The sequence below is a fragment of the Equus quagga genome, chromosome 11 (assembly GCF_021613505.1).
Source record: "Equus quagga isolate Etosha38 chromosome 11, UCLA_HA_Equagga_1.0, whole genome shotgun sequence".
NCBI classification, from domain to species: domain Eukaryota; kingdom Metazoa; phylum Chordata; class Mammalia; order Perissodactyla; family Equidae; genus Equus; species Equus quagga.
The window spans coordinates 10,164,938-10,453,295 of NC_060277.1; the positions used below are offsets into that span (position 1 = coordinate 10,164,938).

The following is a 288,358-nucleotide window of genomic DNA, read 5'->3' on the forward strand; positions in this document are numbered from 1 at the left end:
CATCAAAACCTTGAAGCAAACCTATAAAATTCTCTCTTTTGCTGTTGGATTCTCCATATTGTTTTAAAGCAAACCTAAAATCATATCATTTTTCCTCTTTACATGGAAATATTTTTAAAATTCAGACTTTAATAGTAATTGTTTTCAGTAAAATTATCACTACCACAAATCTATGATTATTCAAAAGACCAAGTTTAAGTGGAAGTAATTCCATTTTTGAACCAGAATATCTATTTGTACACCTGAAAATTATAATTTTCTTGGAAACAGAGCCTCTTGAAATGGAAATGTCTCACCAAAAGGGCAGATTTTAATATTTTTCATCCCCACTGAATTAGAGCAGAAGTTAATTTGCTAAGTGGAAAGCTACTGTCATATAACATATTGCATAAAATGAACATACACATGGAGATTAATCAAGAAAAGCACAACATCAGCTTTATAGCAGTGTCGCGCTTAAAGTGAACTTACATTTTTACTCTGCCTTGAGGATACACAGATTGTTTTGTTTTAATAGCTTCCAGCCATCCCTATTATGTAGCATAAAGGCTTAAAGGGGAAAGCAGATTTTAATCCTCAGAACAACATCTATAAGGAAGAAGCTTAAAAGTGCTGATTAAGCAAATGTTGTTGGGTTAGTCTGCCTACTTCACATTTGTGTTTACGTCATTGTGGAACAAATATTTAACTATTGGAGTGATTGTCTGGACATTATCTAAAACCTGGATGAATCATGAGCATCTCTGAGGATGCATTTTAAATGATAGACACAGCTCGCTTAAAAGAATTCCTTGGTAGAGTCGCTAAGGGAGAAATTAACTCTGGTATTGGAAGGCAACAAGTTGAACTAATCGTTAAAAAGTGGGAATCAGATAAGTTCTTGGAGGCATGCGGGCTTTCACTGGGAGGCAACCTGCCTTTCTCTGCAGCCTGCACTGGTGAATTTAGAGTCGACACAGAGGCTGAAGCGTGTTTCTGTCATGCAGCTACCATGTGACCTTCATTAAGTCATTTAACTTTCTGGTCTTCAGTTTCCTCATTAATAAAATGGAAGTCAAAATAATAATTATTCTGTCTAATTCATGGGAATGTTCTTAATATCAAATGAGATAATGAATAGAAAAGCATTTTATAGCTGTAAGCAATAGGGAAAAATTCATTCACTATATTAAGGGTGAGAATGCGCACTTGCACAGTATTTCTTATGGATATTTGATAAGAAACAAGAAGGCTGGAGTTCTGATTAGGAGTTGCAATGCCTGGGTTTAAATGCAAGCATTGACAAGAACTAGTTCTGTTACGAGGAGCATGTTAGTGAATTTGTCTCCACTTTTATATACCCATCATGAAGTTAATAACAATACTTGCCCATTAGATTATCTGAAGATCAAATGACATCTTACAAATAAAAAAATTGTCTAACATTACTGTTAATGCTGTCATTATCTTTCAAAAATTCTCTTTTGATGATCAAAGGCGAAGATAATTTCTCCCCAACATGGACCTCCATAAACTAGATTTGGCCTCACACTCTCCTTCTTTGTTGAAATGATTTTTCCATGCAAATTAATTCCCTTTGGAAGCTGTAAATCTTCCACTTGGAACTTTGTGTTTTGTTTAATCTTTTTCTTCATATGTGGTGGCAGAATAAGTTTTAGATGATTTTACCAAATTCCCAAGGATAATTTAAGAAAACACAGTAACAGATGAAATTATTATGCTAATGGATTAAAGAATCAAATGAATTGGCAGAGCAGAAGAATCTATGAGAACAGTGTGTGTTCCTGGGATGTCATCCTCAAAACAGCCTGACGCAAGAGCCCTGGGGTGGGGACAAGGGAGTGAGGTCAACTGGGTTCTAGCTTAGATTTGACACCAATTCGCTGGGATTTTTTTTTTTTCTATTTGTAAACTGAGACAATTAGAGTAAACAGCACACAGAAGCTTTCCTGCTTTGACATTTTCTTTAATTCTTAAAGTCTAAGCAGTTTGTGACTATTTAGGGGTAAAAGGGCTCTGATCATTATCTTATTGATCAGTATCGTTCAGCCAGATGGCAGAACTCTTCGATTGGGAGCTAAAAGTACTGTGGCTGCTGCTTGAAATTATTTTAGTTTGCACCCAGAGAATTTACTTTTCGAGACTGCTTGGAAAGTTGCAGCTATCTATTTAATAATATCCTTATGGTAAGTAAAAGCTCACATGGGTTCCGAGGAAGTCCTACTTCACTCTGGAAAGTAACTGAAATTCTTGCAGAACCTGGTTCAGTATGTATGAATTAGTGAAGATAAAATAGGGTTCCTCAACTTTAACTATATCTTTTGGAGTGGGAAAGTTTTATTTTATGGTGTTTGTCTATCATAAATTACTTCAAATCTTTGAGAGCAAAATATGTGTGTACAAATGTATCTAAAGTTAGTGGTTACTTAAAAATGCAATTGTAAATGTGCAAGGATTAAACTCAGCAAATAGCTTCTATTTCTTCTCAATATTATAAAAGGGGTAGAATGCTGGATAGCTGTCATCTTAACATCCCAAATCTTAAGTCACATAAATCTGTTAGAAGTATTTTACAATAAAATCTAAGTGGAAATTCTGTGACATGAACAAATATTTCTGCATTTTACAAAGTTTAAATACCTTCAAATACAGTTTATTTTTAAAATTTAAACTTTAACTCAATAGCTTTTATCTTATTTGATTAACTCTAAAGAGCTAAAACTCTGAGAGTTAATGTTACTTATTTTTAGAGATAACATTATGAGCTGAGCTGTAATTTTCCAAAAAAAATTTATAATAAATTGCAATAGTGTTTTAATCCACAATATGAAAGAGTTGATGGTTGTATATGAAGTATCTTGGTCACTCAGTGTTCAACATGTAAACTCCCAGAACCTTTTCTTAAAGTTGGATCATCAAACATACAACAATATGCTATTATTTCACTTTTTGCGTAGTTTATGGGAAAAGACATCGATGTCCTTAGTTGCCTCATTTAGGTAAACATTTCAAATTTCAGATCTACATATTGACTGTAAATAATACATGAGACCAAAAATTTCAAATAAAGGTAAACTTTCTGAGTTAATACTTCTGCATTCAATTTTAAATCCTTGCTTTTTGGGAAAATGTGTGTCATAATATGTTATACAAAAGTATTAGTTAGGTGCTATGGTGAGCGAATATACAATAAATTATGCTCATCCTCTGATTAAATACAGTATCTAGGATAAAACCATCTCTGAGGCACGATTTAGAACAGAGAGATAAATCACCATATAACTTTACATTACCTAGGTAGTATCTATTAGTGTTTAAACATGCTCCACTTAAAAAAAATCTGAGGGTCTTAAATTCTAATACGATAACTGGAAAAATATTTCTCAGTTCTTAAAGTTATTTTGTTCTATTCAGGATATTTCTAGAATTTCTCTCAGTTACCATATAAGAAGAAAAGTAATTCCAGTGACATGAAAATATGAAACCCTACATTGGAAGTCTGGATGTTAGGAATGGAATTTTGGCTCCAAGAGACCTGTGCTGAAGGTGTGTTGTGTGTAACGTGTGTGTGTTTGTGAAAACAAGTTTCAAACTCGAGACTCACTCCTGTGCAAACATGTACTAAATAGCTTAAGAAACGTTTAAATCCATGCTGAGAAAACTCTCTTCGTTGCTACTGTACAATTAAACTACCCAGTCCCAGCCTTGTTCTAATCACAATGCAATTTGATGCCAAGTGTGGAAAGACCTACTTTGGGGGGTGGGGGCTTCAGAGCTGTCAAGGGACTTGCTCCTTTGGCAGTGATTAACAGTTTGGTAATGAGAGTCTGTTGTGCGGGGGTGAGAATCCAAACACTGACTCAAATGGTTAGTTGCTCTTTTAGTGACCCCAAAGTACACAGCAGTCCTAGAGCTGAGAGAGAAGGAGAGAAGCTAGAAGAGCATGCCAAAAGATTCCAAAACTCTTACCTTTATACAAAGACAGAAGGTTGCTCTCGATTGTGGTCACCTTCATACCTTATCCCTCCAAAAAGAAACTCTGGAACAGTGTCAGACAGTAACTAGAAAAATTAACACAAACAAACAAACAAACAAAACTAGAAGAAATTCAGGACTACAGAGTCAGGAGTTTTTGACTCTATTAACAAAATGTCTTTTTTAGCTGAAAAAAAAAATGCAACTTGGAAAAGAAATACCTTATTTAAATGTGGTTTTAAAAATAGTTCACAATAGATTCAACTATCATGAAAACTTTCTCATTTGCTAGTCAGCTTTATGCCTTAAAAAGTGATCTCTTAACTCAGCTTTGTATAAAATAAATAAAGTGAAAAAGAAACTAACTCTTCTGGAAAATATGAAGAAAAAAAAGCTAACTACAAGCTTCAGTGTCTTTATATTTATTGGCTTAAGGTCAAGCTTTTATGAGCTATCTTGGATATTGGATCCATAAGGGCTGTGTTTTTTTTTTTCTTAGCTACATATCCAAAGCTGTATTGTTCATAGGGAGACAGAAATACCTGGGTGTGAATTCCATCTGTCAATTAGTGTGACCTGGGGAAGTTACTTAATCTTAGTTTCCAGTAATAATATTGTAATAATACCTTCCTCTTACAGTTATTGTAAAGACTGAATGAGATAACATAGTGTCTGATATGTAAAAGATCATGAATAGCTATCAGGATCATTTCTTTCCCCATTTTGTCCTATTCAACTTAGTATAGCTTTATGAATATTATCAATTTGGCTAATTTTGAGTAAAATGTACTCTTTTGAAAATATATCTTTTAGTATGATGTTGCACAGTTTATTTACAACTATATTTTATGTATTTCAAATTTTAATTAATTTTGATGTTTTTCAAATTTTAATGAAATAATTTTATTTTAATTATGTTAATTTCAGCAACAAAAAGGAAAAATAATTTGATGGCCAAATATCTCAGTAGTCAAGGTTCTTTTTTTCAAACATCTGTCTGTAAACAAGTTTAGGGTACATTTTAACTTAACATAAAATGTTAATGAATAAAGTACAAGACTCACATGGATGTGTAAACTCCAGAAAATGTCCAAAGTGGATTTTGGCTAAAATCATCTGGACGGTTGCCTCGTAATACGAAGCCAAAACAAAGAGACGCTGGGCCAGAGCAAGCCTAAGTACATAAACATGAAACTACTGAACTCTGAGGAAATTAGCGAAGGAGTTAAATCCTCCTCCAGGAGCTGTGGGTCCATTTTTATCAAGGGAATATTCTATTGCTCTAAGGAGCCATCTGTTTTCATGATTTTCAGAAAAGCCTAAAGCTGGTAGGGAATTTTGATAATGAGAGAGGCTAGGCACGTGTAGGGGCAGAGAATAACCAGGAAATTTCTGTACCTTTTCCTCAGTTTTGTTGTGAACCTAAAACTGCTCTAAAAAATAAAGTCTTAATTTTTTAAAAAGTCTGAAAGTATGCAGAAGGTAAGACTAGTGTGCATGTATTCAAACACTGGCTCCCTTTCCTCCTTATAAAATGTTCTCGTATGAATTAATTAAACCTTATTACATTTTATGCAAATTAGACATTTTCCTAAGGTGAAGTAAATAAACCTCCTCTTGAAAAGGAAGTTTAACTTTGTTTTTGTAATAAGTAGATTACTTTTTGTTCTCTCTCTAACCTGAGGTTTTTAATATCAAGTTCACAGACCCATTTGTCTGTACCTAGAATTCAGATCTTCAATGAGAAAAAAAATTTACATTTTTGTTTTTACTATCCTCTAGCTGAAATTTGGTGTTTTTTTGAATTGTGAATGTGGGATATCACAGATATCTTTATGGCACATCAAGGTTGTTACAGATATCTTGAAATATCACATGTGAACATCATCACTTTGAAGTTATGGTAGTTATCAGACTGCCAATGAGGTCTACAGCCAAAAATAAGAATGATCCCTGCGGTAAGCCCATATATTTACATTTGTTTCAGCTCATGAAATATGTGGAAACCTGGTGGATGCATTGGGTTCATAAAAGAAGGGAGTTTCTCTGTCCCTTCCCCAGTATATTCTAATCTAACCATTTACCAGCTCCCTCATATTGTTCTGCCTATAGCCATATATTCCAATAACAATGCAAAGATCATGAGGCCAGCAACTGCTTCTTCATTTAAAGCCCTGAAAATACTTCTAATAGTCTGAGAACAGGGCTTGATTATAGAGTATTGGCAATAGTGTCCCCAGGCAAACTGCAAATTGATTCAGTTCCTTTAAAATGCTTTTTTCCCATGCAGTACACGCCAGCTTGCCAATCAAAATTTGGAAAAGAAGAATGCATAAATTAAGGCTACTCTATCAAACCTCAGTGGTCTTCACAATATATAAGAGAGCAAGACAAGTGAGAAAACTTCTCTTGAACTCATTTTGTCAAGTGGATACAATGGCATAAATGAGATGATCCTAGCGAATGAATACACATGGAACAAAGTGTTACCTCCTAAAAACTAAAGAAACATTCTCACATTAAAGAAAAACCGCTGCCTGCTTATTCACTAACTACCGAGTTAAATGTGTTATAATTCTAATCATGAAAATGATATATTTAGTGTTGACTTTTATAGCGTCAGTAAATATATTTTCAAATCCAATCACAAACTAATTATGAGCACAAATACCCAATAAATGCCCTAAGTCTATCACGTTGCAGCTACTTAAAGTGCTTTCCGAACTTTAGCATCAGAAAGAAACATCATTTTCATCAGATGAGTTCTTGCTGGTGTTTCCATTTGAGTTAGGAGAGTTGTTTGTGGTGGAATGTAGAGAACTACCGAGAATCTCAAGACTGGTTTCCTTTGCAATGAAGTGACAAATCGCTGAAGCACTCATTTCTAATGAGGAGATTGGTCCCATCAAGGCCTATTAAACTGCAAAGTCATATTATTTCTATGACATTCAAAATAGGGGTACCCAAAAATCTTTGTTAGAAATCTCCATTCCCATTTAGTATTTTAATTTTAAAAAAATCAAAAGAAACTAAGACAGAAATTTATTTTTTAATCTTGCATGGGACCCTCAATCTTACTCAGCGTTATATGACCTTTCCTTGTATTTGGGGGGTAAGATTTCCCCTTAGAGGAAAATTTTTCATAATAAAAGCCTGACAGGCTGTGTGGTAAAACTCATGCTGTTTCTGGGCCTTCTCTGGAGACCAGTTTAGCCACACTTTTTTTTTTTCTGTGAGGACCTTTGAGATTGGCCCTGGAAGCATTTTCATTTCCTCCATCGAGTGTGGAGAACCAAGTGTGGTGGAAAACACGGCTGGAATTTGTGTTTCTATTTCAACCCAACTAATAATATAACCTTGTATAAACAATTTTTCACCATTTTTTCTGAATCTGCTCTCTGGAAAACAGATATGTAATATCAGTTGCCTAGTCTAGGAATAAAAGAGACCAGCTAAAAACCAATAGTTATTTAAGAAAATTTATAACATTGAATTACTGTGATGCAGCCTTTTAGGTAGTGACTTGTATGAGCTCCTAGCCCCAAAAATACTGAATGCCACAAATTCTATAAATCAAAGAAATACCATAGGTTTTACTTCTGCTCAGCATATCATCAAGGGTATCACATCCACGAAGAAAAAAGCAATCAAAAATCTTACTTATAATGAAGAATATTCAAAAGGAGCAAGATACCGGGCTGCATTTTCAAATCCACCTTTTGTTACGTGGGGACTCTGATGCCTTGAAAGAAACCAAGTATCAACATGCAATTAGAGTTTCATGAAATATCACTCCTTTAGTAACTACTTCATGGTATAAATGAGGCAGCAGCTCATTCATTCTTTCATTTCTGAGAGCTTATCATGGACTAGGATACACAGATGAACAAGACAGACAAAATCTTTGCCCTCACAGATCTTATATTATAGTAGAAAATGACAAGCATGAATTAATGAATATTTAATATAATAACAGGTAATCATAAGTGCAATGAAAAAAGTAAAGCATCCCAGGAGGATAGAGATTGAGCATGTGTGCAAGTGAGTGAAGGAAGTTGACCAAGGTGGTGGAGGAGGGAACATCTGAGCAGAGAGATGAATAAAATGAGGGAAGGAGCCATGGGAAATCAGGTACTGAGAGAAGAAGAATTCCAGCAAGAGACATGAGAACATGCAAAGGTCCTGAGGCTTGTTCAAGTGAAGGTCAATATGTCTAGAGAGAGTTGGCTGAACACGTGGAGTGGGGTAGGAGATAGCCTGAGAAAAGAAAGGGTCAGGCCATTGAGAGTCTTTTAGGCCATCGTAAGGTGCTTGGCTTTGTTCTAAATGTAATGAGAAGCCAATGGAGGGTTTTGAAGAGGGGCTTAACATTGTCATATCCATGTTTTAAAAAGAACACTCTGACTGCCGGACTGAAAACATAGCCTCCTTATATAGCTTATATTTTCAAATGAGAAGTTATACATTTGTAATTTATACCATCTTTAGAAAAAGCAATATAATGCTCCCAGCAGCTATTTTTCCTTCACTGATATTAATCATGGAAATATTTCATAATTACAAAAAAGATATAAGATACACCAACGGATTGAGACCTTGGTGACACTTTAAAGACTCAGTTGAAAAATACCTTTACAATTATTGTAAAAATTTCAAAATTTGCCTAGCTTTAATAGTCTTGGAAATGTCATTATGTAGACTGTAGGAAATGAATGAAGTCAGGACATCAGATGGTAAAAAATCTCTGATTTTATTAGCTTATTGAATCTCTTCTGACTACCCTCTATGTGCCAAACAGAGAGCTAAATTTTGGAGGTTTAAATTGATGAAGATATTGTTCTTTGCCCTAAGGTGCCCGTGATCTATGAATGTAATTGTAGTGGGTGAAATTGGATTTCAACATGAGAAAATAGGATAAGTAAACGTTTTATTAAAATGTGTGCAAAACAATAAAGTCATCTTCCTCGTTTTGTCTCCAGTAGTTTAAGTCACTTTCCCTAATAGAACTGACGAGAGAGACGTGCCAGTCTGGCCATGTAACAGGAAGCAGTGGTGAGGAAGGGTAGCAATATGACGTCAGGGATGTCACAGAAGCTCTCGGGTTTCAAGCCAGAACAACACATGAGTTAGATCCTCAGTGAGACAGCGTGGTGTCATGGAAACACAATTTTCAGAGCCAGACATACAGCTCTCCTTCTGTGAAGCATTGAATTTGGGCAGATTTGAGGCCTTTGACCCTTGTGGAAAGTGAGGATAACAACAAATTCCTTGCCAGGTTGTTACGAGGTGTAAACAAGTTGACGTAGTTCAACTGCCAACACTGTACTTGCCACAGAGTTGGTTAGCTCCCCCTCCAGCTAGACAGTAACAATCAGCTTCCTTCTGTGGCACCAAACTGGTTTAACAGTGGACATTTCTACCGCCATTTTCATGCTCACAAAATTGCAGTGAATCCTAGATCTTGGTTATATGATTTACCAGCCCCATATGGGTGTTGGGGGGATTAATTAATTAGTGCTTGTAAGGCACTTTATGATTCCTAGGTCAAAAGCACTGGTGAATGCACAGTTCCCTTATTAAATGTTACCACCTGCCAGTTCCACTGCTTTCTCTCAGAAACACTGTGTGAGAGAAGAGAGGCCTTTTAGGAAAGCAAATTTTCTCATGGTTTCCTTCTGCCACCACTGGAAGAAAAATGCAGTATTTTCAATGAGAAATATTACCACATTACTTGATCTTGAGGGATATCCAGAAGAAATACCACAAAAATGCTTTTCTTGAGGGTATTCAGACTAAATTCTTATAGATTGAATAGATCTCAACACAGCTCGGATGCGTATTATAGTCTGGTTTTGTGTTGTTGTTGCTCTAGAAAGTAGACTATGTGGAAATCCAAGGAATTCCTTTAGAGGGTAATCAGTTAGCTAACACAAAAAGCAAACACCTCTGAAAAAATCTGAAAAAGAAAGCAGTTACACGGTGAGGAAAAAAAAAATCACTTAAAAGATAATTAAAGCCATGAAGTCCCAAAGGAGATTACTTTTTGAATGCAGATGGTGGCAACAAATTTTATATCTTCCTTCTAGAAGGCCTCTTTCCAATAAGTAATGTCATTAGTGCCCTGGTAATTTGACCAAAAATAGTTTCCCCTCTCTGTTATTAAAAGATGCTTCATTAACCTGAAGATAGATAATGGGTGGCTGTTGAGTTAAACGGAATCACGTAGAGTAATGGTATCTTCGAATAATGGACTCCATCAGTGTTGTTCAGCATACACTGTGTGTCCTCCACTGAGCTTGGCAGTGAGAACTGCCAGTAGTCAAAGAGGTAAGAGGAAATGGGAAGAGTATTGTCTGTAGACACGGGAATTCACACGCCAGCGCTGGTGCTTAGCTGTTACTGTACACGCGGTTGGGCAAGTTGCTTAACTTTTATCTTCAGCTTCTTTGCGGAAAAGATGGAGAAAACAATACCACCCCTTCCACTTGTTGGGAAGATTAGTATAAAGTGAATTTTATATAGAAACTGCCTCCAAACTCGTAATAATAATGATGCTGCTGCTGCTGAAGACAAAATAATATGATTATTCAGGGGCTCACAGTTTATGTGGGGCAAGAAAACAAACCCAAAGACAGATTAAAAAAATTAGGGATTGTAGAAGTGAACATGTTGTTAAATGTTAAACTAATCTCATGGCTATGATCATAGATTTAAAATTTTTTGATTATTAATAAACAAATTTTACAAATCCAAATTTTCAACACGCTTATTGTTAGTACTTTTTTGATGCCAACAGGCAATATCTATTAAGGTTATTATAAAATCTGAATATTTGTTTGGTATTGGTTGGATTTTTGTTGTATTTTGTTATCTTCATTACCATTTTAGTAGTCTCCTAATTACTGAACAATAATGATAATGTATGAAGTTATGCTCATTCTCTTCAAAAATGGAGTCTGAGATTCTAATTCTGACTACCAAATTCACCAACGCTAATTTTTGAGTACATTGCATTCACTGAAGTAAAAGGTCTGGGTTAAATCTCTCCTTTATGCTTATCAATGAGAAGTGATAATTCCAGCAGAACAGACCATGTTCATTTTTCCATACACAGGGAACATGAAACATTCCAGGTCTTTCTAGTGCAACTGGTGATGCCAAGTTACCCAACTTTGGTCTGTTTTCTTTAAATGAGATGGTTGCGTGTATGTGTGTTCATTTGAGTAACAGATCGGTTACTGGAAAGATTTTAAGCATCTATAGTCAATTAAAAAGGCAAAACACAGATCTTAGTGTCTCTTTGGATTCATGTTACTAAAAATTCTTCTTCGGGATCTAAAGCTCAACCTTTCTTCTCTGACCCCAGCCTTGTTGGTGCTGCCATCTACAGGAAGATACAGTGGCAAAACAAGAGGCATTCATTGAAACCCTATAACTAAATGTACCTCATGTAATGTAGAGCATAAGGAATATAGTCAACAATATTGTAATAAGTTTGTATGGTGACGGATGGTAACTAGACACATCGTGGTGATCATTTTGTAATGTATAAAAATATCGATGTTGTACACTTGAAACTAATATAATATTATATGTCAATTATATGCCAAATAAAAAAAATTAATTGAATACAAAAAAAAATACTTCCTTTCCTATTTCCCTGAACTAACCTCTTTAAGCCACTCCTAACAAACACAAGGCATAGGTGCACACATACGCAAACACACACTCCTATACACACCCTCCCCAAGGTTTTCTCACCTGGGCATCCATGTCCAGATGGCATACAGTGATTTAACGCTCCTGAAAGTCAGCAGCCTAAATTATAATTGTCTACTCTCCCTTTTAACTTAGTCTCTTTATTTTTAAAAGTGAAAACCCACAGTCTCTTGTCTGTTATACATCTAGATAGGATTTTTATGTCCACTTTTACTCAGACTGAAATGTCAAGCGGGACACTCATGTTGTAATTATATAGCATGGGGGGAAAGGTTGAGCAATGTGGTGAATACAGCACTGGCTTTTTGCCAGAGAGATACAAGTTTCAATCTGACCTATAGGTCTACACAGAATGGATAGTCTTTGTCCTGTCCCTAGGGGACAGCGGGGTATGTAGGAAAAACTTCTGTACATAATTCAACACAGTAGGCAGTCCTGTTAAGTTGAGAGCTGGGGCTGTATTTAGAAAAAGAATCAAATGCTTTCCCACTTAGAGAGGAAGAGAGAGAAAGAGTCAGAAACTTTCTTGCTAAGAGTTCAATTCATTGGAAAGAGTCACACCTAAGTTGTTTGTGCCTGTCCCATAGAAGCAATGAGGCCCACTTTCAAAGCCAAGTTGCAATGTCTATATTCATGTTGTTTTCACTTCATGCAGTTGATCTGGCTATACTTCTGGTAACGAAATGGAATAATTTTCTGCCAAACCCTTAGACCGAGATCACCATCAAGAATATTTAATTTCCCCAGCTGTGCCAAGGGATGGGCCAGGGTAGTGAATATGTCAACTCAGACGCCTGTTCACTTAAATTGGTAGTAGGCTCCTGGAGAGCCCTGCTGGGAAGTCTGAGGTAAGGCCAGAGCTTAGCAGGAAATTGTGCCCCGATTAAAATGCTGGCTGCCAGAGGTGGGACCTGAGGAGGTGGTCCTGTGTATATTACCTGTTTGCCATCTTTGGACTAGCTGCTATAAAAATAGTTTAGAAAGTGTTAGCCTAAAAAATAATTCCTCCACTAGAAAAAAGTGTACAGGAAATATAGAAATATTGAAAATGGTGATATAAACTTACATGGATAGCGCATTTCCATCATGTATAGACAAGAAAGCAACTGTAATTGGCGGGGTGTTGAGTGAAAACCGAATTATGGGTTTTATCCATTTAGATGGGCTGGGGAATGTGGAGCAAGGATACGGAAACACATTGCCATGTAAGCCCTGTTAACAGATTTGCCAGCGCTGCAACGTGGCTCATTTGCTCACCCGGGCAGAACCCCGTAGGACCAGAGCCTGAGACTGGACTGTATTCTGCAAGATTTCCTGTCTAGGTTGCAAGGATTTCAGTCCTTGTGCCCCTTTGGTGCTGACATCTTTCAACTATTGATTGGCGTGCCTTTATGGAGGCCTCTGATATCTGTCTATCTTCCAGTTCTGGACTCCACTTGATTTTAAATCCCCTCTTTGTCTTGCCAATATCCTCAAGCTTTTGGTATTTCTCCAGTCACTCAGATGGTGCCCATACTTGATCCCTATCTTGGAATCTTTATTCTGAGGTTTTGCATGGCCCCAGTGCCTTGTACAGTGTCAGCACGGCATGTGAAAAACTGGGACAAGAGGTCACCCTTGCAAAGGGAAGAGCTCGAGAAAGAGGTAGAGGCAAAAACAGGAAGAGGTAGAGGGTGAATCAGATGAGAAGATTAGCTTGGAGAACAAGGAAAGGACAAACTAGAAGTAGGATCTCAGGGGATGTGTTCTGTGTGGTCCCATAAAAAGTTCAAGCAGACAATTAAGGAATGCTTTGGTCACATCCATTGTGGGCAATAGAGAATGTAAAAAAATCGCTTTCTCAAGGAACTTGGAAACTTGGTGCCTTGATGAACTGTCGAAGGAAATTCTGGGGACAACAGTGATAGAGCTTCAGGGGACAGACTGGGAGGGAAGAGAAAGGAAGGCAGGATCAGGGAGCAAGGTGGGAACCACCAGGCACATTTGGTAATGTGCCACACTAATTCTACACTGCAATTCCCTGTGGGTCTGGTGATTCTTAATACCACCCACTCCTGAGTCTCTAGATGATTATTTTAGTGGCAATTAAACCAAGGGTGAGTGTGTGTTTTAATAAAGTAGGCTTATGTGAGATTGTTTCAGGGAAAAAGCCATCCCCAGAGCAACGTGGATTTCATTCCCAGGCCCCTTCTTTTCTCCCCTTAAAAAAAAAATAAAATAAAAGACTATGACTGTAAGATCCAGTTTGAGAATATCTGGTTTAAGCCCTGCTGTTAGGACCTCACACTTTTAGAAATTAATTGGGGCAATCAACATGCCAGGAAGCAGCAGAACAAAGCTCTGATGGCTTTAGTTAAGTCCTAAATGGGAAGGTGGGTCTTAAATTCACCATTTCTTGCTTTATATAGATATACACATAAAAGTACCAGAATCCTACTCATTTCTCTAACCATAAATTTCTGAAGGGTCAGAAAGAATGAGAGATTCTCCTAAAACTGCAAACAGTGAAGGTATTTGTTGACAGATGAAACACCCAGTAAACAAGATACGCTCCCTAAAATAGTTCTAAAGAGACCAATTTACTTTCTTCTTTGAAGAGCTTCTTAATAGAAATCAAACTAGAAAGGCATCTAGTAGTTTATTTCATAAATGAAGGATGTATTATAGACGGTTTTTCCACTAAATCAACTTGCAAGAAATACTACATTTATATTGTTATTATAATTTATTTTTGTTTGAAACTTCTTTTTAAATGATATGGAAAAAGTTACATACAAGATTATCTCCTAACAACTCACGATCTCAACAGACTTGGTATCTTCAACCAGCGGAACAGAGAGTGCAAAAAATTACACTAATTACAGAAAAAAAAAATCTTCAAAATTGTTTACACATATTTTCAACTAATCTAAAACTTCCTAGAATGAGATACAGAAAAAATGCTTGGAATAAAATCTGAGGCCATGCACAGTTTGACTGAGAAGAGAGGCCCGAAATTAGCATGTTATTGTTCATCAAATTCTGGGGTCCCCACCTCAAATATAGAGCCACATCCCAACCTCTGGAAATACAAGGTCCACACATCATATGCATGGCAGCATATAAATACCTTAAAACTCTATTATTTAAGAAGGAAGTACAATTTCAAGTGATTAGGTCCCATTTTTTACAAAGAGAGAATGAACCGGCAGAGAGGAAAGGTCCCGCAAGCGCTCTTTAAGAAGGAGAAAAACCTCGTAAAGTTAATCTCAGGAAAAGCACAGTTGAACCAATTTTACTGAATCATGTACTTTACAAGTGTCACCAAATGTAATAAGCTAGACACTTGTGGCATCTTGGAGACCACATCAAGGTAAAATTTTGACAAAAACCAAAGAGATTACTGTGCTGAATAAGGTAATAATTACAATGGGCAGCTGGGTAGAATTTTAATTGCTGCCAAGTAGGAAGGCTGGGGGGAGAGAAGAGCCCTCTAAATCAGAGGAAATTTCCTTTTTTATTGCTCAGACCAAAGTAGAGTAAAGCCAAAATCAATTTCAAGATTTCAAAATTAAATTTCCCTCTCTCTGTTACCTCAAAAAAGAGACTGTGTTTGGAACTGTGTTTTGACCAATGGAAATTGGATAGTATTGTTACTTTGGATGGGAATAGCTGAGCTTTCTTTTAGACTCATGGTGACATACCTTGAAGATCATCAGATACGTAGGTCATTCCTATGCTCAGAGAAGTCCAGGATGACCTTGGGTGTTAGTACCTGAGCAATTGTTCTAAGTTTCTGCTGTTTTCTATTGTGATTGCCTGGCCCAGAAGCAGGAAAGGACTACATGATCCCCACAGGGCACTATGAGCAGAGTTTACGAGGGGTCAGGTCACCACTCTGTCTTGCCTGGTGAAACACGTATTGAGCTATTTCCAGGGTCCTCCTGTTTCTGGTATTTTGTTTCTGTAATTCTGACCAGCTCCTTAACGATCATTTCATGCCCCGTCAACACCAGCAATTTGACTTTTGCCATCTACTTTTCTCTCCATCCACTGGTTTCTATAAGCTCTGCTTTTCTGTGTTGACTTTCCATTCACTCAGTTTATGCCTTAGTTTTGCCATTCCTACCTTCTGGCCAAGTAACTTCAATGCCTCTGGTTGGGGAATTATCCCAAGCTCTCGTAACATTTGAGACAATGAAACTGTCTATGGAAGCAAAACTGCTAGAGGAATTGCCCCTTCGATTTCATGCCTTCCAATTTCAGGAGTGGACACTGAAACCACTAAACTGACTAGTATTTGGAGAAATTTCCCTCTTAAAGCAATTATGTAAATTTTTTCTGCTCTTTCCACTTTCCTAACTTAGGTGTATTGTGGAACATAAAGAAATTATCTTAGCAAGCCAGCTTGTTTACTCATTGTTGGCACTTATCATAAAGGTGGCCCAAATTAAAAAACAACCACCACCACCACAAGAAAACATTCTTGGTCGTAGAGAACGGGAAAAAACTTGCGGTAGTTACTGCTTAGATTTCTAGTAAATATACAAATTATGATGGAAACTTGCAAAAAAGAATTCTAATACTCTTCAATATAGTTGCTGATTGCTAAATCTAAAAAGAGAAAAGTATAGACAAATCTTCCTGCATATTAATGGTAAAATCAAAGTTAAAAGTTAAAGCTTGGTGCGTTTTTTTATTATATAACCAATGTATACATTTAGCCCTTCATGCAAATTTTCAATGACCTTGTCATGAAATTGCTTCAGATAGAAATTGAATTATATATGGTAGAAGAGAAAGTTGTTAAAAAAGACGTTTATTATCTGTTATTTGTCTATGTGTTGCTGAAATGTGACTTTGTTATGAAGCTTTCATCTTACACGATTAGCTTCTGTCTCCTTCAGTGAGTGATTAATCCTTCAACTCCAGTTCTCCCTTCAGTTTCAGAGAGCACTGACCATATACCACTTTCCCTTTCAAAACAGTAAGAGATAAAAGACAATCCTTTGCACTTGCTTATAAATTAAATTTTAGAATAAATGTATTTCAATCTACTTGCATTTCTAATTTTTTAGACAGTATTATTATCTTTCGTATTATGACCACCATTACCTATATCTGACATTTTGGACACATCTCAATATATCCCACTTTATTTCTACCTCTGGTAGTAATACATATTACTAGAAAAAATTTGCTTTGAGATTTATTGGAGTGACTTTCAGTGGGTTTTCAGATAAAGCACAAATCCTTAACACAATCTAATAGCCTGCATGATGTCCCTTATCAAATTTGTCCAGCCTCATCGCGGCCTTTCTGCCCTTACTCTCCACACCAGCTCCTTAAGACTTTTTTGCACTCCTTGGATGCTGACTTCTTTTTACCTGAAGGCTACTGTCTATATCGTTTGTGTTGTGCCCTTTAATTGTCCTCTTTCATCGCCCTTCACAGCACCCCCTCCCATTTGTGATCACTTCCCACCCATTCTAAGTTAGGTTCCTCTGATATATCAGCCCTTTTCTTTAGACAATATAAATATCTTAATTAAAAATTATTTTAATAATGTCTACCTCCTCTTCTATAATGTAAGCTCCATAAGGGCAGGGACCATGTTGGTCCCTTACAATCCTCTATATTCAGTGCTTCGCACCATACCTCATAAGTAGTAAGGACTCTACAGATATTCGTTCAATATAGAAATGAGCGAATAAAGGAAAGGGTGAATGGAATAACTGAAATTCATTATCTTTCTGGTAATAGAAATGCTGTTTTCTCCCAGTGTTTCTATCATCTTATGTCAAAGTGAAGTAGGGGCTGGCTGTAAGAAGATGTAATCTATGTCAAAATGAGGTGATGATAAATGCTTATTGGAAAGTAAAGAGAGGATCATAAGCATACAGATCTAGTTGTCTTTCCCCATTTGGTCCCTAAGGGAAATAGGAGTACAAAGGATAAAGCCAAACAAAGGTTTGGACCTCAGATTTTGGTGAGAACTTTCAAAAATTAGTCCATAAGCAGTGGAAGCTCCTTTGAATTCAGGCTGAAATTAAAGCAGGCCAAAAGCCTTGATTGCCCTTCCCCCACCAGTTCCTTTGGATCTTGAATTTTATTATTCCAGTGACATGAAAGACCACTCAAGAACTCTCAGCATCAAGAAGAGAGCAGATGAGCAAAAGACACAAGGGTCTGAGAGCATTTGCCAGAAAGCCTAGATGAAGGGAAGGACTGGGAGAGGAACTCCTGGTTGGGAACAAAACTTTGACAAATTATTACCTATTGCTTTCGTCCTCTGGCAACTTTAGATAACAGAGGTCTACTTAATATCCATTTTCATAGGATTCTCCAAAAGTATGTCTGGTTGTTTTTTTAATCACTCATAATATATAAAAGAATAAGAATGATCCTAATACTTTTAAATTCTACACTACTATATATTTTCTTTTTTCTATATTATAGGAATTCAATGTTCTTTCATTCAGTGAATATTTACTAAATTCCTCCTTTGTCCTAAATGTTCTGTAGGTACTGGCTGTGCCAACAGTGACTAAGACAACGCCCTCCTTTTATGGCCTTATGCAGCTTACTTTCAGGGATAGAGACAGAGAGTAAACAAATAAACAAGTATATATATCAGGAAGTAATAAGTACTAAGACAATAAAAGTGTGTAAAAAAAGAGTAAAACATAAACAGAGATAACTCTGTGTAGCATTCTAGTCAGTGTTCAGGAAAGACCTCTCTGAGAAGACGATGATTGAGCAGAGACCTGAACAAAGTGAGGAAGTGAGCTGGGTAAAAACAGGGGGCAACAGCGTTCCAGAGAGGGGAAGCAGTAACACAAAGGTCCTGGTGCAAGAAGGAGCAGGATGTATTCAAGGAAGAGCAAGGAGGCTGCACAGTTGGAGTGCAGTAAGAGGTAACATGTAGGAGACGACATTGAGGAGTTAACCAGAAACCAGATCACGCACAACCCTGTAGGCTTACAGATTCTATGTAAATACACTGGGAAGACATTGGACAGTTTATAGAAAGGAAGTAACTTGATTCCAATCATATTTTTAGGAGCTTTCTCTGGCTCCAGAGGAGAGAATGTACTAATGAGGAGTAAAAGCAGGATCAGAGACTGGTTATAAGGCCATTGCAAAGGAATCAAGAATGTCCCCTGGGTTTTTAGCTTGAGCACCTGGTGATTGGTATTGCTTTTACGAAGTTCAGAAACATTGACATTGGTTGGGATAGGAATGCAAGGACTCTTATTTTGGACATGTTAACTTTGAGACACCTATTAGTCAGCCAAGTGGAAACACCAAGCAGGTAGTTGATTATATGAGATAAGGGTTCAGGGAGAAGTCAGAATAGAAGATATAAATTTAGAAATCATCAGCATATAGATGGTATTTTAAAGTAAGAATCTGAATGAGATCACTTAGAGAAAGACTGTAAAGAAAACTTAGTTTTTTGAGGAGTGAGCCATGGGTACTCCAGTATCAAATCTGCAATATGTACAGTCCCAGAAGCTAAGAAGAGGAAACACTTCAAAAAGGACAGATCAACCACGTAAATCCACTATGTCAAATGTTATCAAGAATCAGGGAAGGAAAGATTGAAAATTGACCACTGGATTTAGTAAACTGGCAGTTGGTGACGTTGACAAGATTGATTTCAGTGTAGTACTAGGAATAAAAGTCAGGCTGGATATGCGTTCAAGAGAAAAGGAGGGACGGGGGTGTGTGAACAGAAATCAGAATACATTTTTAGAGGAGATTTGCCATAAAGAGCTTCAGAAAAATAGGCCACCAGCTAGATGGAAACGTGAGGATAGGGGAGGATTGTTTTACTATCAAAATAAAAAATATTACAGCATGTTTGTATGCTGATGAGGATGATCCAGTAAAGAAGGAAAATATAATGATGCAGGAGAGAGAAGGAGAGCAGAAGAGCGAAGAGCTATGGTAAGTGTGAGGGAAAGGTATGCAGTGCACAAATGGAGTGGGTGGCTTAGAATCAGAGTGCCGAAAACTCATCCACTGAGACAGGAATTAAGGCCAACTATAGGAGTCCTGATGCAGATGAGATCCTAGATTTGGTGCTGGAAAGATAAGGAACGGATCTTCTGATTAATTCTCTTTTCTAAGTAAACTAAAAAAGCAAAGTCATTATTCGAGTGTGAGAGTAGAGCATAAGGGTAGAAGGTATTACATGCAGATCTGAGAAGAGAAGAAAAGGGATGTAGCAGTCAGAGTTGAGTGAGTGAATGAAGGGGGCACGTAGTCCCGCCAGGCAATGCTGAAGCCTGTTGTTTGGACACATCCTGCGCCACACCCTACATCCTCTGGGTGCACCTTTCTATGCCAGACATAACTGAGCATCCAGTGGCACAAGGGTGTACGCTGACAGCACCTGCCTCAGCAGCACCACCTGTGTTTCATTCTCTATTCCTGGGCCTCCCCTGCAGCCATTGTGTGAATTACCTGCTGAACTCCTCAGCCATTAGAATGCATGTGAACCTGAAAGTACAAAGGAGTTACACATCCCCCTCCCCATGGTGTAAACCTTGACCTTGAGGAATGGAAGTGGTATAAATACGCCCCTCTTCAGCTCCTCAAACAATTTTGAGGTGCTTTCTACAAGGCTCTTCAGAGGATTCCCAGCAAGATAGAGTCCCAGAAGTGATCAGCTAATTAACAGGTCATAGATTGCCCTTCCCTCCTGCCCTGTTTCACTTTTCCCAGTCCCTCACTCCTGTTCCTTGGGATCATTTGCTAAAATAAGATACGACACGAAAGCACTTGTCTCAGATTCTGCTTTGTGGGGAACTCAAGTTAAATCACTGTGGTATTATGATTTACAATAAATGTGTGTTTTGGTCTTCATCCAAGGTTCCTGGCTGACAGTTCCCCAAACCCCTGGAATTTCCTAAGCGATAAGAGCAAGGGGAGCATCTTTTGTTATATTTGGTTTATGTCCTCAGTTCCTGAAATTGCTCCAGAGCCATAAAGGTGAAATCAGTATCTTGTTATTCACAACAAGCCCCTTTCAACCATACTTGAGTTTATGTTAATCAGGTGACTTTTGGAAAGCTCTCGGGTAACCTAAGGAAGGGGGCTGTTTGCCAGGGTGACCAACCATGTGATTAGACAGTTAGACCTTTCAGCCCCACTCCCAGACCTCCGAGGTTGGGAGAGAGGCAGGAGATTGAGTTCCACCACCAATGGCCAATGATTTAATCAATCGGGCCTATGTAATGAAGCTTCCATAAGAAATCCTGAACTGCAGCATTCAGAGAGCTTCCAGGCTGGTGAACCAGAACGCATCCACATGCCGGGAAAGTGCTGCACCCCAGACTATGTGGAGACAGAAGCTCCTGTGTTCAGGACCCTTCTAGACCTTCCTTATGCATCTCCTGATCTGCCTGCTCATTTGTACCCTTTAACATCCTTTGTAATAAACTGGTAACCTAGTAAATAAACTGCTTTCCTGAGTTTGGCGAGGCACTCTTGCAAATGAATCAAACCCAAAGAGGGGGTCATGGGAACCTCCAATTTATAACCAGTCAGAAGCACAGGTAACAACCTGGACTTACAATTGGCATCTGAAGTGCTGCACAGCCTTTTAGGACTGAGCCCTTAACCTCTGGGACCTGATGCTCTCTCCAGGTAGATGGTGTCAGAATTGGGTTAGATTTGTAGGCCACCCAGTCAGCTCCGCTGAGAATTGCAGAATTGCCTGATGGTATTGGAAGACACATATTGGAGTCCCTCTACCATCAGAAAGATACACATTAAGCTGTCTCCTCCAAGAGGAGCAATGTCTTAGGCTTAACTTTTTACCGTCTCTCCTTTGATTACTCTTCTAACCAACTACATAGCATTGGAGAAAGTTGCCTAGGTTTTGGGACACAGACTCCAACCAAATAATCACAGAGATCTTCTCTGGAGTACACTGATCAGTTATTTATCCTCTTTACTCAGTTAGGCACATGCTTTACCCAAGCAAACCAATCAAGCCAGGAAATGGAAGATCTAAAAATTAAAATTACAATAAATGTTCAAAAGACAGTACCTCCTTTTCAACGGGATTATAGATAACTGTGCGAACCCTAAGGAAGGAGGGAAATTTGTTGGAGATGCCTGAGTTCTCTTCAGCTCCCCTCCCTGGAGCCTGTCTCTCCTCTCAACCAGCTCCAGAGAGCAGATCACCAGAGAGCTGGAGAAGTGCTTCTTGGCTAACAACCTTTTCAGGTGGTTGGCCTCCAACCTGGGCTATTGGGAAGTGCTCCTAGGAATGATCCTTCCGATTATTTTCTCAAGCAGCTGGTCTCTTCCCACTACCTATCTGGGGAGAGTTGAGAGGAAGCAGTCAGAACAAAGAGGAATACCACAGAATACTGTCAGGTGGAAGATCAGCAGACCCCACTGTCGAGCGAGCATAATCCCTCTCAGGGCTCTGCCGACGCTTCCCATCCCTTGGATCTGGCCACGAAGGGCCAAATTGTCTCCTTGGCCAACCGACTTGCTTCATGATTCTTGGAAATGCATCTGTATCTTTCATAAAACGTTACAGGGAACATCCAGAACATTCATAACATGTTCATAAACATAAATCTTTAAATGAAATGATTTTTTTTCCCTTGGATGAAATGAACTTGTTGAAAAAAGAAGCATTTGGCACTTCTCAAACAGCTTTGGATCATGTGCTGTTTAAGTAACTGTCAGTTCACTGCTGGGTTCATTGACACTTGGTTCTTTAATGGTGCTTATAGTGAATAATGCTGTCTGCACAGAAAGGGTAAAGAAAACAGTCAGACGAAATTCAAACTGTTGTCTGCTAGATGGTAAGAATGAATATTCCTAATATACTTATTAAGTTTGAAGCCTAAATTCTCTTCACATGCAATCAACAAGAAGTCAAAATAATTATTTTACCCAAATGCTGTGTGTACAGGTTCAGTCTATTTTCATTAAAGAAAAAAAAAATCCAACAGATGGCTAGAAAGAGTCATTTAAGACATCAAAAACAGCTGAATAAACTTTCAATAGTCTGGGGTAAAAGGGAGTGAGGAGAGAAATAAGCTTACATTTTAACATTCTAGCCCATTATATATTTATATGCCTTGGGAGTTCATTGAGTTATGTTACAAAACATATTTTAACATGTATTCACTGATTTTTAAATGAGAAAATATAACTCAAAGGCATGATACAAACCATATAATTACAATCATACATGTAATACTTACATAATAATCATACACATAATACAATAAGCATAATCTTTATCAAAAATTATTTTATTTTTCATAATTATTTTCTTTTATAAATAATAAACTTAGCCACGTGTTAAACAAATAATGTTGTTTCATTAGCCTTACGATAGGATAGAACAAACAATTTCCAGGGAAGGCTATTTCTGTTTTAAAGATTCTAGAAGAAGGAGAAGAATGAGAAGAAAAGGAAGAGGAAGAAGAAGATGGGTTCTATGAAATTATAAAAGCAATTTAAGCTTGTAAAATTGTATGGAGGATCTGACCAGGATGAAATTTTCCCAGAAATTATGATCTTGAAACAGATGAAATAGCAGAAATGTCTTGTACGGCACACGCGCATGGGCTTCAGGAGCCCTGAGCCTCGTCCCTATTCAAACTTTAGCTTATTTTTGTGACTCTGGACAGAATTGCTTAACCCTTCTGGGGTTCAGTTTCATCAACTCTAAAATGAATAGACTGAACCGCAAAATATCTCAGTTTCCTTCAGCTCTGACATTTAGTGACGCTAACAGAAAGAGTCAGCCTCATCCACATCACATGTTGCAGGTAAAGGAGAACAAAAACTCGTCCTTTCCTCAGCACTTTTCTTCCCATCCCTCTCCCACTATCACAAAATGTCTTCCCCACCACATGGTTGTTATGGGAAATGATACTGGAAAGAGGACCCGTTATTGGCTCTTAACACTTTATCTGAAGTTACTTTGAGATACCAGTTGCATGCAGAAAACACAAGAGGCATGGATCCCCAGGATGCTCCATCCCATGGATTGTCACCTGAAAAGAGAACAGTGTGAGGGACCAGAGTAGGAACCTGGAGCACTGGAACATCTGAACAACAGGGAGAAGAGGAAACTGATGGGCATGTCACCATTGTATTTTTTGTAGCAACCACCATGACTATTTATTAGATTTCTCCAGCTAAAAGGAATATATTTTGAAGGGGGCCCCTAATGTTCACTTTTACTCCCTGTTACCAAACATTTTGTCCATTGTTAATTAGAAAAATAAAAATATCTTAGTTAGAGTTAAGATCTTCCTTTCATGCTCCCTCTGTCATTCACAGAAAGCTGCGGTATCTTCTATGGAAGTAGCCCAGCTAAAATTACTATTAGTATTAAAAACATATCATTTAGTCCATGCAAGCTACAAATGTTGCATGAACCTGTTAATACTTATATTAATAAACCCACTAATATTTATATTCATCAATATTTATATTTGGAAAAAAATAATTTTCAAAGCATTGCAATAGATCAAGATGCAAATACTTCTGATTCTTAATTATAATAGTCATTGAAGTACATTGGTTTAATCTGACATCAATCATTCTTTTAACCTTGATGTTTACTACCCAATGTTCTGTTCTCTGCCACCAGTTCACAAATTGATTTTTGTTGATGTGTTATACAGACCATCCAGGTATCTCAAGTTCTTGCACATTCTTATTAAAAGACAATGTTACCTTGTGGTTTTAAGCACTGTGTTAGGCCTAAATTCTTAAACAAATGCTACTTTTTTGTTGTTGTTATGGCACTAACCTATTTTCTTAAGTCTCTGAGACAATAGTGTCTATGCCTGATGCTCATCTAAAGTTCGGCTCCTTCTTAAGAAATCCAATGCACAAAAATTTAGATTTATTAAAAAAAAAAGACGTTAGGAAGCAATTAGGCATGTCACAAAAGTAGTATTTAGTTTATAACAGAATTTACCAAAAATATCTTTCAAATAGCAATCTGTTATTCACTTTACAGTAAGCTGTTTTAATACTTTTCCAAAATCCATTTAATGCACAAAATAAGATTTTATTATATTTGAGATACTTTCATTTCTAAGCTTCAATACCACTAACAACAGAATAGTTTTAACCACATAACAGATCAAAAGTTACAAGAAATCCTTGTTGTTGAATAGTATGACCATTGGTGGTAAGGGAATCACAAGATTGTCCAAAGTATAGAAATAAAGAAATAGACTAAATCCAGCTGAGTTCCCTTCTAGTTTTAGCTATTTATTCCACCAAATCTGTTTAATTAGCACATTGCTTGGCAGTTTGTTTTCTTGTATGAACATTTGTTAATTTTTACTAGATTCCATATGTAAAATTCCAAGTGATAGATTAAATGTGTTAATTATATGAAAATGTACCCATTCAATCTAGCTTACTCTTTGCTTTCTCCACTCCTCACTTTCTTACGAAATATGTTAGAAAAATGAATTTCTACAGATTTTTTTTGAAAAAGAATTCAGGGTGCCGTGTGTGACTTTGTGGAAGGTCCTAGTCCCATAATATCTGTCTTCCTGTCCACTCCATTATGCTTTGCATAGACAAGAAACAGTAAGTTCGGGGCTACATGTGAAGATGGATTCAGATTCCCCATGAAAGTGACGGGAAAAAACCCAGTCCCGTATGACTTGAACATGCCTAAAACCTGAAAAAGGGTTTACTTTATTGTTCTCCTCCTTATACAGCACACTCCACAGCCTTCCACTCGGCTTATTGGGAAGCTTATCCGGTGCCACATGCAGTTCTTCTAAAAGGTCTCCCCAATCTTCTATCACGGCCCTTTTCCCCTCCCCTGCTCTCTAAAGCCTTCCAGAGATCCAGGGCTGGCCTCCATATTGACCCAGTGGCACAGCCAGCCCTGGCCACGTGCAAATGAAAAATCTGCTAATTTAAAAGATAACCCTCTATTCTGGATCTTCGCTCTGGCACCTCTCTTTTCCTGTTTTTCCAGACAGACCGGGAAAGATATATACAATATTACCAAGCCAAACCATTATGGAGGTTGCAAAGTTTTATTTCCTGTGAAGAACGAATGTTTAATTAGCTAAAAAGGAAGTGGACAGAAGAATGATAAGTAAAAGTCGGTCTCTGTCTCTCTAGTGAGATTATCCTCAGTACCTCTGAACTCTATTATCCAAACAATGAGGGCATGGCGTGACCTGGAGCCTCTGATAATCTCATACTCGTTATTGCTCATGTAAAGCTGTGAAGAAGCTGTCAGCTAGTGCAGTGGCTTTGGACTAAGGAGAAGCAAACCTCAAAAGGTTTGTGATTTGGAGGAAGTTCAGATATGCTTCCAGAATTTGGCTGCTTGTCCAAAGCTTATCCGAAATATCTGAATCCTTTAAGTCTTCAGAATTGGCCTGGACATTTCTGGCTCTTTCTTACTGGACCTGGCTTGGAATTACATGAGGATGGCCTTTTATAAAGATTTTTGGCACCTCTGGTTCTGAGGCTGCTTACAAACTGCAAACAAGACATTAACAAAGAAAAAATGCATTTTAATTGTTTAGAACATCAGGAGAGTTTGGGTTTTTGTAAAGACTTTTTTTTATCAATACTAACATAGTTTACTGTTCCTTTTATAATAACTTGACACTATGAACTAGAACAACCTATTTTCTCAGTTTATCAAGGACTGAGAGGTACCCTTAGATGTGGGACTTTTCGTTCCAAGATGGGAAATGTACGAGGTAAACTAGGACGAGTTAGTCACCCTAATATGAACATTTCAACAGCAGATCAAATTCTGGCTAAAGTCCAAAGTAGAATGTATGAATAACATATCTATTAATTGTCTTTTCGTTTATACATTTATCTGTGTTACTTATTATAGAATTAGAGCTTTGACCTTAGCTAAAGACTTTAAAAGATAATTTTTTTTCCCTACTACTCATGTGGAATGAAATACAACCCTGTTTGATTTACTAGTGGCTGGAATAAAGGCATAATCTTACATACAAACAAATAATGATGTTTGGGAAACAAAAATAAATGAGAAATTTTGCATTTTTATTCTATATCATGACCATGAACTAAAATTCCATCTAATAAATTCAAAAAACAAAAGGGAAACTATATTTAAATAATCACTCTGTGGAGTGTTTCAAGACAGTTTCAGAGGCTAAGACATAGTTTTGTAAATTATAATGATCCCGAAAATTATAAAGTAGGTCATCACTAAACTTTTAATTTGCTCCAGAGCGATACCACTTTAATATTTTCTTAGAACACACAAATTTCTGGAGCCCCTGCTTCGTTATTTTATTTCTTGGTCCTTATAGAACAAAGCCACGGAATTTCCTTTAAACTTGTCTTCAGTGAATGCCCTGCCTTCTTTTCCCCCTCCTTCCATCTCATTTCTTCCAAAGATACTTCAACTTTTTTTCACCGACCATAAGGCCCTGGGACTATGGTGATCATATAATTTATTGCCCTCACTAAGACAATTTTGAAGGTGAAGAGGGTGCTATTAATAATTAAGCTGGGATAACAGGCGTAAATCTGAGACTATCCAGAACAAACACTGCAAACGGTCACACCCTAAATCTACAAAATATATAGACGACAGTTTTAGAATTTGGTTCTGAGTCCCTCATGCATATCTTTATTTAATTACTAGTGCTCTCTACTCCACATTTACCCCCGACTCCTCACACACAAATACAAGTTCTTTGTCTGTCCTTTTCTACCCTTTAAATTTCTCTTGATCCCACAGCTTCTCCAGTTAGCCAGTGTTCTCAGGAAGCCGGTCTGTTCTGCTTCTGTCATAATCATTGGTCTCTGCTGGCTTGCCCTCCCTCTCTCTCTCTCCCTACCTCCTTTCTTGCTTTGTATGTGTTTTATTTTTAAACTCCAGACTTTAGGTATGGTCATGGTACATTGGAGGAAATATTTTTCCATAGTTATACATTTCCCCTTTAATAATCTTTGGAATTTCTTGTCTTTAAATATTTCACTTCTTTTTTAATATCTTGTAAGTAACTATTTTTTTAATTTCATGTTTGGTCTTTTTGTGAGGAAATTAGAACAAATTCTCCAGTTTTGAAACAGCCTTCCTCTCACCTCTTAGTATGAGAATTATGATCCTGGAGCCTTGTGAGTCCAAAAGTAGACTTGGCCCTTTTCTCCTAGGGGGCCTTGTAATTCACAGGTAACCACAACTTGTGGTAGGCTGCTCAATTTTCAGAGTTGATTAATATGTAAATTTGACCTCTTCCAGGAGGTCTCTGATCTAGCAAAGAAAAAGACAACAGCCTCAAAATCAACTCACAATGAAATGGAAAGTAAAAATCATCAATAGAATCACTCCAATTTTTTTTCAAGTAATATCTAAGTAGTGGAACAGAAATTTCTTTTTAATTTCCATATAATGACTCTTTTCCATGATGACGTTTGAGATAGATCATGATTTGTTTTTTATTAGTTTCTAACACATTATTAAGAATCTCTCTCTCTCTCTCTTCTCCTCTCTCATACACACAGCACACCTAAACGCATAATGAATAAATATAGTACGATGAGCCAGATTTCAAGGCTCTTGTTCCAGTTCTCTCTTTAAAATATTCATTTATTTGAATTTTTTTTCGACATGTGCCTTATACATGGAGATAACAAGGAGGCTATCTGGTTTTTTATCCCCACAATCATCTCCACTCACAGTGTTACTTCATACCACCAATCCCTCAGTTTTGGGACGTTCTAAGATATAAATCCAGTTGCTTCTCCACTTTTTCCATTGCTGGCTTACGATATCATTTTCTAAAATCTGCCAAGTCTGTTACCACTCAGCCATCTGCTTCCTAACCTCCTAAATGTTGTTTCCCTCGTTTCTTCCATTTTTTGTCTTTGCGTATAATTTCATAACCTTTTGAATGGATTTTCTGGTGCATTCAATTCACCATCTTTAACCCAAAAATTTCAATTTAATGTTTCTGGATTTCAATGTTTGTCTCTAGATTGACAGTATTGGATAGATTTTCTTTGAGATCACTTCCAAATAATCTGAGGCTCTGAACTCTAAATACTGTAACATTTTGCACACGTTTTTTAAAAAATTGCACTTAAATTGACCTCAAAATTAACATTGCATTCACTGGACCCTACATCACGCTGCCTATAGAATGAAGTTTCAGTCTATCATTTAAAGCCTTGTGTAACCGGAGTCAGTCTTCCTTTAAAAACAACAGCAAGCAGGGGCTGGCCCGGTGGTGCAGCGGTTAAGTTCGCATATTCTGCTTCTTGCGGGCCCAGGGTTTGCCAGTTCAGATCCTGGTGCAGACACGGCACCGCTCGGCAAATGCCATGCTGTGGTAGGTGTCCCACGTATAGAGTAGAGGAAGATGGGCATGGATGTTAGCTCAGGGTCAGTCTTCCTCAGCAAAAAGAGGAGGATTGGCAGTAGTTAGCTCAGGGCTATTCTTCCTCAAAAAAATAAGGAAGCAAAAAGCAAAAAGAAGGAAAAAGAAAACAAAAAGTTCATTACTTTCAATTTATTTTTAATGTCAACCTCTGTAAGGCAATGTAATTATTTTATTCAATTACTTAATGTCATAACACTGCTGCATGCCTAAAGTTTAGCTTAGTTCTTCATTCTTACATATGTATTGAATGCAATCAGGAATGAAATAGGCCATTGTCCAGGGTCATGGGTTTCACCAGAGAGAAAATATGATCCTAAAATAGTGTTTCAGTGACCTGAAGACATTAGAGCTCCTCCCAAAGAAATTAGCTATTTTCCAGGCCATGGAGTGGAAGGATCTGGAAAAGTGTTTTTCAGATTAAAATCTTATATTTTCCATTTTTGTCTCTTCAGACTGGTGGAGAGTGGTAGGAAGAAGGGGTAAAATACATCTCATTTGTTACAAATATCACCATTGCCAGCATTTCTATAGCCCCAATCTGTTTTGTATTCACATAGATGACTGGAGAAGTGAGCAAGGATGCAAACTATACATGCTCTCTTGACCCTGTTCCAGATTGCTCTCCCTCTGTGCTCCTGTGGAGCCTGAAAAGAGTTAGAATTGAGAGGAAAAATGACCCAGATTTGCCATCAGGTGGGACATTGTCTGCACCTCACCCCCACAACACGGTGTCTGCCACTTTGAGCAGAACATGGCCATGTCCAAATGTTGCATTCTGTGTGGCCTATCCGGAGAGTGAGAAGCACTGGTTATCCCTCCTTATAGGTGCCATTTGACCTGAGGGAGAGATGATCATGACAAAATTGTGTGATGTCTGGCACATTATCCATGGCCTGGGCTTAGGTCCAATGGCTGTTGTCAAGCAAATTCAGCTAAACCTATTGTTGCACATAGAGCCTTTCTTTGCTTTGGTATGTTACACAGACCTTAAATACTCTCAACCGTGGAGAAAGGCTGCCTTTCTGGCACTGGATAAAATGGCTGGGCATATCAAGTGAGCTCTCTAACTCTTAATTGATAATGGCAACAAGTCATGCCCATCATTCAGGATCTCCTCATCCCCATCTCAAGTAACCTTGTGGATGAGGGCTGGCACGGTCCCTTGCCATTCAAACATTTCAGATACTGATTCTTGCTTTTTGGCGAGAACTCTTGCTGATTCTGGAAGAAGACCAAGATATATCATGTTGTTGCTTTTTCAATCCTGACTTTGCTTTGCTTTAGACAAAATGCTGCTTGATTTGCTAAGAGTAGAAAAAAAATCTCGCCCTTTTCTCATTTTTCCTTCTCATTGGGGGCTCAAGGTGATGTCAGGTATGCAATTAAGCGGCACCTTTTGAGATGGCGTGCTAGACACGTGGTAGTCAGATCCGTTTCACTTGCACCTTCGTTAATGGGCTTTTTATGGCACACTTGTGCACCTAGAGTTTATGGCTCATTTCCTAAATTACCATTTGGAGGAGGGGAAAATCTCCCTGTACAGCATGATGCCTTATTGTGTTTATGCAGGGATATTATTTAGAAAATTTAGCACACCATTCATTTGACACCATTCATTAAGGTATCAAAATTGAACTACCATACATGAATTTACAATTTCACACTGAGTAAAAATTCTCCAAGGGAACATTAGCGTAACAGGCGGCCTGCCCAGGTGGTTTCTTGTCACCCATACAAAGCTGCTGTCACCCACTAACTCACACTGGAAACATTAGAACCAAACTTAACACAGCCACGGTAACCTCTCTGATGACCCCAAATAGGCTATTGTTTACTTTAGGTGGTTTCATTTTCCTTTCTTGGGCAATCTGAGGTTCAAATGATTCTAAGGCCAGGTCAAGTTGTAGTTCTTTCTTCTTCTATGATCCCATTACTCAAGGAAATTAAGACTCCCTCTATTTCCTTGTTCCCTCAGTCCCCCAGAAAAAATATTTTATTACTGGTACAGGGAGACATAAAGGAAAGGAGCAGTGTCGCCACCCCATCTTTGTAAGATTTGGAGGAGCTGTGTGCTTCCTAAAGCAGAGTGTTAGCGCTTGTGCTCTGACTCCTCATGACTGAATTTAACTCCAGCTTCCCTTTATTTTCCCTAATCCCTACAGAGGATGCTCTCATTTTATTTTCAGTGTTTATCAATATCTTAAGTTTAGGCAGTATTACTATGTTAGGAGTAAAAAGATTTGGCAAGTAGGCCTCTCCTAAAAACATAGAGTAAGGAAGGAAAGAATTAGTGGGCTTTTAAGTGATAAAGAGGTGAGTAAAGTAGCACTATAACCAGAGATAATAAAAGAAATGGAAAATCACTAGAACTGAGAGAAAATAGTGAGAGAAAGAGAAGGAGAAGAGAATGTGGCTAAGGACTGATGATCTGTTCATTGTATTTCGAAACGACAGAGCAATTTGCCTAGAAACTCTCTGTACCCAATAAGAAATTCAAGTGTGCAACAGATGGGCTGACAGCCTGATGTTTGGACTCTACAGGCCTTTTTAATCATTAATACTAATAATTAAATGTCAATTCAAAAGGACTGCATATATTTTTAACCATTTTCTTAATACGTTGGTTTAGATAAATAGAACAAAGTTACAGATGAAAAAGTGTTGTGTAAGTCTATTCAGCTCGCTTAGACAAGGATTTAGATCAAAAAACAAAAAGAAAGGAACTGAAATAGAGGTGGAAATTTCTAAAACCTTTTGCTTAGAGGCCTTGAATTTTAAAAGGAAATAGTATAGTTATAAATAAATATCATCGAGAGGTGGGTTGACCAGCTGTTCTGTGTCTCGACTGAGGAGGTAAAAGGAAAAAATAAGCTAACGCTCTGGGAGATGATTTAAATTAAATAGATGGGAGATTTATCTTGCAGTAAAGGCTGTGAAAAACTAGAATCAGATAATTAGGCAGACCTTAAATGCCCCTCTTGTGATCTCTGAAATTGAACTTAATCTTGCTTGGTTTACATTTGTCTGGGAATGTTAAGGTATGCCAGGGGAAAATCTATGTAACTTCATGGGACTTGTCAATGAGAGGACTTAAAATTCTGTTTCATATACCAGGGGTCTAGTCAGTAAGAACATTGTTTTCGCTCTTTTGGATTACATGATGTATGGTCTGGTCTGGAGGACTCTTCATTCTTTTAGATTGTGTTACTGGCCTTAAATGACCACCTGGACAGCTTCTAAAACAGAATTCTTCAAATCATGTTCAGGGCACCTGAAGGTAGCTGAAGGGTAAATTTTTACTGAACCTTTTCTCCATTCCTTGCAACTGCCACCTGCCCATCTCCATCTCTCCTCGTGTCTGTGTCTGAGAAGATCCGTAAACAAGTAATATCCTCTGAAGTTTTTATCAAGAGTTTCCAGTTTTATATTATTAGATTAGAATTTTTTAAAGTTATGAAAATGACTACCATCAAGGTAGTGATATTGGCTTCTTCGTCAAGATGTAGCTTGAATATTCTGTCTACAAAATGTGCTAATTATAGTAACTGCTGTAATAACTGTTAAAGTTCCTGGCTTACCAACTCCCTTACTCAAAACGCCTTATTTTAAAGAATAATAAAAACCATCCTTCTGGTTTCTGCAAATGCTTGCAAACCTCATTGACTAACAAAATTGAAATTTTCCCACCTTCGTCATTAACTGTTCTCATTGTCCTAACCTCAGATTTTCTAGTCGTTTCTTTTTGTCTCAAGAAGTAGAAAATATGACTTAAAAAACAATCAACACAATTGATTTGTTTGTAAACAATATCCTGATTCTAAAAGAAAAATCTAAAAAGGAAGCTATCAATTAAAATCTATAATACGAATTAATATCACTTTAATATTTCTGTACTATGTATCAGTGCTTCCTATTATGATGATCATTCATGTCACCTGAGGAGCTTGATAAAAACACAGATTCCAGGGCACCACCCCTGGGAGATCTTCATTCCAGAGGCCTGGGAGGGAACCCTCATTCTCCAGGTTTGGGAATCACAACACTTCATTAATCCAGCATAAGCTGTAGAATTTAAGATCTTCAAGTCAGTAGTTAGCCACAACATGGAGAAAATGCGATTAAAATTGAAAAAAAAAGTTCTTAAAATTCTTGTTTTTCTCCAGTTTACTGTCCTTGTAGACTTTCTTTCTACTTTGGAATGTATAAATTAGATGTCTATAAAGTGTGAGAGACCTTCTTTTGCTACGGGATTTGCCAGTAGGCCAATAAATAATCAATTGACCTGTATTTTTCTTTTCCTGTTTGCATTCCAGGCATGTTCACGTGATTAAGTACACTTTGAGCTCTGGCTGGAAAGTAGGGTGATGACAGGACATGAGAAGAAATAAGTCACCTCCACACAAAACCTGTTGCAGAACATAGAAGTGCAGATGTTTACTTGCTTACTTGAGTTAAAGGAAGCATTCAACTTCTGATTCCTTCAAGTCTAAATGCAGAATAAACAGCCTTTGATCATCATGTTAATTCATGTCATGTGAAAGTTCATATTTTGTTGATTTTCTGTTGAAAAATTTGCAGCCTTCTGTATTTCACGAGATTTTACAGTTGCACTGACTGTTAACTATGGGCATTTATATATGAGGTACAATAGCTCCCAACAGCAATGAGAAGATGTAGGAAGGAAGGGAGACTTAAGATTTGACAAGAGGGGCTGGCCCAGTGTCCGCGTGGTTAAGTTCACGCACTCCACTTCAGCGGCCCAGGGTTTCTCGGGTTTGGATCCTGGGTGTGGACATGGCATGGCTCATCAGGCCATGCTGAGGTGGCATCCCACATAGGCACTTAGAACTAGAATATACAACTATATACTGAGGGGCTTTGGGGAGAAAACGCAGACAGAAAAAAAGAGAAGATTGGCAACAGTTTTTAGCTCAGGTGCCAATCTTTGAAAAAAAAAAAAGCAGATTTGACAAGAGATGTTACCCAATAGGTAAACAAGGTCAGAGAGCTCTCTCAGCACAGAGATCAGCTATGGATGTAGTTGGATAAAACTTAGCAACTGGACTTGGGCAGTAATTATAGACAAGGTGGAGTGTTGGCAGTCCAGATCCCTTTGTTCATAGGTAGCAAGGCCGTGGTCACCGATATGGGGTGGAGGAGTGGATTTCTAATCCCAAGCCTGGCAGTGAGGAGTGACAGGAAAAGGAGCTGGCAGGACGCTTGCTGGGTCAATGCCATCATAGGGCACTGGATTCTGGGTATGGTTGGCAGACAGAGAGCCCAGGGATCATCACAAAGACCTCTAAATACCAAACTTCAGCAGAATAGAGGAAATGGGGTTGGGAGATTTATTTTCTTTCAGGATATATTGAGAACAAAGGATAGGATATCCTCTTGGTGGAAAAATCAGTGAGCCAAACTGGGAAAGACAGTGGCTGTGGAATGAGTCAAGCGCTGACGAGACAAGATGCCAAGTGTAACTAAACATTCTATAGAACACTCTGCCAATGGTATTCCTATCCCTGTTGAGAACAGAAGTATTTTTAAATGTTAGGAAAGAATATTAAATTCAGTTTGAAATTTTAAGAGGAAGGAAGAACTCAGAGCAGACTGAACCAATATAAAAACAAAAATTATCTACGCTTCATGATTTAGAGCTAAAATGGCAAATTGCATTTCCACTGATGATTTCATATATCGTCCTAACAATCTCTTCTTAATCATAACTATATACATCCCTACCCAAAATAGCTTGCCAAGTTTATATAGGATAAAGTCCAGACTCTTCAGCTGGCATTCAGATATCTCTAGGTTATGATTCCCAATCTCTTTTCTTACTTCATCCTTCCATGGATCCTATGCTCTGGCAACCCGAGTCCATTCTCCATTTCCTGAACAAATTTCACAACTTCACAGCTTTGCTCCAGCTGTTCCATTAACCAGAAATATCCCATTTTCTCCCTGTTTAAGCATATTTTATGCAACTCAAATACAACAGCCTTCTGTGATCACCAATCAATGATGACTGCTTTTTCTTCTGTGTACCTTGATTTGTTCACTTAATTCTTTCTTGCAATTAATTTGTCTCTCTCTTTTACTTGGTTCATTTGAGGCTTTGATGAAGCCAACCAGAGACGGAGCTCCTTTTGTGAAAAGATGATTTCTTATTCATTCTTCTAATCCCTAGTGTCTACTACAGAGTTTTGTATATGGCAAGGACTCAATAGACATTTTAAATTAAATAACCATCTGTCTAGTATGAATTTAAAATTTGTATTCTAATTTTATTTAGTGTTTAAGGAAAGGCACAGACCTCTCATTTGGAATTTGAGAGAAATACCTCGTTCTCTAATGAATCACGTCTTTGTTCCCTAATGAAATACCTCCAATGGATTAATCTATGTTTTTATTATAACACGTTATTTATAATTTTTAAAATCTGTTTAAATAATTTTGCATTTACTCAAAGAAAATCCCCCCATTCTAAATGCAGTGGTCCATTCTTGTTTTTGAATGTATAGCAGGTAAGCTGCGTAGACTTTAAATTAAGCTACTGGGAGTCAAAGATGAGAGTAATCCTTTGCCTCTTTTTCCAGGAAAGTTTCCTTTTCTCTCCTGTGCTGCTAGTCTAATCTAGATTAAAAAGGGAACATTTCTCTCTTCCATGCTTGAAGTCTACTTTAGATTTTCTGAATTCATTGTCTTTGATCTCGTTGGTTAAAGCACTACGGAGGCAATAAGGCCATTCTCCTAGCCGTTAGAAAAGAGCACTTTATGTTTAACCAAAGGTATATGTCTAGTTAACAGAGGCTCCACATTAACGAGCTCTGAAGACATACAGGTTTAGTCCCCACTGGACTGTGCTGTGGGGCCGGGAGAGGGCAGGGACACCAATTGAATGATAGAGTGCCTTGGTGACAATGGAACTTTTTCACCCTTGGGATAAAAAGGCACCATTAAAAGCAAATAGCATCTAATTAGAATCTTCTCTTTGTTCAAGATTCTTCTGAAGATGAATTTTCTTTCATTTCATAATAGATTATAGATCCATCATCTGAATTCAAATTGCAATTGCTTTGTGAGATTGAGATGAGACAGATAACTCAGGTTCCTTGTTCAGTGGGGTTTGCATGAAAGAGTGATTTAGAGAGGATATGTGCAGAGCACTTTAGAAACGGTCACGAAGTCATTTTATTTATATTTTTAGAATATATTCTCTCCAGAGAATTCCGCTCAACTTGGAGGGAACAGCTGTTTCAGGGAGGTCTTTCTTATTCATATCTTTCAGCTGGATTAAACAAAACCTTGGGAAGACAAAGTTACTCTTCTCAGGTTGGTAGACTTTGTTGGAATGGCAAAGTAAGAGAAGGGTAAGAAGAGGTATTCTGCTTATTTGTTTATCCCAGGTTTGAAACTGGAAGGAAGTAAACAATTGCTTAAAATTTTTAAGTACTAAATCCATCAGCTATAAGAAGCTGTGTATATTACTAAACAAATAGCTTATAGTCAAGATAATTTGAACACCTACCTGGAAGATGCTAAGATGCAATGCAATTCTTTCAAAGCAAGCCATCTATTTGAAAGATGCTTAATGATTTAGAGATTAATATTAAGTATTTACAATGTGCTAGGCAATTTAACCATATTTTTAAATTTAATCTTCATGGTAATCTTGGTATTAATAGGTATAAATATCCTTATTTTAAGGAGAAAGGAAGCGAGCCTTAGAGAGTTGAAGCAATTTGACCAAAGTCTCCCTGCTTAATATGTGTATGGAGCCTGGGTGCACACTCAGGTCGCCCTTTCTCCAAAGCCCGTGTTTCTTACACTCCGCTCCACTGCCTCTCTAGGAAAAACAGTCTTCAGAATTAGTGAGTTAGTCCATGTTACCTTCTTTATGAAAATGCAGAATTACATTAGAGCAAATCTTCTCAGACCCGAGCATGATGTGGAAAAGAACTAAACACAGACTGTAATTCTTTGGACAGAGAACTGTAAATAAATCTTCTATTAATCTTTTCTAGTAGGTAATTTTTAAAAAATTTATAATTATACTTAAACAACATAATCTTGATGTTCATTTTGAACCAATCCCTTGGCATCTTGTTTGATTTAGAAGCAAGTGAAAAGGTGAATCCAATTGATTGCTTATTCCTTAAAAATGTTTTTTCATTTGGCTTCTGAGATAGCACCCTCTTTCTTCCTCTCTGGCCGTTCCTTCTCCATGCTCTCACTAACTCCTCCGTGTCTCCCTGATATTCTAACAAGCAGGCTTGATCCTCTACCCTCTGTACTTATCCTCACTCCCTTGGTAGATAAATTCAAGCTGAGTGAAATATCAGTCTGAATCATCCCAAATAATCATTCTATTCATGAACTTCCCCCCAATCTTAATACTCATAGTCCAATTGCTTTCTGGAGATCTCTATTTATGTGAAGGCATCTCAAACATAAATTGTCAGAAGACAAATTTCTGATTCTCCCGCATCAAAATGTTCCTCTGTCAGTTTTTTCTAGTAAAGGACAATGCCATCTTTCTAGTTTTTCAGGCCAAAAACCTTACAGGCATTCTTGGTTGCTTTTTTTCTCTGACACTCCACATCCAATCTTTAAATAAATCCTCTCATCTTTACCATCAAAATATGACCATAATTTGCTGACCTCTCCTGACCTAAGCCATCATTTATGACATGGATTTTTTTCAAAAGCCTCCTAACTGGTCTCCCTGATTCTTCTATTCTTGCCCCTTCCTGTTAATTCTCACTAAGCAGTCAAAATAAATCTTGGAAATACAAAATTTTATTTTTTGTTTGTTTCTCTGCTCTAACCCCTTCAATGACTCCTCATGTGACTCAACCAATGCCCCAAAAATGGCCCACAAGGCCTTCTAAGTCCCTCTGACCTCTTCTCCATTCACTCCATGTTTTGAGCGCCTTGACCACGCCAAGCACAGGCCAACCTTAGTTCCTTCAATTTGCTGTTCCCTCAGATCTCTAATAACTCGCTCCTTCACGTTCTCTGCTGAAATGTCCCCTCATCATTGAAGTCTTCTCTGGCCACTGGGAATAAAACAGCAATCCTCCTCACCCCAGCACTCCTCATCCTCCTCATATCCAGCTCCATTTTTGCCCTTTACAGTTTTCACACCTGACACATTATACATTTATGTGTATGTTGAATTTATCTCCCAACCTAAGCTAACTGGATTGCAGGGACTTTTTCTATTTTTCAATACTCTCTCCCCAGCTCTTGGAACAGTGCCTGCCATGAACAAGATGCTCAGTAAATATGTAGAGAATGAATAAATGAAAGGTAACCAGTGAGACAAATAAGCGATCAGAATGTCTAAAAGTCTATTTGGAGTGGAAAGGATTCTCACATTGCCAGACAGTGTAAGCAATTCAGAATATTTGGGACACGAAAGGAATAAGGCAGCAAAAGAAAAGTTGAAAAATGAAAGTGGAGTATTTAATATGGCTTTGTTTTATTATTTTTATTTTGTGGGTTTTTTTTTTTTTTGAAGATTGACCCTGAGCTAACATCTATTGCCAATCTTTGTCTTTTGCTTGAGGAAGATTGTCCCCGAATTAACAACTGTTCCAGTCTTCCTCTACTTTGTATGTAGGATGCCACCACAGCATGGCTTGATGGTGGCATGTAGGTCCTCACCCAGGATCCCAACCAGCAAACCCCGGGCCACCAAGGCAGAGCGTTTGAACTTAACTACTGAGCCATGGGGCTGACCCCTGTGGCCTCATTTTAGAATGATAGCTTCAAGTCTAGAATCTCAGAAAGAATTAAGCAAAGTAACTTAGTTCATCTGTTAATAATTATTGCACAAAATTAGCAACATAATGAAATCTTTCAGTCCATGGAAGTTAGAATTTAACAGAAACCACTTGAGCTTCATATGTCTATAAGAGATTTAACCAATGTTCATTCCAACAGACCCTTAACAGATAACACACAGATAAACTGAAATAGTCCCAAAGTTTCTCAGTAGAAATGTAACTGGGAGCTTTTAAAATGACTTTTAAAATTTTGAACAAGGCCTGGGTACTAGATCAAAGTTTGTCCTTAGTAAACTTTGAGACTCTGGATGGAGTGTCATGCAACTCCTGGAAGCCATGCTTCCCACTTATAAAACAAGTATATGTAGGAATTCGTATATCACATGGTTGTTATGAGGATCAGATAAGATATGTCTCTTAGGACAGTATGGGATCATGGCGTAAAATAGTCAAGATTCCTGGATTTTAGCCCTTGGTCCCCATGTACTTATGTGTGGTCTTAGAGAAGACAATTGACATTATGGGTTTCAGCTCCTTTAGCTATAAAATCAAGTGGTATTGCTGCTTGATCTCCAGGGTCCTCAAATTCTAAGAAGATAGACTACAAAGCCTTTGAAAACTGTAAAGTAAACATGTGAATATGAGGTAGTAATGCCAACAGCTGCTGCAGAATGATACTGATATCCTCTACGTCTATTCAAGGGCAGTTTCTGCACTGCTATACTGACCCTGCCTCACAGCCTCTGCCCCAGATTGTCCACAACAATCAAGGAGTGCCAGTCACCCATACACCCACCAGCCTACAAACGACAGTTACCATGAATAGCAAGATGGTAAAGCCATAAACCCAACGTATGATTACTAAACGAGTCTGTATGTGTGCAGCCCAGCACTGCTGGAAGTGTATTGACTCCTTTTTTTCAGGCCACTAGATTTTTATTCAACAAATTATTATGTCAGCGACAGACAATAGCAGTTTCTTCAAAACTTCGTAATGAAACAACAGTTTTAAATACAGGAGATCAAAGCTTTTTATGTAATAGTGAATAAATAAGTTTATGACTCAGTTTCCTCAATTAGGAAAAAAAAGAGATAATTTGTCATGCCTTGTAGAAAGGTTGTGAGGAGACAAATCCTTCAAAGTTACCTTCACGTTTTGAAGAACAATAATGCATGACCTTTTATCTCACGTTCTATCAACTATAAATCTCTTTGAAATGTCTCCAATAAAGTGATAATTGAAGCCCATTACCACTCTAGGTTTTGCATGATCCTGAGGAACATTCTAAAATTTAAAAAATACCTTATTTTCAGCAGGGTCAGCACTACATGGATTTTATCCTTCTCCAATTGTTAAAAATGTGGCTCTCTTAGGCAAAAGAAAGGACTTTTCAAATGTACCTCCAACTTTTCATCTTAGAAATGGTTTTCTTGAGTTAAGCTCATCTTGAATCATAGAAAAACAAGCACTCAAGTGCTAGTCTTTATGATTTGCCTATTTATCTCATTGAAATGATCACTGAAGATGCTAGTTTAGAAAGTACAATGAGTTTGACATTATATAGTAAGCCTACATATGAATGTCTGTTAAGATTGGTAGTGATGAACACTGTTTCTGGCATCACCTGCTGTGAGGTTTTACAAAGGGTAGAGGGAGTACCCGATCCTTCATTTCTTATCTCCCCTTCATCTCTGAAAGTTCGTTTATGACTATTAAATAAGAGCAAATAATTAGTTCTGCAATATGACTACAGCTTTTAATAAGCCAAATAATCTAAGCATACTCTCTAACAATGGCCCCTGAGATAGAATAAAGTTATTCTATTTTTCGGTGTCTTAAACTTTTTGAGTCATAACAGTTCTTTCTTTCTTTTGTAGTTACGTATTAAAAGGAGCTTCTTTTCTCTTGTGGGACAAATCTCCTCAAATGGAGACAACAACATCACAAACCTTTTGGAAACACTCAGAATGGAATCATATGAGTTTTTCGTTTCCTGTTCAAGAATTTAAATCTTCTTTCATTAACCGTCATGTTTATTAAGTGGCATTGCGGTTTGCCTTCCCAACCAGCCGGTCCCTCCCTTCCTTCCTCTTCTCCCCTCCCAACCCACCCCAACGGACTTTCACCACTTTTTTCTTGTGTTAATTTGCACACCTCACCTGCTCCCCTGTAATTGACCGTTGCTATGTGTGTGGTATTTGGAGGGGCAGGGAAAGAATAATGAGAGGAATGTGCGTGTCAGCTTCCTTTGCCTGATACACAGCCACCGGAGCTAAGTTTCTGCCCTCTCCTTGGAGTTAGTGAAAATATATAAGTAATGATCCTGCATAGCACTTTGAAATCACCCAAAGAACCCAAAGTGCTTTATAAATGTGACGCCCCTGACACTGAGTGCCACTCATTATTCTCTTTCAGGAGAGGCAAAGCAGGCCCCATCCTAGAGCCCCACCTTCGAGGACATTCGGTGCTAGACCCTTTGACTCGCACATCTGGGAAAGTGAACTGAGAAATCACTACCACTCAGGCTCTGGAAGTATCTTGGACTCAAAAAGTCTGCATGATTAAGCGGGTGAGCTGCAGACATCACCACCACCACCCTCCCCAGGCATTTCCCCTGATTAGCCTGAAATCCAGCCCATATTCTGAATGTGACTATTTTGGTCTGGGGTTCATATTAGGTTCACAGATGAAAATAAGCAAAGTCAAGGTCCAAAATTCCACTTGGAACCAAGAAGAAGCTGAATTTCAACCTTAGAACAGTCTTTTGTTTTTGCGATTACCAACATGGGTTACTTGGGAATTTAATTGAAATTAAAGTATCTTAAATGAATATTGCATACCATTCTTAAAAATTAAGATTAACTTCCACTGACTAATCTGTTGTTTTCAATTTTGTAATTTTGGGGGGTGAAATATCTCAAAGTTATATAAGAGTTTATGGCATCTATCTGCTAGCTAATAAGTGGAAGGTCACCTCTGAAATTCCCAAACTGTTGTTTATGACAACCTTTATCCTTTATTAGAAATGGCCAGTCATATATACCTCAGCCAAATATTATGTACTGGATATTTGCATTTATATCCAAAATCCAGATTCAGAGTCTATATCCTTAACCCATCATCCTTGTTATTGTTAGTGACATCTTAAGAATATTTGAAAATCATGGAGTTAGAATATCTTTTCCCAAAACAGAGAAATACAATAAGCAGTTATGAATTAATGATGGCTAATATTTTGACTGGTTAGAGAGATTTTCATTTTTCTTTATTTACTTGACATGAACCACTAATTAAGCTGGATGGAAAAAAAAACATTTATTTCAAAAGTAAAACGTAGTGACATGACACTACAGCTACTCTTCATGGTGTGGCAAAGACTTGTAGTAAAGGGAAATAAAAGAAATTGTTCTTTAATGTATTAGAGATTTATAAAGTCTCATTGCTTTATTACATCGTAAGTGGAACTGTTGAAAATGAAGGTGGCCATTAACCATCTGGTTTACTACGAAGTTAACTAAAAAAGTGTCTCAAATGCCACAACTGGCTTAAACTCTTAATGCTGGTTTATTGCTCCGCTGGCACCAGCATGCCTAAACACAAGGGGAGGCAGTGCCGTACCGCAGTGCAGCACAGCAAACACCTGGAATATATTCTCCAGAGTGAAAACAGCAGGGAACTGACCAGAAATAACCTCTCTCATATTATTGCTTCAATTAGACCAAAACAACTTTCCCTTTGAAAACTTAATAATAAACACTGCAGGTCATTCACTTGTTTGGAGCCCTTTGGGAGAGGGGAGCAGATGTATCCCCTTAACCAGCCCCTTGCTGTCATAGAGACAAGAGGCACAAATCAGGACAGATATTGATTTTAATTGGAACCAACAGCACCTACATGCCATATTAATTTTCACATCTTCTTGCAAAAGAAATTTTTTTAAAGGTTGGTTTTGGTTCTGTCAGGTTGATTAAAAAGAATGATATAATTAATGCATTCATAGATTGAGTAATACCTAAGGAAACTTAGGTACCTCCAAAAGCCCTGTTATGTACCAGAAGTATAGAATAAAACGTCCTGAATCCAGCAGATCCTTGTTTATAACCAGTGACTGGTCATTTTTCTTAACTTTCACTGGAGTCTCCAAAGATGCCACAGATATAGAGAGAACAAGCAGTGAAAAGAGATTTTCATAAACCTAGATTATTTGTATCATTATTTTCTTTCTCTTGATTAGAATTGCTCAGTGAAATTGTTTACATGCAAAACAAAATTGACCTTCAATCTTGACTTCATTTTTCTTCTCTTGATTATATTGCCCAATGAAATTGTTTATGTGTAGAACAAAATTGATCTTCAAACTTGACTTCTTTACCCTCACCAGATCCTCACCATCTTCAAAACATAAAGGTAATGTCATTGCCTTTAGGAAAACACAGATTTTTTTTCCCCAGTTTTATCTTTCCCCAGGATACATTAATTCTGCACACGCTGGGAAGTGCAATATGTTCCATACTTATATTGATTGCTATACAAAATTTAGTTGGTTGCTAACCCCACTCCAAAGTAGTTCTCAAACTTTCCTGGTCCCCAAATTTAGATACATATTCTCTATCAGCAGGTCTGGGATGGGGCCCAGGTGTTTGCATTTATAACCAGTGCGCCAGGTAATTCTGATCCAGGTGATTCAAGTTTTGGAGAACACTCACCTGGCAGCCTTGAGCCTAGGAAATAATAACAAATAAAGAGATACGGACTAAAAGGGACCAATGTCAATTCATTTATTCCCTTTGTGGCAAAACAAACAAGGTAGTAAAACTGCAGCCATAGATTTGACAAGAGAGTGTTTGTATGTGAGTTAGTTTCATTTGTTCCACGATCCAGCTAATATTTATTGACAATTATTGAGTAGCAATTTGCTGGGTATTGAGGGAGAAAATGTGGAAGAAAATGAAGGTTTTTTATTGTAATTCTTTGTTACTGAGATAGGCCTACAGTTTGCGTGCGTCTCTTGTTTACAAGGTTTATCTGAAAGAAGAAGAAAAAAACAAGAAGAATAAAGTGAGTTATTTGGCAGGAGAAAAACTAAAGCTACCAAATCTTTCCTCTTATCCACCATAAAAAAACATATTTTCAATTTTCACTGAAATATTAGGTTTTTCCATCACATCTACAGACAAAGAATTATTTTAATAGACAGTGATATATCTATACTATATCATTAAAATAATGCTCTTGTTTTTAACGATAGGAAAATATATTTATGTTAAATTATAAAGAAAAAGATTTCAAAATACTATGTATATATACTCTAATATATTTTTGTGATACTAAAATATCTATTTGTACGATAGATAAAAGGGTATATGCAATGAGATTACAGAATATTTTTAGTCCTTTTTTCATTTCCTTATCCATATTTTTCTAATTTGCTGCAATAACCACATATTACTTTTTTCTTTACGTATTACTTTAACAATAGGTAAAAAGGTATTTTCCAGTTGATTATTACACAACAACTGGGAACTTGTGAAACAGGCAGAATGGCAGAAAATAAGACCAGATAAAGAATGTTCTAGAAGGGTAACTTCTTGGGCTCTTTTATTTTCCTCTTTATTCTGCATTCCCAGCCTTCAGGAAGGTGGAAGGAGTTCCAGGACAGGACTCTAACTTACAGACAGGACTTGAAGTTCAAAGACACAGCTGAGGGTGAGGTGAATCCTAGATACAGATCTGGGACTAGTCGATCTCCACAAAGGCTTCAAGGAAGCCTACAAAATCTTATTTGAAAACCTTGGGCAAAGTGGGTAATAGCTAACTCTCCCTAGGTTTGGAAACATCAATACTTGGAAATGGAAAATATCCACCTGTACCTATACTAGATTTGGAAATTGGTAAAATCAGTAGTAATTTACAAACGTGAAATTTTCAGAGGAAGTTAGAGAATAGTTCTAATTATCATATTTGGTTTATTTTATTGCTGTCTCTTTAACACTTGAGATAACTAACCATGAAGAACATACTATAGAATTAAGATAATAAGAATAAAACTAAAAAGAAAAAAGAATCTCAAGGTAAAAAGCAAAGAGAGTACTAAACCCAAGGGTCTTAATGTTACTTGGCTTGCATAAACACAAAGGAAAAGAGAAATGAGGATGACAACAAGAAGAGAAACCACAATTGACTGAGCATCTGCTGGGTAGTTGACATCCATCTTGAGACAGCCCTGAAAGGTAGATAAGGATAACCACATATACCTGTGAGAAAATAGAGTTCAGAAACGTTAAGTGAATCGCTCAAGGCCATTTCACAGCACATAAGTGGTGGAACAAATCCTATTATACCACGTTGCTTCTAAAAACAAAAAAGGGGGCCAGCCCAGTCACATAGTGGTTAAGTTTGCATGCTCCACTTCAGTGGTCAGGGGTTTGCAGGTTCAGATCCTGTGTGCAGACCTATGCACCACTCATCAAGCCATGCTGTGGCAGCGTCCCACATACAAAGTAGAAGATTGGCACAGATGTTAGCTCAGGGCGAATAATGTTCACCAAAAAAAGAAAGAAAGAAAGAAAAGAAAGAACAAGAAAAAAAGTTCAGAAGATTACTTTATATTCATTCTTTCATTCCGTTAAGTCATCGAACAACTCAGTGGAAAACAAATAGACAAAACTCCTGTGCTTGTCGCCTTTCTAATTGGAAAAGATAGTAAAAGAATATAGATGAGTAAATTATGTAGGATGGTGGATAGTGGAAAATGCTATGAAAGAGAGTAAGGCAGGGATGACATCTAGGTAATGGTGATGGGGGTGTGGCATCCCCGGGGGGGGGCCTCTATCTTCCTAGAATTGAGGTACCTTTATTATTTTCAAAGCAAGCTATACATAATCTTTCTGGGTGGAGGTGGGATCCCTGCAAAGCTATTTACTAGTATAAAAGTAGGCTAAGTGATCTGATAGTTCTCCACATTTATTTACTCTTAAGAATAGAATCTCCTCAGGAGGACTTCATAGCCCTTTTTACCTCTTTTTTGTACCCTTTTTTTTCTCTCACTTCACTGATTTTGCCGGTTTGGGAGCTTGGCAAGATTTGTTTTTGCCAAAGCTTCCTTGTTCTCTGCGCAGGTTTTCCCAAGCTTGGGTTTAAAAGACCCCCTGGAGAAGCACTACGAGACAAACACAAATTAGCTGACAATTTCTTAAGGAAGATCTTTGATCTTTTCTCACCTACCCAGTTGCCTAGTTCTGCTTTGTCTCCACAATTATAAAATGTGTTTACATAGCTAATTAACACAACAGATTGAGTTTTACTGGGTACATGATAAGTGGTTCAAATGGTTTGATCTCAAGATAAAGGAGGAAGTGTTGGGAATTAGCACTTCCTAGGAGATCCAAATGGGGTAAACTATTGTCGAGTTCCCATAAAACAAAAGTTCTGCATGTTCCCAAATGGGACCTTCTATTGTAGTAAGCTTCAGTACTTGAACTCTCACTACAGAATGTTTTATAAGAAAAATATGTAAATATAGCAAATTCTGAGCTATTTTCAGAGATGGAACAAGCTTTTAAAAATATTGTGTTTATTTTCCCCCTGTAAATTCTCTTATTTGTAATTTAAACTAACTTTAGATAAAGTGTTTTGAGGAAAGAAAGTTTGCACTTTTGCTTTGTCAAGCTCACATCTAAGAGATGAAGAGTTGATAGTTATAAATAAGCTCAATTGTGGAGACTATACAGTTTAAAATAAATTTTCTTGTTATAAAATAAAATTACGTTGTTCTCAGTTATATTTGCTTATAATTTTAAAGAATTAGAATCTTCCTGCGTCCTTGGTCACTTAGCACCTTCTACTGTATAATTTCAACTCTAGAAATACTTTTTCTTGGAGGCAAGAACCACCTATTTTCAAGGGCAAGTGAATATCTGCATCAAAACGTTTGAGTCAGGATCACAAGTCCAAACATCTATTCCTCCCCCAAGAGCAGGTGAGATATACACATTTTTGCCCATCCTTGATTTCCGAATTTGAAATTCAATTCATCCTTCTGAGAGGTTATTGTTTATGCACACTTGGAAAAAATCAACTTTCTGTGGAAAGAGAAAGATAGAGACTTGTGATTACAAAACAGTTTGACAACTTAACTGCAAATGAATCAGAAACATGTGGATTAAATTTCCCTTAAAACACACATGATTTTTAAAAATTAAGAGGAAAGGGCCTTGGCAACAAGTATTTTAGTTTTTGCCAAATCCAAAGCATTTGAAAAAATAATCCAGATTGTGGTTGGGCTGTCTTCTCCATAGTCAATTCTCAATTTCCAAATGTCGATATCTGAAGTTTCAAATCACAAATTACATATATAAATACTTGAGCACATGTATTTTTACTTCCATGTTATTTTAGGCTCAATAGAAATCAAAATGATTGTGAACAAACCGAATGAAGGGTGAGGAGAGACTCCTCATTAGAGGGCTGGCACACAGTCTCAAGATACATGGCAGAAGCTTCTTCTAAAGAATGCGGGAGTATGACTATCTCACACATTAGGAGACACAGATGTGTTCAGGGAAGTCACTAATATGTGTTTTAGGACATTAAGAAAGTGAAGGACTTGCAGGCCACTAGGAAACCTGGAAGAGAGCATACGTTTAATCTTAGGATGTTTTATACTATGATCAATCCTACCCTCAAGAATTCAAAGTCTCATCTATATTTACAGGAGATATACTATCCTAATATTAGCCATTTTCTCTTCTAATTATAAAGTATTTTTCCCCTTATAGGATAATCCAGACAGTATAAATCATCCTGTTTAGAGACAATGAAACTGCTTTCTTAAACATCCTACCTGCATGAGGCTTCTGGATTCCCATACAGTAAATAGTTAAAAATCTGTTGACTATGTAGACATGGAAAAGAAAGAAAGGAAGGAAGGAAAGAAGGAAGGAAGGAAAGAAGGAAGGAAGGAAGGAAGGAAGGAAGGAAGGAAGATGGGGGGAGGGAGGGAGGGAAGGAAGGAAGGAAGGAAAGGAAAGAGAGAGAGAGGAAGAAAGAAAGAAAGAGAGGGAGAGAAAAAAAAGAAAGAAGGGAGGGAGGAAGGAAGGAAGGAAAGAAGCAAGACTGAATTCTTAGATTTCCTTCAAAGGTAGCTTTTGGAGAGTAGGAACACAAAGCACTAAATATCTGGGGAATTTAAGAACCAAGCTGTACTGTTAGCAGAGCTAACAGCCACAGCAAAAATAAAACCATTACTATCTGACTGCTAACTCTTTTCCAGACACTGTGGTAGATGCTCCTAATGCATTGCCGGTTTAACGTTAACACGAACTCACAAGAAAAAGAGGCTTATAGGTTAATTAACTCACCGAAGGCTACAGCACCAGATTCAGAGTCAAGTCCTTCTCATTCTGGAGCGCAAGCACTTAATCACTGCGTCTGCTCCCCTAACATGTTCGCTGGCAAGCCTCCCTCAGTCCAGGATTCATTTGTTAGTTCAAACCTTTCATTATCAATTAGGAAACTGCGATCTAAACCATAACTGAGATCAGCAATGTGTCCTTCCTGAGAGGCCAGCAGAATCCGTGAAACAACTCTTATCACGCAGAAGTGAACTGTCCCCTACAGTTGAAATATGGGCACACTTTCAAACTTAACAAACTCTTTTATAATTATTTATTCAAAATCTGTTCTAATTTCATAAGTAGACAGTTGTCTTTTAGGATATATAAACTAGTTTAGTAGATAGTCTTACATTATGTTAGTATGTAACAGAATTTCTTTGCAGAAAACCTGAAATTGTCAAAGCAATATACATGTAAAAAAGTGAATTTGCTTAAAAACTTCAAAAAAGTTTATTATTTTCTTGTATTATGAGTGATAGATATATTATTAATCTCAAGTTGGAAGATCAAAGAAAACATAAATAGAATTTCAAATATTTAGCTTATTTGATAAGTTCAATTAACCTTCAAATGCATCTACAAATCAATAATGCTCACTTTCTTCATAGATTGATCTATATTAATAATTAACTATTAAGTTTTTTAGATTCAACTATTTGTTCTTCTAAGTTCCAAAACTGTTCTCGTTTCCACATGACCAAATCTTTAGTAAAAATGTTATTAAGAGAATAAAGGCATCTCTTGAAATAAATAATACTATAGATCAGAATATTTCCAAATAAAATGATCTTTGGATCACATTCCTAGTCCTTTATGGCCATTTTTTTCTCTCCCTGAAATATTTAAGAAAATCAAATTAGTTTACGGAAACTACAATTTACTAGAAAACGGTGTACAGAAAATAATCATTCAAACTCATTGGTTCAACATTTATTAAGCATCATTATTTTTAAGACATTGTACTGAGTGTCAAATAAGATTATATTCTGCCTTTAAAGAAACTGAAACCGATTCAACCAGCTCTCAGTATTCTGTATGAGATAAGGATAAGGTCCCCAGAACAAAAGAAGAATTCCTTTCGCCAAATTTTATCATGTCCTCACTGTAATGCGGAACTTCAGTGGAACTCTTAACCAGTTGAGTTTATCTATTAACTACTTCTAGTCTCAAATATTTCATTTGCTGCTGCTCCTTCCCTAAGTCAAACCTGTTGAACCTAGGGTCAAACACTAGAAAAGAGTAGTTCATGAAGTGAAAATAGATGTCAGGGAAAGACCCAGAAAATATATTTGCTTGGAAATTAAAATCTTTTGGGGGCATTTCCCATATTTTTGACTTAATTCCTTCAATAAATACATACTACACACCTCTGTTTTAGGTACGTGGCTATTAGAAATGAACAAGACCAACAAGTCACTACTCTCAAGGAGCGCGCACTCCAGAAACACTTAGATAGCATCCCTGTTTCCACTCCGTTGGCCTCGGACATTGCCAGAGAGGCAGAAGAGAACTTCAGGTTCACCTGAAAACCCTCTGTAATGTTACTGTCTTCCATTACCAAGTGTAACCTTCATGTAATATTTTGCTCAGACTAAAAACACTTGAAAATAAACCTTAAGATATTAAATCATCAACTGAGTTTTCTCTGAAGGACCCACAAGAACTAAAAGAAACTTGTGAAGGGCACATTCTTCTTCCTTCTGGCAATGTGAAAAGGCCCCTCCAGAGCTGCCACCTGTGGGCTGTGGGGTGACCAGCCCACTTCCTCCACCCTCGGACCACCGGGCTCATTCTTGCCATAATGAAGAGGTTGATTGATGGAATCACCTTCCCCACTGCTCACACACTTATCTTTCTCAGCTTAGCAGTAACAGACATGACCTGCTCCCTACCAGCTGGGCCCTGTGAGAGGGACCCGTCCATCACTCTGTTTCCCCACTCCATCTGCTCTCCCCACCTCCTCCAAATTTCAGCCCGTATGCCTACCGGCAGCAACCAATATGTCTGTCTGTCAGTAGCTCTGTAATGAGACCAATTTATAAGGTCGCATAATTCTGACTCTTCAGGTAGAAAAAAATCCCCTGTCCCAGTTATTGAGAGAAAGTCACCTTCACCTCTAGTTCTCATGACTGTGGGAGGCCATGTACCAACCACCAAACAGTAATTCAGAATTAATTTCAAGTGGTCTCTTTTCCACCAAATTTCCTTCAAAAAACACCCCCCTGTCCTGCTTTATTTGCCAGTGCTCTTGGCTAGGAGTTGCAAAATGAAAATATTGACCTTTAGGGAGGAAACTAAGGCCTAGAGACAATTAGCTTATTCTGTCAAATAAGTAAGCAGCCTTCTTCAACTCCAGTAGTGTGTGCGGTTTCCAGCACACTCTCTCACTGGCATAGGAAGTTTATGCATAGGATTTCCAAGGACTTGTCAGTAAGAGTTGCATGTTTGTTTGGCACGGCAGAATTTTCTCCAGGAACATTTTGTGCCTTCAGCTGACTAGTGCAAATTAAATTCTGTGTCAGTTTTGCCCAGAGGCTAAGAGCACCTCATTACATTTTATTGAATTCAAATAACTGCAATCAAAATATTTGTAAGCACAATGCAACCAGTGAGTCCTATTTTATGATATAAGCTGTCATGGGCAGTATATTACTTCTTGTTCTACAAAGCATGGCACCTATACCATTCAATTCTCTAGAGATGATGTTCAACGACTATTAATTAATTACCATACTTGGATGTTGCTCTATGTTTAACAGGAACAGACGAAGACCAACACTGAAGTGAATTAAAAAGCCTTTTGGGACATTTAAACTTTGAAACTTACCAGTTTTTGCGTTTTCATCATTTATGGACTCATGTGGGGTGGTCAAAAGGCTCCTGTAGGATAGTCTCAAGCTGCCTGGCAGTAAACTGTTATCTTTCTCAATGGAAAGAAGTTTTTCTTTCAATTTAGTTTTAAGTCATTGACAGTATCAGCCCATGAATGCTGAACCTTCTCTGGGATTTAAGACCTAGGATCACTACTCTGATTCACAGTGACCTAGGGGGTTGGTTCACTCTGGGTTGGAAATTATCCTTGTGCTCAGCAGCAATTATGTGCCAGCTGTTTTCCTGTGTGTTACCTCATCTAATATTGTGATTAGAATTTGAAGGATCACTTAAATCTTACACAAGCTTCTGGACTCTTGTCCTCCAGAACTGTCAGGATTCCCTGTAGCAGTTTGGAGCCCACAAAGCTGCCTTACAATTGACGGGTTCTATTTAAAGGTCTTCTAAGCCTGAAGCTTATATGAAGCAGCCTGCACTCTAGGATCCGTTCTCAACTTTGCTGCTGGATTCAGGGTTGATTTCCTGGCCAAGATCACTCCTCTCCCCACCTCCACCTCCGGCCCTCAAGGTCCTTTTCCATCACCAATCTAACTTGGCACTAAAAAGCAAGAAGGTGGAGGACGCGGTTAGTGAAATGAATGCCATGGCTCAATGTTTTAAATTTTGAACTCAGCTTATTGCTTATAGTTCATTTCTGTACTCCTGACTCCTAGAAGCACAGCATTCTGCTGGTAAAAAGCTCAGCTACCTCTTCAATAACTAAGCTTAATTCTCGTATTAAATATTGATTATGGCGCTGATCATAATTGTCTACAGCAACAAATAAAATATTCAGTCTTATGTAGATTCATGTAGCAGATGAGTTAGAACTGCATGTTCTTCATGTGCTAATCCTGTCTCTCTCAGGGCCGTCTTTTTCAATTAAGGGACGTTTATTAATCTGTATACAATATAACAAAACCTAGAACTGTTATCTTCAAAGGCTGGGATGTTTTCAGTAACTAGTATGTTTAATAATAATTAAGTGTACTTTACCTAAAGCTGAATATTTTGTTTTCTATATTAAAGTATTAAGCTCAGTCTTTTTTAAAATAAAAATGAATATTCCCAGGCTTTGAGATTTTATTTGAATTTAATAAAAATAACCTGTTATCCTTCATATATTTCATTTTACTGGTCTACCATTAAAAAAAGGACTTGGGTTGAATTTTAAGTAATGGAGACGGACCTATGGACCTAAACAGATCTATCTACATTCTTTCACCTAATTTCTTTCTTGATTGGCATTTGCAGAACAGCTGGCTCGGTTTTTTGTTTTTTTTTTTTTTTTTTAATACTACAGCTAAAGAGCAAAATTGATCAGCCTGAAATAGAGTTCACAGGAAAATATATAACATGTTCTATTCAATGAGATTTGAGTATATTTAAATCTCATCTTCCTTTTTTTTTTCGGTGAGGAAGATTGTCCCTGAGCTAACATCTGTGCCAGTCTTCCTCTATTTTGTGTGTGGGACACCACCACAGCCTGGCTTGATGAGCAGTGTGCAGGTACACATGTGGGATCTGAACCTGTGAACCCCAGGCCTCCGAAGCAGAATGTATGAACTTAACCACTATGCCACTGGGCTGGCCCCTAAATTTTCTCATATATTTCATAAAATCGGGCTTAATTTATATTTTAAGATTATTCGCCATTGTGGTACAAAGAATTTAGGAGTAAATTCTCTGGAGATAAGCTGGTGACAAGATATTTAAAAATTGCCTTGCATCTATACTTTTGTGTTTAATTCAAAGGCTGGAGAAAATTGACAGGGTTGTGAAAAATTGATCTATAGCCTTTGGGGTATAACAGTGAATAACTGAAGTATTCAGATAAATGTAGGCCAAAGCTGAGGATGAAAATGGTTTTCCATCACCATAAAAGTGGTGGGTTGGTTTCACTATAATGTGGAGAACATGTCAGCCTACCTTCCTGAACCACGGCACTTGTCAGGCACTTTGCTGGAGGAAAAGGAGGGATCTAGAAAAGATGTGTGAGACCAGAAAAGAAAAGAAAAAAGTGAGGTTCCTTTGTCAGACTGAAAGCCATGCATGGCTTCTGGAAGGCAGAGTGCTGGTACTCTGAGCAGAGGACCAGGGGTCGGGAGATTAGGAGAGGCCGGGTAGCAAAGGTCCGGTTCTGCAGTTTGAGTTAATCCTTAGGGCAACAGCTCCATAAAAGAGGATTAACATGATAGCGTTACACGCTAAGAGGAAGCCTCTGGTTGCAATATGAAAAAATAGAGGGGTCTGGGGAGCGAATGGAGGTGGGAGAACAAGTGCAATCATATTGTCTTGGCAAGAAATGTTGAGGGCCTGAAGCTGTGGGAATGGAGAAAGGGGACTCATTTAAAGCTATTAAGTAGTTGGAATTATTAAGACGTGGTGACTGACCGGATTTGGGTGTTTAGAAGAAGCAGGAGGCAAAGAGAGATAGAGGTTTCTGATTTGAGTAACTGAGTTACTTTTCTACGGTAAGCAGGAAGAGGAACAGTTTTCGGGGGAAATACGCTAAATTCTTTTGGGATGTGTTGATTTGAAGCATCTATAGAACATGGATGTAGAGAAGCTCATTATGTGGTTGAAGCTCTGATAAAGGAATCTAGCATAAGATTTGGATTGGGAAGGTTCAGGAAGAGAGAAAACGTGAAGCCATATGAGTACATTACACAGTCAAGAGTTTCTTATTTACTTACAGTTAAAAGCCAAAACAGGGCTTAAAGCACACTTCCCTGAATAAGTCAGAATCCTTTTCTTCTACTTATATCTCAGGTATTAATCCTGATCTACCTGAGAAAGGGTTTTCCAGGTTTGAGGCTGAACAGAAACAAATGCCCTAAAGTCATTTCCTAGAGTGATGTAGAAGGCACCATCTATGTACCTATCATTTCTGGAGCTGTGCTACTATATAGTCACTCATGCTGTTGGGCAGCTGGAAAATGTCTTTGTGGTGGACTATGGTAGACATGCAGCTATGGGAAGTGTTCCTAGCTGAGCAATTGGTACCAGGCTAACCTCGTATGTTGTGAGGCTAGAGGTGTAATTTTTATCCATTTCCCAGTTTCTGTCCAGTCCTCTAGTTCCTCTTGTTTTTGCCAGTCTCGAGATTTAGCTCAGAATCTGTCCTCCAGCCCAATTTCTTCATAAAGTCTTGAAGCTTTACCTACACGAAGATGCATACAATCTATTGAGAACATTTGATCTTCCCATATTTTCATGAATCAGTGTGGCCAAACTATGGTCAACAATCCTACTACTCACCAACATGTTCCTCCTCTACCTTGGGAGGTTTGGAATTTACTGCTTCCTCTCAAGACTTGTGAGCTGTCCAGCGAAATGCATTGGAAGTGACAGTTACCGGTCCAGATTTCGGAAACTCCATTCGTCTGGATTCGTGAGTGAGGCTGACTTGGTACAGATTCAGCACATCCTAACCCCCACCAATCTTTGACAGAAATGCAGCATAAGTGAGAAACAAACCTTTCTTGTTTTAATCCACTGAGATTTTTTGGATTGCTAGTTACCATAGTGTAGACTAGCCTATCCTGATTAATAAATCACCTTTCTCTCTTTGCTGTTCTTGAGCCCCTACTCCTACATGTTAACTGGCTACTTACCACTTCTTGGCTCCTTGACTCAATCTCAGATCAGAGGCTTTGACTTAGGGCAAAGAAGAGTTTCCTTGAAATAAGAGCTGCAAAGACTGTAATTCTAAATGTTAGAAAAATGGAGATGAAAATTTTGTTTCTTGTGAAACCTTAAAAATAGGATATAGAGGGAATCAATCTGGAATACCTTAAGGCAATTCTGCCTGAAAGCAAGGGGTAGGACTGAGAATGATTACAAACTAAAATCCTGCTATTTAACAAGAGTCCTGGAGAATAAAGAATCTCTACCATGATGGCTCCTCATTGCGAAAACAGTAAACAAAAAAGATTGCTAGATTTCTTGCGAAAAAAATTTGTTATTTTTAGTTAGATAATTAGTGTGGTGATGTCCCTTTTAATAAGATGAATGTTAAATTGATATAGCTAATTAAAATCAGTGTAACAAAGACTATAAAAGTACATTTGCATGCATGCTTCAGGGAATCATGGGAAACACACAGCACCCCCGACAGCTCACTTTGCATTGGACCAAAATGTCCTCTACATCAAGAAGGCTTCAGGACTTTTCCCAAAGACATTGACACACCTGAATTCACAGACAAAAAGAAAATAGACATGTTTCCTCTAATGCCACTTCCTAGGAAGACAACAGTGGAAAATACTAGCTCTAATCCTGGTCCAATCAGTGGACTAACTGCTTTCTGTAAGTGGAAGAAGATGGAACAACTTTTTTAAAAAATCGACTTTATTAAATTATCAATTACCTTTTAAAATGTACAGATTTTAAAGTATGGTTCAAAGCATATGTTTGTGTTGCTGCCGTCCCATTAAGTTTAAGGAGCAGTTCCACCACTCCAGAAAGTTCCTTCATTTTCCTTTGCAGTCAACACCCCTCCGTCTATTTATTTTTATTTCAATCACCATAACTTAGTCTTTCCTGTTCTAGAATGTCATATGTAATCATATGGTATGCACTATTTTATGTGACTTCTTTTCTCAACATAATGTTTCATCCATGGAGATTCAGACCTATTGAGCATATCAGTAGTTCATTGATTCGTATTGCTGAGTAGTTGTCCTTCTGTGAATGGACAACAATTTGTTTATCCATTCACCTGCTGATGGACATGTGGGGTGATTCCAGATTTGGTTATTATAAATAAATAGCTAGCAGTGGAATTGCTGAATCATAGGATAGGTTTTCGTTTAACTTTACAAGAAACTTCCAAACTATTTTCCAAAGTAACAGCACAATTTTACACTCCTATGGACAATGTGTAAGTGTTCCAATTCACGTTCATTTTAATTTGTATTTCCTTGATGACTAATGATCTTGAGCCACTTTCTATGAGCCATTGTGTGTATGTATGCGTCTGGGTGTCTATGTGTGTGAAGTGCCTTTTGAGTCTTTTGCTCATTTAAAATCTGGTTATCTTTTAATTAGTGAGTTGTGGGAGTTCTTTAGTATATTCTAGATGCAAGTTCTTTTTCAGATGTAAACATTGTGATTTTTTTTCTCCTGGTCCATTGCTTACTTTTTCATTTCCTTAATAATGTCTTTTGAAGAACAATAAATTTTAATTTCTATGAAACCCAATTAATAATTTTTTCTTTCCTCTTTTTTGATGTCCTGTCTAAGAAAACTTTGCGTGCTAAAATATCAAGAAGAAAATTGTCATGAAGATACTCTTTTATGTCTTCTTCTAGAAGTTTCATAGTTTTAGTTCTATAATATGTTTCCAGTTAGCTTTTATGAAAAATGACAGATAGAGGTCAGGTTCTTTTTTTTAAATGAATATTTAGTATTCTAGCACCATTTGTTGAAAAGAGTATTATTTCCACATTGTATAATTCCGTAATTATCTTGGTGCTTTGTCAAAAATCAATAAACTATGTGTACAACTTTATTTTTAGATTTTTTTATCCTGTTTCATGGATCTATTTGTTTATTCCTATGCCAATACCACACTATCTTAATTAGTTAGCTTTATAGTAAGTCTTGAAATCAGATGGTATAAATTCTCCAACTTTGTTCTTCTTTTACAAAGTTGTATTTTCTATTCTAAGTCCTTTGAATTTCCATATAAATTTTGGCATCAATGTATCAATTTCTACCAAAAGCCTGCTAAGATTGAGGTGGGAAGTACATTGAATCAAGACCTCTTAAAAATATTGAGTCTTGTACATCCGAAAGCTATATAATGTTACAATCCAATGTTACTGAAATTAAAAAAATAAAAATTTAAAAAAATTATTGCCGTTATTTCATAATTATGATGTATCTTTCCAATTAGTTAAATCTTTAATTTCTTTTAGCAATGTTTCATGATTTTTGAGGTGAGCAAAAATTTGAAAAACATGTCAATGCATTTGACAACTTTGATAAAATGGACAAATTCTTAGGGAAAAAAGCTTCAAAAATTGACATAAAAAGAAACTTAAAAAGTGTAAATAACCTTATATCTATATAAGACATTAAATTAATAATCACAAAGCCTCTTTCATAAGACTTTCCACAGTCATTGACAGCTCTGTAGTAAATGTCTGATAGGCCATCCTAAAATTCATATGAAATCTTAAGGGACCCAAATAGCCAAAACAATCCTGAAAAAGAAGAACAAAGTTAAGGCTCATATTTCCTGATTGCAAAATTTACTACAAAGCTAAAATAACCAAAACAGTGTAGTACCAGCATAAAGGCAGACATAGAACGTTGTAAAGGAATAGAAAACCCAGAAATCAACCCTCACATAAATGATCAAGAGACTTTTGACAAGGGTGCCAAGACCATTCCATGGGAAAAAACAATCTTTTCAACAATGATGTTGGGAAAACTGAATATCCATGTGCAAAAAAAATGAAGTTGGACCCTTACCTTATATCATATATAAAAATTAACGCAAAATGGACCAAAGATCTATACACAAGAGCTAAAGGTACAAAACTCTTAGAAGGAAAGATAGTGGAAAAGCTTCATAACTTTGGATTTGACAATAAACTCTTGGATATGACAACAAAACCGCAGACAACCAAAGAAAAAACAGATAAGTTGGACTATGTAAAAAGTAAAACTTTTTTGCATCATAAGACACTATCAACAGAGTGGAAATGCAACCCTTAGAATGGAAAAAAATATTTACAAATCATATGGCAAGGGGTTAAAATCTGAAATGTATGAAGACTTCCTACAACTTAACAACAACAAAAAATTAAAAAATGGGTAAAGGACTTGAAGATCTTTCTCCAAAGAAGACATACAATGGCCAATAAGCAAATATAAGGATGCTATATACAGTAGTTCCTAAAATAATTAAAAATAGAATTACCATGTGATCTAGCCATTTGGCTCTGGGTCTATATTCAAAAGAACTGAAATCAGAGACTCAAACAGATGTTTGTACACTCTGTTCATAGTAGCATTGGATTATTATTCAGCCTTAAAAAGGAAGGAAATTCTGACACATGCTATAACATGGATGAACCTTGAAGACATTATGCTAAGTGAGATAAGCCAGTTACAAAAGAACAAATACTGTGTGATTCCACTTGTAAGGGTTACCTAGAGTAGTCAAATTCATAGAGGCATAAATCAGAATGGCAGCTGCCAGGGGCTGAGAGGAGGAGGCAGTGGGGAGTTATTATTTAATGAGTATGGATTTTCAGTTTGGGAAGATAAAAAAGTTCTAGAGATGAATGGTGGCGACGTATGCACACAAATGTGAATGTACTTAAAGCCACTGAACTGTACACTTAAAAATGGTTAAAATGATAAACATATTATTTTCATTTTACCACAATAAAAAATGTCTGACAGATGTCACCAGATAATTTATCTAAATAGGAAGATTTCTTGGTGGAGGCAATTTTAATTATGAATTCAATGTCTTCAATAGATTTAGGTCCATTTAAATTTTCTATTTGTTTATGACAAATACAAGATTTGGTGGCTTCTGTTTTTCAAGTAATTGTCCATTTTTTCTAAATTATTGTACTTAGCATAAAATTGATCAAAATATCCTGCTATGCTTGTAATATCTCTAGGACATGTTCTGTTGAATACATTTTCATTCCTGATCCTAGTAATTTATTTCTTCTCTCTTTTTTAGATCAGTTAACTATGATTTCTGATTTTTATTTTTTCTTTTCTTCTAACTATTATTATTCTAACCTCTTAAAGTAGAGGTTTAGCTCATTGATTTAATCCTTACTTCTTATCTAATATAAGCACTTAATCCTATAAATTTTCTTCTAAGGACTGCTTTAGCCACATCCCACAAATTTTGATATGTTGTGTGTTAATTACCATTGAGTTCAAAATATTTTCTAATTTCCCTTGGATTTCTTCTTTGGTCCATGAATTATTTAGAAGTGTGTTGTTTAATTTCTAAATATTTGAAGGTTGTATTATTATTGATTTTTATTTATTATTTATTTTTGGAGAACATACAGTCATGCAGTGCATAATGACATTTTGGTCAATGACTGACCACATTTATGATGGTGGTCATATAAGATTATAATGGAGCTGAAAAATTCCTATTGCCTAGTAATAGCGTAGCTGTTGTAATGTTGTAGTGCAACACATTACTCACGTGTTTGTGGTGATGCAGGTGCAAACAAACCTCCAGGTTTTTCAGTAGGTATTCTAGAAGAAAGCGTTGTTATCATAGGATATGACAGCTCCATGCCTGTTATTGTCTCTGAAGACCTTCCAGGGGGACAAGATGTGGAGGTGGAGGACAGTGATGTTGATGATGCTGACCCTGTGTAGGCCTTGGCTAACATGTATGTTTGTGTCTTGGTTTTAACAAAAAAGTTTAAAAAGTAAAAACAAAAGAAAGAAAGAAAGCTTATAGAATAAGGATATAAAAAGGGAGTTGCTGTTAAGATGGCAGTGTAGGCAGGCTCTGAACTCAGCTCCTCCCATGAACACAACCAATTTACAACTATTCTTGGAACAATTACCCATGAGAGAGAACAGAAAACTGGATAAAAAGAACCCCCATAACAAGGGACAGGCCTGACTGAGGTGGAAGAGGCAGAAATTCCTTCTGGAGAGAAAAAAACCACCTTTGTGAGCCACAGAGCTTCACAGCCAGCTGAGAGCAATCTTAAGGTATGCAGCCTTCCCTGAAGGAGTGGGGGACCTAAGCGGAGGAGCATTAGTGCTATAAGCATACTTTGGACTCAGCACAACTGAGACAAGACTCACAATATCTGGCTTTGTTGGCTATTAACTACAATGGGGAATACCCCTAGAAAAGTTGTTAGACATAAGCAGAAAAAAGCCAGTTCTTAAAGGGCCCATGCACACATTCACCTAATTTGGACAGCAACCTAAAATCACCAGAAAAAAGGTGTACGGTCCTTTCTTGAAAAGAGACTCACTTGATAAGCTCTGAGCTCATCTCAGTGAGAGGTGAGACCTCTCCAGGGACCGAGACATTGGTGGCAGCCATCATTGTGACCTAGTACAGGTGTGCTGACACAGACACCAGCAGATGCCATTGGAGTTCTTCCCCTGGCCTATTGGCCCAGGGTTTGCCCCACCTATTAGAGCTTCAATTTAATCAAGCTCAGCCAGGGCAGGCAGCCTGTCCTAGGGACTGGCTCCACCAAACAGCAAGCCCTTGGGCAACTTGGGGCCTTACATAGGCAGGTGCCTGGATGCTCTGCAGGCAGGTAAGTCAGTCCACCTCTGCAGGGCAGGGGGTTCACAAGGAGTGAGTGGAGCGTGTGGGGCCTTGGTGGAGTGTGTGAGGGTCTCTGAAGTTGGGCAATTGGGTCTGCTTCAGGGGGTCGGGATGTGTGTATGGGCCAGGTCTGTGTTGACTGTGTCTGTGGACCTGTGGGCAGTGGAGCTTGTCAGCTGCAGAAGACTTGAGCATCTTATACAGCCACATAGGGGATCAGCCTCACCTTCCAAAGCCTGAAATAATTGGGTGCTCCCATGCCTAGGGCCAGCCCCACCCAGCTGCAATCCTGAGAGAGTTGACAACAACCCTGCAGGCCACAGGCCTACAGTAATTGTAATCCCCTGAGCCTAGCAACCAGCCACACAGGGGGCCTACTGACTTAACAAAAGAACTGCAACAAGAATATGCTATTAGACCTTGCAGCCAACTGTGCTGGGGCTCCCCAAGCCCAATAAAGTGACTGAAGGGTCCATAGCATCCACACACAGCTGAGCATTATGACCAATTGGCCAAGGAGACAGCCTAGCCTCCCTGGACACCTGCAGCAAGACCAACACTGCCACAACAGAAGGACATACATAGTCTAAACAAGGGTCCCTCCTGTAACATTTGGAACTGGTGATGATAGGGAAGCACATTGCTGGGCCTCATAAGGCATCTCCTATATAAGGTCACCTCTCCAAGCTCAGGAGATGTAGCTGATCCACCTAATATACAGATATAAGCACAGAGAAAGAGGCAAAATGATGAGGCAAAAGAATATTTTCTAAGCAAAGGAACAGGACAAACCCCCAAAAAGAGAACTAAGGAAAGAGAAATAAAAAGTCTACCTGACAGAGTTCAAACAAAACCTTATACGAATTATCACTGATCTTGGGAGAGGAATGGATGAACTCAGTGAGAATGACAAAGAAGCACTGGAAAATATAAAAAAGAACCTATCAGAAGCGAAGACTACAATACTGGAAATGAAAAATTCACTAAAGGGACTCAATAGCAGAGTAGATGATATAGAAGAAGGGATCGGCAAGCTGGATGAAACACTAGAGGAAGTCACCCAAGCTCATCAGATCAAAGAAAAAAGAATTAAAAAGCAAGAGCAGTCTAAGGGAACTCTGAGACAACAGCAAGTGCACTAACATTCATATTGTAGCTGTCCCAGAAGGAGAAGAGAGAGACAAATGGACAGAGAATCTATTGGAAGAAATAATAGCTGAAAACTTTCCTAACCTAAGGAAGGAAACAGACATCAAGGTACAGGAAGCACAGAGAGCACCAAACAAGATAAATCCAAAGAGGCACACACCAAGACACATTATCATTAAAAGGTCCAAAATTAAAGATAAAGAGAGAATCCTAAAAGCCACAAGAGAAAGGCAACAAGTGACATACAAAGGAAACCCAATAAGGCTATCAGCTGACTTCTCAGCAGAAACCCTACAGGCTAGAAGAGAGTGCCATGATATATTTAAAGTGCTGAAAGGAAAAAACCTACAGCAAAGAATACTCTACGCGGCAAGGTAATGATTCATAATGGAAGGAAAGATAAAGAGTTTCCCAGACAAGCAAAGATTAAAGAAATTTATCACCAAGAAACTAGTTTTACAAGAAATGCTAAAGGGACTTATTTAACTGGAAAGAGAAGACCACAAATAGGAATAAGAAAATTATCCCAAAAAAGGCAATAAAATCACTGGTAAAGGCAAAAATACAGTAAATAAAGTAAAGGTAGCAGATGAACCACCTATGATGATAATATGAGGGTCAAAAACAAGAGTACTAAAATTACCTGTTTCCATGATAAGAGGGTAACAGATACACACACACAAAAGAAGTTAGATATCATATCAAAAACATAAAATGTGGGAGGAGAGGAGTAAAAGAGTAAAACTTTTAGAAAGGGATCAAACTAAAGATACCATGAATTCAATATAGATTGCTATAAACGTAGGTTATTATATATAAACCTCATGGTAATCACAAACCAGAAACCTATAATAAATACACAAATAATTAAGAGAAAGGAATCCAAACATAATACTAAAGAAAGCCATCAAACCACAAGGGAAGAGAGCAAGAGAAGAAGAAAGGAACAGAGAAGAACTATTAATACACCCAGAAAAAAAGTAACAAAATGGCAGTAAATACATACTTATCAATAGTTACTTTAAATGTCAATGGACTAAATGCTTCAATAAAAAGGCATTGGGTGGCTGATTGGATAAAAAAAAAGACCTATATATATGCTGCATACAAGAGACATGCTTCAGACCTAAATATACTCACAAACTGAAAGTGAAGGGATAGACAAAGATACTCCATGCAGATGGCAAGGAAAAGAAAGCTGGGGTAGCAATACTAATATTAGACAAAATAGACTTTAAAAGAAAAACTGTAACAAGAGATAAAGAAAGGCACTAAAAAATGATAAAGGGAACAATCCAATAAGAGGATATAATACTTGTAAAAATCTATATACCCAACATAGGAGCACCTAAATATTTAAAGCAATTATTAGCATACATAAAAGGAGAAATAGTATCACAATAATTGTAGGGGACTTTAGCACTTCACTTACACTTACACCAGTGGATAGATATCCAAATAGAAGATCAATAAGGCAACATTGGCCATAAACAACAAATGAGACCAGATGGACTTAGTAGATATATATAGAACATTCCATCCAAAAACCACAGAATACACATTCTTTTCTAATGCACATGGGACATTCTTCAGGAGTGATCACATATTATGCCACAAAATAAATCTCAGTAAATTTAAGAAGATTGAAATACTACCAACCATCTTTTCTGACCACAAAGGTATGAAACTAGAAATTAACTACAGGAAGAAAATCAGAAAAGTCACAAATGTGTGGAGATTAAACAAACTGCTACTGAAAAACAATTGAGTCAATGAAGAAATCAAAGGAGAAATTTAAAAAATGCCTAGAGACGAACAAAAATACAACATGCCAAAATCTATGGGATACAGAAAAAGTCGTTCTAAAAGGGAAAGTTATAGCAATGTAGGCCTACCTCAATAAACAAGAAAAATCTCAAATAAACAACCTCACAGTGCTCCTAAAGGAACTGGACAAAGATGAACAAACAAAGCTGAAAATCCGTAGAAGGGAGGAAATAATAAAAATTAGAGCAGAAATAAATTAAATAGAGACTAAAAAAACAGTAGAAAAAAACAATGAAACCAAGAGCTTGTTCCTTGAAAGGATAAACAAAACTGGTAAACCTTTAGCTAGACTCACCAAGAAAAAAAGAGAGAAGGCTTAAATAAATAAAATCAGAAATGAAAGAAGAGAAATTATAACGGACACTTCAAATACAAAAGATTACAAGAGAATACTATGAAAAGCTATACACCAACAAATTGGATAATCTAGAAGAAATGGATAAATTCATAGAATCATACAACCTTCCAATACGGAATCAAGAAGAAATAGAGAATTTGAATAGACCAATCACCAGGAAAGAGATTGAAACAGTAATCAAAAGCCTCCCAAAAAATAAGAGTCCAGTCCCAGACAGCTTCCCTGGTGAATTCTACCAAACATTCAAAGAATACATCATACCTATCTTTCTCAAACTCTTCCAAAAAATTGAAGAGGCAGGGAATCTTCCTAACTCATTCTACAAAGCCAGCATTATGCTGATACCTAAACTAGACAAGGACAACACAAAAAAAAGAAAAATTACAGGCCAATGTCACTGACGAACATCAATGCAAAAATCCTCAACAAAATACTAGCAAACTTAATACAATAATCTGTTAAAAAGATCATACACCATGATCAAGTGGGATTTATTCCAGGGATGCAGGGATGGTTCAACATCCACAAATCAATCAATGTGATGAACCACATTAACAAAATGAAGAATAAAAATCACATAATCATCTCAAAAGATGCAGAGAAAGCATTTGACACGATACAGCACCCATTTATGATAAAAACTCTGAATAAAATGGGTATAGAAGGAAAGTACGTCAACATAATAAAGGCCATATATTACAAACCCACAGCTAATATCATTCCCAATGGAGAAAAACTGAAAGCTATCCCTCTAAGAACAGGAACCAGACAAGGATGCCCACTTTCACGACTCTTATTTAACATAGTATTGCAAGCCTTAGCCATAGCAATCAGGCAAGAAAAAGAAATAAAAGGTATCCAAATTGGAAAGGATGAAGTGAAACTGTCACTATTCACAGATGACATGATTTTATATATAGAAAACCCTAAAGAATCCAGTAAAAAACTTTTGGAAATAATAAATGAATACAGTGAAGTTGCAGGATACAAAATCAACACACAAAAATCAGTTGCATTTCTATACACTACCAGCAAAGTAGCAGAAAGAGAAATTAAGAATACAATCCCACCTACAATTGCAACAAAAAGAATAAAATACCTAGGAATAAACCTAACCAAAGAGGTGAAATATCTGTACACTGAAAATGTAAAACATTGTTGAAAGAAATTGAAGACAACACAAAGGAATGGAAAGATATTCTGTGCTCTTGGATTGGAAGAATTAACATAGCTAAAATGTCCATACTTCCTAAAGCAATCTATAGATTCAACACAATCCCTATCAAAGTTCCAACAACATTTTTCACAGAAATAGAACAAAGAACCCTGAAATTTATATGGAACAACAAAAGACCCCACATAGCAAAAGGAATCCTGAGAAAAAGAACAAAGATTGAGGTATCACACTCCCTGATTTCAAAATATACTGCAAGGCCATAGTAACCAAAACAGCACGGTGCTGGCAGAAAAACAGACACACAGATCAACGGAACAGAATTGAGAGCCCCAAAATAAATACACATGTCTATGGACAGCTAATATTTGACAAGGGAGCCAAGAGCATATGGTGGAGAAGGGAGAGTCTCTTCAATAAATGGTGTTGGGAAAACTGGACAGCCACATGCAAAAGAATGAAAGTAGACCATTATCTTACACCATACACAAAAATCAACTCAAAATGTATTAAAGACTTGGATGTAAGACCTGAAACCATGAAACTTCTAGAAGAAAACATAGGCAGTACAGTCTTTGACATCAGTCTTAGCAGCATATTTTCAAGTACCATGTCTGACCAGGCAGGGGAAACAATAGAAAAAATGAACAAATGGGACTACATCAAACTAGAAAACTTCTGCACAGCAAAGGAAACGACCAACAAAACGAAAAGACAACCTAACAATTGGGAGAAGATATTTGCAAACCATATATCAGATAAGGGGCTATTATCCAAAATATACAAAGAACTCATACATCTCAACAACAAAAACCTACCCAATTAAAAAATAGGCAAAAAATCTGAACAGACATTTATCCAAAGAAGATATACAGATAGCCACCAGGCACATGAAAGTTTGTTCAACACTATCAGGGAAATGCAAATCAAAACTACAATGAGATATCACCTCACTCCCATCAGAATGGCTATAATTACAAAGACAGGAAACGACAAATGTTGGAGAGCATATGGAGAGAAGGGAACCCTCATACTCTGCTGGTAGGAGTGCAAACTTGTGCATCTACTATGGCAAACACTATGGAGATTCCTCAAAAAATTAAGAATAGAACTAACATATAATCCAGATATTTCACTGCTGGGTATTTATCCAAACAAAATGAAAACACAAATGCATAAAGATACATGTGTCCTTATGTTCATCTCAGCATTATTCACAATAGCCAAGACTGGGAAGCAACCTAGGTGTCCATCAAAGGATGAATGGATAAAGACCATGTGATATATATACACAGTGGAATACAACTCAGCCATAAGAATTGATGAAATCTGGCCATTTGTGACAACATGGATGGACCTTGAGGGTATTATGCTAAGAGAAATAAGTCAGAGGCAGAAAGTCAAATACCATATGATCTGACTCATAAGTAGAAGATAAAAATAACAACATACAAACACATAGAAACAGGGATTGGATTGGTGGTTACCAGAGGGGAAGGTGGGAGGGAAGAGGGCAAAAGTGGTGATTAAGCGCATGTGTGTGGTGATGGATTGTAATTAGTCTTTGGGTGGTGAACGTGATGGAATCTATACAGAAACCTAAATATAATGATGTACACCTGAAATTTACATACTGTTATAAACTGATATTACTGCAATAAAAAACCAAATGAACAAATAAAAAAATAAGGCTATAAAGAAAGAAAATATTTTTGTACAGTTGTACAAGGTGTTTGTGTTTTAAGGTAAGTATTATTACAAAAGAGTCAAATAGTTTAAAAAAATTCAGTTTTTAAAGTAAAAAAGTTATAGTAAACTAAGGTTAATTTATTATTGAATAAGGAAAAATTTTTAAGGGCCAGCTCCGTGGCTGAGTGGTTAAGTTCGCACATGCCGCTGCGTCAGCCCGAGGTTTCACTGGTTTGAATCCGGGGCGCAGACATGGCACCACTCATCAGGCCACGCTGAGGCAGTATCCCACATGCCACAACTAGAAAGACCCACAACTAAGAATATACAACTACGTACCAGGGGACTTTGGGGAGAAAAAGGAAAAACAAAATAAAATAAAATCTTTAAAAAAAATGTAGGGTTCAAAAAAAGAAAAAGAAAAATTTTTATATAAATCTAGTGTAGCTTAAGTGTTTACAAAGCCTACAGTCGAGTACGGTAGTGTCCTAGGCCTTCACAGTTACTCCCCACTCACCCGCTGACTCACCCAGAGCAACTTCCAGTCCTGCAAGCTCCATTCAGGGTAAGTGCCTTATACAGGTGTACCATTTTTTATTTCTTATACCATATTTTTACTGTACCTTTCTATGTTCAGATACATAAATACTTACCATTGTGTTACAATTGCCTATAGCATTCAGTACAGTGCCATACTGTACAGCTTTGTAGCCTGGGAGCAGTAGGCTACGCCATATAGCCTAGGTGTGTAGTGGCTATACCATCTAGGTTTGTGTAAGTACACTCTGTGGTGCTTGCAGAATGACCAAATCACCTAATGACACATTTCTCAAAATGTATCCCCATCATTAAGTGGCACATGACTGTACTCTGTGATTTCATTCCTTCAAAATTATTAATACCAGCTTTACGATCCAGCATATGATCAGTTTTAGTGAATATTCTCTATACTCTTAAAAAGATTGTGTATTCTGCATTTGTTAGGTATAGTGTTCTATAAATAGCCATTAGACAGACTTGTTTGATAGTGTTGTTCAAATCTATACCCATACCGATTTTGTTTTTTTCTACATGAGCTACTAATTGTTGAGAGACTATGCGAAAACCTCTGTCTATTTTCCCCTTTAGTTCTGTATTGTTTTTTGTTTCATGTTTTATTGATCTGTTTGATTTTAATATATCCAATATATTGTTTTTTCTTAATGGCATATTATTTTTCCAACCTTTTGTTTACAATCAATGTTCATTTTGCTTTTTTTAAATTTTAACCAGTTTGACAACTTCTGTCTTTTAATTAGAATGTTTAGTCCATTTACATTTAATGTGTGACAAAGTCACACATTCCTATTTGTACCCTCTCTTCTTTCTGTTCCTTTACTTCCTTTTCTGTCTTATTTTGCATTTATTGAGTATTTTTAAGTATTATTACATTCTCTCTCTTCTATTTCCTTTTAAACTATGCTTCATTAGCTTTTTTTAGTGATTGCTTTACCAATTACAATATGCATTTTTACCTTATCACAATTTGCCTCAAATTAAAGTTATATTGCTCTCAGTTAATGTGAGAACTTTACTATTCTGTTTATATGATTTCCTGCCTTTTGTTCTATATTTATTATATATTTGCCTTTGCATATATTATAAACTTCACAAAGTATTGTTATTATTTTACTTTAAAGAGTCAGTTGACTTTCAAAAAATTAAGGAAAGAAAAAAGATATATTTACTCATATTGATATTTCCGGTGATCTTTATTGATTTCTATAGATCCTAGCTTCCTCTGGTATCATTGCTCTTCACCTAAGAACTCCCCCTAGCATATCTTGTAGTGTAGGTCTACTGGCAGCAAAGTCTCTCAGATTTTGTTTATCTGAAAATGCCTTTAATTTACATTTACTTTCATTTTTAAAAAAATATTTTAAATGAAAATATAATTGATAGTTCTCTTCTTTTGTCTCTTTAAACATGAGATTCCATTTTTGTCTCGCTTCTATTGTATCTGTTGAAAGGGTTGTCATTATTCTTATCATTGTTTTCTCTTATGTAATATGACTTCTTTTCTGGCTGCTTTTGAGATTTTATGTCTAATTTACAGCAGTTCGACAATTTTGTGCTTAGAAGTGGTTTCCTTGGTAATTATTCTGCTTGAGGTTGACTTAGCATCTTGGATCTGTGGGTCTTATGTTTTATCAAATTGGAAGATTTCCAGTCAATAATTCTTCAGTTTTTCTGGCCCGTACTCTCTCTTCTTCTTCTGGGAATTCTCCTTAATATTGTTGAATATTATCATTGAAAGCCCTTTTTTTTTTAAATCTTTTCTTTGCTTCAGCTTGGATAGTTTCTGTTGACCTGCTTCAGTTCAGACATTCTTTCTTCTCTTTTGTTCAGTTCTATATTACTCTCATCCAGAAAATTTTACATTTTAGATACTATGTTTTTCATTCTAGCATTTCCATTTGGTTATTTGTTTCTCCAAAAACTCTCTAACATCCCCAACTACTTATCTTTTCACCATTATAGGCATCTTTTCCTATAGATTCTTTAATACATTTGTCAGAGTTATTGTAAATTCCTTTTCTGATTATTTCAAATTTAGTTTATTTAGACTGGCTTTCTCTTAATTTATGTTTTTTATTGACCACAAGTCATATTTTTCAAATTTCTTTTCGTGTCTTGTAATATTGAATGTTGGGTATTGTGTCTAAAAGAACAGTAGGTGTTGTCACAGATTTTTAAAAGATGTTATATATCTATACACACATATTATATTATATTATTTATAGTATATTATATCATATTACATTATAATACATTATGTGTATTTTCTCAGTAAAGAACACTATTTCCTATGTTAAACAGGTAGAAAGGCTAATCTGTCTGATTTAATCATAGATTTAGCTACTTTGGGACAGGCTTGCGGCCTTAGTCCTTCCAACAATAACTTAACATTCAAGCACCACAAGTTTAATGTGCTTTCTCTTTGCTTTTATTCCAGCTCTAGCTTCCTGCAGTGTCGCTGGGATGACTGTCATTGATCTTATCAGACATTGAATCAGGTAGGATTTTGGTTGCAGATTCAGATAGACTCAATTTTCCTTTAGCATTGGATGCCTTCACAGTGAGTTTAGGCCTCTCTCCAGAACTGTACACTGGGACCAAACGCTGTCAGACTTCAAATCTGCAAGACCTTGAGTCTCCTTGACCTCCAAAATGCAAAAGGGCTAGACTACTAGACCTGGAAATAAAGATTTTGAGACTATTAGATGTCAAATATGACACATCAAGAAACTGCAAGACCATGAGACTGTCAGACCTTGAGAATGTGAGTCTGCAGAGTGTGCAACTATTGGGTTTGTGAGACCACAAGCTTTCCAGATCACAAGACTTTGAAACTGCAGGACTACAAGACTGCAAAGTCACCAAGACTGCAAGTCTGAGAGACTGTTACTTGGCAGAATGATCTCTGGATTTGGAGCCTCTCCAAGTTCAAATCCAATAGGCCAGCCCCTAGGAGTAGGAAAAGTGTCTGTCAGATATTTTATTTGAAGAAAGATCATCATTATCTGGCAAGCTTGCTTCTCTAACTGCTTCCAACGTCAGCAAATCTTCTGTTCTTTGCTCACCATCTCTCTGAAGTTTTGACTAAATTATGTTAATAGTTTCAGATTCATGTCCAGAGCTCCTCATTAGCAGGAATTTTTGGCTTATCCCTTGATTTCTTGTTGTTTTGGTGGCAAGGAAGATCTTTCATATCCTTCTACGTCTTAACTGGAAGCAGAACTCCACTGAAGCAATTTGAGGAGGTGGAAGCTGTCATGAAGTGTGTTGATAGCTTCAATTTGCACCTACAGATCCATTCTCCACTTTTCCCACCCTGCTGTGTTCCCTGCCCTTTCGCTTTTATTAGTTTCAGCCAATGGGGAGATGTTGGGATATTTATTCCCCTGGCTGCCCCTTGCTGAGTTGCCAAAGGCTAGATGAGTTCATCAAATGTCAAAGTTCCTGTCCTGCAGCCCTTTCAACATTATCCTCCCTGTCCCCATATTCAGGGAGCAGCTCCCTTCTTCACCCCATGGCTTGGTAACAGCATTCTGCTGTTACTAATTCCAGGGTTCTATGCTCTCTCTTGGGGTTTCCTATATCCTGCCCACACCTTTGTGCATAGTCCTGTTATTAAACTCTTCTCACATTATCCAGTTTGAAAGCTCTATTTGTCTTGCCGATGCTCTGACACAGGGACTTTTCAAACGCTGTCATAGAGCTGGAACTGCTAAGATGAATGGAGAGGGAAGAACAGACTCTTCAAAGCATAACCTGGAACTCAGCAATACATGTGACTTTTGAAAACCAGAGTTGAAGAAGTGACAAAATACATATAGGTAATGTCGGTATAGTTCAACGGAGCTTCCATTTTGGTCATGACTTGTGCCTAGCACAGTACTAAATGATGACACAAAACCATGATGCCTACTCTCAGGAAGCTCAAAATCTAAAAGCAGAGATGTTCTTCAAACAAATGTCACATACAGTGTACTGCACACAGAAAAGAGACCCTTGCATTAGAACTGATTACACATGAGAATTGTCGAAGGGTCTTTTGGAGCACAGCCCACAGATCCAGTTTGGAAGACTCCAGGGCCTGATAACATCCCTTTCAGTCTTATTGTTTAATGATTAGAAACGATGAGGTAGACCTGGATTTATGCCCAATTCCTACCTGCAAATTAGACTCAGTTTAAGAGGTATAGCAGATGGGTGAATTCTAAACTATCATACTTTAAGTCAAACTTGAAAATAAGTACAAACAGTTCACCAGCACACATCCATTTTTTTGACTGGTGCCTCCCTCCCAGGAGGTACACAGGTGGGAAAATGAGTGGGATCAGAACTCTTTTCTACTCACCCAACATAAATTATTGCTTTCCATTGGAGAATGGTTATTTGCAAGGTTGCCGTAAATCTTACAAATGAATGTTTGCAAGGCAGCAGAGAGCAGGCTCTCTTGTTCCCTCAAAAGGGATGGGGGAAGGGATCCTATGAAAATCGTCTCTAACTTCCCAGATTAATAGGCAGAGAGACTTCATAGCTTCAGCTCCCAAAATAGCAGGAGAGGAAGGCAAAAAAATAGTTAGGCACGCTGATTGCATTGTTACAACTTAAATTGTACTCAGATGCGAACTCTGATGTGCCAAAAACAGTGAAGGCCCAGCCTGAAAGATCAGAAAAGTGACATCTGGTATTGGATGCCCCAGCAGACATGACTAATACCATTGGTATTGTGTAGATTCTGCCTTCACTAATTTAATATTCAAATATGAGGGTCAGCCCCACAGTGCTCTGTGATAACAGACGACGTAGGCTTCTCAGAAATCACCTTCTTGCCCCAAAAGGGCTATTTAAGGAGGCTGGATGTCTATCTTGCAGGCTGACCAGGACACGCTCTGTTATTTCCACATGTTCATTAAGATCCATTTGTTTCATGGCTCTCACACATGGTTGAGCTATGAGGAAGCCCCGAGAACTCATCCATAGCTTGTAATAAATAAATAGCCTCCTCATAGTTTGCCCCTTGGATATTTGCTTTATGCCAGAACATTTTAGTTTTACACATACACATGCATGCAAATGTATTTCTCCACCGAAAATAAAAACCTGATGTCCCCCCATAACTTTTACTGCTGACATTCAAGAATACCACATTGGCTTGAGGCTGGGGGGTATTCTGAATCAATCAACAGAGTTACACTGTACCCCATGTGGATATTTCCAATTGTCAAATTTATCAGCTTGGCAAATATTTATTGAATACCTACTAAGCACAAAACACTGTGCTAGGTTCAGTGGCAGTTACAAAGATAAATTTTTAAATGGCATAAAATAACTGTGTAAATTGTCATTTAATCATGCTTTCATGATTCAAAAGACAAATCAGAACTTTTGAGTAGCTCTGGGTCTTCCTGTCAACTTCCAAGTGCTATGAAACAAAAATGCAGGGTTTATTCTTGGAAACATCATAATGATAATAAGAGCTACTGTTTACTGACTGTTTTCTAAAGGTAAAGCATTGTATTACATACCTTCGCATACAATATCTCAAGCATCTTACAGGATAGGTAGGAAAATCATCTGTTTTACAGATAAGGAAAGAGATTCAGAGAAATGAATGAGCCTGTGTAAGATATACAGCTTAGTAAGAACTGAGTGAGATCTATTTTCAGTCTACCTGCCTTCAAATCCATGCATTTTCCCCTATTTTTTGTTTCACCGTAAACTTCAACGCAGGTATATAATCCTTCAAGATTCTGAGATACTTACCTGCTCATCTAGATGGAAATGTAGGAACTCCCAAGATTGAGAATTGCTAAATCTCTGAAAAAAATTGTAGTACTGTATTTTCTGTGACATTATGAAGAGTAATACTTCATTTTCACTTTCCAAATATAAAATTCTACTTTAAAATTCAACTAATATCCGTAGTCTTTCCCCTCCCCATGCCCTAACTCTCCCAAACACCCAGCATCTATCTTCCATTTGGAGTCACTGTATTTGCCACCCTGTCTCTCAAAAGTGCTTTTTTGTGTATGTGATGTAATTAGCCTTTTACCCAAAAATCTCTTTCCTTCAAGTTCCTTCAATTCTTCTACAATTTAGACTATAATATTTGGTCTCCATGATTCCTGAGGAAAAATGCAAATACTCCTCAGAGGGTTAGCTTGTTCTGTTGATAGTTCCCAACATGTTAGCATAGTATAGATTTTATGAATAGCCGGTCTCCTCAGCAAGGACCTGAGAGAGTAAACCTTAATAGAAAAGAGTCCAGAAAGCTCTGAGAGAGAATGAAGGCCACTTGGCAAGGCCCACTGAGTGATTTGGAGACTCTATTGAGTGTCCTGGATACACAGAGGACAGTGTGAGAACGCGGGGAGAAAAGGGGAGCACACGGGTAAATGGGAAGAAGAATGCAGAAGGAGGAGAAAAATTCAAGGAAATTTTAAGAAATTGCATTTGGGCCTGTAGATAATGTCTATCCTCTTGTCTTTGATTTAGAGTATTTCTGTTGCATTTATAGTATAGTTAATTCTTGTGAACCCGAATTTAGCAATTGTGTGTGTGTGTGTTGTTTCCTTTTTATTTTTTACCTGGGATAAGGACTGTAGACTCTCAGGGAAGGTGTGGCTGAGACTTTCCTTGACAGGAGATCCCTGATTATCTCCAGGTGCGTCTGGAGAGAGTGATGCATTGCACAACTCAGTGAATTCAAAGCATTCTCCTGCTTGAGGATCCCCAATAGCTCCAGACACGGCTGAGCCTTGGGCAGGCCTGGCGTGCAGGCTGACCACAGCAACAGACCATACCACACGGGGAGAATATGCCCAGGAGAAGACTGAGTTTTCCACTCAGAAACAAGGCTAAGGGGAGACAGGTTATTTTTTAAGTGGGTGTTGGAGGAGGAATTAGAGGGAGGGAGAAGGATTGGAGGGGTTCACAGATTGACGATTAGTTTTTAATTTTGCATTGAAGAGTCAATTAACAATGGTTACAGAAGGAAATTAAAAGCCTGGAAGCAGTTGAGGTTTTTGTTATTTCTGAAGTTACAAAACGCGTCAATATTGCACAGGCCTGTGTTTAATGTGGTATGACAATGCGACAGCCTTTGTGGAGAAGCTCTGGAGTCCTTTGAATGGCTTCCATGAACAAATCAGCATTTTCTTTATTACCGTGACCCTTGGATTGTGTGTGCCCATTTTTCTGGCTCTTAAGGGCAGAGTCCCAAACTTCTCATGAAGTGCACTCTGCAATGTGTGTTTGGGGATGTGAGGGAAAGAAGAAAGGCCTGGCTGGAAATGTGGCTGTGAAGTTGAGGAATGGAGGAGTCCAAGACAGAATCATTAAGTGACAGTTAAAAGCAACAAAGTGACTGCTAATTCTTGTGATGAAATTCCCATTCAAATCCCTAATCACAGCCAGAATATTATGATGCATTCACTTCTTCTTAGGGTATGCTGTTAATGATGGTACAGAGAAGAGGCTTTCTTCACAAGCTTGGTTAGATGAGTAACCTAAAGATGGAACAATTTCTCAAATTTATTCAACTAACAGGTGAGTATCATAGAACTATTTTAAGTCCTAGAACAGAGCTTGTACTAATATTTATTGAATTTGTATCATTTATTTTTTGTTCCAGAAACGCATCTAAATATTTTTTTCAGCTCAGAGCATCTTTTATTTTATTTTTTTTATCGAGGTATAATTGACATGTAACATATTGATTTCAGGTGTATAGCAATGATTCGATATTTGTATACATTAAGAACTGGTCACCTCAATAGATCTAGTTACCATCCATCACTATACAAGGTTAACTTTCAGGAGTTTACTCTCTTGTCAGCTTTCAAGTACGCACTACAACTTTCTTGACTACAGTCACCATGCTGTACATTGCACCCCCATGACTTATTTATTCTATAGCTGGAAGTTTGTACCTCTGGACCCCTTTCACTCATTTTGCCCATCCCCCAACCTTCATCCCCTCTGGCAACCACCATTCTGTTCTTTGTATCTAGTTTTGTTTTGTTTGTTTGCTTGTTTTGTTTTTTAAATTCCACATATAAGTGAAATCATATGTTATTTGTCGTTCTCCATCTGACTTTTTTCGCTTAACCTAATTCCCTCAAGGTCTATCCATGTTGTTGCAAATGACAAGATTTTATTCTTTTTGATGGCTGAGTAGTATTTAATTGTGTATATATACCACGTTGTCTTTATCTATTCATATACTGATGGACACATAGGTTGTATCCATTTCTTGGCTGTTGTAACTATTGCTACAATGAACATGAGTGTGCATATATCTTTTCAAAGTAATGTTTTTGTTTTCTTTGGGTAAATACCCAGAAGTGGAATTCCTGGATCATATGGTAGTTCTATTTTTAATTTTTTTTTGAGGAACTTCCGTCATGTTTTCCATAGCAGCTGCACTACATTCCCATCAACAGTGTACGAGGGTCCCCTTTTCTCCACATCTTGGCCAACACTTGTTATTTCTTGTCTTTTTTATAATAGCCATTCTAATGAGTGTGAGATGATATCACACTGTGGTTTTGATTTGCATTTTCCTGATGATTAGTGATGCTGAGCATCGTTTCATGTGCCTGTTTGCCATCTGTATGTCTTCTTTGGAAAAATGTCTATTCAGCTCCTCTGCCCATTTTTTAATCTGATTCTTTGCTTTTTGCTATTGAGTTGTATGAGTTCTTTATATATTTTAGATAGTAACCCCTTATCAGATACACAATTTGCAAATATTTTCTCCCACTTAGTAGGTTGCCTTTTCATTTCGTTGATGGTTTCCTTTGCTGCTCAGAAGCTTTTTAGCTTGATGTAGTCCCACTTGTTTATTTTTTGTTTTGTCATGTAAATATTTTAATTATAATTACTCATATAATCCTCTTGATAACCCTATGGGATAGATATTATTATCCTCATTCAATGGAGGAGAAATGAAGGCAGGAGAGGTAAAGTAAATTGCCCAGGTTCACATGGCTAGGAAGTTATGGGTATAGAATTCTTTCCCTAGGGGCTGGCCCCCTGGCTATGCAGTTAAGTTTGTGCACTCCTCTTCTGAGGCCTAGAGTTCACTGGTTCTGATCCTGGGCACGAATGTACACACTGTTCATTGAGCCATGCTGTGGCAGCATCCCACATAGAAGAACTAGAATGACTTACAACTAGGCTATACAACTATGTACTGGGGCTTTGGGGACTAAAAAAAAAGAGAATTCATTCCCTGGCAGACTGAGACCAGTTCCCAAACCCTTAACCATCACCTCTACTCACACCTGCTTCATATCCTACGACTGATAGAGAATCCATTCTTAACGTGACAGAAGAATAAGTGGACTTCTACAATACTATATTATCCATGTGTTTGTTGGATGATAAACTTTGCAATTATAATAGCTTCTCCAGTTGAATAATGATTTTCAAATAAACTTGTATTTATTATCTTTGTACATTTGAAAACCCCACCTCGATCTGCATTGCATAAGGGAGAGATGGTTTCCCAGAACCCTTGCATTAATCTAAGGCTCTTCCAGACCTGTGTTAGGAGGCCAAACCTAAGACTTAGTTCCAGAGCTGGGCTCCTGATGATATCCTTGGGCCCTTCCCTCTCACACATTCTATTTTATGCTTTCTGATGCTCGAAAAGTGATGTTTTCTTCATCTCCCAAACTTTGCTAGGACCTTCCATTTCCTTAATAATCCAGAAGATAAGTCCCTTTCAGCAGTTTTGGATCCCATAAAAGCAAGGATGAACCAAGAAGGTGTGAAACAATGAAAGAGGGGGTTAGAGTCTGAGGAAAGCATTACCAACCTGTGCTAGTATTACCTTTCTCCCCCTTCTTTGCTGGATTTTGCTTAAAAGAAAAGGAGACAAGGCTGACCATGTATCTACTTGGAGAATGGCTCAGATTATATAGTTGAAAATTTTTATATTGTTCCCTCATTGGGAAAATAACTTTCCAGTATACTCAAAATCTAAAAGAATTGGCTTTAGTGTAATAAAAATCACATATAACTAACCTCAATTTTTCTCTATAAATGTTAATTTCTTTGTTTCTTACAGGTGTATGGGAGGCAGATGAATTCCTAAACTACATTCTGAGGACAAACAGAAGGGTAAACTAAAATATATCCATTAGTCAAACTATTTGCTGAATACCTAAAACATATTTGCTGAAGATAAATAATAGGGAAAAATTTAAAGCTTATTCATCTCCCCAGTATTTGCTAACATGAGATTTGTTAATAACATCATATTTAAAACTATATTTGTCACTATTTAAAAAATTATTTAAAAAATTTGTGATTGCAATTTTTCCATTCAATAGGACATTTGATCTTTCCCAAGAGACTATAAAACCACACTAGCTTATTACAAGACCGTTTCAAATTGACCTTCTTTTTCACCATCTGCTCAGTGTGGAAGAACTTTTACAGCTACTTGTCTTTGTATAAGCACTTCTTTATTAAATAAACATGCTATGTTCCTCATTAGTAAAGGAGATGGAATGTCATTAGTTAAATGTTTTCTATCAGGTCATTAAAAATGAGAGCTCAAAGCAAGTCGATTTTGGCAGAAGGCAGAATCAGCTTAAAGAACGTAAGTGAACTGCAGCAAATACTTAGTCTACCGATCCGTTTAAATTAATTTTTAAAAGAGAAAGAAATATAAAGATGTCGAGGGAAGTTTACCATGTGACAAGGGAAGGCTTCAGTCAAAAATATTATCAAGGATAAGGAATGAGACAAAAGAAACAGAAGAGTTGGCAGAGGGATTTCCTTCCGGTCAGATGCTTCAATGTCCACAATGTCCTGTGGTGACAACTGAAGAGATTAATGACGCTGGAGGGACTGGAGAGGTTGACAGTAAATATCGTTGAAGAGTGACTAGAGGGGGAAACTTTACGTTACTTATCTTAAGAAGTGTATGAGAAAAATAAAATAGTATTTAATACTTAATTCTCAGTAGGGGAGGAATAGCTCCACTTTAACCAATGTTTTCCTCATGACTCAGTATGTGCAAAGTGGTCTGAGAATTTGAGGCATCGTCCTCATTATCAAAGAAAACATTAATAAAGTAATATCTTTACTTATGCATAAATACCGGCTTCAACTCTGAGCTAATGTGTCTTACCATGGTTGAAGAAATCTTGTCACATTCAGGAAACCACACATAGATCAAGTGGATTCCCTTATGACACTTAGATTTTGGTTAATAAACCTCATCCACGTCTTCCTGAAACTCCTACAGACTATTCCTGCACCAGATTCCTGGGTCCTCCATGAATCCAGGCTCTACACATGGGTTTAAAGCAAACACGCACAGAAGGTGGCGTGGCATCCAGGAGAGTGTGTGGACCTTAGAAGATGAAAGCAGGAGTCTAAGTTCTGTCTCCACTATTTACTGCTCGTTTAACTTTGGGCGAGCCATTTAAAATCTCTGGGGCTCAGATTTCAAACATGAGAAAAATAATGTCTTCAGGTTTCGAGGTGATACTGTATATCAAGCCCATGGTCCATTTTACAGCTCTAGGTACATGTTGATTCGTGAATGGCAGCTGCTACTGCTCTTCTAGTTTAATTAGATCAATTAAGCCTTTTAAGTGACCTTTGGAAATTTCAGACCTTGCTTCAAGAACAAGGACACATAGGTAACCAACACCTGTTAGTAATCAATATCTCTTGCTTCAGTAGATCTAATAATATATCTATCAACGCTAACAATCTGGATATATATTACAAAGCAAAATTGTCAATCAATTTTTCTCTCTTAATTCTCTTTAGTGCCTTGGGTCATACTTCCCAAGGAAATGCACTTAAGACTTGAGTCCTGATGAAAAAAAGCTTCCATCAACCCTTCTTCATCTTGTAGTACAATGGACCCTTGGAAGCAGAAAATGAATTAGAAAAAGCAAAATAAACATCAAAAAACCTGAGGCATTCTGGACAATGATCAGAGAGAAAAATGTGTTAACAAACGTAATTCTGTTTAGGACTGCAAAATGAAAGTACAACTTTCATTATTAGTCTGGGCTGAATCCAGGCTTTTGTCTGATTGATATGGAGAATCCCAACTGTGAGATTGGGAAAGAGACTGAGATTTATGTACACTAGTATTTTCTACAGTTACTTTCATGACTCCAGAGGCTCAGGCAGATTTAATAAATCAAATAAATAACTAAGCAAAAGAAACGTTCTACAACCAGTTCTTCACACAAAGTTTCCACTGTTGTCCAAGAGATTTCCACATGCACAGCAAGGACAGAAGATGGCTGTCTTGTTACCCATTATTTGAAGGAAAATGTCTAGCTTTGATAATGATGTAATATGGCTTTTACCCACTCAACTTCATAGAAGTCTGTTTAATCTTCGCCCATGTCCCCTTATGAGCAAAGACGTATTTTCCACTTATAATGTTGGTTGAATAGCTTGTGAATACTTTACAAGGGATGTGTTGCTGCTCTGGTTTGGGGTTGTTATGTGGTAAATAATTTCAGCTGAGAGAGCCTGAGAAATAACTGTACCACTTGGGGAACCATTTTTTTCTTTGAAAGAGAGAGAGAGAAAGAAGAAAGATCTGGTACTCCCGAGCCCAGCAACGGTCAACTGACGGAAATAAAATGCTTCAGACTTTCAAAAGTTAGTCATTGAAATTCTGTTATAATTTATGAAATCATAACATCATATAATTTTGAACTAAGAGCAATCAAAGAAATCATAGGCCAAAGCTTTATTTCATAGGTAAGGAAATAAAGCGCAGGGAAATTATTTTACTTACTAGATTCTGGTAGTTTACACACTCATTCCAGTTTTCTAGCTACATTCCTGTACTTTTCCTACATGACCTCCCTATAGAGTTCATTTCAGGGAAAACTTGAAACAGACTCCCCCCTCCCAGAAAATTATGTCCAACCAGGTTTATAAACATTTTGCTAGCTCAAAGGATAATTCACTCATTCATTTATTCCTTAAATAAATTAGATAGGTCTTTCAAAGACTTATATCCCAAGTCCATGTTACATTTGGGATTGAAACAGAGAACCTGCTCCTGATTGCAAGAGATAAAAAACAATGGAAAAAATAGACATATCAAAAAGAAATACAATTATTAGCTAGGAGAGCCCATGAGTTTGGAAAGAAATACAGTGTATATAGGCAATGCATGGTCCCCACACAGTTAATGCCAGAGAAAAGTTATCCTAACATTGAGGCAGGTTTAGAAGGATCTCACTTCTCAAAGTGGTAATGCACGACATGTTTGGCATCGCTGTTCAGAGTGTGGATTCTGGAGACAGATCACCTGGCTTCAAATCCCAGCTCTGCATCTTGCTAACTATGAACTCTTGGACAAGTTACTTAACATTTTGAGCTTCCAGTTTCACCCTTGGTAAAATGCAGATTAATAGTAGCACCTAGCTCAAAGGGCGGCTGTCACAAGAATTAAGAGAATTGATCCATTAATTTAATGGCATTTAGAACAGTGGCTGGCACGGAGTAAGAACTGAATAAATGTTAGCCATTATTACAAGTTACAGAACTTGAACTTATCCATCAAAATTATTTATACTTGCACTTTAATTGATCATACCATATTTTTATAGCCTTAAATTATATGAATGATAGCATTTAACCAAGGGATGAATTCGTCCTAAACTAAAGGATAAATAGCAAAATTTTAAAAAATATAGAAATCTTGACTTTGCCTTATGATTTCCTATACATGTTTATCAGCCTTAGATCGTCAGTACTCTATGTGGTACTATTTTCCCAAAAAGAAAAGGCAACATTTAAGATCAGAATGTCTCATCAGTTGTCCAGGCAACTACTTTTATACATTAGATGGTGCACAGCGTTATCTGATGATACAGTACTGGAAGAGTGAAGGACAGCAAAAGCCGCTGCAAGTCCTCCTCTATGTGCCTGTGCTCTGGTCAGATAAACAGGAAGCTGCTTTTGAGGAATGGGAGGAACATGGGAACTCAGTCAAGTGTCTCGAGTCTCAGTGCTGTCTCTACCAATTCTTTGCTTGTTCCATCACAGGCACGTTGTTTAAATCGTCTGGGCCTTAGTTTCATCATTCTGAAACTGAGGATGATAATGTGAGAGCACGAATTTATTGTGAAGGTGAAATGAAAGAAGATATGTGAAGCCATAAATTTGTGGCGTGACTATAAAGCAGTATAATCACTTAGTATGTTCAGTGTCATTTCCGTTTACTCATTCTCTAGGCTTTGGACTGAGGTAGAATTTTTAGGTTAATAAAGGACATTAATATATAGAGAGAGAAAGAATGCCAGACTTTCCTTTTCCATTTCTATTACTTCTTAGTTACATCCCTGCCCCTTTCCTCTAAAAAAGCAGGAAATGATCACATATCGTTATTTACATTTTGATTGAGCTTGATTCACACTGATGGGTTATCCCTCTTAAGAATTTGCATGTAGCGCTAACGTGTTACCTCCCTTATTTATTTGACATTTAATCTCCATTTAAAAGCACTAGTTACTTTAAAGTGATGCCACAAATAGATCTTCAGCTTTTGGAGTGTGAAGGCTTAGTTCAGAAGGGACTTCAGAGGTACCTGGGGGGAGGGAGGAAGGAGTGTCAATTCCTTCTCCTCCTCTTGACCTTTTACCCTTTAGTGTTAATGTCTGAATATTCTGGCCAAACGCTTCTGTGCTCACTGTGAGATCCTTTCTCATGAAGCTCTCTCCCCTCCCCTGTGCTCACCTTTCTGTTGTAGGTGCTCCCACCTCTGACCCAAAGTTTCCACTGCTAAAAATCTCCAGAACTTAAGGCACTCAGCCTAGAATAAGCCTGTTTAGGGCTGAGGAGCTCTCTTATTTTAGAGGATGAGAAACTGAAACAGGATTGTGTAGGGAGTTGGAAAAGATAAAGGAGTTTATTGGCAAGATTAGGGTCGATGGAGGTCTCAGTCTTGGAGCAGAGAGCAGGTAGTGAAATTGTGATAATGTGATGGCATACGTTTACTTTAATACTACATGATACTGTGATAAGAAAAACACCTAACATCTTGAAATTGTCTCTAATACTCAGCCTCACGGTGGTGTTGGGTTATGGAAGCAGAGTGCTCTAAACCTGGGGGCTTGTTCTCATCAGCAAGTGCACATAACCTTAGGGAACTTGTCTACACCAAATCACTTGTTTCTGAAGAGGAAACGTCAAAATATTGGGAGTACAGTGACAAGGGGCTGATAGTGTGCTGGCTGAAATGAAAGAAATAAATTCATTACAACCTGAAGTGAAAATAAATCCTCTACGGTACAAAGAAACTGATTGCCCAACTCTGACCCCTGAGTAACAGAGATTTCACGTGGCTTCTCTCCCAGGCGTGATTGTGGCATCTCTAAAGAGAAGCTATCCAGGCCTTCCTAAGCCCTCTTCCTCACCCAGAATGCACACACGGCAGTCAAGAAGTCTCGGTTTTTATTTATTGCTTGGTTGGTTGGTTTGGGTGGACTTTTTCCTCTTTATTTTTCTAAAATTTTCAAGCCATTGGCATGTTGAGAGTTTTTACTTTGTTGAGATTTCTACGTTGTTCTACTGTTTGGTTGTTTACTTTGTTCTGAGTTTCTAGATGTTAACTTTATTTAATTGCATCTCACATTTATCTTATCTCTTAAAATGGAAATAAAAAGTAGTAGTCAGGAGAAGACCACCCTTTCTCCAAGGGCCAGAGGATAGATACTTGCTTTTCCTCTTGGTGGGCACAGGGCCTGACTGAGCCACCTTGTAGATCTCTGGTACTGACCCTAAAGGAAGCTTTCAGTCTCAAAACCAGCAAGCAAGAAAAAAAGTGCTTGCTAAAGATGACTCATTTTAGAACTCAGAACAAATCGAGGTCAAACTGCCAATGGAGAAAAGTAGTATGATTATTCCCCAAAGTGAATTTAAGAGAATTAATTATTCTTCCAAGTTAACTAAGGTTCTCTATGAGGGAATTTGATATTAAAACTACGTAGTCTCCAATAAATACAATTTTCCTAATAGTTTTACTAAGAGATGACATGATAGGTAGTTTAAGTTGTTTTATATCAATATATCAAGTTTAACGTTCAAGAAAAAGCAGATTAGCTTGAAAAGGGGAATATTAGTCAGGAAATACATGCTAACCTCTTTTCTTTTTATTATTCACTTTTAAGAGATTCAAAGAAGTAAGATAAATTGCCCAAAGCCTGATAACTAGCAAATAAGTAATTGGATCCAGTGTCAAAACTTAGTCTATATGATTCCAAACCAATGCTCCTTCTACCATGCCATGATGCTGGTGAGAGAAAGTCTTGCAAATCTCTTTAAATCTTGTTTCAGGAAGAACAAGGTACCATTAATGCAGGTTGGAAATTAACAACCTGAGACTTTTTTGTTAATATACTCACTTTCACTAAACAAGCTTCCCACTCATTGCTTGAGGGACTAACCAACAAATAACTCTGTTCCACTGATAATTCCTGTCTAATTAAGCATCCTATCATTAGGGTTAGATGCAGTCTCAGATGTCTCTTGTGCCCCACCTCAAATCCTTTCAGCCTCATATCTTTTTCTAGCCACCCAAGTCCACCATCGTAGCACAGACTTTTTATTAGCTTGCCATGGGTGCTTCCGTAAACTTGCCTCATACAGAGCCTCCAGCTTGTTGTTCCCTACGCTCAGCTTGTAACAAGACCTAAAGTAGTTCTAGAGGCACATATTCTCTTTCTCGATGCAATGGGCTGCTTAGCCTGACTCTACAGTTGAGTGAAATTTGGTCTTGTCAGTAGTATCCAGATTAGTATTATATCAGTGTATCATAGAAATCTACCACAAATTATAATCAATACAAATAAAAATACTGGGAACTAACGGGTAAGATACAAACTTGAATATGTTGTACAAATTATAATCACTTCTTGCAATTATTTTGCCTTTATGCTTTCTTACTTAGTAATAAGGACAATGCATATCATTAAATGTGCATTCAGTTTAACTTTGTAATAAGTTTTGTTGATTTCAACAATAGATTCCATATGTATATAACACGTTATGCTGAGAGGGCACTACCAGAGAATTCTCTGAACAAAGTAAAGGGCTGAAATACAGTCATTTGACTATATAATTTATCCTAATTTTCCATGGTCCCAGTTAGCATTGCTGTAAAAGAAACCACCTGAAATTTGATGAAAACAACCATTATATTATGCTCACAAATCCTGTGGATTAGAAATTCAGACTGGGAATAGCAAAAATGGTTGGCCTTTCCTCCACAATGTCTGAGGTCTCAGCTGGGAAGACTTTAAGGATGGAGGTGATACAACAGCTGAGACTAAAATCATCTGAAGGCATCTTCACTCACACGTCACCTTCACTGACATGTTTGGTGGTTGGTGCTGGCTGTTGGTTGGAAACTCAGCTTGGCTGTCCACCAGAGCACATGCATGTGGCCTCTTGAAGTAGTCTCTTTCTGTAGGCTAGTGTGGACTTTTTCACAGAATGGTGCTTGTGTCCCAGGAACAGGTGTCCCAAGAGAGCAAAAGGGACATGCACGGCTTTTTTATGATTTAGCCTCAAAGACAGTTACTGTCATTTTCCCCATACTCTATTAGTTGGGACAGTCCAAAGATCTGATTGGTACAGGGAGAGGGAACATGGACTTCACTACTCAATGGGAGGAGTATCAGGGTTTTGAGCGCAGTTAGAAATGTGATGACTTATTTGACTGCCACTGAAAGGAGAGCGTGCAGGCCATCTTCAGAAAATACGCTATGTCACTATCCAACTCTGGCTACAAAAATTCCCTTCCTTCCCACCCTCCTACATGCAGGAGGCATTCATTTTCTTCCCTGAGACTTCTAAGTCTCATTCTATTTTGGTATCTGCTTACAGGCTAGTATTTCCTCATCTAAATGAGGCCCAGGTGCACATGAGGCTCCTTGGGTGCAGTTCCTCAAGTACAGCTTCTTCAGTAACATTCGTCTTGCTCTGAAGACATGAGCACTAAAGTGTCCAGTTACCTGCTTCCCGAATACCCAAACTCAATAATGGGACAAGCGTAAGATGGCCTTCTTACACACTTTCATTCAAAAAGGGGGAAACAGGTGGCACACAGCAGTCACAGATGCATAGATATTATTCCTACTTTACCTCTTTCCAGTAGTTTCACCTGGACAAATACCATAACAGTACAAATTTTGATAATACATCAACATTATATAAACATTTTTAACTTAAATACTGGCATGTTGATCATATAAGCCAGAAATTCAATACAGTAAACAATGTCTATAATCTTCAATTGTAGTTTTACATATTCACTATGTTACCCCAAAATACTTCATTGTGCTATCCCCAAAATGTCTTTCCCATAGATTCCATCAACTTCATAATTAAGCGACTTAATAACATACTTAAAAATTTGAATATATACCCTCTGGATACATTCTTTCCAAATCCAAGGTCATTTAGAAATATTGGAATAATTTTAGACGATATTTCACCAAGGCAGGCTAAAGTCTGTGACAGCCCCCAAGATTCCTGCTCTCATTCCTGGTGCTGTGAAGAAAATGGACTTTACTCTAGTGATTAGGTTATGTCATGTGCTACAGTTGAATTAGGAAAGGGAGAATATCTAAGTTCACTGACTGAATCACATGAGCCTTTTAAAAACAGAGCATGTTCTCTGGCTGGTAGAAGAGGAAAGAGACAAGACCCACCTGGCTTGGAAGAAAACACACCTCCATGTTGAGAACTACAGATGGAGGCCATGTGGAAAGGACTTGAGAAGAACTCCAGGAGCTGAGAGCAGCCAGCAAGGAAAGGAGAACATCAGTCCTCCAACTGCAAGGCACTGAATTCTACCAATGACAAGAATGACCCCGGAAGAGGATTTTTCCCCAGAGCATCCAGACGAGAACTCAGCCTGGGCAACACCTCAATTTCAGACTTGTGATACTCTCTCCAAGGAGAGAACCCAGCTATTTCATGCTGGCTTCTGATCTACAGAACTGTGAGCTAAGAAATGGATGCTGTTTTAAGCTAAGTTTGTGGTAATCTATTATGAAGCCATAGAAACTAATACAGTTACCCAGAAAATGGGAGTTTTAACTGAGCAAGGGGTTGAGAAGGAGCTGGAGTTAAGTAAAGGAGATGATATGGGATAAAGGAAAACTCACACAGAACCGACTCTCCTTCCCTGCCCTCTCTCCTCCTTTATTATGCGTACAGGTAAGTTCCTTCCGAATGCGGTCTGTGGGGGAGAGTGGGCTGTGCTGAGCAGGATATCCATGGGTTTGGTTCAGTCAGAACCGCACCAAATGATGGCTGTTCCATGTGACTGCAAGCCAGTTACTAAACCTCTCTGGGCCTCCATTTCTCCAAGCGTAAGCGGAGAAAGCCTCTCCTTCAGTGTGTATTTGGAAAGAATAAATGAGATACATATGATAAACATTAAATATTAATTTACTTGAAAGCATTCTTCAGACGTTTTAACCATACGTCATTTAGTACAACAGAGACCCTTAGGGAGACCAGGATTCCCAAGCCATACGTGGAGCACCATTGCTAGGACGTCTTTGTCCATTTTTATTTCCCAGGATTCAACTTGCTTAAAACACTCTGGAATGACATGGAGAAAGTTTTCCCAATGAAACATGCAGTGATCAGATTGAGCTCCTGAGGGAAAGGGCCCATGTTCAGTGGGAAGTTAGAAATATTATCTGACTTTTATTTGACCTGAATGAAGTGCCATGATAGTATTCACTAACACTAGATTTTTAAGAATCAAACGCAATTTCAGAAGTTGTTTAGTTCACTTGTTTTTAACTAGGAATTTTTGTGGTTGATGTTGGTGGTGGTAGTTATGCTTTGTATTTTAAATAAATACAACATTTTGTATTATAATTCTCCCTCCCATGTATTATCTGTTAGAGAACTGGCACCGTGTTATAATTCAGATGAAGAGGACACTGTTGATCGAAGGAAAACGCTAGACTTTAATGGTCTGATTATCTCTTCTAGTTTAGATTATCTTATCTGTTAAAATCAAAATCGTATGCTTTAGCAAAAAAAAAAAAAGAATAAGAGGAACATGAAAAGTGTAAATTGAACTTTTGCCTCGTGTTACATGTCCACTGTTTACCAAAATCAATTTATTTCTGTTTGTTTTACCGTCTATCCGCTGAAAACATATCTGAATCCAATGAAAATGCAAAACATGTGATTTAAAATAGTTTGAGAAAGGAAAAAGGAAGCGTGCTGTTAAATGTTAAAATGGGTTCTATGGTAAATTGTATACATGCACCACATCAAAAGTAAGTTGAAGTTAAAATAAATAATGTTACACTGAAAGTTGAAAGAATATAGCAAATCATAAAGATACTTGTATACTAATTGAGAGTATTTTAATTGTTAAAAGATTTAGAGGAATAAACATTGTAGATGGGAACACAGCGGTGAAAGATGAGTGCCGGCTCTGGTTTTCCTTTCTAGTGGCTTGGCACGGCAGCTGTGTTGAGCTCCAGCCTCGCCTTCAGAAACAGAAGCAATGCTGTTCAAAGGATTAATCAGTGGCCCATACATGGGAGGCCTGGGGACATACACACATACGGTCCCAAAAGCTGGTGCAGAAAACTTGGGCCCTCCATCCTCGCTGTGCTGCATTTCTCTCAAGGCCACGGTTCCTGGCAAGTGTGCCCTTTAGGGTTAGGCTTTGTTTGCTTCTGTCTCCCACGTCTGCAGTGCTGTAGACCTCACTAACTTCTCTGTGCCACTCTTCATTCTGTTGCGGTGAGTCACAATGTAATACAGCAATAAGAGGACGAATTTTTCCTCTTCCGATCTGGTCTCTTTTCTTACTCATGCTTATCTACATTGTATGCCTAACATGGCTCAAGAAGAAAATGTTGTCTTCACAAAAGGAAGCATTTAGTTATTGCGTATCCCTTTCTCCAATTCTGTTGAATAATTGTCAATTGAATTGAAATGGTTTTTGTAATATAATCTACTAATTTTTGAATAGTGTATAAAAGCCTTCTGGGATTTGACGGGGATATATTAACGTTATTCAGGCTTTGGGTATGTGGGGGGAAACAAAAATGTTTGGGTTTGTGTGTCTTCCAAATTTATACGATATTAATTTTTAATCCACCTTCTTTCACTTATTTCTTCAAAGTTTACCTCATCTTCATCTTTAAGGGGCGCAATAATTGTTAAGTACAGTCAAGGAAGTTATCAGATAGAGAAAAAAATTAAATTATTTCATATATAAGTGGATAAGCTATTAAATAAACACCACCAAACCTTTCTAACATCCACCTGTGGTATGTCAAGAATTGCCCTAGATTTTACATACAATATCATATTTAGTCCTTAAAATAACACTGTAAGATAAACAGTAGTATCTCTATTTTATAAATAAGGAAAATTAATTTTAGAGATATTGGTTCTTTCACTTATTTTTTTTTCTAAAAAATATATTTTGAATATCTACTCTATGCCACACACTGGGTGAGGCTTTGGAGATAAAAATAATAAGCGAAAATCCTCATGGTCCATTGTTTCATTGGATTTCCAAAGGAAAGCGATAATAATGTTGCAGTTATTAGGCAGTAGATCTAATATTCAAGTCTACGTCCTCCTGATGCCAGAGCCAAGGATTCACCAGCTTTTCTTTATCAGCCTTTTTCCCTAAAGGAGGATGGTGTCAGAAGACAGTCAGGCTTTTTATGTATGACCCCCAGCTGTTCCAGGTGTAGTAGATCTCAAGAAGGTGAACAACGGTCTTTCCTCACTTAGGATCTAGTCTTAGATCCTTACGAACACTAATTTAAAATCATCTTCAATGGTTGGTCATTATCCAATGGAGTGATTGTTTCAATTCTGATAACATCTTTGGTCAAACATTTAGTTACCAAGTAAATAGGTCCAGCAGTACAGATTCTTGATGCACTGAGTAATTATGGATGCTGCTGATGAAAACACTGGTTAGTGTTAAGTTTTTTTAAACAATTCCTTTAGCATAGTTTCATTTTTTGTCCATTGACTCTGTATTTTAAAAGATTGCTCACAAAAACTATAGATTTTTAATAGGTTTATAAATCTAGAACTTTTGTGTGACTTGAGTCTTCTCCTGCACTTATTTTCCTGCCAAATAAATCAGTCACACATAAGTCTGGGTCTAATTTAACAAAATATGTCAAGAACTAATTTATCATTTCTTCTGCACTCCAGAGCAAGTTCAGGACAGGAAAATAATTCCATCCCAGTTGTGGTACACGCTGGGCAAAAGTCAGCAGACTCACTCATTTCTGGGTGATATGATCACTTAGCCACATGTTCAGAAGCAGGTTTAAAAAAAAACACCTAAAAGCAAGTCACGAAGAGAAGCCAGAGGACCCAATTTTGATCCTCAGGGCCCTCTATTTTCTGTTCCTAACAAAGAACTAGTGCTCTTACATGTCAACACTTCCTAGAGCCCAAATGATCAGTCCTTGTTGTCCCAGGAATGATTCATTAGTGCAGTGTCTTGCCGACCTAACACTTTACAAATGAATACTTAACTTCTGTTGATAATACCTACCCTTATATTTCCTTGGAGATAAACTGAAAACAGCACTGAAGGAAATTAGAAAATATTTATGCATTCAGTCTTTTGACTCCAGAGCTTGAATGGTTTCGTCTGGTTGCTGAAAAGACTAAACATTCTAGAATGAAATTTTGGTGGTTACATGCATGTCAACTTGCTGCAAATAAGCCAAGTGTACACTGCAACAACTGTATATATCATGTACTGGTTCAGCATGCTTTCCTTCCCAGAATGCTGAGAAATGTTGCTCTAGCCTCCAGTGAGCTCTGTTAATGCTGTTGCAGGACTGAGAGGAGCCCTCACCCTCTAAGCCATGTCAATCACATTAACCTGTATCAGTAGATATGACACCCCTTAAGTGGTATAACACACCATAGTGCACTGGGAGTGCCTTTGGAGCCAGATTTGAACACATCATGAAATATATGCCTCTCTTTACTAATGAAAATGGAGCCACATTTTCCTGTTCGTTCGCCAGATGGGGTTATGATCGGTGTGTGCTTGCCTTTTACATTACTGTTTGATTCCATAATAAGAACCACATGAGACAATTTTAGTTTATTAGTTCTTCGATTGCCAACATGGCTTTGGTACAACTAATAAAATAAATAAAAATATTTCCCCTGTGTTTTTTCTTATAAAATACACTTGTTATGTAAAGGATAAGCACATACCAGTCAAAACCTGATCTGGCATGAGCAAGATTGTCTTGCTTTTTCTTATTTAATAGAAAACATAGGAGACATATTTATTATTTTCCTAATAGCATGGTTGGCTCACACTGGCCTCTACCTACACATCAGATATTGGAGGCATTTATTTAAAGAGAAATGGTTTATACCAGCATCTTGGTAAAATTTCAAAACCTCATTATTAATGAAGATACATTTCCAGTGAAGGCGTATAATGAAGGAAGTGAAAAAACGAAAAACTGCATGCCCTCTTGGTGCCCATGGTAATTCAGCCATGGTTTCCTTCAGTGTCAACCTCTAAAACAGCCCTCTTGGCGCTGGGCCTTCTCTGCTACCCCAGGAAGTCCAAAGTGAACCATACCAGCACGTCTACAGGCCAGTGGTCTGCTGTTCATTGAGCCTAGGCCCAGATTTCAAGATTGAGCTGAAACATCGCCTTTGGAGTTCAACATCAATGTAAGTCATATCACACTCTGAAACCTGTCATTTGTTGTGAATTTACATAAGTCTTTATTATTTGGAACATTCAGGAATCAATTTATAAATATTCCATAGGAATATCCATAGAGACAGATCTGCAATAGAAGCTGGTTTTCTTCTTGATCATCTTTCTGAGGAAGTAGCTATGAGCAAAGGACAATGGGGGACCACTTTACCTCCACTAAGGCATCACACTCCCATCAGTTGGTATTGATCGTCCACCAAGCTCCCAAAATCTGTCAGGGGTCTTGTGCCTTCAGTTTCTGTTTTCAGCATTCAGAGGCCCTGAAAGATTGAGAGGGCGTGGCAGGGAGTCCCACACATGTTGGAGCCTAACTGCAGAAAACAAGTGAACATCTGAGAAACGACTCTTTCCCTGAAACAGTGCTTTCCTGGAACGATGAGGCTACACTACATAAGACTTGAATTATACTACATAAGACTTGAACTTAATTAAATGGTTGCAAGAAATACTTTCTAAAGCTAACTTTACCAGTCATTTTTTTAAAAGAATAAAACCTGTCCATGTTGTTTCAATAAATCTTGGTGAAGAAAATTCCATTTGCTTAAATTCTTCCAGTCATTGGTTTGATCACTTTCTATCATTCTATCCTGAGAAACACTGAAGAAAAGAACAAAAGCATCCTTCTACCTTCATATAAGCATGAACATCTGTCTTAAAGGAAAAAAAATGAGGACATGTATTATTTAAAGAAACCAAAAAGACATTTTTGTTGTCATTGCCAGATTTATAATTGGTAAAGATATGGAATATATGAAAAATGATTAAGCAATGCAAGAGAAATGCAGCTGCTTGGGGTCATAGCATATTGCTTTAGCTTCAGTATTTTGTATATATGTAAGTATATATATATATATATATATACTTATATTTATGTATTTATGAGATTAGGGCAAGAGGTAGAAAAGGCAGAGTGTATTTGAGTGAAATATCTTAGAAGTAAACAATTTTTTCCAATAGATTTCCAGATTGAATAGAAAAGCGAGAATTGATCTGAGTCATTTTCCCACTGCTTTATGGAGCAAACTCATAAAATGAGTTTGATGGGCACTGAGGATTAACTTTGACCCCTCTGTGGCTTCAGAGAGTCCGGGTCAACTTGGAGAGACTGGAAATATGACCACAGAGCAATGCGATACAGCCCTGGTGCTCAGAAAACCGCTCCGTCTCACACAGCCAGCCAACAACAGCCTTTCACAGTTCTGTTGCTTCTCTTTCCATGTCAGGGTTAAGGTCACTTTTAGGGCACAGTGAGGAAATGTGGAGGCCAGGGCTGTCTGCACCACACCTGGGCTGTGAGAAACAGGGGGTTTCGATTTCCAGCCTCTGGATACCACACAGCCTAACATTTACCTGCCTCTCCTCACCCCAGTACACCACAAATATTAAAATCAGACATTTCAGAGTAGTGCACTAGCAAGATCAAGGGCGGACATTCATAAAATGCATTGAGACCTTCATAAAAAGGGAAGCAATAAAGACAGAGCTTTATTCTTTAGCTACAGTCACGGTCTCCCATGTTTAGTTATTTTGGGGGGGTAAGGGAGGGTTGGAAGGTGAGTGTATAGAAACTGAATTTCAATTATTGTTTTGGTACATATGGGGGAAGAAATCTCAAGTTATTTATAAATATACAAGTTACTGACTGAATTTGCAAATATCAGCAGTTTCTTATCATCTATAGCTTATTCTTATATTTCCTTTATTAACGGCCCAGTCACTCTCCTGGAATCCAAGATGGAAGCAGTGAACTTGCCATTGGAAGAGAAGTAAACAGAAGAAAGGTTTACTTAAGGGTCCTGGAGCTAGTGAACTCCTCTCTCAGAGAAGAGAAACCTAATCATCTAAATCATAATTATGAAAACAGCATTGATAAAACCTAGCTTGACTTGACACTTGTTCTGTGCTGTGAGCTGCTTTATATGCTTTACATACAGTAGCTGGTCAATCTTCATTGCATACCTATGAGTCATTATTATTATTATTGCCATTTTAATATGATAAAAAAATTGAGACAGTTTCTTCACATTTCATATGCGTTTCCTACACTTACCCACAAAGTGGCTGAATATCCCCAATGTGTCCATGGGGTTCAATATAGCAAGTGCTGTTTCTCCTTTTGCAATGAAGGGAACATGTTACTAATGATGCTGATGAGATCCTTGGGCTTCTCTGAGATTTTGTAAATATAAGTTTTTAGATTTACCATGCTAACCAATTCAGATGTCTTTTAATTGGAAACAACAGAGAAAGACTAAATATCCTCTAGAAATACTCCAGAAATTGGTGCAAAGCCATGCTGCGTGTAGAACAAGAAGAGCGTCATCAAGGAGGCGTGGTTTCAGGGGCACTGGAAGGTTTGTTTCTGCTCAGACATCTTCCCTCCAGAGCAAACAGCTCAAGCTTTCACATCACACAAAGCTAGAATCAAACACTAATTTTATCATAGTTCTTGTGACCTTGAGTGGAAGTTTCGTAATTCATCCAAGAGTTGTCATGAGGGTGAAATGAGGCAATGAATGCCAGTGCTTTGAATGTGAGAAATCGCATACATTTGTTTCTTTTGTCTTCCCCTTTCTGCTTTCTCTCCCCTATGATTTAACATGTTAGGGAGGGATTTTCATACCGTGAGTGATAAAAATGTCTTAGAACCTGTCCTTGAGGAACTCACAATCTAATGTTATATTTCGTGACTTAAAAAGCTCATGTGAGCTCTTAAATAAACACTTTTCAGTCATTTGAGTATTTTTTATGGCTCACAAATAGAAATAGAAAAAGCTCAGGAATCTCCACAAATATTTTGCTTATACAAAATGGCACCTCATTTCACATTGTCTCAGGAAGGAGGAATTGCCGTATCATAATATTGGTGGATGGTATTTATTATCTCTTGGTCTTTTCCTGTTTCTCACCATGTTCCTATAAAGTTTCTGATAGTTAAAGAAAATCTGGAGATCTTCGAGACTGACTTTCATTTGTAACCTGCTGATTCACCTAGATCAGGTTACTGGGAAGACATCCAAGTCAGACCTCCTGACCTACGCGAAACAGCATGAAGTATGCCCTGCCACTAAATCCTGATTCCTGTGTACCTCACCCTGTTGCTAAATTTGATTTAGAGGAACCTTTAGAAAGTCAGGTATAAGGATTTAGTGCTTTACATGTAGGTTACAGCTGCTGGCCTGGCTATTATAGTAACGTAAGTTAGTAATTTATTAAATGGCTCAGTCATTAGATGTACCAGACCTTCAAAACATTCTTGCGAGGGAGGCTCCTTTGGGTAGCGAGAACATTAGCATTTCTCAGCAGCAAGTTTTTGTGACAAGATGAATGAGGCGCAGGGCAGATGGATCTGTTTCTCTCTTTGTGTCTGCTCTCCTGCTTTCTTTGCCCTTTATTTGGTCGTCTTTTCCTCTGTGGCACCTGCTGTCACTGACGTGGATGAGATTCCAAAACAGCATTCCTTTGCTTCAACACTCTTCACACCTTCTTCTCCCCACTTCTTTCTCCGCAGGAGATATTCTTCTCTCCTCTTCCGGGATTGGCAAGGGCATTATTTCAGTTTCTATAAGAAATGTCTGGCAGGCATTTGCATATTAAAAGAAATTATAGGATTACAAACAAGATTAGAAACACTTCTCGGTTGCTTCTTTTACATAAGGAAAATGCCTGTGTAGGATATCATTTTAAAGTTATGTATCTGTTCTAATACATCTTGCGTTGTCCTTCAAAATTATCACCTCCTCTCTGGTGTCCATTTTGTCTTTTAGGAGGATATAATTTGCTTCAAGTACTGGGCATTTGATAGAACGTCTACGTTTCCGTTTTCTTTGTCATGTTCTCGGGCACAAGAGACAGACACTGTCGTGTCTTTGTGAGCTTTCTTCTCTTGAAAAAGATTTATATCATGCAGACTAACAACAAGCGTGCTTTCCTTTACAAAGCCTCCAACTTTGCTTCTGTTTGCTCTTCTTCCAGCTCAATTTCCCCTCATGCTTTCTAATAAGTTGTCATCCTTTTTATCCACAGAAGTCTCCTAAGAGTGTCCTTTACTTTGATAAAACACATTTCTCACATCTCATAAAAGCTAATGTAACAGAATTTCCCATTTGTGTTTTTAGTATCTGCCAACAAATTTTTACAATGATCCCAAGTACTAGTTATTTTTAGATCTAAAGTAATGGCCTAGATGTTTAAAAGCTAAACAGATAGTAAGATCTGTGGCTATCCAGCGGGCATTCCTGAGTTGGATGATGGCCTGGGAGTATGGAAAGCTGGGAGATCAGCAAAAGGCACAGAAAATACTATACGTCTACAGTTAATGAGGATGCTTCATGTATATTTTTATAGTCTTCTACTTTTATGATTTTGAGTTTAAATTTTGGTACTGACTTTACCATTCTTGATTTGACTATAAGGTTTTTAATATAAGCAATTATTTATAAATAAGAACCATTAATTCCAAGAAACAAGTTATTTAATTGCAGGAATCACGCAAAATGAGTTATAGCTTCTAAGAAAATTTCTTATTTATTGGGTACATTTGTGAACCTCAGTAAAGTATCTGCAGATGGGGTCATTCAGGGGATGTCAATGAGCACTTGGCCAAAACCACGAATGGGATTTGTTTACATGTTTATAGACTACAGAACAGGCGAAAAAACAGGCAAAGTGAAGTAAAAGTGAAGTTTTCTCACACAGTTACCAATGGGCCAAGGTGGTGAAAAGGTCAAGGATCTAAAAGTCACAGTATTATCAATACAATTCTGCTGTTAGCGCCATGGAGTCAGTTCCAACTCCTAGAGACCCTGTGTCCCACTTCGGGAGCTCTCTCAGAAGTGTTCCACTGCTATTCACAGGGTTTTCATGGCCAGTGTTTTTTCAGAAGTGGGTGGCCGGGTCTTTCTTCCTGGTCTGCCTTGGTCTGGAAGTTCCACTGAAACCTGTCCACCATGGGTGACCCTGCTAGTATTTGAAATACCAGTGGCATAGCTTTCAGCATCATAACAACATGCAGCCTACAGACGGGTGGTGTGGTCCGCTGCCTGGAACAGGATCCCAGGTGGTGGAGGCCAAAGCATGGAATCTGAACCCCTAGACCACCAGGCCTAGGTACCAGTACAATGTATTGGGTAGGAAAACCAGCGCTGGAGTAAATTGTGTGGCTAAATTGTCAATCCTCTCAGATTTCTTCATCTGTAACTTGTCAATAATAGTAATAAACATTTTATAAGGCTATTGTAAAGATTAAATGAAATAATGTGTCTAAAGCTCTTGGAACAATTATCAATAATAAATAATTAACTATCATAATTAACTTAAAAAGTACTGGTTACTCTCTCAAGGACTGTTTTAAAGAATAAAGATAACAAACACGGGAAAGGTAAACAATCCCAGATAAGTATCTGAGTAGGAGCAGAATAACGGTGGTAAGGATAAAGCTTGTGATGCACTCAGGACCCAAGGAATGGAAGCACTTTAAGCAATTGGAGTGCAAAACTTAGGAAAAGAGAGAAATAGACCAACCGATTGCGGTAGAAGGGTGTGGTGTTTAAGAAAGTTGTGAGGAAACAAAAACTTTGATTTCACTCTGGCTTCTCTAAGAAAGATTATTCTTAAACTAGAAAAGGCAGAGTAAACATTGTTAAGAGGAGATGGAAATTTAAGATAGGTTAGAAGATTGGAAAAGAGCCCCTAGCTGTTTTTATGTTAATAAAATTTCTGGATCTATTCAAGCTTCATATAAAAAATTTCATAGTGTACGTGCCCCTTTCTCTGAATGTAACTTGCTTTTCACACAGCTATGCCTTACCTTGTATTTTGATTCATCTGGAAAGCCTTTCCTTAATTTTTCATTTGGAAAACGCTGCTGTCTAGACAAGACTTTTCCAACTCCCCTCAGCAGATCTAATACTCCCTGGCCACCCTCCACAGTGTGCACATTTCTGTTTAACGTCTGTAAGAACACGTTAGAGTGGTAAGATTATAAGCTGCTCACGCCCTCCTGCGCCAATCATGCTATTCTTAAGACTACAGGCCATCGATCTTTTTATTCTAAGATCCTACCACAGAATATGGCTCATGGTCAGTAGTCAATAAATGTCAATTCAACTTAAAGGAGAGCAATGGTTGCAGGAGCCAAGGACTCTTGACAAGAAAAGCCTTTAGGCAACAGGACAGAATAATAACTATCTTCAATAAATGACAGATATGACATGAAAGAAGGAGTAACATCAGAAGACAGAATCATGATTAATGGGACAAAGTTAAAATGAAATAACTCTTGACCCAGTATGAGGCTGAACTGACTGCCAGAGTTGTTCTCAATTGGAAAGGGTTATCTTATATGGTAGAGAATTCTCTGCTAGGATACATGCTTAAGCAGAAACTGAGTAATCTGTTTAGGACATGGTAAAGCTAATTCTTGCAGAAGATTAAGATTGGATTTAAAACTCTTCAAGTTTTCTTATATAACTCAAAGATTCTACGATTAGCTTCATATCTATTAATTTCTCAGTTTGGAGAATGAGATATTGTAATAAATTTCTTCTTTCACAGGGACTATGCTTATCTCAGCTGCCATCTTCTCCCAGGTAATAATCTTTTCTAGAAGTTGATGAAACTTGTTCTTCACTGCAGGCCCTATTTTTATTAATTTTTCCTCTGAATAAAACCCCCACACCACAGGTACCCACCGTGGAGACTCAGAAACTTGGCACCTCTCAAACCCTATTGGGAAGTTTCCCTGCTTCGTTTTGCAGTCCTAGCTTAGCAGAGAAAAAACTAATACGTTTAGAAGACTATTAGTGTAAACCTGAATAATCAGAAAGGGGCTCTGTTCTGTAGACAACAATAATAATAATTAAAGTTGGCTTCTTTAGTGTCTGGAATTCCAACTGAGAAAAGCTCAAAGCTTTGGTTTATCATCACAAAAGGCCACAGAGCCCTCAAGAGCCCTTTCTGGGATTCCAAAGAAAATCTACCAAGGCAGAAACTTTGTCTTCAAGTTTTTTTTATTAAAAACAAATAAAGGCAAACACAAACACATTCCAATACAGAAGCACTTCTGAAGAGCCACAGATCCACAAGGTTCCAAGCCCCTGGCTAGTCCAATCTGCTGCTGGAAAATGCTAGACATAATTTCAGCCAGCGTGGGTCTGCCCCATGCAATAATCAAAGATGACAATCTTACCACAAAAATTAGGCTCTCTTCTACATTACCACCTACCTTTGTTTATGTCCCCAGAGTTTGTATTTTCTCCTTTCTACAAAATTTTTTAGTTTCTTGCATGTTTCTTGTTTGATTTTGAAGTTAATATTCTCTCTTCAGCTCTGAACTAACAGCACTATGCTTTGTTTATCTGTTTAGTGGCAAGACAATTTCATGATCTGCCCACAGCTTACAAACTGATCAGTGGGGTCTGTCTCCACGGTGCCGTGACTAATGGACATCTGGAATTGTCAGTTGTGCCTTTGTGAGCTTGAGCCGTGACTTGAACTAAAGCTACAATGTGAGCAGTCATTCGAACTTGTCTGCCACTTGCTGGGTAAAAAAGCAAGAAAGAGAAGGATAATCTGTAGTATAAAGAAAATTTTCCATTCTATTAGCTTACATATCCCGTCATCTGATGTAGTGCTCTTACCAATTTTATGCATCTAGTAATGTAGGACATTATTATAATTAATTGATTGAGTTACGTATATGATGTATTCCAAGATTTCTTCTGTTTGTTATACTCTAGAAACTCCTCAGAGTAAAGTTTAAAGTAAATGGAGGAATACAACATAATTAATTAAAGGAGTTTCTCTTTTAAAGCTTCATGTGTCTTTAAAAGATGTGGTATCAGAATACACTAGCGTAAGAGAATATTAAGACAAATACATCCACATGATAGGTAGTGTGACAGAGTGAATAATTATAATCATAATATCTGACGTGTATGTAGCTTTTACTGTATATAGCACTATTATGTACTGAGAATATATTAACCCATTCAATTTACATATGAGGTAAGTGCTATTATTATCTCCATTTTACAGATAACTTTTAAGATAACATTTTAAAGAAACTGAGGTCTATAGAGATGAAGTAATTTTTCCAAGGATAATTGAAACGAAATGAAAGGCTAGACATTTGGGTACTATTTTCATGTCCAAAACTCCCTAAATGATGACAGTGATGATTCAGCTTGAGTCACATATGGGCTGCTACTACCAATGACTGGGCTTCAGATAAATTTGTCAAGTTGATGAAACAGACCTGATGGAAAGATATTTGTACCCTCTGGAAAAAAATTCACACTCCATCTCTTGCTGTAGTTTACATACATTTGTGGGTAGCACTGGTGGGGGGGCTTTCTCAAAGCCTATTAACATGAGTCCTGAATAAATTCCCCGAGAAGGATTCCCCCTGAGAGAGAGTAAGGTAGGCATGATGAACTTGACCCAGTGACTCATTTCAGTCACAGGAGAAGAGTAGACATGTGACTCTACCATGGGGGCTGATATTTGATCCCAAACAAAATATACCAGGACCCCAAATAATGCTTCTTTGGGCCCCATCAGAGAGAACACAAAGGAGAGAGGGCAATTTTCCCAGTTTGGCACCCTCTGCCAGGTGGGCTCTGAAGAAGCGCCAGCAGAAAACTGTAGCATCTGCAAGAACAGGTAGGAAAAGCCAACTCAACATAGTGGCCTGGAGCTTGTGTGGTACTTTTAGGTTCGGTGTGGCAACACCAAAGATTTGATGAGGACGGCATTACTGGATATACATGGAGCCTCTAAGAAATACTCACTGGGTGAGACTTTGATGGGATGTGAAGGTTCTGCTCAAGCAGGTCCTATCTGAAAGTGAGAAATCCTATCTGAATGGAGCGCAAGAAACACACTGGGTAGTGATTAATTAAGAAGGGCTATACAAAGAATTTGGGATTTCACATTTTAATAAAATAAAACAAATTTAATAAAATTAATCTGGAAACAAAAATTGTACTACACAAATAATCTCAAAATAAAGGGCTTTTCTTTAAATTAAAATTTTGATTTGTGAAAAACCCATCCCTCATGTTCTCACTTTACTGCGGACTGGTGAACACTTCATCATAGGCTTGTGTAGATCCACTGAGAGGTGTTTGGAACAACCAATGTGATGGCAATTCTGCTGGATCATCTGGCCCACCACTTCAAAGGTTCGAAAACTCATTATTGCCAGTGCCAAGGGGATTATCAGACTTTGAGAGAATGAATCATGTTAACTTTAATACACATAAGACTCAGATAGATATCAAAATGCTAATTTATTCCTTTAAAATGAGAAAAGCATACAAGAATTGGAATATCCACATGGACATGAGGGTTGTAGTGTCTCCCTGTACCCAACTACCTGGAAGTGTACCAGTCACATTGCTTTCTGCTGCAAGATTTTTTTCTCCTAATATTTATTTGACACTTACAATTTGTCAAAATTCTTAGTTCTTTACTTTATATTAATCTTTTTAGTCTGCATAACAAACAAGGAAACTGAGGTATGACAATATTAAAGTAAATATTAAAGTAAATACACCATATTCATACATGGAGGAATTGGCAAAGCTGGGATTCACAACTAGGCAGTTGGCTCCAGAGACCATGCTTTCATCCTCAATGTTATACTTCCTTGAACTATGAGATGGTTTGAGTAAAAGAAAACCTAAGTCTTAAATTCATGGTATGTGTTTTAGTGCAGTGATAGAACAGATCCAGAGCTAGTTAATTCAGAGGATCACTAGTATCATCAAGGCTGCAGGCTCTTCCTCCATCTCTTGGTCTCTCTCTATGCCTCTCTTGGCCTTACCCTCAGCTAATAACTCCCCTCCTGGGGTCATTACAGCACTCCAAGGTATCACATGGAAGGTGAAGTCCTTTAGAAAGAGAAAGCCTGCTTCCCTTTGTACAAATGTAGGGATGAGGAACCTTTCCTGAAGCCCACCAGTGGACTGCCTTTACATCTCATAGGCCAGGATTGTTTCCGGTCTAAACAAGTCATTGACAAGGAGAATGGGAATCAGTGATCATTGTAGACAAATCAGGATTCACAGCTGCTTGGAGACTGCTTCCAGGCTCTAAGAAGCCCATGACCATGAGCAAGAGGATAGATGCTTGCATAAATTTGGGGTACTTTTAGGAAGGCAGTCAAGCACAAGTGACTAAAACATAAAGCTAAATAATAATCAAATATAATTTTATTGAATTCCCAGGAGCAACCTTTGTCACAGGGACAAGAAATGTTTAATGTCAATATGATCATCCCGCACTTTTCTATTAGACAGATACTTGCTCAGTGAGCACAGATATGAGCAAGAAGAATTAGACAATTTTATTGTTTAATGGCTTTAGAGTAAGCCAAGTAGCTATGTTCACCTCACTATAAGGATGGTATTGACAACGGGATCGAAAATCCATTAGTTAGAACTACCTGCATTCATCTGTATCCTAGCAATATCTCTGCCACTAGAAATGGGACTATTCCAGGTTGATGGCCAATTTCCATTTCCTTGGACTAGTTTTGGATAGATGTTGCCAAAAAATACATCTGACACTCACATCTTTCCTATGTGTCTAGGAGTGACAAATCTCTCTTTCTGAAATGGTCACTCTTTTCTTAGATATATTAGTATTCAAACAAGTTACCAGAGACTCTTACTTCAGTTGAGATACTTTTCCTACATTCTGTTGAGTTTATAGTTTAATTTAGACAGATTTTTAAAAATTCAATTCCAATCTCTTGGAGATGACCTAATTATGTCCCAAAGTTTTACAATAGTAGACAAAAGTGAACTATGTACAGAAAGTATTATAATTATGATTATAGGAAGCAGGAATTGATGAGATGGGTAAGAAGAGACAGGAAGGCAAGTAGAAGGCCCTTGTAATCCAAGCCATGAACTAATTAATGTCTTGAGTATGGAGGCAGAAGTAGTAATAAAAAAAGAAGAAAGAAACACAAGGGAACACAGTAACTATAAAGGCAGAAAGCAGTTATGTGCCAAAGATATTTGTTTTATAGATTTATATGAAAGATCAGGAGTCACTGGTATTCATTAATTAAGATCTGAGGTCCTAGAATGGAGGACGCACCAGGCAGATATGTACTCCTCACACACTCAAGTTGGTATACAACCAATAACCTATAGGGATATAATGGCTTCATGGATACTCTCTACTATCAGGCATCCTCTAAGCCTATAGAAGTATTACCATAGGTTTCTGGAAAGGATATATACGTATGCCAGGCAATCAGCATATCCAGAAACTGGCCTAAGTGAGACCCTACAGAGAGTGGAAAATATTTCTTCTTTGCTAAGCTTAACTGTAGAAGTCCAGAATACTGTTTCTCATCTAATGGTTACAGATGTCCAAAAGTTAGACTACAAAAACTACCATGCACTACTTATTTCAGAGGATCATAACAGCCTAACGTTATAACACCGCTGAACAGCAATGTTGAATTTTTGCACAATCCAAACGCTGGCAAGGAATCATTCTAATTGAGATCTCCTAATTTTCTTTCTTTTACGATAAAGCCAAATTTGTTCTCTAACTTATAGTTTTGTCAAGATCCTTTAGTAGGGAGAAGAGGTTCACATGTCTTTTGTGCTAGATACCTAATGATCTAGTCCCCTTATATGAAAATTAAGCAAAAGCAGACAGGCCTGGATAAATATCATTGAGACTAAGAGTAGTAATTGCTTGTATTCATTCATTCCCTCCTTTAACAAGTATTTTTTTACACCATATGTCAGGTATAGTTCTTGTCCAAATTCACTCAGCTAGTGAATGACTGAGTCGGATCTGCCTGACTCCAAAATCCATGCTACTCTACTATATTAAATTAAATCTGTATCTCTTTAAAAAATCTAAAGTAGAACAATAGACTGAGTAAAATAGTGAAAACCTTACCGGTTAAAAGAATGATATTCTCACAAAACCACACGCACACAATGTCTCATATCCATACATTGGTTTTACTTTCCTGCTGGCCAATACCACAATCCTTCAGACTAGAAGATTTGGCTGTACTACAGAATACACACTGGAAGTCGAGCAACACCCAAAGCTCCATTAAGGTCATTATTCTTGTGGATTTCTTTTCCTCCCACTGGGACAGGCATATCAATTTTTCTATATGTTTTGAAGAGCTTAGCCACATGATTTTAATCATTTCTCCCAGGTGGCTCTTAGAACTTGCATGGTGGCCCTATATATTATCCAACCAAGGACAGGTTCCAGTGCAGTTTGATGAATGAGCAGGAGACCAAAATCAGAGATCTGAAATTCTCTTCCCCAAGGAGTAATAGTTTTACCTTCTATTGCTTAGGGATCCTAGGGAGTCTGAATATTGGGAAACAATGTAACTTAAGGTTTTGAGCTGGACCACAATTTGAGATCATCTAATAGTTTTTAGCTATTTTTACAAATGTTCTGGTTTGGGTAAAACTTAAGCTATGTTTTTCTAAGTATCTTTCACTTCAATTTTTAAATCTTTATATATTTGAAAGGAAATTTAATTCTCTTAATATTAATTTATTTACGGTTAACTCATCCAATATATTTAAAAACCTATTTCCCAATTGGCTTTACAATAATTTTTATAAACTTTAGAATTAATACACACACACACACCACAATGTGTTCTCTTGCTGGGAAACATAACAAAAAGAAAATACATAGCACCAAAAAGTTCAGGTTGGGTTCAGATCTCAAAAGCCACAGGTCCCAAATAATTCCGAACTTGGATGATGATTTCTTCCATCCAAGAATGTGTCCCACAAGTCATTGAATGGTGCAACCACAAGTTTAACCTAGTTCTCTTGTAGTTTTTAATTGACCTCAGTCCAAAACTTCAAGGCATAGATTTAATTGAATGTCTCCAAAATATTACAGTTAAATGGAATTTTCCTCTAGCCACTGGTATAGGAGGAAATGTCAATCATTTTTCATTGATATCAAGAAATCTCTCTCTTTCTCTTCACTTCCAGGCAATACAACTATGCAATTTTTATTATGGAATGCTATTCTCTTATCTTTTCTAATGTATCTTCCTATCAGCATATCTTCAAAATCTTTGTTTACTGCATATATTACTCATCAAATATCTATTCACCCCCTGATATAAGTAAAGTGCTTATTTTAACAAAAGATAATCCAACAAATACATACAAATTGTCTACTATGGCTCAGTCATCTGCCCACCAAGAAAATTCTCTGAATGATGTGAAAGCAATTATGCAAAATACAGTAAGTCAGAGTTGAAAATCTGTGGTCTCCATAATGCTACATCTCCCTCTGTGGCCATGATAAACGTTATTAATCAGTCAAGTACACTTTCTTGTTGATCTCATGCATGACCTCTAAACTTTCCTCATCCTCTTGTCCCGGCATCACCAGCGGCTTCCAAGGAACCTGGTTTGGGAACACCTCTTCCATGGACTTGTGACACCCTTTCTGTGGGATATTTATACATTGGAAGCCACCAGAAAGCCACCAACAAACTACTGGAGTTGGTATTGCAAATATAACCTATATTCTAGCTTCATACTATAAGCAATTACTCTGAATGATCTTCAATTCTTAACTGTGCAGTGATAATAATCCACATGAGATTATTTGTACTCTCTGGATATTCCCACCAGATGCCTATACAGTCCTTCTCTTTAGTACATGCTTCCTAAACACTGTCCTTGTCCATACCCACTAGTACTTTCTTTGGCTGTTTCTTTTCCTCATTCTTAAGATTTGGAAAAGCAGAAACTGAAACAATAACTATCCGATGAAGTGAAAGTTTAAGTCTGTCATATTTCCATAAATAGTGAAAAACAGGTGAATACGCTGTGTCAGAAACACTCAGGCATTAGGAGGCAGGAAACCGGGATCACTTACTCCTAATTCTCCACCTGTTGCCAGCTCTCTGACCTTGGCTGGATGATCTGTTCATTCACCCATTCATCAAACTAATATTCGGAAGCAATCGCTATGTGTCAGGGAAGCTTCAAAGGCCTTGTTGACTCATCTGAAAAATGAGGAGCATACATTACTTTCAGCTTAAGATGTACAGAGGACTAGGACTACTATGATACTTCTGATTCTTGGTTTTTTTGAGGGGTTATTATTTTGCACTAAGGTAGAACGAGTTAATTAAGTCAATTAGGAGATTAGTCTTCATTATACATCCAGGCGTGTTTTCTAGAAATGACCCAGGAGAACATTCTGCTCACTACAGTATTCAGTTCCTATTTTTCTTTCTTTCCTCTTCTCTTTTAACTTCCTCTTCTCACACTTGGATTTATTCCTTTTCTCTTGCCCTAATCTGGACGAAACTTGAGAAACACCAGGTCCCTTTCAATATTTTTTGTCTATTTTTCTCCCACTTCTAATAATAAAATAATTTACCATCCCTATTCTTCAAATTAACAAATCCTCTCAGCTAGTTAGGTTTGCATTGGATTACATTACACCTAGTTATTGGGAGAAAAGAGAAAAAAAATCATATATGCCTGCAAGGCAAATTTCAACAAATTAACAACTAGAAAGATAAAAATACCCTGTCACTTCTTGTCAAAGTTGATATCAAAGCCGAGCTCCATAAAATCTGCAATTAATGAAATAAGACAATTCAGAATACATGAGATATAGTAGAAAAAGTAGTTATGCACTTTTTAAAATAATAAGTAAAAAAGAATGAAAATAAATAAAGAATTTAGTTAAATAAAATAGAAAAGTAACAAAAACAATTGGCCAAGAAAACTTGAAGGAAAAACATACGGTAGGTTGAAAAACATCAATGAATGAATTAGAATAAAGAATATATCATTACATCTAACGTTAAAAGTCTAGAACTGTGGTGTCCAATATAGTACACCAGCCACAGGTGGTTATTTAAATATGCATTTAAATTAAAGTTAGATAAAATTAGATATTCAGTTTGTCAGTCTTACTAGCCACATTTCTAGTGCTCAATCTTCACACGCAGCTAGTGGCTACCATATTGTGCAGCACGGATGTAGAGCATTTCCATCATTGCAGGAAATTTGATGTAGTGTAGGGCACTAGTACTCTAGAGAATTTTAAGCATTACTATAAAACAGACAATCTCTTTGGTAAGTATTTTTATGCTATCTATCAAAATATTAAAGCGCACATATCCCTCCATGGACCATTTCCACTTTGGGGATCCTGCCAATATACTCACACTTGTATTACAAATAGTATTTAATTCCTTACAGCGTTGGGTGTGATAACTAAAGAGTGGAAATAACCTAAATACCCAACAATAAGAATTGGTCAAAAACATTATGATTCATCCGTAAAATTGGGTTGCCATTAAAAAGAATGAGGCAGATCTATACACTGATAGAAAATGATTTCTAAGACATTAAGTAAAAAAGCAAAGTGCAGAGCCATCTAACATAGAAGTTACCATTTGCGTAAAAATGGTTTGTATAGGCAGAAAATTCTGTAATTACTCACAAGCCCCTGGTAAAAGTGATTGCTTCTGGTACAAAAAGTGAGGAAAAAGGGGGCATGGAGTAAAAAAAGCTTACTTTTCACTATAAACTCTCCTACGCTATTTGAGCCTTTTAAAAATCTAGTTTGCATGTTACCTAGTCAAAATTAAATAGATAAAACAATTTAAATATATTCTGTTCTAAAAGTTTATTGAGACTGTGGAAAGAGTTGTTTTCCATCTTAAACTAGTAGCTTCTGTTTCCTCCTAAACACTAAGTAGTAGCATCAGTCTTTCAAAACATTGAAACAAAGTGAAAACGTCTATTCATGTGTTGTCTGGCCTCAGTTTTTTCTGCCCTTTTCTCCACTCTTTGGGGATCCCTCCCCCTTCTTTCACTGTCCCTTATCTAAATAAGATACCATCACGCTTAATGCTGAAACACAGTACAAATCATCTGTTACTATAAACATTAATTAATATTGTTCTAACCAATCCAATTAGAAAAGAGAAATAAACAAAAAGTAGGCTCATATAACTAAATTTGGAAAATCTCTATTTCTATTATCTGTCCTCTCTAGTGAATTGCATTTTGGCTTAATTCTAAATGTCAAATGTAGTTCTTTATACTCTTCTTCCTGACCTGGGCACTCCCCTTCCCACGAAGGACAGCTGGAGAGTTGACCGCACAAAGCTTGTACAGCAATGACTGGGACCTGCCAGAGCTGGAGGATCGTATATGTTCAGCTACAGGCCAGGGGCCTCAATTCTGACCTGACCATTCAAGACATCCTCAGTCTCATCGCCCAGAAGGTTTGGTGCCTTGGACCCTCTAGCACTGAGAAGACGTGTGGGAAGCAAAACTTAGGCTCCTTTCAGATAAGCTGCTGAGGGATGCCACAAGTGGGCAACGTGCGGGAGAAGCCAGGACGCAGGGGTAGAAGGGATTGAGAGCCCCGCGAGCAAAAGATCCATCACAAAAGAGAAATAGGAGAAAAGTCTTTGTTATTATTGTTTTACATAGCATTTATTTTTTAGCATACGTAAATGGAAAATTAAAGGAAAGACAAGAACTGAGTAGTACATGTTGGAGAAAAGGGCAGTTTGGGGTTTTTTTGTCACTGAAAACATCTAACAGAAAAGTAACAGGGATGAGGCAAATAATAAAACTAAGAGAGTAAAAATCAAATTACGTATATTTCAAATTCCTAATTTTTTCTGAATGCTATTGTTCCCCATCTTGAGATCTGTAACAAGCTATGCCCCTTGGTATGCTCAGGACCAAGACGGAAGTAAAAAGAGCAGAAATGAAGCAGACTGAGGGGAACACTGGCAACATAAATGCCTAGCACAAGGGTTAATACTGGAGTCAGAGACAGGTTAAAATAAAATATCCATCAAGAATTTGAGACGCTAAGCAGTGACAGAGCAAAGGATGGGAATAACTATTTCCCCTTTACAATCTTCAACATGGCATTTTTGCAGTATTTTTCATTGACACAAGGGTTGTTAAGATAATGACTAAAAGATATGGGAAGAAGCAATGTGAAAGCCGAATCAATTTGTTCAACAATTGAGCAAAATGTCAGTGGTGAAACCAAGAAACACAGATCTGATAGTCAAAGGTGAATACTTGTTGCTTGTTTCTCAACCAGAACGTTCCAGACCCACCCTACTGCTTAATCCTAACTTCTTTGTTAGAACCAGGCTATTTCTGACACTAAATCTAGGTAAAGCTGAGCCTAGGAAGCAGAGCCTAGCTGCAAATTAGAGACTAGCACTAACAGAAAAAAATGAAGAGAGAAGCCAAGGGAACTAGGGAAAGTGTGTAGGAATTATGGAAGTATTTCATATTTGCATGGACCATAGTCATTTATGTTAGGATACCTATTGAAGACCTCTGGACCAGTAAACCCTGCTTAGCAGGCTTGAACATGGCACCTGGCACTACAATATCCCAAAATGACAACGCCAATCAACAAGTAAGTGACATAAATTATTGCCTCCTTATTTTTACATTTTATTATATAAAATTTGATGGAGAAGAATATAGGTCACTTGTACAATTTGTGAAGCATTTTATGAAACAAGCACTTGGGAACACATCACCACATGAAACCTAGAAAATTCCAATACCATTAAATCTACTAAGTGTGCCTCCACTATTAAAGTCCCTCATTTTCCCCTAAACTAACACAACTAACCAGGATTCTGAATTTATTATTCCCATACTCTTTGTACTTAATTGTTTTCTCACATGCGTAAACTAATGAAGCTCTTGTTTTGGACCATTATAAAAATGATATAGTGAATGTAGTCTTACAGAAGTTGATTTTCATTCACATTATGTTTTAAGCTTCATCCATGTTATTGTGGGTAGGCATAGTCCATTTTCACTAATACATAATATTCCATTGCTTGAATAGTTCATGATTTTTTCCTCCATTATTCTTTTGATGGACATTTGGGTTGATTTCAAATTTTGATATTATAAATGTTTCCATCAACTTTCTTGTACACATCTCTTAGTGTACATGTGCAAGAGTCCCCCTAGGCTACATAACTGTGATGATTAGTATTATGTGTCAATCTGGCCAGCCTAAAGTCCCCAGTTATTCAGACACTAATCTAGGTGTTGCTGGAAAGGTATTTTGCAGATGTCATTAACATCTGCAATCAGCTGACTTTAAGATTATCCTCAATAACCTAGGTGGGCCAGATCCAATCACTTGAAAAGCCTCAAGAGCAGAACTGAGGTTTTCCTGAGGAAGAAGAAATTCCACCTGGGGCCTGCAGCTTCAACTCCTGATCAAGAATTTCCAGCTTACCCTTCCTGATGGTCTGCCCTTGGGATTTTGGACTTTCCTCTTCAGCCCCCATAATCACATAAGCCAATACATAAATAAACACACAAAAGTGTGTGTGTTGGGGGTGGTGGATGTGTGTGTCTATTTTTCCTACAGCTTCTGTTTCTTTGGTAGAATCCTGACCTATCAATACTTGCAAGTGAAATTCCTTGATTGTAGAGTATGCTGTGGTTCACCTTCACTAATAATGCCCAATTGCGTCCCACAGCGGTTGCATCAATTTTCATTCCTGAAGTGTACTGCAGTTTCCATTGCTGTTCATCCTTGACAAAAATGTCTTACTTTTGCCATTCTAGGGAGTATAAAATGGTGTTTAACTCTGGGTTTAATCTTTATTCCCCTGATTACAAATTATTATCAGTAAGTTCAACAAGGTTTTCTCTGTGTATTGGCCATTTCCTCTGTTTATTGTGTTGCTTCTTTTGTTGAATTCTTTCTGTGTATTTTAGCCAATTAAAAAATTGGATAGTTCTTTAAAATTATTTTTAGGAGATTTTATATTTTAGATAACATTCCCTTGCTGGCAATGTGTGTTGTAACTATCTTTTTTAGGTACGCTGCCTCTTTTACTTTTTTAATGGTTATGAACCAAAGGTCATAAATTTACTACAGTCTGATGTATCCATCTTTTTTTTTGTAGTTAGCACATTTTATAATTTGTTGAGGAAATCTTACTCTATCAAGACGTTATAAAGATACTGTCCTAAATTTTCCTTATCATCTCTAAAGATTATATTTTTAGTCAGTCAAAAATTGATATTTGTGTTTTCCAATCTAATTCTTGCCATATGGACAATCAGCTGGTCCAGCACAGGTATTTCATAGTCCCGCCTTTCATCTGTCACTTGCAACACTGACTCTGGCATGTATTCTCTTCCATATATGAATGGATCTATTTTTGGGCTCTTTATACTGTTTCATTTGTCATTTTTTAACATCATTCCAATTCAGGATAATAAATCTTAATGTCTGGGTAGACAATTCCCCCAACATGATTCCTCGTTTTCAGATATCTCCTGACTATTCTTGAGCCCCTGAACGTCTTCGTGAGTTTGAAAATCTGTATGTAAAATTCTTCCCCCCAAAAATCCAGGGTGGATTTTGATCATGATTGCATTGACCACATATATCAATTTGGGAAGAACTGACATGTTCTGAGGTATTGAATCTTCCTGTCTATGAACATGGTATATAATTAGCCACTGATTTAAGTCTTCTGTAGCATCTTCACTCTCACTGGTTTCTCTTCCCTTCACCCTTACTAGTTTCCATTTTTTAGTAAGAAAATTTACGATTAGAAATTATGTTTATTATAGTTAATGCAGTCTCTGGATGCGGATTAGTTGGAAGGAACATCAGAGTGTCTAGTCTACTGCATTGCTGGGATCAAAAGTACAATTCTTACCTATCAGATTAACTTAAAAATCATGATCATCTGTTTGCATATTTTTCTTTTAAAAAGAAGGAACAAGTTCTCCATGCCTGGACCCAGGACCTAATGATTAACGACAGAAAAAAAAAAAAGGTTAATAAACATATTAGGCCCTGAAACAAAAGAACTGTTGAGAAGAATGGAACCTTCTGAGAAAATCCAGAGGTCCTCCAGTTTAACCTCCCAACTGATACAATAATTCCTTTAACAGCCTACTACAGATGGCTTTCCAACATCTCCAAAAACATTTTACAATGTTTCAATTTGAATTCTAGATCTATATTTAAAAGATATTTTTGAAAATATTTGAACTATATTCCTTTTCCTGGTAAATTTATTGATGTAATTCAATTTTCCAAAGTAAGTGAAAACACAATTGAACATTTCCCTGAACCTTCGATATTACAATAATGATGACACCATACAGACACCGTGCCAACACAGTGTATTATTTAAGAAACAGACCACAACTGCATCTTATTTAAAAATTGGAAGATGCTTTCATATTTCTTGAATTATGTTTCAAATCAATCAATATTTGAACAGTATGCTTTGGACAAGCAACAACTCTAAGCCTACCCCTCTTAGACAACCCTACCATAAAACCCCCAGAAATAGAAACAGAAAAAAATCTCTAATTTGGAAATGACTTGATACATTTTATGTTAGTTAGGAAGAAATGGAAGTTCCTAATTAGAAATGGCATCTGTTTATTTAATATTCCACATGAAGGGGAACTATGGAAATACATCTGGTACTTCCAGTGACTGTATAATAATCAGTATATCCTGACTAAAGAAAAGCAGAAGAGAAACTGAAAATACAAGACTTGAAAGAGTAGTATGATCCCTCTACTATCAATGAAACATTCAGGCTTGTGCTCTTCTGAAAATGGTGTGTTTGTGGAGCATTGCAAAATATCTGATGCTCAACTGAATTCCATCTGCTTGCCCATATCTCTTAGCTGCCTTGCAGTTCATCACTAGCATGTGACCAGTCTTGGCCAATGAAATGAAAGTGAAAGGTATATGTACCCAACCAACGATGCTGCTATATCTCTTCTCCTTCTCCAACAATCAAGGATGCCCCATCTTTCAGAAGGTGCTGCTCCAAAATGGGGGGGCCTCTGCAAACCTGGGATGCTAGGTGAAACTAGGAAGGCTAGAGTCCTGTCTGCATGAGTAAGTATATGATAAAGTGCTGAGATTTGGGATTTATTTGTTATAATAGCAAAATGTGGTTTATTCTGATTGACATTGAACAGCTGCTATCTCCAATATTATTTTTTACAAATTAAAAAATAATTAAAGTTCTCGAAACTTATGGTGAGGCTTGTAATGTGAAAAATACTTTAGTTTTTGTCTATTTTTTCAAGGAGGATATAATTCTACACTACCTAAAGAAGATTAAATTCGGATGCATGAGCTTTACTTCCACGAGCACACAGGTCCTCACTTAGTCCATTATATCCTGCAAAATGGATAGATTAACTATTATTATTTAAAAATTATTGGCTCATTGGGGAGCAAAAGACCTAGACACATAGACTAATGAGTAAGGCGGGATGGAGTAGGGTCCTTGGGTGGAATCCGCCTTGGTGGTGGTCAGAGAAACTGAGAGACACACATTTTCCGTGTTGCCCTAGAATCTGCCCTGATGGTCTTATCCCTTTCACCGCTGTGGCCTCCCCAGTGACTCCTCTGGCTGTAGCCCCCATGTCCACCCTTCCTCAGCCACTGTGGAATTTGGCACAGTCATTGTAGTAAAGCCGAAAAGGAACAATATACACTGCTACTGTGTGCAATTACCCGTTCATCAAAATCTTAGGAAAGATAAAGGGAACCTGGAATACTTATGGAACTTAAAAAATAGGAGCCCATATAAATTTTAATATCAGAAACCCAAATCAGAATACAAACAAGTGGAAATTAGCAAGTATCAAGCACAGCCATTCATTCAATTAATATTAATTGAGCATCCGCGATATACTAAACACCATGCTATGCACTGAATATAAAGTAAGAAACAAGACTGAATCTCTGTTCTCCCAGAGGGGCTTGGAATCTAGTGGGTACAAAACAAACCAAATATGAAGAAATGAGAAGGAAGTTAAACAATCCATCTTCACCTGTCATTCAAGGTAAATTTTTATATTAAAAGAAATGAATCATATCACTCTGTTAACAAAAATCTTTCCGTGACTTCTTGTACTAAAACAAAAGTTGAATTACTTACCACACCCTATAATTTATTTTGTGATTGGATTCCCACCTATTTAACCTCTCTAAGTACCAGTTTCTTCATCTATAAAATGTTAACAATAATATTTACCTCAGAGAATTTTTGTGAGGATCAAGTGAAATCATCTTTGCATTGTATCTAGCAGTAGAAAGCACAAGATAAATGTTAGCCAATAACATTGGTATTATTATTATCTCTCCTACACCATCTCATGACTTTTCCTTTCCTCTCATTGTACTTCACCCACATCAGCCTCTGAAAACTGTTAGAACAGGTCGAGTTTTTGTCTACCTATAGGCCATGAAACCTTCTAGTCTCTGCCTGGCTCTTGGTCTGACAGGCTTCTTCTCATCCTTTACATTTCAACTTGTATTGTCACTTTCAGACTCCACCTAAAGTGCCCTCCTGCACCTGCTTGTCTCCATCATAGTACCCTGTGTGTTTATTTCATTGGACGCTTTAACTACGTGAAATTTTTTCATTTATTTGAGAGTTTACTTATTTATTGCATGTCTTGACCAGCAGAATTAGGTTCCAAGAGGCAGGGAGCATTTGCCCATTGTTGTATCCAATATACTTAGAGCAATGTCTTGCACGTAGAAGTTCTTTAGCAAATGTTTACTGAATGAATTAAATTCACAGATAGGGGCTGGCCCCGTGGCCGAGTGGTTAAGTTCGCGCACTCTGCTGCAGGCGGCCCAGTGTTTCGTTGGTTCGAATCCTGGGCGCGGACATGGCACTGCTCATCAAACCACGCTGAGGCAGCGTCCCACATGCCACAACTAGAAGGACCCACAACGAAGAATATACAACTGTGTACCGGGGGGCTTTGGCGAGAAAAAGGAAAAAAATAAAATTAAAAAAAAATTCACAGATAAATAAGAAGTTCTAATTAGAATGAAGTCCAGGAAAATATTTTTAAAAGGATTGAATTCCAAAAGAATACACAAGTAGGTAAAGCAATCTCAAAGTTTTTGCCTTTTTTGCTAAAGGAGTGGTCAAGAAGTGGATCACACCAAGAGGGTAGGACTTCTGCTGTCATTTGAACAAAAGCTGCCCTATGATATCCAGGTTCTGATTTTAGTGGTTCAAACCATTAATATTAGTAGACATTTAAGTAATTATTTCTTACAGAGCAGTTTAATAGGTGCTGAGACTATGAAGAAGAACAAGAAATCACAAGGGGATTCTGATATAAGTGAAAAGAAAAAATATTCATTATAAAATCAGCAAAAGTAAAAGATGTTAAAGTATAAGATAGTCTTGTCTTAAGCAGTAAAGTACCTAATGAGTGCTGTGGAGATCACAAACTGAAGGATTTGACTTTACACAAACACTGGGTGCTGAGGAGATGCAAGACTTGAGCAGGACCTGGAGACATGAGGCCTTGTACAAGGATAGAGAAAGAAGAGGTTGGGAGAAGAGCGTGAGCACTCTGGGCATGCACGTGATCCATGAGGGTTTATCAGTAGATAGATTAACAACCAATTATCTCGTATTAAAGCTGCACCGATTAAACACTTCTTGTTGGAGAAGCTCCAAAAAACAACAGGACACTTCAGCTAGCATCACTGAATAAAGGTGGCAATACTTTCCATCAGGAAACATTCTATGATTAAAATGTCATTTCCAGTTGTATAATGTGCCATAATTTATGAAGCATTTTCATATAAATTATTGTAACTCACAATAAATCAATTAAGGAAGTCCTCATTTTCTAGATTAAAAAAGTGAATTTTCAAGGTCACCAATTAGTAAATTACACTTATGAGAGTGACCTGGAATACCAGTCTCTAGCTCAATGTCTTTCACTGTCCCATTCCTGCCTCCCAGTTGCACTAAATATTTCTTTCACTTCAAATACTACAAGTACCTCTGTTCAGAATGAATATCTCAGTCATAGTATTTGCTCACATGATTTAAATTTATATTTTTAAACCAGTTACGCTGGCATTATAGCAGAAACATTGCCTTAAAATTTTACCAGATTTCTTAACAAAAAAGGAGTATGAAAGAACAGAACAAACGTATTTAACCTCAGCAGAAATATTTGTGATCAGAGATTGAAATGTTAGAATCAGATCTTTCAGTTTTCACTCATTAAAAAATGTATGAGGGTATGAATGCTAAATGAAAAGTATGAATTTAATGAGGATGAATAATTTAGGACCATTATATTACAGAGTTAGCCCATAAGAAATTAAGTTGATATCAAAAGTATAATTATATAATACAAAGTATTGTGTTATTTGGGCTTTTTTAATAGAACAACACAAGAGCTTAAAATTTCTGCTGTTATATTTTTGTTTGTGTTTTTATCACCTAGGACATTTACACGTTGAATGTTATCAAACTTTTCACTTGTCCCAATTTTGAGTCATATTTTGATCAATATTTTACTGTTTGACATTCATATTATTATTGTAAGTCAAATATCATTATTTCTCATAGAAATCTATAAAATCAAGCAATTTTTAAAAAGAAGAAAATATACCAAACGGAAAATTCTATCAGGCCAGATATGAAGATACAAAATGATCACAAATAGATACTGCTTTAATTGAGTAGGGACTTGTACATATTTATATTGCTAGTGACATTTATTCCCCAACAGTTTTCTAAAAATTATTACAGTATCCTTTTTCCAAAAATGGAAAAAACGGAAAAATTGACACGCCCAACTTTCTTCATTGAGTATCATTTTAGTACTAATGTGAAAATTTTGTTTTATGCACACTTTTCTTTAGAGTGAATTAAAAAAAAAAAAACAAAAAGAACCCTGAAGAATTCTGTATCTGTTTCACTGGTGATGACAAGTATGTTAATTGCTTGCAGATAACATCTGTTCTAGTGAAATCAAGATGCAGAGGCTGGGTTGAATATGTGGTGCTAGCAGCTTTCTAAAGCTTTGTCTGGGAGACCCACTGTAAGCATTTCACAGACTCTCCAGGCAGCTGGAGGGCTTTTGAGTTTTTTTGAGAACCTTCCAGGAACTGAAATAAAATCTGCCAGGAATCCTGGGTCATCGAAATGTCTCCCTTTGAGCAGTGGACTCACCTTTGAAGCTCCGAGATATCCACTGACCATGACGCCTGAGTGTGCTCCGGCTAAAGCAAGTTCAGGGTGAGCTGCCGACCGCCTGCATGCAAGAGGGGGCCTCTGACTTCCTTCTCTGTTTACAGAGCGGTGAAGGGCCTCTCTAGAGGGGATGGCAAGAGCCTGGTCAATATAAAGTCAGATATAAGGGGCCCTTATGCTCAACAGGCCACACTTAGACTTTTCCAGGGTTCATGGGCTACAATTGCTTACCAGATGTGCCTATGGAGTTTTGCTAACCATGGCATCTTGACGGCTCTGCTTCCAATCTTTTCCAGGCTCTGTATGTTTGCTTCTTCTTTAGGCTATGAGTTTGCCTAGATTCTGATGTACTATTTCTAGAAGAGTCAAAGCTACTCACCTGTGGATCAGACCAGCGTAATGCCTTGTGCTCTGCTGGAGATGCATGGGGTAAGGGCTGGAGTATCCTTTTCAGTACTTACAGACCCAGCTGACTATGTCAACCAGAGTCGTGAGTGTCGGGATCTCACTGGGTCTGCAGGTAGGCTTACAGCAGTGTAGTTCAAGGACCTGAAAAAATATCTGTATTTGTTACAGGTTGTACAGTTGAGAAGAAGGAGACCAGAGAGAAGGATGGAAAAAGTGAAGGAGGTAAGCACATGAGACACCTGAGAAAGGTTAGAGATAAAATGCCAAGAGTAAGAAAAGTGATTGCAATGAGAATAGAGATATTAAATAATATGACGTGTTTGTACTATATTGGGAAAATTTATTTTAAAAATGTAATTCCTTATTGCCAATATGAGGTTTTAGTATATTTTCACTGTGTTTAAACACACTTTTGTATAAAAGTTAATGATGTAAAAGCTTAAAATAAATACACTCTCACCCTGTAATCTAGGAGAAGTAAGCTCTTTTCACCAGCTCATTTGAGGACCTTCTCCATGTAATAACCAATACTATGGCAAATTCATGATGGAAAGTACATTTCCTCACACGTGGAAACACTCTACTCTTTCAGGTTTTCCTGACATTGCTCTGAACTCTACCAGTGCATAAATAAAAGCAATCATTCTTACAAACTTAGTGACACTGAATAACATACACCTGTTCAAAGAAAGTGTAGACATAAATATCAGTAAGGTTAACAATTGCGTTCTCAGGACTGTAGTTCCAGAACACTTGCTACAGAATAAATTAAATTCATTGACTAGGAGTTGGCCTAAATGGTTTTTGTCAGGGCAGATGAAAGTAAAGAAGTCAGCTTCCATTGTTTTTTTGTGGTAGTTTCCTTTCTAGACTTCTGCAACAGAAGGAAGCTTTATTCTTCCAAACGAATCCAGCATCAAACAATAACTCTCCAGGAATCCAACACTGCGTTCATAAGAACTAACAGAAAGTTTGATTTTCTTTTGAGGAATATTGGCCCTGAGCTAACATCTCTGCCAATATTCCTCTATTTTATGTGAGATGCTGCCACAACATGGCTTGACAAGCACTTCTAGGTCCATGCCAGGGATCCGAACTTGCAAACCCCAGGCTGCCAAAGCGGAGCACACAAACTTAACCGCTACACCACTGGGCTGGCCCCAAAGTTTGATTTTTTTAATAAGTAATTTTAAAAACTTGAGTAGCATTTATTTGAACTCAGAATTTTAGAACACTTCAGAAGCCTGATTTACAAATGTATCTATATGTTTTTACAAAAAAAAAAAAGATTATAAATAAATATACAGACACATACAGTCATAGAAATGTACCTTTTGCTTCTTGTTCGGTGATAGCGATCTCACGTAAAACACAGTTATTTTTTTAAAGAATATATTTATTTGTATTTTTCTGGATAGAATACCGTGGAATGATGCACATGTTCCTCAAAGCTGCAGCTAGCCAGAGACAGTGAAGCATTTGGAATTCTTGCCTTCATCATTCTGTGCTGCTAAGCATCGTTTCTCTGTCTGTTGATATCACCAGCAGAAAGTATTAAGTTTTCCAAAATGGTCATTTTCAATAGTAGGAGAGAAACTATTTTGTCCATTCGCTGTATTATCTATTGATGACTCTTTAGTGGTTATATAGATAATATTCTTGTTCTCTTTTTATCAATCACCAAAAATTTTTAGAACATTTCACTACTTATTCAAAAAGAGAATAAGAGGAAAGGTAATTTAATAAAAATTTAAGATAGGCTGCATTTATGAAATATCATATGTTTAAATAATTGGATAATGGGAGATATTTGCCTTATATCTAGATAAAATCATCCTTGTTTTCCTTATCAGCATAACCAGGTGAAAGTTCACAGTTGATATTTTTGTTGATTAGAGAGTGATGTTAAAGAAAGAACAGAAATGCCAAAAATTTCAGACCAGCAGACTGAGTTGAAGCATAAAAGTAAAACAATATTGCCAATGTTTAATCACAGAAATTATCAACAAGAGATATTTTTAATTTAACAGGAATAGATTAATTGAGTGGGGAAGACCTTGTTACTGAAACAAAAACAGTTAACGGATATTTATTTGTTTCTAAAAAAACACTGAGAAAAAAATCTCAATATGTATGACTATAAATCCAGTGTTACAATCTGATTTAAAAAATCCTTTGGGCTGAGAAATCTTTTTGATAATTAGATTTTTGCCCTCAGCTCCTTAAACTGAACCAACTGAAATTACTATTAAGAAATCACTCATTTCAGACTTTTACAATTAAAAATATTATTTTGAAAAGATAGAGTTTCATTTTAAAGATGGTGCACATAATAAATATAATTCATTTCTTTAAAAACAAGCGTCATAACCTTCTGTCCTCTAGAATTATGGGGGTGAGCAGGTCTCACCATGCATGTTAACCCTGTCGAAGTAGCCCCTATTTTTCGTTTATAAAATTTGTCCCTCTTCTAAGTAGTTATTTGCTCAATAAGTGTTTTCCTACTAGATAGTGAGCACCATGAGGACAGGGACCTGGGGTGTCTTATCAGTGGATCCATAGTTCCTGGAACAGAGGAGACACTCAAGCACTACTCGTTAAGGAAAGGAGGGAGGGGAGGGTGAAGTCAAGGGAAACACCACCTGTGAATATCATTTGTTAGGTCAGTTTGGTCTCAGGGATGCTCAGTCATCCATCAAGAGAAGGAAAGGGAAGAAGTACCATTTTCTCTTGAAATCTAATGTGAAAGGCAATGTATTAAGACAAGAGAAAAAAAAAAAGATTCAGTGCCTAACGTAAAATGAAAAAGAAAACCCATGCTGAATTACTTTAAAGGAAGAAACACTAAGGTCAAAGCGGGTTAGAAAGAAGGCAGATTTGTGTATTACCATAAGATGAAGATGAATGTAGGGAAAGAAGTAATTAAAGAATCGCTTAGGTCAGTGGTACTCAAAGAGTGGTCCACAGGCCAACGCTGGTCCACAGTTTTACCTGTCCATGACATAAGCACAGAATGAGAGAGTGACCATTTAGAAATGTTTATACAATTTGATGGAATAATTTTGTGCCTGTTGAATCTAATGAGACAGATTTGAGCTTGTATGTGTACATTTTCTATTTGAGTTTTGGGGAAATAATTTTAATTGTATTTTCAAAAGATAAACTGGTTAAGTTGAAGACGTAAAAACAATGTTAAAAAATGAAATTTTGAAAATGTTTAAAATTTAACAACTGGCCTTCACCAAAGATGGCCTGAGAAGCACTGACTCAAACAAAATGTTGGCAGTAGTGCATGGTTTTTACTGCTTTTTCCATCTCCTTTTTGGTTGCACAATTCTACTTCACTTAAAGCAAGTATACGTGCATGTCCTCTGCAAGCTTTCTTACAATGAAAATACAAGCCTAAGCTTACTTACTGAGAATTATTTTAAAGAGCTTTCTAATTTGTTGTTTGTGACAATATATGAAACTTCAAGTAGAATAAATCAGAGGTTTTGGTTTCATGCCAACACACAAAGCTAAGGCATTGTCACCACGTAGGTTCAAAACTCTTTCTGCTCAGTTGTTTCTACAGGTGTTTACAGAGAAATATACCACTTTGCTACCTTTGAAAACTGTGGTTTGCTATATTATACATTCATGAAATATTTCTTTCAGAAAAATTTGCGTGCAGAAATATTGAGTTCTAAAGATCTTAAAGTCCTTCTCCAATTTTCCCCTACTGTGACATCACTCCCTCCATAAGTCCACTTACACCCTTTCTCTCCTTTTTTAAAAAAAAAAAATTTATTAGAACACATTTCAGACAAGCAAAAACATATTAGTAATGGCATAATAAGCATCAATATAATCAATATATGTAATACCGAGCTTAATAAATTAAACATTAACGAGTGGAGTTGAAGACTCTGGTAGCCCCTTTCCCTGATCATGTTCTCTCTCCTCATTTGCTGTATGCAGAGGTAAATGCTGGTTTTGATTGTTTCTTTGTTAGTTTTAAGAAGGAAGGTGAGTTTCATGTCCTCTGGTATTAATGACTGGAATGTGGAGAAAACTCTGAACCTCTGAAAATACTAAACTGGCAGGCTGATGCTGCCGAATAGCAGGTAACCACTTTTAACTGCCAGGTTTTGAAGAAACCCAATAAGCAACATCCTTTCCCCCAGCTGAGTTCAGAACCACGTAAAAGCAAACACACAAGTCAGGCAGAAGCGGATGGAAAATTCCCCAGCTTTAGATCTGGCCACATGTCTTCCTAGCACTCCCTTGACTGGACCTTCTGACAAAACCTTCTGAAAAGTCGAGCCTGCTGCGCCCAACTTACCATGTGAAGGAGAGAAGGTGGTCATTCTTTCTGAGACAGGCAGATCTAAAGAGAAAGGAGAGAAAGGCTGAGTAGAATACACAAGTCTTTCTCCTCAAATTACCATTCAGATAACTAACTCCTGTTGCCTGTGGGAGAAACAAGTGGGTAGGCAGAGAGAAGCAAGCAGTCTTGCTCTGGAGGATGCGAGACATGAAATCAAAACCTGGGAAAAGAAATTCTTCCTCAGCCTTAACTACAGCCCCCAAATTTTCTTCTATATTACTTCATACAGAGATATGCCTAAGAAATATTATGTATTGTATTCATGCTTTTAAATTTATTGATTTTTTTCAAATTCTGTAAATTTAATAACAAATCAAAAAGCATGTAATGGATGACATATTTTATACGATGAGATTCTGATACTAATTTCCTGTTCTTTCTCACAAAGGAACTATGAAAGATTTCTTAGTTCTGGCTAAAATAATATTCAAATTGTGATTTAGTGCTGTCCTGTCCTTGAATTTCCCAACTTTTACTCATTCATTTCTCAGTACCTCCATTATTTTTAAAAAATACCTTTGTTAGATATGATTCACATATATAATTCACCCATTTGAAGCGTACAATTTAATGGTTTCTCACATATTCACAGATATGTGCAATCATCACCACAGTCCACTTGAGAACATTTTCATCACATCAAAAAGAAATCCTGTAAGGGCCAGCCCTGTGGCCTAGTGGTTAAGTTTGGTGCACTCCACTTCAGTGACCTGGGTTCAGTTCCCTGGCATGGACGTATACCAGTTGTCAAGGACCACGTTGTGGTGATGACCCACGTGCAAAATAGAGGAAGACTGGCTACAGATGTTAACTGGGGCAAAACTTCCTCAGCAAGAAAAAACAAAAAGAAACCCTGTACCCTTTAGATATTACCCCTCTCTCTCTCCACCCCACTCCCATTCCTAAGCAACCATTAATCCGCCTTCTGTCTCTATAAATTTCCCTATTCTGGATATTTCATATGAATGGATTTACTTAATATGTGCTCTTTTGTTACTGGCTTCTTTCACTAAGCACAATGTTTCGAAGGTTCATCCATGTTGTAGCACAAGTCAGTAATTCATTCCTTTCTAGGCTGAATAATATTTAATTGTATGAACATACACTTTATTTATCCATTCATCAGTTGATGTATATATGGGTTATTTCCACCATTTGGCTGTTATGAGTAATGCTGCTAATTCACATGTAAAGTGCATCCCCTACAGACAGTATCTGGCTGGATCTTGTTTTTGTATATCCAGTGTGACAATCTTTGCATTTTGATTTGATTATTTAATCCATTCACATTTAATGTTATTATTGATATAGTTGGATTTACACCTGCCATTTTACTTTTGTTTTCTATGTGTCTCATGTCTTTTTTGTTCCTTTATTTCTCCTTTACTGCTTTCTTTTGTATTAAGTGAATATTTTCTAAAGAGGCATTTAAATTTATTTAATGATTTTTTTAATATATATATATATATATATATATATATATGGGATTTTTTTTAGTGATTGCTCTAGGGCTTACCATAAACATCTTAAATTAGAGAATCAGCTTCAGCTTTATACTTGCTTGATTCCAGTGAGATATAGAAGCATATAACTCCTATATAACTCTAGTCTCTTTCTCTCCCTTTTGTGGTATTATTGTTACGTCTATTAATGTTATATATTACATCAATTAATATTACAAACCCAATAGCACATTGTTAAATCCAATACAGCTTTGTTCCTCTCCACCTCCTTTGTGCTGTTATTGACAAACATATTACATTTTTATACGTTATAGGCCCAATAATACATTATATACATATGTTATACAATTGTTTTTTACATCAGTTAGGAGAAGAAAGGAGAAACATATGCTGTTATCCTATTTTTCGTAATTTCATAATTACCTTTACTGGTGCTCTGTGTTTGTTTGTGTGGATTGAAATGACCATTTACAGTCACTTGTTTTCAGCCTGAAGAACTTCCTTTAGTACTTCTTGTAAAGCAGGTCTAAGCAACAAATTCTCTCAGTTTTGTTTATCTGGGAGTATCTTTAACTTTCATTTTTGAAAGATAGCCTAGCTGGTTATAGGATTCTTGGTTGACAGTTTTTTCTTTGAGCATTTTGAGTGTTACCCTGCTGCCTTCTATCCCACATTATTTCTACCAAGAAGTGAGCTGTTAATATTACTGGGATTACCGGCCATTTTTCACTTGCTGCTTTCAAGATTTTCTCCTTGTCTTTGACTTTTAGCATTTTTTTCTATAATATGTTTGTTTGTGTTTCTCTTTGCATTCAACTAATTTGGTATTCACTGAGCTTTCAGGATGTTCAGTTAGTATTTTTTAAATAAATTTGGGAAGATTTCAGCCATTATTTTTCAAATTTTTTTTCTGCCCCTTTCCATCTTTCCTCTCCTTCTGGTACTCTTATTATACATACATTAGTGTGCTTAGTGGTGTGCCACATTTCTCAGACACTCTCTTTATTTTTCTTTATTTTTTTTTCTCTGTTCTTTTTCCCTTCTGTTAGTCTATCTTAAGGTTCACAAATTCTTTATTCTTCCATTTCAGATCTACTGTTAAGCTCTTCTAGTGAATTATTAAGTTCTGTCCTTATATTTTTCTACCTCAGAATTTCCATTTGGTTCATATTTATAATTTTTATATTTTTATAAATATTCTCTATTTGATGCAACACTGTAAACACACCTTCCTTTATTTCTTTTATCCAGATTTCTTTTAGTTCATTGAACATATTTATCATGTCTACTTTGAAGTCTTTGTTAAATTTTCCTTGTCAAATTTTCTTGTTTTTTTTTGATTACCTCATTTTTTGTTGTAAACTGGACATTTTAGATAAAATATTGTAGCAAATATGGATAACATTACCCCATCTTCTTGTTTCTTCTTATTATTATTTATTTCTTTAGTGACTGGCTAGATTACTTTAATCAAATCTATTTCTGTCCTCACTGTGTAATGTTAATATTTTGTTTGATAGATTTAGCCACATTGTTTTCTTCCTTCATTTTAATTATTACAGCATTCCATTGTATAACACCATTGTTGCAAACTGTGCTGCAACTAACATTTTTGAACATATTTCCTTATAATCAACATTAAAGTCTCTTAAGATATATAGCTAAGATCAGAATTTTGGGGTTTTAGAAAATATAAATACAAATAATACCAAATTGCTTTTCAAAACATTTAAATCAATTTTCCCTTTTTTCAGTAGTGATGTTACTTCTCATTGTACCATATTCTCACCATCAGTTGATATCTTCAGATTTGCAACTCTCATGTGTATGAACTAATAATTCATTGTGGTTTTAATATTCATTTGCCTCATTTCTAGTAAGGCTGAACATATTTTCATATGTTTATTGACCATTTATGTTTCCTCTTTCATGCACCACATAATTTTTTATTGCTTATGTATTATCTGTACTGGAAAACATTTAATGCACACTTGAAAAGAATGCATATTTTGCTCTTGTTGGGGTATGTTCCACATATGTTAGGTCATGTTCATTGATAGTGTTGTTCAAATGTTCTATATCCTTCCTGCATTTCTGTATTATTATTATATCAATTGCTGAAAACAGAGTGTTGAAATATTATCCAACTTTGCATTTCTGACAATTTTTGACTAGGTTTTGTTCTAGAATGTAGTTATTTGGAATGAGATTTCTTCTTTTGGGACTTTCTTTTAAGCTTTGTTAGGTCAGGTGTAGGACATCCTTAATCTATAGCTAATTTAACTCCACTTCTGAGGTAAAACTCTCCTGAGGACTTACCTGATATCTTGTTTATCAGGAATTGTTTTTACTGTGATGGATGGGAACACAAACTATTCCTAACCCTGTATGTGCTTGAGGATGGTCTACTCCTTTCTGGCCATCCTTTGCATTAGCTGGATAATTTCCTCACTGTAGCAAGATGGCCATCAGCCAAAGACTCAAGAGGATCCCTCTGCAATTTCCCGGAACTCTCCCTTTCTATGTAACTCCTCTTTCTCTGGTATTTTACCCTACAATTGCTAGCCACCTTGTCCTGCCCTACTCCAAACATTGTCTCCTCAATTCATTGAGAGCACTTGGCTCTCTTTGGATTTCCACTCTTTGCATGACACCCTGGAAACACTCTGCACAGTGAGATGAGACATTCACAGCATTCATCTCATTTATTTTCCTGTTGTCCAATGTCTGAGAAGCATTGTATCATATCTTTTCCATTTCTTTTGCTTGTTAAGATGGGAGGGTAAATCTGGTCCTTGTTATTCCATTATGACAAGAAGTAAAAGTCTCTTTAAGTATCTCAAATTCTGAAATATACATGGAAAAGTAAGAATTATCAGACATCTAGGGAAAGTTTACAACCTGAAAGAGAGATACAAAGAGAAAAGAAAATAAAGAAAAGACCTAGGAGTAAACAAAATTAATTCAGAGAAAAAAACTTAAAAAAAACAAAAAGTATAAATCAATATCTTTTGAATAATAAAAGAATATAATGCCTATATAAAACATCTAAGAAAAAGGAACAATGGTCAAATTTAAAATATGATAATAACCATATTTTTAAATTTTAGTAGGAAAGTTAGAAAATAAAATCAAGTACCTCTTTCAGAAAACATAACAGAGATAGGAAATTGAGCAAAAAGGATAAACATATTTAGAAAAATCAGTCCAGGATCCACCATGAGATTAGCAGGTTTTCCAGAAAGAAAAAAGAGAATAAGGAAAACACTCAAATATATAGTGCAAAAATCCTATTAATGAAGAGATTATCCAACTTTTATTGGTACAACAAATACAAAAAGTACCACACTAATGTACGTTCTTATGAAATACCACAGTGACAGTGATAAAGAGAAGATGCAATAATTGCTAGAGAGAAAAATCTGTTTTATATAAAGGAGATATCAGAATACCATATTGTTTGATTGCAACATTTGGTACTACAGGATAATGTGGGATCTGAGGGTATGTTTGAAAATGTTTATGAATAGGAGAATATTATATAAGTGTAAAAAGTGAGACACTTATTAACTTCAGGGAAAATAAGAGATTGCCAAAGAGAGGAAAGGTAATCCTAGTACACTTCTTTCCAATCTATTAAATATTTACATATTCATAGTATTTCATTTATAGTAATTAAACTACATTATTAACTAATGTTTATATTATATATAAAATTATATACAATATTATAATTAATTATAATAATATTAGTTAATAATATTGGTTAATGATAATTATTAGTTAATAATAATTATACTACATTGGGAAGTGAGAGCTGGCATGAAAGAGATTTACATCCTTTTTCAAACTAATGAGACATTTATTAGAGATGTTAGAATTGATAAATCGAGGGAAAGAAATATAGTCATTTTATTTAGGTTTTGAAAAGTGGAGCAATGAAGGCTAATACCAGAAGAAACAACTAGAATTACTGCTTCTCACAGTGGTCTAGGGAAGCACAGCGCGGGGGACATTGATTTCAAAAGAATCCTCCAGTACTAATTATGTACATGGATTACTTTGATTAAAAATCAAGCATACATAGTTTCAATAAAATATAAAAAATATTGACTCTGTATCCTGTGTCCTTGGGGCAGGCCTAATCCTTTTTGGAGACAGAAAGGCCTAGAGGACTGCTATCTTTGATTTTAACCTAGCCAACTCATGAAAGTTTCCTGCCTGCCATCTTGTGGTCCAGGGATTTTTTTTTTTTAAGCAATGAGGCAACTATATCTCAGTATTCATTTTGTTTATGCTGGTCTCAAAAATACCTCTGGAAGAAAGGAAAGTCACATGTCACACCCAAGATATTCTCAAGCATGCTTTCTGTGGTTCATGCTTACTCACCACTCAACTCTCACCACCTCTACTCAATATCCCTTCCCAACTTTAATCTGGTTGCTCTCTTAAGGTGGTATTAGTCTGTATGCTGTTTCATCACTAGTTGCTGTGCTCCTTGGTGTGAACAGGGCTCTTGTCCAGTGTAATCAAGGTTTACAGCTGAAGAGCTCACTTGGACCCTGTTCCACTTGGTCCCCTTCCAGCTATGTTCTTGGCTTACTTCACTTTGGTGGTTGAGAAATTACAGGGACCCTGACATTTATCCTTCCTTATCTTACCTGCCTTTTCATATATCTTACCGATTAAGACATGTTCTTCTGATTTAGTATCTTTTATTGCTATTAAAATAACAAAAATCCAAATACACCTAGTCACATTATTATTATAACTTTCCTTTACACAATCTCTAACCAAGCATATTTTGCCAAAGTATTGCAAAACAAAATAAAATTTACTCTTGTCCAATATTACCCATCACTAAGTAGTATGACAGAGGAATAATAATCATCAAAATATTATTACATATCATTTTATATAATTTAAGTGCTTTCTATGGGCCCTCTCTATGTTAACTAATTCACAGGCATTCTCACAACAGCCCTGTAATGTAAGTGCTATTATTAGCTTATAGATGAGAAAATTGAGACTTAGGAATATTAAATACTTTCCAAAAGTCACAAATCAAGTCAGAGGTACAGCCAGGCGGGATAAGTTCCTGTGGAATCATACAGACAGGAAAACCTATCCTGCCTGTTAGGAAAAAAAGTTTTGGAAAAAGAGTCCTAAAAAAGATGATACCTGAATTGAGTCCTGAAGAATGAATAGAGGTTGGGAAGGTTAAGAACATGGTTAGATAAGGTGTACCCCAAAAAAGGGAACAGCAAGATCCAAGAAGTGGAGGATGAAGGGGTATGGCACCTTAGGGCAGCCCCAAAGGGATCAATATGACAAAAATATAGGCTGTGCTGATGAAAGGGTGAAGTTTTATTGGAACAGCGCTTACCTATTTGTCATGCATTGTCTGTGGCTGCTTTAGCACTACAAAGGCAGAGCCGAGTAATTGCAACAAAGTTCATTTGGCCCACAAAGCTGAAAGTATTTCCTATCTGATCCTTTATAGAAAAAGTTTGACAACTCCTATTTTAGAGTCAACTAAGTTGTAGAGCAATTATGAGTAAGAAAAATAATTATTCTTATTCTTACCCTTATTTATTTTATTTCCAGCACTCTTTATTTCTTTGTGTAGATCCACATTTTTGTTGCGTCTCGTATTCCTGTGGCCTGAAGATCATCTTTTTTTAAAAGATTTTATTTTTTTCCTTTTTCTCCCCAAAGCCCCCCAGTACATAGTTGTGTAGTCTTCGTTGTGGGTCCTTCTAGTTGTGGCATGTGGGACGCTGTCTCAGCGTGGTCTGATGAGCAGTGCCATGTCCACGCCCAGGATTCGAACCAACGAAACACTGGGCCGCCTGCAGCGGAGCGCGCGAACTTAACCGCTCGGCCACGGGGCCAGCCCCCTGAAGATCATCTTTTAAGGCTTCTTGTGGAGCAGGTCTCCTGGAAGACCACCACTCTCCTCTCAGTGATGAGCTGGGTTCCTAAAACGAGTCTGGTCTCCCCCAAATGGCATTACTCAGGCTACCTCTGGTTCGCTTCTGTTCTTATAACATAGCTCTTCAGAGTTTTCTCATGCTTTTTTTTTAAACTTTTATTAAAAAATATTTAAGCCTGCAGGAAAATTGCAAGAATACTACAATGAGCTCCCATGTAGCCTCACCTAGAGGGTAATATTATTTTTGTTAACATTATTCTGCCACATCTTTTTCTCTCCACACACACGTGCACACACACACACACACACACCCTATACATCGGCTGAAATATTTGAGAGTGTCAGACGTCATGACCTTTCACTCCAAAATAATTCAGTGTACATTTCCTCAGAAAAAGAACATTTTCTTACATGAAACATGACACAACTATTAAGTTCAGAAAATTAAACGTTAGCATGAAACTATTTCACCTATTGTCTCAATATTGTCCTTTATAGCCTATTTTTTTCTGATCAAGTATCCGATGCAGAATCATGCTTGCATTTATTTGTCATATATCTTTAATCTCTTTTAATCTGGAATGTTCTCATTCTTTCTTTGTATAACATAAGTGCCTGACATTAAGCTTTTTGACTTTAGTGTAAGTGTCTGACAGTAAGCTTTTCGTTGCCAAGGCATCCACTTCAAGGCTATTCATCTCGAATAAACATTTTGCCAGCAGTATGACACAGCTACTAGCAAAATAACCAGATAAAGAACCAGACTGCCTCCACCCATGAAGTTCCCTTTTAAGGAAGCCCTAGGTAACCTGATGACTGACAGGTTGAGTGACCCCACTTTTCCCTTCCCAAACCCTAATTCCTGCTCTTATGCTTTAAATTCACTGATAGAGAGTGAACCTGCCAAACTCTAGGCATGCTACCCTCAGACCCAAATAAAGGCAGAGCCTCAGGTCCATGCTCCCTCCCTCTCTCTCTACCTGCTACCTTATTTTGTGGCTCTCAGGCTTGCGGCGTCCCCTCCAGGACCTGTGAGTAATAAATCTTATTCTTCTAAAAATTCCCTGATGGTTTTGGTGAGGTACATAAGAAGCACAAGAGCCAGTCCAGCCAGAGCATTGAGCCCGGTGGGCTGGGGAGGGGCGAACGTCGGTGGGGCTTGCTACAGGGAAACGAAGGTTTAGTTAAGTGCCTTAGGCACTCCTAGCCCAAAACATTTCTGTTAATAGGCTGGGATTGACATAACACTTTGTCTTCCATAAAAGGACTTTTTATGAGAATAGACGACAGACATTATTCACAATAGCCAAGACTTGGAAGCAACCTAGGTGCCCATCAAGGGACGAATGGATAAAGAAGATGTGGTATTTATACATGATGGACTACTACTCAGCCATAAGAAATGATGAAATCTGGCCATTTGTGACAACATGGGTGGACCTTGAGGGTATTATCCTGAGTGAAATAAGTCAGAGGGAGAAAGTCAAATACCATGTGATCTCACTCATAAGTAGAAGATAAAAACGACAAAAAACAAAACACATAGTTTTGGAGATTGGACTGGTGGTTACCATTGGGGAAGGGGGGAGGGGGGAGGGCAAAAGGGGTGATTAGGGTCACATGTGAGGGGATGCACTATCATTAGTGTTCGCGTGGTGAACATGATGTAGTGTATCCAGAATTTGAAATATGATGTACATCCAAAAAAATAAAAATTAAAAAACATAAAATAAAATAAAAAAGAGCAAAGAAGAATATACGCCAGATATTTCGTGGAAAGTTCCTCAACTTGGATTGTCTGCTCACTTTTCATGGTTAGATTCAGATTATGACCATTCTGGCAGGAATACAATGTAAGTGATGCTGTGTCCTTCTTAGTATATCATTTCAGGAGGCACACAATACTCATGTGCCGTGTTGTTGGTGATGTTAACTTCCGTCACTTTGTTAAGATGGAGTCTGTCAGATTTTCTTTTCCTCCCCAAAGCCCCAGTACATAGTTGTATATTCTAGTTGTAAGTCCTTCCAGTTCTTCTATGTGAGCCGCTGCCACAGCATGGCTACTGACAGATGAGTGGTGTGGTTCAGCAACCAGGAACCAAACCTGGGCCACTGAAGCAGAGAACACAGAATTTTAATCACTAGGCCATTAGGGCTGGCTCTGTCAGATTTTTCTTTTACTGTATAAACATCCTTTTTCCTTTGTAACTACTAAACAATACGTGCGGGAAGATTTTTTTTTTTTCTGAGACTGTATGTATACCCTACTTCTCAAATATATTTGTCCAATGATTTTATCCCAGCAGTGATAGTGTGCCAGTGGCCTGATTTCTCAACTTATTGCTATGCTCAGAACCGGTCAGTAAAAAGCGGCTGTAGATTCTCGGTGTCAATATGCCATACCCTCTAGGACTTTTGTTTCTCACGTTTTTAGTTTTTAGTTCTTTGTCGCCCAAGTACTATCAGACTGCAGTGGGTTTCACTTTGAATTTCAAAAATTTTTAGTTTACATTTCAGCTTCGTACGCAGTCTTAAAATATAGCAAACGTCTTTTGTGAAGAATGGTTACGTATCTGTGGACCTCAAGCCTTCAGTTTTCCCTCTCTATCCCCAAGTAACTGCTAAACCTATATTGGTTTCCCCTTCTTTTAGTGGTTGTTCTCTGTCTGGGCCAAGCCACAAACTTTAGGTCACACCAGGAACTCACAAATTCCCCCATGTGAAAAAACAGCTGCTGTTTATCTACTCACCTCTGAATGTTTTTCCTCGCTGTGTAACTTAGGCCATTTAGTTGTCATAGCTTCCATACTTCTATGATGCCTTTTCAAAAGTATTTTTTATAGGGGCTGGCCCCGTGGCCGAGTGGTTAAGTTCACGTGCTCCGCTGTAGGCGGCCTGGTGTTTCGTTAGTTCGAATCCTGGGCGCGGACATGGCACTGCTCATCAGACCACGCTGAGGCAGCGTCCCACATGCCACAACTAGAAGAACCCACAACGAAGAATACACAACTATGTACCGGGGGGGCTTTGGGGAGAAAAAGGAAAAAATAAAATCTTTAAAAAGAAAAAGTATTTTTTATAACTTATCTTTTTTTTCTAGCTGTGAACTATGAGTCTGTAGGGTTGCCATAACCTTTTATATCCTACCCAGAATTCCGAGAACATTCAATCCATATTTGCATCTTATCATGCCAATATCTGCATCTCTTGTTTCTACTGGCCGCTTTTCCTCTTAGCTTTTTGCATGTAAGCTGTCTCCATAGCTGTCTGGTAATTTTTTGACTACAGGACAGACATTTTAAATGAAAAACTGTAGAGATAATTTGAAGTTCGAGCTGATGTTATCTTCCTCAAGAGAGGATTCAGTTTGTCTTAAGCAAACAGGCTGAAGGCAAATCACTTTAATCCAGTCAGGAACTGAACCTTTTCTAAATTGGGCCTCCTTCTTTATGAGGGTTGGTCTGTTTCTGTTTCTCTCTTACTCTTAGAGTGTAGCCCTTTAGGAGTCTCATCTGAAACCCTAGATTACATCTTAGATCTTTCTCTTTGGAAAGCCTTGAAGTCTAAGTTTTATTTCCACACTCTGAAAGGACTGTTGGAAACACTGCTCGGTTTCTTGGCCTCTCAGCGGCAGTTTGCAAACTGACAAATGTCAAGTGGAAAAATTGGCTTTTCTCTTTCTTTCTTTTTTTTTTAAAGATTGGCACCTGAGCTAACAACTATTGCCAATCTTCTTTTTTTTTTTTATTTTTCCCTTTCTTCTTCCCAAAGCACCCCCAGTACATAGTTGTATATTCTAGTTGTGAGTGCCTCTGGTTGTCCTATGTGGGACGCTGCCTCAGCATGGCTTGATGAGCAGTGCCATGTCTGCGTCCAGGATCAGAAGCCCTGAAGCCCTGGGCCACCGAAGCAGAACATGTGGACTTAACCACTCGGCACAGGGCTGGCCCCAGCTTTTCTCTCTTTACAACTCTTTTTTCTGGTACCTTCTGAGTTCTCTATGCCTAGCTCTCCAGTGTCTTAAAACAGATTGTGTGTGTGTGTGTGTGTGTGTGTTTTACTCACTTTTATACTTATCCTCAAAGCAAAGATCGTTCTGCCATTTCTGATAGCATAAAACCCTTGCTTTTGTTTGCTTGCCTGATACACATTGAATACTTGTATGCATTTTATACATTTCTTTTAGATTTTACATGTCTTATGTACATAGCACAGAGTTAGGTTTTGCTTTGTGACCCAATCTGAAAATTTCTTTCTTTTAATAAACCTTTGTCTTTTCTTTTAAATCATTTATGTTTATTAATATTAACATATATCTTGCCTTAGTTCTAACTACATTTAATGTTATGTTTTATGTTTTTATAGTTTTTAAAAAGTCTTTCAGTATGTAGTTTTTTTACTTTACTTGGTGTATATATTTGTGATTATTAAAATAATTATTTTTACATTTTTATTATAGAGATTACTTTTATAACTTTATATCTTACTTTAAGCCTTGTATTTGTGTGTGTGTGTGAGTGTGTGTGAGAGAAAGATTGGCCCTGAGCTAACATCTGTTCCAATCTTCCTCTTTTTGCTTGAGGAAGATTGTTGCTGAGCTGACATCTGTGCCAATCTTCCCCTATTTTATGCGGGATGCCACCACAGCATGGCTTGACAAGCAGTGCTAGGTTTATGCCCAGAATCCAAAACTGCAAACCCTGGGCCACCGAAGCAGAGTGTGTCAACTTAAACACTATACCACTAGGCTGACCCCTCAACCCTGTATTTTAAAACTGTGCCCATTATACCTCTATCACAATCAATATAACACTATCCTATTTCTTTTTCTTACCCTCCCCTCATTGCATCATCCAAATTTAGTCAATAATATTATCTTTCTTAGTGTTTACTTTTAAATGGTTAAATCAATTTATACTTCTGTTACTTGATTTCAGTTTGAAATGCAGTCATTTGTTTCCCAACATTTACCTGAAGTAAATTTAAAACTTGCTCGAAGCCCCACTTAAATTGTGAGGCTTATGTGTAAATTGTGAAAGCATGTCATATTTACAGTTTCATCTGTCACCTAATATCTGCAGTTAACATATGTCAAGAATTTAGAACAATACCTAGTACAAAGGAAGTACTATATAAATGTTTTGCTGTATATTTTAGTTGTCAACATTTAACTACGTATAGTACTCACACAGTCCTTTTGCTGCAGTGTATTTATCTATCACATGGTGGGCTGAACTTCACCCTCTGGTAGTTTTCTCAAAAAAGCTCAAGGGAATTTTTGCATGTAAATAGTTGTATAGTTTTTTACTACTTGAAGCATAGTTTGGCTAGATTAGGTGACATTTTCTTCTATTAAATTTCTTAGATGTTATTCAGTTGAATGGCATTGATCATTGCTGTGGGGGAAATCTGGGCCAGTCTGATGCTCTCCCTACTATAGGTGATTTTCATTTCTTTCACTGCTGTATAAAGGAATTTTTTCTTTAACTTTCAAGTCCAATAATGTCTTAATATTGATCATTCTGGATCATTTTTTTCACATGCATTGTGCATTTTTAATATTTAGGCTCAAGTATTCTTTTATTTCTTAAAATAGTTATCTTGAATTATAATTGTAATCATGGATTCTCTCCCTAAATTTTAGTTTTCTTTATTAAGGGTTCCAATTATGAATGGATTGGATCTCTTTGCCTTCTATGTTTATCATGTTTTCTATAATCCTTTTTCTCTTTATTTTCCTTTCATTTATGTAGCCCCACCTCACTTCTTCTTTGTAACATACAAGTAAAATTAAAAATCTGTGTCGACATAGAAAATGTTCTGTAATGTTTTAAATTTTAAACTTTGAAGTCACTGTATTTGCAGACTTATATATGAGTTGTTCTCCAGTCAAGTCTTAATGGGATAAACTCTGTACACTCTGAGGAGTATCAGGAGAACACTACATTTGATAAATATAAACATGATATTTCGTTTTAATTAAATTATGATAGGTGAATGCAAGAAGTAAAATCTAAGAAAGTCTATGAATTTGTCATTTCCAATTCATGTAGTAATTTTCAGTCTCTATATAAACCTCCAGATATGTGAAACTAAGAGGAATCACCTATTGCAATTTTCTCATTTCATAGGGAAAACTTCTTGATATTCAAAGAGGTCAGATGACTCTTTCAAGACTCTACCAAAGAAAAATCTAAATTCTTATAGTTGCCTGAAGTTGGTCACAAAAAAACACCACCTGATGTTGTTTCAACATCCCTATTATGATTTTTATTTTTCCTCTGGTCTTTTAATTAGCTGAAGTTATTTGTGGAGATAAGATGAGTTCTACAAATCATATCATCTATTATTCTGAGACTTAAAAGCCCACTCCAGGTACTGATTTTCAACTTCTACTTTGAATAGACTATGAGCCAAATAAAAATGAGTTACTGGTAGGTTTAATCACTAACAGAGACAGTAACTTAACTTAGAAAAAAATATTCTGCACCAGCTTGCTTCAGGTGCCAACACAAATGTTGAAGAGAAACTCTTATGCAGAGGGTTGAAACATACTGCCACAAAGCTCCCCCCTTATGTTTAAAAGAAAAATAATAATAACTATGCTTAGCATTATTAATGCCATACACATAGCAACTTGTTTAGTGCATGGCACAAGATAGATCCATAATATATAATCATTATTGTAAACTTACGGATTTGGAAACCAAGTCTCAGAGATGACAAGTAAATTTCTTTGGGTCAGCTAGTAAAATGCAGAACTAAGATTTAAACCCACTTGGTTCACTCTACCCCTCTCTGAGAATTTTCTTTATATTGACCAGGAATTTTCCTCAACACATTTGTTCCAGCTATAGCTTTCAAACTAACAAAAATTAAGAATGATCTCTTTCCAGCATAACAGTTTAAAACATTTGAAGGTGGTTACCATACACCACAATGGTCCTTCCTTCTGTAAGTTAAATATTCTCTTTCTGGTGGTTCCTCTTTCATAGGACGTGTGGCTGATCTTAAAGTCCATGCATCAGTCTGATCATTCTCTCTGAACATGTTCCCATTTGTCCACGTCTCCTTCTAAAACATAACATCTAGAAATTATCAAAACACTCCAGTTGTGTTGTCAGTGCTGGGCACGAAGTAGACCATTTAGAGGTCTAACTATTAACTGGGAATAATGAGGAATTGCTGTCTCTTGGCTGAACTCAAGTACCAGAAGAGAAAAAACCTTAGAAAAAATATCTCCTTTCAGTCGGGTCATAATATTCTGCTTCTGACAGAAAGTGGTCCAAAATAACCACCACTTTTACTGAATTCAGAAGATATAAATATGTTGGTTATTCTGCAAGAAAGCACCAATGCTGAACCCAGGAAGTTCATGGGACAGTCACTATAGACTGCTGTTTCTCCTGAATTTGCAAACAAGCCTGTTACTTCTACCAGGGACAGGGGAATACCTGCTGCATGCCTCCTATATGTTAAGCACAAGCTATACTATTTAATCCTAATCACAGCCCTAAGAGTTATGGATTATTGTGCCCATTTCATGCATGCTGAACTGAGGGAGGGTGGAGCATATTAGTATTCATTTAATTACCTTCACAATAGAGATTGAAGACTTGCCAAAGTCATGCAGCTAGTAAAGTGCAGAGCCCAGATCCCACCTTAAGTCTGAGGGACTGTCCAAGAGTCCATGTGTTTTCCCACATGTCAGATGGCCTCACACAATGTGATAGGCAGTCTCTGAGATGCCCCCTAATCATTCTCTTCCTCCTGATGTTTGTGCCTTTGTGTAATTTCCTCTTCTTGGGTGTGGGCTGGACCTAGTGATGCTTTTGAAATAAATAGAAAATGGCAAAAGTGATGCAATGTCACTTCCAAAATTAGGTAACAAAAAGACAGTGTCTCTCATCCGGAGTACTCCTTCTCTTGCTCTTTCCCTCACTCAAGCTGAGGAAAGCCAGCTGCCCTATTGTGAGCTGCCTTGTGGAAAGGTCCACATGGCAAGGAGCTGATGTCCCAACCAAGAGCCACAAGGACTTGAGGCCAGCCAACAGCCATGTGAGTGAGCTTGAAAGTGTTCTCCCTCAGGGGAGCCTTGAAATAACTGTAGTCCTAGCCAATGCTTTGATTTTAGCCTATGGGGAGCCTGAGCTGGAGATACCCAACTAAGCTGTGTCCTGATTGCTGATTCGCTGGAATTTTGAGATAAGAAATGTTTGTTGTTTTAAGCTACTAAGTTTTGCGGTAATTTGTTATGCAGCAATAGGTAACTAATACACCATACTAAAGCAGAGAGTCTGTAGGAAAGAAGCAGAATTGCATGAAATCACCTAGACTAGTGTCTTTCACTCACCAGGTGTCAAGTGTGCTCTAAACATTGTCCCAACTTTATGCTTGTTCCACAGCTGCACCAATCACATTCCTAATGGAGTTGATGCCACTATATACAGTATATGCATTGACTTGTGCGGGTTCCAAAACCTTTTTTTTCTTAAACATGGTAAAAAGCATAAACTTCTCATAATTTCCCTTGTTGCTATTGTTTACAAACATGGCTATTAAAATGGAACTGTGTCATTTTAATAACTATGGAGTTTTTGATGCCTGTTTTATAGGAGAAAAAACTGAGGCTGGATCACAAGTTTTTTGAAGGCTGTGACTTTTATTCACCAATGTATTTCTAATCTGGCTCAGATGGTAGAAATGAATGAGTACGTATATAGAACAGTATATGTTACCGCCAACTTAATTGTGTTTAGGATTAAAATGAATAAATATGAACCTACAGTCCAACTGTATCTTTTCTGTTTTCCTTGCTCCTAGGAAGCAATGCTGTGAGAAATTGATACACTCAGTTTGGTCAAAAGACTCTTGTCATAAGTGTTTATGTGCCCTTGCCTCCATGAAAGGGCAGGTCTCCCCTCAGCTTTTGCATACTAATACACAGTCCTTACATAGTGCTTTTACCTCTTCTTATGGAGAATAAACAACAAAAGACTAAATTAACAATTGGCTAAATTTAGAATTTAATTAAAACAGCTACTGAGGTCAATATTTTGAGCAGGAAAATGTGTGTGCTAGTTGAAATTTCATTATTTAGAAAACTATTCTTTGTAATGTATGAGAAATGATGTTAACAGATTATGCATGACTATTAAAAATGTATAAAAACTGGTGCCAGGCTGGTGGCACAGCAGTGAAGTTTGCACTTTCCGCTTCAGTGGCCCGCGGTTGACTGGTTTGGATCCCGGGTGTGGACCTACACACTGCTTGTCAAGCCATGCTGTGGCAGGCATCCCACATAAAAAATAGAGGAAGATGGGCATGAATTAGCTCAGGGTCATTCTTCCTCAGCAAAAAGAGGAAGATTGGTGGCAGATGTTAGCTCAGGGCTAATCTTCCTCAAAAAAAAAAAAAAACACATAAAAACTGGGGCCAGCCCTGTGGTATAGTGGTTAGAGTTCAATTCACTCCACTTTGACAGCCTAGGTTCACAGGTTCAGATCCTGGGTGCGGACCTACACCACTCATCAAGCCATGCTGTGGAGGCATCCCACATACAAAATAGACAAAGATGGGTAGGGGTTTTGGCTCAGAGCCACTCTTCTACAAGCAAAAAAAGAGGAAGATTGGCAACAGGTGTTGGCTCAGGGCCAAGCTTCCTCATCTTCTGCCCTTCCCACAAAATGCGTTAAAAACTAAGAAAATTTTGACTGAGAATAACTTCCTCCCAGGGAAGGTAAAGCTGACATAATTCCAATATACCAACAAAATTTAGAAAACTTATTTTTACTTTTGAAGAACAATGATGAGCATTATAAATGAACATGTTCTTTATTTCAACCAACAGTTGTAGCCTTTTCTTGCTGAGGCACGTGCTGCTATTTGTCCCCCAGTATTCATCTTCTCTTCATTCTGTAGAGTCTCAATTTTCTACTGGGTCCATGGCTGTTTTGAGAAACGGCTGCATTTCTCAGCCGTTCTTGCAACTAGGTGTGACCATCAGTTGTCCAATGGGTTGTAAGGAGAGAGTCTGAACAACTGCTAAGGAGTGTCCTTATAGGAAAAGTGTGTTCCTACCTTCATCTCTTTCTCCTCCCTTCTGATTCAGAGAAAGGGGGGAGTTCTAAGAACCATCTTGGGACATGAGGTAAACTTTCTGATTATTAGGGCTCTATGTTACTGACTTGGGAGAACTCAGAAATATAAGTAACATATCCTTCACTGCCGCCACATCCAACCCTAATCTCACTCCAGTGAGCCTCAATGGTGAACCATCCCCATGGGAATGCTGCCTCTGGTTCTCCAATTACATCAAAATGGGTTTCCTAGAAGCCTCAAAGATAGTGAGTAACCAAACTCCCCACTTACTGGGTAAGTCTGAATTAATAGATACTCTTTTCCAATCATCTGGGCACAGGATTTCCATATTCTAATCAAAGATTTGAACATGATAGCCTGGGAAAAACTCTCTAATATGTGAAAAGAAAAAAGAAACTTTAAAAATATATAATTGAGGGCTTCTTTGGGTAATAACATTTGAGCTACAGTCTAGTCAGACTCTTCAGCACAAAGATGAAAGTTTTCTTTTATGGTGTATTCATCTCGGGAAAGATGAGTATGATTTTCCAGGGGCTTTTTTAGGCTTTTAAACAGTAATAGTTTATGACATAGTGTAAATAGAGAGATAACTAAATAATAGTTTCAGTTTAATTTTGCTGGAAGTTTCTCCCAAAATTTTGAAGTGTTCTTAGAAAAACCCACATTATGTTTTCCTTTTTCAATATCTAAAGATTAAATATATGTTCACAGTTCTATTTGTTAAGCTTTAAACTGCCTTTAATATCCTTTCTATAAATCTCTTGTTTTATACTTCACTTCCATTTGCATAAAATTGGACCCGGTTTTGTTCTTTTTTTAAAAATAATTTTTCATGTTTCTGGAAATTATATAACAGCCCCATCCCAGGCAGCAAATCCATCTGTCCTCTGGTAGAGACTGCACTGTGGCACTGCATATGGGACTACTGAGCTAGTCTCTGTGTCTCCTGGTATTATTCATTATAGCATTTTGTGCCAGTTTTAGTCTCCTAGGCCTTTTCAGTTTACATTCCTCATTCAAAGAGATGCCAAAAAGCCAGCAAGAAAGCATTTATTAAGTTGGACAGTGAGACATTACAGAAATGAAGGCGCTGGATGGATGAGTATTTATCTTTTCTAGGCCCCAGCAGCAAGGCTTGTTCAGATGCTGGCAATTGCTTGGTTTGGTGTTCACATTACTGTCTTCCTCCTTCAGAATGCTGCAGTCCCCAGAGAACTGAAGAAAGGGCTGTGAATGCGTTGTACACATGTAACCGTTTCTGGGAACGTGGAAGTGGAGACAAGGTCATGCATTTTTTAAATAATATCATGACACAAATCTATGGAAGGAAGAAAAGAAAGTGTATTCTTGAATGTTTGGTAAATCAAAATGCAAGGTTTACTAATATGTTTTGGGCTTAATTCCTTACCACAGTTGAGACTGTAGGAAAAATACCTCACATAGCTTCTGCAGCGAGGATGGAAGCAGAGGGGTGATAGCAATGTTTTGTGGTTTTGGTGGGCTTCCATGGCTCAGCTTCAACTGATGTTTGTCTGAGAAGCCAGAAGTCCCTTCTCATTGATCCAGTCAGTTCCAGGCTTCTGACATTGTCAGTAACTTCTTACTGGTTAGCATTGGAAACAAAGTCACACTTTTTTAAATGAGAAAATGCAAATCTTCAGCATCACTCCTGCCCACAGATATACTGAGGTTCCCACATGTGGAAAGCAAAAAATTCCAAGACTCTGAGATCTTTGACATCATTTCTGCTTTTACAGCCCAAGCACATTGGCTGCCTGGAAAACGAAGGTTAAGCAGCTCTGACAAGGAAGTATATGGAGACAGGTGAAGAATGCCGCTTTTTTATCCTCTGATTTCTTGTATATCTCCAGGGGCCACTATGGAGGGATGTTTAATTTTTAAAAATGCTTCTGTTGGTAATTTGGGATTTATTTGCAATGATTATTCTAGACTTCATTTCTGTACTCAGGTAATTTGCAGACCTTGTATACTTTGGCCTCAGGAAACTTGAGGGAAAATATCTTTAATTGGTGCTGGCAGAAATTTCTGGCACAAGATTTCTCTAGTGGCAAAGTGAAGTATTTCCCAGGAACTCACAACTAGATTGAAAGCTGATGGAATACAAGGGCTAACTCTAATACAATCTTGTCTTACCCAAAATGCTTAGTATATGCCTGGGTATGTTAGTTACTCATGGAATATGAGTCATATTTGAGGAAATTGTTGATATCAGATTATAACCAGAGTTTTTGACAGGATAAAGAAAGGCATCCTGTGTGGCTTATTACTTGAGAATTCTTACTCAGAATAGATCATTGATTCACTTATTTATTCATTCAATAAAAACGCATTGACTTCCTCTTACATAAAAACAAAATAAAACTAAAAAAATGTGAATTAATTTAGGAAAGGATAGTTTAAAGAAGATAAGACATAGGCTCCCTCCACAGAGTTTTTAATTCAGTTAAAAAGTGATTATTTGGAAAAAACAGAAATTATAAAAATACCATAAAGGCCTTTAGATCTATCAAAAATTCTGCTGGGAAAGATAAATGACAGAATAGTCACACATTTCCTGCATCTAAATGTTAAAGAAAATATAAGTGCATGTCAACTGTAGGTTATAAAATATTGGTATTTGAAATCAAATTTCCAGTTGCAGCTGATAAGTTCTGCTTTTGACCTGATTTAAACGGGTGATTTCATGTGGAGCATTAGTGGTCAATTTTGACTTATATACAAAGGTACTATAACAAAAGCCTAAAGAGAGAAAGAAAAAAATACAAACCAGATATTCACAACTACATTAAGGGCTAAGGATGGCCCACAGAAGACAGAGAGGACGTGGCACTGGTTTTCAATAGCTGAGTACCTTTGTTGGTCTGAGAGCAGTGAGCTCTGCTCCAATCTCTCCCCTCAACCTGTTAGTGAAGACCACACATGTTTATGTATACCCTCAGAAAGCTGGAGGTCAGATCCAAGGAAAGCCAGCACATCCTTTTTTAGTGGTTGTGAAAACCCGAATATTTTCTTTTTTTAATCCTGGCTTTTTTTTTTAAAGATTTTATTTTTTCCTTTTTCTCCCCAAAGCCCCCCGGTACATAGTTGTATATTCTTCGTTGTGGGTCCTTCTAGTTCTTCGTTGTGGGTCTTCTAGTTGTGGCATGTGGGATGCTGCCTCAGTGTGGTTTGATGAGCAGTGCCATGTCCGTGCCCAGGGTTCGAACCAATGAAACACTGGGCCGCCTGCAGCGGAGCGCGTGAACTTAACCACTCAGCCACGGGGCCAGCCAATTTTAAGGATTCGAGAGTCAAGTAGCTAAAGAATATTTTCTGCCCTAATTGTGGGGGGAAAAGATTAATTATGACAAAATAACAATTGATTCCTCCTCTTTTCTCCTTTCTTTTAGTAGCGTTTATCTTCATTCACAGTACATTTCTCGCAGGCAAGTTAGGAAATCTGTGAATGGAAGCTAAAATATGACATTTATGCATATAGTTTCCAAAAAGATAAAAGATGGAAGTGGAGAAGCACGTCAGTTCTGGAAGCCCCTCTTCCTGTACACAGAGCACCATTCGGAGCAAGAACTGATCGGCAACAGTGAAGATTCCCAGAAGAAATCCCTTTCATTCCCACCATTCTGAATCTCTTTTCACCTCTCTATGAAAATACCCCAGTCTACATTCCAAGATGCAAAATATTAGTATATTCATCAAAAATCCCCTCTTGCTTCATGCTCTCAGACTGAGGATGGGAAAATGAGCTCAGGGAAATGCTTATGAAATTCTTTGGAATGCAGCTAAATATAGGAAAACATGAATTACACAGCCCCATGTAAGTAGTAATTCAGTGAAAAAAAAATGGTGTCTGAAACCACAAAGCATTTGATGATTCTTAAATTTGGCAACAGAATCATGAGATCCCAGGCCCTGACCTTTCTTGGCGGACCGCTGTTACTGGCATGAGGGTAAAAAGTCATTAGTTCCCTCAGGTTACCATGCAAGGTTTTTCCTAAACTTTATGTGGTTTAATTGCATATCTCATTTTCAGAACCTTGAATTAATGTCCGTCACATAGCAAGAAGACAGATAACAATACCAGAAGTGGTGAGAAAAAAGAAAGTTATTGAAGGATATGTGGTCTGCCAGGTACAAATCTTCTCTCATCTCCTTCCTCTTTCCTTTCTACTGTCCATTGTGATACTAAGTAGCAGAACTCTGTGTGCGTACGTGTGTGTACGTGTGTGTGTGTGTATAACAAGGAAAACAAGTTCTCCTTTATATTTTCACATTCAGGTAACATCTGCCTTCATGTTGGACTTTATCTATATTTCATATTCATAAAAACTGCTTATTTTGTTTCTTCAGAAAATTAAAATAGTCATAAAAGTAGCTCCTACATCAATCCTATTAGATTACATGCCCTTTAACACCTTGCCTTGAACACAATAGTATGGCCATATGGCCGCTAATTCTGTAGTATATAAGGGACCGAGAAGAGAAGCAGCCCACTTCAATCAGGTAGTGAGAGAGAGTAACGTGTACGTGCTATAGAAGACGCTATAGGAGAAAAGTGGACGGGTTGCTAAGCCTGAAGAGGTGTTTGGGAGACCACAATAAAGGAAGAGAGATATGAGAAAGCAGGAGGCAGACAATAAGGTAAAAACAGAGAGGAGCTGGGAATATTATTTACAACAAGGGAAGTGCTGGTCATGGAATATGTAGGATTTGGAGTGATATAAAAGAGGGGTTGAGCTTTCTAGCTCCAGAATAGATAAAACAAAGTCCTGGAAGTAGAAAGAGACTGATGACTGGAAAAGAAGCTTCATACTGGAAGAAGAAAGGCATACTGAAGAAGGAAGGTAGATTAATGAAGGAGGCACTGGATAACAGGTGATCGTGAAAGCTAGGCTGAGCAGATACAACTTGATATGATAAGAAATGGGAAATCATTGACATAGCCGATAGTGAGCTAAAAAAAAAGGGACATTATAGATACACAGACCTTATGAACTTCCAGTTCTGACATTTACTAGCTACTCGATTTTGGACAATTATCTAATCTCTCTGATGCTCAATTTTTTCTTCTGTAAATAACATAATAATACCTATAGTGTATTGTTGTAAGGATTAAATATGCTTACTTATGCAAAGCATTTGGCTATGTTAATAGGTATGCAATGATCATTCGTCCATGCTCCCTCTCCTTCTTCCTTCAGAGGAGTGTTGCAGAGATAGAATATTAGACCAGTTATTTAGTCAACAAGGAATGTTAGAGACAGAATTTAGTAGAAGTAATCAGTACATAAAAATATAGAAAAGGTAAGTATTTAATATGCCCAATGGTTAATGAAAATTATTAATAAATTAGCATTTTCTCTAAGACAGAACTTGATTTTAACAACACAAAATAGTTCCTGTTCATGCCAACCTTAACAGATAGGTCATTTATATGAATGGTGTTATCTGATTGGTGTCCTTGTCCTCTTAGAAAACGTAACAACAGTATTGGTTTTACAAATCTTTTGAGTGGTATAAATTATCCTTTCCAAGAACCATTCTTGTATTCTTTTGAGCCTTAAACAAATCTAGCAAAGAGAACTATTCCTGTTTTTAGTGCAAAACATTTCACCATTAAAAGGGTGACCTGCTTTTAATAAACACCAAAGTTATTGTTGGCTCTAAATTCTCTTTATGCAACTGAATGAATATTTGTGTGTATGCAAGTTCTGAAACCTAATATAGACTGCAAAATGGTCCAAATCCTCTAGCAACTACTTTTGTCCATACAAATGGTATCAGGAGAACTCAAAATATATTTCAAAACTTTCACATCATCTTTGTTACAGCACACTTTCTATTGTTAAACTTTTATTTAGCTAGGAGTGGAAATAATAGCAGAATTTAATTAATGGGAAATTGGCTGGGCTATCTATATTATGGGTAAGAAACCTGTTCTCAACAACTCCCATATTTTACAAATCTCAGAGTACTGTGGAAAAGAAAATAAACGGGCAGGTTAATTTTACTAAATTAATACATTTCCTGGCATCTACTCAAGTGAATTTATATTGAATGTTATTGAAAGAAATGTCTTGATTTTCAATTTAACTTTCAGTCGTAGAATTAGGTTGATGTGTGTCTTATTTTAAAAGAATTGTTTGCAAGTTGAAGTAGAAATATTAAATCTGCCACTGATGTTTTTTCCACACCCCTTCTTGGAGAGTCTGATACCAACCTTCCGCTAAGTGGATAGTGAAACATCTCTATTCTAGACTCAAATTCTAGTTCCCTGACTAAACTTGCAGTGTGTACATGACACAAACTGAGGTAACCATATTTTCCCCCCTGGGAATGTGAAAGCAGTACATAGAAACCACATTAAATTAGTGACATGGTGGCTTCAGGCGTGGAAGGTTGTGGAGGCCTGGGGCAGATATCAGGGTAGCCATAAAGGACCATGTGGATACAGTAAACTCAGTTCTGTGAACAGAGACGTGTGAGATAGATGCCCACATAGATTAAGAGTCGTGTGACCCCAGAAGGAAAGAAATCAAGAGATTAGCATCCTTCGTTCTTGAACAACATAACAGTCTCTCATTACAGAATCATTTTTGGCTCAGTTCAACATCCTTTCCTTTTGATTCCATTATGTTCCTTTGGTTTTCTACAATAAAACCCATTTACTAAATGTGAGATTCTTTTTTACTTGCAGTCGTATGATACCCAAGTAACATAAAGGCAATGAGTGCCTTACAGAGCTTCCATTTTTAATATGCTATAGTATGCTGCAAAGTAAATGATACATGGGGGGAAATTTTATAATTTACAAAGGGTCAAAATTTTATATAAAGTCCTAAGCGTTGCTTTTTATCAGTTCTCTTTCTCTGACTCATCTCCTCACTAGTTCCCTCCCTTCTAAACACAGACACACACACACAAACACACATACAGACACACCCAGGTTCTGGGAAATTCCCAGGATGTGAATTTGAGAGTAGGTAGTCCTGTTGTGAGAGTTATGACAAAACCAATATATAGTAGGTCATTGTCATTTCCAAAAAGATGAAGACTGGGGCCTTGGGAGAAAATGCAGTGCTCATACATCAATTTATTCCACTCTCGACAGCACAAGAGAGTCCAATGTGCATTCAAATTTTGGGGCATCCTGGAACTCTTATGACTGGGTTAGTTCCAATCTCTGGAATTTCTCTAACCCACACTCCAGTCTAGGAAATCAAGTCTGCTGTGTGAGAGAAGCAAATAGTGAGTAAAGTATGTAAATCTCATGAAAAGGGAATTACAAGTCCATCTTTTTCAGGATCACTTCTAAAATCAGTAAACTAAAAAAAAATTGATTGGGAGAGATTCCATAAAATGATGAACAAGGCAGACAACTCCCGCATCATATACTGTATGTTATGAAGCATTCAGAGGTGAACACATTCTGTATCCTTAATTATGGCACTCCAAAATCTTCCAAAACTCTTGAGTTCCTAGTCTTCGTGTTTTATGAACAAACATGACTTAAGCTATTTGAAAAATGTGTACCTTTCACCCATTTGGAAATGAGAGTCTTGTTATTATATTAAAATCATAGAATCACAAGAGGTCCAGTGGTTACTGAAAATTATTGTGATTGCCTTGTAATAGGAAAATTTCCAAACTTCTTCCTTAATGTGGTTGCAGTTTTGAATACTTAGTGTGAGAGAGTCAGTGTGGTAAAGATACGAAATACTTAAATTTCTCTACTAGAATAAAGACCTGGAGGAAAAGTCTTGAGTTGTGCTGACAATTCATCTTGGTCACTGCTTAGAAGATTTATACAAATGTAGACACACTAAGAAGAGATCATTTTTCTAGTCTTTTGAATGTAAAATATTGGAAAGGAATTTTGTTTGGCTGTGTCTTCAAAGAGCAAATATCAATAGTGTGTAAACAATGCCAATCCAACAGAGGGAGCTAAGTGCACACAGGGATTGAGGAGATGGCAAAGATCATTAGATTATAGTCAGGCAAATATTTTATTACCTAAATCCCAGCCTGACCCATTGACCTGAAGGGGAATGGACAGTTGACTCAGAAGCCCACTGCCGTAACTTCTCTCATCGCTGAATGTTTATTCTTCTCCTTTTTATCCTACTATTTCTTTTGCTTCTCCTGTTTTCTTGATGCAATTTCTCTCTCTTAGTTTCTTTTCTTCCTTTTTCTATCTGCTGGGTCTGATAAGGTCTTCCATGGCTGTTATTTATTGCCATTATTAGGACTTAGACCACAGAGTAATCCCTCCTGTGCTCACTAACTGTCCATGTTTCTTTCAATACCAATTTTCGTTCCCTATTTGTACTCTATACTGCAGACTCCAAGAGTGAAGGGTGCAGGGATGAGAAAGGTATCCTAGAGTTATTGGCAACTTCAGGCTCTAAGTCAACCAAAGAACTTTGTGGGAATCAAGAATAGTAGATAGTGAAAAGGTATTCATATTGCTATTTCACTCAAGGCAAATGACACATAAAAACTTACGGAGTACTACCTAAATGACATACAAAGTAAAAGATGTCTTGGAAATTCAGAGGACTGGAAATAAATGGCATTCTTCAATTTTCTTAAAGGAAAATAAATATAGATTATGCTCTTTCAGAGTAAAAAAAAAAAAGAAATATGCTAAAGTCACTGTTATACTCAAACAAATCCAAAATGATTGATAATCAGAGTAGCCTTACTTAATAATAGGCTATAGATCAAAGATTCCAAAATAAAAAATATATCTAATAAAAACTATCCTTTTGAATATGATGCTATATTTCAAATTTCACCTATTTTTATCATTTCCATTTTAATAGCATTGAAATCTGGAATATGACATCAAAGGAGAAAACATGGCACCTATTCTCAAATCATGTACAATCTAAGAATAGGCTCCTCTTTTCAAGACTTTTTTATTAGAAGCTTACATATAAGCATATGTATGTACACAAGGATATAATTTTGGCATTAAGGCAAGTCCTAGATAATGATAAAGGAGACAGTTATGTAGCTTTATGTATTAACTAATATTTTATTGTCGTGCCTCCTTAAGGCATTCTTTATCACCTCTGGGGTGGGAGTGGATTTTGTCACTGTCAAGAAATTGCAAAATCCATGGTGAGGGAAGCACAGCTATTATTGAAAGCATTTTATTTGCTACCCTTTATGGATAAAAGCTGATAACGAACTGTTACAAATGAAATTTAAATAGATCTTAAGGGAAGTAATGGGATCCAAGAGTGGCAAAAACATAGAAGCAGCTTTTAAACATCAGAGACAAGTGAGTGTGGTTATCATAATAACCTTCAAGGCTAGATCATTAATCAGAAAGGTTTTAACTACAGAGATCTTTGGCAGTAGCTAATTGGTCATTGGGACTTGAGGAATAAATATAAAGCCTGTCTTCAGTCATCAAAATGGAGAGTTACATTCTCTTACAGCTTGATCCAGTTTGTAAACCCAGAATCCCCGAAATGATGGGTAGACCAGATATCCTTGAAGAAAAATCCACATTGTGTGTTGTAATCTTCTCTTCTTTTTCCCCAACTTTATTGAGGAGTAATTGACAAATGTAATTGTATATATTTAAAGTGTACAATATGAAGATTTACTATACATATGCCTTGTGGAATGACTACCAAAATCAAGATAATTAACACATCCATCCCCTCACATAGTTAACTCTTTTCTTGTGTGTGGTGAAAATGCTTAAGATTCACTTGTGGCAACTTTTAAATATACAATATCATATTATTAACTAAAGTCACCATGCAGATTAGATCCTCAGAACTTATTCTTATGACTGAATGTTTGTGCCCTTGACCCACAGCTCCTCATTTTTCTCCCTCACCCTAGCCTGGCGAGCACCATTATATTCTCTGTTTCTATGAAATCAGCCTTTTATTTTTTTTAGATTCCACTTATAAATGATAATATACAGTGTTTATCTTTCTTTGTTTAGCTTATTTTACCTAATATAATGCCCCCTAGGTTCATCCATATTCTCCCAAATGACATGATTTCCTTTTTATAAGGCTGAATAATATTCCATTGTAAATATATATATATCCCACTTTTTTTAATCCATTGATCCATCGAAGGACATTTAAGCTGTTTCCATATTCCAGCTACTGTAAATAATGCTGGAATGAGCATGGGAGAGAAGATATCTCTTTGAGATACTGATCTCATTTCAGTCAGATGTATACCCAGGAGTGGGACTGCTGGATCATATGGTAGCTCTATTTTAAATATTTTAAGGACCTGCCATACTGTTTCCATAATGGCTGTACCAATTTACATTCCTACCAACAAGGTGTAAGTGTTCCCTTTTCTCGACATCCTCACCAACATTTGTTATCTCTTGTCTTTTTTGATAATAGCCATCCTAACAGATGTGAGGTGATATCTCATTGTGGTTTTGATTTGCATTACCCTAATGATTAGTGATGTTGAGCATCTTTTCATATATATATTGGTCACTTGTATGTCTTCTTTGAAAAAATATTCAGGCCATTTACTCATTTTTCAATTGGGTTATTTGCTTTTTTGCTATTGAGTTGTATGAGATCTTTATATATTTTGGATATCAACTCCTTCTCAGATATATGGTTTGCAAATATTTTCTCCCATTCCATAGGTTGTCTTTTTAGTCTATTGATTGTTTCCATTGCTGTGCAGAAACATTTTAGTTTCATGTAGTCCCACTTGTCAATATTTGCTTTTGTTGCCCATGCTTTTGGGTCAAAACTGAAAAATCATTGCCAAGACCCATGTCATGTAGATTACATTTTGTGCTTTCTTCTAGGAATTTTACAGTTTCAGATCTTATATTTAACTCTTTAAGCCATTTCGAGTTAATTCTTGTGAGTGGTGTAAGATAGGGATCCTGTTCGATTCCTTTGCATGTGGATATCCAGTTTTCCCAAGACCTTTTATTGAAGAAACTGTTCTTTTCCCCTTTGTGTGTTCTTGGCACCTTTATCAAAAATTAGCTGAATGTAAATGCATAGGTTTATTTCTGGGCTCTCTATTTCATTCCATTGATCCATGTGCCTGTTTTTATACCAGTACCATACTGTTTCAATTACCATAGCTTCATAACATAGTTTGAGATCAGGAAGTGTGATGCCTCTGGTTTTATTCTTTCTTAAGATTGCTTTGGCTATTTGGGGTCTTTTGTGGTCACATACAAATCACAGGACAATTTTTTCTATTTCTGTGAAAAACGCCATTGGAATTTTGATAGGGATTGCCTTGACTCCATAGATGACTTTAAGTAGTAGTTTGAACATTTTTACAATTAATATTGTGAAATTATTGTGAGTTAATATTCTTCAAATTCAAGAACATAGGATATCTTTCCGTTTATTTGTGTGCATTCTTCTTTACCTCTTTGGCTGGATTTCTCCTGTGTGCCACACAGATTCCTTCTGTTTCTCTTTCTTATTTGGATTCCCTTCTCTACCTTCTGTACCTAAATTCTACCCATCTTTAAAAGTACAAGTTAAGTTCTATCTCTTCTGTGAGCCTTCCAATTACTCCAGCTCACAATGTCTATGATTCTCAGAAACTCTTTTCCCGCTCATAGTTTCTGGGGTTGCCCCATGCCTCTCAAACTTGGCCATGTAGATACCCAACTGATAATCTAGAGGTTTTGGAAATTGTAAGGACTTACTTTCACGGAAATTATTTTTTCTCTAAGACTTTGAGGGCACAAAAACAATACAAATGATTCTTGTACATATTGTAGACTGCAACCATTACATGATGTTTAAAGACAAACCTGTCGTTTCAAAGACACTTCATACTACTTAAGGGCCACTTTGGGCAACATTCCCCAAGGATGTCTATTCTGTTTCCCTCCACTGCTTGTCAGTAAACATATGTTGAATGCTGGCATTCTTTTACTCTCCTCTTTTTGTCTGCAGGAGGTTCTTCTCCCATTCGTTTTTCAACAGCACTATGGAACCCTAGAATCTCTGCAGGATTCTGGAATGCTAACATGAGAAAGACAAATATAACAGTAATTGCATTATATGAGAAAAGGTAAAGAAGTACCTTCTATTGCACCCTCAGTAAAAGTCAGACGAAGTTAGGTGCTTTATATTATGTTGAAGCATATGAAAAATGTCATATTTGTAGGCAAAAATGGTAAATTATCAGCAATTTTATATGGTTCAACCCAATAGTTTTCTTTCTTTTTTCATAATGCCTGAAGTCTGACAAATTTTAATAGAAGAAAACTAGTTGTGTCAAGTCTATGAATCCCTTTCATGAAAACTCAATTTCTTTCTCTTCACCTTGTCCATATTCCTCTATTTTATTGTGGCATTTTGAATTTTCCAGTTTCATCAATCAACCACCAGACCAGCATTAATTGGAGGATTTTGCTTTCCATTCTAATATACTAATATGTTGTCTACAGTGATGGAGCTCAGATTTCTGACATCTGCTGGCTCAATACATTGGCTCACCCCTAGCTTAGTTTCAATGGCACCACACTTGTTTTCTGACCAAATCAAATTTTTGTATCCAGTTCTCTAGAATAACACCAGGAGTATTACCTTTTTTTATACAATTAATACTAAATTGTTCATTAATATGATTCACATACTGAAGCAAGGTATGGAATCATAGTGTGACCCATTATGAAGCTCTTTACCGTAATTTATTAGATTGTTTTTATACATATTTAATTTTAAAATGCAGGATATTCTCTCAGTTCATACCATAAAACATGAAAAGAAATAGCTTAAATTTGCTGACAGGTATTTTTGCAAGGCATTTAATACTTTTAAGTCCAAGTGAAATATTTTTCTATAGTGCCTTTTCAGTATTTACAGTACAGTTGAGAAAATCTTTCTCAGATAAGGTCTATATTTCTTTTCTAATGCAATCCTCACAGATTTTCAAATTAACAATATCATGACATGCCAAATCATTATGATACTACTATTATTTTCAGACTTTTTGTCAAAGCAATTACAGATTTATTAAAATTCTCATAAATTAAAAGTTTCCATCTTGTAAGTTTTTTATTCAAAAACTTAGCAAAGGAATCATAGGTTTAAAACTAACCTTAAAGTAATCAGGGAGTAAATTTAGGATGTTTGAGTTTGGATCAGAGTTCTAGGAGCCTCCCCAAATTCTGTTATCTATTTATTCTATAGTCTACTAATATATTTAAACAAGAAAAATGGTAGATTATTTTGTACATTATATACTATGAGATATAAATTATTATTATTTATATTAAAGGACATATATATAAGGAGATATATATATAAAACAATATGATAAAATAATTCATATAAATATTATTTAAAGAAGCAGTATACAAACCAATTTTGAGTGTCAAAATTTACCCAGAGAAATTTTTTTCTCAAATTTATTTTGGCACTCCCCTAAAAATATGAGGTTAGCAAAATTAGTATATTTTTTCAACATCTGCCACATGCACGATATATAAGAAAAGTCATTTTGGCATGACTTTTTGGAAAGTCATTTGCTGAATTTTAGAAACTGTGTACATTTTGCATATTTAGAAATCTACCTAGTTTTGTGCGCCTAACCAATCCAAACTTCAGGTCTTTCAAAGAATTGCTTACGTCTAAAACAATGTCTGTTTTATCTTAAGAAAATGCAGAGCCCTATCATAACCGACATTGACCATGAAGAAACTGGATTCCCATTCACTTTCCAAAAATCCACCAGGACTTTTCAATGGTCTCAAGTGACCAATAGATCTAGGAAATTTGTTTGTGAAAAAATAAATCAGTTTAACAAGATGAGGAACATGTTTGCTTTGGAAGTGTTGACAGTGGAAGGAGAGCGATGTTAAAATTTAACCAAGCCAAATTCTGAGAAAGCCTGGACAGGGAAAGATGATTGAGGAGACTCAGCATGTAATACTAAGGAGAGAAATGTCTTATTTTTTGATAAGTAAAAGCTAGAGTAACTTCTTCAAATAATTAAGCTAACTCAGTCCAGAACATAAAATGAACACTAATTTAATAATCAATAATCTCAGAATACTAATACTTTTATTTTGTTTTAAATTTTAGAGTGCTTTGTTGCACAAGTCATTGAACCTTCACAACACATTTAAAATCTCTATAAGAATTGCAATTGGTTTTCTAGAGCAGTTAATTGTCCATATATAAAATAGAATGCAAAGAAAGATAATAGATATCAATCAAATGTTTAAGGGATTTGACACAATGAAATCTAGCTCTGGGTAAGAACAGATGCACATTCATATTTGAGAGTGTTGTGAGATGCAATACTACAAAATTTACTAGTATTCATCAATATTTATTTATTTTTCTATGTCTTATCTCATTGAATTGAAGCAGACTGATGGCTTTTATTACAGTGTCTACAGAACAGTACCTTCAAACCTTCAATTACATTTCAATTTTATGAGTTATTAATTTCTGTTTATTCTGAAGTGATTTATCAGGGAAATATTATGTATCCATTTCTATTTGGCTTAAAACTTTTCTTTAAATTTTATCCATATGTAGGAATAAATGATCATCTACAAAGAGATTAAATTTTAAAAAAAGAAGCAGTGACAGTGGACAAAATCCAATCTTGGAAGACAAACAAAACATTTTTTTCCTTCTTTTTCTAAGATAAGACTAGTTAGTTAATTTAACAATTCCCTGGTATTTGTCTTATTTTTGCTCCCTCTTTTCCTCTGTGTTTATTCATTAACTGTCTTTCTTAGTAACAAGTCTTTGCTATATAACAATTTTCAAGTTTGCTACAAACTCTGCTTTAATTTCCTAGTAATCTGAGAAGACAACCACAGTTGCAATTTTGAGGCAGACAGTGATTCCTGATACTGGCAGTTTTCCTGAAAAGAAAAAGGAAATATAACTACTCCCACGAGTTTACCACAAATAGTAAGCCTGTGGCAAATTCAAAAATTTGCATACAAGCACCATTAAATTGAACAAAAGCATCATTATCCCTAACAATAGCTATTTTAAACTGCTAAAATAAGAAAATTCAGCCAAGTTCAGCTGTATAACATTTTGTAAAGCATTTTAATGAGAAGCCTTTAATGGAAATCAACATTTAAGCCCAGTGTTTCTCAAACTGGCACCTGTGGATTCCTCAGGAAAATGCAAATACATTCTCAGGGCCCATGAGTTCTCAAGTTTGATAACCACTAGCTTAAATCAGTTAACGAACACATGATATTTACAAGATTGCTTAAAATTACATTATTTTAAGGATAATTCATATTTAATCTTCTACAATAATACCAACAGCATACTTAGCCAGCATTTATTTAAATGCTAGAATTTAAGTGATAAAATTGTATGTTTAGCATTTTGAAGAGCTGCTTAAAGTTATGCTTTTAACTTGTGAGTAATTTCTACCAAAGTGGAGCATTAAGTAAGACTAGGTAATTGAATCAATCTTTATCTTAAAAAATTATTGATCCTCAGTAAAAGTTGCCTAGATAAAGACTAAATAGACAGAGATAGAAAATGTCTCACCAAGAAGAATCTGAGAGGTGATGTCAGTAAGATGGCAGAATAGGAAGTCCTAGCCCACATGTTCCACAGAAAGACTGACTTAACAATGATATATGGACCAGAATACTTTTATAAGAGGTAAAGATTTCAGTTAAGAAGTTGCAGTTCCCCAGATGAGTACAAAACCAAGAACAGCTGTATCGAAATTGGTAAGAAGAGCAATTTCACTTTACCTGTGTCAGCCCCTCTCACAAACCAGCACATCGCAGCATCAAGAAAGTTTAATTTGGCCCCCAACTTCTGCCTCTCAGGAAAGATAGAGTGGAGCGTGCATCCAACATCCCAGGCCTTTCGCTCAACTGACTAGGGACTTGTTTCTGTCTTGCCTCATAGAGATCACTAACAGAACCAGTGTAGTCCAGACATTTGGGTACAGCTAAGAACAAAGAGGAGGACAGCTTACTGTTTTCCAGAAAAGCTCTATGAGATTGGGAGAAGACTCACAACCCTAAGACTTCTTTCCTAGGAGTGAAGGAGAAGAGTGAAGTATATATATCCATAGAAAAGGTTTGAGAGGCTCCCAGACTCTCTAGCCAGGCTGAGTGGTGAAGGTCTTTCTCTGTTAAAGCTAGCCCTTAAAGAGCAACAGAGGTGGCTGTTTATTCATATGTGCAGGCACCAACACAAAGTTACAAATAAAATGAAGAATCTGGGAAATATGATACAACCTAAGGAACAAAATAAATCTCTAGTAACTGACCCTAAAGAAATGGTAATCTATGAAAAGCCTGACAAAGAATGCAAAATATATTCTTAAGGAAGTTCAGTGAGATGCAAGAGAAGACAGATAGTCAACTAGATGAAATTAGGAAAAGATATATGAACAAAATGTGAATATCAACAAAGAAATAGGAAACAAAGCAGAGCCAAAAAGATATTCTGAAGCTAAAGAACACAATAACTGACCTGAAAAATCACTAGCTTCAACAGTAGGCTAAATCAAGCAGAAGAAAAAAATCAGTTACCTCAAAGACAGTTCATTTGAAATTATCCAGACAGAAAATCAAAGGAAAAAGAATAAGAAAGAATAAAGACAGCATATAAGGTTTATGGGGCATCATTAAAGAAACAATGAACTCATTATGAGAGTCCCAGAAGGAGAAGAGAAGAAGGGACAGAAATATTATTTAAAGAATTAATGGCTGAAAACTTCTCAAATCTGAGGAGGGAAATGGACAACCGGATTCATGATAGCTAAAGAATTACAAATAGGATGAACCCAAAGAAATCAACACTGCGATATGTTATAATCACATTGTCAAAAGACAAAGAAATCACTTTGAAAACAACATGAGAAAAGTGACTTATCACATTACAAGGGAACCACCATAAGACTATCAGTGGATTTTCAAGCAGAAACTTTAGCAAAGGAAATGGGATGACATACTCAAAGTGATGAAAGACAGAAAAACTGCCAACCAAAAACATTATACTTAGCAAAACTGTCCTTCAAAAGTGAAAGAGAACAAAGGACTTTCCCAGGAAAACATAGCTAAGGGAATTCATCACCAATAGGCCTGGCTTACAAGAAATGCTAAAAGTAGTTCTCCAAGTTGAAATGAAAGAACACTAATGAACAACTTGAAAGACAATGCAAGTATAAAACTCATATGTAAAAGTAAATATATCAAGAAAAATGAATATTGTAATCCTGTAATGATAGTATGTAAATCAATTAATTTTAACATAAATGTTAAAAAAATATTAATAACTATAACTACAAATATTTATTAATGAATACACAACATAAAAGATGTAAATTGTGACATTAATACCATAAAGTGTGTGTAGAGGGGTTTAAAAGTGTAGAGTTTTTGTAGATAATTGAAGTTAAGTTGTTATCAGTTTAAAAATAGACTGTTATAACTATAACATGTTTTATGTAAGCCTCATGATAACTACAAAGAAAGTACCTATAGAAGAAACAGAATAGAAAAAGGGAAAGGAATCAAAGCATGTCACCACAAAAAAAAAAAATCAAAGAAACAAAAAAAAGACAGCAAGGGAAGAAAAGGAGAACAAAAGAACTAGAAAATAGGAAAAATTAATGCAGTAGCAAAATAAGTGCTCCCCTATCAATAATTGCTTTAAACACAAATAGATTAAACTCCCCAATCAAAAGACGTAGAGTGACTGAATGGATAAAAGAACAAGACAATATATGCTGTCTACAATAGACTCATTTTAGATTTAAGGACACACATAGGCTAAAAGTGAAGGGATGGAAAAAGATATTCCAAGCAAACGGTTACAAAGAGAGAGCAGGGATGGCTATACTTATATCAGACAAAATAGACACAGTATGTCAAAAGCTGTGACTAGAGACAAAGAAGAACAGTATATAATGATAAAATGACCAATTCATCAGGAAGATATAGCAATTATAAATATATATGCACCCAGCATCACAGCACCTAAAATATAAAGCAAACATTGACTGAACTGAAGGGGAAAATAAACAGCAATACAATAACAGTAGAAGACTTCAATATTTCACTTTTGATCATGGATAGAGCATATAGACAGAAAATTAATAATGAAACAGAGGACTTGAACAATGCTATAGACAAAATGTACCTAAGAGACATACTTAGAACATTCCACCCAACAGCAACAGAATAAACATTCTTCTCAAGCACACATGGGAATTTTTCCACAATAGATCACATCTTAACACAAAAAAGTCTTAAAAAATTTAAGAAGATTGAAATATATGAAGTATCTTTCTCCAAGCAAAATGGAATAAAACTAGAAATCAACAATGAAAGGGAAATTGGAATATTTACAAAAATGCGAAAATTAACACATTCCTGAGAATTCATTATATTTTTAATTTCAATTCTAGAAAGAGAGGCTCGAGAGTAGAGGAAAGCAATATTTAAAGAGTTAATGACAGAATTTTTCAGAATTGAAAAATAATACTTTCTCAGATTAAAAAAATTAAATCATTCTCCAACATAATACATAAAAACAAACCCAAAGTTTATCAGTCATTTTAAACTAAATTTGCAGTAACAAATTACTCAAAAATCTTAGTATCTTACAACAACAAAGGTATATTTCTTGCTCATGTTATACATCCATCATAGGTCTACTGTCTGTCAGGTTCATGCACTACAAAATCCAAATTGATGGGCATCTCTTCTCTGGGACATTGTTAGTTGTCACAGAAGGAAAAGAGAATAATGTGAAACCATGTAATGGCTCTTAAAGCTTCCACTTGGCTATGAGACATGTCACTTCTGCTCCTATTTCATTGGTTGAAACAAGTCACATGGCTAATACTAATATCAATGGACAAGGTCATATAATCTTTCCATGTTAATATAATTTACCATATTCTTATTTAGATAGTATTAATTAGTATCTAGTTGGGAAAACAGAAACAACTCTAAGTATTTCAATGAGAAGTATACAGTATAGAGAATTGTTTACAATGTGTTAGAAGGGCTACAGGAGCAAAAGGAAATGTAGTGTTATCTAGGTGTTCTGCTGCTGTTGCTGCAGGAACCACTAGCACAACCATATTGAAGGAATCCAACAGCTCATACTCCTGTAGACACTGAAATATTTGGGAGCCTATATTGCCACTGTTGCTGCCATATCCGTGCTACAATTGTTACTTGCAACTCTTGCTGCTAGAAATTAGCTCCTAAGCCTGCCAGACAGCAGAAACTTCCATCATTGGAACCAGAAGCCTGAGCTGCTGAGGTTGCCCAAGTGCTGCTGCTGCCACTCCCAGGACCAAAAACAGAAGAAGAGAAATCAAAGACAAGGGGGAAATTGTAAAAGCAATCAGAGAGAAAAGACACATGAAAAAACAATTAGATGAGAGCAGATTGCTGAGAACCACAATGGAAGCCAGACATAATGCAACATCCTTAAAGTGCTGAGAAAATATAAATGCTAACTTAGAATTCTAATAAAGCTAAACTCATTCAAATGTGAAGCTTAAATACATTTATTATCAGGCAAACAAAGATTAAAACAGATTAAATTTTGCAGACCTCACTGAAAGTACCATTGTAGGAAGAATTTTAGTAAGAAGAGAGTAAAATTAGAAGGAATATTACAAAAAGAAATTTGTAAAAATATTGGCAAGCCTAGCATGATTTGGCTATAAATGCAACAATAACAGTCACTATGGAAGGGTTAAAAACAAGCTGAAACTAAAATATAAGACTATACATTTGGGAGATGGGAAAGAATGATGAGGATACTGAAGCTAAAGCATCCTAAGTTTATTGTATATATAAGAGTAGAGATATCAATTATTTTTAACCATTTGTCAAACCAATTGTTTTCTAAAAATTTAAGAATAACAACTGAAGAATCAAAAATAAATGGATAGTTTCAAAATCAATAGAAGGAGAAAAGTGAGTGAGATTACCACCTAATAGAAATTAGGAAAGAAACAAAAAAGATATCAATTTAGTTGTGTTTGGCTCCATTTTACCCATGTACAGTGGCTTAAAATCGTTTTTTTTTTTTTTTCACGTAACAAGAAGACAAGAGGTAGGCAGCTGTAAGTCTTTTTCTAAGGCTAATAATGTCGCTGTTACTCTTTTGGTTACCAGATGGCTTCCACAGCTACAGCCAGCATGTCTGCATTCTAGTAGGACAAAAGAGAAAGGGAAAGGTATGACACAGTGCCAGCAGAACCAAAAGTTTTCAAAGAAGTGTTCCCTTTACATATCTTTGGCCAAACTGTGTAACATATCTATGCTATCTTTAAAAATCCTTCCAGAGAACAGTCATCTTAATTCATTTTAAGTGTTTTTCTTTTTATTTATTTTTTACTGTTTGATACCAAAAAACAAAAAAGCCCAGTCAATGATAGAAGAGCTAAGAAGAGGAAACTATAGGGCACTCTCACTTATAAACAGAACTATGTCACAATGACAGCAGAAATAAATAAAATTTTATCAGTTATCACAATAAATATAAATAGATTAAATTCAGCAATTACAGGAGATTCTCAGATTGATTTATTTTTTTAAAAATATCCAGCTAAATATTAATATCAAATACAAAAGACATCAAGGTAAAAATAATCATGAGATAAAAAGAGCTATTACATGTTTACAAAAGTAACCAATAAAATTAATAATACACTTCCTATAACCTTTCAAAATTATCCCAAAGTAAAGAAAACTGAATTTTCCAAAATTACAAGGAAGAATTCAAAAAATCCACAATGACAATGGAAAATTTTAACACTTAGAAGATGATATATAACTCTTAGAAGATGATATATAAATCACACAAAACATTAGTAAAAAATACAAAATATCTGAATAAGCAAACAACAATTTTGGCAAAAGTATTTAAGTTCCCTAAGTTCCAGTTTCTTCACCTGGACAGTGAAGACAATACTGGCAGCACTCTTAGAAGAGTTTTGTGAGGCTTAAAAGAATTGAGATGTAAATTGTTTAGCACGATGTCTAGACGTCAGACAGCTCAATAGATGAAACCAGCAGCTGCCACAGTTAGAAGAGTGCTACCAGGAGAACTAGCAGAAGTTGGAGTAGTAGCAGTAACAACAATAGTGACACAACCTATTCTCATATTTTTTCTAGGTTCTCACAAAAATAATGAAAACCAAAAGATGGCAAAATTATTAAATTTCATCAGCTTATAATTCTATTTGTATTAAATAGATAAGCATTAAAATACTTAGTATTAAGTTTGTATGTGAAAATTTGTCCTTCTAACCTTTCCTTAAATATCTTTTTATGAGTAAAATTATATATAATAATCTTTTCATAATATTAACATGGCAACTATAAATCTTTAAAGGAATTAAAAATATAACATTGCAAATATTTCCATGTTTCTCTTTCCCTTAAATATTAACCATGTATTTGCACGGATTGAAGACATAGAAATTTCATATTCTTATTTAAGACCCACTGTCATATTCCTTGGGCACTCTAGCACAACTGACAAATTTCCTTTCCACCACAATACCTGCTACATACTCTTCTTGGCAAATTCAGCATTCGTGGGGAGGACCAATTTAACAAAATCTTCTCTTGCTCATCTGAATTCCATTGTGTTTCTTCCCCTCTCCTAGCCACTCACTAACACATGCCTACTCTCACACCATTTTATTTACCCTAAGGAACTTATTTTTCATCTTTTTTATCTTCACCTCACAATGCCTCCACATCCATTCTTCTTTCAATTCTCAAGAGGAACAGCTGGCACCTCCTTCCTCTCCCCAGGAAGAAACCAAGTCTTAATATTACTTAGAATTATGTAACTTGATCTTAATGATTACTGTCCCCGCTATAACTTGAAATAGAACTTCTTAGTTCCTGGAATTGAGACGACTTATTTGTCCTTGAGCAAGTCACTTCACATTGATTCTTGCCAGTCTTCTACAAAAATGCCTAAACATTTATCTTCTCACTGTCCCTACACACACCTCTGTGTCTTTCCACATCTTTCTTCTTATTGGAATAACAACCTCCCTCTGCTCCTTTATAATCATATTTATCTCTTATGTCTTCTCACCATTTTAGCCCTCAAGATTTTGTCTCTTTCTGAACTACACTATATATTAATTTTAGCTCACCTTTGCTATTAATCACACACTGCCTTGGAATATGTCTAGGTTCATTAGCTTTTAGAGGGCATGTATGATGCAATTTACTTCTACTGGGTCTAAACCAGAGCTTTACACATAGTGAGTAGAATAAAACTTATAGAAAAGTTTAAAATAATTGCTTTACAACTTGTGATTAACTTTACGGAATAAAATAAAATGAACTGATTACAAGTTCGATTGTAACTTCATTTCCTTGGATGTAAGCACAACATGGTATTTTCTGATCTTTTCTCTACTTTTTGTATGTTTGTCTTTTTACATCCTATTCTTAATACTTAAAAAATGAAATATGCCCTCATCATTGAGCACTTCCATCACTCTTTCCTGTTGTTATTTCTTTTACTTCCTCTTGCATAGTACCAGCACTTTTTGACAATGTGTTTTATTGTTCCTAGATTTTCATTATTGTTTGGTGCTCTTCTTTGTTCAATATTTTTTGGTTCTTCTATGACATACAAAACTGCAGAGATATTTATAAATAAGCCCATTATGATTGTTATTCTTGAAAACATATCAGAAGTAAGACATATATATATATATATATGTAATTTTTTTTAGTGAGGAAGATTGGCCTTGAGCTAATATCCATTGTCAATCTTCCCACTTTTGCTTGAGGAAGAGTGGCCCTGAGCTAATTTCTGTGCCAATTTTCCTCTATTTTGTTTGTGGGACACCATCACAGCATGGCCTGATGAGCAATGTGTAGGTCCATGCCTGGGATCTGAATCCACAGACCCCAGGCCACCAAAGTGGAACACATGAACTTAACCACTATGCCACCAGGCCAGCCCCAGAAGTCATATTTTTTGATGAGTATAAAAAGTAAATTCTTCTTTTGAAAATAGATGAGATTAAGTTTTTTGTCTCTGATATATGCTGTTGCCAATTAACAAATGAAGCTCTACCTTTTAGTCTCAAAGGCTAAACTAAATTACTTAATAAGTGACAAAGATCTGTATAAATGAAATATCATTTAAAGTACAAGAGAAACCAATGGAGCCTTAGCATATCTAAGTGTGAGTGTGGTCACAGAATATCTAAGTAATCATACACTTTAATCTTTTGTTTTATTTGAATTTTAAACATAGTTTTGTTCATTTTGGAAAAAACCTAAAAGTCCAAACAAACTACTGAGAACACCAGTGAATTTAAAATTCACTTATGAATTATGAGTACAGTGAAAATACCACACTAGAAAGCCACCTTTCCCAATTTCCTTTTGAGTTTGTGTGTTAGGGATCTCTTTGCTTGAGAGCTTTATGAGTTGTCTATGAACAAAAAACCAGCAGGTATAAAATCTGAGCTGTAGGACTCTTTTGAGGTCAGTTAGAACAGCTTGTGGTAGGCTGCTTTTAGGGTTTAGAAACTTAGAAATAAAAATAATATAATTGAAATTAAGAACTCCTTTTATGTATTAAACAGAAGATAGATATAATCCAAGAGAGGATTTTTGAACTAGTGGACAGATCTGAAAAAAATACCAAACTAAAAAGCTTCTGCACAGCAAAGAAAACCATCAACGAAATGAAAAAGTGACCTACTGAATGGGAGAAGATATTTGCAAGTCATATATCCAATAAGGGGTTAATATCCAAAATATATAAAGAACTCATATAACTCAACAACGAAAAAAACAAACAAAACTTTTAAAAAATGCACAGAGGATCTGAACAGACATTTTTCTATGGAAGACATACAGGCATATGAAAAGATGTTCAACATCACTAATTATTGGGAAAATGCAAATCAAAACCACAATGAGACATCACCTCACACCTGGTAGAATGGCTATTATCAAAAAGACAAGAAATAACAAGTATTTTGGTGGAGAGAAGGGAACCCTTGTATACTATTGGTGGGAATGTAAATTGGTACAGTCAGCATGGAAATCAGTATAGAGAATCCTCAAGAAATTAAAGATAAAACTACCAAACAATCCAGCCATTCCATTTCTGGGTATTTGTCCAAAGAATATGAAAACACTAATTTAAAAAGATATATGTAGTCCTATGTTCATTGCAGTCTTATTTACAATAACCAAGATATGGAGACAACCTAAGGGTTCATCAATAGATGATTGAATAAAGAAGTCATGGTGGATAGATAGATAGATAGATAGACAGACAGACAGACAGACACAATGGAATACTATGCAGCCATAAAAAGGGAAATATTGCCATTTGTGACAACATGGATGGACGTTTAGTGTATTGTGCTAAGTAAAATAAATCAGATGGGGAAAGACAAATACTGTATGATTTCACTTATATGTGGAATCTAGAAAACAAAACAAAACAAAACAAATTCATAGATATAAAGAACAGATTGGTAGTTACCGGAGTGAAGGGGGTTTGGGGGGTGGGCAAAAAGTGTGAAGGGGGTCAATTGCATGGTGATGTATGGTAATTAGACTTGTGGTGGCGATCACTTTGTATTGTATACAAATATAGAACTATAATGTTGTACACCTGAAACATATAATGTTATATGCTAATTTTACCTGAAAAAAAAAGAGAAGAAAATATCAGAAATGCAATTTAGAGAAACAGACATAGAAAATATGATAGGGAAATGAAGAGATATGGGATTAGGATGGGAAAATCAAACATACGCCCAATTACAATTCATAATGAACCCACAAATTCAGGAAAACTGAGGAATGTCAAATAGGATAAATTAGAAGACAAAGATTATCAGTCTCAATCTTAAAAAATCCACCTGTGTTCTGTGGGCAAGAGACATTTCTTAATAGGAATGCAATAAGATAAGAAAAACAATAAAGGAAGATATAGCAAGCAAATACTAACCAAACAAAACTAATAGAGGTATGTTAATACTTTTTGAAAAACTTGAAATGAAGAAGCATTACTAGAGATAAAGAGGGTCAATGCATAATGATGAAGCTTTCAATTATAAAATGAAGAATTTATAGCAATTCTAAACTTTTATGTACTTAACAATATAGTCCTAAAATAGATAAAACTAATTTTTCAGAATAAGGAAAATATACAAATTCACTATCATATTGAATATTTTAACATATCTTTTTCAGTAAATGACTGAAAAAGCAGACAAAAATAGTCCGTAAAGAAACAGGAGAGGGGCCGGCTCCGTGGCCGAGTGGTTAAGTTTGCGTGCTCTGCTGCGGCGGCCCAGGGTTCGGATCCTGGGTGCGGACATGGCACCGCTTGTGGGGCCACATTGAGGTGGCGTCCCACATCCCACAACTAGAAGGACCTGCAACTAAGATATACAACTATGTACCAGGGGGGTTTGGGAAATAAAGCAAAAAAAAAAAAAAAAAAGAAAGAAACAGGAGATATGAATAACACTATTAGTAAACTTCATCCATTGTAAGTATGTTTAAAACACTGCACTGGGCCATTGTAGAATTCATTTTTTTTTTTCAAGATTCATGAACTTGTTTTTAAAACTTGAGCATAAAATAGGGCACAAGTCAACTTTCAAAAGATAGGTATAATACATACTATATCCTATAGACTACTATACATATAGTATAATGTATTGGATAATACATACTATATAATACATAATATATACTACATTGTACAAGTAAGTTAGAAAATAATAAAAATATGATTAGAAAATACTAAGTTCAGAAATTAAGAAAAACATTTCCAAATAAGAAAAAGGACAGAAGAAATTTTCATGGAAATTAGAAAATACTTGGAGCTAAATAATGGTTTATTTACTAAATGAAATATTAAAACCACTACAGATGAAAATATCTGGGTGCAGCTACAGCAGTGCTTAGGACAAATGTGTAGTCTTGTTGCTATTAGAAAAGGATAAAAGTTGAAAATTAACTAAGGGTTCAAATAAAGAAGTTTAAAATAGAAATAAAATAAATTAAAAGTAGTAGAAGGCCGAAAATAAATATAAGAGCAGAAATTAATAAAACATAAAAATAAAACCACAAATGTTTTCACAGTAAAATTAATAAAACTCTGAGAAAACCAATCAAGGAAAATAAAAAGAAGGCGTGTGCAAATACACTTGCACACACATGCACACACACACAATATGAGAGGTAAAATACGAGAAATAATAACTACAGCTAAGAGACAGGTAATAGTATACTATAAACAGATTATGGCAGTAAATTTGAACACCAGAATAAAAGGGTCAAGTTCATAGAAAAATATAATTTATCAAATTGAAGTGAAAATACAAAACAAACTATTGCTAATTATTAAAATGCTAATAACAAAATGTTCTGATTGATCTCAAGAGCTAAGAGTATTTTCTGCACACAGATGATATGTAACATAGAATTATAAAAATTTTGCACCAAAATATATACAAGAATTATTTTAAAAGGCAAAAAATTGAAAATAACCTAAAGGCTCAACAAGAGGCACATAAGTAAGAAATTCTGGATTGTTTTCCTCAATAGAATATTAAGTAGCCTTTTATATAGTTCTAATATTTTCTTTCCTGCTTACATCTGGTAACCCTCAAATTCTTACAAAATTTTATTACCTGTGAATTTCCTGGTATTAGTTGTTATTTGTGCAATTTAGCACGAGTTTATTCTTGAGATGTGACAGTCAGGACAGAGCTAGTGCAGACTGGAAATGTTGATTATAAGGTGATAGAGAACAGCAGAGATGAGTAGTAACCTAGAGTGGATAAAGCATGAAGGTGACATTTGACAGCCAGGATGGATAGGAGAATATATGAATGTTTCTCCAGAACCCCAGAAATTCTTGGAGAATGGAGCCTCCTAAAAGACTTCCTGCTAATCGAATAACGTGAGATTCTGAGCTATTAATATTTGGCTATTAATGCTAGAATCTAGAAACATCCCTTTTACTTTTGAAAATACATGTGTAACTTGGTGCTAAATAAAAAATTAATCTGATACTAATAATGATACGTTTGGTCTTTTTTTCCTTCTCCCCAAAGCCCCTCGGTACACAGTTGTATATCCTAGTTGCAGGTCCTTCTAGTTCTCCTGTGTGGGACACCGCCTCAGCATGGCCTGACGAGCAGTGCTAGGTCTGCGCCCGGGATCCGAACTGGCGAAACACTAAGCCACTCAAGCAGAAGGTGCAAACTTAACCACTCTGCCCAGGGGCCGGCCCCCAATCGTGTGTTTTTCTTGATCTGATATCATTATGATCATATGATGCTTTTAAAACCTATGTAAACAAAAGGACTTTATTGGAAGGAGATACATCAACATGTTAAGAATAGTTGTATTTGTGTGGTCAGATTAATATTTTTCTTCCTTCTTTTGATTTTCTGTGTTCCCTAGGTTTTCTAAATGAGCATGTAGAGGAATACTAGTTAGAAAAATTCCAAAATGATTCAAACGCCCAGTGTGGGCAAAAAGAAAGAAGGGGGCCTGGCCCGGTGGCACAGCAGTTAAGCTCACACGTTCTGCTTTGGCAGCCTGGGGTTCACTGGTTCAGATCTCAGGTGCAGACCTACACGCTGTTTGGCAAGCCATGCTGTGGTGGGTGTCCCACATATAAAGTAGAGGAAGACTGGCATGGATGTTAGCTCAGGGCCAATCTTCCTCAGCAAAAAGAGGAGGATTGGCAGCAGATGTCAGCTCAAGGCTAATCTTCCTCAAAAAAATAAATAAATATAATTAAGTAAGTAAGTAAGTAAGTAAATTAAAAAAAAAGAAGAAGAGAAAAACCCTTACAGAATGGTGCCTGACTGGGCACCCTTCCCAAAAGCACATGCTCTACGCCACACAGCCTTTTACCTTTGACCTAAGGAAATAAACAAAAAGTCAGTCTCTGCTGAATCAGTTCTACTTCGAACTTAGTCTTAAGCACGATTCATGCTGCTGGCTGTTTGCCTCTTGTAATGTATTTTCTGAAATAGCCACAAAAATATGTAACGCAAACGTTATTTTTCAGAACCCATCATTCATAAGATAACCGTAATGAATTCTTCTGTAACAGACTCTCAAGGAACACTAAATTTTCATTCTGAAGTGAAATAGAAGCCTGCATTACATCAGCCTGGCATTTTTCTGACTTGCCTGCTGGTGATTGCCAATAACTTTCTTATCCCGGGCTCTGAATTCAGGACTGAAAGCAAACCACAGAGAACTACAGAGATCCCAAGCCGCACTGCTGCTGGGGGCAGAAGAAAAACTTGACTCCTCTGGCAATCAGTGGAACAGAGAGATGTCACGTTCTCACCACTCCCACATCATCACCAAACAACACCATGCTGCCTTGAGAGCGCTGACTGGAACTGTAACAATGGCAAATGTTGACGTGGCTTAGCATTTCCCACAGAAGCATCTGGCACAGTTAAGATATTGGTTATTGTTGTCTATTTAGGCCCCCAAGGCTTTGATTTTTCAAGTTACATGTTATTCAGTAGACAGAAATTGGTCTACATGATACTTAACCAAAAACAGCAGCTACTGAAATATTGACCTTAAAACACCCCTAGCATCTCTCTCACTCCACTTCTGTCTGTAGGTGTCTGTTAAGAGCTCTAAAGGCTTTGTTCAGTTGCCTCAGAGGAAAAACACTGATGAATATTTATAACCTTGACTCGTTACCTAGTTTTACAAATATGCCACTTTCTCTCCATCTTGAGCATAGTTCCATAAATTTCCTTATAATTGGATATCCCGTACATATTCAGTGTGTATTATTTTAAAACCCCTAACAGCCTTTAAAAAACACAGAACTATCTTTATTATTTAAACTTGGGCAGAAAAGAATCCTTAAGTTTGAACAACTTTTTGATGTTTTAAAATCAATTGAAGTTCGAAATAAACTATCAAGGTGTTATTACAAGGAACCACACTAACGAGTAGATGAGAAGAGATGTCAAGCTCTATATTTAAAGTGGATGCTTCTAAACTGAGTGAGCTTCTTCTGAAAATATTGTCCTTTGCTTAGCAAAATCTTTTCTTCACTGATAATGTAAAGGTAATTATTTCCTACTTAAACTACAAGTATTTCAAATTTGCAACAGTTTGCTATGCTTACAATCACAAATGATGAATCTCTTCAATGTGGTCCTATTTAAAAAGAGGCCGTTGCAATCAGAGTTGATCACCCAAAATTAGTAAAATAATAATTGTAATTTTACAGCCATTTGTTTCTATGATGACTTCTAATTTCAGTGAGTCCATGCTGTGCTCCCTGAATTTAGGAACTATAATTTGAGAAAAATACTAAAAATCATGGTTTTGGAATTAATACTTTTTCTACCTCTTTCCATCCCCATATCTCTCATTGTTTAAACAGGAGTGAGAAAACATTTTACTTTACTTCTGAGTCCTCTGCTATCTGAAAGTACCTGAAGTGCAAAAGCTCTGAATGCTTCATGTTTGCTTCTGAGCAGAAACAATTTCAACACAGCCTGTTTCATACCCAAGCTTAATACTTAACAGATTGTCTGGTAGTGCAATCACCCTTCTGCCTGCAGGAAACCAAAGGGCTCAAATGACATGAATGACACTGTAAATCTACACAGCTATTCATTTCATACTGACTCTCAGTGATCTTAACCTCATCAGAGAGCCTGATAATCCTTAAATAATTTTGTTGGCTTCTTACACTGTTGCCTGGTAATGAAAATAGAGCCCTCCTTCCAGCTATCAGCCTTCACATCAGCCTTTGGGAACACACACACACGCACACACACATTCATACACATACTAGATATGTTAATATGACTCAGTGTTTATTTGGGAGCCTCAATTAGCTTATTTGGATCAAATCAGATAATCTCTTTGGGTCCTTTCTCTTTGGGTTCAATAACCTAACTTAGCAAATCACATATTTGCTCTGTCTTTTTTGGTATGAAAAGAAAACAGTGTGAAAAAAAGTTGAATTTTTAATATCATTAATCTATAGCTAACTCAGCTTGCTGTCTTATGCAATAGTATGAGAAACAGCTGGGCCCCACTAACCAGAAAGCACTTTTATGGTTTCTCTTAAGGGCCATTAAATCAATGTGATGAGAGCACAGCTGGACTGGATCCTGAAAAATTTATCAGATCCCACACAATACATAAAGGAAGCACGCGGTGCTATTGCAGACTCGGCACCAGCTCCCTTGTTTAGACTGCAGGTGGAGTTTAACAGAAAAAGCAAACTCCCCTATTGAGCCCTTAAAAATCTGACTTTTCCCTGTACCTCTCCCCTCTGTGTGGGTGTCTTCTTAAAATACCAGTTACTCATGTAACTATTAAAAAGAATTTTCTGGCTGGATTTGTTGGCATGAGTAGGACATATAAGGACCTGTTTGGCTGTCCCAATATAGCTTTCAACACCAAGAGTCATGTTTTTTGCCTAATAAATTTTAGCACATGGTGGGTCCAAAACTACAGCCTTTATGAAAATTTAGAGAGCACAGAGACTGAATCAAGACTTCCAGTTAAGGGCCAATGCACAAGTAACAACTTCTACCTTATTAAACTGAAGTAAGAATAGGACAACTGCCAAAAATATACATGAAGTTTTTGTCTTTTCTTATTTTAAGTCAATTTTCTCCAATGCTCTACGGATAGTGAACGAAATATAAAAATCATTGTTACTCAAAGGGTATGGAAAGATTTTGTAAAGAACCAACAAGGACACATTAGGTAAGACAGTGATAGAACTTCAACATAGAAAGTAGACCTCCCATATCCATTGGCAATTAAGCATGATTGCCTAGGGATCTAATCCCACGGTCTCTGTTCTCTTAACCACTACATCCTACCGAGAAAGATAAGGGCATTATATAACATGAATCTAGATCTAAGCTATGAAGTCAGACTGCCAATTTTGTAATCTTGAGAAATTTATTTAATCTTTGGAAACTCAGTTTTCTCATCCAAAAAAGAAAATAATAAGAGAGTCTCCCTTATATGAGTATTAAAAGGGAAAAATGAAATAATGCATGTGAAGGATTTAGTTCAGTGATTGGCATACAGTCAGTGCCTGTTACATCTCCTTCTCTTCTCCTTCTCCTGCTTCCCCACCATCATCATCATCATCGTGGTCATCATCGTCGTCATCGTCGTCATCCCCGTCATCAACAATTTTCACTGTAGTACTCATCACCCTCACAAGATTGTGAACTTCCCGACTGTAGGGAAAGTGTCTCACTTATTTCCACATCTCTCATAAGACATTTAATGTTTAATGGATGAAAGCATTATTTAATTAAGCCCTGGATGATAAATCACTTGCGATGTTCTGCTGGATGAAAAAGTCCCTAAACTCAACATCAAATCTCATCCTTAACATATGGCTGGAGAATTTTCCATGCTATAGAACTGACAAGTTCCTTTTAAAATCCACACTTCTCAAAAAACATAAATTCTTATGCTATAACAGTGATTATTGTATATCATGGATGCTCATAAAAAGCTATTTTTAGCAGAAGATCAGATAGTAAATGCTACATAATGACATGATTAAGCCAACTGTTCTGTGTAACACAGCCACACTAATGTGGCCACACTTTTATCTGCATAGTTTGAAGAGTCTGCTCTGGGGTAATTTATAGTCAAAACAGGGGTATCACAAGAGATATAAAATGAGAAATAGCAGCTAAAAATCAACCAGAAAAAAAAAATCAGACAAATAAGCTTAGTAGGATTATCTTCCAGAAAAGACTAACGATATTTTGCCTATTATGGGCAGTTTAGGAACATAGATATTCTCTCCCTCTTTTTTTCTCCCTTATATTAAAATCAAAAGTACACTCCTACTTCCTTTCCTCTCAGTTATTTTAAGCTGAGCCAGATATAACAAGGGTACCCTCAAGCAATAACAATGCACAAACTTAAATTTCAGAAGTTTACATTTTTTATTCAAGTTGAATTTCTTCAACAACTTTCAGAAAACTTGCTAAAACTACTTACATTGAACTTTCCATGCCTTCTTTTAAAACTATCTCACCCACCCCCAACACACAAACATATCACCCCCAACACACAAACATATCACATGGCAGCTAGAAAACTAGAGGTAAGATACATATCTTGTGACGTTATTACCTCTGCAAACGAGAGTCCAGCAATCACAGTGTCCTTGCAGATAATGTGAAGATTCCTTTTATTTATAGCATATTTTTGAATCATACAAACCCTGGTTTTAACCATCTGAGTACTAATCATTCATGTATGATTTATGTTTATAACATAGTTTACCCTATTTAAGTTTGGCACAAAATGAAGGATAAAATCAAGGCCTGTTTCCAATTCCAATCTAGTTAGTGTCTCGGAGTGCTCTGATTTTAGGTCTTCCTATGATTTTCCCATTTCATGCTGCAGCATTATTTGTGAATTCTGTATTCTGTTGCCATCATAGCTCCACAGATAAGAATAGTCCAGGAAAAGAAAGGAGTAATTGACTTACAGGAAAGGAATTAAAATTATTAAATGAAAATCTATCTGAATTTTTCTAGATTTACCACCATACAATGAAAGGGCTTTCTCAATACTTTGATGGAGATAATAACTAAGCATTTGATTCAGATAAAAACAATATTATTGTTATATTATTATGAATATATGAATATTATGAATAATCAGTATCAGTATTATGAATAATCAGTATCCTTTCTTCTTTTTTACCCAAAGTAAATCAACCAAGGTCCCCATCAAACCCAAGCCTGGGCAATTTTATAGATTTGCTATAACTATGATTCATGTTGGTGGTTAGAACATGATTAAAAAGTAGTGGGCAGTGCCCCTCATCTCCTTCTGTGGGCCTGGACTACTCTGGGAGAAGTACTCCTCTCACTTGCTGCAGGGATGTGAACTAGAGAAAGGAAAAAAGTCATGTATCTGAATCAGCAGGAGCTGACACAGCCACGAGTTCTCACCTCCACCTCCTTTCTGGTTTAACTTGGAGCATTTTTGACACTAATGCAGACAAATATTAAAGGCAATAGTGAGCCCCCTATGACACTCCGTAAGCCTCCAGACCCCTTGTCTAAGCCAGGGAGCCCTCGCGGTGTTCCCAGTAACCCAGTGCTGCAGCAGGCTCCACAATATGTCTACGCTCTTTCCTCTCCACTTCGCTAAAGCTTGGCGTTGTTTCTCCTGGGATCCTCATGATGCTCCTTCCAGTGGAGTGGTCTCCAACAAGGCAGTTGTACCAACTGCTCAATGTCTTCATCAATCTTCATTTGAGATCCCTAATTGAGCACCTCTGCCAGCAAGCTGGAAGATGGTCAAGACAGCTTCTGGCATGCAAGACCATCCACTGACTCGCAAAGGGCTACCTCGAGGCAGATGCAGACTCTCCTCAAAGCCATCGCTAAAGGACTACAGTCTTATTCAGTCCCTATTGTCATCCTCAGTCCAGTGCCTTTGGGGAGAGAATAAGTTCCACAAGCAATTGCAGAGGCTCTGCGGCTGCCCAGAGGTCATTTTAATTGTATTCATTAGAAAACAATGCCACAGGAACTTCAGCCAGGCCACGTTTCTTAGATGAATGTTACAATCACTGTCAGTCCACCATGCAGCAAAACACAGTGAATTCAACTTGGGTTACGAACCAAAGTATCTGATAGAGTGCTCTTCTGAAACAACCACTCCCATTTGCTCCCCAATATATAGAGTGGATGTAGCTCTCACAAGAGCAGAAATAAGTCTATAATGATGGAAAATAGGGGGAAAAGTTGTAAATGAAGCACCAAAATATTGCCACAGTAGGCATTTGTAATATTAATCTAAGTTCAGTAAATTCTAGCAATGTTGAGAATTAGCCTTTGGAAGCAGCCACTAACAATGGAACAAAATAGTGGTACTAAAAATCTCATATCTTAGCCTGAAGGTACTTAGAAGCTGAGAACAATAATTACCCATAGCTGTCTTCCATTTCTTCTTACTGGAACTCGTCACTCTGGAGGAGAGTTCAGAAGACTGAGGAAAAACAGCTGCTGTGTCTCCAGAGTTCCCTGGCACTTTCTGCATAGGAAATAGGTATGGGAGAGAACCTCAGACAAGGTGTCATGGCTAATGGAAGATCTGCTCCCCAAACTGACCTGAAGCTAATCCTGTGACAAATATGTTCTACGAAGAACACTGGAAGGTGATTCCATAAATATAGAAGAAGAGAAATTGATGTCAATTCTGCAAGAATTGTGTCTTCTGCCACCAAGCTAGATAAACAAAGCTTCATCTATCATCCTCAGGGAGACTACATTCTAAATCTGCAAAGAATCTAAGGAGTTAGGACATCAGTACCCAAATTCTAGAACAAGGCGATTATTGACATCTGCCAGACAGCAAAGAGAGAGAGGTAGAGGGAGAAATGCCCTGCGAGTTGCTTTGATTCAATATTTTGGTCTTTTGTTATATTGTCGCTGCTGCTGACAATATATTTCTGACTTCTTTCACAGTAGCTCTAAATAAACAAAATAACCAAATTACCTTAACTTTTTTTCTTTTGCTATCGTAACTACTGTTCCTTTGAGTGGCTCTGGAAAAGAGCACATTTAGATAGTGGCTGCCATTCATTTTGTCCATTTGTGTCCATGTAACATTTTAACTAAATGCTCAGCTTTGAAATATTTTAAGTGTAACTAAGGTAGAGTACAAACAAAATGCATATATCTAGCTCACCTGAGTTTGAAGACCCTTTTAGTATTCACAACATTATGATGTTGGAAGGAAATTTAGAGGCCAGATATGTTTTAAAACATAGTTGTTCTTATTGTTGAACTTGAGTATGCCTTGAATGCTCTTCAAATCTATTGGCACCGTTCCAGTACAGGCCACCATTAACTGTCACACAGACTGTTCTCTCTTGCTACCCTTCAATTCAATTTCTCCCTTCTCTCAGCACCTTTCCACTGTCATTCTTTCACCCGATACATCACTCACCCTTCGGGGTTCAACTTAAATGTCATCTCCTTTCAAAGTTTTCCTGACCTTCCCTCCCACTCCTCTACTGTATAGCACTTGTCCTCTGTTTCAGCCTATGATTCAGTGGGGTGCTGGAGCCACATCACACCAGCTCAGCAGGGCCAATTATGAACATTTATTCTCAATTTCATGTTCAGGAAACACACATTGGCAGCTTGAACTGACCAATGTGTAAGTACTTAAGTCACACAAATTGAAAAATGCTACAAATTAGGGCTTCTTTCCTCCCTCTCCCCCACTGGTCTCGTTGCTCCTATTACATGTTCACCAAAGAGCTTATAGTTATTTCTTATATATTTTATTATGTCATCTTTTTTGCTCATTTTCCCTGCCTTCTCCTTGATGATAAATCTCATGATGTCAGGGACTATATCCCTTACTGCTGATTCCCAAGCCAGTGCTTAGAACATAGCAGATGGTCAATACCTGTTTAACAAAAAACAAGAAGTCACTGATTTACATAAAATACTGTTATAAAATATTTGTTTCCAAAATGAATGCATGATTATTGTAGAAAAATTGGAAAATTCAACATACACTAAATAAAGTAAATATCATGCAAAGCCTACCACAGAAGCAATAGCTGTTTAGATTTTGGTGATGATAATTTAAGACTTTCTCCTATTTACAAGTATATGGTATGGATATACATATGGGTTTTCTGATTTTTACACAAAATATTATGTTCTAAAATACATTATGAATGGTTTTACATGTTGTATCCATATCTATCTATCTATCTAACTATCATTCTTTCTTTCTTTCTTTCCATTTGAGCACTTACATTGCCAATTTAATGTCGTTTGAATGTACCTTTTTTTTTTGTTTTGGTGAGGAAGATTGGCCCTAAGCTAACATCCATTGCCAGACTCCCTCTTTTTGCTTGAGGAAGATTGTCACTGAGCTAACATCTGTGCCAATCTTCCTCTATTTTTTATGTGGGATGCTGCCATAGCACGGTTTGACAAGTGGTGCTAGGTCTGCACCTGAGATCCAAACCTATGAACCTCAGGCTGACCAAGCAGAGTGTGTGAACTTAACCACTATGCAACCAGGCTGGCCCCATACCATAATTTTTTTTTTACCAATAATCTGTTTGTGAAGAATTTATATTTTTGGATATAATCTGCAAACCTATAATTAGTTTTTATATCTATATTTCCTTTTATACTACTTTTATCATTTTCTTAAAATGGAGCAGTGTAATTACTTGTTTAAATTGGTTTTTTGATATGAATTTCCAAATTACTTTCTAGCAAGTGAAATTACTAACTTTACTGCATACGAGGGTCTGTTTCTCCAAAACCTCTCAATCATTACTGTCTGCATGCCTCCCAAAAAGATGAACAAAAAATAAACCTAGCTTTAATTCACACTTCTTTAATTTGAAATAAGGTTGAGTACATTTTCCAAAATAAAAGAATAGTAATCTAAAATAATTGAAACCCCAGAGGATCAACCATCCCATTATTTAGAAAATATATTCTCTCTCCCCAAAAGCGTCTACTAAATTCTTTGGAGACAAGACACTCTGTCAAGCCTAAGGTCAGTTCTGAAACTCTGGCCCTGCGATTTTTATTTATTTATTTATTTTTTTGCCTAGGAAGATTGGCCCTGAGCTAACATCTGTTGCCAATCTTCCTCTTTTTGCTTGAGGAAGATTCACCCTGAGCTCACATTTGTGCCAATCTTCCTCTAATTTGGATGTGGGTTGCCACCACAGCATGGCTGCCGATGAGTGGTGTAGGTCCACGTCCAGGATTCCGACCCAGGCTGCCAAAGCAGAGCATTTTGAACTTAACCAATAGGCAATGGGGCCAGCCCTTAGCCCTGAGAAAAAAATCTAGGTGAAATAGGAATGGTAATTTACTTCTTGGTGACTGAGTAGAGCATGTGTGGAGAATTCCATCAACTAGGAGGAACCAAGGGCAACCTCAATAAGACCTCAGACTTTAGGGCTACTGCCATCCTCGGAGCTATCCAGGGTACTGGACTGAAGCTCTGACCCAAAGGACCAAGAGCCCTGGGTCTCTATGAACATAACTTTTGTTGTAGTTCCATCTTGACTTCCAAAATTCCAAATGCCACTCCAAAACCATAGCTATTCTGTACATAACCAAGTTAAAAAATCAACCAACTGATTTTCTCAACTATGTCTGAGGAGGTTTTGCCTAATCCTTTTGCTTATTTGCCTACTACTTGTTCCTATAACCTGTCATCTATCCCCCAAATAGACAGCATGATTCTCCAGCTGAGTACCTCAAACAAACATCTGAGTAGTGGCTGCCATTTTCAATGGATGCTGTCACCTATTCATTATTCACACCTACTTATCAGGACATTTTGAGAAATTTACAAAACCAGGAAAACTTCCATTGCCACCTTGGTCTTCTTTTTTCCTACTTCACCATCAGCAAATCATTTCTCCATGAATTTGACAAATGACATTGTGTTTTTTTCTTCTTTATTCAACATACTTCCTTATGACCTTCAAGCTTGCCTTCTCTGGCTCTTTTAAGAAATATTCATTGCATTATATCCACAGTTTAAAATTCTCCTTCTCAAAGATTAATCCTCTCCTTCTGAAAACTGGATAGAATGAGGAGAATGTCAAATGCAGTGAATACACAGGTTGAAACAGATGTGAGAATGTTTCAGATATTAGGTAGCTCAGGAGACGTATGGCACCTCTAGAAATCTGGGCCTTTCACTTAATGATGCCGGTGCATTGGTCATAAAAGAGAGTTAAAGTCATTACTTTGGGTAACAGGAAGTTTTTGAACTAACTGCAGCATGTCTTTCTTGGTATTTTTTAGGGGCCACTCCCAAAAAGAAAAAGAAAATAAGAAATACACTCCTTGTCCACTCTTTTACATGATGACCACAGCAGCTATATTTTTACTTCTAGCAAGTGACCTGAGAGAACAGACGTCTCTATAATGTAGGGATCTCCCACATAGCCAGCACCCCGCTCAACCATGTCAAAGCAAAGCCCACCAACTAAAACATCTTCCAACATATATGGAGCCAATAACCAGCTTTTAAAATCTCACTCTTAAAAAACAAAGAGACAAAAAGTATAATCAAAAATTAGAGAAAATCTAGGATAAAATGCATAAAAGGTAATTCTAGAAGACAAAATTCTTCTAATTAGAATAATATCACATCCATAGAAAGGAATGATATTAGGTATCATAATATAAAAAAGAGATTAGGAATAAACTTTTAGGGGCTAGCCCTGGTGGCCCAGTGATTAAGTTCGGCATGCTCCACTCAGGTTCCCAGGTTCAGTTCCAAGGCATGGACCTACACCACTTGTCAGTGGCCATGCTGTGGCAGGAGCTCACACACAAAATAGAGGAAGATTGGCAACAGATGCTAACTCAGGGCAAATCTTCCTCAGGAAAAAAAAATATTAGAGAATTTAAAAAAATAAAAATTTCCATAGAAGAGTTAGAAAATAACAATAAGAAAATTTCTCAGAAAATACAATAAAAACGCAAGGCAATCAAATGTAGGAGCAAAAAAGATTAAACATAAGAGGCCTAATACAGAAAGCCCAATATCTAAACAATAAAACTTCCAAAAAGAGATATTCGAGAAAATAGAGGTTACGTTTTTTTCAAAAAAGTCACAGCAAACTTTCCAAAACTTAAAGGATACAGACTGCAGACTAGAAAGCCTCCCAAATGCCCAGATAATTAGTAGCTAAAAATTAGTTAAAAGGTTTTTAAAAATCACAAAATTTCAGAATACGAAAGATAATGAAAAGATGCTAAAATCTTTCAGGAATGGTTACAAGGAACAAAAAAAGTAGCAATCAGTTAGTCAATTATTGTAAAGATGTTTTTGGGCAAATAGGGACTCAGAAAATTTACCACCATTTCTTAAGAAGTTGGTTGAAGATACATACCATCAAAATGAGAGAGTTAACCAGAAAAGAGAGTGGCAGAGAATTCAGAGAACAAAGAATTCAGCCTAGAAAAGCCATCGAAGAAAGTTCCAGAATGACAAATGCATCAGTCTTTGACAGGATATGGTCCAGATTGGAGCATGTCAGTGGAGACACCTGGGAGAAAGGGCCTTGGGATGAAAAGCTACTCGGTAAATGATGTTCTATGATAAAAATGGATGAGATCTGAGTCAAAGGCATATACATTTTAAAGCTATCTGTACACATTTCTAAGGTTGTGCCAACTTATAGCCTAAACTATAGTGAAGGTAAGCTTCCATTTATCACATCCATGCCCATATCCTACACCTTACTAACTTAAAACACATTTAAAAGCCTGAAGTTTTAAAAATAACTACAAACTAAAACTAAATTAAAAGAAAAATACAAGAAACATAAAAAACATCAGGATAATAAGATACAATTAAAATGAAGATGAGGCTATGGGGAGATAATTCTTTATGACTGGGTAATTCTTTGTTGTGGGGGGCTGTCTTGTGCATTATAAGATGTTTAGTGGCATTCCTGACATCCACCCAGTAGATGCCAAGAGTATCCTCTCTGAGTTGTGACAACCAAAAATGTCTCCTGACATGGCCCCTGCCCTCTGGGGGACAAAATCATTCCTGGTTAAGAATCATTGCATCCTTATCGTCTCTCTATCTAAAAAGACCTCACAATTGAGACATTTATTTGAAAGAATTTAATTAGTAGAGTTATATATCTATTTAACAATATTAAAAAGATTTAGTTTTTTAGCCAAATTGCATGTTCAATTTGTACTCAATTTGTTTGAATTAATGGCCTTGCCTGCGTTCGTAGAGACTCATCTTTCAGTGCAGAGGCAAAGGTGTCAGGATAAGTATAACTTTACGGAAGAATGTTTTCCTTGTACATTAACTAGCTCTTAGGTATGATACTTGGATAGAGATGATTTTTTATATATTTAGAGACTATAAAAATTTTTAATTATTAATTTTATTTTCCCACTAAACTAAGTCAAATAAAGAATTCACAGCGAAGGCCTCAGGTGCTTGGCTGGATTTGAATTTTTTTTTTTAATTTCAGATGTAGTATGTGTTATTTCTAAGAAGAGAGGGGTGTGTGGGAACACATATTTCCTTTCTCCCTATGCCGTTCTTCTTCCTATGGAGAATAACTGTTAATATGAACCTTTAAAAATAACTGTTAATATGAACTGTTATATGAACCCATTAGTGTGAACCTTTCCAAAGAATGTTATATGTACAAAGACATAGATATCTATATAGTGTCCATATAAGAGAATTATGAAAAATTTCAAATAGCTTCTAATGCTTTCCTTGTGCATGAGTTACTCTATTCACACACACATACAGAGTCCAAAAATAAATGTATTCTCATTTTGCTGCTCCAAATTTCTCTTCTTGGGAAAAAAAGACAAGAAAGAACTTCAAGGAAACCTTAACAGAGGTTGTGTTTGAAGAGCAATGCTGTGGGTAATTATTTTTTTTCCTGATTTTCTACTGTTTCATGCTGTTTCAAATGAAAACCTAAACATTTTAATATGGAAATATCACAAGCCTTGTAAAAGTACTGTCCAAATAGTAAAAGAAGAAGCTACCCACATTTTTTAAAGTAAAATTTTTAGTATTTTACTTAATGAAATATATTTGTACTTTTTCAATTAAAAACTATGACTTTAAACCTTTCAGTAACATTTTCTGACCTGAGTTGTATGTGCCAGAAGCATGAAGCCAAGAGCAATGGAGCCTGTCCAAATCCAGACATTTACAGACAGCTCTTGTCAACACAGTGTTTCATTTTGTTTTCCCCACACACATGCACCTCTAATAAGCTTTACAAACACATGCTAATTCCCCTGAGCAGAATTAAAGCAACAATCACATTCCCAGATCTTAGGAAAAAGAGTTTTCTGTTACTGCTACCCAGTGGTGACTCATAAAGTTTCTAAGAAAACAAGTACTTTAATCTCACATCTTCCTTTCCACGTCCCCATCCCCAATCTACTTTACAACCATAATCTTGTCCTCATGTCTGTATCCTACCTCCTCCTTTAAGATCCAGCCTTCTGTGGACCGCCCATCCGAAAAAATATTTCCCTTCCTCTGCATTCCTGAAAAATTATTATTTTTATGGTATTAATCCAGAATTAATTTCTTTTATGAGTATTAGCTAGTTTTTATGTCAGTCGGATTTTCCTCTTCAACTTGATTATGAGGCCCTATAAATAAGGCCCTACTGGATTCTTCATTGCTTCTCCCACGGTATCGTACATACTGCTAAGCATCCAGGTTCTGCTAAGAAAGGTTTATGTGAGTGATTGGGAAAGAATGGTGCACAGCTTCCCAATACCACTTTGGTATTTTTCAAAAATAATTTTCCTGTGCCTTTCTGGAGTCTCAGTGCCTCTCCTTTCTCTGCAAAACTTGATCCCAAGCATATTCTTTGCAGGTGCTTTGCTGTTTGCTTTTATTCAATCAAACAGAAAGACTGTAACAGGCAGTCAGGGGGATGAGGTGGTTAGGCCTTCTCAGCTGTCTGCACTTTACTTTCCATGAAGATGAATCCATCTTTCAGGAAGATTCCTTAGAGAGTTTCCACTCTAACTGCAGCACAACTGGAAGGGATACACAAGAACAAGCCACATGGATTAACCTCTGTAAGATTGTTTCCTATTCTTTGAAATGGTAACAATAATACCTATCTATCTCCCTTAGCTAGTAGCAAGTTTAGTGCAATAACATATTTAAAAGAGCTAAGCAGAATGAATGGCCCAGAGTTAGCATTATTACCACCAACACCATCATCATTAGTATTATCATCTCAAAATCATAAGGTAGCCACTGCTGTCTTTATCACAAAATAGTTTTTAAAACAATGTCCTCTATACTTAGGGTCTTCTATATGCCTCTTATACAATCATGTTTTCTAAGAACAGATTCAGAATGTAATTTTCCTTTGTACCTCTCCAAAAGAATTGCAGGAAGTTCTTAGTTAAATGTATCATAGCCTAGAAAAAATGTCAAGTCACATACCCAGAAGGTCTAATGTTTGCCTGGGACTGCAACGTGAGTATTCAGGACTGAGTATTTGGTTGTTAAATTCATAGAACATATTTTCTATGTGTGGGAGGAAGGTTGCAGAAATAGGAGTGAATTTAAAGCACTGCCAAGACAGTAAATGATGAATCTACTTGTCCAAAAAGTGAGAGGTGGAAAAAAGAACTTACTGGAAAGGCTAAGAGTTATACCTGGACTATCTATAAGTAACATATACAACTGCATTAATTACTATTTTAAATAAAATTAAGAATTAGTGAGAAAATACTATATCCAATAAAATTGTTTCAAATCCAAATAAAGAGCAGAAAATTTTCCGATGTTTTTAAAATGGTTAAGCAATTAAAAAGGATAGCATGGCGAAGAAGATACTCAATTAATACTTTGACAAATCAATATTGCAGCATAAAAAGCATTTTTTTTCACATTTGAGTAGGGTGAAATTTACAGAGTGAAATACATATATCTTAGGTGTACAATTCAGTAAATTTTAACAAATATATACATCTGTATAACTAATCAAGATACTGAACATTCCCATCACTCCAGAAAGTTCCCTCCTGGCCCCTTGCACTCAATCTCCATCCCCTAAACAACAACTTTTCTGATTTCTGTTACCATATATTAAATATAGAGGTTCTTGAATATAATATAAATGGGATCATACAATATGTACTCAGCAAAGGAATTTTAAATGTGATCTTAAAGAAACCAAACCAGTTCAAGTAACTGTATTGCGGCAGTGTCGTTGTATTGTGTGAATTGTAATTTTTGATTTATCATAAATATGTTTTCATTAATATTGCATATTTCCCCAAATTATGCCATATGTTTTTAAATCCTGTTAGTTGCTTTAAGACGGGAATAGTTAAACAAACGAAAATAAATATGATGCCCCAATATAGACTATCCAATAGAAAATCATCTCCCTTGCAGCAGAATATATGAATCAGGGTAGGCACTTTCAGAACAATCTAAATTTGTGTAACACCACAAAAGGCATTAGGCTAAAAGGGGTATTGCTAAACAAGTCACCCAAGGAACATCATGTTTGAAATGCCTGTAAAAGTGCCAACTAAAGGAAACTAAAGGCCTGTGAAACTTAAGGTACAACCTGCACACTCAAATGAAGTGGGCTGGGGTAGCATTGGGAATGGAGCAGAGCAGGGAAAACTGCCATAAGGAGGAGTACACATTGATGCTGAAAGTCCTCAGAGAACTCAAGTCACTCTTTCCTTGACCTGTCATGATCCCCTTCCCCCAAATGAAGGCGCACTGAGAAATCTTTGCAGAAGAAGAAGAAAAAATAGCAGAGACTTCAGGAATAAGTGATGTTTTTGGTAGAAAAACCATCATAATCAGGAAGTATATCAATAATTGTCAGACAGTTTATATAGGGGTTAGCCCCCAGGTGTGGACATTAGTCATGAAGCAGAGAATAGTCCTCTAATCAAGAACATTGAATTTCCAGCTTCTAGGATGGTCAACACCACCCTCCACTCCTCTCACATCCCCGTTCATTTTGGTTTTCTAGCCAATGCGAATGCCTTCTATGTATATGCATAGTATGCAACCAGTAAGAAATGAACATTTTGGTAGAAATTCCAGCATTCTCAGATTTAATGTTCATCCACGTGTTACATTATGTACTTTCTCAAGAAATTAAACTGATTACTAAGACTGGTACCAATGCCAGCTAGCAAGGCTAGCAAGCTGCATTTTGTAGCAGCTATCTCTGGCAGTCCTTTGGAGTATGTTTGGGTGATGGTTGTGGAGGTGGGAGAGGCAGGGGGTAGAAGAAGCCGTGGTGGGTGGGGAGTGGATTAGGCTAAAAGGGTTATTGCTAAACAAGTAACCTGCAGAACCTCATGGGAAGATTAAAACTGTCAAACGTGGGGCATAAATTTGGTTCAGTTATACTCTAGGACATTTTAGAATTACAAAAGCTTTACTGGCCTAAACTTCTCTAAGGTAAGACAGTAAAATAAACACCAATATTCCTTGATTCTAACTTATCATTAATTACAGCTAGTTCAAAAAACACAACCACCTGTCAGTGTAACTTAGAACTTAAAGCACCCCCATTCACTTTCTAATTTACCTACTCCAGCAAATATTTAATTTAAATATTACAAATAATCTCAACATACCTTCATAAGAGCATGTTGGTCAAAGACACTTGTAGATAAATTAATATTGCACATATCTCATGCTGCATTGCACTTACATTGAATAAAACTTTGGAAAAGCTTTAAAAGTGGTTTCACTGCTCTACTTTTTTCTAGATAGGAGTTATTTTGGTGTTTCTTGGTGTATGCTTCTGAAATTAAAAGATAAATTTTCTATATTCAGAAGTTTTATATTCAAGAGAAAAATTAGAACAATCTTCTGTTTAAATAGCCTTTGATCCTTTCTTTCAGTAAGCCTTAGAGTACAAAATGAAAATCTCATTACCAAACATCCCAGAGATTATTTGTACCTTCCTGAAAAACTACCACACAGGAAAAGATGGAATTTTAAATTATTTTGTCCCTTCATTTCTCAGAGGTAGATCCCGAAGACTCTCAGAGGCAGCAAGTAAAAGCATTTTAAATTAAATGACTCATTTTATTAAAGCAAAATTTCACTGTCAACCAACAGACGTTCTTAACCACAAACTCTCACATTACACTTCACTGTTTATTTGTTTGAGAAGGGAAGTAAAGTTCCCCCCTTCTTGAAAGCTGAACTGTATACAGCAGGAAAGCTGCTTTCTTTAAAACAACCATGACACAAAGTTTATAAGAAAGATATTTTCATAATGTTTAGTACATGGTAGCAGAATTTATCCCAAAGTGGAATCGTGTTTATTTATTGTTAATGGTGTGTACTGCACTGTATCTGACCTCTTCTCCATTAGAAAGAATTCTCTCTGCTCCTCACAGATACACCACTTTCAAAGAGGTAGCTGTTGGGGCAGCCCAGAAGGAGAGAGGGTGCGAAGTGGGGCGGCCATGAATGAGGTTCCCAGAAGTCAACGTGCAGGTACCACTTTCATCCCAGCTATGGCCTATTTCAGGAATTTCACTTAACATATGTGTTACCCAAAGGACTTGTTAAAAAATTCCTGATACCAGGGGCTGGCCCCGTGGCCGAGTGGTTAAGTTCGCGCGCTCTGCTGCAGGCGGCCCAGTGTTTCGTTGGTTCGAATCCTGGGCGCGGACATGGCACTGCTCATCAGACCACGCTGAGGCAGTGTCCCACATGCCACAACTAGAGGGACCCACAACGAAGAGTATACAACTGTGTACCGGGGGGCTTTGGGGAGAAAAAGGACAAAAAAATAAAATAAAATCTTTAAAAAAAAAAAAAAAAAAATTCCTGATACCAGAAATTTTGGATAATCTAAACTGAAATTTTCTATGATTAATTGTTGGTACCCTTGCTGCCTTCTGTCACAGTTTTGGTTCTTAACATTAGATATAGTCCCAAGATCTAAAATAATGGTAAAGGTAATGGTATTGATGGTCCACTGTTATGAACTAAGATGACCCTGACTGAATTTAATGGTAACCTCCTCTGCTATCAGTCAGTGTGTGTGTGTGTATGTGTGTGCACATACGTGTTTTAATACGCATCTGAGGTCAGAAATAAATATTGCTTAAGGACCAATTCTCACACGCGTTTGTCCACTTTGTACACTAAAAACTTGACTGAAGTGGTCAGGTCGAACACAATTGGTCCAGAATTCTAGAAATGATGGTGACTCTTACCTTAAGGCTTTATGAATAAAATCAAAGGAATCATAGAAAATGACCAAATCCAAATTACAAAATCAGGAAAATATACGTGATACTGTACTGTTTATTTAAGAACAAATACATACAGCAATCCCTGGAAGCTATACAGTAGAGTTCCGATGAAAGCTTATAACTCCTTTTCACCTGGTGAAAAATTTTTACACAATGTGGCTATGCAAAGAATCTCTTTTCTAGTTCAGGTTGTATTTGCCTTTTCCAAGGTCTAGCTAATCCTCTTCTATGGCCCACATGAAATTGTAAGACAGTCACTCTTCACATCCAGCCTTCAGTTCCAGTGTTTGTTTACAAACTTGTTCAAAGTTCACCCTAAGTACAGCTTCATCACTTGACTTCCATGCCGTCTGACTTCCTCCCTTAGGCGCTAAAAAATACCAGTTGTTCTCTCTGTGACAAGGGACATAAGCCCTGCTTCTCTGTGCTCCGTCAGGATGTGGAAGTGGGGAGGGTTGCACTCCACTTCCTTAGTCAGATGGGTAACTTTCAGATGGGGAAGTTCATACAGAAATGTTCGTATTCTGTTTTGACCTTTCAAGTCATCTTCATATCACTTGTAAATACATCACACAGGGCCAAATAATAAATCCAAGAGAAACAGTGATTTTGCCTAGAAGATTATGTCACGGTGGCCATTTTTCATTTACCAAAAATAGATTACTTAAATGGGCACAGCATTTATAGGTTACGTGATTTAGGTAAACACTCGCAGCAAAATGAAAGCTGGATTTGAAACGGCACATCTCAAGTATTTTCTCGTGGTAACTGTTTTGCCCTACTCTGATACAACTTTATAAAGTGCCACTAATTAAGATACATAGTTAAAACCATTCATGGGATTTGTAAAGTTAGAATAAGAAAGCGATGTTTACCCAAACCATCCTGGGAGGACTTCTGATACTAGTATGTATTTCCATTCTTGTTTTTACTTATGAAGACACAACGTATAATGTTCAGGTTGGTCTTACTTTAAATAACGATTATTTTCTAAGGACTATCCATTTATAAAAAAAGAAAAACGTACAGCATACTATAAAAGGATACTTATTTGATAGTTTTATGTTATGGTGAAGCCTGTTTTTATTACAGCGATAGTCACATCAATATGAAGAGAGTGTAGTAAAATCAGATTATGCCAGAGTCTTTTGCCCACAAAGCTATTGCTAACTCATCTGTTTTATCGGAGAGCAGCAGACCTACATAACTATATTGTTAAACTCATGTGTTACATTATAAACCAGTGCCTATACTTGTTATTTTAAATATCAAGTATACGAATATCAAATATCAATAATACGAATCAGCTTAACTTCCTGACCAAATTATGAATTTGATACCACTGAACATACTTCTACTTCCAACAAAAACAAGTTCCCTGAAAAATACAAACGTAATAAATAAGTAAGTAAATAAATAAATAAAAATCTGTTTTTGCCGCCATGGTCGTAATACTTTTATAGGATAATAATTTAAAAGCTGTATTTAGAATAGAACATATGTATGTTGGTTAAAAACAGAAGTTTGTTGTACAAGCTTCAAATGAGTACAAAATACACAAAAGACAGAAAAAATCAACAAATCTAAAATCCTTGATGTTTTCAATAGAAAAGAGTTATTATTGGGACTCCCCACGATGAACATGATAGTCAAGATGACAGCAGCCCCCTACCACAATCAGGAGTCTTTAGTAAGCAGCCTATATAAGAAGCATAATATATAGATGCTTGTATACAGTACACAGCTAATCTTAACTGAATAAAGTAATGGCATTAGGAAATCATCACTCTGACAACCACCTTTAAAATCCAGTCAAGGGCATTTTAAATAATTTTTCACAACTAAAGAGAAAAATCTTTGTAAAAGATAACTCAGTAAAAAGGATACTCAAAACAGTACTTGTTTTCCAATTGCTTGATGCTGCCATAAAAAGCACCTTCAACATCAGGAAAGTAAAATTTCCATAATAGGACAAACATTGATGACCCAGAGGATCAAACCAGCTTTAGATCTAAAGGATATCTTATGCTCAAAAGAGTGTACTTATTGGGTGACAATGTCAAACATTTTAATACATACTATTCCATTACTTGGTTCTTCACATTAGAGTTAGAGAAAATAATAGGAAACTGATCATTTAAACATTTAATTAATCTTTGATTAAAGAAGATTGAATTCCTTTTTCACCTCAATAATCAAAAATGACCTATATAGTTGGATCATTTAGTAGATATTATATTGAGACAAAACAAAAATAATATGAACTACATAGTAAAATTGTGAATGTTTTGCTTTTCTCCTTGTATTACAAGATACGCTAAACGAAATGGAATTTGAACATTGGATGTAGAGAGTTGATCATGAGAATGGGTGGTTTGAATCATGCAGCCACTGAACCTCTCAGGAAGAAGACATCACTATCAATATTTGTATCCAAATAGATGGAAAATGTTCCATAGCACATTTACGGGGTGGTCTTAGTGCACTGCTTTGAAGATTACCTCTGTATGGTGTGGAGAACAGAAAAAGTAAGTTGCCATCTGAATCTACATATTTATATGAGAAATTGTGTTCTCAATATACTGCAACACCAAGACCAAGAAGCAAGTGGAAATTGTTCAATATTGAACCTGAAATGAGTGTCAGTTCAATTCAGCCCAAATTTCTGAAGTTGTCAGACCCAATGAAGAAAGAATCCTATCAATTAGCCAAGAAATATAGTAAAAAAAACTTTGCTGATAGTAATTCTTTTAAATGCTATCTGTTAAAATAGCCATACACACACACACATACTGTGGAATATAATGCAATTTTTATATGAATTCACAGAAATTTCTTAGGGTATATATTAGTTGGGGTTCTTCAGATAAACAGTGATTATTCGTTTTGATATAAGCTTATGCAAGGAGAAATAATTCTTGTTTTTCGTATTAACATTATTGCTTCTATTGATTAATAGATTAATCAATTGTTAAATCAGGAGTTGGTTTAATATTATTGGGATTAAAATAGCTGTGTTATTAAGCTTGGAACCAATAGGAGATATGTATGTAAGAGAGAGAGATTAATTATAAAGAATTGAGTAATGCCCTTATGGAGGTGAGCAAGTCCCAAGACCTGCAAGGGTGGGTTAGCAATCTGGAGATCCAGGAGAAGGGAAGCAACTCAATAGATGATTCTGGGGCTCAAATAAAACAACTAGATCCGATAAAAAAAATTTTTTTTGAATTAATATATGGATAGTAGTTGAAGGCACAGGAAAGAATTAGATTACATAGGCAGAGAAGGTACACTATGGAGCTCTTTGGCACACACATCTGCAGCTGGGCTAGACAGAGGAAGAGCCAGTAAAGCTTTCTGAGGAGGTGCAGTGAGAGAGGGAAACCGAGAATGTCAGCAGCCTAGAGAGGGTATGCGGTATTATCACAGGTATTATCAAAGAAGCAGGATCAGCCTTGTCAGGTGCTTCTGGGAAGTGATGGAAGATGAGGACAAAAAACGTGTTGGCTTTGGCAAGATATAAGTAGTTTGTCACCTAATGAGAGCTATTTCAAGGGAGCAGAGAGAACAAAAGCTTTATTGGAGCTCTACCACTCACTTTGGGGTCTATTCTCCAGAGATGTACCAGCGATCTCTCTGCCCACACCCACCACACTCTTGCTCACCTCTCCTCCCAGAGCCAGTCTGCACCACCACCTTCCACAGCCAAATGCACCAGATAGGGGTCCTGGTCCTCCTACTTCAGGAGCTCAGCGACTCCAGCACTGTGAGCTGACTCAGCTCCAGCCAGAGCACAGTGACCACACTCCACTGCACCAACAGTCTGGGAAGCTCGCTGCACCCCAGCACCAGCTGCAGCCCCCACGCCTCATTCCCAGGGAAGCATGTACATCAGGGGCTCCTGAGCCATGCACCATCAACACCGAGTTCAAGAACAGCGGCACCAATGAGAATGTGGAGCTGCAAGAGCTGAGTGACTGCATCACCTACCCTACATCCCCAAGGTGCACTTCCCGGAGCAAGAGAAGGAGATCCTCCTGGCCAAGCTCAAGAGCCAGGGAAGTCTCACTTGGGGACCTCTACAAGGAGACGCAGGAGCTGCGCCAGCAGGTGGACCTTTTGACCAATGACATGGTCACATCTTGGCACAGCATGACAACCTGGCCAAGGACATTATGCAGCTCCAAGAGAAGTTGCAGGAGGAGATGCTTCAGAGAAGAAGCTCAGAAAGAAGCAGCTCAGGGCACCCTGGAAACTTTCAGACAGGATATTGACAGTGTTTCTTTGGCACTCTTTGATCTTAAAGGTGAAGTGGACTCCTTGCAAGAAGAGACTGACTTTCTTGAAAAAAATGTGCATTGATGACATCCACAAGCTGCAGACCCCAATTCAGGAGTAGCATGGGCAACTGGTGTGAACATTTCCAAGCCTGACCTCACTGACTGCTCTGCGTGATGTGCAGAAACAGAATGAAAGTGTGGCTGCCAAGAATCTTTGGGGTTGGGGGTGTTGAAGAATGGTACAAGTCCACGTTTGCTGGTCTCTGTGAGGCTGCTGACTGAACTAGAACTATGATGCCCTGTGCCAGGTGAAGCAGGAGTCAAAAGAGTACCAGAGACAGGTTCAGTCCTTTGCCTGCGAAGTTGATGGCTTTAAAGAACTAACAAGTTTCTGCAGCTCTGAATGCATGAAATGGGAGAGAACTTTCTGAGGAAGCTGTTGACTACAAAGACACTATTGGTCTCCTGCAGAATGAGATTCAGAACAGGAAGGAAGAAATGGCCAGCCACCTTCATGAATATCAGGACCTGCAGAATGTTAGCTTGGCCTGATTTTCACATCGCCACCTCACAGGGGCTTCTCTGCCTCTTCCAAACTTTTCTTCTATGAACCTGAGGGAAGCCATTCTGGATTCACTCCTTCTGGTTGACAACCTCTCAAAATGGATGCTTTTGATTAAAACTGTTAAGGCTAGACATAGACAGGTTATCAACAGCACCAGGATGATATTGATGAAAATCACACACACTCAATGCAGTAATCTATTTCCAGTAACAATAAAAAAGAAATCCGTATTTTAAAGAAATAGCTTTCTAATGTCTTTATGCAGTTTTTCAGTAGCACAAGATAGATTTGGAAGAAAAATAAGTTCTAGTTCTTAAGAATCAATACTCCTAAAGTATTTTAGAAAAAAGTTTACAATATAATCTAGTTTATGAATATGTCTTGTGCTACACTATATTCTAAAAAATGTTTTAAATACCATTGAAATAGCTTTTTTGTCCATCAGGTATCCAACCAACTTGTTTCTGCTGCAATAGATCTTTGGAAAAACCAACCAACTGGGGCTGGCCACGCTGAGGCAGCATCCCACATGCTACAACTAGAAGGACCCACAACGAAGAATATACAACTATGTACTGGGGGGCTTTGTGGATAAAAAGGAAAAAAAATAAAATCTTAAAAAAAAAAAACCAACCAACCAACAACAACCAGAAAAGGGGTCTTATTGGAATGAATTGAAGAGAGAATGGAAAGTAGGAAAGTAGAGAAAGCAAGAACAAGTTCACTTTTTGAGGAGTTTTGTTGTTAAGGAAAGAATACCAGAGTAGAAGCTGGAGGACAATGTGGGGTCAAGAGATGAGTTTTGTTTTTGTTTTTGTTTCTTAAAGATGAATAATGTAGAGATGCGTGTGGGTTAATTCTGTTGAGAGGAGAAACTGGTGATGCAGGTGAAGGGGGTGGGTAATACAGCTGCAGGAGCAGAGCCCTTGAGGAGAAAGGGCATGGGGCCCAAGGCCTAAGGGAGGAGCTGGCTGGAGGAGCATGGATGCTTTCTCTTTCATGACAGGATAGGGGGCTGGATAACCAGGTGCTGATGAAGGCAAGTTTTCAGAACTGGTGGTGGAAACATGAGAAATTGTTTTCATCAGATTAACGTGTTTTCTCTGTGAATGTTTGGAGAAGTCATCATATGAATGTTAAAAGGGAACAGCTCATTAAAGATTTGAGGAGGAAAAATTGGAGGGTGAATTTACTAGGAAAGTGTAGTGGTATGCTATTCTGGAAGTGTTGAAGCGTCCCTTCGAGATTTCAACTAAGTCCAATTTGAGCACTTGTGTACTTTTCTTTAGCCAAGTTTTGCTGCTCAGGTGCACTTAGAAAGGAAACAGAAAAACGTGTTTAATTGGCACTGGGTTTTGTCGGATAGATGTGCTGTCTGGACCGGAGGATTTAAGAGAAGTAGGATGAAAGTGAGATCATAGAGAAGCAAAGCAGCAGTACCTGAATAGATGATAATTGACTATTTTCTCTCTGCCGTCACACACGTATGTTCTAAAAATACTGGAAAGCTGGCTCAGATATAAAAAATAATCAAGTTAGTACACATGGCCTTGAATCTTATTCCAATTCAAACTTTGCCTCGAGCTATTTGAGCACAGACTTTGAATATCAAGATAAATAGCCCATATATTTTGTGCTAAACCACTTAGAACACATATCATGCAGATCGATTGAAGAATGCATTTATAAATAGAACTGTTTAAACAATCAAAAGTGGAAGGAAGAAGACAGAAGAATGCCAAAAAAGATAATACAAAAGCAATTAGAGCATGCTCAATAAAGGGAGAAAAGGAGACAAAGGCTGTGTCTAAATAATGCCAAAACAAACGGTGGAAAAGTGGAACATCTACTCAATCAGCAGGATGTTTTGTCTACGGGGAACCTTGCAACTGACTTGACTGATTTCTTTATCACTGAATTGACTGAATGAAGTGGTTGTTTTGGAAGCACGTTGACATACATGTAATGAAAGAGGCAGAGAAGAAAAAGCATGTATTTGGGAAAGAAAAAATTCCTGGGGCTTCACTAAGTGATGGGTGATTAGACGAAAGGGGGTTGAAAATTGAAAAGAGAAGATTTGGGGGGGAATGAATTTAGTTGCATAAATTTGAATTTGGAGTATAAGAAGTAGTGACATTTTCTTAAAATCATAAGAGACTTTGTGATACGATAGAAATATTTTAAGACTAAAAAGATAAAGTAAGAGATTGTAAAGGCTCAGCTTTTTGTCTCTTGTGTTGAATCCTGCTACATTTGTTACTAGCATCTCACTAAAGTGCAAATCATCCTCACAGAGTTATAACTCAATTTACTGTTACAATGGTGTTCACCTGCCCACCCTTCCTACTTTTAAATACAGACGTTTGAGCTACTCTCCCTAAAACTCACTCTGACAATACTAACACAGCCATCAGAGACAATATATAAAATTTCTATTTTTTCAAATGGGTATATGGGAAGACATCCTGCAAACTAACATGAAATTTTAAAATATCAACTCACAAATCTTCCAAAGGTCAAGTTTACCCCTGAAAAAGCAGTTTCTGTTTAGGAAGTGATACAAGTCATGTTATGCATCTTTTTAATGTATTCTGTTTAGGAAGTGGTAAATTGCTACAGGAGATGCACCATCCTTCTAGGTCATGTGAATAACAAGGAGAATGGAGAAAGAGGCCAAAGAAAATACTCTATCACCTCAACACTTACATGTAAATGAGGTGTAGACACACACACAATTATTTGTTCTTTCTTTAAATCTATAAATTCTAATATATGAGACCAGACACTCTTCATGCATATTAGGCAAAGATTTACAGAAATTACGGAAAATAGCATATCACTCAATTGAGTCTCTAGCACAAACGGGGCCAACACTATGTTGAATCTTTCCTGCTGATTCTGGTTTATCTTCCTGAATATTTCATCATAGATTCTCTTAAGGTGGCTTATTTTCTACCATTTTTTAGGTTCCACTGAAAAATTACAAGGAAATAATTTGACAAAAGTCCTCAAATACATTCAATTCTGAAATATTTTTCCAGTGATCTTTCCCTGGCCTCTGTCTCCTCAAGACCCATTCTGCGAGGTCCTGAGTCGCTGTCAGCGTGGGGCCCAGAGCATGGCTTCTTTCAGCCAAGTTTCGCTCTTCAGGTGCACTCAGAAAGTAAACAGAAAAAGGTGTTTAATCAGCACTGAATTTGTCAGATAGATACAATGTCTGGCCCATGGAATCTAGAGAAGTAGGATAAAAGTGAGATTATAAAGAAGCAAAGTATCAGTTTCTGAATCTTTAATAATTGACTTTATTTTCTCTCTGTCTTCATGTCTTCTTTCAGAGTTCCTTCTGTCCCAGTCTATAAGCGGTTTCCTCGCACTTCCTGGGAGGCCACGTGCCATCTTGGAAAAAGCACTGTCTTAGAAGACAGACTGACTCTGATTTTAATCCTGGTCTTGCCATTTACCAGTTCCATAATTTTGGACGAGTTGCCTAAATTTTCCATGTGGATCCAGACAGATGATTAACAGGTTAAGTGAGGGAGCATACAGAAAGAACCCAGCACTTGCCTGATTTTCTTTACTGTTTTTACTTTGCATCATTAGATCATGACAGATTTCAAAATCGATTTTATAAAGTACACCTTTAAAAATGTAAGCTGTTTCTCTATTCAGAAAAGCAAATTATGTCAAATTCATTAATAAGAAATCCCTAAGTATTTCATATTAACAATTTTTTTATGTTTAGTCACAGAAAGCAAAGTTCGACTCCATCTTACTCCCAAAAATATACTCATATTTTTTCTCTAAATGCCTCTATTCAGACTTCCCAGGTTTTCTAAAAATAATTTTCAGGTACTTATCACTTAAAGTTGTAATAGAGATTATTACTTTGGCCTCAATACATTTTGCATAATTATGTCTAGATTATTTGTTCCTCAAATATTGACTTCAAATAGACACTGCAGTTTCAATGTCTGAAAGTTGTCTGGCTTTTCCATTTATTTGAAAATATAAGACTTTTCAACATCTCTTGTAGTGATTGGGGAATCATTTCTGCATTCTTACTCAATCACATGCTTAACTAAATGTAGCAAATAGTATATAAATGCCCATATTTAAACATTAGGTAATATTCCATTTACTACGTCACCATTTTTACAAAAATCACTTTTATTTGTCATCTTAAATAGTGAGCAAATAAAGGACATATTTTAAGAAGAAAAAGGTAATCAAAAATCTTGACAAAGAGTTTTTCTTATATTACAAAATTTTAAAAGGCTAACTTTTTAAAAGGATTTTTAGTGATTTTAAAAGCAGTAGAAATGTTCTCACTTACAACTCTCTTTGCTTTCTGAAGTATTGGTCATAAGTAACATCTGCCATCCATCACTGACCGTCATTTGAGGAGGGAAAACAAGGAATGTTCCAAGTTTGTTTTGAGAATACTGTGGAAATAACTTGTTTAAACAGAGCAAGAGGTGTTAAATAGGAAAAGCAGCCAATCTTGAAAGAGTTGTCCATGCGTTTGGGAAAAAAATGAAAAGAACCAAATGAGAAAGCTCTTCATCAATAGAAAAAACAACAAACAAAAAACGTCAAGATTTATCCTGATCCTAATAAAAAAGTAAAAATGCATTGAATAATTGAATGAAATTCTTACCTTATTGTTCAGGTGAAAAAGTTCAAAGTTAAATGAACTTTTTGACACTTCTCTCTTTCAGGCAAGTGTTAAACATGAGGACAATTTGGCCACACTCTTCTAGTAACAGAAAGCTTATGTGCTCAGAAATGGGATATTACAAAAAATAAATTTGTTTGAAAATTTTGTAGCCACCAAAAAGAACTATGGATTTGGGTCAGATTAAGAATCTCCACCAGATACATTTGTAGAAGATTTCCTAAATAATGGCAGAAATCTCTGCTACCCTGTACTCACCACGACTCCATGTAAACAAAAGATGAGAGATATTTAAGAAGATTCCTTGGAGGTGCATACATACATAATTGAGCTACAATAAAAAGCACTCATCTAATTTCCCAGTTGAGCATCTGTTTATGCAACAGAGTTGCTAGTCTGCATCTGTCCATTTGCAGTGGGGAAAGAGTATAGGGAGGGTGGAGAATTTGAGTGTATGGCAGAGTGGAGTGACAGAGCAGTATATAGAAAGAAATGCACCGAAGCAGCCTGCACTCTCATTTCTTTGGGTGGCAGTAAATATGTGCCTTCATGATGATCAAATGGACAACATGGAATGGAACTGGGATTTATCTATCTGAGATCCTGGTAAGAGTTTAGGGATAAACAGTCACAGGTGAGATCATCTAAAAAATCGTTCAGAAGATGTCAAACCAGAAAATTAATCTCCCTCATCTGTAAATGATGAAATTAAGAATTTCCCATAGTTGCTTCCAAAGAACAGACTCATGAGGTACTTAAGAGAACACCATTTAAATGCCTGACACAAATAGGGCTTAGAAGGAGGGGCAGAAAAATCAACAAAGAGAGGAGTGCGCTTTTCCCCTAAACTATTCCTCTCTATGCTGAGATAAAAATGGGCCCAGAAGAGGGAAGAAGGATGAGAGAAAGAATTGCCTTCACTGCTACCACCACTGGTCCTTGACCCAGGGTCAAGTTTGAATTCAGGGAAAGGATATGAATTTGAAGTTTTAAACTGATCTGAATTGAACTGGACTAGATTTTTCTATACTTTAAAATGACCAGAAAGCCATGAGATCCATTCAAGATGTCATTGACAGATGCGGAAAGATTTGTCCTCCCATGGGCAAAGGTAAAGTTGGAGGGAAAAGAACACTGCTTCATGTTTGCACCCTCAAGTTTAGACTATTCAGTAAAATGATTACTTTAGTTGAGTATTCAAATTTAATTATACTCCCCAAAATTTGCTCTTCTAAATTCAAGTTTATACAATGGATTGTTGACTAATGTTTGTTTGTTTCTCTTAAAGCATTTGATAAGAGAAAACCTTAATATTGAAAAACAATGAGATCAAAATCCAAGTCCTGATTCCATTTGTATTTCACACTATTCCACATAAAATTGGTCCCTTAGTCACTAACTTCTTCCTACTGGGTTTTCAGCAATAGATCACATATATTTGCATTAATACTTTTCTAAAATTCTGTGGAATTTGCTTTTTGTTCTCATTAATGTTTTCATTATAATACAGACTCACTTTATCAAAATGTACTTACATAAAATAAGAACAGGTATAATACATCTATGTAATTTGAAGGAAAAAACCCTTTATGTTGTTGAGTGCATTTTTAAGAGTTCAAAAGGAAATTACACTAGTTTAGAAAGAAGAAAAGGCTTAACTAAAGTTCAATGTATTACTTAACATAAAAATTGTATTAATGAGTAATTACTAAAAACTTCACACTTTTCCATTTTTACTTTGAAAAATAATTGAAATTAGATAAAAGGGCGTTTTTAGTGTTGTCGAATTAGGCCAGTATGCTGGCCCTACATCCTTGCGGCTCTTCTAGGGTTGCTTTGCCAAAGCTCTTTGCTCACGACTAGACTTTTACCAAATATAAAGTACATGTTGCTGGTAGTTATAATTCAATACAAAATAAAGTTGACAATGGCCAAAAATGAAGAAGTTAACAATATTGTTGACCAAAATATAGGGCATGATAAAATCTTTGGCAAAATTTAGATCTGTAAAATTCAATCCAGGGAAAAATGGACTTCATAAAAATGACTTTTTAAAAAGCTCCTAGTGGCAAAAACTAGAATTGGGAAACTTTGACGTCAAGAACAACAGAAAAAGACGTATGTTTGGAGATAGATACTAACTGGACTGCTGGTGGTGAAAAGATGCAGTCTATACAGAAACTGAAATATAGCGATGTACGCTTTAAATTTACACAATGTTTTAATAGTGATGTACACTTTAAATTTACACAATGTTGTAAGCCAATGGGACCCAAATAAAATAATTTTAAAAATTAGAAATTATATTAAAAGATTATCGATCCCACTAAAAGTATTAGTGAACTATAAATGGTAAAAATTAAAATTACTTACACTATAGAGAAAATTAATGAAGAAATACAATATGCTCAATAAAATTAATTCCAGAATTTTTGTAGTAAAATTTATTAATATTTATATAATTATGATTGACATTTAAATTAATATTTCTTAACATGAAGTAAAAAATTCTCTTCAATCCTCAGAGTCAAAGCGCAGAGTGGACATGTTCTATGTAGGTCTGTTATGTTTTATGGCAATCAAGAATGTGTAAAGAAACATGACATATTAGAAAATATCCCATAGCAACTCATTTCATCCCCCAAAACAAAATCAACCCCACATCTTTAATATATATTATTATCTAATGAGAAAGACATGAAAAGGGAAGATTTAATAATTGATTTATTCAACAAATGCATATTGGGTTCCAATTATACACTACATGTGATTCTGGAAATAAGGTAAATGTTTTTGTGGAGCTTGTGTTCCAGATGTGTTGGTGGAAGTGGTAGAAATAATAAACGAGTAATCTAACCAGAAAAATACTAAGTAATAATAACTACTATGTGAAGACTAAAATTAAATAATAAGATGGAAAATGACTGGATGTTATTGGAAGTCTTCTTGAGGAAGGTCATTTTAAGCTGAGATGTAAATTATTGTGTTTCTATGTATGTGAATATCATATAGTGTAGCGTATTGGTTCACCTCTCAGGCTGGGAATATCTGCTGGAGTTCTGCTCTCATCTCTGTACCAAAGGTATGTCTTTGGAGAGATTTGAGGAACAGAAAGTTCTGCTTGGCCAGTGGAGAAGCTGGGGCAAGCTGAGGAGGAGAGTAGGCAGGCACAGGTCCTGGGAAGCTCTGCAACCAGATCCTGGGCTCAGATCTCACTCTCGGTGAAGTGCAGAGCACTCAGATGAATTCAAACACTGAAGGGAATTGTTTCTCGCACAAGGGACAGAAATCAGGATGGCTTGGCCACATCAGAAAATCTGAGTTAAGGGTAAAATCTGAAAGCTAAGGGTAAATAGGGCAGTTTGAAAAGAAAATCAACTGATCTCTGGTGCATGAATTTAGGGACTTAATATTTGAGATAAGAGATAATTAGGAGCTACTATTATTTCTGAGAAGGGAAATGATTTACTTATTCTCTTACTTAGAAAACATTAAAAGGAAAATGATCCTTGCATTACAGAAGTAATAGGAGGCTTTTGATGTTCTGTATTGTTTTATCTAAATATTACCACGGGAAAATTATGCCAGCAAAAAGTGAAGTCGAGAATAATTCAGCGTATTTAAAATCTTCTACCCAACTTGAGCAATTCAAAAAGAATACTGTCATTCTTCTAATTATCTGAGTAATTTAGACAAAGGGACAGCTTATCTAGGTTAAATTATACAACTACAGACAAAGCCTGAGGAAAAAAACAAACTTCCTACTTTAAATAACTGCCACAAAATAGCATAGAATTTGAAATTAAAGAACTGAGTAATAAAACTGATACACATTAGTTCACATAAAACTTCCATCAGTCAGGTTCTTGTATTTCAACATTAGATTTCTCTCTCCATCTCACCCACATATATGTAATGCAGGAGGGTGTTTGTGCACATATGCGCCAGCCACACACCTCATTTCACTACCTCGTCTCTTTCAGGTTGTGGTATAAGAACAAGTTATTCTAAGATCCCATCTCATGCGATTTTCAACTGAAGTTTTACAGATTTGAAAGGTTTTATAAAATTATATAAAGTTCAATCTATTGTCGGAAACTATAGTCAGCTGTTGCAAAATTTTATATCTTGCTATTAATAATCACTTATCTGGAAAAACATCTTAAAATGATGTAGCAGAGCAAAGCCAAGGGATGCAAAGACGACACTGATAGACTCAAAGGAAGTGAGATGAGAATGCCCCAGAAACAACTCTGGACACTGGTCCTGCTCAGAGCAGCTTGGTTTTGATTGGCATTTTTAGATAACACTAAAAAAGAAAATTATTTTTTCTTTCATTTTCTAAATTCATTGGATTGATCAACCCTCAGATACACAGGTAGATAGATAAAGTAGATAGATATATAGATATATATAAACATACAGATATATAGACATAGATTATATAGAGAGGTGACTGTCACCAACGATCAACGGACTATGTCCAATTCAAAAAGTAATTTTTGGCTTTGAATATGCTATATTTATTGACAGATTCATTGATAAAATTTGTAAATATCAGGTTCTTGTGAAACAAATTGCCATTTTAATTGAAGTCATAGTATAAGCCTATATATGGGAAATAGTATCTGAGAACATAGAAAAAACGGTTATGTAAATCCTATATAATAAAAAAGATATCACAAAAATAGGAGTCCTAACTTTTCACTGGTACTTTTGACATAGAGAATATCAGAAGTTTTCTATAAAAAAAGGAAGACCATTTGCAATCTTTCATTCATTCAATCAACAAATATTCACTGAGTGCCTACTAGATGCCAGTAAAGATTTGAGGGACTTATATCAGGGGGGAAAAATAGACAAAGATCCTTGCCCTCATAGAACTTACATTCTAGTAGAAGGAGTATAAACAATATAACTAAAAAATATAACTAAACAATATACTAAAAAATATAATATAACTAAACAATATAACTAAACACCAATATATAAACAATATAACTAAAAAATAAGTAAATTACATGGTATGTTAGAACATGCTGAAGCTGGGTGTGGGAGGCAGCAGGGTGGCAGGTGGGAAGGAGGCAGGTGGCACTATTCAATTGCGTGGTGAAGGCAAACTTTACTAAGCAGGTGTGATTCAAAGGAGGTAAGGGAGTGATTGAAGAGTATGTCTCGGGGAAAGAGGATTCAAGGCTGAAGGAACAGCTATGGCAAAAGTCCTGATGCAGGAGAAGGACCAACTCGTTAAAGGAAAAAGGACAGGGGGATTGAAGCAGAGTGACAAGAGTATGGTTAAGAGATGAGTTGATACAGCTATGGGCTTGATAGGCCACCGTAAGGACTTCATTGAAAAGGGGAGCCATTTGACAACTTGAGCAGAGGAATGACATTGTATGACTTTGGTTCTAAAATGTTCACTCTTTTAAAACTCCTCTGTTGATAATAGATAGTAGAAAGACAACACTATTAGCAGGGAGACCTGCCTGGAGGTTATGGCAGTAATCCAGGTAAGAGGTGACTTGGAACAGAATGGAAATAATGAAAGTGGTAAGATATCAATAGATTATATTTAGAATGTAGAGCTAAATGTATCTGCTGGTGGATAGAATGTGAAGTCCGAGAGAGAGGAATCAAGAATGAATTCCAAGGAATTTGGCCTGCAACTGGAAGGATTGAGTCACCACTTGAAAGGAAAGACTGAGTGGACCAGGTTTTGGGGGAAGATTAGAAGCCCAGTGCTAGGTCTGAAATGTCTGTTAAAATCCAGTGGAGATTCTAAATAGGCAGTTGGATACGAAATCTAGAGTTTGGGACAGAGACATGCTGGAGATAAAAATATTGGAATTTGTCAGCATATAGATGGTGTTTAAAACCAACGGACTAGATGAGTTTACGAAGATAACGAATAAAACAGAGGAGAGAAGAGACCAAAAGGACTGAGACTAGGGCACTGTATTAAAGAGGTCAGAAAGAAGAGGAAGCAGCAAAACAATGAGAAAGAGCCAATGATGAGGAAGAAACCCTAAAACAATCTGATGTCCCTAACCACACACTTGGGAAAGTACTAAAATTTACAAAATAATGAATTAATTTAAATCAAAAAATACTATATTTAAAAGTAATGAATTTAAAATTGAAAAATTATGAGTGAAAAATATAGTTTTCCTTTTTTGGAGATTAGTCTAAGGTAAATAAAAAATAATTTACCAGGTAACTTTTTTTTCCTGGTTAAATCCAAACGTAGCATGTGCCTCTTTTATATAATGTTATCTTTCGCTGTTAGCAATGGCCTGAATAATTGGGTCAATTTCCAGTGAGTTAAGATGTTTGAGCTTCATTAGAAAAGCTGGGGTAGAGGGGTACTCAGCACATGCTTTCAAGAAAAATACGTAAATTATTCAAGCATCTGTGACCAAAAGCCATGAAGCATAAGGGAATAAAATAATAGAACTGTAGGCTTGGACTGAAAGAGCCAATGCACAAAAGAAGAGGAAAAAAGGGAATTCAAGTCAAGAGGACAGTCTAGACTCAAGAAATCTGAAACACCATTTATTAACTATGTGCAATACCTGGTAAATAATGTACTAGGCAAAAATAATGTACTAGGCAACAAAATTTAGTTAACCAACACCACACTTTATGAAATTTGCTATACACTCCATATTTTACAAATAAATTAATTGAAAAACAGACAGAATAGGAAAGTTTTGAAGGATCCACAGTTAAGATGGAAGGTTCAGCATTTAAACCCAAAGCACCCAAACTCGTCTGATTCTAAGGTTCATGTTTTTGTTTTGCCACTCTGCCTCAGTTTAAGCTTGAGAAAAGTCTTTAAAAAGTACTTGTTAAAAAGCCAACATTATAAATTAAGACAATTCTGCTTCCTCAATGTGTGTGTGCTTAACTTCAGAGCACTACACAAATGTGTCAAGCACTTCATATAAATCAAAATCAAATATAAATATGGTGCATCTTCATAGACTTCCAATTTTAATCAGAGTTGGAAGAATTTAATATTTAAGCTCTTTGAAGTTTTTTCTACAGAAATGTGCAGGCAAAGGCAATAGGTTCCTGTTCTGTATGTTGTTCAGTTTTGTGTTTCCATATGCAAGTCAGAGAACAGCTTCGTGCAGAGGATGATTGCAGTACTTGGTACATTGAGTTGTTAGTCAACCCACTGTTCTTAGTGTAAGAGTCCAGTGAATAGAAATAGCACTTGCTCCTTGAACAAAATCAAATCAGACTAACACCTAACGAGACTATGGGATTACTATTAATATCCCTAAACCAGAAAAAATATACATTGTGGTTTCTCTCGGTTAGCAGAGTCCTAAACAGAGTGTGTGTGGGGGGATAGGGGGAGGGAGAAGAGAGGGGGAAGCAGGAAGGGACAAAGGGAGGGAGAGAGAAAGCTTCTTTAAGGAGACAGTGAATGCCATTTTTTTTTTGTTTAATTTTTCATTAGAGAAAAAAAAATTGGCTCCCACAATTTACCACAACTTCTTGCTCTCCATAAGATGTTTTATTTACAACTATAATGCACTCAATTCTATTTCCCACTACCGTAATTTCCAGAATAACCCCAAATAACAAAAATTCAGTTTTTCCATGATCTTACAGACTCTCTCCAGTTGCCTAAAGATTTTATATATACACATATATGTATGTGTGTGTGTATATATACATATTTCTGTATATTTATATGTGTGTATACATATACAGATTTTCTGTATATAATTTATTTATATTTATATAACATTTGCAACCAAGGAACATGGATTTGCGGTAAAAAACAGGGAGCCTGAAGCCAAAGCTTAAAATGAGAAAAAACAAACACGATAATGAGGGAAATTCAGAACAATATGAGATCATCAAGTATTGTGACAAAAATGTGGTTGGTCCTGAGGCTACCCGCTATATACTTGACTGCAAAAAAGATGACACCACTATCCAGCCACAGCGCGGGAGTTGGGAGAAAGCAGCAGCCCTCAGTCTTTGAATTATCTTATGTATGTAGATGCTAATGTGAAACGGAAGTATTATGATTGAAGAGATGCAAATGAACCCAAACTTTGCTCAAGAAGCCCCTGAGCAATAGCTGGATAAAACCATTACATCTATTGCATAGCACAGCTTGAGTCATACAAAATGAGTAAATTCTAGAGATCTGTTGTACAGCATCATATCTATAAGTAGTACTGTATTGTATGCTTAAAAGTTTGGGAAAAGGGTAGATCTCAGGTTAAGTGTTCTTACCATAATAAAAAACATCACATCTACAATCATATTTAAAATCTCATCATGCACATATTGAAGAAAAATAGCCAAAATTTCCAAAACTGTTAATCTCCTTTGCTGCTTCCTTTTCTCCCTTACCTCATGATATTTGAGTGACCAGGACTTACTCTGCAGACTTCATTGTTTTTCTCTCCATCGGTCATTTCATCCAGTCTCATAGCTTTAAATATACATACTATTTAAACTCCAAGTTTGTGTTCTCAATCTGGATCTTTCCCATGAACTACACATTTTAGCAAAGCATTGTACTAAAATTTATAAGACCTGGACTCTAGACGTCATGTTTTAGAAATAAAAACAAACCTAAACTGCAAAGTAAATCTTGCTGCTTTTTAACTACAATTGTTTAATAGTTGCCAATAAACTAAAGGGTTGAGTTCAAATTTCTTGCATCATCCATAATTTCTTTTACACTCTGGTCCATGTCTACCTTTCTAACCTTGTCTACCAATTTACGGAACAAGTATCTTTGCTCCGGTCTTCACAATATACTTAAACAGTTTCCTCACATTATTATCATCTTTCCTTCCTGCTTACCTTTGCCTGTGCTGCATCCTCTCCTTAAAACTCTCTTTCCTAATTGGTTTTCAGTCTTTAAGAATCAGTGCGGGGGATCTGTATGGTGGTGCAGTGGTTAAGTTTGCTTGCTCTGCTTCCGTGGCCCAGCATCTATGGGTTCAGATCCCGGGTGCAGACCCACACACCACTCATTACAGCATGCTGTGGTGGCATCCCACATACAAAATAGAGGACTATTGGCACAGAAGTTAGTTCAGGGACAATCTTTCTCAAGTTAAAATAGGAAGATTGGCAACAGATAGTAGCCCATGGCTAATCTTCCTCACCAAAAAATAAAGAATCAGTGCAGGAGTAGTGGAAGTAAGGGTACTTAACACTTTCTTCTTTATAATTTTCTACTTCATCCAAATTTTCTATTGTGAATCATATTGATTTTATAGATTTGTTAATTTTATAAATTTATAAAAACATTTTGTGGGCTCAGATAAATTAGCATTTCCCCTATGAGGCATGTAATCCTCTGTCTCCCCTTATTACTTACTTAGCATTTTTCTGTGATTATTTCCTTACCTCTGTTTTTAATAGACTGACTATCTCCAAGGTAAGGGATCTCACTCCATCTTTACAGCTCCTGCTTAACATGATTCCTGCTTGCCATTCTATAGCAATCATTTGGACTAGGTCTTTCATTACAAATTTAGCCACCATAGATTCAAAACTACTAAAAATTATCTTAAAAAATTCCTTTAGCATATCGAGTTTTGTCTTGAGTTTTGATTAGTGGGGAAAAAAATGTATTTTAAGTATCTTTTTTTTTCTTTTTATTTTCTTCATCTTCTTTTATTCTATATTTTATCTGGAAAGAAGTTAACTTATTATGGATATTATTGTGTGTGATTTTGAGCTCTTCTTAATGAAACTTTGAGTTGGCAATGTTGATATCCAGCTTTTAATTCATCCTCATATGATATGAAGCAATCCCAAATAAAACTTTTTTTGGTTGACTCATAGCCAAAAAGTAATTAAATAATTAAACATTAAAACCAGTTTTTAAAGGTTCTTTTAATGCTATAAATATGAGCATATAAACAACTTTTATAAGATTAGAATTATACCATAATCCAAACTCTATTATTCTGTCTCATACTATAATTTAAATTTTTATAATTTTTTTGGCTCAAATATGATGTTATGTTCTTCATAAAATGATCTGGCTAACACTTCTTATCATTTATCCAGTCAATTGATTTTCATATTTATTTAACTTTTTGTCAATTTTTAATGTTTTTGTAGGTTCATTTAATAGCTTTAACAGTCATCAGTAACTATCTGCACCAGTTTTGCTTTGTGCTAATAGATAGTATTTATACATTTACCAAATGATAGAATTTCAACATATAAAGCACATAGAGAAATTTACAGAACGATGGCAGAATAGGAAGCTCTGGACCCCTTCCCCCCACAGATATCCCAATTCAACAACACAGGGGCAAATTCTCTTTGTGAGAAATCCAGAAACGAGTTGAAAGACTCATGCACCCTGGATGATCATGAAACCAGCCACATCAAAGCCAGTAGGGAAATTCAAGACACTCTCTCACCATAATCCCTACCACTAGCACAGTGTCATATGCTTGAAAGGAACCTCTGAGCTCCTACTTTTTCCTGAGAGGGAAAGTATTGGAGCAGGCATTCAACTTTACAACTTTTCCAGGGGCTACCCAAGGACTGACTTCTGTCTCACTTGTCTTGGAACAATGATGGGACCTAGCAAACTCTAAATGCCTGGGGACCACTGAGAACAAAGACAGTGGTTTGAAATAGCATGCAAGCACTTGCCATATCCCTTTCTCCTGGCTCTCTGCAGAGCGAGTAGGTGAAAAACCCCATATCCCAGCTTCTTCCTGGGGAGGGAAATAGTTGGACAATGCCTTCAAGTTCCAATTTTTCCAAGGGCTGCCCAAAGGACTGGTTTCTGTTGTGCCTGTCTCAGAGTACTGATGGGACCCAGTATAGTCTAGATGCCTGGGGCCACTAAGAACAAAGACAGCAATTTGAATCACCATGCAAATATTCACCATAGCCCCTCCTCCTGGCTCAACATAGGGTAAATGGGCAAAAAGCCCAGTTCTCAACAAAAATACAAAAAATCAACAAAACACAAAGGAAGATGGCAAGAGAAGAAAAGAGGGAGAAAAAAACTACAGGACAGACAGAAAACATTCAATGAAATGGCAATACGATCATGTGTTGCTTAAAGACAGAGATAAGTTCTAAGAAATGCATTGTTAGGCAATTTCATCATTGAGTGAACATCATAGAATATACTTACACAGACCTAGATAATATAGCCTACTACACACCTAGGCTATATGACACTAATATTATGGGACCGCCATCATATATACGGTCCATCACTGCCTGAAACATCATTATGTGGCATGTAACTGTGGTAAGTTCTTCTTTATCAATAATTACTTTAAATGTAAATAGACGAACATTCTCAATCAAAAGGCATACAGTTGTTGAATGGATTAAAAATCAAGATCCAATGATATGCTGTCTACAAGACACTCACTTTAGATTTAAAGATACACATAGGTTAACAGTGAAGGAAAGGAAAAAGATATTCCATGCAAATGGTAACCAAAAGAAAACAAAAGTGGCTATCTTTATATCAAACAAAATAGACTTTGAGTCAAAAAATGTCACAAGAGGCAAAGAAGATAAAAGGATCAATTCATCAGGAAGATAAAAAAATTATATATCCACCCAACTTCCAAACATCTAAATTTATAAATAAATGTTGACAGAACTGAAAGAAATAATAGATAGTAGAACAATACCAGTAGGAGACTTCAATACCCCACTTTAAATAATGGGTAGCATATCCAGACAGAAAATCAATAAGGAAAGACTGGACTTGCAAAACATTATAGACCAGATGGAGCTAACAGACATATACAGATCATTCCACCCAACTGCAAGAGAATAAATATTATTCTCAAGCACACGTGGAACATTCTCCAAGATAGATCACATGTTAGATCACAAAACAAATTTAATAAGATTGAAATCATACCAAGTATCTTTTCTGATCAAAATGGAATGAAACTGAAATCAACAGCAGAAGGAAAACTGGAAAATACACAAATATGTTTAAATCAAACAGCCCACTTCTGAACTACTAATGAGTCAAAGAAGAAATTGAAAGGGAAATCAGACATGTTTTGAGACAATTGAAAGTGAAAATACAACATATCAAAATGTATGGGATGCAGCAAAAGCAATATGAAGAGGAAAGTTGGTAGTGATAAAATTCCTACATTAAAAAAGAAGAAAGATCTCAAGTAAACAATCTAAAGTTTCAACTCACGGAACTAGAAAAAGAACAAAGGAAGCCTAAATTTAGAAGAAAAGATATAATAAAGATTAGAGCAGAAATAAATGAAATAGAGAATAGAAAAAATCAACAAAACTAAGTTAGTTTTTTAAAGAATCAACAAAATGGAAAAAGCTGTAGCTAGACTAACTAAGAAAAAAGAGAGAGAAGACACAAATAAAATCAGAAATGAAAAAAAGAGACATTCTAGCTGATGCCACAGAAATAAAAAGGATTGTAAGAAACTACTATGAACAATTATACACCAACAAATTGGAAAAGATAGAATAAACGGATAAATTCTTAGAACCCTACAACCTCCCAAAACTGAACCAAGAAGAACTAGAACATCTTAAATGACCAATAGCAAATAAGGAAATCTAATCAGTAATCAAAAACCTCCCAACAAAGAAAATCTCAGAACCAGATGGCTTCACTGGTGAATTCTAACAAACATATAAAGAAGAATTCATGCCAGTCCTTCTCAAACTCTTCCAAAAAATTGAAGGGAAGGGAACACTTCCCAATTCATTTTGTGATGCCAGCATTACCCTGATACTAAAGCCAGACAAAGACAATACAAGAAAAGAAAACTAGAGGCCAATATACCTGATGAACATAGATGCAAAAATTCAACACAAAATACTAGCAAACCAAATTCAACAACACATTAAAAGGCTCATGCACTATGACCAAGTGGGATTTATCCTGGGGATAGAAGGATGGTTCAGCATAAATAAATATGATACATTAACAGAATGAAGGATAAAAACCATATGATCATCTCAAAAGGTGCAGAAAAGCATTTTACAAAATTCAACACACTTTCATGATAAAAACTTTCAACAAACTGTAAATAGAACATCAGTGTAATAAAGACCATATAAGAAAAGCCCACAGTTAGTGTTATACTTAATGGTGAAAAACTGAAAGCTTTTCCTCTAAGATCAGGAACAAGGCAAGGATACCCCTTATCCTCACTTCTATTCAAGATAGAAGTTCTAGTCAGAGCAATTAGGCAAGAGAAAGAAACAAAGGGCATCTAAATAGGAAAGGAAGAGTAAAATGATCTCTATTTTCAGATGACATGATCTTATATATAGAAAATCCAAAATACTTTCTCAAAAAAACTGTTAAACTATTTTCTCAAAAGAACTAATAAACAAGTTCAGTAAAGTGGCAGGATACAAAATCGACATACAAAAATCAGTTGTGTTTCTATACGCTAATAATGAATTATCTGAAGAGGAAATTAAGAAAACAATGCCATTTATGATAGCATCAAAAATAATAACGTACTTAGGATAAACTTAATGAAGAATGTGAAAAACCTGTATGCTGAAAAACACAAAATATTGATAACAGAAATTAAAGAAGAGATGAATAAATAAAAATACATCCTGTGTTCATGGATTGGACGAATTAACATTGTTAAAATGTCCATACTACCCAAAGTGATCTACAAATTCAATGCAATCCATGTCAAAATGCAACAGAATTTTTCACAGAAATAGAAAAAGAATGCTAAAGTTCATATGGAACCACAAAGGACTCTGAATAGCCAAAACAAATTTGAGAAAGAAAAACAAAGCTGGAGACACCTTACTTCCCAATTTCAAAATATAGTACAAAGCTACAGTAATCAAAACAGTATGGTATGAGCATAAAGACAGAAAAATAGACCAATGAAACCAAATAGAGAGCCCAGAAATAAACTCATGCATATACAATTAACTGATCTCTGACAAGGGTGCCAAGGATACACAATGGAGAAAGGATAGTCTCTTCAACAAATGGTGTGCGCAAAACTGGTCATCCACATGGAGGAGAATGAATTTGACCCTTACCTTACACCATACTCAAAAATTAACTCAGAGTGGATTAAAGACTTAAACATAAGACCTGAAACTGTAAGACCCCTTGAAGAAAACATAAGGGGAAAACTTCATGACATTGGCTTGGTCTTGGTCTTAGCAATGATTTCCTGGCTATGACACCAAAAGCACAGGCAATAAAAGCAAAATTAAACAAATGAGAATACGTCAAAATAAAAAGCTTCTGTGCAGCAAAGGAAACAATTAACAGAGTCAAAAGCAATCTATGAAATGGGAGAAAATATGCAAACTGTGTGTCTGATAAAGGTAACATCCAGAATATATAAAGAACTCCTACAACTCAATACCAAAATAACAAATAATCTGATTTAAAAATGGGCAAAGAACTTGAATAGACATTTCTCTAAAGAGGACATACAAGTGGGCAACAGATATATGGAAAGATACTCAACATCACTAATCATCAGGGAAATGCAAATCAAAACCACGATGAGATATCACTTCACACCTGTTAGGAGGGCTTCATCAAAAAACACAAAAGATTCTGCACAGCAAAATAAACCATCAACAAAGCGAAAAGACAACCTATGGAATGGGAAAAAATGGCAAGCCATATACCTGATAAGTGGTTAATATCCCAAATATGAAAAGAACTCAGACAATTCAGTAGCAAAAATCAAATAACCCAATTAAAAAATGGGCAAAGGCCCTGAATAGACATTTCTCTGAAGAAGATATAAGAAGAGCCAACAGGTACACGAAAAGGTGTTCAACTCCACTAGTCATTAGGAAAATGCAAATTAAAACCACAATGAGATATCACTTCACACCTGTTAGAATGGCCATCATCAAAAAGATAAGAGACAACAAATGCTGGCGAGCATGTGGAGAAAGAGGAACCCTTGTGCACTATTGGTGGGATTATAAATTGGTACAGCCATGATGGAAAACAGTATGGAAGATCCTCAAAAAGTTAAAAATAGAACTACCATATGATCCAGCAATTCTACTTCTGGGAATAAATCCAAAGGAAACAAAAACAGTAACCCAAAAAGATATCTGCACTCTCATGCTCATAGCAACATTATTTACAATAGGAATGACCTGGAAACACCCTACTTGTCCATCAGTGGATAAAGAAGTTGTAGTGTATATATACCATGGAATATTATTCAGCCATAAAAAAAACAAGGAAATCCTACCATTGGCGACAACATGGATGGACCTTGAAGGTGTTATGCTAAGTGAAATGTCAGACAGATCGTACAAATACTGTACGATCGCACTTATGTATGGAATCTAAAAACAAAAATAAATTTGTAGAAAAAGAGATTAGACTTGTGGTTACCAGAGGCGGAGGATGGAGTAGTGGGGATGGAGAATTGGAGGAAGATGGTTAAAAGTTACAAACTTCCAGTTATAAGATAAATAATACTAGAGCTGTAATGTACAACATTATGACTATTGCTAACACTGATGTATGATATATAGGAAAATTGTTAAGAGAGTAAATCCTAAGAGTTCTCATCACAAGGACAATTTTTTTTCTTTATTTTCTTTTTATTATATCAATATGAGAATATGGATGTAAGCTGAACCTATTGTGGCAATCATTTCACAATACATGTAAATCAAATCATCATGTCGTATGCCTTAAACTTATACAGTGATGTATGTCAATTATGTCTCAATAAAACCTGGACAAAAAGATGAGTGTTGGCAGGGATTTATATAAATGGAAATCCTGGTACACTGTTGGTGGGAATGTAAATGGTACAGCTGCTATCAAAAACAGTGTGGAAGTTCCTCAAAAAATTAAACATATACCCTACCAAATGACCAGGATTCCCACTTCTGAGTATTTACCCAAAAGGACTGAAATCAGGATCTTGGAGAGATATTTGCATTCTCGTTTTCACTGCAGCATTCTTTACGATAGCCAAGATCTAGAAATAACCTAAATGTCTTACAATGAAAGGATAGAAACAATGTGATATACAGACACTGGACAATTATTCAGCCTTAAAGAGAAGGAAATCCTGGCACATGCAACAGCAGGGTTGAATCTTGAAATAAGCTATGTGAAAGCTATTATGCTAAGTGGAATAAGCCATTCGCAGAAGGACAAATACTGCATGATTACACTTATATGAGGTATCTAAAATAGTCAAACTCAGAGAAGCAAAAAGTATAATGGTGGTTGCCAGGGACTGTGGGGAGGGGGAAATGGAGATTTGCTATTAAACGAGTATGAAGTTTCAGTTATGCAAGACAAATAAGTTCTAGAGATCTGCTGTATAAAATTGTGCTTATAGTTAATACTGTATTGTACGGTTAGAATATTTTTAAGAAGTGGATCTCATGCCAAATGATCTTACCACAATTTAAAGAAAAAGAAATTTACAATCCAAATTATGTATGAAATCTTTACCTGTACTTAAAAATCATTATTCAACAATTATCAATTGATTTGAATGATAAGGTTTATTCGTACTACTGAATTAATATGCTGATTAGACACGATAATAAACCACTGGGTCACACTATGTTAATAATATACTAGATCGGTCATGGCAAAAATGACAGTAAAACTGTTTAGCAGAACCGAGTAACAGGTTTTGGCCAAGAATTGAAGTGGAAGCCAATTTTCAGGTGATCAAGCATTTTACCTTATATTATAATTCTTTTGTTAGCTTTATATTTATAATTATAATTATTTAAATATATTGTCTAATTACTCCTATCATATTTTAAGCTCACCAAAGAAAGATTTTTCCCCCTGATTAATCTTTTCATTTCCAAAGCACTAAGCCTACTGGCTAGCAAAAGATAGAGTTGTATAAATGTGCACTAATATAACGACTCAATGAATGAATAGTTTCTTCCCTTGAACTCATAGACCTTTGGGATGAAATTCTTTCTTAATCATTTTTTTTTTAGAGTAGTGAGCAACCAAGAGTTGGTTCCAATTGACCTTGTATCTGACATGACAACTCCCTAGTTTCAAGTCTTACATGTAGGATGTGGAAGAATGCTGTCATTAACCTTAATTAATTCAGTGGACCCACAATTATGCAGTGGATTTATAAGTAATGACGCATATCATTCAAAAAATCTTATTTAAAACAAAATTTTGAAAGTAGAATTAAGATTTTAACCTCTAACTATTTTAGAAGTCAGAAGGGAGAATATACCATGTAGCATATCATGTAGATCTCTTAATTCAAATTTCATTATTAAATTTTACAAAGTGAACTGCTAGTTATTAAAAGATGCTAGATACTTCTGAAAGTAGACAGGAGACTACAAAAATCGAAAATGGGATCAGTTTGAGCAGCATAGAATAGAATGGAAATAAGAAGTGGTCAGCTATTATAATTAGGAGCTGAACCATGGTCTAACCACTCAAGTATGACCTTCTGTTATTTCTTGTCTCTTTTATGCTAATAGCATCCCTGAAAAGGTGGACTGTAAAGTACATTAAATATACCCAGTTTCTTTAGTACATCTGACTTAGTTAAAAAGTAAATTCTTTCATATTTCTCAAAAACTTACATTGTTTTTCTAGAAATCACATTTGTTATTTAACAGTCTCCAGTTCTCCTAGAGAAAAGGACTGGCTACAGTCAGCAGTCTGGGGCCCCAAAAATAGCTTCAATCCCAGGAGAAACTGGGGAGGCAGGGCACCCAGTCAAAACCTAGAAGTTAAAATCAAGGCAGCATCCTGTGCCTGTGGGCTGAGCCATCTCGTGGGGATGAGGAGATAACAGTACTCAAGCAGCCACACTAAGGACACAGGAGAGGCAGCAAAGAGATGATGGAAGCCATAAGCAAATCCAGCAGTCATAACTAAGGGAGTGACCTTTCTTAGCAGCTGGAACTGAGGCAGAATATCTACATCCTGTCTTGATCCAATGGGTGAGAGAATTGGGGTAAAGCTAAGACTTCAGATGGTGGGGTATCGGTGGATCACACTGTGGGGATCCATAGAAAACAGGGCAGAAACACTGAAAGGAAGTGTGAAAAGAGTACTCAACTGGGAATCAGAAAATCTGGGTTTTCAACTCAACACTGAGTAACTGGACATTATGTGAGTCACTAAACTTTTCTGGTTCTCCTTGTAGATAAAAAGAAGACAATAATACTTGTCCAGCCTACCTCACAGAGTAGTAATACACACCAAGTAATAAAAATGTGTGTTGAAGTGCTTCATTAATGTTAATGTACTATCTGAATATAAATGTTATGTATTATCATTAATATATTTTGGTGTCACAAAGTAATGTATCACACTTTCAGTGTTTCTATGAGAAGACAACAAAAATATCATCATTTATTGATAAACAACCTCAGGTAAAAAACTATGAATTGACAACACCTAAGAGAAAACAAAGGAAAATATCAAGTAACAATCCAAGCAATACACTCTGTTTTGGCCAAAATCCTGACTGCAAGACTATTGATATTAAGATAATTGCCTCAATTCTCCACTTGGTTTTGTGAAGGAAGACACAATTTGAGTTTGCTAAAATGGCATCATCAACAAAAAATAGCCACAAAGATGCTAAAGGAAAATGAAATTTGGCTATCAAAAATCAAGATAAAACCAAGTATAATCCCTGACCCACAGTCACCTATAGTTCAAATTGAGGGGGAATGTTAGATTGACTCTTCATTTCAAAGTGATGTCTGATACTAAGAAAGCAGCACTTATTACATTACCTCTGCCAACCTTAAGGCTTTGTCACCTAAGTCACAAGGATATTCACTGCTCATAGCAGCGAGGCCATAGCATTGGCCTCCCCTCCCTGTTCTACCCTTGACTGTTATTTTCCCTGTCCCCACTTTCTTCCTTGCTGCTGGGGACCATAATGGAGACTGTGATGCTTCCCAGCCAACTCTGGCCCTTGCTTTATCGATCTGATGGTGGCTTGATGTAGGTCGGCAATATCAAAATAGATGAAGTCAAGGCAGAAAGGAAAAGAAAGGTAAATATCTGCAGCAGTTCCTTTCTTAGAGTCTCTAGCCCAAATCCATTGAACACCCTCCTCTCTGCTCTGCACCCCACCATATTTCACATACATGCCACATATACCTCTTGTTATTCTAGGTCACAACTTCTGCCTACAACATCCTTCCCAATTTCTACCTAACCCCACATAGAGACCCCCTCACTTTTCCAGGCATCATTTTCTGTATACAAGTGTTCCCTGAGATCCTCACCCTCTTTCTCCACATGTCAGTGTCTTATTCCATACTCACCAGTACTGTATGGCAAAATGTCTTTTAAACTCTTATTATGTGGCCAATCATGCAAATTACTTTATTTAGGGGCAAGCGACTTAATATACTTTTGAGCTCTTACAAAGATTTTGTGAGGGAATTATTGTTATACTTATTTTACAGACGAAAGTTAAATATCTTGCTCAAGATGAAGAGTTGGAGAGTGGTGGAGCCCAAATGTCAAGCTGGGTATGTGTCATTCTAATATACTTGTTTTTCCCCAATCCCTCCCAGCATTTTACTTCTCAGTACATTGTAAGTTAAATAGGCTTTTGCAGACTGCCTAAAGACCTACCCACTGAGTATAACACTGCTTCTATGGGAAAATGCATTCAAAGATTCAAATTGGAATTTACAAAGGATCATTTGGACCACAATCAGTTCTTAAATTGGGGATTGCCTGCACTACCAGAGTGTGCAGAGAGATGTTCTTAATCTGAATGATGAATCATGTGGCTGAGAATTGGGCTCGGAAGTGAGCACAAATTTTCTCTGACCTTTGGGTCTCTGCCTTCTTCTGCTCTGCTGGTGAACCCTTGTTTTTCTACAAAATGAATGCTCATTACTCCCTAAGGTCTCATTTCCCTTTTGAAAGAGGGCAAGCTAAAAAAAAATAAAATAAAGGTAAATAAATTGTACAAATTCTCCAAATTTTGCCACAAACTGAGTTGATAAGGAAGGTTTGAGAGTTGAATAGAAAGCTTGACTATGTCCTTCAACATAAATTAAGTTGAAAGCCTTGCTTTTCAAACTTTAGTGGATGCAAATCATCCAAGGATCTTGTTAAAATGCAGATCCTGATTCAATAGATCTTGGACAGTGTCTCATTTTTTTTTTTTCTTTTCTGCAGTTCTAACAAGCTCCCAGATGATGCTAATGATGTTGGTTTCTGGACCCTATCTTGCATAACTTATTTCATGTGAGGATTTTTCTGACAAACTATCAGTATAGTAGGTGTCAATTAATGTTTGTTGATCTTACAGAAGTAAAAATATTCTATCTAACATAAAAAAGCATATAATTTATACACACGACTCTAGCTGAATTACAGTCTTTCAATAAGGACAGTTTCCCTGGATAACCATGTAGGGGTATTTCCCAGCCCACTACAACTTGATGATGTATATACATTTCTAATCTGCTCACTCAGAATATTTTTCTCCTTAAAGAAAACAAAATCCCTGTGTTTTGATACTTTCTGGATTGTATGTAAGTTATCAAACAGAAGCCACTATTTTTTTTCTTGGAGAAGATGGCATGAGAAAGATGGTATGAAAAAAATCTGCTCACTGTAATGGTGCAATGCCTACATGAAAAATAAATGCTTACTCTACATACATGTCAACTTGAAAACCCACAGTTCTTATATGGCCCCATAGGACTTTATTGATGCCCACTCAATTTTTTATTGATACTGAAAAAAGTCTTTCTGACATAAGTATTTGACCTCTGACACTAACAAGACTCTCTCTTGGTGGTCATCAGAACATAAATTCTCTTACACGTCAGTAAATGATGTAGTATTTATTATCTGGCAGAAACAGACAGCAAAGTAGTTCATGTAGATGGATACTGCATGGACTCTAAATGTGACGACTAGAGTTCATAGAATTGAATTTCTTTTATAATTAGAGCAAGTTAAGCAAGTAAAAAATGACTGCCTTGAATCTGTTTAGCAACATTTAAGTTTTCGCTCTAGCCTTGATCATGTCTTCTAATTCTTGAATACAAGTTAATACCAACTGATTTTGAATACCTGGACTGATATTAGCATAGATTTATTTACTCATAGTTTCATTAAATTTTTTGTGGGAGCCTTATTTTTCTCATTTTGTGGCCAGATTAACAATGTCTTCTTTTGGATGTGACCAAATAGGCCACATAGAGGCTAAGTGATGTACTTTGATAGTATACATCTTTTACTTCAGGTTATCCCTACAATCATAATCTATAATTTAAGGCTTGAAATGATAATAATACCTTACATGTATATTGTGTTTACACTTCCCCAAACCAGTTGTTCATCCATTACCTTATTTATCCTAGGCAGTTACTATAGATTTATAAAAGCTAGGAAAGTTTGTTATGATTTCCTCTCACACTACTAGCATTTCACTCACCCATTAGCGAAACAAGAGGCAAAAAGGACTCCTTTATTGTCTGAACATATCCCCTGTTATCAAAACACCAAAGATTCTGTTTCTCTCTGGTTTTATTTACATGTTAAAGACAGAACCAAAGGTTAAAAGGAGGTCAGCTACTATGATCTATTCTCACATTATGAACATTGATATCTATCTATCTGCTTTTGTTCCTTCAAAGGAGAATCACTGTTACAGGCTAGCAGTAAATAGAATGATGATTAGTAAATAACAGAAAAAGATAAAAGAAGTACCCCAGGCAGTCTGTGGTCCCACCATGGTGACCTATTTGTCTCTGGTTGTTTTAATGAGAACCTTCAGTTTCTGATGCAGAAAAAGGCACTTCAATGCCAACTGCTAATTTTTAATATTATTACTGAAGAGAATTAGCAATAGAAAATAATTTATTACGTCTTGTTTTCCAACTTGTCATCTTAACTGCTTTTACCTATTTGAAAATGTTATTTATTAGCATTTTGTCTGCTTTATTTCCCTAAAAGGCATTCGTTATCTCTTTTCCAAAGTTTGCCCTCTAGAGTAAATTTTTCCTTATTAGGTCTTATTTTTAAACTGTGTGTTATATTCTCTATGTTTTACATTCAAGATCAGATTAATAAATAGAAGAATCATCTAATGTCTATCTCTTTGATACAAAATAAAAGATATTATAAGAGATCTTCTGGAAATAGAGTAAACTTTAGATTCCGAAACTAGGTCAAAGCAATAAAAATGGCCTCATATTGGTAAATGAATCTTACTAAGCACCTGGTAAAGTTCTTTGGATGATATCCTTAGAGGACTTCTCAGATTGCAACAAAAATGTTATCTAAAATATAATAAATAAAATTATTGTAGTAGTCAAATTGAGAAAATAAATGCTATACACTTCCGAAACATTTTTATCAGTGATTTACTTAGGGATTTTTTTGTTTGGAAGATTAGCCCTGAGCTAACATCTGCTGCCAATCCTCCTCTTTTTGCTGTGGAAGACCGGCCCTGACCCAACATCTGTTCCCACCTTTCTCTACTTTATATGTGGGACACCTGCCACAGCATGGCTTGCCAAGCGGTGCCATGTCCGCCCCTGGGATCCGAACTGGAGAACCCCAGGCCGCCGAAGCAGAACATGTGCACTTAACCGCTGCGCCACCGGGCCAGCCCCCTCTTGGGGATTTTTAAGTGATCCCAGAAGATGGCTTTCTAAGTTTTATATTAAACAGTGTTTAACAGCAAATAGGAACCAATAATGACATGGTTTTGATAAGGCTAAATGATGAAGGGCTGAGTATCAGATCAAGAAGGCAGCAGATGAGCACTGAGCTTAACTTAAAGCTTCTCCACAACAATCAGTATGATGGTTTCTACTTCTGTTACTCTTAGGCCAAGGTAGGACTCTGGGAACTCTACATGCAATGGTAGATGTTCCTCTCTGTCTATGGTAAGAATGCATGGAAGACAACTAAAACAATTTTAAGTCTAATGCAAGCCTACTTTCCTTCTCATTATGTTACTATTACCTAAAATAATTCCAAAGAGTGCTAATCTAGGATTCTTTAGAGAAACAAATCCTGATTCACATTAATCAAGTTCAACTTCTCCTAAACTGGATTTCAATCTTTTAGGAAAGTGCTCTATGCCTGTTTGGGGCCATACAAACCTTTGATAACCTGATGAAGTCTATAGGCCTGAAATGCAAATGTCCTCAAAATTAACAATTGAACACTTCAGTGGGGTTTCTAGATTCCCTAAGATCAGGATACACAGACTGTGGGTTGAAAATAGCAGGAAATAGAAAGGAGACAAGTGGTTCGCTTAAATATCTTTGATATTTTATTTACAAATATCTTTGTTTTAAATCCAGTTTTCTTCTCAGGTACAGTATATTTTTCAGTCTGAGTCACAGTTTGTCCAGAAAAAATTTCTTCGTAAAACACATAAGTCAGTACATGAGTCTCACACTTTCTTTTTGAAGGAATCGGCCTTAGACTGATCCTGCTCGGAGGCTTACTAGCTGGGAAGTTCAAGTTCAACTCATTCAGTCACATAGGTTTTGTTTTTATTTATTTATTTATTTTCTTCTTTTTTTTTTTTTTTGGTGAGGAAGATTGTTGCTGAGTTAACATCTGTGCCAATCTTCCTCTATTTTATGTGGGATGCTGCTACAGTGTGGCTTGACAAGTGGTGCTAGGTCCTTGCCCAGGGTTCTGAACCTCTGAAACTCGGTCCACCAAAGCAGAGCACATGAACTTAACCACTATGCCACTGGACTGGCCTCTGGCCCCTTGTTTTTATTTATTTATTTTTTTTGAGGAAGATTAACCCTGAGCTAACATCCATTGCCAATCCTCCTCTTTTTCCTGAGGAAGATTGGCTTTGAGCTAACATCTGCTCATCTTCCTCTGTTTTATATTTGGGATGCCTGCCACAGCATGGCTTGATAAGTGGTGTGTATGTCCACTCCTGGGATCCGAACCAGCAAGCCCTGGGGCACCAAAGTGGAAGCAGTATGCCAGAACCCAACCACTACACCACTGGGCCAGCCCCCTTTTGTTTTAATTTTTTTAACCATTTAATTCCTTCTAGTGAGAAAACAAGCACAATCCAGAGTTGTAAAGTAGGGAGCTTGAAGTTATACAAACTAAAATTAATAAAACAAACCTTTATCTATAAGATTAAAGAGGAAAAGTCACACGCCTATCTCAATAGATACAAACAAGTATTTGGTTATATCCCACCTGTATTCATGATTTTTAAAATACTTTCAGCAGACTAGGAGTAAATGGAACTTAATCTGAAAAACCTGCAGCTAACATTATACTAAATGGTGAAATGTTAAAATCTTTACTCTAAAATTTGGAACACCGCAAAAAAAAAAAAGCACGCACACCATTTCTATTCAACATTGCATGTGAGGGTGTACTCAAGGAAATAAGTTAAGAAAAAAAGATAAAATACATAAATATCAGAAAAAAAGAAGTAAAATTATCTTTTATTAGAGGTAATATAATACAAAATCCAAAGGAATCTGCAAGACAAATTCCCCACTAGATGCAGTAAGTGAGTTCATCAAGACTTCAGGATACACGTTAAATATAAAAATCTGTAGTACTTCTGCACACAAGTAACAAAACAAATGAAACATAACTAAAAAGTTAATTCCATTTAGAATAGCATTGTGATTAATAAATAAAATATCTGGGGAAAAATTTAGCAAAAGATATAAAGTACAAAGCCTTATTGTTATAAAGATGCTAATTGTCCCTAAACTATTCACAATGCAATTCAGGTCAAAATTCCAATAGGCTTATTTGTAGATACTGACAAGTTTATCCTAAAATTTACATGAAAATCCAGTGATTTCAAGTAATCAAAACAATCTTGAAAAAGAACAACAAAGTTGGGGCACTTGTACTACCTGATATCAAGACTCATTATAAAGTTAGAGTAATCAATACCAAGTGATGTAAAGATAGATAATAGGTAAATAAATACAGCAATGGAACAGAATAAAGACGAAATAGAAGCACACATATTTAGTCAAGGGACTTTTTTTTTTCTTTTCACAAAGCTGCCTATGTAATTCAATAGAGAAAGAAAAATCTTTTAGATGAGTGGCACTGGGCCACTGGATGTTGCAGCTAAAGTAAAAATAGAAGCTTGATTCATACCTAACACCATACACAAAACTGTAGATAGTTTACAGACCTAAGTGTAAAACCTAAAAAATAAAAAGCTTCTGAAGAACACATAGGAAAATACCTTTATATCCTGGAGACAGGCAAAGATTTCTTAGATAGACATATCAATAACCACAAAAGAAAAACTGATAAACTAGACTTCATCAAAATTAAAAACTGCTGTGCAACAAAAGACCATGAAGGAAATGAAAAGCAAGTATAAGACTGTAAGAAAATACTCATAATATGTATTCCGAAAAATGACTCACAGAAAGATTATATAAAGAACTCATAAAAATCAATAATAAAGAGACAAGCAACCAAATACCAAGATGGGAAAAAATTTTGGACAGACACTTCACAAAAACAAAGGATATACAAATGGCCAATAAAAACCCCTGAGGATGCCCAACAATGTTAGTCACCAGGGAACTGCTAATAAAACCATAGTCTGTTACCACTACATGCTCAAGGGAATGGCTAAAATGAAAACAATTAAAAGAAATTTGCAACATTAAAAACTGGAGAAGATACAGAGCAGCTAGATGTATCATTCACTTCTGGCAGGAGTATAAAATAGGACAAAGACGGTGGAAAATTGGTAGTTTCTTAAAGTTAAATATACAACTGCTCCATGACGGGACAATTTCACTATGAAGAGTAAAAATGAAATAAAAAACATATGTCCACACGAACTTGTACTAGAAGTTTCACTGAGGTTTATTTGTATTAACAAAAATTGGAGACAAACCCAATGTCAATCAACAGGAGAATGGATACACAAATTGTGGATTATATTTTGTATCATACAATGGAATACCACTCAGCAAGAAAGAGGAACAAGCTACTGATACATGGACAAATCTCAAAAACATTATGCTGAGAGAAAGAAGCCAGAACAAGAGTCCATACTGCATGATTCCATCTTTACGGAATCCGAGAATGGTCAACACTAATCTATGGAAGAGAAATTGGAATAACTTTTGCCTCTAGTGAGAAGGGGCAAAGAATGAATGGGACACTAGGAACATTCTAAGGTAATGGCAATGCTCCCTAGTTTGATTGCTGTGTGGATTACGTGAATATATACTTTGTCAAAACAAAAAGAACTCTACACTTAAGATCTGTGCATTTTACTGTGTAATTGTACCTTAATATTTTTTTAATGAAGTTAAAACTTTAGGATGGTAAAAAGGAGCTTCTTGCACGTGGTGATAGTTTTCTTTTTCCAGAAGTGGTAAAATTGGCAGCTATAGGTCCTTGTGGGGAATTTTGGAAAGCCTAGGAAGCCTTTACCCAGTGGTTCTTAAATTGGCTGCACATTTGAATCACTTGGGGAGTTTTAAAGAGCAGTGGTGTCTGGGTCTCACCCCGAGATTCTGATTTAATTGGTTTTGGGGGTGGCCTAGGCATTGGGATTTTTAAAAGCTCCCCAGGTAATTCTAATGTGCAGCCAAGACTGAGAATCAGTACTGAAACTGTTCCTGGAAGCATACCGCACTGCCTCTTGCTTCGGGTAAACATTTCCAAACAGATGATGGTTTTCTTTGTCATTACAGACTTTACATAAACCATGTCAATCTGCATATTCCTGTTCATCATATCACCACCCCGTTGTGATTTCCATGCACATAAAGAACCAAAAAACAAGACAATGCTTGACTTCATAGTATCAATAAGACGGAATCTCCTGGCCCATGTTTTGCCCCTTGACATCTACTCTCATAGCATCCTAAATTTTTCCATTTATAACACTTACTAGACTTGTAAAATGTCTCTTCCACCACCTTGAAACTGAAAAAAGTAAGGGCCACGCATATCTCTTTTACCACTATATCCACGGCACCTGACCTATTATGGAAGCTCAATACATCACATCAAGTGATGGAATAACTTTCACCTCACTTGGCACTAAGTTGCTCATATGAATGATGGGTGTGCCTCTCATCTCCTGTTCATGATATAGGAGAAAATAAAGACATGCCAAGCTCTTCTCCGCTCCACTCGGGTCCATGGTGAACAAGTAGGAACGTTGCGGGAGAAATGATTCTACATCTCTATATTGTCTAGGGATATGTGAACCAACAATATGACAAGTCATAGCTGAGTGGAAAGAAACAGACTGTGGCGTCTGTGCAAGGGGACAAACAGGAGGATGGATTGTTGGACTGCTGTTAATCATGGTTTACTGTGGGGCTGCTATTGACAAGCCTGCAAACAGCTCACTTCCCAGAAAGATAGATGTGCAGGCCGTTCTTAGATTTCACAAATTGCCTAAGAACAACACAGTGCATCAATCTCTCATGGGGAGAGCATGTGGAGCAGGCAGCATAATTTAAGGCCAGCAAATAGACATGTCTAGCGCAGTTTAACACTCCTTAACCTTCATCTCATTAGACAGCTGTCCCATCATTTATTGTCCTTTCTATTTTATTGGTGTTACATTAATAGTAATAACTAAACATTGGGTGCTGATGATGCACCATGAGTCTACTTCCAATCATGCAGACTGGGACAAAGCCACTGCAATACTGTGAGTAGAATGCTCCAGGAGTCAACCTTGGGGCACATTTCCTAGGGCAGGAGATGTAAAGATGTGAAGGTTTGCAACTTTTCAACTCTTTCCCGTACTGTGCATTGTGGTTGCTGTGGAACCAGTAATCATGAGTGCTGGGTGAAGTACCTGGTTTAGCCCAATCCATCCTTCTCACACACTCTTGAGCCAAAACGGTAATCAAAGATTGCAGAGAAATTGAAAATTTCATTTCAGACCACAACAAATCTTTATTTTCACTTAAACTAATGTCTTAATTATGGATCATTAAAACTAGCTTCTTCAAAAAAATGTCAGAATGCTACCCACATTATTTACTATTGATGGTTTCAGTTAGTTTCTTGGCACTTTCTGGAGTTAGCATATACCTTCCTAGAAATAACAATGTGGGCTCAAGTGCTGATTATTTCTAAAACTAAAAGTTATTTCTAAAACTAAAAACTATTTCTAAAACTAGGTGGCGGTGATATATACAGTTCTTTTTCTTTTTTTGGATATGTGTTTTGCTTTGTTTTTAGAACAATTCTAAAGTAATGAGCCATTTCAGAAGCATTACATATGTTCCACTAGATATAGTACAAAGAAAGTCATCCCTGTTTTTCTAATATATAGTACATACTGTGGTCTGGGTCTATCCCAAGAAAAATAAAGGTGAAATAATTTATAAGTCATGAAGGACCCATAAGAGTGAAGAAGGCATTCAGTGTCTGTTTATAAGACTTGTATTGAAATGTCCATGATATAATGGTTAGAATAACATGAAAACGGAGACCACATTTTTCTAAACATAGAGTAATATTTTTGCTTTAAATCAATCATCACATAAAACATAATGAAATTTTAAGCAATCATAACACCTTGGTAAATGGCATTATTAGTGTTATTGAGAAACAGATTGAAGCAGTTAGGAGACTGTTGGCTGACATTTTCTACCTAAAATGTAAACTTGGAGGCAGTGACCAACTTTAATTTCACATGACTAACCATTTTAATAGAAAGTGAATACTTCTGTGCCAGATTCTATCCTTAATAGTTAGGCCAGTTGCATTAGCTATTTATTGCTGTATAACAAATTACCCCAAGACTTAGCAACTTAAAGACAAGAAACACTTATTAGCTCACAGTTTTTGTCTGTCAGAAATCTGGGAGCAGCTTACCTGGGTGTTTCTAGCTCTGGGTCTCTTATTCTCATGTGGTTGCAGTCAAGATGCCTGCAGGGATGCAGTCTTCTGAAGGTGTGACTGAGGCTAAGGGGTCCACTTCCCAGGTGGACTATTCACATGCCTGGCAAGTTAGTGCTGGTTGTTGGCAGAAGGCCTCAGTTCCTCACCACTTAAACCTCTCCATAGGGCTTCTTGAGTGTCCTCAGGACGTGGCAGCTGACTCTCCCAAAGCAAGTGATCCAAAAGGAGCACAGTAGAAGCCACAGTGTCTTTTATAATCACTTTGAAAAATCACAGATCCCTCATTTCTTCAATATCTTTTTGATTACACAGATCAGCCACTTTTCACGTGGGAATAGACAACACAAAGGGTGGCTATCAGGAAGCATTCAGAATCACCGGGGGTCATTTGAAGGCTGGTTACCACACCAGTGGACACATATAAAGAAGGGATGCCTTAAGTAGTAAGGATGAGAATAAATTCAGGCTTCTGTTAGTCTATTACACATCAAATTACCATTCAAATCCATTTATGACTTATGAATGAATACACATCAAGCACTTCTAGGCACTATTTATCTGATTGTGTCTTCCAATGTGTTATCTATACAGGCATCTAGGCAAATTCTGCAAAATATTCATAATCATCTTTCTCCAGGGGCCCTGATTCTGAATTTCACTGTTTATTCAGAAGCTTTCCCAAGCTCAAGTGTTATTGCACCATTTAGGGCAAAATGTTACTCTGATGGTTAATTTTATGGGTCAGCTTGACGGGGCTAACGCATGTCAGATAGCTGGAAAAATGTTCTTTCTGAGTGAGGGTGTTATTTCTGTGAGGGTGTTTCTGGAAGAGATTAACACTTGATTCAGTAGACTGAGGAAAGAGATTTGCCCTCACCAATATGGTGGTGGGGGGTGGGTGGGGTCATCATCCAATCTGTTGAGGTCTAGAATGGAACAAAAATGTGGAGTATGGGTGAATTCTCTCTCTTCTCTTGAGTTCGGACATCCATCTTTTCTTGCCTCAGAATTGGAACTTTTGATTCTTGGGCCTTTAAACTCTGGACTTACACCAGTGACCCCCTTGATTCTCAGGCCTTTGGACCCAAACTGACTTATCTCACCAGCTTTCCTGGTTCTTCAGCTTGCAGATGGCAGACTGTGGGACTTCTAGCCTTCCGTAACGATATGAGCCAATTCCTATAATAAATCTCCTTTTATATATATCTATCTATCCTATTGGTTCTATTTCTCTGGAGAGCTCTGACTAGTAATACAGTTACTTTATCAAAAATGTCAGTGTTTGAATACAGGAGTTGACATCAGAAATAAAGAAATGTTCCTTTGCCAAATTTCTGTCTCCATTAAGTGAATCCTCTAGTGTTGGTGTCTTTATAAATTTTATTTTAAAAGTATTACATTTGAATTTTGACTGACTGAGGGTTGGAATAGGGCTAGGAAGGAGGGGAGCAATGAATTTTGTTGCTGCTACTGTAAACTTTAACTGATATTTTCTCCAAAATAGAATCCAAACTTTTGTTGTTGTTGTTGTTGTTGTTGTTTTGAGGAAGATTAGGCCTGAGCTAACTACTACCAATCCTCCTCTTTTCGCTGAGGGAGACTGGCCCTGAGCTAACATCCATGCGCATCTCCCTCTACTTTATATGTGGGATGCCTACCACAGCATGGCGTTTGCCAAGCAGTGCCATGTCTGCACCCAGGATCCGAACCGGTGAACCCCGAGCCACCGAGAAGCAGAACGTGCAAACTTAACAGCTGTGCCACTGGGCCAGCCCCCAAACTTTTTTTAATGAGTGGATTTGGCATCAATTTCCTCCAACTAAAGCTATTCAAATATATAAGAAATGATCATCTATATGCAAGCATTCTTTCAGTGTTAGATGTTTTTGTGTTTGAAATAAGAATATGGTCTTTTTTCCACTCACTTCTAAAACTTTTCAGTTTATCTAACCATCCTTATGAAAATTATCTTCCTATCAAGGAAATCTAATCAAATTGGCTGGCATTTAGTTAGATAAACCTAGTTTTACAATCTATCTTCAAAACTTACGAACTTAAGAAACCCATTGGCAGTGAATCTTGGTTTATTGATCTGCCTTAGTCCATTTAGGCTGCTATAACAAAAAATACCATAGATTTAACAATAAACATTTATGGCTTAAAAAAACAAACGTTTATTTCTCATAGTTCTGGAGACTGGGGAATCCAAGTTCAAGGCTCCAGCAGATTTGGTGTCTGGTGAGGTCCCACTTACTGGTGCACAGATAGTTGTCTTCTTGCTGTGTTCTCACAGAGTGGAAGGGATGAGAGAGCTCTCTGGGGTCTCTTTTTTAAGGGCAGTAATCCCATTACTGAATGCTTCACTGTTATGGCCTAACGATCCCCCAAAGACCCTTACCTCCTAATACCATCACATTGGCTGTTAGCTTTCAACATGTGAATTGTGTGTGGGGGGGGGGGGGAGGACACAAACATTCAATTCGAGACTAATAACTGTAAAATTGAGATTAATAACTATTTAAAAGTATTAGTTTGAGGATTAGAATATGTTGATTAAATTTTAATTGCCTTCCCCTTTTACTGATCATGACATAAAAAAGCACACTGAAGGACAAAGCCCAAACTCCTTTGCTCGGCTTCAAGGCCACTCATGGGTGTGTCACAACCACAATCACGCTTCCTACCATTTCCACAATCCACATGCTGTAGCCACATTAGGGCGTCTGATACTTCCCCAGAGCACCTTGTAACTTGGTGTCATTCTAATTTTTTTCTGGCATTTCTTATGCTTGAAATGCTAAAAAAAAACTTCTCCACATAAAGAAATCTACTCCTCTTTTAATGACCTACTCAACTTTCTATCCTCTAGGAAATTTTGCTTGATATACCTCAGGAAATGTGGTTTCTATCTCTGGACTTCTGTTGTTAATTCGTATGTATATCATAGCACTTGTCATTATTCTCTTTGGTTAGCTGTTAAAATGTTAGACTCTGCCATAGATTGCGAGGAATAGAGACTCTGTATTAGTCATCTCTGTTTGTCTAAAACCAAGCACAGAGCCAGGCACATATGAGGTCTGCTCAGGAACTAACATTGGAAAAAATAGGTAGTTAACGAGGAATCTTTGGAAAATGAAAACTTGCCAAAATATGGAAAATGATAAAATATTTTCAAAAGAGGTAAGAGTTTTCCAGAACAGTAAATTAGACATCAATCCACAGGAGAATCTGCAATGAGCGCCTTTGGGGGTACTTCTGAAGAATGCTGTGGTCACTAGGAACCCACATACTCACTACAAGAGAATGGTGGACAAAAATTACATGTTATTCTTACTGCTTTTTAAGATGGTAAGCCACACATATCTTGATTTTAGGAAGGCATTTGGCTAAGTCTTTTAAGATATCATTGACAAGAGGAAGAAATGTGGCCGGGATGATGACAGTACCCTTAAATAAATTGGGGCCCTGATTGCAGTCTCTGCCCTATGCATATTGATTAATAGAGAAAACTCAATCAGGAGAAATAATTGTCTAGTGTTATGTCACTGAGTTTTGTGCTTGGGTTTTTCTGGCAGGCATTTTTAGCAGCTACTTGAGAAAAGACGTAGCAGACAGTTTCATTATTTTTGCTGATAAAATGTTAGGAAGTACGTCACCCGGGATACACTATAGCAGTATATTACTTGGCAATATTGACATTTTAGGCTGGATTATTCTTTGTTGTCTGGGGCTGTTCTGTCCACTGTAGATGTTTAGCAGGATTCCTAGCCTCTATAGATTAAACGCTAATAGTAACTTTCTCTCTCCATTCCAAATTTGACAACCAAAAACGTCTCCAGACATTGCTAAATGTCCCCAGGGAACAAAACTGTCCTGAGTTGAGCATCACTGGGCTAGAATGAAGTAAACATAATAAAATGAAATTTACCTAATATAGATGCTTCAAGAGGTAAAGAATGCACTATCTTTCTTGTTTAACTTTTTATATCCTGCACTATTGAATGAATGAATGAATAAATGAATGAGTAAATATGTCATTAAAAACTCAGTTCTGAACTTATATTTTAAAAAACACAATAATGTCTCTTCAAGATGAAGAAAATCCAACCAAACAACTGTTCTGTTTAAAAGACAAAATTCAGTGTAAGTTCAACATGAGCCAATAGTAATATCACTCCTGAAAACCAAAATCGAAACCAAAAAAGCAAAATGAATGCAGTGTTACGATGTGTTAATAGAAATAGAATATCCAGAACAAGGGATGTAATATTTCACTGACTAAAGAATGGCATTCAGTTTTGTTGACATTTATTTAGAGAAAATAACAGACTAGAAGGATTGTAAGAGTAACTACAGATAAAGTTTCTGAAAAATAAGTCATAAGACAAATGGTTGAAGTAAATAAGATTGTTTAGCTAAGGAAAGAAAAAAACAATTCTGGGAAACATGAAAATTTCAAGTATCTGAAAAACAATCATGTGATGAGTAGATTCTGTGGATTCCAGAAGGCTGAATTCAAATAAATGTATGAAGTTTTAAAGAGAGAAGTTTAGGCTGAAAGGAAATAAGGACCTTCTAAGAAAAAAGAGCTCTTCAAAAATGCAATGGGCTATCTTGAAACCTCATTACTAGCTTCTACTTCTGAGATTTTATGAGTCTTTAATGATCAAGTTAATAATATCCTCAAAGTAGTCTGACATTTAGATTATGATGATGTCTAAATAACTATCTTGATTGGATTATGATTGAAATAAAATATTCAAAAGATATCTAGATTCAAAATTTATTTGCCATTAAGTCTTTTCCTTTAGAACTAATTTGAAACTTTTCATTATAATCATTGGTACAATAAGCAAATCTACAAACTTTTCCTCATTTATATAAAATGATGGATGTTGCTGTCTACCTACATTGAATGAACATTGATTTGGTAAGCAAGTAACAGTGGGTAATCAGAAGTGGTGAGTTAAGCTAAGGAGTGATCAGATGTGCCTATGTTGAAAAAAAACAAACACAGAACAAACCTCCAGAGGGACAAACGGAAGTAGAAGGGAGCAAGAAAGAGCAGTCCTCCGACACCGAGTCAAAGCACAGGGCTGCCCTGAATCACTGGGGATACTTCCCAGCAGAAGGCTGAGTACCAGACCTTCCTGCCTAATTTTCTCACAGCAGCTCAAGGCCTCCCTCATTCACCTCAGCGCATGCAATCTCATCTAGTCTTGAAGAGAGTTGGCCCATTAAAGACAGAAGGAATATTTTCTATGGACCAGGTATTCTTCAAATCTCCCTGAGGAGGATGATTTATCACCACACAATAAACTAGGGATTTCCTTAAGGACAGGTGGGAACTATGACTATGGGTTCCCTAAGATTATTTCTACGATTGGCTTCCTGCAGTAGATTTCAACAGGGACCTAAGTCATTGATAGATCTCTTTAAAAGAAGTATCAGAAGCATAATCAGCTGACAGCAGAAGCATTATCTGACACTTTTTAGCTACCACCATTGCTATAGGATCCTCACACACTCCTACCACTATCTATTCAAACCCAACTATGTTCTATCCTTTTGATCCTGGCCTCAACTGCTATTTCACTGCCACTTTCTCAGCTGAGCCTGTACTGCTGCCTCTGTACCAGCTCCTGTACCATCTGCTAACGTTTCTGACTCTGACACCAGAGAGGGGCACTGCCTCTCTTCACTCTGACCTCTGAATTTCCCCCATACCTAGACTCATACAGAGACTGCCTGAATACCTCCACACCATTTTTTTTTTCAGTACAGATGCTTTACCAAAAAGAAGCCATGGTGTCAGCAGACTTGTCCTGTTATAGATGTTGCAGAAACCAAGTAATGTTGGATTCAACAAAATACAATTCTTTAGTATGTTATTATTTTAATTTTGTTCCAAGGAAAGAAAAAAAAGCCAAGATAAATGAGATGAAAACAAATTAGCCACTTTAAAAAGAGAACAGATTATTTCTGGACACAAGAAGCAAGACACAGAGGGCAACAATGATACGACTTAGAGAGAATCACAAATGTTGAGAAATTCAGTAGGGCCTTGCTTGTCAGATGAATTCTGTCCCCACTATCATTCAAATCTCACTCATTCTTGAGCCAGGACTGAGTTGACAAGAAAACTACAATTATGCTTCAAGAAGTTCTATATTAAGGAACTTTAATACTTGGTGGAATTACGAAGAAGCAGAAATGATTGCTTCAGACAAATCCAAACAGATTAGATCAGTGTTCAGATAAAGAGTGCTAAATTTTGGAAGTTGTTTTTCAAGCCTAACCTCTGAATCTGTTGAAGTTTGTTTATTAACAGGGCAAACTAGTTACTAACCAGACTTAGGCATGCATCCCAAGGAATTAAAGGCTCCTTTTAGTTGACAAATTTTATTGTGAATTCAGTATCATCCACCCTTAATCCCAAAGGATTTCTCACACCTGGGCAATCACCCAAGTGCTATTTAAATTCATGTCTCAATTTAGCTAAGTTACGTTATATGTAATGAAAACTAGCAGCCCACCAAATAATTTTATTTCATAAACATAGCTAACAAGTGGGGGAAGGAATTTTTGTTTTTTATGACCCAAAGTTTCCACTCACTGTCTCAGACAAGGCTACTTCGACACGTACAAAAGATGACCAGGAAGAAGACTCTCATAAAAAGCAGTTTAATATCAGAGTAAGTTTTCCTTCTCGAGTAATGACATTCAGGTCATGTGCCTGCCAAACCCGTTCATTTTGGAAACATTTTTCTCCTGCTGTTCTCTCAACATGCACCAAACAAAATACAAGTTTGCTATAAACAGGATATCTTTAGAGGTATAATATATAATACTGACAAAGAAAGGAACTCCTCCCCACTTTGTATCATTGGTATCCACAGTCTTAAACCAAATTCAGCCCAGCCCAGCTTCATTTTTTTAAAAAACATACTTAACAGAGCATCAGGAAAATTTCCGAGGACAAAGATAGGACATCTCCTAGGAGAACTGGAAATTTTTGTAAATCGGTGATATAACATTTGCAGAACACACATGTGGTGTTGATCTTGTGAGACATGACACTTCCTATAAGAGTGAAGAAAAGCCAGGGAAACCTTTGCGTGACCACCCTCCTAAAGGCTGCATTGTGATGGCTAGTTCAAAATGAAATCATAATAATGCTTAAATGGTAAAAAGCAAACATAGACTCTCAGGAAAAGTACACAGTATGAGCCGTGTTCAGTTGCTGAAACTTCCATGGAAATAATTTTATTCTCACAAATACCGTACAAGAATGGAGAACTTTGCACATAGTAGGCAAGTCCCAGCAAAGTTGGCAGGCTCTTTCTACCCGGCAGAAAAAAAGCGAAGGATTAAAAAACTACCATTTTTTGTAAGGCATCATTGTTTTAAGGATTAATTGATATTGCGTGTATAAAACACATAGTTATACATCAAGAACGTAGAAGGCATTTAATAAATGATAATCCTATCCCCTTTAACACTTTCAGTTTAAAATGACATATATTTAAGCTGCATCTTTTTCTTAGTTTTGAAAGAAAAATCAAAGACCCTTTAATTTTGGATAGCACATGTAACACAGAGACCCTCAACTGTTTCTCCCAACAAAGCAAGTCATAAACATGTGATGCATCTATGGGAACTATGTATCAATATGTAACTGATTTTTAACATTGTTGATCTGGGTGTGTAAACTCCTGTGACTAATGAAATAGTTCGTTTCAATCCCAGAGCCTCCAAATGTATAAAATAACATGAAGGCTTAATAAATGATTTTGAAGGTGAAAATAAGAAAGCAAGAAAAGGCATACAGAGTCTCAGGTTCACTGTGGAGGTTAAAATCTACATTTAACTTTAGAGTGCCTCGTCAACTTTAAATAGAAGTCTCAGAGAAAATTCAATGGGATTCTGGAGGGGCAACCATTTCCAAAGAAGTTTAGGAAAGCAGAATAATAATTTTAGCTGGTAGTTTATTTCAGAATCTGAGTTTCTAAACAGTAAATGCAAGGCATTGTCAAGAATTACCTTATTTCACGTCCTTTTTTGTTCTACCTTAGTACATCTTTTGCACTTGTCATATGAGACAACACAGTCTGAAAAAGTCAAAGCTGGGTTTAACAATAACATATAATTCTAGTAGAATGATCTTTTGATGTATATCCTTTGATAAATCTTTCCTCTGTTATTTAAAAATCACTGCCGCATTCTAAATCCATTAAATAAAGCATCGGTAAACCAGGTGTATTTTACAATCAAATATTTCTTATGCTACAGTTCAGATATTTGATTTATACGCTAAAGTATATTACTTAATCTCAGAAAGTATGAGCCTTGGTTTGAAGCTAAAATGAATTCAAAATTTAGTGGAGGAGCAAGTATGAAATGATTTACTAAGCTATCCTTCACAAATAAAAAGAATATTTTTGAGAAAAGCTGAGTCATAGTGAAGTCTCAGGGAGAATGCTTAGAAAGGAAGAAGATATGATGAGTTTTTCATCCTGGTGAACCCCATCTGCAAAGGCCTGAAGAAAAGGAAATTGACATGAGAGATTTGGTTTATATACAGGAAAGAGTTTCCTAGCAGTAAACCTGAAGCCATTGAATTACTACTATGAGTCACTATTGTTTTCTTTCATACATGATCAGAATTTATAGATCAAATTATATCTGGATTCGTATTTAATATTATTTTGCATAAAAATTTAAGATTAATTTATAAATATTTACAGAGTATTCACAACAAAGGAATTTAAGAAAGTATTATGAAGTCACTTTCAGTCAATACACAAACAAAATATTTGTGGTGCTCCTTCCTCCACCTGGGTTCAACCCTCCCTCTGAGCCCTCTAGCATGCTGCATGCTTCTCTATCACTGCCCTTACCAGGTTATTGAATGATTTAGTTAAATATTTGCCGGCCGCTCACCTAGCCTATGGGCTTCTTAAAGTGTAAGACCGTGTCCTATTTGTCTTAGATCCCTAATGTTGGTGATCTATTATAGATTCAACAGATTCTTACTGAGCTAAGAATGTAACCGCAAAAGGCGTAAGTGGGAAAAAAATGTCTTATCACCCAAACATCTGTACCAAAATGGAAAAAATGTCATGATCTAATGAAAAAATAAATGACTGCTTAGAGATATATCTGTGCTTTTATAATAAATATTTTATGATAGACCTTAAGATTTGGTGATTTTATTTAAACATTCATCTGGGCCATAAGTATGCTATTCCTCTGGAAAAAAAAAAAAAGCAATTACCTTCATCTAACATATATGATAACATATATAGATATATTTTATGAAGAACGTTTTACATAAGGGGAAGATATTTATGCAGAATAAATAGAGGTGTTTTTTTTTAAGCTATATAGGACTTTAAGATAGCTGATTTTGGGTTCTCATTTTAAAGTTGAGTAAAGACATCGTGAAACATTAAGAGGCACTTTGGACAGGTCTGTGTGCAAATCTCAGATCTGCAGGACTATGACTCTGGGTGAATTATTACAGCTCCAATTTAAACAATCATTCTGAACCTTTAAAAATAAAATGGGGTTAAAAATACTTTACAGGATGCTGTAAAGGTTGAAATGAAGGACACACCAAGTCCAAGGAGCTTAATACGTGTTACTTGTGAAGGGAAATAACACATTAGAGAAGAAAGAAATTTGGTATCAGGATAGTCTGAACCTTGGCTATATCATTTATTAGCTATTGAACCTCTGGCAAATTACTTTAACATCTCTGAATTACAGTTTACTCATTTATAAAACGAATAATCAAATTTACTGGAGTAGGTTGAATAATCAAATCCTAGTCCCTGGACCATGTAAATGTTACCTTATTTAAAAAAAAAAAAAGTCTTTTGCATGAGATGAGAAGATTACCCTGGGTATCTTTATATGGGTGGGCCTTAAATGCCATCACAAGTGTGCCTATAAGGTAGAGGCAGAGGAAAATTCCACACAAACAGACAGAGAAGAAGATATATGGAAGAGGATGAGGCGGTGAAAAGCTGGAGGTAGAGATTGGATTGGTGCAGTCAAAGCCAAAGAATGTCTGGAGCCACCAGAAGCTGGATGATCAAGGAACAGAAGCTCTCCTAGAACCTTTAGAGGAAGCATGCCCCTGCCGAAATCTTGATTTCAGACTCTGGCTTCTAGAATTATAAGAGAATAAATTTTTGTTTTAAGCCACCAAGTTTGTGTTGATTTGTTGTGGCAGCCACAAGAAAATCATATACTTATCCCGGATGATTTTTGTGTATACAGGTACAGATCCATCACGATGGGAGCAGGGGCTGCAAACATCTTCTGCCTATATCTATAGTACAAAAGTCAGAAATGATTCCAGATTCTGACAAAGTACCAAAGTCAAAGTCAGAGAAACTTGAGGAAGCAGGACCTAAAGTGGGTTTCTAGAGCTCCAAATGCTGATGAAAGAGAATAGTCAGCCATAGGAAAATCAGAGAGCATCAAGAAGAATCAGGCAGGAGGGAAGTTTAGGGAGTGAACACAAGGACGGGGTGGGGGGTGATATTTCACCTCTTCCCCGAAGTCTTCCCATTGGTTCCTTGAGAGGATAGGCTATAGTCAATTCTGCAGAGCCAAGGATGACCAAGTGAGGAACACGACTATTTCATTGAAGTCCCTATATGACAATTTGGAAAAAAAAAAAGTGGTAAATAAATATAAGAAATACTGGTATGGTTATTATTACATCATTTATGAAGCATTGACCAGGTTAGTGGAGCAGTAGGATGAAAAGGAAAACTCTTCTATCCAGAACTCTGTGCTCTCCATTTCATCATGCTGTCAGCCATTACTTTCTTTAGTTTTCATACAATTTATGATATGGTTTTAATCTACTTCTCTAATCTCACTTCCTGCCACTCTTCAACAAACATACATACCCTATGCTCTAGCCCACCTCCTACCCAAATAGCTTGTGAATTTTAACATCTTCAAGTCTGTAGCAAAGCTTTCAACAGCTCCCTCTGCTTGGGATGTCTGCTTTCCTCATTCTCTACTTGGTGAACTCCTCCTCATCCTACAAGGTCCAGTGGCTCTAAGACATCTTCCCTAGTCATTGTCACAACACCACCATAACACTTCCAGTTTAGCTAACATCATTTCCTCCTCCTTACATATGTCACAGCTCAGTCATTGAACCAGTGTTCGTTGTGTGACATCCATGTGCTCTTTTTTTATCTTTCAAGTTTACGTTATATGATCTGCGGTTTGATGTCCCTATAAGAATGAGTTCCTCAATGATGGGAATGCTCTTATTCATTTTCCCTTTCCAAAGCAACTAAACAGAATGAATTATTAAGAACTGAGTGAATGTTTGTCTAGGTAGACATTCAGGTTTTCTAAATACACCTAGAGCTTCAGACGTGGATGCTAGGCATGAAGCTCTGTACTAGACAGAGAGCCAAAAAAGAGTTCTTTTAGTCCACAGACATAGAAAGAAATAGGAGTAGTATAATATTAGGCCATAAAGTTATACTATATTTGATCCAAAAATGTGCTAGAATTTTTCCAAATGAAGAAATTCCCAAGACAAAACAAGCTTCTTTATTAATTTTTTAAGACTGGAAAGTACAACCATTTTAAAAATGAATGCTACTTCTGTCCTTTCAGTTAACAATGCTAACTTAAGCATCGAGTGGCGTACTCAGAGAGAGAGACAACAGCAAAAGATTTTACTTTCTAATCAACACATGTTGGGAGCATGGCATGCTCAGAGTAAGGCTAGATCTATAAGAAGCAGAAACCAAGAAGTCTAGGTTTGAGAGCCAGTTTGTTTATGCTGTTGAGCTTTTCTGCAGACTGAGTCACCAGGCAGAGCCAGGGATGACTGAGAAAAGAAGAGTCTGTCTGTAAAGATAGAATTTATCTGTATAAACCCCTAAACTGCCCTCAGCATGACTTGTGTAAGTCTGCTGTGTCCTGGGAGGGAAAAACACGCTGTTACCCAGGCTGAAGCCCATTTCAAAGAACTCTGGGGGCTCAGATATTGGTCTCTACCCTCTAAACTGGAAGTAGGATGGTCAGTTGCCCAGGTCATCCTATGGGGATGAGTGCAGTAATACGTCAACTTTTCAAGACTTCAAAAAAAAAAAAAAAGATTTAGGAAATTCGGTCAGCCTTGAAAAGTAACAATGGGAACAGGCACCTATTTGGACAGTACTGCAGAAAAAAAATCTTTCAGCATGGACTTCTATTCTTCAGTAAGGATTTATTCCTAAAAATCAGGCCCGTTTACTGCTGGGAGATTAAATCTCAGGAGGAGCCACTTAAGGACCTCTAGGATAAGATTCAAACAAAAATTAAATAGGAGAATTCATGGTAAAGAGGAATACCTTAAAGTCACTAAATATTCTAGACAAATAAAATAGTAATAGCATATAGATTCTTAAATAGTCCTGATTTTGTATTAAGAAATCATATATAAATATATGATTTAGTAGGTACTTTCAATTCAAATTTTTCCAGAAAATACAATAACCACACTCTCCTTAAATTATTCCTCAATCACAGTAATTTGTGTCAATCATTTCTTTCTAAAAATGGCAATGTACCATTACTATAGTTAAAAGAAGGGGGGACTCTGACATAGATGGGCTTGAATCCCCTTTCCACCACCTAACTAGGCGACTAGGTGACCTTGGGCAAGTAGCTAAATCTTCCTTGAGTTTCAGATTCAGTTGAAAATTAAAATAATTCCTAAATTGAAGAGTTGTTTGAGAATTAATTAGCATGTCCAACACTCTTATTAGTGTACAGTAGGCACCTAATAAAAAGTAGTTCTCATATTATCAATAATACATTGAATTAATTATGGTAATATTAGCTGTAGTAACAAATAAGCCAAGTCTCCATACTCAGTGGCTTAACATAACAGAAGCTTATTTCACATTATCTATGCAGGTGTCCCACATTTGAGGGTGGGTTTCTCCATATGGTAACTTAGGAAGCCAGGCTGTTTCCATTTTGTGCCTCATCATATCCCAAGGTTGATGAGTCCTTTGCAGCCATCAAGTAAAAAGGGAAACAGAGTGGAAAAGCCTCAGGCACTATTTTAAAAGCCCAGTTGGATGGTGACAAGTCTCACTTCCATAGACTGCCCATGGGCTAAAACTAACCATATGATCTACCTGGATGTAAACAGGCTTGGACAATGCAGTTTCTAGGGGAATAGCTTCCTTCCAGTGGTAACTCAAGAGTATAGAAGAGGAAACACAACTTCTTTGTGTACAGCTAGCCATGTCTGCCACGTCAACCCCTTTGGCTATTAAACATCTTTTTGCAGTAGGCTTCTGGTCTGTTTGCTTCTAGTGAATCCCATTTGTCAATAATGACAACCAAAGTTCTTTTATTTTCACTACGTAGCTGAGCCCAACTGTTTAGCTTAAGGGGACTTTATCAATCTTATCTCATCCAATTGGGGTCCAGAGCCGTAAGCTTTTCCAACCCTTGTGAGGCCTGAGACTTCTGGATTTTATTTATTCCCTTTTATTTGTGCTCTCAAAACCGGTCATGTTTTGCCTGAATTCATCTCTTTCTTATAATATCTTATAAAATGCAGAAAGTAACAACAACGCAAACTGTAATATCCTGTTTTCTAACTTCTGGGTCCAGAGCCACAGGCTTGGAAGGCATATGGCCTACATTCAAAGTCACAGGCAACAGTTTTATCACAAGTTCTGCCACTGCAAAACATGCATCTCCATTTTCCTAACCTCTAATATTTGTTTAATTACCACTCAATCTTGAAGTCAATGCTGCATTACATATTTATGCTATTTGAATACAGCAACCCCACTCTCAGTACCAATTTGGTTAGGTAACACTAGCAGCCAGATAAAAATACAATTTCATTGACAATAGATGTTCTCTTCTCAGGAATATTTCAACTCGTCAGATGATCTATCTGTGTCCTACTCTTATCAATCAAGTGGTTCTGTTGGCAGGCAGGGAAAGACAATATGGAGATGTTCTATCAGCTCCTTAGAGCCATTTCCTCTCGTATTCCAGTGGTAAAAATGAATCATGTGACTGTACCTGGAGGCAATAGTAAATGTGCTATCTTCAGTCTTGGAAAGGCAAAGCATGAATTTTTGGGATAAGCTAGCATTCTCTTTCACAAATAATTAATTCACGGCACTAATATTAACATTATAGAATAACTGATCGTAAAAGAGCAGGAGATATTAGAGCATAGTTCAATGTATTGGCCATTTTTAATCTGTGATCAAAAATAAAAGATTTTTCATTTCTCTCTGAAAGCAATTAATTCCCCTTTTAAAAAGAGGTTAGGACATTTCTAGCTTAGATTAATGCTCAAATTTCATTTGAGCCAGGCATATCAACATATAAAGCTAGATATAAAAAAGATTGCAGTTTTTTCTTTTCATTCGAGAAATACAGGTTGAGTGTCCTGCTATTCCAGGTACTGTTCTAGGTTCTTGAGATTCATGAGTGAACAAAACAGACAAAGATTCTGCCCTCGTGGAGCTTATACTCAGCAGGATGTTTAATATCCTACTGAGAGCATGAATTCTATAAACACAGTGTCAGTTTTTGAGCAAGATGTCTTTTACGACTGGGGTCAGCGGGTCTATATCCTTATCCATATTCTGCCTATTAGTACAGCGGGAGCTTTGGCTGAGACATGAAGCCTCCCCAAATTTGTCATCTTTGTCTCTAAAACTGAAACAATAATATCTCTTCTTCCTGCTTTACACAATTGCTTCAAGGGTCAAAAGTGATATTATATGTAGAAAATCATTGCACATTCAAGTGTGTTAAGAACCAGTGATGAATAAATTGTGGGTCATCCTGCTTTGAGAAATTGAGAGATACCTACTCCAAGGTAAAAGATTATAAATCTGTCCATATTTTAAAATCTTCTTTCTCTGGCCAAAATTCTTGGCGCAGTTTTGATTTCACTTTTTCTTGTCTCTCACAGTTTTTCCATCAGAATTCTTGTCAGCACTCATTTCAGAATGTATTAGCATCTGGATACTTCTTACCACCTTTATGGCAAAAATCCTGGTTTAAGTACCCCTTATTTCTCACTAGGTTAATTTCAATGTCTTCCTAACTAGTGTCCCTGCTTCAACTCTCTCTCTTATAGTCACTGACTGTCTCAGAGTACCCATTCTGATTTCATTATTGCTTATTAGAGTTCATCATGAATATTTCTCAAAATAGACACAGTTCCCTCAGAAGTGGTAGATAAATAATATATTCTCTTCATTCTTCCAAAAAATCTATCCAGAATCCTACCATTTTATACTGCCGTACTTCCACCATTCTGGCCCAGCCCTCTCATCTCTCTCATGAACTAGTACAGTGGCCCCTCTTTGGGTATCTTGTTTTCATTTTGCTCAATAATCTATTCTCTGCCTAGCAAGGAATTCTATTCTGTCACTTTTCTGCTCAGAATTCTTCAGTGATTCTGGATACTCCAAATGAAGTCCAAAGTCTTACCCATGTCTTTCAAGAGAGCTGTGATCTTCCCCCAACTCCCTCCCTGGCCTTCTCTCTTTTGCTCACTCTGCTCCAATTTGGCCTCTTGGCTTTTTCCTAGAACACAGGCTAATGTGGGTCCTCACTGCAGCTTCCTTCTGCAATTGTGGTTCCCAAGTATCCACAGGACTTTTTCTCTCATTCTGCTCAGAGACAGAGGAAGGTCATTCCTGACCAAACCCACAGGAAAGAACATCCATTTGGAACCATGATTTGCTGTTGCCTTATCCTGGTTTCTATTATTCATACTATTTACTCCCATTGTACGTCTTATATTTATCTGTTTATTGTCTATTTCCACCTGTGTCAAGAATATAAAGTAACAAAGAGTAGAGATTGTGTCAGTTTTGCTTGTCACTAGAATAGTACCCAACATATAGTAAGTGCTAAATAAATAACTTTTAAATAAATAATTGGTCTTTGAGAATATTAATTTTTATTCATATTGTTCTACCTAATAAATGAAGTGTTCTAAATTATAAGAGAATGATCTCTCCCCTCTCCCCCACTGGGGACCATAGTAAAGCTATTTTTATTTTAAATTAATAAAAATGTGGCCTATAAATATTTTATTTTTCCTGAATCAAACCCGATATAAAGAAAGTTTCTCATAATTGTGCTAAGCCAATGTATGTTATTATTAGAATAAGACTATCTTGATGTGTGACCATTACAAAGTTACATTACATTACCGTTACCATTAAATTACATTACCATTACAAAAATGACTTCAGTCACATCCAAATGCATAGGTCATCTTGATTTATATTATTAGCTCCATCATCTAAACTAAAAAAACGGTCATAAACAGATGCAGAATTGTACATGTATAGATGCACTTTTATAACTATAGACGAAAGGTAGGTAGATAACTAGCTAGATAAATGGATCAATCAAACAATCGATAGATAATCAGATATTTAAACGTCTTTCTCTTCTTGGGCTTTTATTTCTGCAGTGGAATAGTTGGGAAGAGAGAACTGTACTTCTCTATTAAAATATATATCTCAAAAATCTTAAAATCTCAGTATAAATTCTATATATTCTAGGAAAGGCAGAGTTTTCAAAAGTAATTCTTTCTCTCAGAATGTGGTACATAATTGTTATTGCTCCCTTATAAGTGCCATATAATTCCAAAAACTCTTCATGAGAGTTTGCCTAATTTATTTATTCCTGTAATTAAATTTTCAGTTGAAATTCTTGAGTTTTTGCTGTCAGTTGCCACATATACTGCATTTCAAGATTGCAAAATCAGCAAGCAAACAAAAAGAGCTTTACGATAAGCACTGCCCTCTTCCAAAAGAGAAAACTATAAGAACGCCCACGTGGCAGATCAGCTCCCAAACTATACTCTTCACCTCAGATCCCAGGCTCTACAAGTTAAAACACAAAACCTGACATGGATAGATCCCCGGAAGACATTGCTTAAAGGGCAGTGGACTTCTGATTGTGCAAGTCACACTGGCCCAAGTGTTATGAGACAATTAAAAGTACTATTTGAGGGAGTTCGCCCCATGGCTGAGTGGTTAAAGTTCTGTGTGCTCCCCTTTGGTTACTGGGGTTTGTGGGTTTGCATCCTTGGCTCAGACCTACTCCACTCATCAGCCATGCTGTGGAGGCATCCCACATAAAAAGAGGAGGAAGATTTGCACAGATATTGGCTCAGGGCTAATCTTCTTCAAGCAAAAAAAAAAAAAAGGAGGAAGATTGGCAATGGATGTTAGCTCAGGGCAAATCTTCCTCACCAAAGAAAAAGAAACAAAGGACTATTTAAGGAATGAAACAACTCACAGGTTCTATATTATAGATGGCTGTCCCTTGGAACATTATTTGAAAAGTTGGAAAAGATTTTATCACGTAATAAAAACTAAACAAAAATCTTATGAGGAGATGGAATGGAAAAAACCCTTTATATTTGTCTAAGTAATTTGATTACTTTGGAACTCATGTTGTATAAAAAAAAGTAATAAAACAATTAAAGGTACAGTTGCTCTGGCCATACAATTTTTAGATTGGATTCCTACAAGCTGGATCAGAAGAAAAAAACGAAAAAAATCTGTTGACCAAGTCTCTTGCTTGCTTCCTTCCATCCCCTCTGGTGTTCTTCCTCCCTATGTGTTTACCTGTTGGCTTAGCTCTTCATTTTCCCTTCCATTTCATTCAAAATCACTCCTACTCGATTTTGTAGCATATCCAGTTGAAAACACTTCTTTATTTTTCTAGTCTCAACTCTTCCAGATTCATTTCTTCCCAGTCTCATATATTTAGCTATCTAAAATATTTTTCCCAGTATGGCTTCTTCAACATTGACTTTATCTCCCTCATTGGGCTGTGTATACATTCAACTGATTTCAATATACCCTCTGATTTCCAAGACAGAAGTTACAAGAAAGCCACATCAAAGGAGCTTTGATATAATTGAAACCATTTCCTTTTTAATATATCTAATTTATTCAGGCATCCATTTAATAAATGAGGATGCATGTTCTTTCAGGTTCTATATTTGGCACTGTAAAGCATACAAACTCATGGAAGGCATGGTCTCTCCCCATGTCAAAGTTTATAATAATGTAGGAGAGAAAAATGTTCTGAATCCACCTAAAAGGCAGTTGTTAGGTAAGTGTTATGAAGTGCTACAAACTAATTCTTAAAAAAGTACAGAGGAAAGAGCAATTTCTTCCAGCTGGGATGATTAAGGAAGATACTAAATAAGAGGCAGACTTTTCCACTGTCCTTACAGGAGGGCCAGACTTTTAACAGAGGACTTCATAACAGCTGAGAAGCTGAGAGAAGGGGTGAGAAGTCACCACTTCCAGCATCCAAAGAAGGGTGACTAATCCACCATGCCTCAGGCCCGCGTCATGATCTGTGTTGAGGCAACACAAAGGCTGGACAAGAGCAAAGCAAATGGCAAAACCCCAAGCAAAGAGGTGGGATTTAGCAGAAGATAGTGGAGTTCAAACTTCTTGGTTCACAAACCCCAAAAGAATTTTGAAAACTAGATGCTCCCTCACATACTATCGAGTTAACATCCAAAGCAGTCGTTACAAATTTAAATAGTTGCAAAGGATATATTTCTGGATAATTCTATATGCTGACTTTTAAAATAATGTTGTTTTTTAATATATCTTGTCTTTTAAATATATCCAATAGAATCTGAGTAGTACTTTGACAGAGACAACTATCACCCATTTAAACAAACATGGATAATGTTTCTTTAAATTTTATATTGTTAGTATTTTCTCTTGAGCTTATATCCATTCCACTTCCACAACATAATTTTACCTCACATATTTATATGCTTGAAAGTCGTTTATTGCTGTAACACTTCTCTGACAAAAAATATGCATACGGTAGAAAACAATGGGATTTATTTCCCTTGTTCTTAAAGTCTTTAAGTTTAAAATTGTGTTCTATATTGAGTTATTAATATGAGTAGTAGTATGGAATTTGTCAAAACAGCATACCTAGATTAAAAATCTTGATAAATGATTATCAAACATAAAAGTAAAGCATTTTTCGGAAATTACTCTCTCAATGTGATGATCGAGGCACTTTTTTTCAATTGGTTCATAATTAATAAGTAAATGTCATTTTTACTAAGATGAAACAGGGCACATCATAAATTCTATCCTATTTTTCACATTTTTAAAAGTAGCATAGGAAACGTTGTTCACAAAAATAAGGAGACAGGAATGGAAAAGTTGTTTTTCACAGCAATGTCACAAAATTCTTTGAAGTATGTCGGCGCTTCAAGCCAAAATTCACATGGTGATCTATCACCAAAAATTGTTTTTAATGATCTAGCGGCTGACAACAAGATTAGGTTTTCCTTCAGGTTTGTTGAAAAATAGGAAACCACCTGCCTTGAAAAAAGATGGGAGAGATCTAATCATTCAGAGAGGCCCTGTGACAGACCACAAAATGAAAGAGCAGGAACCAAAGGGCACGTTCGTTCCTGTGTGTCCAAACTGGAAAGAACATTCTCCTATTCATTTTACTCACATAATGTAAAATAATGTCAGCTGCAGCAATAGTAGCAGCAGCAGCACACTCATAGTGCATATACGTGATAGGACACGCATTTTAAACGCTTATCTTAGTGGAGACTAAATAGAGTTGGAGCCATCTTTATCATTCTATGTAAGATAAAACCACTGTTATATTGAAAAAATGGAATAGACACTTCATTATGAAAGCATTTAAATGTGTTTTTGTAACTTTTTTCTAATTTCAGTTATCTTTAATTTAGGTCACTTCTTTCCAGGAAAACATAAACCGCAAATTACTTTTTTTTTTTTTTTAAGGAAAGGTGGTTTACAATGTGCAAACAAGATTCCTCTGTGAAATTCATTCTTTCCATCAGAACTACCAGAAGAATTGATAGGAAAAGCAAACCAAAAGTTGCATAGCTAAGTCGAGCCAAACTAATTCGGAGACGTGCTCCAAACTTAGAGCCTGCAATTTTTGAGGGAGCTGTATTTGAAAGTTAGCAAAATAAGTTCGCTCCTCTTCCAAATGGAGATCAATGAAATTCTACTTGGACTGGCAGTCTCACTCACTCTTATTTTTTGGCTAATTCAAGCTAGTTTCCCACCACCTCACTCTCATAACTATTCATCATAGAAAGAATTAAAATGTATCATTCACCACTTTTACAATATTTAAAGAGGGAAGACATGGACACGCTAGAAAAAGTGAAATGAACCAACACAGCACAATTTTATTTGCAAGGAGAACAAAATATGTGAAAGAGAAATAAAATGACAGTGAGGAAATGTGGCATCTTGCAAACTTATTTACATTTCCTCCTTTGCCAGTGTGCCAAACTTTGCAAACTACAGGCCTTTGGTGGTACCTCCCAACTGAGCGCTCCCAAATCTACCAACATTATCAAGTTTCTTAAATTTTCTTTCAAAACTAGCAGAAGTATTACTGAGGTTTCTTCTAAAACTTTCAAAATTAGCAAGATTTCCACTGCAGACTCTCTCAGTAAATTTCAATATTCAAGGTTAAGGAAATGAAGGATAAAAGTGTCAGAATATTTATAATTAGCACTTACAGCATTCATATTTTAGGAAACTGAAACTTTTCATCTGAACCAAAAATACATCATATAATTGATAATTTGAGGCAGTAAGAGCAGCACGTTTCTTATATTATTTTTTGCATTTTCATGTAATTATTTAATTTCTCAAAGGAAATAGAAGGAAAGAAAAAAAAAGGAAGAGTAATACATTGCCCTCCCAATATCTACATATGTTTAACACAAAGCTCACACACACACACACAAACACACACATCTTTTCATCAATGAAAACAATACAAGAAGGAGAAGAGAGTACGTTTACTCATAGATTCAGAGAAACAGTAGATTTGATTAGATAAATTTTAAAATACCTCACCATAATCCAAATCACATCTGCATCTGCCTATGAATTTATTTGATAAGGTTCTAATTGTGGCATTGATTGATGCTATATTATCAGAGAGACTCAAAATTGTTGTTCTGGGTTATATACAAGGAAGATGTTAAGTAGATCACATAGTGGTGCTGAGAGAGAGATTGGAATAATTCACCTCTGGAGGATTCCCTTTAATTAATCAGTCTCTTTACAGAGGGAATTCTGAAAGAAAAAAAAATGCCTATATACAGCCATTATTCATTTGACTTGTGGAAAACTAAGAAAAATAAATTTGCCTAAAGTTATTTTTAGACCAAATTCAAGGTGTTGAAGAACATTCAAGAGTCTTAAAATACTCAGAGAAATATAAAACAAATGATCTTTTACAAAATTTGTGTTACATTTAGAGATATCTAATACAAAAATGCTGAACAAAGGATGAATTGGATTAGAACAGAAAAAGTGGTACGAATGTAAGTAAGTTTTGCATCTGATTCCAGTATAACAGATTACCCAATTGCATTTCCAAAATTCACATGCTTGGTTCTCTTTAAAGATACACACCCTCCAAAAGAAACAATTAGAATTTGTCTTACAAGAAAGAAAATAAATATCTCGCACCACAAAAGTGATGCTAGGGCCTTTCAATGATCACTGTATTTCAGAAGCCTTGAAAAAGGATATGGATTTAATTAAGCAAAGCAGCTCTACCCACTGACTGGTTCTACCGTCCTCTGTATGTATCCAGGGTTTTCTGTAATAACGCTCTCAGAAAAAAATCTGTTTCAATCTCCATGAAAATACATTCAGTCCTGTGTGCGTATCTTGGTTAGCGCTCTGAAAACATTCAGGCTTGGGGCCCTTCCAAATACTTTTTAAAACCCCACTGCTCCACGACACTGGTGGATTTAAACACAGGGGCCTGGGAGCAGAAAGAAAGGTGCAGGTTGAACACTGTGCACAGTTTTCAAGGTAATCCAAATGAAAGCCGTCAATTTACTAATGTGAGATAATCTGGCACCTCAGAATGATTGCCAACAGGAAGCCTTCATTTATTTTAATTATATTCATTTTTGTTGTTGTTCAGAATCTCTCATTAGTCAGAAGATTATAGCAGAGAAAAAAAAATTCCGATCATGTTTTACCGCAGAGTTATAATTCATGTCTTCAATAATCCAAGTCATGTGAATAAAACACATGCACTAATTGAAAAACAGCTAGGACAATACCATTAAATTTTTATGTGAAGTAATTTCTAGCTGGTAACACACACTTCATGCAGAACTCCAGATTCTCACCAAGCCAAAGAGATGTCCCAGCAGGGGATGCTTGCTTAGCAGAGACAAAAATACTTTAATGACAGCACATAACGCATACCCCATGGACAATCCACAGGGAAGTCTCATTTCTTTTAACCTCTTTGGATAACTTTCACAGTCAATGGGTGAGTTGTTCTTGTATGCTTCTGAATTTCAAGAGTTTTCTTTATATTTCATATCCTCTTCTGGACCTCAAGTTACAATTTTTTATGTATTGATATCCTAAAACTCTACAGAAATTCTGAGCATTTAAATAGTGGACATATTTTACTGTGAGTTTTAAATCAGAACAGTAATGTTTTCAATTTGTTGAACTCAATGAATATACGTATATATATAGTTTAACTGGCTTATTGTTGGCTAAAATAAAAATAGGACCACCAGCCTTCTCTATTCGAGTTATCACAGTGAATTTGGCTAGCACACGGCTCTATTCACTATTCAAATCTAAGGCCAGGGGTGAACTTGGAGGTGGAAAGGAGAACAGTGTTTATAACGGAAGGGAGCTCAGTTAAGAGAGTATTCCAAATCCAGACTGGCAAAGGTAGCCTTGCCGTGAGGGCTGATTTAAAATGTCAGGATTCTACGATACGTTGTGTTTTGTACCAGAATGGCACCCCTCACGCACCCCAGGCCGTGTCCCCTCTAATCCAGGGTCTCCTTGAGAACAACTTCCTGATTTGTATGGTAGCTGACCTGGAGAAGTGGATACCCTTTGTTACTACAAAGCAAAACTATTGCTCTTCAGTGAAAACTGGCAAGTGGTGGAGCTTTGTGCTTTAGTCCACCTCTCACACTCACATCACACTTTTTATCTCAGTATTTCCACATTTGTGAAAATCCATCATTGACACACCCTGGTGTGAGGCAACCAGGAGAGTCCTTTTGCAGCCCTGTGAAAATGGGTTCCTAGACAACAGGAGTTGCTTATTCTCTGTATTTAGCTTTCTTCCAAGGACTTGTAGGTGCTTTCTGTCTTGTTCATTCTCATAGCGTTTGCTGGAAGAGGGGACAAACATCATGTTTGTTGTGTGCTTTGCAGGCAGACCTGTTCAGTCACTCTACTCAACCCAGAAATATCCTGTCTCATTATTAAGTTCTCCTCCTGCTCTTATTACCACATACATTGAATTAGACATATGACCTTCAAATGTTTAAGTTACATTCTTAAATGGTGGCATGTTGCTAAGAACTTTTAATTTATCAATGGTGGCTATAGGGCCTACCCCTTAGAGACATTTTAAGTGTGATCTGGTTGATGGCAGGGGATGACTAGGCAATCGAGTACTGCCCCTGTGATGAAATGCCACACTTATGCAACTTCTCCTCACTGTCACTCCTGTTGCCAAAATCTATGGACTCCTTCTTAGAGTTTATGTGTTTTCAGAATATCCTCTCTCCTCTCTCATACATCATCCTTCAAAGTAGGGATGGGGAAAAGCCAAAATGAGTTACTACATGAAGAAAATATAAATGAGTAACATTCTATTCTAGGAGAGATTGTTCTAAAGAAATGAAACAGAATCCGTCTATGTCCTAATGGGATATTAAATGTAATTCAGAGCAGTTCTGCACTTTCTGAGTTCAAACTGTTCTCAGTCCAGCCTTTTTCTCGTATGGCTATCTCAAAAGTCTTCATTCTTCTAAGCCAGGCCTTGTTTTTATTCTTCACATCAGCTCAAGTTATCTCCCTGCCTCCTTCCTTTTGTTCCCTCCCCCACAGCACTTCTGGATTAAGAAAATAAACCTGTTCCTTCCTTCTTTCTCGTCTTTCTACTTTTCAACCTTCCCTTCTTCTATCTTCATTGTGATGGATGTAATTCTAGATTCCAGGGATAGAATGATTAATAAGACAGGATTTTCCATTTTCTTTCCCTGACTGGTGTCAAGTGACTCCCTGGCATTTCCATAGACTTCCATAGCCATAGACTGAAAGGCTGAGCCAAGGCATTGAACCTTAGTTCTATTTTACTCATCACAATCTTCATGCCTTTGCTGAGTATTACTAAGTACCTGGCTCTCCACTATATCATGAGAATACTGAGATTAATACAATATGTCTTTTCCCTCAAGGAAATCATAGTATAGTGGGAGAAGCAGGCACTCAAAATAAAGACAGCAAGTGCTGTAGAAAATTATATGGGAACCTGTAGGAAATAAGTAGGGATCGTACATGAATTTTTAAAGGAGATGACTACTTGATCTAAATCTTAATTAATAATAAATAATTAACTTAAGAAGGATGAGGAAAGCGAGGGGGAACATATTGTGGTGAGCATTATACACAAAGGAGATAGCATCAGCAAATACCTCATGGAAGGAAAAGAATATCATGGTAGAGGCAGACAATTGCAAGCAGTTTAGTGTTACTAGCACAGGTCACAAATTAGTAATTCTAGCCAACCTTGCCCTGAAGACTTATTGCTCTAACACAAATAAATTCAAATGATTTAGGGAGGCTTGTATATTTCAGATTGCAACAGTTCCCTGAGCTCCCTACCACTTCCGCCCAGTCCACTTCACTTATTTAAGTTAACTCTCTAGGCTCTGAAGGCACGTGTTTGCAAGCCTGAAATTTTAAGGCAGGAAATGCACAGAGATGAGACTAGAATAATTGGCAAGAGCCAGATTATGGAGGGTCTAGAAATATTATAACAGTGGCACGATTTTATCCTCTAGCAAAGGCAGATTCTCCTTAGAAAGGAAAGTGATATCGACAGATGAGACAGAATACTTTGTCAGTTGTAGAGTAGATGAACTAATGGCAGGCTGACCAAATTTAACTTATTTTGCCTGGACCAGAGGAGAAACATGTGACTGAGGCCTGAATTACGGCAACGAAATAAGAGATGGAGATTGAGTATAGTGATTTAAGAAATGTTCTGAGGGTTAAATTTGGCAGAACTTGGATGAAGAAGGGTAAGCAAAGGACAGCCAGTGGGAAGAGAGAATGAGAAAATATCCAAGTAGAGTTACCACGAACAGGTTCATTAAGAGGAAGAATGTAAGAGATTATGCAACAGCTAAGAGAGCACAGAGTAAATGGTGAAAGCTCCAGTGGTCAAAGGGAGGGAGCCTGTCTAAAGGCATCACTCCTAGGTGACTTATCAAAGCTAGCTTCCTCCAATAACCTCACACTAACTTCTAACTTCCCATTTTCATCTCTTACTCACCAGCTGTTACATATGAACCTTGAGTCTTGCATTTGACTTATTGTCTACTTGCCAGCTTGAATCTTGGCCAAACATATACCCATTTCAAATTAGCATGTACAAATACATTCACTTACAGGGAAACCTCTTCTTTGAAATATAACCAAAGACAGCACCCCAGAGACTCTCGCTGGATAAACTAAAGCCAGCCTGATATTTAAATAATTACTGTAAAAAGTTCTACTAAAGACCTCCACAACTATCATATAATATTTTAACAGCTGAGGAATATGTAATAATACAAACCTAATGCAACATTCTACAATGACAAAGTTGTAATTTAACTTATAAGGATAATGAATTGCCACATCTGATTAATATTACCATTCCACTAAAGAAAACCTGTTATGGTGTTAGAACAGAAAGTCAAATAGTTTCTATTTTATATTGAGATTTCAATCCTGGCCAAAAAAAATTAAAAGGGAGGTATTCACAAGTTCATGTTGAATATAGCTTCATTTAACCATTACAAAGTTCATGGAGAGTACAGGAAGTGAACTACTTATTGCTTACATTGAAAGGAACACTTGATGTACTCAGCCCCCTCCCAGATGGATGTCTAAGCTGCAGAGAAAAGGAAATAAAGCAGATATTTCTAATACTAATTAGCTTGTACTATATAAACACTTTACACTGAGAAAGGGCTTTGTCATTTGAATTTAGGGACATCTCAAATCTATGGTCCTTATTAAAGGGAATAACATTTGGTAAATACCATTGTTTGAGTTGTCCTGTCAGCGGAAATTCTCTTGTGCTGCGTTTCATGCCTGTTGATTTATGCACCACTCCCAGTGAGTTACCAGGTTATTTATACTATGTTTGTAAAGTTAGATGAAACTATCATTAATATCTATTTCTTCAAAAGTTGGTGATCCCTAGGACTTCCAGCCAATGACGCAGGAAGTGGAGGCACCCTCCTCATGTTGCCGAACAGGCTTATCTTCCAGTGAAAAATGGAGAAATGTTGATTGGTATGACCTATAAAATATCAAATTGAACAGCACTAAATTATTTAGAAAGGGAAAAGATAGATTTTTCAAGGCAGGACAAGCATCTTTTTTCCTTTCACAGAAAGTTCTAGCAACATTATGACAAATCACATTTATTTATAAATTGTTGATACAATTTCATGTTTCTTTCAAAGTATTAGACATCCCTTGAGATAATTGTTCAAGCTTATGTAACACTAATTTCAGCTACCGTCTTTATCTAAATCTAAGCAAATGTCTTCACAAACTTGATCCTGAAATCTGTGAACTCTGGTCAGCCCTTGTCTCGTTACATGACTCTCAGTTTCCAGGTCAAGTCAGAGAAGCTGACATGAACAAGCCTCTCTGTGTTTCCCTCATTTCTGGCAAGAACTTGGGAGGGAAAAAAATGAACAGGGTAAGATTAGAGTCCCTTTGAACCCCAGTATAATCCAGGACTCTGGTTGAGTGAAAGTGGCTTCGAGTGATGATGTCATTTACACATCAGTGTCTGTCTCTCCTGTTATCATTGTTCCACAGGGACTGTTTCTGTTAGAACTTCAAAAAGTCCTTTATTGCTTACAAGTGCGTGTGAGCTATCAGCAGCCAGTTTCCTTATTTGTCCTTTTCTCCCTTGGCTCCTTTCCTTTTCTCGACTATTACATTAACACAGGCTTGAGCTCACTGGGTAATTCTGTTCTAATAATGCTAGCACACTCTGCTGTACACTGGTAACATCACAACGTGTTCAAGACTCTCTCTGACATTGCTCTGCATCTCAACATAGCTGTCTGTCCCAGCTAACTAATATGGAGCTGATTTTCATGCTTCTACCAGCCTTGGCAGTATTTCAGTGACCTTTTTTGTTGTTGTTCTGGCCAAACGATCATATTTTATAACTTTTTCCAACATGATTTTTTGGTACAATTTTCCCAACATGACTTATTAGCATCAGATACATAAATGAATGTCTCTTTAGTCTTTTTAACCACTCTATTTTGTCTTCTTAATGAGATATATTACCAACCAACTGACTTTCACTCTCAAACTTCCTTCTGTCCTCTTATTTCTTAAACTCCCCACCACACAGCTATTTAAGCATTCATTACCAGAAGAATGCCACAGTTGGTTGTTTTAGTGTTTTAAAATAAAATTCTCTCTTAATAATATCAAGAAAGGGAAACTGAAAATTTTCACATCACAAACAGCCATTTCTTAGAAGCTTTACCTGCTTGAGTGTAATGAGAAGAACGATAGCCTGATCTATGGCTATCTTTGCTACAAAAAAATCAGGAGAGTTACTTATTGAGAATACCATTGGATTTTTTAGACATATAATCAATAAGTACTGCAAAATAACTAAAATGAAGAAAGCATAGCTTTCATTTGAAATCACTCTAAACCATTAACAACTAGATCTAAAAATAAGGTCATTCAGGAATACTGAACAGTACTTCAGACTTCTTCTCCTGCACTTCTACAGATTGTGAGAGGAAAGTGAGAATGAAATAGATAAGATGCTACAAGAGATGGCAGGTCAATGGAACCATCATTGTGCATTTCTGAAGCACTTTACCTAGACCCAACATCACCAGGGTCTTGTTAGAAGTTAGATCAAGGGAGCCAGCCCCATGGCCGAGTGGTTAAGTTCGCACGGTCTGCTGCGGCGGCCCGGGGTTTTCCTGGTTCGGATCCTGGGCGCGGACATGACACCTCATCAGGCCACGCTGAGGCAGTGTCCACATGCCACAACTAGAAGGACCCAAAACTAAAATATACAACTATGTACTGGGAGTATTTGGGGAGAAAAAAGCAGAAAGAAAAAAAAAGAAACGAGATCGAGATCTACGTTTAAAGATTTTATAACAGGACAGATTGTGATGTAAATCCCTCTGGAATGAGGTAAGCCTACATAGAACAAGAGCACATATGTATTTAATGTTGAATATTTGTAAAGAATGAGCTTCAATAAATAAATCTCAAACTACTTTTATGAAGATGCAAAATATATAGCAAAATACAACATATCAACAATTATTATTTCAAGAATCATAAATAGTCAGTGGTATTGGTGCTGAGCCAGTTAATGAGGGCCTCTGTTCTGGATCTAACTGTGCCAGGTGGCACCAATATGAATAGGAGACAAAGATATTTCATTTCCTCCTCCTGGAAAATCATTATAGCCCATCTGCTAAGCTTTCTCATCTCTAATAAACATTATTTCCAGTTTTTTACTTGCACTGTTAGCAAAACATACAGGATTAGAGAGTCTCTTTTGTTTCGAGAGTACTTAGAACAAGTATAGCATAGTCACGTCATTACCAGTATAACCTCAAAATTTCAGCATAAATATTGATAAAAGTAGGAATGCTAACATGGTTGATGTCAAGTCACTTATAACCAAAAAGGCAAATAAGAAGCACAGTAACACTCAAACCTAATCAGAACTATCCGAGGCAACGTACGTACTGAGACTTAACGTGAGTCCTGGCACAAAATCTGACTAGCCCCTCCCCTCCACCCTCTGAAACAGCCCTCGAAACACCTTCAACTAGGACACTGAATAGCCTTTGTTTCTTCCAAGCTTGATGAAATTAAATAGCCTTTATGTAAACAAAAAGTGATTTTCAATTATTGTACAAACTTACAGCTTTTAATTAAAACATTTCAATCAAATTAAACAACTGAATTATGATCTGAATTACAGCTGGGAATATCTCAGACTCAAGACAGTTATAACACAATTTACCTCCCTGCAAAATAATTATAAACTTCTTCACGGACATGATTTACTGCTCAGCTATAAACCCAGACTCAAATGTACATATTTCTCAGAGAATAACAGTAATAATAAAGTAGCTCAGGGAGAATGCCACCTATTGAAACAAGAGGATGATGGGGGAAGAAAGGAGAGAGAAAGTTTAATAGGAAGTTAGATATTTCATAAATCTCCAACAGTTGTTTACATTAACAGAATACATTTTGATAAAAATCTTGGCCCTAGGCAAATTGAACCATGAAAAATCAGCTCCCTGAGTGTTCCCGTCAGAGGCCAGTGATGGAGGGATCCCTGTAAATTCTTAATCTGCTTTTTTTTGAGAGTAGGACAATATAACTCTGCTGAAAGGAAGGTCGAGCTGCTGAACCTCCACAGTAGGTAACCCAGAAAGCAATCAAGCTGAGCCGGCAGGGAGTGGATTCCAACTGAACTCTGTAGTGAGCTCTTTTCTCCCCCTCTGCAGGTACCATACAGAAGGGAAGATTCCTAGGACTTGTGGCTTAATTTCTCTGGCTACCGCACTAATCGCACGCATCCCGTAATTACTGTCTTTCTTTCTTCCTCCAGACTGTCATTCTTCTGTCTCTTAGCTCCATCCCACAGGCAGACAGTGTCTATACAAAGGCTGAGCTAGTTAGCCAGCCACCTGAGGGAACTCTGTGCCTCCACCATGCTCCTCCATGCCTTTTTTCTTCCTTTTTTCCCCTTCACTTGTCAGCCCTCCCACCCTCCCCACTAAAGAATATTTAATTTGCATTCTTTCCCAGCTAAAGCAGAGTTAAAGGGAATTGCTTCATTAAATGAGACGCCTGTGCAGAAAAGCCTCAGCAAGCTGTGAACCAACTCTGGATTCCTATAGAAATAGCCAAAGATATCCCAGGTACAGCCAGGACACCACAAAGGGCTGCTGCAGTGGTGTCAGTTGGCATGGCCATGCCTCAAGCATCTTAACAAGTGTGACCTGTAACATTTACCCTGGACGGGGCACTGGAAGGCTTTTCACGTTGACTTATGGCTTTTCAATTGTCGTGATTGAGGTTTTTGAGAAATCTCTAGTCAAGCTAGTCAAGAAGTTATAATAATATGTGTAAGTGACTATAAAACTGAACAGGAGTAGGGCTTGTACCTTGCCCATCAAACCTTGTTTGCCTTCTTGTGGGTCATGAACATCCTTCTTAGTCTGTGTAAGTATATGAAGAGGCTAACAAAAGAATATTCAAAAGGCTCTGGCTTGGAGAGCCATATATATCTTTCAGTCATTGCTGTGTATCTTTCTAGGACCCTGGGGTAGGCGTGCTAACCACTTAAGTAAAAGATTGATTGGTTTCCAGTCCTGGAGCATCTGGAGGCATTGTGGAGACCGTTTATGGTAGCCCTGGAGGTGCAAAGCACCTCGTACCATGCTGAGGTGACCCCACTGGTAAGGTGTTAATTGGCTCTGAAGGGAGCCTCATCTGGTCAATCCAGATGGAGATGCAGATTTATCTCCCTAGATTGAAAATACCACAAAAATGCCAAGCCACCTTCTGAGAAGAATGGAACTGATGCTAGGAAATAACAGATTGTCAATATAATGAAAGGTTAAAGAGCAATCAAATGACTTGTACTTCTCCCATTTACTATAATGAACAGAGCTGGAGTGTTCACAGAGCATAAAAGCAATTTAACTTATCTGTTTTGTTTAATTTTGAAAAATATTTTAAATGCCCATGTCAATCAATTTTGGGGTTGTGGCCAAAACAGTAAGTATGCTCAATAATTATAAATAAGTCAAAAGGAAAAGTGACATATACAGACATAGCTTAATTCACACTAGACACCGCCTGTATGCTTTAAGTCAATAACCTCCAGCTCTCTAAGAATAGCATATACCCCAGGAAGACTTATTAACGTGCATTCATTCTGATTTTCCCTGATACTAAGCCTAAGAATTAAGAAGCAATTATTTCTCTATTTTAAATATTACTATTTTCTTGTTAAATATCTAACTCCTCAGATGTGGGAAATTATATCATAAGATACCTGCTACAACATCATGAATGCAAAGTGACTTCAACAAAGCTTGATTACCACAAAGCTTGATATGTGGCATTTGCTCAGTATATGGAAACTGTCATCTTTATGTTTAAAAAGAATTAGAAAATAGGTAAAGATTGTAGAATACATCCTCTTCCATTGAGAGCACATTTCTTCAGCTAATGAATCGCACTGTGGCGAGAAGGTAATGATGATGATTCATAACCATTTCTTATCCCCCATCAGTCACTGTACTAAGTATTTTCTGTAAGTTTACGAAATCTCTAGCCCCACAACCATCCCTCAGAGTAGCTATTATTAACTCAATTCAGCTACCTAAATCTCTAAAATCTTTAAAAGGAGAGAAAACACACTAAAATGTTTCAAATATAGATATCTTTAAATAATTTACTTGTTATTGTGGGTAACAGAGTCACTTTATTTACAACTCTTTGCTTGTACAAGTACATGTCCATTTTTACATTTTAACACCATACTGAACACGTGGGAAAGAAGCCACAAGTTTAATCTTTACTTAGGTGACTTGGGAACAATACTTACAATAGACCAGACTACACTCAGTTCTTGGAGACAGATGGGATCAGCTACCACAGAGAGAATAGAGACAAGTTGGGACACAAAACCTCAACTATCCCTTTGACCCCTTTGATGTTCTCTGCACTCCAGCTTGGATTTGCACAGTGAAAGGGCTGGTATGATCATGTCTGTTACTGCTGCTTCAATATGCTTAAGGCAAGCTGATGAGGAAATTTTCCTCACCTTGCTAGTACACTCACTAAAAATTGTTTGGGAAAGGCTGTAGCTTGAAAAGGTGATATGAAAACTCGATCAGTACACTAGGCTCACCACAGAGGCTTAATTCTTTAGTATTCTGATCGTTCATGTGAAGAAAATGAAATGCGTGTGTGTGTTTGACAAATTTCTCACTGGACAGCCTCAAAAGCAGCATAAAGACTAAGGAATGGGACCACTGAAGGCTGTATTTTCTGTGACTTGTTTTTCCCTCATTTTCACAAATAAGAACTCATTTTAGGAAATATGTTATTGTTTTCTCCAGAATTAAAGTATTTCTTCATTCATCTAAGCATTCCTGAGGAAACAAGTATTTAACATCTAGGTGAGTTTTCTATGCAATTGAAGCTTACCCCTGTTAAAGTCAAACATTTTTTTAAATCAGTTTTGATAAACATTTTTCTAAAATCTCCATCTGAATAATCAAACTTTTAAAATTAACTTCTTAAGTAAAAACAAGATAATGTTTGTATATAATCAGTCATATCCTTTATAAAAGATTTCTAAATTCCAACTGTATAAACTGAATCTAACTTTCCCAATGAAATGATAATCCTTTTTTATGTCCTTTACCAAAGATCTGATGTTGACTGAGGCAGAATCATAAACATTCTATTTCAGTGTCTCTGATCAATCCATGCTGTAGTGTAAACCACGGTGGCTCACACACGTTAAAACAACAAAACGAATTTAGCATGTTACAGCAACCTATAATAATGTGCTATTGTAGAATTAATGTTCAATGTTTAGTATATTAAGTTCTTATTGTTTTGTCTGTAAAAGGAAAATGCGAGATAAATTAACAACTTCATTCAGAAGAACAATTTTAGGGAGATTTCATAGCAATCATTTAGGAGAGATTTCTTAGGGACATGAGACTAGTTACAGCACTTATTACAACAAGCTCTGGAACACACATCATGTTGCTTTTTAATATTCTCATTGCATATTTCTCTATGTCAAGTATAACCATTCAGGATAAAATCTTTTTTTTTTTCCTTTTTTTTCTTTCTTTCTTTTTTCTTCTTTTTCTTTTTTTAAGGAAGATTAACTCCATGCTAACATCTGCTGCCAATCCTCCTCTTTTTTTGCTGAGGAAGACTGGCCCTGAGCTAACATCCATGACAATCTTCCTCTACTTTACGTGTGGGACACCTGCCGCAGCATGGCTTGCCAATCGGTGCCATGTCAGCAGGCAGGATCCAAACCAGCAAACCCTGGGCTGCCAAAGTGGAATGTGCAAACTCAACTGCTGCGCCACCAGGCCGGCACCCCCATTTTTGAAATAAATGTTTTTTATTCTTGTACTGCCACTCCATCAATACAAACAGCTTTACCTTGTACCTTTATGAGAGTGAGTACGCATTTGAAAAATTATATTTGCATTCAAATTTATATCATTTGATTACCCATTATTGAATTGCTTGTTATAGGCAACTCAAATCATGTGATAATGAATTTAACCACAAGTCCACAAAATCAAACATCTTTGCTTCTTTGTCAAGCACTTTTGTATATCTCTTTTAAAGAACTATGAAAATTGGTTATTCCGTGTCATTCTAAAGTACTGAATTATTATGTTTAGCCCAACCAGACCAAAAGTGCTGGGTAGCCTATGGGAGGCATTAGGGTAAACAGGAGATAGTTTTTTAGATTTTGTTTGTTTTTTGACATTCATGTTAAAAAAATCACATTTTATGATATTGATGGTTTAATTTTGAAAATGATTTCTAACATAAGAAACCAAGGCAAATGCCTTAAATACTTAAATACCTAAAAACACTCACGGTTACTATCAAAAATCTAGAAGTAAATAGGCCCGTTAACTTAAAACCAATATTGTTAGGAATTCTTGACAAACCAAATGCCCAGTTGCAGAAGCCAAATAAGTTAACCATTCAGCCATCACAGATTGCCAGAGGTTGTTTCCAGGAAGAATCACAAGAGTCTACAATCCCTTACAGAGTTATGAGAATATTGAAATCAAAGTACTGATCCTACATACTGCAGATGTATACTGTTTTAATTCCTATGCAAGATTTCAAATAACCATGTATTAAGTTTAAAAAAAACCTGCGTTTTTCAAGATGGTACAAGGATTTGGAAAACATCTCTCAAATCTTTGTCTTTGAGGAAACAAAGCACTCTTAAACACAAAGGAGAAAATAAAAGACATAAGTCAAAAGAAGAAGATTCAGAAGTAGCAGAGAGAATAATCCAAGTCAAAAAGTTTAAGAGTTAAGAAATATGACACTAAGACAAAGATAAAAGCAACTGAGAATCAACAATATTAGATAAAAGGTACGACAGAAAATTCCTAGCCTCCAATTATGGAAAGACAGAGGTATACCTGAAACTCTTCTGTTAAAAACATGTACAAATGTGAAAAATAGTAACATAAAAAGTATTATAAGTATTTTGCTGAGTTTTCAAGAAATAAGGAAAACAGGTTGGGAGGAAAAAAGAGGGAACTGAACACAATGGCAATTAGCTAAATCTGTGGTTCCTGTAATACAAGGTGATGAAATGTAAAGTGAAGGGATTAGTTTGAGGGTGGCAGTCAATATTTCTAATGCGAAGTCTTGGGCTTTAAGTCTACATATGAAGAGGAGAAGAAACATTGTACCCTCCTGAGGGAGTAATTGGACACATAGATACATACATAAAGATAGGACCCTCAAAGGGACACACTCTTGGCATAAGGATGGACCAGAGAAATTCTGCCCACCACAAAAGGGAGATATTGAGGTAGGAGTTTCTGTGATGACTCTGGATCACCAAAAACAAATTTAAAAAAACACAACAGAAGCTCCTCTGAGAATTCTACACGTGTTTCTTGTCAAGCTGAAGTTTGAAATTATAATCTCTTTATGATATTGAAAGCCTCAAATCAAGAAATGAATTTTAAAATTTATCTTTGGCTGATGCTGCTATTGAGACATCTGGCAGAATGTGAAACCCCTTCAGAAGGGTGAACCATTAATTCAGGTCACACAAATTCCCACTGATAAACACAGTGAAGATGTGTTCACAATTAAAAATTACAGAAGGTATAAGAAAACAATTCATTATGAGCTAGAGTCAACAGAAAAAAACAACCAAGAGGATTATAAATCCAAGAACTTAAGATGGCAAAATGATCAGTTAGATATCATAAGATACGTTTTAAACAAAGGCATAAATAAAGGAATTGCAAAAGAAAGCACACACACACATGCAAGGTCAGAAATAGGAACAAAGGAACTGAAAAGAACAAAGAAAACCATACAAAAGACAGATAGGTCATTAAATTTTTAAAATAAAAAGCAGAGTAGACATAGTTGAAAAGAAGATTAATAGACTGGAAAAACAATTCTAAGGAAGTTACACAGAACAAAGCATAGAAAAATTGAGAGATAATAAACACAAAGAAAAGTTTAAGAGGCATGGAGGGTAGGATGGGAGAATCAATTTACTTGTGATTGGATTTATAGAAGGATAAAATAGATGAAAGAGAGCAGAGACAATATGCAACGAAATAATAACACAGTTTCAAGAAGGACAAGCTCTAAATAGGATAAATAAAACTAACTTCCTTTCTAGATATATTGTAGTGAAACTGCTGAACATCAAAAAAAGAGGTCTTAGGGAGTGACATCAGCATCATGGTGAAATGAGCTCTCTCCTTAGTCTCTCCCCTCTAAGATACAATGAAAAGGACATTCGTTTACCAACAGAGGACATTCACGTAACACAAAAGATGTATGAGAGACCTATGCAGCCATATGTCTGGATCCCCTGGAGGAAGTGGAAGGAGGTAAGGGGAATCTTCTCTCCCTCCAGATCAGCAGTGACCAGAGGACTGCTCAAGGCTCTGAGAGGAAAGAGGGGAGGGGCAGCCTTCCATGGGAACACCATCACTCTCTGAGTTCCTTCATAGCCCAAGGGAAAGCCCCACACAGAGCTGCCTAACTTATCATGGGGGTGTCTTCATCAAGCTAGCACCACAGGAGAGCAGATAGTGAGGGCCAAGTGAGAATGCCCCAGGGATCACACAGGCAAAGAAAGACACCCTCCCCTTGCCCAGTGCTCCAGTTCAGCTGGTCAACCAGAGAACCACACAAGCAGAAAGGCAAGCAGAAGCTCAAGTGAGCAAGCCATGGATCATGGCAGGCTCAGAATATGCAGCTCTTGACCCCCACCCAGTGGTGGCAGCTGGAAATTATGACCAGATACTATCACTATGCAGAGGCACAAATCCAAACTGTCAAGCAGTATGAAAAAATATATTAAATATCCAGACCAGAGGGAAAATAAGAACCCAGAAATCAATCCTGAAAGCACAGAAATCTATAATGTAAATGACAGAGAATTCAAATAGCTATCATAAAAAAAACTCAGTGAGTTACAAGAAATACAGAGTTCAATGAAATCATGAACTTCTTCACAAAAGAGATTGAAATTATAAATAAGAACCAATCAGAAATGTTGCAGACGAAAAACACAATGGATGAGATAAAGAAAAATCTGGACTTCCTGCACATTAGGGCTGATTTATGGAGGAATGAATGAGCAGTCTTGAAAACAGAAATATAGAAGTGCTTCAGATGGAGGAGGAAAGAGAACTAAGACTAAAAAGAAATGAAGAAATTATCTGAGAAATATCTGACTCAATTACGAAATGCAACATAAGGATTATAGGTATTCAAGAGGGAGAAGAAGAGAATCAAGCAGAAAGCTTGTTCAAAGAAATAATAGCTGAGAACTTCTGAGGAGAAGAAGCTAGAAATACAAGTGAAAGAAGCCAATAGATCTCCTAACTATATCAATGTAAAAAGACCTTCTCCAAGGCATGTAGTAGCAAGCTGGCAATAGTCAATGACAAAGAACAAATATTAAGGTCAGCAAAGCAGAAGAAAATAACTTACAAAAAAACCCCTATCAGGATTTCAGCAGATTTCTCAGCAGAAATCTTACAGGCTAGGACAGAGTGGAATGATATATTTGAAATTTTGAAAGACAAAAACTTTCAGCCAAGAATACTCTATCCAACAAAACTACCCTTCAGATATGGTGGAGAAAAAAAGAGATGGGTTACAAAGCCCTGAGCAAGGAGATAAATAGGTAGGCAAAATCAGAAAATTGCAGTTCTCTATCAGAACAGGTTAGCAAACACTTAATTATAATATTAAAGTTAAATGGAAAGAAAACACCAAAAATAAATATAGCATTTTAACCACAAACCCACAACATAAAATGGAATAAGATGTGACAATAATAACTTGGAAGGGGAAGAGAACAGGGTTGAAAATGGCTTAGTCTAAGGAAATAAGAGACTATTAGAAAATGGAACATCTCATCTATGAGATTTTTTATGCAAATCTAATGGTAAACAATAAAAAATATTAGAACAGAGACACAAATGATAAATAAGAAGAAAACTAAGAAAATCATCATAGAAAACTACCTAACCGAATCGGTAGTCCGAAATACATGGGATGAGAAACAAAGGTAATGCAGGAGAACCAGAAAACAAGCAATAAAATGGCAGAATTAAGCCCTCATATATCATATTCACTCTAAATGTAAATGGATTGAATTCTCCAATCAGAAGAAACAGAGTGGGGGGCGGCCAAGTGGTGTAGCAGTTAAGTTCATGTGCTTCGCTTCAGTGGCCTAGGGTTTGCCAATTTGGATCCCGGGCATGGACCTATGCACCACTTATCAAGTCATGCTGTGGCAGGCGTCCACATATAAAGTAGGGGAAGTAGGGCACGGATGTTAGTGCAGGGTCAATCTTCCTGAGCAAAAAAGAGGAGGATGGGCAGCAGATGTTAACTCCGAGCTAATCTTCCTCAAAAAATAAAGACACAGAGTGGCAGGATGGATTAGAAAACAAGACCCAACAACACACTGCCTCCAGGAAACACATCTCAGCTCCAACAACAAACAAAGTCTCAGAGTGAAGGGATGGAAGATGATATTCCAAGCTAATGGAAAACAAAAGAAAGCAGGTATTGCCATACTTATATGAGACAAAGTAGACTTCAAGATAAAACAGGTAAAGAGAGACAAAGAGGGGCAGTATATAATGATAGAAAGGACACTCTACCCAGAAGACATAACACTTATAAATATTTATGCACCCAACACAGGAGCACCAAAGTACATAAAGCAACTATTAACAAACCTAAAAGGAGAGATTACCAACAACACAATAACAGTAAGGGACATCAACACCCCACTTACATCAACAGATAGATCATCCAGACAGAAAGTCAACAAGGAAATATTGGAATTAAATGAGAAATTAGACCAGATGTACTTTATAGATATATATATAACACTCCATCCAAAAACAACAGAATAAACATTCTTTTCAAGTGAGCATGGAACAATCTCAAGGATAGACCATATGTTGGGAAACAAGACAAGCCTCAATAAATTTAAGAAGGTTGAAATCAGATCAAGCATCTTTTCAAAATATAATGCTATGAAACTAGAAATCAACTACAAGAAAAAGGCTGGGAAAGGGACAAAGATGTGGAGACTGACCAACATGCTACTGAACAAACAATGAATCATTGAAGAAATTAAAGGAGAAATCAAAAAATATCTGAAGACAAATGAAAACATACCATACCAACTTATATTGGATGCAGCAAAAGCAGTCCTATGAGAGAAATTCATAGTAATACAGGCCCACTTTAACAAACAAGAAAAATCTCAAATAAGAAATCTTAAACTACACCTAACAGACATAGAAAAAGAAGAACAAAGCCCAAAGTCAGTAGATGGAGGGAAATAATAAAAATTAGAGCTGAAATAAATGAAATTGAAACAAAAAAGACAGTAGAAAGGATCAATGAAGCAAAGAGCTGGTTCTTTGAGAGTATAAACAAAATTGACAAACTCCTAGCCAGACTCACTAAGAAAAAACAAAGAAGGCTCAAATAAACAAAATAAGAAATGAAAGAGGAAAATTTTACAATGGATACCACAGAAATACAAAAGATTATAAGAGAATACTATGAAAAACTATATGTCAACAAACTGGACAATCTAGAAGAAATGGATAAATTCTTAGACTCTTACAACCTCCCAAAACTGAATGAGGAAGAAATAGAAAAGTTGCATAGATCAATCACAAGTAAAGAGATTGAAACAATAATCAAAAACTCTCAAAAATAAAAGCCCAAGACCACATGGCTTCCCTAGAGAATTCTACCAAACATTCCAAGAAGATTTATTACCTATCCTTCTCAAAATATTCCAAAAAATTGAGGAATATGGAACACTTCCCAACATATTCTATGAGGCCAACACTACCCTGATACCAAAGCCAGACAATGACTACACAAAGAAGGAAAATTATAGGCCAATGTTGCTGATGAACACAGATGTAAAAATCCTCAATAAAATATTGGCAAATCAAATGCAGCAATACATTAAAAGGATCATACACCACGATCAAGTGGGATTTATAGCAGGGACACAGGGATGGTTCAACATCTGCAAATCAATCAATGTGATATACCACATTAACAAAATGAAGAGTAAAAAGCACATGATAATCTCAATACATGCAGAGAAAGCATTTGACAAGATCCAACATCCATTTGTGATAAAAAACTCTCAATATGGGGCCAGCCCATGTTCCACTTTGGTGGCCTAAGGTTCACTGGTTCAGATCCTGGGTGCAGACCTACACACCACTTGTCGAGCCATGCTGTGGTAGGCATCCCACATATAGAGTGGAGGAAGATGGGCACGGATGTTAACTCAGGGCCAGTCTTCCTCAGCAAAAAAAGAGGAGGATTGGTGGCAGATGTTAGCTCAAGGCTAATCTTCCTCAAAAAAAAAAAACTTTCAATAAAGTGAGCATAGATGGAAAGTATTTCAACATAATAAAGACCATATATGACAAACCCACAGCCCACATCATACTCAATGGGGAAAAACTGAAAGTCATCTTTCTGAGAACAGGAACAACACAAGGGTGACCACTCTCAACACTGTTATTCCCCATAGTACTAGAGGTTTTAGCCAGAGTAATTAGGCAAGAAAAAAAATAAAATGAATCTAAATAGGCAGTGAAGAAGGAAAACTCTCACAGGGTTTGCACATGTCATGAGTTTATATATAGAAAACCCTAAAGAGCCCATAAGAAAACTATTAGAAATGATCAACAACTATAGCAAAGTGGCAGTGTACAAAATCAGCTACCAAAATCAGTTGCATTCCTATACTCTAATAAAGAACTAACAGAAAGAGAACTCAAGAATACAATCCCATTTATAATTGCAACAAAAGGAATAAAATATCTAGGAATAAATTTAACCAAGGAGGTGAAATAGCTATACAATGAAAACTATTAGACATTATTGAAAGAAATTGATGATGACATAAAGAATAGGAAAGATATTCCATGCACATGGATTGGAAGAATAAACATAGTTAAAATGTCCATACTACCCAAAGCAATCTACAGATTCGATGCAATTGCAACCAGGATCCCAATGACATTCTTCATGGAAATAGAACAAAGAATCCTAAAATTCATATGGGGTAACAAAAGACTCTGAATAGCTAAAGCAATCCTGAGGAAAAAGAACAAAGCTGGTGGCATCACAATCCCTGACTTCAAAATATACTACAAAGCTATAGTCATGAAAAAAGCATGGTAATGATACAAAAACAGGCACACACCTAGAAATAAAACCACACATCTATGGATAGAAAATCTTTGACAAAGGACCTAAGAACACAGAGAATGAAGAAAGGAAATTCTCTTCAATAAATGGTGTTGGGAAAACTGGACAGCCACATACAAAAGAATGAAAGTAGACCACTATCTTTTGCCATACACAAAAATAAACTCAAAATGGATCAAAGGCTTGAAGGTAAGACCTGAAGCCATGAAACTTCTAGAAGAAAATATAGGCAATACACTCTTTGACATCGGTCTTAAAAGGATCTTTTTGAATATCACGTCTACTCGGATAAGGGAAACAAAAGAAAAAATAAACAAGTGGGCCTTCATCAGACTAAAGAGCTTCTGCAAGACAAAGGAAACTAAGATCAAAATGAAAAGACAACCTAGCAACTGGGAGAAAATATTTGCAAATCATATATCCCACAAGGGGTTAATCGCCCTAATATATTTAAAAAAAAAACCTCACACACTCAACAAGAAGAAAACAAACAAGCTGATCAAAAAATGGGCAGAGGATACGAACAGACATTTTTCCAAAGATGATATACAGATGGTCAAAAGACACATGAAAAGATGTTCAACATCACTAATCATCAGGGAAATGCAAATCAAAACTTCACTTCGATATCACCTACGCCCGTTAGGGACGGTTACAATCACCAAGACAAAAAATAAATGTTGAAGAGGTTATGGAGAAAAGGGAATCCTCATATACTGCTGGTGGGACTGCAAACTGATGCAGTCACTATGGAAAACAGTACAGAGATTTCTTTAAAATTAAAAGTAGAACTACCATATGACCCAGCTTTCCCACTACTGGGTATTTATCCAAAGAACTTGAAATAAAAAATTCAAAGAGACTTATGCACCCCTATGTTCATGCAGCATTATTCGCAATAGCCAAGACATGGAAGCAACCCAAGTGCCATCGACTAATGATTGGATAAAGAAGATGTGGCATACATATGCAATGGAATACAACTCAGCCATAAAAAAAGAGAAAATTGTCCCATTCACAACACCATTGACGGACCTTGAGGGTATTGTGTGAAGCAAAATAAGCCAGACAGAGAAAGACAAACACCATGTGATTTCACTCATGTGGAAGATAAACAAACACAAGGACAAAGAGAGCAGTTTAGTAGTTACCAAGGGGAAGGGAACAAGGGAGTGGGCACAAGGGGTGAAGGGGCACACTTACATGGTGACTGACAAGTAATAATGTACAACTGAAGTTTTACACTGTTATAAACTAGTATGACCTCAATAGAAAAAGAGGTCTTAAGAAGTCTGAGGTAAAATAAAGATTATATATAAAATAATGACATTTAAATTAATAACCAATTTCTTACAGCAACAGCAGAGAACAGAAAACAATGAAAAAGTAGCTTTATAGCACTGATAGAAAATACGTGTCAACCTTGAGTTCTACAACCATGTAATTATCATTTACTATTAAAAGGAAAACTAAGATATTTTCAATAAAGATGATGTTTGCCATTAATTATGATCACCAAATCTCCTAAAGAATGTACTTGAGGAATAAAGAGAAAATAAAGGAGAGAATTCAAATTAACAGAATATACAATGAAAAAACTGGGAAATATCTACAAACACAGCAATTAAAAGAATAATAAACACTATGAAGCAAATGTAAGCAAAAATTGATTTTGTGAAATCCAGTGGAATCAGCAAACTAATAGCCGACAGTGACAAGTTTTCTGGGTAAAAAGCAAATTCACAGATACACATGTTTCTTTCCACTCTCAGTAACCACTTAACAAATATATCAGAAAATAAGATGTGACTCTCAAATGCAGCAAAGCAATAAACCATCTTTAAATTAATCCCGCAAAAATCCCCATGGAGAAAGTTTTTTAAATCTTAAATGGCATAGAAATGGTTCTGAATAAATGGAAGGATATAGCAGTCATACAGAGCTGCTTGCATTTCCTAGCCCACCAGGCTGACTCTCTTCATGCTTTGCATATTTTTAACTGGTATATAGCATTCAATTGCAGGAAAAGAGTTTCAATTATGGACCTATAGGTCCATACCCAATATTATAAAGGTATTATCCTTGCCTTTGTCTAAAATCTTAATATTTTGATTTTTATATTTATTTTTAAATAATCTGGAATTGATATTTTGTGTATTGTATAAGATAGATACGTAATTCCATTTTTTTACTTTTGGAAAATCAATTTCTCCAGAATTATTGATCGAATAGTTCATCCTCTTGTCACTTGTTTGTAGTTTCTCCTCAGACATAAATCAACTTTCCATGTAGTGTTGGTTTGATTCTCTTTCCTTTTCCACTAGTTTTAATGCTTATTTCTGAGTCTATAGCTCACTTTTTTAATTTTGAAAATTTTATAATAACTCTTGATATTTGATCACAAATTGCCCTGATCTATTTCTTCTTTCTCAAAATTTCCTGAGCTATTCATCACCCTTAGCTCTATTTTATAAATTTTAGGATGAGCTTGTCAAGTCCTCCCAGAAAGATTCCTTTTGTGATCTGAGTGAAATTGCATTTAATTTATAATTAATATGGAGAGAACTGATGTCTTTAGAATATTGAATCTTCCAATTTGTGAACACAAGATAGCTCTCCAATAGCTCAGATCTTCTTTAATGTCCCCAATAATGTTGTATGATTTTTCTATAGAGTACCCTAGAGGTTTGGTTATTATGCAAATACTATATTTATCTATAACATTTCCTAATTAGTCATTACTAGTGCTTACAAATTCTGATGATTTCTTAAAAAGCATTGGTCTTATATGTATGTACAGCAATCTCATTGAACTCTCTTATTAGTTCTCAACATATGTCTGTAAATTCTCTTTTTCTTCTGATAACCTTATCATCATCACCAAATGGTAACTTTTTTCCCTATTTCCCAATAAGTTTCCCTATTATTTGCTTTGTTTTCTCTTCTTATTATTTTAGCTAGGATCTACAGTGAAATATGTAACAGAAGCAATGATAGCAGGAGTCCTACTCTTGTTTTTGCCTAGAACTCTTGTTCTTGGGAATGCTTCTAATGCTTCATCATTAAACGTATTGGTTTTTCTATGATTTTTGACAGATCTTGATTAGATTAAGGAAGCTTCCATTACAGGATTATGCAAGTATTCCTAATGTGCATAAACTTTTTTTTCTAATATAAAGGAATGTAGATTTTTATTAAAAAAAACTTCTGCATTCATTCAGGCAATCATAGGTACTTTTTCTCCCTTAATTTGTTAAAGGGGCTTTAGACTAAATGCTTTTCTGAAATTGAACCATCCTTACATTATTGGTATAACTATTTCTTTTCATCCTAAATAAGTTGTAAGATATTGAAGGATAAATATTATTTATATAATTATATGTAATAATTATATATTTAAGTCATATTTTAGTCTTATATATGCGCATAGTAATTTGAATATGGGAAATAGTCAATCATTGTACAGTTAAATAATTAATCATTAATATGAATAAAATAAAGAGTTCTTACTATAATATTAAGGTTTTAATTCCCAAAATGAAATTAAATATGGGGGGAAATTCTGAGGAATGTTATGAAGGTGTATTAGAAACCACACGAAGAAAGAAATACAGGCTTTTTGACCAATAAATATGATATAACAGCAAAAGATAATAGAAAAAAATGTGAAACTACTTTTTTGTGTGATCTCTGCCAAGGATACATTTAAGACTGGAAAGTGGAACATGCATTTGTAGGGGAAAGTAAATGTAAGGTAGTTAAGTAAACAGTCAGAACAGCTAATCAAATTAATTCCAGTTTTTATCTAGAAAGCTCCATCTCAATCACTGAGAGAATTTGTAGACGTAGTTGCAGTATACATAAATTTTGGTAAAGTTATTTATATAAGAACAATAGGACGAGTGACCAAGATCAGCAAGCACATTTCTGATTTCCAAAGAAAAAGAATATAACAGAAACTATTGACTCACTAAATTAAAATTAATTTCAGGGAAAACATTGTATTGATTATTAAACAAAGAACTATATGCAAACATAAAGGGAAGTTATGATATCTTGAAAGCCCTGTAGACACTCTACAAAACCAATGCTATTCCTTTCCTTTTATTAAAAGAAGTACTAAAAGTGACAAATAAGAGGAAGAATAGAGACAACAAATAAGTGAATTCCATCATTTACAGGTATTTCATTGATAGTATCTAGAACAAGATAGAGAAAAATGGATTTAGTGATAGATAGGTGGGATTTTATTGGGCTGAGTGGTTTTTACAAAAGTCTTATAAATAATGGATTAATGTCATCCTGAAAGGAGATTTCTTGGGATCCCTAAGTTTTCTTTTTGGCCCCCTGTTCTGTTCAATAATTTTATCAATAACCTGACGAGAGAAATGGCATGCACTTTAGTTACAGACCTTACCTAAAGGTGGGAAGCGAGTTAGTACATTGACTCACGTGCATTCGACTTATTGTAAGAATTAAATATATGTTTTTGGGGGATTGGTCAGTTGTTTTTTGTCTAAGTAAAATAATGAATTAATTAATCCAAAAATATTTCAAAAAGTTAGAAAAAATTGAGTTAAATCTTTGTGAAATTAAACAACAATAAATATCAACTTAGATTAAAAGCAAGTAAAACAAAACGAAAGCTATGCATAATGAGCTATACACACCAACAGCTCTTCAGATGAAAAAGACATAGAGATTCTACCTCAGTCAGAGTCCAAAATGACTTACTATTTCTTTAAAAATCATCTAAAGCAGTCGTAGGCTGTGTATACTCTGACTATCTCTCTGTTCTACTTTGGTTGTATCCATTTGCAATATTACTGTTCCGTTTTTAGATTTTTTCTCGTTTTTTAATAGAGGTGTTGAAAATTGGAGCACAGAGGGAAAAACAAAAGTCAATTTTATTTCTCTGAGGAAGGGGTAGAGCAATTATTGCTGTCTAACTTGGAGGAGACTCAGATGGCATGTGAAAGTAGTCTTTAAATATTTAAAAGACAATTGAAGAGCAATTAAATCAGTTATGTGTGTCTCCAGAGGACTTAAATATGACCAAATGATGGACCATTATCATAGGCAGAATTTGACTCAATATGCAGAACTCAGATCAATTTTAGCCATATAAAAACTGAATCAGCTGTTTGAAGTGGTAGTGATTTCCATATCACTAGGACGATTGCCAGTTACATAGTAACGTGAATCCAAGCTGGGGATAGAGCAGAGATTTCCATGGTAAATTTTCACTAGAATATTTTCATTTTAGGATGAACACAAATTTTTCCTTACTCATTAGTTTCTCTTTTTTTTCCTTTTGCTGTTTTCTTTCGATTGGTTAATATTTACCAGCAAAATTGTCGTGCTCTAACAGTTGATCATTTTAATTATAGTTGGTTATCTTTCCATGTCAAAGTTGGTAGGGGGGAAAAAATCTTCATACCCTAGAATATCTACAAGAACTGAACTTGAGTTTTCTAAAATTTTCATTCAGGTTTAGTCTGAAAATACCAGTGTGGTAAAGTTCTAAATATTCTGAGACACAAATTATACAGCTAGAAACTACTAACTAACTTAACCATGGATTAGTTTTTACCATAATTATAAAAGAGCTCCTGAATATTTTTTTAATCATGAGAGAAACATGGCTTAGGAAGCCAGTCAGTATAACAAAGCGCAATACAAGTGATCAGAGTGCATGTAAACAAAACAAATGTAAAAGAAGTTTTATTTAGGGGCCGGCCCGGTGGTGCAGCGGTTAAGTTTGCACGTGCCACGTCTCGGCAGCCTGGGGTTCACCAGTTAGGATACCGGGTGCGGACTTGGCACTGCTTGGCATGCCATGCTGTGGTAGGCATCCCACATATAAAGTAGAGGAAGATGGGCACGGATGTTAGCTCAGGGACGGGCTTCCTCAGCAAAAAGAGGAGGACTGGCAGTAGTTAGCTCAGGGCTAACCTTCCTCAAAAAAAAAAAAAAGAACTTTCGGTTAATTCAAAGTCATATCAAAAAGTAGAATTCAAATTGAGCAGTGGACAAAAGCTATGGGTGATAACTGATTTCACTTTAAAAGTGTGTTTTTAACTCTCGTGCTATGTTCTTTTCTTTAAACTAATATCTATACAATGACAGAGTTTAGAATAAATTGGCAAAAAAGTATATTTCATAGTAACATATTTTGTACCATCATTAAACTATTATGGGTTTGGTGCCTAATATATGACAGGCACTGTTTACTCACATATCATAGAATCTAATTAATAAAGGAAGTCAGTAATCAATTAAATCTAACAAAGGATACAAATTTTCATATAAGATTTATTGTATTTATAGATAAACATAGTGTTGAACATTCTAACTAAAAGGAAACAATTTTACTTTAGAAACTTGAGTATGAATCTTCCTGATCATTATTTCTTCTCTGTGAGAATAGTAGAAACACTTTATTGCATGGACTTCATAACTTCTATGTTAATTCCTCAAAAGAAATACTTTCTTTTTGGCTGGGTCCTCATCTGTGTATATGCAGAGCTCTAGTTTAATGCATCCTCTAATAGATACAATTTCAAACTTCACAACATATTAGCATAAGCAGAAAAATTTAAAAAAAGAAAGAAAGGCTGCTCAAATTTGACACACTGTCAAAAGCTAGAAATGATAGTTGACATCTCCGCAGAGGAGAAAATGAAAAAAGGCACAAAATTATTTTATAAAATAGAAGATTAGGCCTATTTAGTGTGAGCACAACCATTCCTTCACACATCAATAATTCTTGAAGAGAATACAATTTTGTCTAATGATTAAAGTTTTTAATAAAAACTGAGTGATATATTCTTAAATTGTATCTTAAATTATTTAAGATTAAATTATCATTAAATTATTAAGATTCTTAAATTAAATTATTTAAGAAAGCAGAGGAAAAGATGACAGAAATGTTCTCAACAAAACAGTTATAATGAAAAAATTTTTATTCTGAAAGTTGTAAATATTAAATATCTGATGCCATGAAAACAAGCTTTTACTTTAAAATTAATTGTTTTCATGATTTAAAATAACTTCTTGATCCATGTAGTTGAGTCAAACTACCAAATATTCAAGTTTGGGGATTTTCCAAGATTTTTTAAATGAAAATCACTTGGCTTTACAGAAATAAAATTTCCAAATTTAAAGGAATTTAAGCAATGCAAAAAAGTACTAAAAAGCAGGTTGGAGGGGGCCAGCCTGGTGGCACAGCGGTTAAGTGCGCATGCTCTGCTTCAGCGGCCCAGGGTTCGCAGGTTCAGATTCCGGGTGCAGACATGGCACCACTTGGCAAGCCATGCTGTGGCAGGCGTCCCATGTATAAAGTAGAGGAAGATGGGCACAGATGTTAGCTCAGGGCCAGTCTTCCTCAACAGAAAGAGGAGGATTGACAGATGTTAGCTCAGGGCTAATCTTCCACACACAAAAAAAAAAAAAAAAAAAAAAGGCAGGTTGGAAAAACTCACCTAGAAATAACTGTCTTATATAGAAAGAAATATGAGTGGAGGATAGATGGATGGATAGATATATAAAATTACTTGTACAAAAAAGGAATATTTTGTGTATTGTTATAATGAAATTTAGTTTTACTTAATGGGGATAGGAGACACATGAAATAAATATAACGGAATTTCTAAGCACCGTATACAGTCATTTGCGGCATAACAACATTTCGGTCAACAATGGACCGCATATATGATGGTGGGCCCATAAGATTAGTACCATAGAGCCTAGGTGTATAGTAGGCTATATCATCTAGGTTTGTGTAAGCACACTCGATGATGTTCACAGAATGACAAAACTGCCTAACAACACATTCCTCAGAGTTTATCCCCATCGTTAAGCAACGCATGACTGTAAATACTTATTTACCATAAAAGAGTATTTTTTAAATCAGTCCAACTCTGAAACAGGCATAAATGAAGCATTTACTGTAAATGTATTTTGTCATTTCCTTATATTATAAATAGTTTTATTTTATTCATTTATTTACTCTCATATTTGGTGGCATACAATTTTGTGACTTTTTAAAAACCGTGCATTTTATCATAATAAAATGTCAGCATCCTGTTTAGTGCTTTTCTGAAAGTAAACTTTCATTTAAGTATAAAATATGTACTGAAAAGTACATAAGTAATAATATACAGCTTGATGATTCTTCAAAATTCTCTACCCGTGTAACCACCAAAAGATCAAGAAATAGAAAATTACCAGCAATCCATAAAACCCACTCATTGCTCTTCCAGGCACTACCACCCTCAGATATAACAGCTTTCCTAATTTCAGTCACTATAGATTGGTTTTGTCTCTTTTTGAAATTCATTTAGATAGGGTCTGGCTTCTTTTACTCACTATGTTTGTAAGATTCATTGTGCTACATGGGGAAGTATTTTTCCATTTCTTCTTGCTATAAAGAATTTCTTTATATGAATATAATACAAACATCCATTTACTATTGATTGATATTTGGTTGGTTCAGATTTTGTTATTATGAATAGTGCTGCTATAAATATTGTTATATCCGTTTCATGGTGGATATAAGCACTCATTCCTCTTGGGTATATACCTAAGAGTGTAATTACAGGTCAAAGGAATTATAGGTCAAAGTGGATGGCCCCAAACGGTTTCCTCACATTGCTCGGGACTGAGTTTTTTAACTATATTTTGTATACAAGGTGCAAATAATGGTATGTTTACACAGCTGCCATGCTATTCCCTTCTTCATGCTGAGCCTGGCACAGAACCATCTGTTCTGATATTCTATTTCTCTGATTCAGTGGATGACTTCTTAACTTCCCTGTATCTGAGAATAATTTGCTTTCCCTGATGAGTTAAAATTTAAGGGCAGGGTATTTCATGTTCTATCCATTTATTCTGTAGCTTGGAGACATGGTGGAAAAGGGTAGAGCTCAGGGGTAGTTGTGCTGTTAACAGTTCCTGGGCTGCTTCTTCACTTTTGAGGTTCTGTTGAACGCTTTATACTAGACACTGCTTCTATCTGGGAGTGTATTAAATCCCAACAGGGTAATGCCCTTAAAGTTCTAGAACCTTTACTTCCATCCAATAGTCAACCTTGTTGGTCATTTTACTATATAGCATACCGATTACAAAAATGGTTTCAAATTAACTGAGTTCAAATCAAACTTCTGCCATTTAAATAACAAGGGCTGTGGAGGATGTGGAGAAAAGGAACCCTCATGCACTATAATGGGAATGTAAAATGGTGCAGCCACTATGGAAAACAGTACAGAAGTTTCTCAAAAAATTAAAAGTTGAACTACCATATGATCCAGCAATTCAACTTCTGGGTATTTATCCAAAGAAAATGAAAACACTAATTTGAAAAGATATACACACCTTCATGTTCATTGCAGCATTATTTACAATAGTCAAGATATGGAAACAACCTAAATGTCCATTGATGGGTGATGGGATAAAGAAGATGTGGTATATTCAGGGATACCTTGGAGATATTGTAGGTCAGTTCCAGGCAACCAGAATAAAGCAAAAATTGCAATAAAGCAAGTCACAACAATTTTTTGGTTTCCCAGTGCATATAAAGTTATGTTCCTGCTGTACTATAGTCTGTTAAGTGTGCAATAGCATTATGTCTGAGAAAAACAAGGTACATAGCTTAATTTTAAAATGCTTTATTGCTAAAAAATGCTGACCATCATCTGAGCCTTCAGCAAGTGGTAATCTTTTTGCTGATGGAGTGTCCTGTAAAAACACAATATTCTGTGAAGAACAGTAAAGCAAAGCACAATAAAACGAGGTATACCTGTAGATACAATGGAATACTACTCAGCCATAAGAAAGAATGGCATCTTGCCATTTGTGACAACATTAATGGACCTTGAGGGCATTGTGCTACATGATATAAGTCAGGCAGAGAAAGAACAATACTGTATGATTTTACTTATATGTGGAATCTAAAAAACAAAACAAACAAACAAAAATACTCAAACTTACAGATATAGAGAACAGACTGGTGGTTGCCAGAGTGCAGGGAAGATGGGAGGAGGATGAAATGGGTAAAGAGAATCAAAAGGTACAAACTCCAGTTATGAAATAGGTAAGTCATGGGGCTGTAAAAAACAAACAAACTTCTGCCCTTTACTATATGGCTTTTGATAACTTAGTCAAACTCTCCCTGACTCAGTTTTCTCAGCTGTAAAAGGGGAATAATAATGGTAATAACACTAAGTTTACTATAAGGAATAAATGAGATAATTTATTTAAAGTACTTGGAAGTATGTCTTGCACATGGTAGGCACTTAAACCTGGTTTGTTTTGGTGTTTTTTCTTTTGTTTTTGTTTTTTGATGTGTTCTATTTGTTTGCTGTGATCCGTTACTCAGTGAGAAAAGATAAAAGATGAGGACACTCACTCAGTTAGCCCATTTCAGCCTTGAGCTACTTAGGGCGCATTCTCTGAATTTGTTGGTCCATAAGTAAAGTTTCTGAGATGGAGTGGGCTGATGAAGTGGGGGACAAGGTTAGTCTTGTTCCAACTGTGTTGCCCCAGCATCTGCTTCTGACCTTGGCTGATCGTTTTTAGTTTTGTGACATTTGGCTCTGCTTTTTTTTCTTATTGGGCTTGTTTATTGGTAATTTCGTTATTATTGTTGTTCTTATTTATCCTATGGACTATTGGCAAAAGGAGATTTTGCAATGTAGTCATAATTTGCTATCTTACTACAGTAGGTTACTAACTCATTTAAAAAATTTTTTTTAAATAACTGAAGTATAATACGTATACAGAAAACTACACAAGACACAAATTATAGCTCAATTAATTATCAGAAAATGACCAAGCAGATCAAAAGAGCAAAAACTGCCAATGCCTCCAAAAGCTTCACACATCCCTGGGAGTTACTAGCTCTTCCTTCCCAAAGGTAACCACTGCTGTGATTTCTAACATGATAGCTTAGTTTTGCCTGTTTTTGAATTTTATATGAATAAAATATCTAGTACATATTTTTTGTCTGCCTTCTTTTATTCAAACTTATATTTGTGAGATCATTAATTAGATGCATATACTTGTAGTTCATTCATTTTCATTGCTATCAAGTGTTCCATTATATAACTATATCATAAACTATTTATCTATTTGCTATTTATAGCCATATGGATTGCTTCCATTTGGGAACTGTTGCACATAATGTTGCTGTGAATACTTTTATATACACCTCTTGGAGAAATATGCATACATTTCTGATGAGTGTATATTTGAGTTAATAACTGTGGCATAAAATATGAATATATTTCAGTGAGGTAGATATTACATTGTGAGCATTAGGATGATTTCTACTGACAGGAGAAAATCAAAAGTGGACAGAACTCACTCACATACAATCCTACGTCATATACAGAATACCTGCTAGCCCATAACATAGCCCCATCCCTTAGCTAACTAAACTGTTTGTAAGCTGTTGATTCAGAAAAACTCATGTCATTCAAAGATGAGGAATAACCAAAAAAGAGCCAAGAGAGTCTCTATGGAAAGATAGAAAAAAAGAAAAGAAACAGAAAATAGAAATGGAAGACCTCAATGTGGAAGAGAAAAATGTTGTCACAGAGCAGACGAATTTTGTGAGAAAATATATTACCAGGAATTTTAAAGTACAAGGATATAATCATCTTTATAAAACAATAGTACAAATGAAAGACACAAAAGACAGGGAAAATGTGTTAAAACGATAAAAGAAGTAAAAAATGAAGATGTGAGCTCAAAAACGAAATGGATCAAATAAAAATTCTATCAAAGAAACTAAGGTAAAATTAGAAGTAGAATGGATGCTATAACAATAGGGTAATAAATAAATATAAAATAAATTAATAAAAGTAATAAATATAAAATACAATAAAAATAACATATTTATAAAATATAAAAATATTGAGGAAAGAAAGCAAAATGAAAGTTAGTGGAAAAAGAGTTTAAAGGATTAGAAGGATAATGAGAATATGGTATGAGAGACAAGCAAAGAAGATCTAACATAATTGCTTTCAGTGAAGAAGAGACTCAAAAATAATGGAACAAAAAAATCTTAATTATAATTCAAGGATACCTTACAGAAAAAATTCATGCATCTATAGATTGAAATAACATAAAAGACTGACATAGTGAAAGTAAAATAGTCTACTAAAATATTGGTCTTCAAAGATAAAGATATAATCATTGGCCATTGAAGTAAAAGTATAATCAAGGCACAGGTTGTCATAGATTCAGCCTGTGACGAGTTGAATTAGATTAGGCTGGCCTCACGCATCTCCACAACAAGAAGCCAATCTAGAAGGTAGAAGACAGTGGAATAATCAATGACTATAAAAATTCAAGAAAAAAAGTGCGAATTAAGAATGTTATACATAAACTTGTTCAAACACATGGAAGAATACTGCGAATAGAGTGCCCGTAAGTTTCTTATAGAGTCTACGAGAAGACAGAATTGAGCCAGCCGAGAAATCCATGGGAAAATAGAGGGGAAAAGAATAAAACAAAATCCAAAGTGAAAATCATGATTGCATAATATAATGCAAATGTCGTTAAGAGAAGTTAAGGGCAAAGTTGTTAAGGGAAGTGGGAAATAATTGGAAGTAGGTTGATTTCCTTTTTTTAAATTTGTTTTTTTATAGCCGGGCTCAACAGACGACATTTAAAGCTGACAATTCAAGCAATGATGGCATAAGTACAGTTGTTCTGCTACAATGCATTCTCTGTAGTGCAAGTTAATTCATGGATTATTGACAAACAAAGGAATGATGTCAACAGGTGTGGAAATCCCTGGTATCATAACTGATTTTTCTTGGATGAAGAGAATTACAAGAGTATAATTAAAAACTTCAGTAGAAGAGTAAAAGCTCTCGGCTACCCTGCTGGTAGCAGGAGCCATTAGGCATATCTGAAGAAAATGAAGAATGAACATCTCTAACCTGAAAAGGTACCTCCTGCTTTGTCTGCATGGCTGTCATCTTCTGGTAGGTTGCACTGCCTCCCACTTATACCGTAATGGCAGCCCCACTGGCTCAGAGCTCCATCTCCAATCAGACTGGGTCCATATTCATCAGGCCAGCTCTAATTAAGGTGCTAACAGCATTTCTGTGTCATTGTTTCATGCATTTTAAATATCTCTGGCGGCAGTCTCTAGTCACACTGAGCTGCTTGCATGTTCTAAGTTAGTTCATCAGGAACTAATTACTGGTTTCACTAGTCCTCTTGTTTGCATTGGTCTGAGTTACCCTCTTCTAAGTCTATTCTTCCCAGAAGTCTTGTACTTCCTAGAAAGCAATTTTGCAGAAAACACATTCTCAAAATTAAACATAATGTGTCATAGAAAAAATGACTTTGTATTTAAAAATATAAAGTTAACACCAAAAGCAATAAGTTGATTACCTAAAATAAATGGTGTTTATGGATGAGGAAGGAAATGGAATTAAATTATTTCTCTCTTTGATCATTGTAGGCCAGAGTTTATTTCTAACGAAATAGAGAATTTGATGTATCCTATATGTTAGCGATATAAAAGTAATCAAAGGAATAAAAATACGTAAAGTCCAAATTATCAGAAGAAAGGTACATAATTAAAGGAACAAAAGAAGAAAAAGAAAATACAGAACACAGGGCCAGCTCCGTGGCCAAGTGGTTAAGTTCCTGTGCTCTGCTTCGGCGGTTCAGGATTTCACTGGTTTGGATCCTGGGAGCAGACCTAGCACTGCTCATCAGGCCATGCTGAGGCAGCACCCTACATGGCACAACCAGAAGGACCTGCAGCTAGAATATACAACTATGTACTGGAGGTCCTTGGGGAGAAGAGGAAGAAAAAGAAAAGAAGATTGGCAACAGATGTTAGCTCAGGTGCCAATCTTTTAAAAAAAAAGGAAAATACAGACCACATAATGAAAGACCGATTTTTTTTAAGAGGCAAAATACTAAGAAAGCATAGTATTACATAAAATAACAGAAATAAATCTAAGCCTATCTATCGTATTCATAAGGAAAAATGAAATAAACTCTCTGTTAAAAGAATCCTAGGGGCTGGCCCAGAGCAGCAGTTAAGTTCACGTGCTCTGCTTTGGTGGCCCAGGGTTCACCAATTTGGATCCCAGGTGTGACCTACTCACCGCTTATCAAGTCATGCTGTGGCAGGCATCCTACATATAAAATCGAGGAGTATGGGCACAGATGTTAGCTCAAGGCCAATCCTTCTCAGCCAAAAGAGGAGGATTGGTGGTGGATGTTAGCTCAGGGCTAATCATCCTCAAAAAAAAAAAAACAAAAACAAAAACAAAAAGAACTCTAGACTGCCTCTTCTTGCTGTGACAGAGCTTGCAGTAAACCTAACATCCCACTGAAAATAACGGAAAAGTGGATAAAGTATACAAAATGCCTGTATGAAAATAATTCAAGCAGGCAGTATTTGAGGCCCCAAGATTTCAGAGAGAAGGAAAGCTTACTGAGATGAACCCAACATTTTGAGTCCCTTTCACTAGAAGGCAAAATGCCCACAATAATTGGAGCAGAGGAAGAGGCTGATGAGCCAACTGGAGAGCTGAGCAAAGAGCAGGAGCTAAGCAGGGACTTCAGCACTGTCACAGGGCCAGGAAGACAAAATGTACGGAAAGTAGAGTTCAGCACTTACAAAGCAAATTTGAAGGGACCAAAATCATGGCAGAAGGGAACTGCACAAAAGGAGGATGGACTTTCTACACTGCTTTTTTCCTTATTGCATTGCTGATTCCTAAGCCGAATGAGCTGAACAAAAATGGCTTGCTTTTACCGAAAAGCTAAGTTTGGCATTCAAACAGTTTTGGAAAGATAAAAAGGAAGTTTAGGGGCTGGCCCCTGGCATAGTAGTTAAGTTCACACACTCTGCTTTGGTGGACTGGGGTTTGCAAGTTTGGTTCCCAGGCACGGACATACACACTGCTCATCAAGCCATGCTGTGGCAGCCTCCCACAGACAAAACAGAGGAAGATTGGCACAGATGTTAGCTCAGGGCCAATCTTACACACACATACACACAAATGAAGTTTAGTGCCCATGAAAAGAGAAGAAGCTCTGGTAAACATCCCAGGCTCTCAGTTGGGACTGTTGAAGGAATATACCTTGGAATTAAAGTAAACAAGAAATATAGCAGGCCTCACAAAGACCAAACTTTAACTTGAGATGATCTGACCCTAAACTAACTGACTGCTAGAAGTTAAGATGAATCATTTCTGGATGAGAATAACATCATCCATAATCTATGCAATATTGTGTAATAATGTATGGTCCTTAATAAAAAATGAACCAGCATACAATACTGAGGATGCTGTGGTGGGAGTAGAGGGACAGGATAGAAATAGAACTAAAAGTGATTCTAATATTGGTGTTATTAGACATAGCCTTTAAATTATTGTGATTGGTGTTTTCAAGAAAATATATGATTAGGGGCCAGCCCCGTGGCCAAGTGGTTAAATTTGCACACTCTGCTTCGATGGCCCAGGGTTCACCAGTTTGGATCCTGGGTGAGGACCTATGCACCACTCATCAAGTCATGCTGTGGTGACGTCCCACATAGAAGAACTAGAATGTCTTACAGCTAGGATATACAACTATGTATCGGGGCTTTAGGGAGAAAAAAAAAGAGAGGAAAGATTGGCAACAGATGTTAGTGTAGTGACAATACTCCATATGGTATTACAGTAATGGATATATGACATCATACATTTGTCCAAACCCGTACAGTGTACAACACCAAGAGTGAACCCTAAGGTAAACTGTGGACTTTGGGTGATTATCATGTGTCAATTTAGGGCCAGGGGTTATAAGAGAAATCTCTGTGCTTCTCTCTCAATTTTGCTCTAAACCTAAAACTGCTCAAAGAAAACAAAATCTTAGTAAAAAATCAATGTTATTCCCAAATTAAAGAATAAAATGTAAAAAACTTATGACAGTCTTAATATACGTGGAAAAAGCATTTGATAAAATTCTATATCTGTTAATAAAAGAAGAATGGTACAATGATCTCAATAGATTCAGTAAAAACCATTTGATAAAATCCTATACCTATTTAAAATTTTTTAAAAACCTCAGTAATTAGGAAAAGAAAGGTAGTTTACTAATCTGATAAAGGGATCTATAAAAAAAATACAGTTAACATTAAATTTTGAACACAACCGAACAGGAATAAGAAAACAATATCACTTATCAGCACTTCTATTCAACATTTTATTGGAGGTCCTAACTGGTTCATTAAGGAAGGAAAAAAGATATAAAAGTACACATACATGTATGGAAGTCATTACTCAGAGACCACTTGGTTATGTCTCTAGAAAATTCAAAACAATCTATAAACTATTAAAAGTAAGTGAATTTAGCAAAGTAACTAGAAACAAAGCCACAAAATGACAATTGGGTGTATTTCTCTATACTAGAAATAAGTGAAAAATGAAATTTAGTAGAAAAGCAATTTCATTTGCAACAACATCCACAACTTAGGAACACATATATAAAAACAGTGCAAGACCTCCTCCCTGAGAACTACAAAATGTTGGTGACAGAAAATAAAGAAGACCAAAATAACTGGAGGGAAATGCCAGGTACATTGACTGGAAGACCCAATATTGATAAAATGCTAATTCTCCCCAAAATCAATGTAGTCTTTATCAAAATCCCAGCAGGTTATTTTGTGCAAATTGTCAACTTTATTCTCAAATGGAAATTGAAATACAAGGACTTAGTATAGCCAATGGAATACTGAAGAAGAAAAACTAAACTGGAAGAGTTATACTACCAAATACCAAAAGTTGTTGTGAAGCTAAAAATAATTAAGACAGTAAAGAATTAGGACTATAATAGGTAATAAACCAATGGAACAAATTAGAGAGTCCTGAAACAGACCCACTCAAAAATACTGACATGGTTTGGATAAAAGACTACTGAAATTCAGTGTATAAATAGGATGATCTTTACAATAAGTGGTTCTGGGCCCATATGAAAAGACATTAACCTTAATCCCTATGTAATACTATATATAAAAATCTACTCAAGCACCATCAAAATCTAAATGTGAAAGATAAAACAGTAAGGCTTCTAGGAAAAAACATAGAAGACTATTTTTATGACCTTAAGGTTGGCAATCATTTCTTCAATAGGATATAAACAGCACTCACCATGAAAGAAAAGATTGAGATATTAAACATGTCAATAAAATCTTCTATTTATCAAAAGTCACCATGACATGGTAAAACCACAAGCCACAGACTGGGAAAAAATATTTGCAATATATAGATTTCTGACAAAATAATCATATTGGCGTATATATATAGAATGCCCATAAATCAATAAGTAAAAAGCAACAAGATATAAAAGTGGGCAATAGGAACTTCACAAAGTACAATATCAAATAACCAATAAGGACATGAAAATGTGTTCAATATCATTAGTCATCTAAGAAATGCAGATTAATATCAAAATTTAATATCACTACATATTCATCATAGTGTTAAAATTAAAATAACTGATTATACCAATTGTAGAAAGGAGCAATTAAGTCCAAATGCTGCTGGTGGGAATTTAAAATTGGTCCATCCTCTTGGAAAACTGGTAGTTTTACACCAAACATGTGCCTAACATAAGACCCAGCAAATTCATTTCTATATATTCACCCAATAAAAATGAGTGCTTACTTGTATCAACTACACAATCCAAAATATTCAAAAATCCAGAATTCCATGGTTGAGTTCAGATAACTAGAGACTTCAAGAAAATATAGCCCACCAAATATGAGAAAAATATAGGGAGAGGTAGAGAGAAAACATACGCAATACTGAGGATGAAATAAATAAATTAGTCATCATCACAAATGGAGATGCCTATTAGACATATCCATAATATGTGTATGCAGCAATGGTGCAAACTGAGGCAGACTCCATTGGGCTTAATGATCTTATTACCAACCTATGTGTAGTGGTTGAGATTTTTGGCATTCTCTTGTGCCCTGGGGTAAAAACCTTCAGAGTATAACTGTTTCACCTCTGGTAAAATATAACACATTGAATGTTAATGTACTTACTGGAAGGCACTCATCTGGCTTTAGAAGATATACTTACTTTATTGAGCAGATCACATTTTGCCCTCAGAAATATTGGACTGAGAAAATCAAGCCTGATCAAATAGCCCAAGAACACTATGGCATCCACTAAAATTAAGAAACCAATGCAAGTCAATGTCTATTCCCTGAAGTAAAAGTTTTCTATCACAAAAGAAACCATTTAACGCTACGGAGTTTCCTTCAGCATTTCAGGATGTTTTTAATGAGTATTTGCATAGTGTTCATCTTCCCATTCATTTTGTGATATTTTAGGTGACCTATCAATAACAAATTAAATATACTGTGATTCTAAAGAAATCAGCATTTCTTAGATTCCAAACTAAACCTTAGTGCATTATTTATTTAGCTGAATTGTCACTCAAATTTACAATCTCCATGTCCACTGGAAGTCATGAGACAAGTGAAATGGAGGTATTAGGCAATTTGTCCATGGCCACCCACAGAGTTAGTTTTCAGAGCCAGTATTAGCCAAGGAAATTTCCCGATTCCCTGTCCCATGTTCATAGACCACAAGACCATGCCTCATAAACCAAAATAATGAAATTAAGTATTCTAAACTGAAAGAATGTTTTTATTTCCTCTAATCTTTTCTTTACCATTCTGGAATGTCTTATATTATTTCTATTTTGCTTCTCTGTGTAAATAAAAGGCTTTTGTTAGAATGACAAAACACAGTTAAATAATAAACTGGGTCTTCTTTGCCCTATCTTCTTATCCTATAAAAATGGTGGGTGAGGGGAAAGATAGGAAGAGAACTATAACCACCATAACCAACACTTATATGCTTGGGATGGGCCTCTGGTTCACACTCATGTCCTCTGTGCAGGGTGGGAGGTCAGTTTGGTCAGAAGAGTACTTATTTTTAAGACATTGAAAGCCATATATTAAGTGGTTGTGTAAGCATTTAGGAAAAGCTTTGGGAAAATTTTCCCAGGATGTTAAGAAAAAAAGGGTAAAAATAAAATAAAATGATGGAATCTGGAAGATACGTCTTAAAATTATAGAGTTCTCATGTAACAAGTGGAAGATTATGTATTATAGCAAAAATCTGAGAGGCATTAAAGATCCAAATATAAATCCTTGCTTACTAAAAAGAAAACCAATTCAGAAAATTGGATTTGAAAATGTAAGGGAAAGAGGTCTACGTTCTCTTTCTCCCACACCACCCACCTTTCTTAACATGCTGAAGAATACTGAGGAGATAGAAGGACACATTTTAGAGACTGATAGACCATGGATTCGGAGGGAAAAAGAAAATCCAGATGTGTCCCCTACTGTTTTTGGGAGGGGGCAACCAGATAAATGGCAATGATTAGTGGTGGGAGAGAGGATTTCAGGGAAAGAAAATGATGAAGTCACTTTTAATGGGGTAGAATTAAGATACTCATGGACTATCCAGGGTGTAATATGTATGCAGCAAGTAGGTACATGTAAGGGTCGGGACCTCAGCACAGAGATTTGGGTTGTAGATAAAAGGTTGAAAGTTACTAGTTTATCAGTAATATCTGATGACATAGGGCAGGAGGGGTTGCCTGTAAAGGAGGCCAAGTAGGAAGGGAAATGGATTAGAGACACAGAGCCCTGGGACAACACCCTTTAAAGGGAAAGTAGAGAAGAGCAGCCTACAGTGAGGACCGCGAAGGACAACCAGCGAGCAAAGAGATAAAACCAAGTGTGACACATAAGCTAAGGGACAATCGTTCCAAGGAGGAAAGAGGAAACTGTGCATAGCAGGGCCAGGTCTCAGACGTGTGCAGGATTGTCTGAGGAGCTGGTAGGGAGGCATATAAGAAAGTTAATCCAAAGGCTTTTGGCTAAAGAAGAGAGGCCTTTCTTCACATATGCACCTTATCAAAAGAGAGGCAGCTACAGAAGCCAAAGAAGTTTTCTCATTAGGAACTCTGAAACATGGAGGACCAGCTGTGTTGCTTTCCATGTCCAGATAACAAAGTGAGAAAGAGCCAAGAAGATTCTCCTACTTCTTCACAAATCACAGCACGGCTGTGGGACATCATTTTCAGCAGCTCTCCTGCCCTAGGACATTTGGGGATGTCATCTTCACACAGACATCAGGGGTCTAAAGAGGATACCAGTAGCAGAAAGCACTAGGTAGGTAAGTTGTCTCTTTAAAAATGCAAGGGACAGGGGCTGGCCCGGCGGAGTAGTGGTTAAGTTTGCACACTTGGCTTTGGTGGATCCCAGGTGCAGACCTATGTACTGCTCATTAAGCCATGCTGTGGTGGCGTCCCATGTACAAAATAGATGTACAAAACACATGTTAGCTCTGCACCAATCTCCCTCACACACACACACAAAAAGCAAGTGACAGACATCTAACTGCAGCAAGCTTAAGCAAACACAAGCTTTGTGGCTCACAAACCTGGAATGGACAGGAAAGGATTCAGAGACTCATTTACTGCTGTCAGAGCACATTTCTTTCCCTCCAACTCTATTTGCAGCTTTCTGTATATGTTGGTTTCATTCTCTTCATCTTCAAAGGGCTTCCTCCACATACTATGAGTGTGAGCATGTGCTTGTATGTATGCGTTCTGTTTGGAAGTGGGTGGGAATAGATGGCTTCTGGCAGATCTAGGCTTTCATTCCAGTTTAGTGACCTGGACAAAAAATTAGGTATTTCTCTTCCTACTTCATTATTTAATAATCCCAGGGAAATCATCAATTCACTCAGATTGGCCACTTCTACTAAACACTGCGATTGTCTGACTGGGCAAACTCCCCTCCCCACGTCAATGGAGTCAGGGAGAAGCTGTTCCCCAAAAGGAATAGCTTTGCTCTTAGCAGAATAAAGGAGAAGGGATGCTGGATGTAGAAAAACCAAATATAAGTTATTCCTGTGAATGTAACTGATTGACATCTATATCCTGGTGAAGCCAGAGGAAGCTTGGATTATAAGGGTTAAGTCAAGTAAGGCAAGGATTGAAAAGGGTCTGCAGAATTCAGCAATTAAAGATCATTGTTCATCTGTAGACAAAGTAGTTTCAAGTAATGGTCAAAACAAAGGCCAGATGCAGTGAGCTGAGGAGTAAACAGGAGATGAGGAAGTAGAAACACCACCAGAGAGGACTCTTTCTAGAATCTAGAAGCTCGCCTATGAGAGAAAAAAAACCAAAAAGGATATGCAGGATCAAAAAGCAATTTGGGGGAATTAATTATGAAATATCTTCCAAATGTTTTCATTTAAAATTTTCTTAAATCTACTATCACAATTATTTTCTATCTTCACACATACAAATTCAAACCTTTACACTTCAGGCTGTAAAGTCCATTAGACTTTGCTCAAATCCTAAATGCACAAAATTGAGCAAGTGTTTTAACTTCTTTGAGTCTGTTTCTTTATGTGTAAAATGGAATAATAGTACTTATCACTGAGTGTTATGTGAGAATTAAATGAGATTAATGTATCATTTGCTGGCAGACAGTTCTTAAAAATGGTTTAATAATCTACCATACATTTGCTCATATAAATGGAATATGTCATCAGCTCAGGGACTAAACGTTGAGTGTTAAAAAAAGCCCATTAATGAATTTCTTCATTTTATCAAACTCCTTTTGGATTTGTTCTCATGGAAACTTATTTTGGTTGCAATGATTTGCAATTTTGTCATTTATTAATGTTCTTAATAGTTACTAGAAAACTAGTTTTTAATTCTATCAGTGATTCTATTAGGGAAGTAAGCAAATTTTATGCTGACATTGTGCCCTTCTAAGGGACAACTAGTGTTTGTTCAATAATACATTGGAGACGGAGGATGCAAAATCAAGGTCAGTGAGCAAAATGTAATCCAGACTATTGAAGGTAGGTTTGAATTTTCTTTGAGTCTCAGTTATCCTCATGTTTTGAATCTGGTAATACTAATTTCTTTAGCTTTTATTTTTCTAATAAACTTAAATTTGTTTGTTTTTTAATTTAGTATAGTTCCTTTTCTCATTTACTATAGATAAAGAATTGAGTTAGAAGAGTCACCCATTTAAACTGGTAAGGTGTAGTTTACACTCTTTCACTCATCTGATTTTAGATATTTCCAGAATTCCGGTTCTAATGATCACACAGAGAGATATAGAAGGACAGCTACAATCAACCTCTCAGAGCATCTGTCTTTACAAATGAGGAAAGATTGTCTAACTTACAAAATGTCTCCTTCAGAAGAAGTCCATATGCACTAATCTTTTCTCAAACTGAGATACTGTCAATGGTGCAGTGAGTTAGAAACCACAAATGGGGAATCTTACATACAATCCCAAATCAGAATTGCAAGGTCTTTGGGAATCAAAAATGGAGTTCTAATGAAAACCATTTTGTAATCCTCAAAGTAACACATAATGTGATTCCTCCAGTAAAAAGACATTCAAACTGTATTTTCAATGCAGGATTAAGTTTATGAAATCAAACCTACAGTGATAAAAAATGTTGCCACCAGATGAGCCCCACTAAACACTTTTGACAAAAGCACCGATTTTCTCATGATTTTGAGTTAAAATGGAGTTTAAACAAATTGAACATCACAAATGCTGATAGAAAAACTTAGAATTGTTCAATAGAATGCTAAAGGATATGTTGGTCTTAATATTGCATGGCAGTTTAAATTCTTCCAAACTAAAATTTTAAGATAAAGTAACACTGGGAAAATCATCACAAAATGCAACTGTTCAGCTGCAACTGACCACAATGCACAAGACAATTAAACAAACACAAAACCATCCTCCAGGTAAGAGCCAACTGTCCCTGCTGGGTGACCTGAACAGAATTCTACAGGGTAGGAAGAGTAGAAGTTTTGATGGGAAAAAGTTAATCACATCATTTTTTTTTTTTTTTGCCTCCATAGGTAAACTAGAAAAATGTACAGGCAATGAGGTAGAAAAAATGCAAAAATTAGAATAAGGGATTTGAGTTCTAATACTAGCTGTGCTATCAATTTACTGTGTGACCATGGATAACTCTTAATATGATGGTGATGGTTCTTTTATATGTATAAAATTAAGGAGTTAGTGATAATCTCTAAGGTCTTTATTTATTCATTTTTTGCTGAGGATGATTGGCCCTGAGTGAACATCCATGCCCATCTTCTTCTATTTTATATGTAGGATGCTTGTTACAGCACGGCTTGATAAGCAGTGTGTAGGTCCACACCCAGGATACAAACCGGTGAACCCCTCGCCGCCAAAGCGGAGTGGGTGAACTTAACCGCTACACCACCAGGCCGGCCCCTCTAAGATATTTTTCAGCTCTGGCATTGCATGTATAAAGATGCCAAATCTATCAAGAGTAATACAAACCAAAGAATGCATAAGCAACCTCAGATACCGTAGCCATATAAAAATAATAACCCCATTTTTCAGTGCCTTAAAAGGCCTTATGTCAAAGGCATTATACATATATTATTATGTTTTAAATCTATCTTGAAGGATAGTTATCATCATCCACATTTACAAATGAGGGGATTTAAGCATGAGGAAGGTCATATAGACTTACCAGAAATTGCTGGTAAGCAGCAAAACCGGGCTTTAAACTTAAAACTGCTAAATATGGAGCAATTTTCCTTCCCAACATACCGAATATTTGGAGATTGTTGACGAGCCCTCACTACAAATGACTCTGTATTCCAGCCTTTATACACTGAGAAAATGAGATTGGACTGCAACTCATAAGTTCACAAAATCTTTCATTCTTTCAAATAAAATCTCCTGATAATTACAACTAATATAGAGGTGGGTACATCACTTGTATTATTGGGGGGATGCTCTCAAGTTTTGAATTTTCAAAACAAATATTACTATTAAAATAAAATCAGGTTACAAATAAGGAATTTTAGAGAACTTTAATTTCAGAACTTCTAGTTTTTGCTTTTTCTCTTTTCAGAAACAGATGTTCAAAAGGACTGGTTGCTGCTGTGAAGTACTCACCTTCCACATGCCACATATAATGTGATTATGAGCCTTGTAAGATATACAGGCTGGTGTAACACAACCTTCTGCTAAATAGCATACACCTAAAATTTGATTTTGTATGTCAGAAAACAAAATTTATGGAACCAGATAATGTAGAAGTTTTATTTAAAACTGCTTTATTTTTACTAGCTAGGACTAATAAAATCTTCAATGGATTCTATATTTACTTTTAGAAATCTTTACATGCCACCTTAGTGAGAGATCATAGGTGAATAGAGAGCGAAACAAGAGAGTCAGAGGAAATAGATGCTGGGCGTGCCAAAAGGTAATGATACCTTTGCATGTGATTTAAATTATAAAGTATTTGCTTGAGAGAGAGATAGGATATTTTGGCCAACTTAAGAATGATAGTAATTTACTATCTTCAAGAGTAGAACATTGGAGATGATCGTCATAGGAGATAAAAGATGAGAAATTCTATTGGCCCTAATAATGCTTTTGGGAACTACCTGTTATAAAAATATTCTAAACCTTTTTTGCTCTGGGCAACATACAAGAAGCCCCTATGTCCTTAGTAGGAAATACAAAGTTGGGTCACAGTGTGAGATCTCAGTAATTGATTCAAGCCCTCTCCAGAATTTCTTAGCTTTTAAACACACAAGATTTCCATATGGAAAATTACATTATTCTGTATCCTTAGCAAGGAGTATAAAAACATTTAAGAGCCTATTTGCCCTGACTAGGACTTCCAGTACTATGTTGAATAGAAGTGGCCAGAGTGGGTACCTTGCCTCATTCCCTATCTTAAAGAAAAAGCTTTCAGTTCTTCACTGTTGAGTAAGATGTCAGCCGTGGGCTTTTCACATATGGCCTTTATCATGTAGAGGTAATTTCCTTCTGTACCTAGTTTGTTAAGAGTTTTTATCGTGAAAGGGTGGTGAATTTTGTCAAATGT

The 288,358-nt window shown here is 36.5% G+C and overlaps 1 pseudogene; it reads left to right on the forward strand.

Moving 5' to 3' along the window:
* Positions 1-18,424: 18,424 nt before the first annotated feature.
* LOC124246674 (vimentin-like) lies at positions 18,425-189,312 on the forward strand (annotated as a pseudogene).
* Positions 189,313-288,358: the final 99,046 nt, after the last annotated feature.